At 49.5% G+C, this 236,894-nt stretch overlaps 3 protein-coding genes across 10 annotated transcripts in view; 2 read left to right on the forward strand and 1 right to left on the reverse strand.

Annotated features, from left to right (window-relative positions):
- rnf169 (ring finger protein 169) overlaps positions 1–45,967 on the forward strand; it is a 54,583-nt gene extending 8,616 nt beyond the window's left edge. Inside the window, exons 2-6 of one of the 2 annotated variants that reach the window (XM_038818025.1) lie at positions 2,153–2,229; positions 20,237–20,410; positions 26,349–26,467; positions 27,046–27,145; positions 44,860–45,967. In XM_038818025.1, the coding sequence (XP_038673953.1) occupies positions 2,153–2,229; positions 20,237–20,410; positions 26,349–26,467; positions 27,046–27,145; positions 44,860–45,864 (1,475 nt within the window). In that variant the 3' untranslated portion in view covers positions 45,865–45,967. The remainder of the gene's footprint in view (positions 1–2,152; positions 2,230–20,236; positions 20,411–26,348; positions 26,468–27,045; positions 27,146–44,859) is intronic. The other variant, XM_038818026.1, reaches the window with a different exon arrangement.
- A 14,044-nt stretch (positions 45,968–60,011) lies between these two features.
- On the reverse strand, positions 60,012–186,703 carry xrra1 (X-ray radiation resistance associated 1). Of its 6 annotated transcripts, XM_038817793.1 has the most exons (19): positions 186,481–186,543; positions 166,315–166,443; positions 165,212–165,304; positions 158,453–158,622; positions 148,709–148,780; positions 144,397–144,469; positions 134,895–134,992; positions 131,876–132,021; positions 131,611–131,715; positions 127,359–127,726; positions 125,381–125,445; positions 105,188–105,313; positions 97,773–97,860; positions 82,966–83,084; positions 78,169–78,435; positions 74,142–74,295; positions 70,658–70,773; positions 65,635–65,740; positions 60,012–60,385 (listed from the first exon to the last, which is right to left on the reverse strand). In XM_038817793.1, the coding sequence occupies exons 3-19, from the start codon at positions 165,300–165,302 to the stop codon at positions 60,183–60,185; spliced, it is 2,367 nt and encodes a 788-aa protein (XP_038673721.1). In that variant the 5' UTR covers positions 165,303–165,304; positions 166,315–166,443; positions 186,481–186,543; the 3' UTR covers positions 60,012–60,182. The 6 variants fall into 6 exon arrangements, with proteins under 6 accessions (XP_038673721.1, XP_038673724.1, XP_038673720.1 ...); XM_038817796.1 differs by lacking the exon at positions 166,315–166,443 and having other exon boundaries at positions 186,481–186,703; XM_038817792.1 differs by lacking the exons at positions 166,315–166,443; positions 186,481–186,543 and adding an exon at positions 185,936–186,224.
- Positions 186,323–200,254, forward strand: spcs2 (signal peptidase complex subunit 2). 2 transcript variants are annotated; one of them, XM_038817801.1, is made up of 5 exons: positions 186,323–186,451; positions 192,779–192,862; positions 194,991–195,151; positions 196,721–196,855; positions 197,980–200,254. In XM_038817801.1, the coding sequence occupies exons 1-5, from the start codon at positions 186,413–186,415 to the stop codon at positions 198,164–198,166; spliced, it is 606 nt and encodes a 201-aa protein (XP_038673729.1). In that variant the 5' UTR covers positions 186,323–186,412; the 3' UTR covers positions 198,167–200,254. The 2 variants fall into 2 exon arrangements, with proteins under 2 accessions (XP_038673729.1, XP_038673727.1); XM_038817799.1 differs by lacking the exon at positions 186,323–186,451 and adding an exon at positions 191,358–191,411 and having other exon boundaries at positions 197,980–198,215.
- Positions 200,255–236,894: the final 36,640 nt, after the last annotated feature.

The following is a 236,894-nucleotide window of genomic DNA, read 5'->3' on the forward strand; positions in this document are numbered from 1 at the left end:
AAGGGGCACCCCTGCCTCGTCTCCTGGGACAGCCGAAAGTCCGCCGACCTCCTCCCATTCGTCACCACGCTTGCCACCGGAGCACTATACAACAGCCTCACCCACCGAATGAATCCCTCACCAAACCCAAACCTCCTCGATACCTCCCACAGGTAGCTCCACTCCACCCTGTCAAAAGCTTTCTCCGCATCCATCGATGCTGCTATTTCCGCCTCCCCATCCACTGCCGACATCATTATAACATTAAGACGACGCCGCACATTGACATTCAGCTGCCTCCCCTTCACAAAACCTGTTTGGTCCTCATGAATAACCAGCGGGACCACATCCTCCACCCTCCTGGCCAGTATCTTGGCCAGCAGCTTTGCGTCTACATTGAGGAGCGAAATCGGCCTGTAAGACCCACACTGGAGGGGGTCCTTATTCCGCTTCAAGATCAGAGAAATTAGTACTCTGGACATCGTCGGGGGCAAGGCCCCCCCCTCCCTTGCCTCATTCAGGGTCCTCACTAACAACGGGCCCAGCAAGTCTGAGAACTTCTTGTAAAATTCCACCGGGAACCGGTCAGGCCCCGGTGCCTTCCCTGACTGCATACTCCCCAACGCCTCGATCAGCTCCTCCAACTCAATTGGGGCCCCCAGACCCTCCACCCGCTCCTCCTCCACTCTTGGGAACTCCAGCTTATCCAAAAAGTGGTCCATCCCACCCTCCTCCCCAGGGGGCACCGACCGGTACAGCTCCTCATAAAAGGACCTGAACACTCCATTGATGCCCCTTGCACTCCGCACCAGATTCCCTCCTACATCTCTAACTCCCCCTATCTCCCTCGCCACCTCCCGCTTCCGGAGCTGGTGGGCCAGCATCCGACTTGCCTTCTCCCTGTACTCATATACCGCCCCCTGCGCCCCCCTCCACTGCGCCTCCGCCTTCCGGGTGGTCAATATATCAAACTCCGCTTGGAGACTACGACGCTTCCCCAGAAGCCCCTCTTCCGGGACATCCGCATACCTCCTGTCCACCCTTACCATTTCTTCCACCAACCTCTCCCTCTCAACTTTCTCCCCCCTCTCCCTGTGCGCCTTAATATATATCAGCTCCCCTCTAACCACTGCCTTCAACGCCTCCCAGACCACCCCCACTTGCACCTCCCCATTGTCATTAGCTTCAAAATATCCCTCTACGGACCCGCCCACATACTTCCTCCTCCGACAGAAGCCCCATATCTAACCTCCACAGCGGGCGTTGATCCTTCCCCTCCCCCAGCTCCAGGTCCACCGAATGCGGAGCGTGGTCTGATATGGCTATCGCTGAGTACTCCGTCCCTACCACTCTCGGGATTAGCGCCCTGCTGAGGACAAAAAAGTCGATCCGGGAATAGGCCTTGTGATTACATTGTTTTCTGAGGGCGGCGCAGTGGTTAGCACTGCTGCCTCATGGCGCTGAGGACCCGGGTTTGATCCCGGCCCCGAGTCACTGTCCGTGTGGAGTTTGCACATTCTCCCCGTGTTGCGTGGGTCTCACCCCCACAACCCAAAGATGTGCAGGGTAGGTGGATTGGCCACGCTCAATTGACCCTTCATTGGAAAAAAAAACAATTGGGTACTTGTGAAAATAATTTTTTGTTTTAAAAATCATTACACTGTTGTAGATGCCTCCCTATTGCCACATACCCGGGAGTGACTCTTTGATCTGTGCACTCAGTGAGCACAGAGATTGTTTCTTCTTGGAGAGTGTCCATAACCTGCTGTGAAAGGCAGTCTTGGGTTTACGTAGAAACTTATCTGTATTCAGAATGATGAGAGATTTTGGCAGGGAAGATGGGGAGTAACAGCGTTCCCACTGACAGGAGAGTTGGTAACCAGAGCGTAAAGATAACTGGTGATAAGATGTGAAAGCAGCTTCAGTGATGACTTTTAAAAGGGAATTGGATAAATTCTTGAATAGGGCAGTGGGACAAAAGCAACAGAGTGGGATTAATTACCTCGCTCGGATAGAGTCAGCACAGTGGGTTGAATGGCCTTCCACTGTGCTGTGTGATTTTGTCGTTATTGTGCTTAAATGGGGAAAGGGTAATGGCCACTTCAGGTGCCTCGTAAGAAGGGAGTTGGGTTTGTCCTGAGTTGAGTTTTGCCTTTGTGTTTTGTGATTGCAGAGCCTGTGTTCCGTGCTCCCCTGGTGCTGAGTAAAGCAGGCGATGTCCGGGAGGGGTTTGAGACCCAACTCCGACAGGTACTGTCCTCTGTCACTTCAATAATTCCAGTCAACATTTCAGAATGAGGAGGAGTACGGGCGGGGAATGGGGCAGGGGTTGGTGAGGTGGAGAAGGCCTTTCACACTGGACCTTGAATAATTTGCACTTTTGCCATTTATCACTGATGTTTTCTGGATTCATTCAGGTTTGTGCTGATAAATAGCAAGTAACGTTCATGTCACGAGGCAGTGACCAGCTCCATGCGACACAGTGATGGCCTTTTCTGTCATAAGATGATAGTTTGTGCCCTGGTGGTCAAGCATCACATGATGTTGCTCAGGAGCCACACTCTGGCAGGGCAGTCTCTGCCATGTTTACTACGGTGGAAGAAAGTGGGCTGAGTAGGAGCACGATTCGCGAGCCTCTGTTTTTTCTGGTCCTTCTTCTCGGCCAGTTGGGCTTTTCATTTTTGCTGCCCTCTTCAAATTCTGACCCTTCAGCCGCCTGAGGCCACAGCCTTCAGCAACCGTCTTCACTTTAACATTCAGTGACGTTGCTATCAACATCCTGGGAGTTACCATTGACCAGAACCCCCCCCCCCCCCCCCCACCCCAATGTGGCATTACTATCAACATCCTGGGAGTTACCATTGACCAGAACCCCCCCCCCCCCTCCCCCACCCCAATGTGGCATTACTATCAACATCCTGGGAGTTACCATTGACCAGAACCCCCCCTCCCCCACCCCAATGTGGCATTACTATCAACATCCTGGGAGTTACCATTGACCAGAACCCCGCCCCAATGTGGCATTACTATCAACATCCTGGGAGTTACCATTGACCAGAACCCCGCCCCAATGTGGCATTACTATCAACATCCTGGGAGTTACCATTGACCAGAACCCCGCCCCAATGTGGCATTACTATCAACATCCTGGGAGTTACCATTGACCAGAACCCCGCCCCAATGTGGCATTACTATCAACATCCTGGGAGTTACCATTGACCAGAACCCCACCCCAATGTGGCATTACTATCAACATCCTGAGAGTTGCCATTAACCAGAACCCCCGCCCCCCGCCCCAATGTGGCATTACTATCAACATCCTGGGAGTTACCATTGACCAGAACCCCGCCCCAATGTGGCATTACTATCAACATCCTGGGAGTTACCATTGACCAGAACCCCCCCCCCGAATGTGGCATTACTATCAACATTCTGGGAGTTACCATTAACCAGAACCCCCCCCCCCCCCCCCCCCCCCCGCCCCAATGTGGCATTACTATCAACATCCTGAGAGTTACCATTGACCAGAACCCCCCCCCCCCCCCCCCCCCGCCCCAATGTGGCATTACTATCAACACCAGGGAGTTACCATTAACCAGAACCCCTCCCCCACCCCAATGTGGCATTACTATCAACATCCTGGGAGTTACCATTAACCAGAACCCCTCCCCTCCCCTCCCCCCCCCCGCCCCAATGTGGCATTACTATCAACATCCTGGGAGTTACCATTGACCAGAAACCCCCCGCCCCAATGTGGCATTACTATCAACATCCTGAGAGTTACCATTGACCAGAACCCCCGCCCCAATGTGGCATTACTATCAACATCCTGGGAGTTGCCATTAACCAGAACCCCCGCCCCCCCCGCCCCAATGTGGCATTACTATCAACATCCTGGGAGTTACCATTGACCAGAACCCCGCCCCCCCCCCCCCCTCCCCTCCCCTCCCCTATCCCGCCCCAATGTGGCATTACTATCAACATCCTGGGAGTTACCATTGACCAGAAACCCCCCCCCCCCCCCCCCCCCCCTCCCCTCCCCTCCCCTATCCCGCCCCAATGTGGCATTACTATCAACATCCTGGGAGTTACCATTGACCAGAACCCCGCCCCAATGTGGCATTACTATCAACATCCTGGGAGTTACCATTGACCAGAACCCCGCCCCAATGTGGCATTACTATCAACATCCTGGGAGTTACCATTGACCAGAACCCCGCCCCAATGTGGCATTACTATCAACATCCTGAGAGTTACCATTAACCAGAACCCCCGCCCCCCGCCCCAATGTGGCATTACTATCAACATCCTGGGAGTTACCATTGACCAGAACCCCGCCCCAATGTGGCATTACTATCAACATCCTGGGAGTTACCATTGACCAGAACCCCCCCCCCGAATGTGGCATTACTATCAACATTCTGGGAGTTACCATTAACCAGAACCCCCCCCCCCCCCCCCCCCGCCCCAATGTGGCATTACTATCAACATCCTGAGAGTTACCATTGACCAGAACCCCTCCCCCCCCCCCCCCCCCCGCCCCAATGTGGCATTACTATCAACACCAGGGAGTTACCATTAACCAGAACCCCTCCCCCACCCCAATGTGGCATTACTATCAACATCCTGGGAGTTACCATTAACCAGAACCCCTCCCCTCCCCTCCCCTCCCCCGCCCCAATGTGGCATTACTATCAACATCCTGGGAGTTACCATTGACCAGAAACCCCCCGCCCCAATGTGGCATTACTATCAACATCCTGGGAGTTACCATTGACCAGAAACCCCCCGCCCCAATGTGGCATTACTATCAACATCCTGGGAGTTACCATTAACCAGAACCCCCGCCCCCCCGCCCCAATGTGGCATTACTATCAACATCCTGGGAGTTACCATTGACCAGAACCCCGCCCCCCCCCCCTCCCCTCCCCTCCCCTATCCCGCCCCAATGTGGCATTACTATCAACATCCTGGGAGTTACCATTGACCAGAACCCCCCCCCCCCCCCCCCCCTCCCCTCCCCTCCCCTATCCCGCCCCAATGTGGCATTACTATCAACATCCTGGGAGTTACCATTGACCAGAACCCCGCCCCAATGTGGCATTACTATCAACATCCTGGGAGTTGCATATATCGCCGTTCCTTCCCTGTCGCTGGGTCAAAATCCTGGAACTCCCTAACAGCATGGTGGTTCTCCCTGCACCACAGGGACTGCAGTGGTTCAAGCAAGCATCTCACCATCTTCTCAAAGTCAGCTGGGGATGAGCATCCTATGAACTAATATATTTTTAAAACATTCTCCCCTTACCAAATTGCCATTTCTTCCCGTGTGACCCAGGATAAGCTGTTGGGTGAGGAACATTATAGTCGAGTCCAGTTTGCATGCACTCTGCCTGACTCTTCACTCGTGAGAATGACTGATATGGGTTCCTTAATAAACCTGTTGCTGCCCAACTAAATAGGCTAATATCGAAGAATAAGTAATCGAATCACTAGTCAGATTCAAAAAATGCTAACAGAATGAAGGCCCTTGATGGAGCTGGAATACAAGGAGGAGAATGTATTGATCTATTGTATAAAGCATCAAGAGTGACTTCACTTGTGCTCATCCTCAGGAAGGATATAGTGTATTGATGCAGCACAGGCTCACCAGGCCTTTTGAGGGCTAAAATACGAGGTCAGCTTGCATAAACTCTGCTTGTATATCCTCAAGTTCGGGAGGTTGAGTGGTGATCGAGTTGAGGTGTTTAAGATGATTAAAAAACAAAGAAAAGTACAGCACAGGAACAGGCCCTTCGTCCCTCCAAGCTTGCGCCGACCATGCTGCCTGTCTAAACTAAAATCTTCTACACTTCCGGGGTCCGTATCCCTCTGTTCCCATCCGATTCATGTATTTGTCAAGGTGCCCGTTAAACGTCACTATCGTCGACTTCCGGTGTGCATCATGAAGTGAGTGAGCACACAGAGGCAGCTCCTGCCTAAGGTTGCAGAAAAGAGCTCTTTTTTGGCAGCACGGGTTGGAATTTCGATGAAAAGGTGTGGGTGAATGTTCAAGGAGTATTTTCCCCCAGGAATAGGATGTTTCTTGGTTATCAGACCCTCAGAAACAGTGCAAGATTTGTCTGAACAGCAACAAACAAAAGCCTCTGCAAGCATGCTAGCGGGGGAAGGGCCAGCTTATAGGTCTCAAGCTGACCTGAGGGCCTTTATGAAAGCTGAATTCTAGCAGCAGAGGGAAGAACTGTGAAAAGATCTCACCAAGGCCATTGAAGAAGCGGAGACGGACTTCCGGTAGCGGTGATGCGGAGCTAAGCCGCACGTTCAGTGGCTCCCACTATTTTCGGACTTTGGGGCTCTTTTAAGGGCTCGTAGTGGTGCTGTTTGGAATTTTCCCCGTGTGGGAACACTCCTTCTCAGATTCTCCACCGGTGGATGGCCTGGACTAGGAGTGGAGTGGTCAGAAAACCGGCTTTGCAGTTGCGGCTAAGCCGCACCGCAGCTCCCGCTACTTAAGGACTTTTGGGCCGATTTGAGGGCCCCAAACGGCGCTGTCGCAACGAATCCCGGTGGGGGAAGGTATCTAGAGGAGCATTCCCCATAATTTATGGTGCTCACCCGGAGTGGGGCAAAGGAAAAGGCTGCAGCAGCTCCCCAAGAAAAGCGGGGGAAGAAGGACAAAATGGCGGCCGGCGGAACACCCGAGGACTGGTGGAAGTGGGCGCAGGAGCAGCAAGCTGCTCTTCTGCGCTGTTTTGCGGAGCTGAAGGCTGAGTTGCTGGACTCACTGAATGCGACTACCAACAAGCTGCTTGGAGCTCAGGTGGCCCAGGAGGTGTCTATCCGGGAGTTGCAGCAGCAGGCCGCTGAGAGGGAGGAGGAGGCCGTGGTCCTCGTGGGGAAAGTGGAGTTGCACGAGGCACTTCACAAAAAGTGGCAAGACCGCTTGGAGGAGCTGGACGTTCGCACGAGGCGAAAGAATTTGAGGATCCTGGGCCTGGCGGAGGGGCTGGAGGGGTCGGATCTCCTGTGGTACGTGACCACGATGTTGAGCTCGTTGATGGGAGCGGGGTCCTTCCATTTGCCCCTGGAGCTTGAGGGAGCTCACAGAGTGCTGGCCAGGAGGCCTAAGGCAAATGAACCCCCGCGGGCGGTGCTGGTGCGGTTCCATCGATTTAGTGACCGGGAGTGTGTGCTGCGCTGGGCCAAGAAAGAGAGGAGCAGCAAGTGGGAGAATTCGGTAGTACGAATCTACCAGGACTGGAGTGCGGAGGTGGCAAAGCAGAGGGCCGGGTTCAACCGGACGAAGGCGGTGCTGCATGCCAAGCAGGTCAGATTTGGAATGCTGCAGCCTGCGCGTCTGTGGGTGACATATAAGGACCGGCACCACTACTTCGAGTCCCCGGAGGAGGCGTGGGCCTTTGTACAGGCGGAGAAACTGGACTCGAACTAGGATCTGGAGACACACTATGGCCGTTGCTGTTTTCGCTGTTGCTGTTCTTCAATTTTGATACGTGTTTTTTTTATGCTGCTTTTCTTTTTGCTCTGTTTCCGGGTGGGTTTGTCTGTTGGGTGTGGGGTATGTGGGGAACGTTGGGGGTATGTGCTTTATATGTTCTCTTCTGTACGGGGCCGGGGGTTGGGGTGAAACTGGATTTTGAGGAGCTGCGTCGGAAGGGTGAGGTGTGGCAGTGTGAAAGCGCGGGCTTTCCTCTGGTTGTCTGCGCTGCGGGGCAGGGGGGGCGGAGCTGGAGGTGGGGGCGTGGCCTCTACTGGTTTTCTTTCCCGCGCTGAAGCGGTGCCAAGGAGGTGTGGCAAGAGGGGGATGACCCCATGCCGGGAGGAGATGGGTTTTGGCAGGAGCTGCCGGGCCAGCAGAAGTCAGCTGACTCACGGAAGTACCATGGAGGGTGCGTCGCGGCTAGGTGGGGTCCTAGCCTGGGGGGGTGGGGGGGGATACCGGGTTGATGCTGGAATGGCCAGGAAGGAGCTGGCGTGGGCCGGGGGGGTAGAGGAGAGGCGTTATCGCCATGGGGAACGGGTCAGGCGGGGCGAGCCTGCCTGGGGCGAGCAGTCGATAAGCTATGGCTAGCCGGCGGGGGAGAGGGGCAGGTTGCTTTCTGATTCGGCTGATTACCTGGAACGTGAATGAAAAAATGAGTGGGCTGAATGGGCCGGTTAAGAGAACCAGGGTATTTTCTCATCTGAAGGGGCTGAAGGCGGACGTGGCTATGCTCCAGGAGACCCACTTGAAGGTGGCGGACCAGGTTCGTCTGAGGAAGGGGTGGGTGGGGCAGGTTTTTCACTCAGGATTGGACGCGAAGAACCGGGGGGTGGCGATCCTGGTGGGGAAGAGGGTGGCGTTCGAGGCGGCTGAGGTGGTGTCGGACAAGGAGGGCAGCTATATTATGGTGAAGGGTAGGCTGCAGGGAGAGAAGGTGGTGCTGGTTAATGTATATGCCCCGAATTGGGATGATGCCGGCTTCATGAGGCGCTTGTTGGGCCGCATTCCGGACCTGGAGGCAGGGGGCCTGATCATGGGGGGAGACTTTAACACAGTGCTGGATCCCCCACTGGACCGGTCCAGTTCAAGGACGGGTAGGAGACTGGCGGCGGCCAGAGTGCTGAGGGGGTTTATGGACCAGATGGGAGGGGTGGATCCCTGGAGGTTTGGGAGGCCGAGAGCGCGGGAGTATTCCTTTTTCTCCCATGTCCATAGGGTCTATTCCCGAATAGATTTTTTCATCCTGAGCAGGGGATTGATCCCGAAGGTGCAGGATGCAGAGTATTCGGCCATAGCGATCTCAGACCATGCTCCGCACTGGGTTGATCTGGAGATGGGGGAGGCGCGGGACCAGCGCCCGCTCTGGCGCCTGGATGTGGGGCTGCTGGCTGATGAGGAGGTGTGTAGGAGGGTCCGGGGAAGTATTGAGGGGTATCTTGATACCAATGATACGGGGGAGGTCCGGATGGGGATGGTCTGGGAGGCTCTGAAAGCAGTGATCCGGGGGGGAGCTGATCTCCATCCGGGCCCATAGGGAAAGGAGGGAGAGGGAGAGACTGGTGGGGGAGCTCCTGGATGTGGACAGGAGATATGCGGAGGCACCGGAGGAGGGGTTGCTGGGGGAACGGCGCAGTTTGCAGGCCAAATTTGACTTGTTGACCACCAGAAAGGCGGAGACACAGTGGAGGAGGTCGCAGGGCACGGTATATGAGTATGGGGAGAAGGCGAGCAGGATGTTGGCACATCAGCTCCGCAGGCGAGATGCGGCTAGGGAAATTGGTGGAGTGACGGATAGGGGTGGGAATGTAGTGCAGAAGGGGACAGAAGTAAATGGGGTCTTTAGGGACTTCTACGAGGAACTGTACCGGTCAGAACCTCCGATGGGGAGAGGGGGGATGGAGAGCTTCATGAACAGGCTACGGTTCCCAAGGGTTCAAGAGGAGCTGGTAGAGGGGCTGGGGGCGCCGATAGAGTTGGAGGAGCTAGTCAGGGGGATCGGGCAAATGCAGTCAGGTAAGGCGCCGGGGCCGGACGGGTTCCTGGTGGAATTTTATAAAAAGTATGCGGATCTGGTGGGCCCCATGTTGGTGCGAGCTTTCAATGAGGCATGGGAGGGGGGGGCTTTGCCCCCGACGATGTCGCGGGCACTGATCTCTCTGATCCTAAAGCGGGATAAGGACCCCTTGCAGTGTGCATCATACAGGCCTATCTCGCTCCTCAATGTTGACGCTAAGTTGCTGGCGAAGATCCTGGCCACCAGGATAGAGGACTGTGTGCCAGGGGTGATACACGAGGATCAGACAGGATTTGTCAAGGGACGGCAGCTCAACACGAATGTGCGGAGACTGCTAAATGTTATTATGATGCCGGCAGTGGAGGGGGAGGCGGAGATAGTGGTGGCGCTGGATGCGGAGAAAGCGTTTGATAGAGTTGAGTGGGGGTACCTGTGGGAGGTGCTGGAGCGGTTCGGATTCGGGGAGGGATTCATCAAATGGGTGAGGCTGCTCTACGTGGCTCCAATGGCGAGTGTAGTTACAAATGGAAGGAGATCGGAGTACTTTAGGCTCTACCGTGGGACCAGGCAGGGGTGCCCCCTTGCTCTTTGCACTGGCGATTGAACCTTTGGCTATGGCGTTGAGGGAGTCAGGGAGATGGAGGGGTCTGGTGCGGGGTGGGGAGGAACATCGTGTATCGCTGTATGCGGACGACCTGCTGTTGTATGTGGCGGATCCAGAAGGGGGAATGCCGGGGGTGATGGAGCTGTTAGCGGAATTTGGGGGCTTCTCGGGCTATAAGTTAAATTTAGGCAAGAGTGAGGTATTTGTAGTACACCCGGGAGATCAGGAGGAGGGAATTGGGAGACTCCCATTTAAGAGGGCAGTGAAGAGTTTCAGATACCTGGGGGTGCAGGTGGCCAGGAGTTGGGGGACTGTCCATAAGCTTAATTTTACCAGGCTGGTGGAGCAGATGGAGGAGGAATTTAAACGGTGGGACATGGTGCCGCTATCGTTGGCGGGTAGAGTGCAGTCCGTCAAAATGACGGTTCTCCCGAGGTTCTTGTTCCTTTTTCAGTGTTTGCCCATCTTTATCCCTAGGGCCTTTTTTAGAAGGGTTACGAGCAGCATCATGAGCTTTGTTTGGGCGCATGGGACCCCGAGGGTGAAGAGGGTCTTCTTGGAGCGGGGTAGAGATGGGGGGGGGGGCTGGCGTTACCCAATCTCTCGGGATATTATTGGGCGGCCAATGTGTCGATAGTGCGCAAGTGGGTAATGGAGGGGGAGGGGGCAGCATGGAAACGGATGGAGAGGGCGTCCTGTGGAGATACAAGCCTGGGGGCCCTGGTAACGGCGCCGTGGCCGCTCCCTCCTACGAGGTATACCACGAGTCCGGTGGTGGCGGCTACCCTCAAGATTTGGGGGCAGTGGAGGCGACATAGGGGAGAAGTGGGGGGCTCGATGGAGGCTCCGTTGAGGGGGAACCATAGGTTCGTCCCCGGGAACATTGATGGGGGATTTCAGGGTTGGTACAGAGCGGGCATCAGACAGCTGAGGGACCTGTTTATTGATGGGAGGTTTGCGAGCCTGGGGGAGTTGGAGGAGAAATTTGGGCTCCCCCCGGGGAACATGTTCAGGTATCTGCAGGTAAAGGCATTTGCTAGGCGGCAGGTGGAGGGATTCCCTTCGCTTCCCGCGAGGGGGGTGAGCGACAGGGTGCTTTCGGGGGTCTGGGTCGGAGAGGGGAAGATATCTGATATCTACAAGGTTATGCAGGAGGCGGAGGAGGCGTCAGTAGAGGAGCTGAAAGCTAAGTGGGAGGGGGAACTGGGGGAACAGATCGAAGACGGGACATGGGCTGATGCCCTGGAGAGGGTTAATTCTTCCTCCTCGTGTGCGCGGCTTAGCCTCATCCAATTCAAGGTGCTGCACCGGGCCCACATGACTGGGATGAGGATGAGTAGGTTCTTTGGGGGTGAAGACAGGTGTGTCAGGTGCTCGGGGAGTCCAGCGAACCATGCCCATATGTTCTGGGCATGCCCGGCGTTGGAGGAGTTCTGGAAGGGGGTGGCGAGGACAGTGTCGAGGGTGGTGGGATCCAGGGTCAAGCCAGGATGGGGACTCGCGGTTTTTGGGGTTGGGGTGGAGCCGGGAGTGCAGGAGGCGAAAGAGGCCGGTGTGCTGGCTTTTGCGTCCCTAGTAGCCCGGCAAAGGATCTTGCTACAATGGAAGGATGCGAGGCCCCCAAGCGTGGAGACCTGGATCAATGACATGGCGGGTTTCATTAAGCTAGAGAAGGTCAAATTCGCCCTGAGAGGGTCGGTACAAGGGTTCTTTAGGCGGTGGCAACCTTTCCTCGACTTTCTGGCTCAACGATAGGGTACGGGGACAGCAGCAGCAGCAACCCGGGGGGAGAGGGAGAGGGAAAGGGGGAGGGAAAAGGTGGGAAAACGATGACTATGTTTGTTTATTTAATTTAAGTTTATTTTGAAGTTCTTTTGTTGTTTATGGGGGGTGGGGGATGGGATACATGCGTCGATACGGTCTGGGGTGGTACGGTTATTATGGGTTATTTTGTTGCATTTCATTGTTTGTCATTAGGTTTTATATTTTCTGTAAAAAATTCCAATAAAAATTATATTTTAAAAAAAACGTCACTATCGTCCCGGCTTCCACCACCACCTCCGGACCAAGGATTTGGTTGGGGTGAGGGGGAGGGGATGTCCAGAACCGGGGGAACCTTAAAATTCTAGCTGGACCATTCAGGATAGATGTCAGAAAGCACTTCCTTACACAGAGGGGTGGGTATCTGAAACTTTTTCCCCCCTAAACATTGTTGAGGGTGGAAGTTCTATTGGAAATTTGCTGTGTGAGATTGCTAGATGTTTTGGATATGATTACTGTGGGATGTCAAGCTACAGGTAAATGGTGTTGAATTACAGGTGAGTGTGATCTAATGAGCTGTTGGAGCAGGCTGGAGGGGTTGAATGGCCTCCCAATGGCACAGATATGGAAGCTTCGAGAACCATGCTGTCTTTATCAACTGTCCCGAGACAACGGCTGGGTTTTTGACTGGCAGGAGAGTCCAGCTCTTATCTTATGGAAACAAGTCTGTGCATGTTCTTGACGGCCTTGGACAGAGACCGGAACTGGCTAGCTGCATAGGGAGGAGAGGTGGGAAGGGAGCCAGCAACTGGCTTCAATTCAGAACAAAGCCAGACGTCTGCACAACAGAACTTAAACATTTCAAACCTTCCATTCTGCTTGTTATGTCAAAGAGCTGGATCTTCGCCATTGCCTTGTATATGAGTTTGGACCGCTCCTTGCTGTGTTGTGCTTAACACACAAACCGCCCCCCACCTCAAATTTGTATAGTTTCTGCGTTTTGTCAAGTTCAAACTCAGGGACTGATCACTTTTAAAATTCATTTATGGGATGTGGGCATTGCTGGGTAGACCAGCATTTATTGCCCATCCCTAATTGCCCTTGAGAAGGTGGTGGTGAGCTCCCTTCTTGAACCGCTGCAGTCCATGAGGTGTAGATACACCCACAGTGCTGTTAGGGAGGGAGTTCCAGGATTTTGACCCAGTGACAGTGAAGGAACAGCCGATATATTTCCAAGTAGGATGGTCAGTGACTTGGAGAGGAACCTCCCAGGTGATGATGTTCCCATGTGTCTGCTGCCCTTGTCCTTCCTGATGGGAGTTGTGGGTTTAGAAGATGCTGTCTAAGGCAGTGTGTTTCCAAAGTGGGTGTCGCGAACCCCGGGATGATGTCAAATGGGTCGCCAAAAGGTCTCCAAAAGTTATTCCCAAGGATCGCCTGGCCTTTTCCCCAGCTTTGACAAAGAGTCATCGGACTCGAAACGTTAGCTCTTTTCTCTCCCTACAGATGCTGCCAGACCTGCTGAAATTTTCCAGCATTTTCCCTTTTTTCCCATTTTCCCCCTGGGGGAACTCTGGCTACAGTACAGTGTGTGGCCACGAGGCTGATGTAGAGGCCGGTGCCATGGACTTTCTGCCTCCCTGGGTCACTTATAGTCACCGCCTCCAACACAGCCTCTCCCGTTCCTGCAGCAACTGAGCAACCAGGTTAGTCAGCACCTGCTCCTACAACCGAAGAGTTTAAAAGAGAAAAATCAATTATCTTTCAATTTATTTCCTGCAGATACTCCTTCTGCACAGAGTTAGTTACCAGTAGTGTTTCGCGATCTTTCTTTTCCAGGCCTGCATCTCCCACCCAAAACCAAGTGACTGCCGACTGGAATATGTTTCCACAAGTATCCTAGTCAGTAACTCCTAGCCGGAGTACTCCCTTATACAGTAAGAAGTCTTACAACACCAGGTTAAAGTCCAACAGGTTTGTTTCAAGCACGAGCTTTCGGAGCACTGCTCCTTCCTCAGGTTCCAGAAACAATGTTTCTGAAACATACCTCTTCATTCACCTGAGGAAGGAGCTGTGCTCCGAAAGCTCGTGTTTGAAACAACCTGTTGGACTTTAACCTGGTGTTGTAAGACTTCTTACTGTGCTCACCCCAGTCCAACCACGCCGGCATCTCTACATCATGGCTACCATCCCTTATACAGGACCTAGCTCCAGCAGATAATTCCTGTGTATCTCCCCACCTTTCAATTGGTCCATTGTCACAAAGCTGATTCATGTTTGCCCCATTCTGAACTCGGCTCGGGGATGACGGGTGTGGGTTTGGGAACTCCATCCATCCCAGTCAGGGGGAAAATGCATCTGTTTAATTACAGCTCATAGGAAGCACAGAGTCATTGATCACACAAAGAGACCGAATCTCAGGGTTAATGTTCTGAATTGGATGCATGTTTAATGTCTGCCATTGTTACCATTGTCAATTAATCTAGAATTTTGTTTGCCATTAACATCAGTGTTGGTTCAATTTCTGTGACAGTTAATCTTGTTGATGTCTGTTGAGATTCTGTTACTCTTAACCTTGTCAATCAGATCTATGTTTAAAGTTGCGCTGTGTGTGCAGATGTATATTTAAAATGGGGAGCCATTCTCCACTCACTTTCTGAATTCAGTCACTCTCTCAGTGAGACTGACTTTGCGATCAATGATGAGTCTCCTTCCTTCCCCATCAGCCCAAAATCCAGGCTTGTTTCCAAGAATTTCCTCATTCCCCTTTCAAACAGTGCCGGAGTCTGCGATCAAACATCTCGCACACTGAACTCTACAGAGACTTTTTATTACAAGTTAATCATATCTCCAAATAACAACAAAAAATAGCAAATATATTTTCATTTGCCAACAATTAACGTGATGTTTTAAAAAGTAACTGCAGAGAATCTATTGTGAACTTAGCGTGGGTCGCAAGAGGTGGCCATTTTGAAAAAAATGGGTCCCCGGACAAAATGTTTCCAAAATACTGGTCTAAGGTGCCTTGGTGCGTTCCTGCAGTGCATCTTATAGATGGTACACACTGTTGCCACAGTTCGTAGGTGGTGGAGGGAATGAATGTTTGTGGATGGGGTGCCAATCAAGCGGGGCTGCTTTGTCCTGGATGGTGTTAAGCTTCTTGAATATTGTCAGAGCTTCACTCATCCAGGCAAGTGGAGAGTATTCCATCGCACTCCTGACTTGTGCCTTGTAGATAGTGGACAGGCTTTGGGGAGTCAGGAGGTGAGTAACTCACTCCAGGATTCCAATAATCTGACCTGCCATTGTACCACAATATTTATATGATTGGTCCAGTTCAGTTTCTGGTCAATGGTAACCCTCTGGGTGTTGATTGTGGGGGATTCAGCAATGGTGATGCCATTGAATGTCAAGGGGCAGTGGTTAAATTCTCTCTTCTTGGAGATGGTCATTGCCTGGCACTCATGTGGCACAAATGTAACTTGCCACTTGTCAGTCTAAGCCTGGATATTGTCCAGGTCTTGCTGCATTTGGACATCAAAATGGTGCTGAACATTGTGTAACCATCAACGGACATTCCTACTTCTGACCTCATGGAGGGAAGGTCATTGATGAAGCTGCTGAACATGGTTGGGGTTGGGCCTAGGACACTACCCTGAGGAACTCCTGCAGTGATGTCCTGGAGCTGAGATGATTGACCTCCAACCACCACAACCATCTTCCTTTGTGCCGTGAATGACTCCAACCAGCGGAGAGATTTCCCCCTGATTCCCATTGACTCCAGTTTAGCTAGGGATCCTTGATGCCATATCCATTCTAATGCTGCTCTAATGTCAAGGGCAGTCACTCTCATCTCACCTCTTGTGCTCAGCTCTTTTGACCATGTCCGAACCAAGACTGTATTGAGGTCAGGAGTTCAGTAATTCTGGCTTAACTCAAACTCTGTGCTTGTGAGCATGTTATTGCTAACCAAGTGCTGCTCGATAGCACAATTTATTATGTTATTTCTGATCGAGAGTATGCTGATGCGGTGGTAAATGTCCGGTTTGGCTTTGTCCTGCTTTTTGTATACGGGAAATACTTGGGCAGTTTTCCATATTGCTGGGTAGATGTTGTGGTTGTACTTGAACAGCTTGGTTAGGAACACGGCGGGTTCCGGAGCGCATGTCTTCAGTACGACATCCAGAATATTGTCAGGACCCATATAGGGTTAGGGTTTCAGCCTTTTCTTGATTTCATGTGGATTGAATCAAATTGGCTGAAGACTGACATCTGCGATGCTGGGGACCTCGGGAGGAGGCTGAGATGGATCATCCACTCGGCACGAAGGTTCGGGAGAAAGAGCAGGACGGTGGAGGTGAAGAATGTCAGATCAGCCATGATCCTACTGAATGATCGAGCAGGCTTGAGGGGCCGAATGACCTGTTCCTATTTCTCATGGCCTTCTGGCAGGAGATTGTTGCAAATGCCTTATCCTTTGTACTGATGTGCTGTAGTGGAGACTGAGCCACTCGGTGATGGATATTGAAGTCCTCCATGTGAGTACATTCTGTGCCCTTGCCACCCTCAGTGCTTCCTCCAAGTGGGCATTCAGCATGAAGGAAGGCAGGGCAGAATGTGGTATTCAGCAGGCGGTTTCCTTGCCCATGTTTGATCTGATGCCATAAGACTTTGTGGTGCCTGGAGGTAAAGTTAAGGACTCCCAGGGCAGGACCTCTAGTGGCGATACGTAGCTGGAGGTCGCACGTTGGGTGGCTCCTACTAGAGCATGCGGCCCGCCAAAGGTCTTTATGCGGCCCACCAAGATCAAGTCATTAAAAAAAAAAAAATTTTTAATTTTTATTTTAAGTTTAATGGGGGGGGGGCTGTTGGGTTACTGGTATAGAGTGGGTACGTTGACTTGAGTAGGGTGATCATTGCTCGGCACAACATGTGTTTCATGTGAAGTTTCTACTTTAAAATATTAATTAATAAAAATTAATTGCTTTTTTTCTTTAAAAACCTTTTATTTTGGCTATTTTAAATATTAATTATTTTACTTAATATACTATGCGGCCCTTTAAAATTGTGAATTTCTGAATGTGGCCCTTGCACGGAAAAGTTTGCCCACCCCTGTGCTAGAGCTTCTAGTTTTTGGCCTTTAGACCCAGTTTTCTGGGGTCAATTTCGGATGATTTTTTTTTTTAATAAACATTTTATTGAGGTATTTTTGGTTTTACAACAACAACAAAATAACCAATGTACATGAATTTATAAACATAGTGCAAAAGCCGTCTTTCTCCTTTACAGGTCCCATCTTTATTATCCCCCTCCTCTAAGCTAACCCCCTCCCCCCCCCCCCCCCCCCCCCCCCGCTGATGATTAATTTTCCGCAAAGAGGTTGACGAATAGCTGCCCCCTCCGGGCGAACCCTAACAGTGACCCTCTCAGGGCGAACTTGATTTTCTCCAACCAGAGAAAGCTAGCCATGTCCGATAGCCAGGTCTCTGACTTCGGGGGCTTTGAATCCCTCCAAGCTAATAGTATCTGTCTCCGGGCTACCAGGGAAGCGAAGGCCAGAACGTCTGCCTCTTTCTCCTCCTGGATTCCCGGGTCTTCCGACACTCCGAAAATCCCTCCCTCTGGACTCGGTGCCACCCTTGTTTTCAACATCATGGACATGATGTCCGCAAACCCCTGCCAAAATCCCCACAGCTTTGGACATGTCCAGAACATGTGGACATGGTTCGCTGGTCCTCTCGCACACCTTGCACACCTATCTTCTACACCAAAGAACCTGCTCATCCAGGCCACTGTCATGTGAGCCCGGTGAACAACCTTAAATTGTATCAGGCTGAGCCTGGCACACGTTGTGGACGCGTTGACTCAACTCAGCGCGTCCGCTCAGAGACTATCCTCTTATCTCTCCACCCAACTCCTTTTCCCACTTGCGCTTCAGCTCCTCGCTCTGCGTCTCCTCTGATCCCATGAGTTCCCTGTAGATGTCGGAGACCTTCCCTTCTCCCACCCACCCGCTGAAGACTACCCTGTCCTGTATCCCCCTTGGTGGTAGGAGTGGGAAGGTTGAAACCTGCCTACATAGGAAGTCCCACACCTGCTGGTAACTAAACTCATTTCCCCTCATCAATCTAAATTTCTCCTCCAGCACCCTTAGGCTCGGAAAGCTCCCCTCTATAAACATATCCAACCATCCTCTCAATCCCGGCTCTCTAGCTTAGTCTGGCATTGTCTCTTGGCATCCCTGATGGCTTTGCAACGGTTGTATCTCGATTTCCTGTACAGGTCACGGTCGCTTGTCTCAGGCCTGGCCTTGAGTAGGAAGTCAATCTCCAGATTAAACCATGGTTTCCGATGAACTCAAATGCATTCTATGCTTGGTGCGAGCAGGAAACCATCAAACTATTGTCAACTGCCCCAGTAGCCCCGGACCACCCATATCTATCGTCATGGCTTCCGAAGTCAGATCGGCCTTCTTGAAAGTGAACCCTCGGAAAGCAATGGGTCCCGACGGAGTCCCTAGTCGTGCGTTCAGAGCCTGTGCGGGCCAGCTGGGGGGAGGGGTTTGTGGACATCTTCAACCTCTCCTGTACCAGTGCCTAAGAAGAACTAGGCAGCGCGCCTCAATGACTACCGTCCGGTGGCCTTGACATCGATCATTATGAAGTGTTTCGAGAGGTTGGTCATGGGACACATCAACCCCATACTCCCAGAACGCCTTGATCCACAGCAGACACCATCTCCCTGGCGTCTCGGCAACAAGGGCGGCACGGTAGCACAGTTGTTATCATTGTTGCATCACAGCGCCAGGGACCTGGGTTCGATTCCAGCCTCAGGTGACTGTCTGTGCAGAGTCTGCACATTCTCCCCGTGTGTGCGTGGGTTTCCTCCGGGTGCTCCGGTTTCCTCCCACAGTCCAAAGATGTGCAGGTTAAGTGGATTTGCAGTGCTAAATTGCCCTTAGTGTCCAAAAAGGTTTGGTGGGGTTACGGTGATAGGGTGGAGGTGTGAGCTTAAGTAGGGTGCTCTTTCCAAGGGCCGGTGCAGACTCAGTGGGCCGAATGGCCTCCTCCTGCATTGTAAATTGTATGACTCCTATGTCAACTCCTATTTATTGACTACAGCTCCGCCTTCAACATCATAATCCCAGCCAAGCTCATATCAAACTCCAAATCTGGGACTTGGCTCCTCACTCTGCAAGTGGATCCTCGACTTCCTGACCCATAGACCACAATCAGTAAGGATAAACAACAACACCTCCTCCACGATAGTCCTCAATACCGGGGCCCCGCAAGGCTGTTACATAGCCCCCTACTATACTCCCTATACACACACGACTGTGTGGCAAAATTTGGTTCCAACTCCATCTCCAAGTTTGCTGATGACACATCCATAGTGAGTCAGATCTCGAACAATGATGAGTCAGAGTACTGGAGGAAGATAGAGAACCTAGTCGAGGAACGACAGCAATCTCTTCCTCAATATCAGCGAAACTAAAGAGCTGGTCATTGGCTTCAGGAAGCAAAGTATCATACACACCCCTGTCAGCATCAACGGGGCCACGGTGGAGATGATTGACAGCTTCAAATTCCTAGATGTAAACATCACCAACAATCTGTCCTGGTCCACCCACGTTGACTCCACGACATACAGCCTTGCGGGGCCCCGGTATTGAGGGGGTGTTGTTTATCCCATTTGGGTCACTGTCTGTGCAGAGTCTGCATGTTCTCCCTGTGTCTGCGTGGGTTTCCTCCGGGTGCTCCGGTTTCCTCCCACAAGTTTCAGTCCCACAACTAATCTTACCTCAACTGCACAACCACAGAGCTTCCTCAAAAGTTCCCTGGCGGGCCAGGCCCAAGTTGGTTCCTATAGATTAACGGCATTGTGAAACCGAGCAAAGCAGAATGAAAGGCCACACATTAAACAAATTACCCACACATTCCAAAAACAATTCAAGGGTACATTGCTCACAATCCTCCAAGGCCTCTGCGCAACTCCAATTGTAATCGCTTCATTCCTGACTCAATCGGCCCATCACTGGCGTCCGTGCAATCAGCTGCCTGAGCCCGAAGCTCTGGAATTCACTCCCGAAACTACCTGTTTTGATTAAGGTTTTGGTCACTGGCCTGAATATCTCCTTAGCTGACTCATTGCCAGGTGATCGCCCTCCTGGGAACCACTCTGGGATGTTATAGTTGCTGTTGAAATTACAAATTCTTCATGTTGAAGCAGTTTTGTTCGTAGTAGCGGTGTGTATTGTCCCTAATGCTCACCGCCTAATTGCAACCCCCCCCCCTCCGCCCCACCCCCCAGCCAAGCTCCTCTGACGGAGGGGTTGAGCAGAAATGGTGACACAGATTCTAATCCTTTCTGCTTGCAGCACGAGGTGGAGAAGGAAAGCTTGAAGGAAGATGATGAAACGGTCACGGCGGAAATAATTCAGATTATTCTGGCCGAAGGGGAGAAAGAGAAGCAGCAAATGGACAAAAGGAAAGCCGGTTTAGAGCAGGTGAACAGGGATGAAGAGCTGGCGAGAAAACGCAGCCATGAATATGTCAGTTCGTAGATTCACTTTTTTATGTTTCTCTCGCTCTCTTTTTGTCTGTCTCTCGTTCGCTCACTTGTTCCCGCCTTCCCTCCCTCCTTCCCTCCCTCCTTCCGCCCCATTGCGCCCGCTCCCTCCTTCCACCCCGTCGCACACACTCCCTCCTTCAGCCCCGTCGCACACACTCCCTCCTTCCGCCCCATCGCGTCCGCTCCCTCCTTCCACCCCGTCGCACACACTCCCTCCTTCCGCCCCGTCACGCCCGCTCCCTCCTTCCACCCTGTCACACACACTCCCTCCTTCCGCCCCGTCGCACACACTCCCTCCTTCCGCCCCGTCGCGCCCGCTCCCTCCTTCCACCCTGTCGCACACACTCCCTCCTTCCGCCCCGTCGCACACACTCCTTCCCGCCTTCCGCCCCGTCGCACACACTCCCTCCTTCCGCCCCGTCGCACACACTCCCTCCTTCCACCCTGTCGCACACACTCCCTCCTTCCACCCTGTCGCACACACTCCTTCCCTCCGCCCCGTCGCACACACTCCCTCCTTCTACCCCGTCGCACACACTCCCTCCTTCCACCCCATCGCACACACTCCCTCCTTCCACCCCGTCGCACACACTCCCTCCTTCCACCCCGTCACACACACTCCCTCCTTCCACCCCGTCGCGCACACTCCCTCCTTCCGCCCCGTCGCACACACTCCCTCCTTCCGCCCCGTCGCACACGCTCCCTCCTTCCGCCCCGTCGCACACACTCCCTCCTTCCGCCCCATCGCGCCCGCTCCCTCCTTCCGCCCCGTCGCACACACTCCCTCCTTCCGCCCCGTCGCACACGCTCCCTCCTTCCGCCCCGTCGCACACGCTCCCTCCTTCCGCCCCGTCGCACACGCTCCCTCCTTCCGCCCCGTCGCACACACTCCCTCCTTCCGCCCTGTCGCACACACTCCCTCCTTCCGCCCCGTCGCACACACTCCCTCCTTCCGCCCCGTCGCACACACTCCCTCCTTCCGCCCCGTCGCACACACTCCCTCCTTCCGCCCCGTCGCACACACTCCCTCCTTCCGCCCCGTCGCACACACTCCCTCCTTCCACCCCGTCGCACACACTCCTTCCCTCCTTCCGCCCTGTCGCACACACTCCCTCCTTCCACCCCGTCGCACACGCTCCCTCCTTCCGCCCCGTCGCACACACTCCCTCCTTCCTCCCCGTCGCACACAGTCCCTCCTTCCTCCCCGTCGCACACACTCCTTCCCTCCTTCCGCCCCGTCGCACACACTCCCTCCTTCCGCCCCGTCGCACACACTCCCTCCTTCCGCCCCGTCGCACACACTCCCTCCTTCCGCCCCGTCGCACACGCTCCCTCCTTCCACCCCGCCGCACACACTCCCTCCTTCCGCCCCATCGCACACACTCCCTCCTTCCACCCCATCGCACACACTCCTTCCCTCCTTCTGCCCCGTCGCACACACTCCCTCCTTCCGCCCCGTCGCACACACTCCCCCCTTCCGCCCCGTCGCACACACTCCCTCCTTCCGCCCCGTCGCACACACTCCCTCCTTCCGCCCCGTCGCACACACTCCCTCCTTCCGCCCCGTCGCACACACTCCCTCCTTCCGCCCCGTCGCACACACTCCCTCCTTCCGCCCCGTCGCACACACTCCCTCCTTCCGCCCAGTCGCACACACTCCTTCCCTCCTTCCGCCCCGTCGCACACACGCCCTCCTTCCGCCCCGTCGCACACACTCCCTCCTTCCACCCCGTCGCACACACTCCCTCCTTCCGCCCCGTCGCGCCCGCTCCCTCCTTCCGCCCCGTCGCGCCCGCTCCCTCCTTCCGCCCCGTCGCACACACTCCTTCCCTCCTTCCGCCTCGTTGCACACACTCCCTCCTTCCTCCCCGTCGCACACACTCCTTCCCTCCTTCCTCCCCGTCGCACACACTCCCTCCTTCCGCCCCGTCGCACACACTCCCTCCTTCCACCCCGTCGCACACACTCCCTCCTTCCTCCCCGTCGCACACACTCCTTCCCTCCTTCCACCCCGTCGCACACACTCCTTCCCTCCTTCTGCCCCGTCGCACACACTCCCTCCTTCCACCCCGTCGCACACACTCCTTCCCTCCTTCTGCCCCGTCGCACACACTCCCTCCTTCCTCCCCGTCGCACACACTCCTTCCCTCCTTCCTCCCCGTCGCACACACTCCCTCCTTCCGCCCCGTCGCACACACTCCCTCCTTCCACCCCGTCGCACACACTCCCTCCTTCCTCCCCGTCGCACACACTCCTTCCCTCCTTCCACCCCGTCGCACACACTCCTTCCCTCCTTCTGCCCCGTCGCACACACTCCCTCCTTCCACCCCGTCGCACACACTCCTTCCCTCCTTCTGCCCCGTCGCACACACTCCCTCCTTCCACCCCGCCGCACACACTCCCTCCTTCCACCCCGTCGCACACACTCCTTCCCTCCTTCCGCCCCGTCGCACACACTCCCTCCTTCTACCCCGTCGCACACACTCCCTCCTTCTACCCCGTTGCACACACTCCCTCCTTCTACCCCGTCGCACACACTCCCTCCTTCCGCCCCGTCGCACACACTCCCTCCTTCCGCCCCGTCGCACACACTCCCTCCTTCCGCCCCGTCGCACACACTCCCTCCTTCCGCCCCGTCGCACACACTCCCTCCTTCCGCCCCGTCGCACACACTCCCTCCTTCCTCCCCGTCGCACACACTCCCTCCTTCCTCCCCGTCGCACACACTCCCTCCTTCCGCCCCGTCGCACACACTCCCTCCTTCCACCCCGTCGCACACACTCCCTCCTTCTACCCCGTCGCACACACTCCCTCCTTCCACCCCGTCGCACACACTCCCTCCTTCCACCCCGTCGCACACACTCCCTCCTTCTACCCCATCGCACACACTCCCTCCTTCCTCCCCGTCGCACACACTCCCTCCTTCCGCCCCGTCGTACACACTCCCTCCTTCCTCCCCGTCGCACACACTCCTTCCCTCCTTCCGCCCTGTCGCACACACTCCTTCCCTCCTTCTGCCCCGTCGCACACACTCCCTCCTTCCGCCCCATCGCACACACTCTCCTTCCGCCCCGTCGCACACACTCCCTCCTTCCACCCCGTCGCACACACCCCTGCCCTCCTTCCACCCCGTCGCACACACTCCCTCCTTCCACCCTGTCGCACACACTCCCTCCTTCCACCCTGTCGCACACACTCCCTCCTTCCACCCTGTCATGCCCACTCCCTCCTTCCCTCCTCCCTCTTTCGCTCGCTCCCTCCGCCCTCTTTCGTTTGTTCCCTCCGCCCTCTTTCGCTCGCTCCCTCCGCCCTCTTTCGCTCGCTCCCTCCGCCCTCTTTCGCTCGCTCCCACCGCCCTCTTTCGCTCGCTCCCTCTGCCCTCTTTCGCTCGCTCCCTCCGCCCTCTTTCGCTCGCTCCCTCCGCCCTCTTTCGCTCGCTCCCTCCGCCCTCTTTCGCTCGCTCCCTCCGCCCTCTCGCTCGCTCCCTCCGCCCTCTCGCTCGCTCCCTCCGCCCTCTTTCGCTCGCTCCCTCCGCCCTCTTTCGCTCGCTCCCTCCGCCCTCTTTCGCTCGCTCCCTCCGCCCTTTTTCGCTCGCTCCCTCCGCCCCCTTTCGCTCGCTACCTCCTCCCTCCCTTCCCTTTCGCTCCCTCCCTCTACCCCCTTTCGTTTGCTCTTCACCTCTGCTTTAAGGGGATGTAGGCTCTGTTTTCATTATTAGCGACTCAAATGGCAGGTGTACATGTGCAGCACTACATAACACTAATTTCTACTGGTGCAGGGAGACGGACCGACGGTTCTGATTCTTTTATACCGTGTAGTTACTTAAATAATAATATGGCTTATTCTACAACCAGAACCTTACACTGAGGGAGTCCCTGTGGAGTCCACTGTTTTTCTTATTAACAGAGATGGGAGTTATTGCTGCGGAGGTTTGTTGTCCAAGCCTGGTTTACTCTGACAGCTGTTGATGTCTCTGAGCAGAACTAATTTCCACCCGATGCCTTCCACAGTCAAATAGCTGACCAACTCTCAATATTTGGGCTGGTGTCTGATTCTTAGAGGCCAGTAAGCGTTGATGGGATTACTGCACAAACCTCTGACAGTGCAGCACTCCCTCAGTACTGACCCTCTGACAGTGCAGCACTCCCTCAGTACTGACCCTCTGACAGTGCAGCACTCCCTCAGTACTGACCCTCTGACAGTGCAGCACTCCCTCAGTACTGACCCTCTGGCAGTGCAGCGCTCCCTCAGTACTGACCCTCTGACAGTGCAGCACTCCCTCAGTACTGACCCTCTGACAGTGCAGCACTCCCTCAGTACTGACCCTCTGACAGTGCAGCACTCCCTCAGTACTGACCCTCTGACAGTGTGGCACTCCCTCAGTACTCAACCTCTGACAGTGCAGCACTCCCTCAGTACTGACCCTCTGACAGTGTTGCACTCCCTCAGTACTGATCCTCTGACAGTGCAGCGCTCCCTCAGTACTGACCCTCTGACAGTGCAGCACTCCTTCCGTACTGACCTTCTGACAGTGCAGCACTCCCTCAGTACTGACCTTCTGACAGTGCAGCACTCCCTCAGTACTGACCCTCTGACAGTGCAGCACTCCCTCAGCACTGACCCTCTGACAGTGCGGCACTCCCTCAGTACTGACCCTCTGACAGTGCGGCACTCCCTCATTACTGACCCTCTGACAGTGCAGCACTCCCTCAGTACTGACCCTCTGACAGTGCAGCACTCCCTCAGTACTGACCCTCTGACAGTGCGGCACTCCCTCAGTACTGACCCTCTGGCAGTGCAGCACTCCCTCAGTACTGACTCTCTGACAGTGCAGCACTCCCTCAGTACTGACCCTCTGACAGTGCAGCTCTCCCTCAGTACTGACCCTCTGACAGTGCGGCACTCCCTCAGTACTGACCCTCTGACAGTGCGGCACTCCCTCAGTACTGATCCTCTGACAGTGCAGCTCTCCCTCAGTACTGACCCTCTGACAGTGCGGCACTCCCTCAGTACTGACCCTCTGACAGTGCGGCACTCCCTCAGTACTGATCCTCTGGCAGTGCAGTACTCCCTCAGTACTGACCCTCTGACAGTGCAGCTCTCCCTCAGTACTGACCCTCTGACAGTGCGGCACTTCCTCAGTAGTGACCCTCTGACAGTGCAGCACTCCCTCAGTACTGACCCTCTGACAATGCGGCGCTCCCTCAGTACTGACCCTCTGACAGTGCGGCATTCCCTCAGTACTGACCCTCTGACGGTGCGGCACTCCCTCAGTACTGACCCTCTGACAGTGCAGCACTCCCTCAGTACTGACTCTCTGACAGTGCAACACTCCCTCAGTACTGACCCTCTGACAGTGCAGCATTCCCTCAGTACTGACCCTCTGACAGTGCAGCACTCCCTCAGTAATACTGACCCTCTGACAGTGCAGCACTCCCTCAGTACTGACCCTCTGACAGTGCAGCACTCCCTCAGTACTGACCCTCTGACAGTGCGGCACTCCCTCAGTAATACTGACCCTCTGACAGTGCGGCACTCCCTCAGTACTGCACTTGGAGTTTCAGCCTGGATTTTTGCTGGAGTTTGTATAATATAAGTTCCGTACCCACTGAGCCAACTTACAAATGAGATCATTTTCCGGTGTATATGTTACCTTGGAGTTATCAGGTATTTGAAAATCGCTTATTGTCACGAGTAGGCTTCAATGAAGTTACTGTGAAAAGCCCGTAGTCGCCACATTCGTCTGTTCGGGGAGGCTGGTACGGGAATTGAACCGTGCTGCTGGCCTGCCTTGGTCTGCTTTAAAAGTCACCGATTTAGCCCAGTGAGCTAAACCAGCCCCTGTATTTTGATGGGGAAGTCTCACCATTTGTTCATTGAGATATGTCATGAAATATTTACGTTTTTTTTCCCCACAGGTGACTGATAACATGTCTGATTCCGAGAATGAGGAGCCAGTAAAACGAGTGGCTACCCGGCAGTGGGGATCAGGAGGCAAAAACAAGCTGCATACCAACTCTTCTGGTCGATTCACAAGGTAACCCGAGTCCTGGCCTCTCGGTGTAGCGTGCAGCTTTAATGACGGAGCAGTCCGTCAACAGAAACTCTGCTGGCTGTCCCCTAACCCACCCCAAATCCTCTTCATCCTTTGCCTCTTGTGCTGGCTAAGCTGTAGTGGCCCTGGGTCCAGCAACACCACCATTTTTCAATTCTCATCTTTGTGTTCAAGCCCACACCCCATGGCCTCCTTCGCCTTCCCTATTTCTGTAAAATCCTCGAGCCCTACAACCCTTCGAGATCGCTGCAGTCTTCCAGGTGAGGCTTCCTCGGGATTCTTCACAACTGGCAACTGTCTCTTCAGCCATCTGGGCTTCAAGCTCTTAAATTCACTCCCTAAACCTCTCCATACCTCTTTCCCTCCTCCTTTAGTAAAACCTACCTATTTGAGCAAGGTCACCTGTCCCTAATATTTCCTCTTGTGCATTAGTGTCAAATTCTGCTGATAATGACTCCGTGGGACATTTTGGTACGTTCAAGGCCCTGTACATGCAGGTTGTTGCTGGGGTGCGCCGCGGCTGAAGCTGCCTTTCCCTCACTCTTGGCTCCTTCTTGCAGTATGCGGAATGCCAACGTGGAGGAGAATCGAAGTTTGAGCACACCAATGGAAAATAACCAGAGCCGAAGACCGACACCTCGCAGCGACAGCAGGACCAAGGTAACCATGATTCCAGCAGGGCTCCACAGACAGCATTGCTGTGGTGAGCTGCCAAACAACACAGTCCCTTTGCTGCACCGTTTTACGTGGCGACGTAACTGACAATTATTTGGAAATATGGGTGATGCAGTTCCTGGTGGGCACGAGAGCATTTCATTGTCTCAAAAGAACAATGCAGCACAGGAACAGGCCCTTCGGCCCTCCAAGCCTGTACCGTTCATGATACCAACCTTTGCAAAAACCCTCAGCACTTCCTTGTGCCGTATCCCGCTATACCCATCCTATCCATGTGTTTGTCAAGGTGCCTTTTGAACGCCGTTAATGTATCTGCTCCACAACCTCCCCTAGCAGCGCGTTCCAGGCACTCGCCACCCTCTGCGTAAAAAGCCTGCCTCACACATCTCCTCTAAACTTTGCCCCACGAACCTTAAACCTATGCCCCCTGGTGACTGACCCCTCCACCTGAGAAAAAGTGTATGCCCATCCACTCTATCCATGCCCCTCATAATCTTGTAGACCTCTAGCAGGTCACTCCTCAACCTCCGTCTTTCTAATGAAAACAGTCTTGTTTATCTAATTTTATTTATTTTTCCAGGGGATGTGGGAGTCCCTGGCTGGGCCACCATTTATTTCCATCCCGAATTGCCCTTGCCTCACTAATTTGATTTTTTGAGGAGATGACATAAATGATTGAGGGAAGGGCTGAGGATGGTGTTTACGTGGACTTTAGTAAAGCATTTTATACGGTCTCTCATGGCAGGCTGGTGCAAAAGGTTAGATCACATGGGGTCGGGGTGAACTGGCTGGATGGATCCAGAATTGGGTTGGCCATAGAAGACAGAGGGTAGCAGTGGAAGGGTGTTTTTCCGAATGGAGGTCTGTAACTAGTTCCGCAGGGATCAGTACTGGGACCTCTGCTCTTTGTAATATATGTAAATGACTTGGAAGAAAACGTAGCTGGTCTGATTAGCAAGTTTTCAGATGATGCTAAGATTGCAGGAGTTCCGGATAGTGAAGATTGTCAGAGAATACAGCAGGATATAGAGAGGCTGCAAGATTGGGCACAGAAATAGCAGGTGGAATTTAATCCAGACAAATGTGAGGTGATGCATTTTGGTAAATCCAATTCAAGTGGGAGCTATGAAATAAATGGCATCAAGAACATAGAGACACAGACATCTGGGCGTGCAGGTCCACAAATCCTTAAAAGTGGCAGCACAGGTAGAAATGGTGGTAAAGACAGCATATAATCATAGAATTTACAGTGCAGAAGGAGGCCATTTGGCCCAATGAGTCTGCACCGGCCCTTGAAAAGAGCTCCCCATTTAAGCCCCCACTTCCAACCTATCCCCCGTAACCGTACCTAACCTTTTTGGACACTAAGGACAATTTATCATGGCCAATCCACTAACCTGCACATCTTTGGACTGTGGGAGGAAACTGGAGCACCGGAGGAAACCCACGCAGACACGGGGAGAACGTGCAGACTCCACACAGATAGTGACCCAAGCCGGGAATTGAACCTGGGATCTGGAACCGAGAAATAACAATGCTAACCACTGTGCTACCCATATGGCATGCTTGCCTTCATAGGACGGGGTATCGAGTATAAAATTCAAATTATGTTACAGTTATATAGAACGTTGGTTAGGCCACATTTGGAATACTGTGTCCAATTCTGGTCACCGCACTACCAGAAGGATGGGCCGAGTTCCCACCTGTTTTTGCCGGGTCTCGCCGGCGTAAATCAAGGTAGATCCCTACCGGCGGGACCCAGCTCCGTGGTCGGCCTCCGGGGTCCTTTTGGGGGGGGGTCAGGCCCCGGGGGCTGCCCCCACGGAGGCCTGGCCTGCGGTCAGGGCCCACCAATCCGCTGGCGGGCCTGTGCCGTGGGGACACTCTATTCCTACACGTCGGCCGTGTAAGCCTACGCGATGGCCAGCGCTAAGGTGAGCCCCCCTGCGCATGCGTGGGGATGGCGTCAGCTGACGCTCCCGTCGGACGCGCGCCGGCTGGCAGAGTCCCTTCGGCCCCGGCTGGCGCAGCGCCAAAGGCCGTCCACGCATGCCGGCGGGGCACAAACCACTCCAGCGCCGTCCTAGCCCCTGAAGGTGCGGAGGATTCCGCACCTTTGGGGCGGCTCAACGCCGGAGTGGTTCCCGCCACTCCACTGCGCTGTTTCTGCCCGCTCCGCCCAAGGTTCTTAAGGAGAATTCATATATTAGATGCTGAGAGGATGTTTCCCCATACACCTCATATCATCGCAGCTTCCTTATTTAGATTCATGACCCTGGTCTCCGAATCAGCTACCTCACTCTCCATCTTGATGAAGAATTCTATCATACTATGGTCACTCATCCCCAAGGATCTCACTCTCCATCTTGATGAAGAATTCTATCATACTATGGTCACTCATCCCCAAGGATCCTCGCACAACTGGATTACCAATGATTACTCTGTTTCCATGACACAGTACCCAGTCTAGGATGGCTGTTCTATGGTTGGTTCCTCAATGTATTGGTCCAGAAAACCATCCCGTATACCCTCCAGGAATTCCTCCTCTGATATTGTTACTAATTTGATTTGTCCAATCTATATGAAGAAGATTAAAATCACCCATAATTACGGATGTTCCTTTATCGCTTGCATCTCTATTTGATGCCACTTAATGCCATTCATAATGTCGGTCCTGTTATCTTATCTAGCAGTGATTCTACAGAACTGCTGGCGACTTAGCCAGAAGGATGATTTATTAATGTGCCCGTGATTAAGTAACGATCCGAATCTTATACAGACTAGGTTATTACACAATTACTTTAGAAATACCCTTGTGTGCGACGGTCCTTGTGTATGCCTTACAACCGTCTGCTGGCAGCCGGATGTCACAGGACACATCTCCTACGCCACCTGCTGGTGGGAGGTCACACTGCTGAGAATGTGTAATATTATCCGTCATCTCCATGCACCTCCCTGAAGGTGCCAAGGTGTCGCCAACTTCATTTAATTAAGGAGCTCCATCCATTGCCCTGTCGGTGGGAGGGCCGGGGCTGCGTTGGTGACTCTGCTCGATCTGCCTTGTTCTGCTCTGCCACGCTCCTCACTCTGCGTCGTTGCTCACTCTGCCTCGCTGCTCGTTCTGCCGCCCTCCTCGTGTCTCCTCGCTCTGCCTCGCTCCTCGTGTCTCCTCGCTCTGCCTCGCTCCTCGTGTCTCCTCGCTCTGCCTCGCTCCTCGTTCTGCCTCCTCGTGTCTGTGGTCTTGACCTTCCTCTCTGGTTCTTTTCGGCCCCTTTGCTGGTTTGAGGGCATTTCTTTGGATGTTCTATGTTTCAGGGTGTGGGGGGGGATTCTCATTAACGACCGATTTTCGGGTCAAAATGTTGGAGTCTCTCGGGGGAGAGCCACATTTTGTGCGATTGCTCAGCACATTCTCACCACGGGAAGTCCTCATCCCTTTTACCCATGTCATTGGTAACAATGTGTACCACGACCTCTGGCTGTTCTCTCTCGAGAATGCCCTGTAACTGCCCTGAGACATCATTCACCCGGGCACCAGGGAGGCAGTAGACCATGCTGGAGCCTCATTTACAGCCACAGAAACACACATCTATTCTCTCAGCCTGCGCCGCTCCAGACCCTTTGTCTAAACCTGTCCCCTATTTTCCAAGGTTTACTTCCTTCTGTTCCCCGCCCGTTCATATATCTGTCTAGACGCATCTTAAATGATGCTATCGTGCCCGCCTCTACCACCTCCGCTGGCAAAGCGTTCCAGGCACCCACCACCCTCTGCGTAAAAAACTTTCCACGCACATCTCCCTTAAACTTTCCCCCTTTCACCTTGAAATCGTGACCCCTTGTAACTGACACCCCCACTCTTGGAAAAAGCTTGTTGCTATCCACCCTGTCCATACCTCTCATAATTTTGTAGACCTCAATCAGGTCCCCCCTCAACCTCTGTCTTTCCAATGAAAACAATCCTAATCTACTCAACCTTTCTTCATAGCTAGCACCCTCCATACCAGGCAACATCCTGGTGAACCTCCTCTGCACCCTCTCTAAAGCATCCACATCCTTCTGGTAATGTGGCGACCGGAACTGAACGCAGTATTCCAAATGTGGCCTAACCAAAATCCTATACAACTGTAACATGACCTGCCGACTCTTGTACTCAATACCCCATCTGATGAAGGCAAGCATGCTGTATGCCTTCTTGACCACCCTATCAACCTGTGTTGCCACCTTCAGGGTACAATGGACCTGAACTCCCAGATCTCTCTGTACATCAATTTTCCCCAGGACTCTTCCATTGACCATATAGTCCGCTCTTGAATTAGATCTTCCAAAATGCATCACCTCGCATTTGCCTGGATTGAACTCCATCTGCCATTTCTCCGCCCAACTCTCCAATCTATCTATATTTTGCTGCATTCTCTGACAGTCCTCCTCGCTATCTGCTACTTCACCAATCTTAGTATCATCTGAAAACTTGCTAATCAGACCACCTATACCTTCGTCCAGATCATTTATGTATATCACAAACAACAGTGGTCCAAGCACGGATCCCTGTGGAACACCACTAGTCACCCTTCTGCATTTTGAGAGAGTTCCACCACTACTCTCTGTCTCCTGTTGCCCAGCCAGTTCTTTATCCATCTAGCTAGTACACCCTGTACCCCATACAACTTCACTTTTTCCATCAACCTGCCGTGGGAAACTTTATCAAACGCCTTACTGAAGTCCATGTATATAACATCTACAGCCCTTCCCTCATCAATTAACTTTGCCACTTCCTCAAACAATTCTATTAGGTTTGTAAGACATGACCTTCCCTGCACAAAACCATGCTGCCTATCACTGATAAGTCTATTTTCTTCCAAATGTGAATAGATCCTATCCCTCAGTATCTTCTCCAACAGTTTGCCTACCACTGACGTCAAGCTCACGGGTCTATAATTCCCTGGATTATCCCGGCTACCCTTCTTAAACTAAGGGACAACATTAACAATTCTCCAGTCCTCCGGGACCTCACCCGTGCTCAAAGATGCTGCAAAGATATCTGTTAAGGCCCCAGCTATTTCGACCCTCGCTTCCCGCAGTAACCTGGGATGGATCCCATTCGGTCCTAGGAACTTGTCCACCTTAATGCCTTTTAGAATACCCAAAACTTCCCCCTTCCTTATGCCGACTTGATCTAGAGTATTTAAACATCCATCCCTAGCCTCAACATCTGTCATGTCCCTCTCCTTGGTGAATATCGATGCAAAGTACTCATTAAGAATCTCAGCCATTTCCTCTGACTCCACGCATAAATTCCCTCTTTTGTCTTTAAGTGGGCCAATCCTTTCTCTAGTTACCCTCTTGCTCCTTATGTACGTATAAAAGACTTTGTGATTTTCCTTAACCCTGTTCGCCAAAGATATTTCATGACCCCTTTTAACCCTCTTTATTGCGCTTTTGAGATTTGTCCTACTTTCCCGATATTTCTCCAAAGCTTCATCAGTTTTGAGTCGCCTTGATCTTATGTATGCTTCCTTTTTCATTTTAGCTAGTCTCACAATTCCACCCGTCATCCATGGTTCCCTAATCTTGCCATTTCTAGCCCTCATTTTCACAGGAACATGTCTGTCCTGCACTCTAATCAACCTTTCCTTAAAAGACTCCCACATTTCAAATGTGGATTTACCCTTAAACAGCTGCCCCCAGTCCACATTCCCTAGCTCCTGCCGAATTTTGTTATACTCTGCCTTTCCCCAATTTAGCACTCTTCCTTTCGGACCCCTCTTGTCCTTGTCCATGAGTATTCTAAAACTTACGGAATTGTGATCGCTATTCCCAATGTAATCACCGACTGAAACTTCAACCACCTGGCCGGGATCATTCCCCAATACCAGGTCCAGTATGGCCCCTTCCCGAGTTGGACTATTTACATACTGCTCTAAAAAACTCCCCTGGATGCTCCTTACAAACTCTGCTCCATCTACGCCTCCAACACTACACGAATCCCATTCAATGTTGGGGAAGTTAAAATCTCCCATCACAACCACCCTATTGCTCCTACATTTTTCTATAATCTGTCTGCATATTCGTACCTCTACTTCATGCTCGCTTTTGGGAGGCCTGTAGTAAAGTCCCAACAATGTTACTGCACCCTTCTTATTTCTTAGCTCTACCCACATTGCCTCAGTGCTCGAATCCTCCATAGTGCCCTCCTTAATCACAGCTGTGATATCTCTGACTAGTAATGCAACTCCTCCACCCCTTCTACCTCCCTCTCTATCCCTCCTGAAGCATCTATACCCTGGGATATTCAGTTGCCAGTCCTGCCCTTCCCTCACCCAAGACTCACTAATACCAACAACATCATATTCTCAGTTACTCATCCAAGCCCTAAATTCATCTGCCTTACCTGCTACACTTCTCACATTAAAACGAATGCACTCAGACCACCTGTCCCTTTGCGATCATCATCTCTTCCCTTTCTACTCTTCCCCTTAGTCACATTGAGTTTATTATCTAGTACCTTACTGGCTTTAGTTGCTGCCTCTTTACTGACCTCAAACTTCCTAATCTGGTTCCCATCCCCCTGCCACATTAGTTTAAAACCTCCCCAACAGTGTTAGCAAAAGCACCCCCTAGGACATTGGTTCCAGTCCTGCCCAGGTGTAGACCATCCGGTTTGTAATGGTCCCACCACCTCCAGAACCGGTTCCAATGTCCCAAAAATCTGAACCCCCTCTCTCCTGCACCATCTCTCAAGCTACGTATTCATTCTGACTATTCTTGAATTTCTACTCTGACTGTTTTGTGGCACTGGTAGCAATCCTGAGATTACTACCTTTGAAGTCCTACTTTTTAACTTATCTCCTAACTCCCTAAATTTTGATTGTAGGACCTCATCCTGTTTTTTACCTATATCGTGGTGCCTATATGCACCACGACAACTGGCTGTTCGCCCTCCCCCTTCAGTATGTCGTGCAGCCGATCTGAGACATCCATAACCTGTGCACCCGGGAGGCAATATATCATTCAGGAGTCTCATTTTCGACCACAGAAACGCCTGTCTACACCCCTTACGATTCAATCCCCTATGATTATAGCCCTGCCAGTCTTTTTCCCACCCTTCTGTGCAGCAGAGCCAGCCACGGTGCCATGTGCCTGGCTACTACCGCCTTCCCCTGGTGAGTCATCTCCCCCAACAGTATCCAAAACGGTATACCTGTTTTGGAGGGAGATGACCGCAGGGGACACCTACACTGCCTTCCTGCTCTTTCTCTGCTTTTTGGTCACCCATTCCCTGTCTCCTTCACCATTCCTAATCTGCGTTGTGACCAACTCACTGAACGTGCTATCCACGGCCTCCTCAGCATCGCGGATGCTCCAAAGTGAGTCCATTCGCAGCTCCAGAGCCGTCATGTGATCTAACAGGAGCTGCAGCTGGACACACTTCCCGCACATGAAGGAGTCAGGGGCATCGGCCGCGTCCCTGAACTCCCACAGTATATTCCAGTGTCCCAGCTGCCTCTTCTGGGCTTCCATGAGCTGCAGTTGGAGGCACTTCCTGCACATATGCTGGCCCTGGACACTGGAAATGTGCCCAGCTTCCCACATAGAGCAGGAGGAGCAAACTTTGAGCTCTCCTGCTATGGCGTACTCCCGACGATTAAACCTTTAAAGGACTCTTAAAATCAATTAATATCAAATACTTTAGGGCTTTCCTTCCCTTGACCTTGTTAGCACAGAATTTAGCCCGTACAAACTATAAACCACAAAATAAAGACTTTAAATACTCATCATTTGTACTCATCCAATCAGAAGCCTCCACTTGCCCCACGTCACTTTTTCTTATAAATTTAGAGTACCCATTATTATTTTTCCAATTAAGGGGCAATTTAGTGTGGCCAATTCACCTACACTTTGCACATCTTTTTTGGGTTGTGGGGATGAAACCCACGCGGACACGGGGAGAATGTGCAACTCCACATGGAGTCACTTTTGAATCCTGACATCACCTCTGGAGGTCCACCTCTGGATTGAGTGAAGTTGTGCTCGGCTGTTACTTTAAAACTTTTCCCACTGCTCTGTCCAGCTGCTCTTCACCCGATTTGTTATCTCTCTGACCTTTGCTCTGTGCTGAATTCCTAAAGACCTCTCCCCTGTAGCCCCTCCTGCTGCAGCAGGACAAGACCATTCCTGAGCATTTAAAGCAAAGGAGAAAAAGCAGAAAGCACCACTTCCCCCTCTGCATGAATCCCCAGCGTGTTCTAAATTCCCCATACCTACACTCACTCAGGCTGTGTATCTGGGAGGATGTGAACGCATAGTTGGGAGCACTTCCTGCTCATGTGGTAATCGAGGATGTCAGTACAGTGCGTGACTTCCCACATATAGCAGGCCACATCTCAGCTGACCTTACCTGTTATGTTTTAAACCTTAACATACTTTGTCTTACTTGCTAACTTTTCTAATTACTTAATCTTAAAAGATACTCCTCTCACCAATAGAAGTCAGAGAGTGGTGGTGGATGGCAAATATTCAGCCTGGAGCCCAGTTATCAGTGCTGGGTCCTCTGCTGTTTGTGATTTTCATTAACGACTTGGATGAGGGAGTTGAAGGGTGGGTCAGTAACTTTGCAGATGGTACGTAGATTGGTGGAGTTGTGGATAGTGAGGAGGGCTGTTGTCGGCTGCAAAGAGACATAGATAGGATGCAGAGCTGGGCTGAGAAGTGTCAGATGGAGTTTAACCTTGAAAAGTGTGAGGTTGTCCATTTTGGAAGGACAAATATGAATGCGGAAGGGTTCTTGGCAATGTGGAAGAGCAGAGAGATCTTGGGGTCTATGTTCATAGATCTTTGAAAGTTGCCACTCAAGTGGATAGAGCTGTGAAGAAGGCCTATGGTGTGCTAGCGTTCATTAGCAGAGGGATTGAATTTAAGAGCCGTGAGGTGATGATGCAGCTATCCAAAACCTTGGTCAGGCCACATTTGGAGTACTGTGTGCAGTTCTGGTCGCCTCATTTTAGGAAGGATGTGGAAGGAAGCTTTGGAAAAGGTGCAACGGAGATTTACCAGGATGTTGCCTGGAATGGAGAGTAGGTCTTACGAGGAAAGGTTGAGGGTGCTAGGCCTTTTCTCATTAGAACGGAGAAGGATGAGGGGCGACTTGATAGAGGTTTATAAGATGATCAGGGGAATAGTTGGAGTAGACAGTCAGAGACTTTTTCCCTGAGTGGAACAAACCATTACAAGGGGACATAATTTAAGGTGAATGGTGGAAGATATAGAGGGGATGTTAGAGGTAGGTTCTTTACCCAGAGAGTAGTGGGGGCATGGAATGCACTGCCTGTGGAAGTAGTTGAGTCGGAAACATTAGGGACCTTCAAGCGGCTATTGGATAGGCACATGGATTACGGTAGATAATGGAATGTAGATTAATTTGTTCTTAAGGACAGCACGGTAGCATTGTGGATAGCACAGTTGCTTCACAGCTCCAGGGTCCCAGGTTCGATTCCGGCTTGGGTCACTATCTGTGCGGAGTCTGCACATCCTCCCCGTATGTGCGTGGGTTTCCTCCGGGTGCTCTGGTTTCCTCCCATAGTCCAAAGATGTGCAGGTTAGGTGGATTGGCCATGATAAATTGCCCTTAGTGTCCAAAATTGCCCTTAGTGTTGGGTGGGGTTACTGGGTTATGGGGATAGGGTGGAGGTGTGGACCTTGGGTAGGGTGCTCTTTCCAAGAGCCGGTGTAGACTCGATGGGCCGAATGGCCTCCTGCACTGTAAATTCTGTGATAATCTATGATTAATCTAGGATAAAGGTCCGGCACAACATCGTGGACCAAAGGGCCTGTTCTGTGCTGTATTTTTTATGTTCTATGTTATCTTAACTTGGTCTGCTTGTCTAATACTACTTTGGCCCAATTATCCTTGCATTAATTACTTTAACTATTTATCACTTTGCATTATTATACTGGCTCTAACTTTTACTTATCCCTGGTGCTTCTCAGTTAATTTCTTCAACTAGAGGGCAGCACGGTGGCGCAAGTGGTTAGCACAGTTGCCTCGTGGCGCCGAGGTCCCAGGTTCAATCCCGGCTCTGGGTCACTACCCGTATGGAATTTGCACATCCTCCCCGTGTTTGTATGGGTTTTGCCCCCACAGCCCAAAAAGAGGTGCCGTGTAGGTGGACTGGCCAGGGTAATTTGCCCCTTAATTGAGAAAAATTAATTGGATACTCGAAATTTATTTTTAAAAGATTCAGCCTTTGGTCTTGTCTGTGTGGAGTCTGCACGTTCTGCCCGTGTCTGCGTGGGTTTCCTGCGGGTGATCCGGTTTCCTCCCGCAGTCCAAAGATGTGCAGGTTAGGTCAATTGGCCAAGACAATTGCTCCATAGTGTCCAGTGATACGTTGCCTGCTAGGGTTACGGGGATAGGGTGGGGGTGTTAGCCTAGGTTGGGTCATCTTTCAGAGGGTCAGTGTAGACTCGATGGGCCGAGTGGTCACCTTCTGCACTGTGAGAATTCTATGGTTCTTTGCCCTGCAGGACACCTGTTCCCAGACTGCTTCACTGTGACACTGTGAGGACACCGTTCCCAGACTGCATCACTGTGACACTGTGAGGACACCGTTCCCAGACTGCGTCACTGTGACACTGTGAGGACACCGTTCCCAGACTGCGTCACTGTGACGCTGACTGCGAGGACACCGTTCCCAGACTGCTTCACTGTGATGCTGACTGCAGGACACCATTCCCAGACTGCTTCACTGTGACACTGTGAGGATACCATTCCCAGACTGCTTCACTGTGACGCTGCGAGGACACAGTTCCCAGACTGCTTCACTGTGACGCTGCGAGGACACAGTTCCCAGACTGCTTCACTGTGACGCTGACTGTGAGGACACTGTTCCCAGACTGCTTCACTGTGACGCTGACTGCAGGACACCATTCCCAGACTGCTTCACTGTGACGCTGACTGCGAGAACACCGTTCCCAGACTGCTTCACTGTGATGCTGACTGCGAGGACACTGTTCCCAGACTGCTTCACTGTGACGCTAACTGCAGGACACCATTCCCAGACTGCTTCACGACGCTGACTGTGAGGACACTGTTCCCAGACTGCTTCACTGTGACGCTGACTGCAGGACACCATTCCCAGACTGCTTCACTGTGACGCTGACTGCGAGGACACCGTTCCCAGACTGCTTCACTGTGACGCTGACTGCGAGGACATTTTCCCAGACTGCTTCACTGTGACGCTGACTGTGACGATACCATTCCCAGACTGCTTCACTGTGACGCTGACTGCGAGGACACTGTTCCCAGACTGCTTCACTGTGACGCTGACTGCAGGACACCATTCCCAGACTGCTTCACTGTGACGCTGACTGCGAGAACACCGTTCCCAGACTGCTTCACTGTGATGCTGACTGCGAGGACACTGTTCCCAGACTGCTTCACTGTGACGCTAACTGCAGGACACCATTCCCAGACTGCTTCACGACGCTGACTGTGAGGACACTGTTCCCAGACTGCTTCACTGTGACGCTGACTGCAGGACACCATTCCCAGACTGCTTCACTGTGACGCTGACTGCGAGGACACCGTTCCCAGACTGCTTCACTGTGACGCTGACTGCGAGGACATTTTCCCAGACTGCTTCACTGTGACGCTGACTGTGACGATACCATTCCCAGACTGCTTCACTGTGACGCTGACTGCGAGGACACTGTTCCCAGACTGCTTCACTGTGACGCTGACTGCAGGACACCATTCCCAGACTGCTTCACTGTGACGCTGACTGCGAGGACACTGTTCCCAGACTGCTTCACTGTGACGCTGACTGCGAGGACACTGTTCCCAGGCTGCTTCACTGTGACGCTTACTGCGAAGACACCGCTCCCAGACTGCTACACTCTGACGCTGACTGCGAAGACACCGCTCCCAGACTGCTTCGCTGTGACGCTGACTGCGAGGACACCGTTCCCAGACTGCTTCGCTGTGACGCTGACTGTGAGGACACCGTTCCCAGGCTGCTTCGCTGTGACGCTGACTGCGAGGACACTGTTCCCAGACTGCTTCACTGTGATGCTGTGAGGACACCATTCCCAGACTGCTTCACTGTGACTCTGATTGCGAGGACACCGTTCCCAGACTGCTTCACTGTGATACTGACTGCGAGGACACCGTTCCCAGACTGCTTCACTGTGACGCTGACTGTGAGGACACCGTTCCCAGACTACTTCACTGTGACGCTGACTGCGAGGACACCGTCCCCAGACTACTTCACTGTGACGCTTACTGCGAGGACACCGTTCCCAGACTGCTTCACTGTGACGCTGACTGCAGGACAATGTTCCCAGACTGCTTCACTGTGATGCTGACTGTGAGGACACTATTCCCAGACTGCTTCACTGTGACGCTGACTGCGAAGACACCGTTCCCAGGCTGCTTCACTGTGGCACTGACTGCAGGACACCTTCCTAAACTGCTTCACCATGACACTGACTGCAGGACACCTTCCTAAACTGCTTCACTGTGACGCTGACTGCGAGGACACTGTTCCCAGGCTGCTTCACTGTGACACTGACTGCAGGACACCGTTCCCAGACTGCTTCACTGTGACGCTGACTGCGAGGACACCGTCCCCAGACTGCTTCACTGTGACGCTGACTGTGAGGACACTGTTCCCAGACTGCTTCACTGTGACACTGACTGCGAGGCCACCGTTCCCAGACTGCTTCACTGTGACACTGACTGCAGGACACCGTTCCCAGACTGCTTCATTGCGCCGCTGAGTGCGAGGAAACCGTTCCCAGACTGCTTCACTGTGACGCTGACTGTGAGGACACTGTTCCCAGACTGCTTCACAGTGACGCTGACTGCGAGGACACCGTTCCCAGGCTGCTTCACTGTGACACTGACTGCAGGACACCGTTCCCAGACTGCTTCATTGCGCCGCTGAGTGCAGGACACCGTTCCCAGACTGCTTCACTGTGACGCTGACTGCGAGGACACTGTTCCCAGGCTGCTTCACTGTGACACTGTGAGGACACCGTTCCCAGACTGCTTCACAGTGACGCTGACTGCGAGGACACCGTTCCCAGGCTGCTTCACTGTGACACTGACTGCAGGACACCGTTCCCAGACTGCTTCATTGCGCCGCTGACTGTGAGGACACTGTTCCCAGACTGCTTCACTGTGACACTGACTGCGAGGCCACCGTTCCCAGACTGCTTCACTGTGACGCTTACTGCGAGGGCACCGTTCCCAGACTACTTCACTGTGACGCTGACTGCGAGGACACCATTCCCAGGCTGCTTCACTGTGACGCTGACTGCAGGACACCATTCCCAGACTGCTTCACTGTGACACTGACTGCGAAGACACCGTTCCCAGACTGCTTCACTGTGACGCTGACTGCAGGACACTGTTCCCAGACTGCTTCACTGTGACACTGACTGCGAGGGCACCGTTCCCAGACTGCTTCACTGTGACGCTTACTGCGAGGGCACCGTTCCCAGACTACTTCACTGTGACGCTGACTGCGAGGACACCATTCCCAGGCTGCTTCACTGTGACGCTGACTGCAGGACACCATTCCCAGGCTGCTTCACTGTGACACTGACTGCGAAGACACCGTTCCCAGACTGCTTCACTGTGACGCTGACTGCAAGGACACTGTTCCCAGGCTGCTTCACTGTGACACTGACTGCAGGACACCGTTCCCAGACTGCTTCACTGTGACGCTGACTGCAGGACACCGTTCCCGGACTGCTTCACTGTGACGCTGACTGCAGGGCACCGTTCCCAGACTGCTTCACTGTGACGCTGACTGCGAGGACACCGTTCCCAGACTACTTCACTGCGCCGCTGAGTGCGAGGAAACCGTTCCCAGACTGCTTCACTGTGACGCTGACTGTGAGGACACTGTTCCCAGACTGCTTCACTGTGACACTGACTGCGAGGGCACCGTTCCCAGACTGCTTCACTGTGACGCTTACTGCGAGGGCACCGTTCCCAGACTACTTCACTGTGACGCTGACTGTGAGGACACCGTTCCCAGACTGCTTCACTGTGACGCTTACTGCGAGGGCACCGTTCCCAGACTACTTCACTGTGACGCTGACTGTGAGGACACCGTTCCCAGACTGCTACACTCTGACGCTGACTGCGAAGACACCGCTCCCAGACTGCTTCGCTGTGACACTGACTGCGAGGACACCGTTCCCAGACTGCTTCGCTGTGACGCTGACTGTGAGGACACCGTTCCCAGGCTGCTTCGCTGTGACGCTGACTGCGAGGACACCGTTCCCAGACTGCTTCACTGTGATACTGACTGCGAGGACACCGTTCCCAGACTACTTCACTGTGACGCTGACTGCGAGGACACCGTCCCCAGACTACTTCACTGTGACGCTTACTGCGAGGACACCGTTCCCAGACTGCTTCACTGTGACGCTGACTGCAGGACACTGTTCCCAGACTGCTTCACTGTGATGCTGACTGTGAGGACACTATTCCCAGACTGCTTCACTGTGACGCTGACTGCGAAGACACCGTTCCCAGGCTGCTTCACTGTGGCACTGACTGCAGGACACCGTTCCCGGACTGCTTCACCATGACACTGACTGCAGGACACCTTCCTAAACTGCTTCACTGTGACGCTGACTGCGAGGACACTGTTCCCAGGCTGCTTCACTGTGACACTGACTGCAGGACACCGTTCCCAGACTGCTTCATTGCGCCGCTGAGTGCGAGGAAACCGTTCCCAGACTGCTTCACTGTGACGCTGACTGTGAGGACACTGTTCCCAGACTGCTTCACTGTGACACTGACTGCGAGGCCACCGTTCCCAGACTGCTTCACTGTGACACTGACTGCAGGACACCGTTCCCAGACTGCTTCATTGCGCCGCTGAGTGCAGGACACCGTTCCCAGACTGCTTCACTGTGACGCTGACTGCGAGGACACTGTTCCCAGGCTGCTTCACTGTGACACTGTGAGGACACCGTTCCCAGACTGCTTCACAGTGACGCTGACTGCGAGGACACCGTTCCCAGGCTGCTTCACTGTGACACTGACTGCAGGACACCGTTCCCAGACTGCTTCATTGCGCCGCTGACTGTGAGGACACTGTTCCCAGACTGCTTCACTGTGACACTGACTGCGAGGCCACCGTTCCCAGACTGCTTCACTGTGACGCTTACTGCGAGGGCACCGTTCCCAGACTACTTCACTGTGACGCTGACTGCGAGGACACCATTCCCAGGCTGCTTCACTGTGACGCTGACTGCAGGACACCATTCCCAGACTGCTTCACTGTGACACTGACTGCGAAGACACCGTTCCCAGACTGCTTCACTGTGACGCTGACTGCAGGACACTGTTCCCAGACTGCTTCACTGTGACACTGACTGCGAGGGCACCGTTCCCAGACTGCTTCACTGTGACGCTTACTGCGAGGGCACCGTTCCCAGACTACTTCACTGTGACGCTGACTGCGAGGACACCATTCCCAGGCTGCTTCACTGTGACGCTGACTGCAGGACACCATTCCCAGGCTGCTTCACTGTGACACTGACTGCGAAGACACCGTTCCCAGACTGCTTCACTGTGACGCTGACTGCAAGGACACTGTTCCCAGGCTGCTTCACTGTGACACTGACTGCAGGACACCGTTCCCAGACTGTTTCACTGTGACGCTGACTGCAGGACACCGTTCCCGGACTGCTTCACTGTGACGCTGACTGCAGGGCACCGTTCCCAGACTGCTTCACTGTGACACTGACTGCGAGGACACCGTTCCCAGACTGCTTCACTGCGCCGCTGAGTGCGAGGAAACCGTTCCCAGACTGCTTCACTGTGACGCTGACTGTGAGGACACTGTTCCCAGACTGCTTCACTGTGACACTGACTGCGAGGGCACCGTTCCCAGACTGCTTCACTGTGACGCTTACTGCGAGGGCACCGTTCCCAGACTACTTCACTGTGACGCTGACTGCGAGGGCACCGTTCCCAGCTGCTTCACTGTGACGCTGACTGCGAGGACACCATTCCCAGGCTACTTCACTGTGACGCTGACTGCAGGACACCATTCCCAGACTGCTTCACTGTGACACTGACTGCGAGGACACCACTCCCAGACCGCTTCACTGTGACACTGACTGCGAGGACACCACACCCAGACCGCTTCACTGTGACACTGACTGCGAAGACACCGTTCCCAGACTGCTTCACTGCGCCGCTGAGTGCGAGGAAACCGTTCCCAGACTGCTTCACTGTGACACTGACTGCGAGGGCACCGTTCCCAGACTACTTCACTGTGACGCTGACTGCGAGGACACCATTCCCAGGCTACTTCACTGTGACGCTGACTGCAGGACACCATTCCCAGACTGCTTCACTGTGACACTGACTGCGAAGACACCGTTCCCAGACTGCTTCACTGTGACGCTGACTGCAAGGACACTGTTCCCAGGCTGCTTCACTGTGACACTGACTGCAGGACACCGTTCCCAGACTGCTTCACTGTGACGCTGACTGCAGGACACCGTTCCCGGACTGCTTCACTGTGACGCTGACTGCAGGGCACCGTTCCCAGACTGCTTCACTGTGACGCTGACTGCGAGGAAACCGTTCCCAGACTGCTTCACTGTGAGGCTGACTGTGAGTACACCATTCCCAGACTGCTTCACTGTGACACTGACTGCGAGGGCACCGTTCCCAGACTGCTTCACTGTGACGCTTACTGCGAGGGCACCGTTCCCAGACTACTTCACTGTGACGCTGACTGCGAGGACACCATTCCCAGGCTGCTTCACTGTGACGCTGACTGCAGGATACCATTCCCAGGCAGCTTCACTGTGACTCTGACTGCGAAGACACCATTCCCAGACTGCTTCACTGTGACGCTGATTGCGAGGACACTGTTCCCAGATTGCTTCACTGTGACACTGACTGCAGGACACCGTTCCCAGACTGCGTCACTGTGACGCTGACTGCAGGACACCATTCCCAGGCTGCTTCACTGTGACACTGACTGCAGGACACCATTCCCAGGCTGCTTCACTGTGACTCTGACTGCGAAGACACCATTCCCAGACTGCTTCACTGTGACGCTGATTGCGAGGACACTGTTCCCAGATTGCTTCACTGTGACACTGACTGCAGGACACCGTTCCCAGACTGCGTCACTGTGACGCTGACTGCAGGACACCATTCCCAGGCTGCTTCACTGTGACACTGACTGCAGGACACCGTTCCCAGACTGCGTCACTGTGACGCTGACTGCAGGACACCATTCCCAGGCTGCTTCACTGTGACGCTGACTGTGAGGAAACCGTTCCCAGACTGCTTCACTGCGACGCTGAGTGCGAGGACACTGTTCCCAAATGTCCTGGTACCATGTGGTGCACTCCACCCCAATGCCAATATTATGGCAGCTTTTACAGAGTATTTATTGCACAGGCCGGTCAGCTCATTGGGTCTCTGCTAGTATTTATGCTCCACACACCAGTCTTCCCACTCCACTTCATCTTATCCTTGTGCAGATCCTTTTGCTGTATTTGTTCACATTGCTTCCTCCTCTAAACCAATATGATTCTCATCAGTTGCTTCATCTGACGGTGAGTTTCACAATGTGCCGGGTCAGTTACCCGCTGTGTTCTGTACGATGGTTTTATCTGTGACTGTTCCTCTCCAGTCTTTCTTTTGTTTTCAGACAACTTTAGTTTCCGCCAATTCACTGGGCTCCAACAACGTAATCCACATCCTGGCTTCCTCCGAAAACAGTCGTTCCAACTCTGCTCCCAACCTGAGCTCAGAGAAGCGTGCCTCGAGCGACCCAGCAATATCGGGCCCCTGCAAGAGGGAGCGGTCTGCCAGCCCTGATAGCAACGACAGCATCTCCGGGGAGTTCAACCACTTCAAGCCCATCATCTGCTCACCGTGCACCCCTCCCAAGAAACTGCCCGACGGGAGGCTGATGAGACCCAAGATTGTCAAGTCCACGCCCCGGAACCTGGGCTGTGGCTTCCACAAGCCGATAACCATCACCTCTTACGACCTGAACCCCAGTCTGCTGGAGAAGTGGGGACAGATCCTGCAGGACCGGAATGAGGCCACCATGGCTTCCAAAAGCACCTTGACCTTGGAGACGGAGGGGAGCGAAGCTACTTCAGGCAGGCTGGAGACGGATACCGAGGTCACTCGGATGGAGTTGGCTCCAGCCCCCAGTTCCCCTCCGGGTTCCCATCGGTCCATGGACTACTTGGAATCTGGTGAGCTTCCAGATTCCAGCCTGGAGGGTAACAATGTGGAATCGAGCCTGTCCTGGCACGAGGTTGCAGAGCAGGGGAAAGCGTCCCACTACGATTCCAGTGACTCGTTTTCCACCCACATTGGGTCAAAGCAAAGCAAAGTACTCGTCAGCAGCGAGAGTGGGTCGTACGATTCGCCCTCCCAGATACAGCAAGGCAAAAAGAGACAGCACAAGACCAAGCACACAGCAGCGTCCAAAATCAAACGGGCAAAATGGAACCCAGTAGAGAACACCAGCACCACCGCACAGATATCTGTCACTAACACGCAGCAAGAAGATGATGACCGGAAGGTGGCGGTCAAGCTCCAGCGACGGTTCGACTTGGAGCGGACCGCGGTTAACCGACAGAAGGGCAGCCAAGATGCATATTCGCTGCGGACAAAAAACAACTTCAGAGCAAAGTAGCCGGACTGGGATGGTTCATCCCCTCTCTGCTCTGCTTGTCCGGGACTCTTTGCCTCCTGCTCCCACTCCATTCAGGAATAATACAATCCTTCACTTTATGCTGTGTTTTTTGGTCTTGATCGTCTGTTGCTGCGGAATTACTAACTGCAATTTCAGCACCCAATTTTCTCCTCCTCCTCCTCCTCCTCCTCCTCCTCCCTCAGCCCCAGAGCAATTTAATCGATGGATCAGCCAAGGTGATGGGTTTCCAACTCCAATGGAACCCTATTGCCCCATTTAATCTCACAGATGCAGACACAATGGAGCATGACCCACCCAGGCCAAGATGTCACTGCAGTCCCAATCCTGGGGGCAGTACTGGGGTTGTGTTGGAGTAAGATTGTTCCGGGGGTGGGGGGGGGGGGGGGGGACAGATATCTGTCCCAAATAACCAAGTCATGTCTATAGTTCTTGTTTAAAATGGGATTAATTCCCTGGGGTTGGAAGAGAAGGGTTTACTTTTCTAACCCCCTCCTCTCCTGCTTTCCATGTCGCTCACTAATCCTGTTCCCTTCTGGTGTTAGGAGGAGTGTATTAATGCTGTCAGCACAGTCTCCTGACTGAAACACTGCATCGGAGCTGGTCTGGGCGTCAGCACCAGGCCACAGTCCGCCTGCCACCCACCCATTGAGTTGCCGCTGGTATCAGTCTTGTATTCCAGGTGCCCCCCCGGCGTCTGTTTTCTCCTACTTTGATTGGAGCTCACAAACAGAAATTGACCAGCAGGAAATGGTCAGCAGGTCCATAAAGTCCTGCCCCTCCGCAACAATATCTGATGGCCAGAGGGACATGATGAAATATTCCCCCCCCTCCCCATTGCTGTTTCCCAGCCTAATAATAATAATCGCTTATTGTCACGAGTAGGCTTCAATTAAGTTACTGTGGAAAAGCCCCTAGTCCCCACATTCCGCCGCCTGTTTGGGGAGGCCGGTACTGGAATTGAACCCGCGCTACTGGTCTTGTTCTGCATTACAAGCCAGCTATTTAGCCCACTGTGCTAAACCAGCCTGAGAGGGAGTCACTGGGGACGATGGTGAAAATCAAGCCAGAGGCCATCATTTCCCAAACTCTTTTATAAAGAGACCTGAAAATCCCACCTGTTACTGATGATTGAATGTTTTCCTGCCTTTGTCACCTCCTATCGAATAGGAGACTGTTCCCCACCGTACCCACCACTCGATACGTCTGCGTCCCTTTACACATGTTCCAAGAACTCTCCCGCGAGTGGGTGCATCTGCCCGATATAAAATTCCGACACTCCCAATATTATTTGCTCTGTCAAAGGTGGGTGAGGCTGTAACAGAGCCACTACAGCCACGGGAGTAACTAATGGTAAACTGCAAACACTTATTTGACACACACAATCCTAGGACAGCAACTCGCCAGTCGGGCAGCCAGAACTCCCATTAAACCTTTTAGCTCCACTGAAGGTTGTTAAATCACTATTTCGAGCAAAGAGTTTATTTTCTTAACATTGTTTAAAATTTTGTACTTTTCAGAAATTCCTCTGAACCTTCAGGGTAAACGTGGCTTAGCCCAGTTCACCTTACCTATGCCAATTAATACCCATTCCACCTAACCTGTGCCAATTAATACCCAGTCCACCTTACCTGTGCCAATTAATACCCATTCCACCTTACCTGTGCCAATTAATACCCAGGCCACCTTACCTATGCCAATTGATACCCATTCCACCTAACCTGTGCCAATTAATACCCAGTCCACCTTACCTGTGCCAATTAATACCCATTCCACCTTACCTGTGCTATTTAATACCCATTCCACCTTCCCTGTTTGTATTTAATACCCAGTTCACCTTCCCTGTACGATTTAATACTGCAGTGTAATCAGCCATGCTTCTAGAAAGTCACCAGTATTCTTCTGAATATTTTTTAAACATTGTGCCTCTGTCAAAGCTGCAGATAAAGTAACCTGGAAACGTGTTGACCTGTCGGCACTGATTGAACACTGTAATTTCAGGACACATTGATGTTGAGCTCGACTTTCTCCGATTCTCCTAACTCTTGGGCCAATACGTAAACTAGTTGTTGTCTCCCATCCTCTCCAATTCATGCTGCCTTTGTAAAAAAGGAGGGGAGTCAAAATGGACTTCAAGCAGATTCCATTTGGGGGGGGGGGGGGGGGGTTGTTGATGGCCTTTTTCTCCATTACCCCATTCCTTGGAGAGAGGGAGGTCCTTGCTCTCTCTGCTAGATGGAGATGTGGTGCACAGAGAATTGCAGCATCCGCAGCCCTCCTCCTGTCTTTTCCCATTGTACCCCAGCATCGCCCACCTCCTCGCTGTTCCTGCGCAACTATCCCCGCCTTCCAATGCTGAATATGGGTGTGTCCTGGAGTGAGAAATAAGTGAGGAACAGCTTGAGAATCTGTGACCATTCAGAAGATCAATTCTTGCCATTCTTCGACCCGGCTGCTAATGCAGTGACACCCGAGACACTTGAGATGAATGAAAGGGTGCTGAGTTCCTTGTGCACACACCTTGTCACACTTGCACCTGTCTTCCAGGGAGAAATAGGTGAGCTTGGAGCGCAGGTTATCAAAGAAGGGAGGGGATGAAGGATAGAACGTGCAGGGAACCAGGTGGCAGAGTACAGCTAAGAAACAGACCACCTTGTGCCACAGGTTCATGCCAGCCTTCAGGCCCCACTAAAGCCTTCCTTCCCTGCCTGCCTGTTTGATGTGCTATGTTCATATCCAGTGTTTGTTGTCCTGTGACAATTCATCATTTAAATTCTTGTCGATTTGAGTTACTTCCTGTATTGGCTCCCAAACTGGATTGGGAAATTAAAACAAGGGCTAACTATTTTTGTAATGAGGTGGAAAATATGAAGGCGTTTTGTGTATGAAAACAATATTGGACTGCTGAAACAAGTGGACATTTTGTTAATATACTTTATACAAAACCCAGTAAAGCACTTGGGCTCCTCCTAATCCATTTAAATCCTTTTCGATGAGAAATATTTGCCAAAGAGATATAAAAAAAATTTGAAGAAGAGTTTGCAGAAGAATAATTTTCAGGATGCAGTTACATAAACGGCGTTTGCACAGAGCGGAATGTCACCCCGAGACTTAACAGGTTAGTGTCAAAAGGAGCTTAGCTGAGGGATGTGTGTGCGCGAGCGTGTGTGTGTGCACAAGCGTGTGTGTGTGTGCGAGCGTGTGTGTGTGTGTGTGCGAGCGTGTGTGTGTGTGTGTGTGTGCGAGCGTGTGTGTGTGTGCGAGCGTGTGTGTGTGTGCGAGCGTGTGTGTGTGTGCGAGCGTGTGTGTGTGTGCGAGCGTGTGTGGTGTGTGCGAGCGTGTGTGTGTGTGTGCGAGCGTGTGTGTGTGTGTGCGAGTGTGTGTGCGAGTGTGTGTGCGCGCGAGCGTGTGTGCGCGAGCGTGTGTGTGCGCGAGCGTGTGTGTGTGCACGAGCGTGTGTGTGCGCGAGCGTGTGTGTGTGTGTGTGCGAGCGTATGTGTGTGCGCCAGAGTGCGAGCTTGGGTGTATGCGCGCGCGCTTGGGTGTGTGCGCGAGCTTGGGTGTGTGTGCGCGAGGTTGGGTGTGTGCGCGAGCTTGGGTGTGTGTGCGCGAGGTTGGGTGTGTGTGCGAGCTTGGGTGTGTGTGTGCGAGCTTGGGTGTGTGTGTGCGAGCTTGGGTGTGTGTGTGCGAGCTTGGGTGTGTGTGTGCGAGCTTGGGTGTGTGTGTGCGAGCTTGGGTGTGTGTGTGCGAGCTTGGGTGTGTGTGTGTGCGAGCTTGGGTGTGTGTGTGTGCGAGCTTGGGTGTGTGTGTGCGAGCTTGGGTGTGTGTGTGCGAGCTTGGGTGTGTGTGCGAGCTTGGGTGTGTGCGAGCTTGGGTGTGTGCGAGCTTGGGTGCGTGTGCGAGCTTGGGTGTGCGCGACCTTGGGTGCGTGTGTGCCCGAGCTTGGGTGCGTGTGTGCGCGAGCTTGGGTGTGTGTGCGCGAGCTTGGGTGCGTGTGCGAGCTTGGGTGTGTGTGCACGAGCTTGGGTGTGTGTGCGCGAGCTTGGGTGCGTGTGCGCGAGCTTGGGTGCGTGTGTGTGCGCCAGAGTGCGAGCTTGGGTGTGTGTGTGTGAGCTTGGGTGTGTGTGTGCACGAGCTTGGGTGTGTGTGTGCACGAGCTTGGGTGTGTGTGTGCGAGCTTGGGTGTGTGTGTGTGAGCTTGGGTGTGTGTGTGCACGAGCTTGGGTGTGTGCACGAGCTTGGGTGTGCGTGTGCACGAGCTTGGGTGTGCGTGTGCACGAGCTTGGGTGTGCGTGTGTGCGAGCTTGGATGTGTGTGTGTGTGTGCGAGCTTGGATGTGTGTGTGCGAGCTTGGGTGTGTGTGCGAGCTTGGGTGTGTGTGCGAGCTTGGGTGTGTGTGTGTGCGAGCTTGGGTGTGTGTGTGTGCGAGCTTGGGTGTGTGTGTGTGCGAGCTTGGGTGTGTGCGCGAGCTTGGGTGTGTGAGCTTGGGTGTGAGAGCTTGGGTGTGTGCGCGAGCGTGTGTTAGTGAATATAAAGTAAAGACTCCAGTCTATCTCGTTTGCTTTTTCTGGTGTTTGTCTCCATTGTTCTGTGGCAATAAAAAGTGAAACTTCCATTATCTTCGCCCTCACCTCCCCAGATATCTCAAACTTGAGGGTTGATAGATCCCTGGGGATTGTTGTTACCTTTGCGATGAAACACATCAACAAACGGTTATGATAAGAGTTGTGAAAAGGTCCTGTGTCCTCGCAGATGATTGGAGTGGGGTAATGGAGGTTCCATTGCAATTGAATTTTTTTGTACTGCATAAAATTAATTAATTAATATGCTTTAGTGTATATAAACAATTGTAAATCTAGATTTTGGAGAAGGCTGGACTGAGGGGAGAATCACCCCAGGAATCCCAGCCCCAGTGTGTTTCTGGGCGAGGAGGCACTGATAGAGTTACAGTGCTTGTTTTTAATCTGTTTTATTTTAACACCCGTGGCAATCCAAATGGATAATTTCTGCTATTAAAGTACTGAGGATAGGAATATCTAGGTTAAGATCGGTCTGGGATTCCAGTTTAGAAATGGCAAAATGGAGAACAATAAAAAAGAAACGATGCCTGTCTGCTAGGCGCAGTAGGTAGTACGCTAGGCTCAGAGGCTATGGGGTCAGGTCCCACTAACATTAAGGCTGACACACCCAGTTTAGTTTTCTGGGGAGTGCTGGTGTTATACTCTTGAAAGTTGATGAAGGAAGAAACCAGAACTTTATTCACAGATCGAAACATTACATGTATGTATCTCCCAACTCTGTTCATGCCTTGATAGTAAGAGTCTCTTCATACACACGTGATGATCCACTCAATGTTGTCCACCTATGTGTACTTCAACTGATGCAGTTAACAGGAGGTGCCATCTTTCACATGAGCATTAAATCTGTTTCTTGTTTTCCATGTTTGAATTGGAGCAGGGAATTGTAGACAGAGCACCAGAACCGCCCCCCGCCCCCCCCCCCCCCCCCCCCCCCCCCCCCCCCGCCAAAACCAGCACCAATATGCAGATTAAGCTGTCACTCATCGCTCTGTCTCTGGTGAAATTTGCAGTGTATCTCCGGAACTCGGCAATTTTAGCTTGGAAATTTTTTTATTGATGAACCCGAGGAGCCGATGGCAATGCTGGAGGCTGCCGGACAACTTGTGTAAATATGTACAATACTTTTGTGAAGCATAAATCGGATTCTTTACAATTAGGTAGTACTCTTATGAAAACTCTGACCCAATTCTGATCATTCAGTCCCGGTCTGAAGATTTATAAGATGCTCAGCGATAATGCTCGGCCGGAGTGTTCATTGTCACTTTTTTATTTCATTTGTTCTTGGGATGTGAGCATTCTGCCTGGACAGAGAGTCCGGTATCAAAGTGTGCTGATGGTACCAAGGTGGTGGGCAGGGCACAGAGAGGCTGCTGAGAGATATGGACAGGTTAACTGAGTGGTCAACAAGGTGGCAGATGGAGTATAACATGGGGAACTATGAAGTTATTCACTTTAATCGTAAGAATAAAAGTATTTTTTTTAGAAGAGGAGCTTGTGTTTATGTTCAGAGACTTGTGTGCTTGTACGAGAAATACAGAAAGCATGGAGGGACAACAAACAATTTGGAGGCAAATGGCATCCCGGCCTTTGCTGGAAGGGGATTGGACAACATTAATAAATAGATCTTGCTCCAGTTATACAGGATTTTAGTGAAGCCACTTCTGGAATACTGGGTGCAGTTTTGATCCTCAAATCTGAGAAGTTATTTTGTTGTATTGGAGGCGGGAAAGGTTGGTCCCTGGGATGGAGGGGGCATTGTCCTGTGATGAGAGGCTGAGTAAATGGGCAGCACGGTAGCATGGTGGTTAGCATAAATGCTTCACAGTTCCAGGGTCCCAGGTTCGATTCCCGGCTGGGTCACTGTCTGTGCGGAGTCTGCACGTCCTCCCCGTGTGTGCGTGGGTTTCCTCCGGGTGCTCCGGTTTCCTCCCACAGTCCAAAGATGTGCGGGTTAGGTGGATTGGCCATGCTAAATTGCCCGTAGTGTACTAAAAAGTAAGGTTAAGGGGGGTGTTGTTGGGTTACGGGTATAGGGTGGATACGTGGGTTTGAGTAGGGTGATCATTGCTCGGCGCAACATCGAGGGCCGAAGGGCCTGTTCTGTGCTGTACTGTTCTATGTTCTAAATGCGGTTTGTGTTAAGAGCCAAGAACAAAGAAAATTACAACACAGGAACAGGCCCTTCGGCCCTCCCAGCCTCTGCCGATCCAGATCCTTTATCTAAACCTGTTGCCTATTTTCCAAGGACCTACTTCCCTCTGTTCCCCGCCCGTTCATATATCTGTCTAGATGCATCTTAAATTATGCTATCGTGCCCGCCTCTACCACCTCCACTGGCAAAGCATTCCCGGCACCCACCACCCTCTGCATAAAAAACTTTCCACGCACATCTCCCTTAAACTTTCTCCCTCACCTTGAAATCGTGACCCCTTGTAATTGACACCCCCACTCTTGGAAAAAGCTTGTTGCTATCCAACCTGTCCATACCTCTCATAATTTTGTAGACCTCAATCAGGTCCCCCCTCAACCTCCGTCTTTCCAACGAATCTACTCAACCTTTCTTCATAGCTAGCACCTTCCATGCCAGGCAACATCCTGGTGAACCTCCTCTGCACCCTCTCTAAAGCATCCACATCCTTCTGGTAATGTGGCGACCAGAACTGCACGCAGTATTCCAAATGTTGCCTAACCAAAATCCTATACAACTGTAACATGACCTGCTGACTGACCTTGTGCTCAATATCCCGTCCAATGAAGGCAAGCATGTTGTCTGCCTTCTTGACCACTCTATCGACCTGCGTTGCCACCTTCAGGGTACAATGGACCTGAACTCCCAGATCTCTCTGTACATCAATTTTCCCCAGGACTCTTCCATTGACCGTATAGTATGCTCTTGAATTAGATCTTCCAAAATGCATCACCTCGCATTTGCCTGGATTGAACTCCATCTGCCATTTCTCTGCCCAACTCTCCAATCTATCTATATTTTGCTGTATTCTCTGACAGTCCTCCTCGCTATCTGCAACTCCACCAATCTTAGTATCATCTGCAAACTTGCTAATCAGACCACCTATACCTTCATCCAGGTCATTTATGTAGATCACAAACAACAGTGGTCCGAGCACGGATGCCTGTGGAACACCACTAGTCACCTTTCTCCATTTTGAGGCACTCCCTTCCACCACTACTCTCTGTCTCCTGTTGCCCAGACAGTACACCCTGGATTTAAAAGAATGAGGTGATTAAATTGAAACCTAGAAAGTTTTGAAGGGGTTTGATCGGGGAAGTTGAGAGATTGTTTCCGCTGGATGGCAATCTGAAACACAAGGGCACAGTCTCGGGATAAAGTTGTGAATCTTTGGAATTTTATACCCCAGAGGTGAGGAAGCTCCATCGTTGAATATATTTAAGGCTGGGACAGACAGATTTTTGGGTCTCGGAGAATTAAGGGATGGGGGAGTGGGCAGGGAAATGGAGTTGAAGCCCAAGATCGCCCATGATCGTATTGAAAGGCAAAGTGGGCTTGAAGGACTTACCCCTATTTCTTATATTACCATTCTTCATTGCCATTGAGCAAATGGTGAGTTTCCTACAACTGAATGTCTTGCTGGGCCGTTTCCGAGGGCAGTCAGACACAATAATGTGAGTCAGGAGTCATGTGTAGGGTTAAGAACCCAGCTGATGTTAAATGCCTGGCTATTTCAAATTCCAGAAGAGAAATCCAGAATGCTGGTTATTTACTGTAATTTTGTGATTTACTGTATCGTAAATCATAGAATCTCCACAATGCGAAAGGAGACCGTTTGGCCCATCAAGATTGCATCCACCCTCTGAAAGATTACTCTACCTAGGCCCCTGGCCTATCCCCATAACATCACCTAACCTTTTGGACACTTAAGGGACAATTTAGCATGGCCAAAATACCTAACTGCACAAGTTTGAACCGTGGAAGGAAACCAGAGCACCGGGAGGAAAACCACGCAAACACGGGGCAAATGTGCATACACCACAGTGACAGTCACCCACGGTCGGAATTAAAACCAGGTCCCTGCCGCTGTGAGGCATCAGTACCACCTTTTGGTACGATGTGAGAAACGATGTGAAGACCAGTGACGAATGTTCCAGTCTTGTAATAATTCTAAACAAAAGTAGATGTTTATTAAGCAGTGCAAAAAAACACAGGAAAGGCAATTAAAGACATATACTTAATTGCCTTACTGGTTATACACTCCCTTTAAATTGATGCAGTTCTAAATCACTGTATTTTCATAACCTCAGCTAACCCCCCCCCCCCCCCCCCAACAACATCTCATAGGTTTCAAAACAATAAGCAAAATTAATTTTATTTCTGATTTATTCATTTAAATTCTACCGACTGCAGTTATAGCCTCTGGAGCATTAGTGCATGCCTCTGTGTTGCTATTCCAGTAACATTACCATTATGCTACTGTACCTTTTAAAGATAATTATATCCTGCAGGGAGAACGGGCTGGTTCAAATCATGTTCTTCTCTTTGACATTTCCTCCTTGGACGGTGGCTCCTATCCTAGGCACTAGCCAGGTTCTCATAAAAGCAAAAGCAGACGTAGATTTATAGAACACCTTTCACAACCGAGGGATTTCCCAAAGTTCTATACAGCCAATGAAGTACTTTTGAATCGTTAAAAATTTTAAACTGTTGGAGTAAGATTGACAACTAATTTAAGCATAATAAAGTCCTAAAAACAGCAAAATCTGTATTGGTGATATCGGTTGAAGCATAAATATTGGGCCAGGACACCAGCGATAGTAGCATGGGATATTTTACATCCGCCTTAGAGAGGGGCAGACAGAACTGTGATTTAATGTTTCATCCGAAAAATAGCATCTCCAACAATACAGCAGACCCTCAATACTTCACTTAATATGCCAGCCTGGATTATGGATTTGAGCCTCTGACATGAGGTGTGAGTACTGACCTGGTGAGGAAGCTATTAAATTCTCCCATTTCCCTCGACAGCCCCCACTCCAGGAGCATGGAGGGATATCTCAAATGTAGCTTGTCTTTGTATTGGATATAATTGCATTCGTTCAGAAAAGGTCACCAGCCTGATGGGTGGGGAACAGAGGGAAGTAGATCCTTGGAAAATAGGCAACAGGTTTAGATAAAGGATCTGGAACGGCGCAGGCCGGGAGGGCCGAAGGGCCTGTTCCTGTGCTGTAATTTTCTTTGTTCTTTGGATGAAGGGGTTGGCTTGTGAGGCAAGATTGGGGCTGTATCCATTGGACTTTAGAAGAATGAGGTGATCTTATTGAAACAGCTTAGATCCTGACGGGACTGATTGGGTGGACACGGAGAGGATGTTTCCTCTAATAGGAGAAACTAGAACTAGTACAATATCTAAAAATATTTTTATTGAAAATTTTCATTCAGAACCAACACATCAAGCAGCCCAGAAAACGAATATTGCACAGTACAGTATCGCAAAAAAAATATTTGATCATAAATTCCACCTAAAAGACAATAACCGACCCCAATAGTAATTCACCCACCCACCCTGTATTAACCCCCCCCCCACCCTGTATTAACGGCTGATGGTGACTAGTTCTTTAAAGTAGGAAATGATTGGCTGCCACCTCGGGTACAATCCCTCCACTGTTCCCCTAAAGGTGTACTTGATCTTTTCCAGATATAAAAATTCCATGAGGTCACCCAACTACATCAAGGTACTGGGTGGAATGGAGGATCTCCATCCCAGCGGAACACGCCACCCGGCTATCAATGAGGCAACAGCAAGAACATCCACCTGCCGCTCCAGTGAGCCCGCACCCTGGAAATGGCCACTAATGGACAAGGCTCCAGATCCATATTGAGAATCGCTGACGTGGTGCTAAAGGAGACCCAAAAGCTCACCATTCCTGGGCACGGCCAAAGCATATGGGTGTGGTTAGCAGGCCCATGAGAGCACCACTCACACCTGCCCTCCATTCCCGTGAAGCACCCGTTTGTCCTAGCCTTAGGTGAACCCTATGTACCACCTTGAGTTGAATCAGCTGAACACGCAGGAGTTTACCCTATGAAGGGCCTCACACCACATGTCCTCATCCGAAATAGGTCCCAGCTCCCCCTTCCATTTCACTCTCTTCTGGTCCAGCGAGACATGATATCCCCGTAAATATTTGAAATGCTCCCCACCCCCAAGACGCTGCCAGCGACCGGATTCTCACCAGCAGGGAGGGCTGTGGCGCTAAGGAGAATGTAGGAGAAGCCTTCGGGACACAATCGCGTAACTGGGAGTAGTGGAACAAGTGGGCTCCTGTAAGTTGAAATTTCACCGAAAACTCCTCCAAACTGGCAAACCATCACTTCTTAAACAAATCCCCAAAATACTCGAGACCCTTTCCTTCCCAAGACTTAAAACATTAGATGCAGACCTGACAGAAAAAACGGTTACTGCAGATGGGGGCCAACAATGACATGTGCTTAGCTTGAAATGCTGCCAAGACTGCTTCCACGGGGCAGCACAGTGGGGCAGTGGTTAGCACTGCTGCCTCACGCCACTGAGGACCCAGGTTTAATCCCGGCCCCAGGTCACTGTGTGGAGTTTGCACATTCTCCCCGTATCTGCATGAATTTTTAAAAAGAAACAAATTGAAACCTTGGGAGAATGTGCATCATAACAGTCTGGATTCTGCCTGCCAACGACAGCGGAGGGTTTCCCACTTCTGTAAATTGAACATCTCTCTACTCCTCAGACTTGTATAGTTTAACCTATGAAGCATAGGCCACTCAGATACCTAGATACCAGAAACTACCTCTGACGAGGCGAAAAGACAATACCCCCCCCTCCCCCCGATTGGCTCCCCTCCCTGGGGGTTCACTGGAAAACATTCACTCTCCAGGTTCAAATTATACCCCGAAAAGGAGCCAATGCTCCTCACTAGCTTCATTATCTTGGCCATAGGGGAGACTGGATCCATGACGGACTAGAGCAGGTCATCAGTAGAGACATCCTATTCTCCCCCACCATCCACAATCGCCTTATCCCCTCCATTCACCCGGAGACTATGGTGCTATGGCCAAAGGTACTATCGCTGGTGCAAACAGGAGCGGTGACAAAGGACCCTCCTGCCTCACACCCCTATTCAATAGGAAATACCCTGAACGTTAGTGCCCTAGGTGCTCTATACAACAGCCAAACCCATGAAATAAACTTCTGCCAAATCCAAATCTCCCAACCACCTCAAATAGGTTCTCCCGCTCCACCCTGTTGAACGCTTCCGCAGATATATGGGCTGGTTTAGCACAGGGCTAAAGAGCTGGCTTTTAAAGCAGACCAAGGCAGGCCAGCAGCGCAGTTCAATTCCCGTACCGGCCTCCCCGAACAGGTGCCGGAATGTGGCGACTAGGGGCTTTTCACAGTAACTTCATTCGAAGCCTACTTGTGACAATAAGCGATTTCCATTTCATTTTTCATTCAATTTAACAACGCCAAACCACCTACCCTGCACAATTTTGGGTTGTGGGGGTGAAACTCACGCAAATACAGGGAGAATGGGCAAACTTCACACAGACAGTGACCCGGGGCCGGGATCGAACCTGGGACCTCAGCACCATGAGGCAGCTGCTAACCACTGCGCCACCGCGCTGCCCCGCACAGCGTATATAAGCCGACAATTGCTGCCCTTAACAAAGCCTGTCTGATCCTCTACAATTAGTTCTGGGAAACGGGCTTCCAATCGCAGCACGTTGGCCAGTATCTTGGTGTTCACGTTGAAAAGAAAGATGGGGTATATGATCCACATTTTGTGGGGTCCTTATCCGAAGTGACAGGTGAGCCCTGTCCAGCTCCGGAGGAGATGCGAGACCGCCTTCGCCCACCATCTTCCTAAATATCTGCAATTGATATTCTGTAGGATTCGGGCCCTCCACCCCTTCCGGCAACCCCAAGACTGAGGTTCTGCCTCGTTGACCAATTTTCTAGGCCATCGACATTAGCCTTCAATCTCTTCTTCTCATTGGCCGCCACCGCCATTTCGGCTCCCAGTGATGCAAGCTGCTTGCCGTGCCTCGTCAATGCCTTCTCCACACCCTCTAACGCGTTCAGATGCTTCTTTACTGCCTCCGGTCTGATCAAGTTTCACCCGGAAGGAGCCCAGCACCCCCTCAATCAATTTTCGTAGACTCCGATATCAACTTCCGTTGCTTGTCAAAGTATTTGTTAAACTCGGAGAGCATGTCCGTAAAAAAACAAAAAAAAAATGACCTGTGGGGTTTTGCTTCCTTTTCTTTTTGGTATGTTCGGTATGGGAACCCTGTATTACTGATACAGAATTTCTTTCTGCAAAAATCTCCCAAAAAATTGGATGAAAAGGCCAAAAAAAACACATGGACCCTGACCCCCACTCTCCTCCCCCCCCCCCCCCCCCCCCCCCCCCACATCGCCATTGGAAATTTTTTTTTTTTAATAAACAATTTTATTGAGGTAGTTTTTGGCTTTATAAACAGTTACAGACATCATCAGAAAGGAAGCAAAAAGGGCAAAAATGTGCAAACATCCACGTACTTTCAATACTTCCACCGTAACATATTGCACAAGCCCGCTCCCCTCCCACCGGTACTACTCCATTGGAAATTTTATACAACATCAGCAAAGAATATAATCCGACAAAACTTGACAGCCAATTGGAGACGTGAGGACAGGTGACTAAAAGTTTTGTCAGAGATGGTGTTAAGGATTATCTTAAAGGAAGGCAGCGCGGTGGCACAGTGGTTAGCACTGCTGCCTCACGTCACCGAGGTCCCAGGTTCGATCCCAGCTCTGGGTCACTGTCCGTGTGGAGTTTGCACATTCTCGCCGTGTTTGCGTGAGTCTCACCCCCACAACCCAAAGATGTGCAGGATAGTTGGGTTGGCCACTCTAAATTGCCCCTTAATTGGAAAAAAATGAATTGGGTACTCGAAATTTATTTTTTAAAAAGGATTATCTTATAGGAGGAGAGAGAGGCAAAGACGTTAAAACCTCAGCTTGGAGCCCAGGCAGCTGAATTCTCGAGCACAAATGGTGGAGCAAAGTAAATCAGAGATGCACAAGGGGCCAAAATTTGAGGAAGGTGGAGTGTTCGGAAGGTCGGAAGTGTTTACAAAGACAGGTTCGTGAAGGATTGGGCCCTGTTCCTCTCTGTGTTGCCTTTGAAGTACTTGTTTCCCGGTGATCTGATTTCTTCTGAACACAATGGTGTCGGTATAACTTGTGGGAAATTAAATTTATTTGAGCGTCCCAGGAAACTGCCTTTTTAATCATTAATTGTGCACGCTGGTGACATGAAACTGTTTCCTAATTTAATCGAATGATTGCAAAAAAGGCAATTCCCATCCCCAAAACAATGAAGAGCTCAGAAATAGGAGCACGGTTCGAGTGTCATTTATTCCAGTTTTATAACTTAATTTGACCATCGCCTACCCGCTTGTGACAGGTGCTAATCCTCTGCGATTGCCCTGTAGTGTCCAGGAATTATGGATTAATTTCTTTGCACACTGCAGCAAGAAACACTTGAGACAAATAATACTGGCATTCAAAATAATTGTACTTTTTATTTCATTTTCTTTATAACAAAATAAAAAGTGTAAAAATGTTATTTTGATGGGGGAGGAACTGCTCTTTGGCTAAGCCGAGCGATGGGAGATGGAGGGTGAGTGAGTAACTCTTCAGGAATCTGCCTGACCAGAGTTGCCAACCGTTACCCCTGGCTCTTATCTGGTTTATCAGCCAGATTCTCAGAGTTAATCTCGCTGGCGGGCTCCTCGCAGGTTTCTTGCAGCTTTCTAAAGTTAACAGTCAGCCGCTCGCGAGCCTCCTGGTATTTCAGCTGCAGGTCCTTCAGTAATTGCACAGCTTCCTCGTAATCCTTCTTGCTGATGCCCTTGCCCCGCAAAACGTGAGCTGCGTGGAATGAGAAAAGTGAAGATTCCGCAGTCAGTAACAGCAGAGTTCACCGTCAACAGTGTTATTTTTCAGATTATTGGGTCCAGGTGAGGGCACCAATATTAGGAAGGATGTCAAGGTTTTAGAGACGGTGCAGAGGAGATTTACAGCAATGATCCCAGGGATGAGGGACTTCAGTGATCTGGCGAGACTGGAATAGGTGGGCCTGTTCTCCTTGGGACAGAGGGGGTTAAGGGGAGATTTTGTGGAGATGTTCAAAACCATGAGGGGTTTTAATAACGCAAGTACAAATCTTAGGAGAACAAAACTTGAACTTTGCAAAAAAGAGATGAGTTACAGAAACTTTTTGAAACTAATTATTATAATTATAAGACAATAATAACACTCCAAAAAACTAAATAATCAAGGGACAAAAGGGGGTTCAGAAATAAATACAATCATGATCATTAGAGAAAAAGTACTGGGAAACTAATGGGGCTGCAGGCCAATAAATCCACTGGACCTGATGGGTTGCATTCCAGGACATTAAAGGAAATAGCTACAGAGATCATGGATGAACTGGTAGTAATCTTCCAATAATCCTTAAATTCTGGAAAAGTCCCAGAGGATTGGAAAACTGCCAAAGTAAGCTCTTATTCAAAAAGGGTGGGAGACAGAAACAAGTAACTATAGGCCAGTTAACTTAACATCTCTCATTGAGAAAATGTTAAGAGTCCGTTACAATAATTTAATAATCTTTATTGTCACAAGTAGGCTTACACTAACACTGCAATGAAGTTACTGTTTGGATACACAGAGGGAGAATTCAGAATGTCCAATTCACCTAACAGCATATCTTTCGGGACTTCTGGGAGGAAACCGGAGCACCCGGAGGAACCCCAGGCAGACCTGGGGAGAACGTGTAGACTCCGCACAGTCAGTGACCCAAGCCTAGGACCCTGGAGCTGTGAAGCAACAGTGGTAACCCCTTTGCTACCTTGTGTAATAGCAGAGCCTTTAAAAATACATAATATAATCAAACTGAGTCGGCATTGGCTTCATGAAGGGGAAATCATGTCTGATTTATTAGAATTCTTCAAGGTGATAATGAGCAGGAACGATAAAGAAGAACCAGTAGATGTAATATACTTGGATTTCCAAAGAGTGTTTGATAAGGTACCGCACAAAAGGCTACATAATAAGGTATAAGCCTCCGGTGTACGTTAGCATGGGTAGAGGCTTGGCTATCTAATAGAAGACAGTTGGGATAAAAGGGGCATTTTCAGGGTGGCAACCTGTAACTATTGGAGTGCCACAGGGATCAGTGTTGGGGCCACAATATATACAATATGTATTAATGATTTGGATGAGGGAAATAAATGTACTATTACAAAATGTGCAGATGTCACAAAAATAGGTGGGAAGGCAAGTGGTAAGGGTGACACAGAGTCTACACAGGGATATAGACAGGTGAGGGTGACACAAAGTCTACACAGGGATATGGACAGGTGAGGGTGACACAGAGTCTACACAGGGATATAGACAGGTGAGGGTGACACAAAGTCTACACAGGGATATGGACAGGTGAGGGTGACACAGAGTCTACACAGGGATATGGACAGGTGAGGGTGACACAGAGTCTACACAGGGATATGGACAGGTGAAGGTGACACAGAGTCTACACAGGGATATAGACAGGTGAGGGTGACACAGAGTCTACACAGGGATATAGACAGGTGAGGGTGACAGAGTCTACACAGGGATATAGACAGGTGAGGGTGACACAGTCTACACAGTGATATAGACAGGTGAGGGTGACACAGAGTCTACACAGTGATATAGACAGGTGAGTGGGCAAAAACTTGGCAGATGGAATATAATGTAGGGAAATGTGAAGTTGTGCCCTTTGGTAGGAAGAATAAAGGAGCTGAATATTATTTAAATGGATACAGGCTGCAGAAAGCTGCAGCACAGAGGGGTTTGGGGTCCTCGTGTATAAATCACACAAAGCTAGCCCGCAGGTTCAGTAGGAAGGCAAATTGAATGTTGGCCTTTATTTCAAAGAGAATGGAGTTTGAAAGTAAGTAAGTCTTGCTGAAACTATACACGGCACTAGACCACAGGAATATTGTGAACAGTTTTGATCCCTTACAGAGTCAGAGTTTTACAGCAAAAAAGAGGGACTTTGGCCCATTGTGTTTGTGCCGGCCATCAAATACTGATCTGTTCTAATCTCATTAGCAGTGGGTCCATAACTACAGCATTTCAAACGCTCATCTGTTTCTTAAATGCTGTGAGGGTTCCCACCTCCACCACCCTTTCAGGCTGAGTTCCAGATTCCCACCACCCTCTGGATGAAAAGGTTTTTCATCACATCCCCTCTAATTCTCCTGCCCTTTACCTTAAATCTATACCCCCTGGTTATTGACCCCTCCTCAGGGAGCATAGATTTAAGTTAAGGGGCAGGAGAAAACGTTCCCCCTGTTGATCCTAACTGTGACCCTCGGAATTTTGTGCACTTCAATCAGGTGCCTTCTCTATACTGGGGAAAGATATACTGGCATTGGAGGCAGTCCAGAGAAGGTTCACCAGGTTGATCCGGGTACGGAGGGATTTTCTGATGAGGAGAGGTTGAGTAGGTTGGACCTGTGCTCATTGCAGTTTAGAAGAATGAGACGTGACCTTATTGAAACAAGTAGTATTCACAGGGGGCTTGACAGGGTAGCTGCTATGGGATTGTTTCCTCATGTGGAGAGTCTAGAACCAGACAACACAATCTCAGAGTGAGGGGTCTCCCATTTCAGACAGAGATGAGGAGGAATTTCTTCTCTCAGAGGGGAATGAATCTGTGGAACTCTTTACCGCAGAGGCTGGGGAGTTAAGTATGTTCAAGGCTGAGAGAGACATATTTTTAATCAGTGAGGGAACTGCGGGGATAAGGTGGGAAAGTGAAGTTGAGGATTACATCCGATCAGCCATGATCGCATTAAAGGGCAGCACGGTAGCACAAGTGGCTATCACTGTGGCTTCACAGCGCCAGGGTCCCAGGTTCGATTCCCCGCTGGGTCACTGTCTGCACGTTCTCCCCGTGTCTGCGTGAGTTTCCTCCGGGTGCTCCGGTTTCCTCCCACAGTCCAAAGACGTGCAGGTTAGGTGGATTGGCTATGAGAAATTGCCCTTAGTGACCAAAAAAAGGTTTGGAGGTGTTATTGGGTTACGGGGATAGGGTGGAAGTGAGGGCTTAAGTGGGTCGGTGCAGACTCGATGGGCCGAATGGTCTCCTTCTGCACTGTATGTTCTATGGGTTGAATGGCTGACTTCTGCTCCCACGTCCTATGGTCTAATATTTATGGCCCCTTGTTCAGCTCTCCCCACAAGTAGAAACATCTTTTTCACCCCCTACTCTGTGTAAAATGTAATGGTCTTTATCAGGTCACCTCACAGCTTTTCCTCTTCAGAAAGAAAGTGCCCCAGCCAAGGTAGTTGGTTGACACCGAGCAGAGATCAATTGTACTTCCTGTTGCCCGACCCATCACCCATCCTTCACATGTGGTAAGACCACATCTGGAACACTGGGCACAGTTTTGGTCTCCACATTGTGGAAATGTCTTGGAGTCGGGACAGCGAAGGTTCACGAGGTTGGTCCCTGGGGTGAGGGGGGTGTCCAATGATGAGAGGCTGAGTAAATGGGGTTTAGATTCTCTGGAGTTTAGAAGAATGATGATGATCTGATTGGAACATTCCGGATTCTGAGGGGGTTTGACGGGGGGGGGGGGGGGGGGGGGGAGGTGGAGAGATTGTTCCTGCTGGTCGGGGAATCTAAAACACGGGGTCACAGTCTCGGGATTGGGGGCCGATCATTTAGGACCGAGATGGGGAGACATTTCCTCACTCCGAGGGTTGTGAATCTTTGGAATTCTCGACCTGGAGCATTGTGGGTCCATCGTTGAATATATTTCAGGCTGGGGCAGACAGTTAGGGGGCTGGATTCTCCAATTCTGGGAATATGTCCCCACGCCAGTGTGAGAACGGAAAACTGGTGTCAAGCAGCCACCGATTCCCTGTGTTGCTGGGGGCTAGCAGGATGGCAGCGTAGAGCACCTGGCTCTCGCTGCTGATACGCCCCGGAGAATTGCTGTGTCCGTTGCTGCAGATGCGCACGGCGGCGGCCTGCAGTGGCCGAGCCGGGCTTTATGGCGAAGGCTGCTCGCAGACCCGGCCTGCGAAATAGTCCCGTCTCCCCCCCACCTTGGCCGGCTCACGCGCCCGGACTGCCCCACCACAGTGCCCCCGCTCCAAATAATGTTCCCCCCCCCCCCCCCCCCCCCCCCCCCCCCCCGCCTGTGGCGCTGCTGGACTGAGTCCCCAACCGCTAGGCCGAGTTCCCGACGGATGAGAGCACACGTGTCCCGCGCCGTCAGGAACTCGGCCGGTCGGGGGCGGAGCATCGGGAGGAGGGGGGAGGGGGTTGGGCCTCAGGCTAGGTGGCACAGCATACTCGGAGAGTACGTTACTTTGGAGGGGGTGGAGAATCGGGAAAGCTGCGCCACCTCAGATTTTGTCGGGAATTTGGATTTTCCGGCCATTCGCCGAAAGCGATTTTGGCGTCGGCGACTGGAGAATCCAGTCCAGGGTCTATCAGGGAATTAAGGGAATTGGCATCGGCGACTGGAGAATCCAGTCAGGGTCTATCAGGGAATTAAGGGAATTGGCATCGGCGACTGGAAAATCCAGTCCAGGGTCTATCAGGGAATTAAGGGAATTGGCATCGGCGACTGGAGAATCCAGTCCAGGGTCTATCAGGGAATTAAGGGAATTGAGGAGTGGACAGGAGCATGGAGATGAAACCCAAGATCAGCTACGATCATATTGAATGGAGTGACAGGCTCGAGGGATTGTATGGCCTATCCATGTTTCTCGTGTTCTCCTCTATAGTGGGCGGGAAATGGGGTAATTAATTGGGGGAAATGGCCCAGGAACATTTGATTGCACAATTGCTTGTCTTGAGGTGCAGCTCAGCACTGATTGGCCATTAGGGCTGTTTTAGGAAGTGTTGGTTGGTGGATGATGGTAATAGAAAGTCCACAAGGCCAATCTCAAGCGTGAAGATAACCAAATGATGGTGGAAGTCGAGGAAAATTTGGGAAACTTCAGCCTTGAGAGGCTGTAAAGATGGGGATGGATTATACCCAAAATGGAAATGTCCATCACACTGCTGACTTGTGCCTTGTAGGTGGGTGGATTGAAATTGAATGCTGATCAAATACCTAATGGAATAATGATCTTGGCTCTCTGCTCCCTCATATTCTTCAGAATGGCTTCCATTTGATCAGCTTTGCTTTTGTGAGACGTGAATTCTGCCACTGACCGAAGCTGTACAAGAGAAAACTGGATGAGAATATTGCACAAATAAGCACAGAATTATCTTTCCCTCATATACACTTCCTTTTGACCCTCAGTAAGATTGGGATCCAAATGTGGGAACTCTCTGATCTATATCACAAACTGACCAACTGGGTGAGTTAAAGCGGAACTTGGGATTCACACTCCGATACCTTACTGAGGGAGTGCTGCCTGCTCAGACAAATGTCTGGCTGCTCTGATAAATGGGAAAGAATTCCAGAGCCCAGTTCAACAAAAGCAGATATGGCTGTGCTCGTGGCCTGGCTGATATTCTTCTCCCAATATTACCAAGAAACAATACAAGTTAATTGGCCATTCAGATAAGTTATATAACAGGATCTTGCTGTGTGAACAATGGCTGCTACTCTCATCTACACAGCAATGAGCACACTGCACTATCTGCACCTCAATCATAAGGTTGATGGTTCAAGTCCCGCCCCAAACTCTGAGTCCCATAATCTAGGCTGCCACTCCAGTGTAATACCGAGGGAGTACTGCACTGCCACTCCAGTGTAATACCGAGGGAGTACTGCAGTGTCACTCCAGTGTAATACCGAGGGAGTACTGCACTGTCACTCCAGTGTAATACCGAGGGAGTACTGCACAGTCACTCCAGTGTAATACCGAGGGAGTACTGCACTGTCACTCCAGTGTAATACCGAGGGAGTACTGCACTGCCACTCCAGTATAATACCGAGGGAGTACTCCACTGCCACTCCAGTGTAATACCGAGGGAGTACTGCACTGTCACTCCAGTGTAATACCGAGGGAGTACTGCACTGTCACTCCAGTGTAATACCGAGGGAGTGCTGCACTGCCACTCCAGTGTAATACCGAGGGAGTACTGCACTGCCACTCCAGTGTAATACCGAGGGAGTACTGCAGTGTCACTCCAGTGTAATACCGAGGGAGTACTGCACTGCCACTCCAGTGTAATACCGAGGGAGTACTGCACTGTCACTCCAGTGTAATACCGAGGGAGTACTGCACTGTCACTCCAGTGTAATACCGAGGGAGTACTGCAGTGTCACTCCAGTGCAATACCGAGGGAGTACTGCACTGCCACTCCAGTGTAATACCGAGGGAGTACTGCACTGTCACTCCAGTGTAATACCGAGGGAGTACTGCACTGCCACTCCAGTGTAATACCGAGGGAGTACTGCAGTGTCACTCCAGTGTAATACCGAGGGAGTACTGCACTGTCACTCCAGTGTAATACCGAGGGAGTACTGCAGTGTCACTCCAGTGCAATACCGAGGGAGTACTGCACTGCCACTCCAGTGTAATACCGAGGGAGTACTGCACTGTCACATAGTGTAATACCGAGGGAGTACTGCACTGTCACTCCAGTGTAATACCGAGGGAGCACTGCACTGTCACTCCAGTGTAATACCGAGGGAGCACTGCACTGTCACTCCAGTGTAATACTGAGGGAGTACTGCACTGCCACTCCAGTGTAATACCGAGGGAGTACTGCAGTGTCACTCCAGTGTAATACCGAGGGAGTACTGCACTGTCACTCCAGTGTAATACCGAGGGAGTACTGCACTGTCACTCCAGTGTAATACCGAGGGAGTACTGCACTGTCACATAGTGTAATACCAAGGGAGTGCTGCACTGTCACTCCAGTGCAATACCGAGGGAGTACTGCACTGCCACTCCAGTGTAATACCGAGGGAGTACTGCACTGTCACATAGTGTAATACCGAGGGAGTACTGCACTGTCACTCCAGTGTAATACCGAGGGAGCACTGCACTGTCACTCCAGTGTAATACCGAGGGAGCACTGCACTGTCACTCCAGTGTAATACCGAGGGAGCACTGCACTGTCACTCCAGTGTAATACCGAGGGAGTACTGCACTATCACTCCAGTGTAATACCGAGGGAGTACTGCACTCCCACTCCAGTGTAATACCGAGGGAGTACTGCACTGTCACTCCAGTGTAATACCGAGGGAGTACTGCACTGTCACATAGTGTAATACCGAGGGAGTACTGCACTGTCACTCCAGTGTAATACCGAGGGAGCACTGCACTCCCACTCCAGTGTAATACCGAGGGAGTACTGCACTGTCACTCCAGTGTAATACCGAGGGAGCACTGCACTCCCACTCCAGTGTAATACCGAGGGAGCACTGCACTGTCACTCCAGTGTAATACCGAGGGAGTACTGCACTATCACTCCAGTGTAATACCGAGGGAGTACTGCACTCCCACTCCAGTGTAATACCGAGGGAGTACTGCACTGTCACTCCAGTGTAATACCGAGGGAGTACTGCACTGTCACATAGTGTAATACCGAGGGAGTACTGCACTGTCACTCCAGTGTAATACCGAGGGAGCACTGCACTCCCACTCCAGTGTAATACCGAGGGAGTACTGCAGTGTCACTCCAGTGTAATACCGAGGGAGCACTGCACTCCCACTCCAGTGTAATACCGAGGGAGTACTGCACTGTCACTCCAGTGTAATACCGAGGGAGTACTGCACTGTCACTCCAGTGTAATACCGAGGGAGTACTGCACAGTCACTCCAGTGTAATACCGAGGGAGTACTGCACTGCCACTCCAGTGTAATACCGAGGGAGTACTGCACTGTCACTCCAGTGTAATACCGAGGGAGTACTGCACTGTCACTCCAGTGTAATACCGAGGGAGTACTGCACTGTCACTCCAGTGTAATACCGAGGGAGCACTGCACTCCCACTCCAGTGTAATACCGAGGGAGTACTGCACTGTCACTCCAGTGTAATACCGAGGGAGCACTGCACTGTCACTCCAGTGTAATACCGAGGGAGTACTGCACTGCCACTCCAGTGTAATACCGAGGGAGTACTGCACTGTCACTCCAGTGTAATACCGAGGGAGTACTGCACAGTCACTCCAGTGTAATACCGAGGGAGTACTGCACTGCCACTCCAGTGTAATACCGAGGGAGTACTGCACTGTCACTCCAGTGTAATACCGAGGGAGTACTGCACTGCCACTCCAGTGTAATACCGAGGGAGTACTGCACTGTCACTCCAGTGTAATACCGAGGGAGTACTGCACTGCCACTCCACTGTAATACCGAGGGAGTACTGCACTGTCACTCCAGTGTAATACCGAGGGAGTACTGCACTGTCACTCCAGTGTAATACCGAGGGAGTACTGCACTGTCACTCCAGTGTAATACCGAGGGAGTACTGCACTGCCACTCCAGTGTAATACCGAGGGAGCACTGCACTGCCACTCCAGTGTAATACCGAGGGAGTACTGCACTGCCACTCCAGTGTAATACCGAGGGAGTACTGCACTCCCACTCCAGTGTAATACCGAGGGAGTACTGCACTCCCACTCCAGTGTAATACCGAGGGAGCACTGCACTGTCACTCCAGTGTAATACCGAGGGAGCACTGCACTGTCACTCCAGTGTAATACCGAGGGAGTACTGCAGTGTCACTCCAGTGTAATACCGAGGGAGTACTGCAGTGTCACTCCAGTGTAATACCGAGGGAGTACTGCACTGCCACTCCAGTGTAATACCGAGGGAGTACTGCACTGCCACTCCAGTGTAATACCGAGGGAGTACTGCAGTGTCACTCCAGTGTAATACCGAGGGAGTACTGCACTGCCACTCCAGTGTAATACCGAGGGAGTACTGCACTCCCACTCCAGTGTAATACCGAGGGAGTACTGCACTCCCACTCCAGTGTAATACCGAGGGAGTACTGCACTGCCACTCCAGTGTAATACCGAGGGAGTACTGCACTGTCACTCCAGTGTATACTGAGGAGTACTGCACTGTCACTCCAGTGTAAGACTGAGGGAGTACTGCACTGTCACTCCAGTGTATACTGAGGAGTACTGCACTATCACTCCAGTGTAATACCGAGGGAGTACTGCATTGCCACTCCAGTGTAATACCGAGGGAGTACTGCACTGCCACCCCAGTGTATACTGAGGAGTACTGCACTGCCACTCCAGTGTAATACAGAGGGAGTACTGCACTGTCACTCCAGTGTAATACAGAGGGAGTACTGCACTCCCACTCCAGTGTAATACCGAGGGAGTACTGCACTGTCACTCCAGTGTAATACCGAGGGAGTACTGCACTGCCACTCCAGTGTAATACCGAGGGAGTACTGCACTATCACTCCAGTGTAATACCGAGGGAGTACTGCACTGCCACTCCAGTGTAATACCGAGGGAGTACTGCACTGCCACTCCAGTGTAATACCGAGGGAGTACTGCACTGTCACTCCAGTGTATACTGAGGAGTACTGCACTGTCACTCCAGTGTAATACCGAGGGAGTACTGCACTGCCACTCCAGTGTAATACCGAGGGAGTACTGCACTGCCACTCCAGTGTATACTGAGGAGTACTGCACTGTCACTCCAGTGTAATACCGAGGGAGTACTGCACTGCCACTCCAGTGTAATACCGAGGGAGTACTGCACTGTCACTCCAGTGTATACTGAGGAGCACTGCACTGTCAAAAGTGCCGTTCTTTGAATGAGATGTTGAACTAAGGTCCCATCGTTTCTCTCAGGTGGATGTTCGAAGATCCCATGGCACTCTTCAAAGACCAGCTGGGGAGTTCTCCCGGTGTCCCGGGACTAATTTGTACCCTTCAACCAACATCACATAAAACAGATGATTGTGCCATTTTCTCATTGCTGTTTATGGGATCTTACTATGCAATGATTGGTTGCCATGTTTCTTACATTACATCAATTGGCTACAATTCAGGAGTCGCTTCATTGGCTGGCGAGTGTTTTGGGATGACCCGAGGCGTGAAAGGCGCTACAGAAATGGAGTCTTTATTTCAAAAGATAATTTATTGGCTATTAAACACTTTAGAATATGATGAGTGATGTGATAAGATGGTACCAGAGAAAGGATACCTTCCTTTCCTTGGAAACGTAGGGTTTCTGCTCAAGGTTGATTCTAGCAAAGGGATCTGGGTACAGCTGTAGTTTCCGAAGCGAACGTTCCAACTGTTGGACATTCTGCTGAATTCCTGGAGGGGAAAAGACCAAACAAAAAGCAGAAGGTTCTGAGTGACTGAAACGTGCAGATTGGTGACCGTTGCAGATACTAAAGACATTAAATACAGGCGAGCTGTACAAGCTCACTTGGTTAAAGCTGTTCTGAACAGTCCCACTGCCCCCAATCCCCACCCTCCCCATCACAACATCTATTTGTTTAAATCATTCCAGGGTTTATGTCCAGGAGTTTATCCCATGAGGGATAATGTTTTGAGTTGGCCAATGGTTACAGTTTGGTTTGATTAAGAAAATAAGAACGAAAGAAACAAGAACCAGAGCAGGTGGTCCAGGCTCTGGAACCTTCTCTGCAATTCAATAAGCAGCACGGTAGCACAGTGGTTAGCACGGTAGCATGGTGGTTAGCATAAATGCTTCACAGCTCCAGGGTCCCAGGTTCGATTCCCGGCTGGGTCACTGTCTGTGTGGAGTCTGCACATCCTCCCCGTGTGTGCGTGGGTTTCCTCCGGGTGCTCCGGTTTCCTCCCACAGTCCAAAGATGTGCGGGTTAGGTGGATTGGCCACGATATCGCCCTTAGTGTCCAGGAAGGTTGGGTGGGGTTGCTAGGTTGCGGAGGTGGGGTGCTCTTTCCAGGGGCTGGTGGAGACTCAATGGGCCAAATGGCCTCCTTCTGCACTATAAATTCTATAAAACCCTTGATTCAAGTGTCAGTCAAGAACCCGTCTGACTCAGCCTTGATTTTAATCAATAACCCAGCCTCCATATTTAGAAATTTTATTTAGAAATTTAGAACAGTACAGCACAGAACAGGCCCTTCGGCCCTCGATGTTGTGCCGAGCAATGATCACCCTACTCAAACTCACTTATCCACCCTATACCCGTAACCCAACAACTCCCCCTTAACCTTACTTTTTAGGACACTACGGGCAATTTAGCATGGCCAATCCACCTAACCCGCACATCTTTGGACTGTGGGAGGAAACCGGAGCACCCGGAGGAAACCCACGCACACACGGGGAGGACGTGCAGACTCCGCACAGACAGTGACCCAGCCGGGAACCGAACCTGGGACCCTGGAGCTGTGAAGCATTGATGCTAACCACTATGCTACCGTGCTGCCCCATCTCACTGGGCAAGAGAATTCCAAATGTGGACAACCCTCTAAGGGAATTTCTCCTTATCTCCATCTAAAAGGAGAGACCCCTGATTTTGAAAATTTCCCGCAGTACTCGATGCCCCCACAAGAGAGCCTCCTTCCAGCATCTACCCTCAGACTGAGATGGAGAACACAACAGTGTGCAAGTGTTTTGGGATTATTGAGTGCTTCTCAGTGGGACAGCTTCCCCAGTGATTTGTGTGTGTACACCCTCAGCTATCTCTGTTCCTACATCCTTTACTTTTTAAAAATGGCACCATTTTATATTGCCTCATAATTTTTCGTTCCAAAATGTAACTCTTCACATTTACCCATGAACATTATTACTTTGGGATATAATAAGAACCAAAGCTGAAAGTTAATGTGGGTTGCATGAATTCATAACAGATCTTAGAAAAACTGACACTGCTGAAAGGATGTTCAGAGTAATGAGTGAAATGAAATGAAAATCGCTTATTGTCACGAGTAGGCTTCAATGAAGTTACTGTGAAAAGCCCCTAGTCGCCACATTCCGGCGCCTGTTCGGGGTGGCTGGTACGGGACGGCGTTAGGGGAGGTAAAGTGTCAGAAATTTAGACGGAGTTGATTGCCTGGGAGGGAGCCCCGATCAGTGGGAGGAAGAGTTGAGGAGGGAGGTGGAGGCTGGGCTTTGGGAGGAGGCCCCGATCAGTGGGAGGAAGAGTTGGGGAGGGAGGTGGAGGCTGGGCTGTGGGAGGGAGCCCCGATCAGTGGGAGGAAGAGTTGAGGAGGGAGGTGGAGGCTGGGCTGGGGGAGGAGGCCCCGATCAGTGGGAGGAAGAGTTGGGGAGGGAGGTGGAGGCTGGGCTGTGGGAGGAGGCCCTGAGGAGGGTGAATGCATCCTCGTTGTGTGCTAGGTTTAGCCTTATTCAGTTTAAGGTGGTTCACAGGGCGCATGCGACTGTGGCCAGGATAAGGTCTTTTGAAGGGATGGAGGATAGGTGTGTGCGGTGCGCGGGAGGACCCGCAAATCGTGTCCACAGATTTTGGGTGCTTCCGAAGCTTGGGGGGTTCTGGCAGGGGTTTGCCGATGTCATGTCGGTGGTTCTGAGGGTGAAGGTGGTACCGAGTCCAGAAGTGGCGATCTTTAGAGTGTCAGATGACCTGGGAGGCCAGAGGGCGAGAGTGGCTGATGTCCCGGAGATGGATCTTATTAGAATGGAGGGACTCGGGACCAGGGGGTGTGGGTGAGCGACCTGGCAAAGTTCCTCAGACTGGAGAAGATGAAGTTCACCTTGAGCGGGTCTGTGGAGGGGTTTGCCCGGAGATGGCGGCCGTTCATCGACTTCTTCAAAAATAGTTAAGATCTCAGCAGTGGGGGGGGGGGGGGGGGGGGGGAATAAAATGGGCAGGTAGGAGAGTTGGGGTGTGGGGGGGAGGGATGTTAGGTATTTAGTTGATTTGGTTATTTGCAGCTCTGTTGGCTTGTTTTGTTTTGTGATTGTATTTGATGTGTAAATATATAAATGCCTCAATAAAATATTTTTCAAAAATCAAATAATGAGTGTGGGACATTTGGGGAATTCAGTCAACCAGATCCTTGACTGGGTGAAGCCACAAGTCTTAGAGGGGATAGGTTTGATGGACTGAGTGGCCTTTCTATTTTGTCTGTTTTGGTTCTACAGGATTTGGGGCATGATGGACAGAGGGGGTGGCTGGAGCAATATGGGTTTGGTAAATAGCGGTACCAGTGATCAGTGATGTCCAGGGATGCCACGTCTGGTGGGAATTATTCCTGGAGGTTACAGCCTCTCAACGTCAATACTCCGCCATACTCCGATAACAGTTAGAAGTCTTACAACACCAGGTTAAAGTCCAACCAGGTTAAAGTTCCGAAAGCTCGTGTTTGAAACAAACCTGTTGGACATTAACCTGGTGTTGTAAGACTTCTTACTCCGCCCACCCCACTCCAACGCCGGCATCTCCACATCAAACTCTGATAAAGCAGCCTTTTCCCCTTTCCTCCAACAGTTCTACAGCAAATACAGTGAAAAGTATTTTTTTAATGATCCAGTGTTCTTTTCTAAAACATTCTCTCATTGCAGTATCTTGGAGATTAATCCTCAAATTCGAGTTGGCAGCCCGAGCAGATATTCATAATATAAAACCAGTTGTTTACGGTACAAATAACTGGCGCTCTGTGAGAAGATTGGGCTGTATGTAAGGGGATGGGGAGTGGGTCTCGCAGTTGGGAACAGCATCTCTTACCAATTGGTTCCACAAAGTCAGGGTCAGTCTTTGCATCCAGAAGTTCCTCATAGCCTCTATATTTCTCAGGAAAATTTGTTGTTACCACGGATGGATCTATCTGCCTTTCCTTCAGGCTTTCCACATCTTCTCCATTTAGTGTTACATCATCAACCTTTGGTAAAAAATTGGGAGCAATGTATATTAGAATATACAAGACGATACACCATCACACTCTGTAAATTCACCGCTGCGTAGGGCCCCATTCCCCCAGTCTACCCCTGTAGCGTGAAAGTGTATTTCCTTCAGGGGCCGAAGCAGTTTCTTTTGGAAACCATTGTCTTTATTCCCACCAACGTCATGCAACAACCTCCAGCTCATTACCACTCACTGTATAAAAAGGTTTCCCCCAAAGTCCCCCTGTGCCTCCAAAATCTTAAATCTGCGTCCCCCGGGGGTGGCACGGTGGTGCAGTGGTTAGCACTGCTGCCTCATGGCGCCGATCCCAGCCCCGGGTCACTGTCCATGTGGAGTTTGCACATTCTCCCCGTGTCTGCGTGGGTCTCACCCCCATAACCCAAAGATGTGCAGGGTAGGTGGATTGGCAGCGCTAAATTGCCTCTTAATTGGGGGGGGGGGGAATCTGTGTCTTCCTGAGTCCTTATACCAACAAGTTTTCTTTGTCTACATTATCAAAATTTTCCTTAATCTTTGATGAGACCATCAATTCACGCGACACGTGGTTAGAAGTGAACAGTGGTTTTAATCGCCTTACAACAGAGCCTGCCTGTGACACGATGAACTCTAGATGAACTGCAGGCAGGCTCTCAGCATCAACCTTTATACTTCCGGTTAGGGGGGAGGAGCCGTGGGTGGAGCCAAGGGTGGAGCCCAGTACAAACTCCCATACACTCCCAGTGCATCTCCCCCTAGTGGCAGAGCAGCGCAACTGCTCATGTGCCGAGCTTACAGAGACATAGTAATACAGTGTGAATTATGCTACTGTGATTCACCACAATCTTGTATATTTCTGTTTGTGGGAGCTTGCTGTGCATAAATTGCTCCAGTTCCCAATGTTACAACACTGACTACAAAAGGGGGCGTGTGTGGCGCTTTGGGACGTACTCAGCTTGTGAAAGGTGTTGCATCAATGGGAGAAATAAGCAAAATACTGCGGATGATGGATTCTGAAACCAGAACAGAGGAAGCTGGAAAAAACTCAGCGGGTCTGGCAGCATCTCTCAGGAGAGACACAGAGTTAACGTTGTGAGTCACAGACCCTTCAACTGAACTGAATGGAGGGGCATTGTGAGAGCAAAAGATACTGCAAAAGGCAGAAGCTACTTTAAGAACACACAACAGATGGCCTGGTGTGAGTGGGGGGGGAGGGGGGCGGGGGGGGGGGGGGGGAGTGAGAGGGGCAGGGGGTGTGAGACGGAGAGGAGGTGTGAGAAGGGGAGGCGGTGAGATGGGGGAGGGGGTGCGAGGGGAAGGGGTGTGAGAGGGGGAGGATGTGAGGAGGTATGAGAGGGGAAGGGGGTGTGAGAGGGGGAGGAGGTGTGAGAGGGGGAGGAGGTATGTGACGGGGAGGGGGTGTGAAGGGGAGGGAGTGTGAGAGGGGGAGGGGGTGTGAGAGGGGGAGGATGTGAGGAGGTATGAGAGGGGGAGGGGGTGTGAGAGGGGGAGGGGGTGTGAGAGGAGGACGGGGTGTGAGGGGGAGGAGGTATGGGAGGGGGAGGGGGTGTGAGAGAGGGAGGATGTGAGGAGGTATGAGAGGGGGAGGGGGTGTGAGAGGGGGAGGGGGTGTGAGAGGGGGAGGGGGTATGAGAGGGGGAGGGGGTGTGAGAGGGGGAGGGGGTGTGAGAGGGGGAGGGGGCGTGAGAGGGGGACGGGGTGTGAGAGGGGGACGGGGTGTGAGAGGGGGATGGGGTATGAGAGGGGGAGGGGTGTGAGAGGGGGAGGGAGAGGGGGAGGGGGTATGAGAGGGGGAGGGGGTGTGAGAGGGGGAGGTGGTGTGAGAGGGGGAGGGGGTGTGAGAGGGGAGGGGGGTGTGAGAGGGGGAGGGGGTGTGAGAGGGGGAGGATGTGAGGAGGTATGAGAGGGGGAGGGGTGTGAGGGGGGAGGGGGTATGAGAGGGGGTGTGTGAGAGGGGGAGGGGGTGTTAGAGGGGGAGGGGGTGTGAGGGGGAGGGTGTGTGAGAGGGGGAGGGGGTGTGAGAGGGGGAGGGGGTGTGAGTGGGGGAGGGGGTGTGAGAGGGGGGGGTGTGAGAGGGGGAGGGGGTGTGAGAGGTGGAGTGGGTGTGAGAGGTGGAGGGGGTGTGAGAGGGGGAGGATGTGAGGAGGTATGAGAGGGGGAGGGGGAGTGAGAGGGGGAGGATGTGAGGAGGTATGAGAGGGGGAGGGGGTGTGAGAGGGGGAGGGAGTGTGAGAGGGGGAGGGGGTGTGAGAGGGGGAGGGGGTGTGAGAGGGGGAGGGGGTGTGAGAGGGGGAGGGAGTGTGAGTGGGGGAGGGGTGTGAGTGGGGGAGGGGGTGTGAGAGGGGGAGGGGGTGTGAGAGGGGGAGGGGGTGTGAGAGGGGGAGGGGGTGTGAGAGGGGGAGGGGGTGTGAGAGGGGGAGGGAGTGTGAGTGGGGGAGGGGTGTGAGTGGGGGAGGGGGTGTGAGAGGGGGAGGGGGTGTGAGAGGGGGAGGGGGTGTGAGAGGGGGAGGGGGTGTGAGAGGGGGAGGGGGTGTGAGAGGGGGAGGATGTGAGGAGGTATGAGAGGGGGAGGAGGTATGAGAGGGGGAGGAGGTATGAGAGGGGGAGGGGTGTGAGGGGGGAGGGGGTATGAGAGGGGGAGGGGGTGTGAGAGGGGGAGGGGGTGTGAGAGGGGGAGGGGGTGTGAGAGGGGGAGGGGGTGTGAGAGGGGGAGGGGGTGTGAGAGGTGGAGGGGGTGTGAGAGGGGGAGGATGTGAGGAGGTATGAGAGGGGGAGGGGGTGTGAGAGGGGGAGGATGTGAGGAGGTATGAGAGGGGGAGGGGGTGTGAGAGGGGGAGGGAGTGTGGGAGGGGGTGTGAGAGGGGGAGGGGGTGTGAGAGGGGGAGGGGTGTGGGAGGGGGAGGGGGTGTGAGAGGGGGAGGAGGTATGAGAGGGGGAGGAGGTATGAGAGGGGGAGGGGGAAGGATGTGAGGAGGTATGAGAGGGGGAGGAGGTGTGAGAGGGGGAGGAGTTATGAGAGGGGGAGGAGTTATTAGAGGGGGAGGGGTTGTGAGAGGGGGAGGAGGTATGAGAGGGGGAGGATGTGAGGAGGTATGAGAGGGGAAGGGGGTGTGAGAGGGGGAGGAGGTGTGAGAGTGGGAGGAGGTATGAGAGGGGGAGGGGAGGATGTGAGGAGGTATGAGAGGGGGAGGGGATGTGAGAGGGGGAGGGGATGTGAGAGGGGGAGGAGGTATGAGAGGGGGAGGGGGTGTGAGAGTGGGAGGAGGTATGAGAGGGGGAGGGGAGGATGTGAGGAGGTATGAGAGTTGGAGGGGGTGTCTTGCTTGAGACAATACATGTCTGGTTTATTGAAACAAAAGGGAGGGTTTAGGATGGAGGAGAAAAGTCAAAATCTAATGTTGCTGAACTCAGCATTAAGTCTGGAGGGTTGCAATGTGCCTAATCAGAAGCTGAGGTGCTGCTCCTCCAGTTTGTGTTGGGCTTCACTGGAGCCTTACAGCAGGTCAAGGACGGACATGTGGGCAGGGGAGCAAGGTGCTGAATTAAAATGGTGACGGCAGGAAGGTTGGATCATGCTTCTGAACCTCAGCAAAGATGTCGCCCAGTCTGTGTTTAGTCTCCTCCAGGGAGAGCAGACCACACTGGGAGCAGTGAATACAATGAACCAAATTGAAGGATGTGCAAGTGAAACACTGGTTAACCTGAAAGATGCTGGCAGACCTGCTGGCTTTCCAGTGTCCGCTGTTCTTGTATAAACAGGAACCTTTCCCACATTCCTGAATCCACTGTGCCATTAGTTCCACCTTTTGACAGAAAGCTGTCTATTAATCTCTGTAACTTTCACGGGACTGACCTGAGTTATGAAGAATCCCTCTGTTCCCTTTTCTTTATCTAGTGTTTGGGATTTCCCTTCAAAGGAGCGATCTTGCAGTTTGCAGGGTATTTGAAAATGTGATGTTGATGACATTAGTTCTGTGCAGATATCAAATGAAGTTGGAGTTTCGAGCTCTGGGTCCTCATCCTGCATCCTGCCTTCTTCAACCTGGTCCATCCCCAGGAGCTGCTCAGCAGTTTCCAACATCGGGACATATTTCGGGATCTTTGGAATGTGACTGTCGACCTGGAATAACAAGCAGGAAATGTGAATCTTATTACTGGAAAAATATCGAGGCGGCAGGAAGTGAGGAATCCTGAAAATGCAAAGCTCCTGACCCTCGCACTCCTGACCCTCACACTACTGACCTTTGCACTTCTGACCATCGCACTCCTGACCTTGGCACTCCTGATCTTGGCACTACTGACCCTCGCACTCCTGACCCTCGCACTCCTGACCCTCGCACTACTGACCTTTGCACTCCTGACCCTCGCACACCTGACCTTTGCACTCCTGATCTTGGCACTACTGACCCTCACACTACTGACCCTCACATTCCTGACCCTCGCACTCCTGACCCTCGCACTACTGACCCTCGCACTACTGACCCTCGCACTCCTGACCCTCGCACTCCTGACCCTCGCACTCCTGACCCTCACACTACTGACCTTTGCACTCCTGACCCTCGCACTCCTGACCTTTGCACTCCTGATCTTGGCACTAATGAAAATGAAAATCGCTTATTGTCACGAGTCGGCTTCAATGAAGTTACTGTGAAAAGCCCCTAGTCGCCACATTCCGGCGCCTGTCCGGGGAGGCTGGTACGGGAATCGAACCGTGCTGCTGGCCTGCTTGGTCTGCTTTATAAGCCAGCGATTTAGCCTTGTGAGCTAAACCAGCCCCTACTGACCCTCACACTACTGACCCTCACATTCTTGACCTTCGCACTCCTGACCTTTGCACTCCTGATCTTGGCACTACTGACCCTCGCACTCCTGACCCTCGCACTCCTGACCCTCGCACTCCTGACCCTCACACTACTGACTTTCACACCACTGACCCTCACACCACTGACCCTCACACCACTGACCCTCGCACTCCTGACCCTCACACGACTGATCGTTGCATTCCTGACCCTTGCACTCCTGACCCTTGCACTCCTGACCCTCACACTCCTGACCTTTGCACTTCTGACCCTCGCACTCCTGACCTTTGCACTCCTGATCTTGGCACTACTGACCCTCGCACTCCTGACCCTCGCACTCCTGACCCTCGCACTACTGACCTTTGCACTCCTGACCCTCGCACTCCTGACCTTTGCACTCCTGATCTTGGCACTACTGACCCTCACACTACTGACCCTCACATTCCTGACCCTCGCACTCCTGACCTTTGCACTCCTGATCTTGGCACTACTGACCCTCGCACTCCTGACCCTCGCACTCCTGACCCTCGCACTCCTGACTCTCGCACTCCTGACCCTCACACTCCTGACCCTCACACTACTGACCTTTGCACTCCTGACCCTCGCACTCCTGACCTTTGCACTCCTGATCTTGGCACTAATGAAAATGAAAATCGCTTATTGTCACGAGTAGGCTTCAATGAAGTTACTGTGAAAAGCCCCTAGTCGCCACATTCCGGCGCCTGTCCGGGGAGGCTGGTAAGGGAATCGAACCGTGCTGCTGGCCTGCTTGGTCTGCTTTATAAGCCAGCGATTTAGCCTTGTGAGCTAAACCAGCCCCTACTGACCCTCACACTACTGACCCTCACATTCTTGACCCTCGCACTCCTGACCTTTGCACTCCTGATCTTGGCACTACTGACCCTCGCACTCCTGACCCTCGCACTCCTGACCCTCACACTACTGACTTTCACACCACTGACCCTCACACCACTGACCCTCACACCACTGACCCTCGCACTCCTGACCCTCACACGACTGATCGTTGCATTCCTGACCCTCGCACTCCTGACCCTTGCACTCCTGACCCTCACACTCCTGACCCTCACACTCCTGACCCTCGCACTCCTGACCCTCGCACTCCTGACCCTCGCACTCCTGACCCTCGCACTCCTGACCCTCGCACTCCTGACCCTCGCACTCCTGCCCCTCGCACTGCTGACCCTCGCACTCCTGACCCTCGCACTCCTGACCCTCGCACTCCTGACCCTCGCACTCCTGACCCTCGCACTCCTGCCCCTCGCACTGCTGACCCTCACTCTCCTGACCTTCGTGCTCCTGACCCTTGCACCCCTGACCCTCGCACTCCTGACCCTCGCACTCCTGCCCCTCGCAATCCTCACCCTCGCACTCCTGACCCTCGCACTCCTGACCCTCGCACTCCTGACCCTCGCACTCCTGACCCTCGCACTCCTGCCCCTCGCACTGCTGACCCTCACTCTCCTGACCTTCGTGCTCCTGACCCTTGCACCCCTGACCCTCGCACTCCTGACACTCACACTCCTGCCCCTCGCAATCCTCACCCTCGCACTCCTGACCCTCGCACTCCTGACCCTCGCACTCCTGCCCCTCGCACTCCTGACCCTCGCACTCCTGACCCTCGCGCTCCTGACCCTCGCGCTCCTGACCCTCGCGCTCCTGACCCTCGCAATCCTGCCCCTCGCACTCCTGACCCTCGCAATCCTCACCCTCGCACTCCTGACCCTCGCACTCCTGACCCTCGCACTCCTGACCCTCGCACTCCTGACCCTCGCACTCCTGACCCTCGCGCTCCTGACCCTCGCGCTCCTGACCCTCGCAATCCTGACCCTCGCACTCCTACTCCTCGTACTCCTGCCCCTCGCAATCCTGACCCTCGCAATCCTGACCCTCGCACTCCTGACCCTCGCACTCCTGACCCTCGCACTCCTGACCTTTGCGCTCCTGACCCTCGAACACCTGCCCCTCGCAATCCTGACCCTCGCACTCCTACTCCTCGTACTCCTGCCCCTCGCAATCCTGCCCCTCAAACTCCTGACCCTCGCACTCCTGACCCTCGCACTCCTGACCTTCGCACTCCTGACCTTCGCACTCCTGCAGCAAGAAGCCAGGAGCCAGGTTGTTGGTTTATAATTTACAATTTTTTTTAAAATTGAGCATTCCATGGATTCCAAAGCCCAACATGCTGATTAAAAGTCCTGAAATTCCAAGTCATGGAAAATGAACTGTGAAATATTTAATCACCTTAAAACAGTGATTCCAGCAATGAGTAAGCGAGAGAGATGGCAAAAATAAAAATAGAAAACTGTACCCTCCTCAGCTTTCAGAAACCAGAGACCAGAAACCATGTGTGATCAAACCATCATCTCCTGGTGCACAGAGACTTGGGGGGAGGCGAGGAGAATGTTTTTTGTTGTGATCTGAACACGCTGCAGATTCAACAGTAATTTTCAAAATGAAATTGGATAAATACCTCTGTTGGCAGGGGAATGGGGCAATGTGGGAATGGGATGGCTCCAGCAAAAGAGCTAGCATAGGTACAATGGGCTGAATGCCCACCTTCCTTATGACTCTAGGCAGAATTCCTGTCTTCTTTTACTGGCGACCCTTGAGTAACTTACACACAGGCAATTCAAGAAGCCCCCATTTAACCTAGAGTGAGAATCGGATGAAGTTCACTGTTAAATCTCTTCCCTCAGCAGTGGGAGGCCTGGTCACCAGTACGCAGGACACTGATATCGAGGCAGCAGGATGGGGTCAACTCGGAACCGGGATCCCACCTGCACAGCTTAAAATCACAGCTGTTCTAAATACTCAAGGGGGCATTCTGCACACTTCAGGGGAGCACACCTACTGCCTACTCCAAGGAACTGGTTAAAATTCACCACAGCGGGGCTGGGAGGTGGGCGGGAAAGACACCAGCCAGATTTGATCTACCTGTCCACCTATTCTTTGCCAGGCAGCTGGGGTTAGAGCCAGTCACAGTGAGAGTGGACAGTATATTTTACCTATCTCTAATCTCCTCCAGCTTTCCCTCAATGTCTCTGCTTTGCTCCAGTACTGGCCTCCTGTACATCACTAATCCCTCATTGCTCCACCATTATCAGCCGTCCATTCTGCCACCTGTGCCCCAAGCTCTTGAATTCCTTCCCTAACCCTCTCCGCCTCTCTTACCTTTTCAGATGTTCCTTAAATCTACAATTTGGCCAAGATCACCTGCCCTGATTCTCTTTATGAGGCTGGGCGTGATATTGTGTTTGTTAATTGTGGTGGTATGAATGGGAGCACTGCCATTGGTGCAGAGAACTGGTTTCCCATTGGCTTTAGCTGGTCATGTGCCTCTCGGCCGATGGGCTGAGACTAGTCATGTGACTGCTCACCAATTGGTCGAGGGGCAAGTAGACCCCGCCTCTGAGGCGGGGTATAAGTACCCAGAGTTCCCGGCGGTCGGCCTTTCTCTGTAGTCGACCACTGGGCTAACATCGAGCTTATTAAAGCCTAAGTTTGGACCTTCATCGTGTCTCGCGTCCAATTGATGGTACATCATTAATGTTCCAGCAAATTGCCTTGGGAAGTTTTACAACAGTAAAGGAAACTATGCAAATGCGATTGCTGTTTACAAAAATCTTTCTTGACATCTGCACTAAACTTGCCCAAATAACTCTGATCTTGTCTTCTTGCTCTACATAGTTTTTTTCGGTTCACTTTTTCTATCCCATTACAAATCTTTTAAACCTCTGAAATGTCTCAGATTCGGCAGTGTGTCCAGGGGTAGAGTGGAGCTGGGGTTTCCTGGAGAACACGTTACTGATGGCTGGCGTATCTATATTTACCTTGCGTTTTTGATTGAAGATTCTGATGACTGGTGGTTTCTGAGGATAGCCAGGCTTCTTTCTGATCACCTCGATACCGAGTCTGTCCTCGAACATGGAGAGCACCAGCAGTTGCTTCGCTGTGAGGCAAACCCAAAGGTTTCAGGGTAAGAATGGTCATTACACACAGATTCTGCAAAGCCATGTCACCCAGAGGCATGAATCCACCCTCTGATAATCACAGCAAACATCCCTTGGTTCAGACACAACACTAGATAGTGTCATTGCCCTCAGCCCTGCCCCCTCTGTCCATGGAAAAGACCAGGGTCAGATCGTCTACTGAATCCACAGAATCCCTAAAAGGAGGCCATTCAGCCCATCAAGTCTGCACTGACCTCCCCGAAACAGCACTCTTAACTAGGCCTAATCCCCAGTCTATCCCCGTAACTCCACACATTGGTCATGGCCAATCCACCTAACCTGCACATCTCTGGAACCGGAGCACCCGGAGGAAACCCACGCAGACACAGGGAGGATGTGCAGACTCCTCCCAGACAGTCACCCAAGGCTGGAATTGAACCCAAGTCCACAGCGCTGTGAGGCAGCAGTGCTAACTGCAGGCTGCTCGTGCACAGGGTGTGAATCCCAATTTGACTATTTCATTGTGGGACATCACAGCCGAGGCGCTACCTCTGCTTAGATGATACCCAATTACGAGCACTTTTTGCACCAGGAATCTGAGCTGATTTCTCTCCTTCCCCATCTATCTCTGTCTTAAAGACACTCAGTGATTTGGCCTCCACAGCCTTCTGCGGCAAAGAGTTCCACAGATTCACCACCCTCTGACTGAAGAAACTCCTCCTCATCTCTGTTTTAAAGGATTGTCCTTCAGTCTGAGATGGTGCCCTCTGGTTCTAGTTTGTCTGACTAGTGAAAATAGCCTCTCCGTGTCCACTCTATACTGGCCTCACAGTGCCCTGTAAGTTTCAATAAGACTCCACCCTCATCCTTCTAAACACCAACGAGTACAGGCCCAGAGTCCCCAACCACTCTTCATACGACAAACATGGTAGCACAGTGGTTAGCACTGTTGCTTCACAGCGCCAGGGACCCGGGTTTGATTCCCGGCTTGGGTCACTGTCTGTTTTGGAGTCCGCACGTTCTCCCTATGTCTGCGCGTGTTTCCTCCGGGTGCTCCGGTTTCCTCCCACAAGTTCGGTTCCCGGCTGGGTCACTGTCTGTGTGGAGTCTGCACATCCTCCCCGTGTGTGCGTGGGTTTCCTCCGGGTGCTCCGGTTTCCTCCCACAGTCCAAAGATGTGCGGGTTAGGTGGATTGGCCATGCTAAATTGCCCATAGTGTCCTAAAAAGTAAGGTTAAGGGGTGGGGGGTTGTTAGGTTACAGGTATAGGGTGGATACGTGGGTTTGAGTAGGGTGATCATGGCCCGGCACAACATCGAGGGCCGAAGGGCCTGTTCTGTGCTGTACTGTTCTATGATTCTATGTTCTAAGTCCCGAAAGACGTGCTCGTTAGGTGAATTGGACATTCTGAATTCTCCCTCCGTGTACTCAAACAGGCGCCGGAATGTGGCGACTAGGGGATTTTCACAGTAACTTCATTGCAGTGTTAATGTAAGCCTACTTGTGACACACATAAAGATTATTATTATTAAGCTCTTCATTTCAGGAATTATTCTTGTGAACATCCTGAGGCACACCACTAATCACTAATCCTGAAAAATACCCCTTTATAATAATAATTTTTATTAGTGTCACAAGTTTCTCCAGAACCCTCTCCTTAGTGATAGCCACTACACTCACCTCTGCCCTCTGATTCTCCTGAAGTCTGGTGTATTCCACCGTGAAAACTGATGCAAAGTAACTATTCAGTTCCTGTGCCATTTCTTTGTTTCCTATTGTTACTTCTCCAGCCACATTTTCCAGTGGTCCAATGTCTATTTTTGCCTCTCTCTTACCTTTTATATATTGAAAAAACTCTTCCTATCTTCTTTTATATTATTAGCTAGCTTACACTCATATTTCACCTTCTCCCCCCTTATTGCTTTTTTTGGTTGTCCTCTGCTCACTTTTAACGGCTTCCCAATTCTCTGGCTTCCCACTAATCCTCGCCACTTTGTATGCTTTTTCTTTAGCTTTTATGATGTCATTGACTTCCCTCATCAGCCATGGATGCCTTGTCCTCCCCTTTTTCTGTTGTGCCTCCCAACTAACGCCCAAAAACTCCTGCCATTGCTGTTCCACTGTCTTCCCTGCTAGGCTCCTTTTCCAATCAACTGTGGCCTGCTCCTCCCTCATGTCTTTGTAGTTACCATTATTTAATTGTAATACCGTTACATCTGATTGCAGCTTCTCCCTCACAAATGGCAGGGTAAATTCTATCATATTGTGGTCACTGCTCCCTAAGGGTTCCTTCACCTGAAGTATTCTCCTGCTCACAGCCCACAATACACACCTCCGGAGGAACAGAAGAACATAGGAAATAGAAACAACGCCTTGAGCAGCTCCGACATTCAACACGATCATGGCTCATCCTCAATTTCATCTCCACTTTCCTGCTGTTCCCTTTATCCTGATTTCCCTCGGCCAAATATCTGTCTCTACCAGCCTTGAATACAGTCATTGATGGAGCATTCACAACTCTCCACGCTAGAGAATTCCAAAGATTCACAGACAAACTTTTCCTCGTCTCAGTTTGAAATAATTGTCTCCTCATCTTGAGATTGCGCCCCTGTTTTTTAGATGCCCCAGACGAGGCAGGATGGGGGGTGGGGGGAACGGTGGGGGGGAAGGACAACCTCATAGTATCTTCCCAGTCAAGTTCTTTCATAATCTATTGTATGTTTCAATGAGACCACCTCTCATTCTTCGGAACTCCGGAGAATCTAAATGCCATTTACTCAGCCTCTCACCCCAGAAACTGATGTAATGAACCTTTCAAAGAGTCACCTCAAATGCAGGCATATCTGTTCTTAAATATGGAGACTAAAACTGCACAGTATTCAAGGTTGGGTCTCACCAAAGATCTGGGAAATTGGAGCAAGCCTTCCCTATTCCTGTACTCTAATCCTCCTGCAATAAAGGAAGTCTGTCCTGTGCTATGAAACACTAATTCTGTAACAGAGGGCAAACCAACACTTTATTATCTTATAAAACTTTGCTGTACAGAAACCCCCCAGCTTCCTTTGGCCATTCTTTGTGTTCTACCTTCACTCTCCACCCTTTTCCCAGCCAATGTTCCAGATGTTTGTCAGTTGAGGGTTTACAGCCTCTGTCCTCACCCAGCACCGAGTAGCGTGTGAGGGTCTGTGTCCCTTCAGTGTTCTCATTCTCGATAAAGAAGTGGGAGGTTTAGAAACTGCCAACCCCATATTTCGTGGCAAAGGCTGACGAGGCAACATTTAAAGCAAAAAAGGAACTCATTTTTCCAGCTACTTTCACAACCTCGGTGGTACAGGCAATCACTTCTTGAATTTACACACAGCAAGATTCACAAGCAGCAATGAGATAAATGGCCAGGCAGTCTCGTTCTGAACATGAACATAGAACAGGTAAGCACAGAAGAGGCCCTTCGGCCCTCGATGTTGTGCCGAGCTTTGTCTGAAACCAAGATCAAGCTATCCCACTCCCTGTCATTCTGGAGTGCTCCATGTGCCTATCCAATAACCGCTTGAAAGTTCCTCAAGTCTCCGACTCCACTATCACAGCAGGCAGTCCATTCCACACCCTAACCACTCTCTGAGAAAATAATCTACCTCGGACATCCCTCCAATATCTCCCACCCTGAATCTTATAGTTATGCCCCCTTATAACAGCTTCATCCACCCGAGGAAATAGTCTCTGAACGTCCACTCTATTTATCCCCCTCATTATCTAATAAACCTCTATTAAGTCGCCTCTCATCCTCCTCCTCTCCAAAGAGAAAAGCCCTCGCTCCCTCAACCTTTCCTTATAAGACCTATCCTGCAAACCAGGCAGCATGCTAGTAAATCTCCTTTGCACCCTTTCCAATGCTTCCACATCATTCCTATGAAATGAAATGAAAATCGCTTATTGTCACGAGTAGGCTTCAAATGAAGTTACTGTGAAAAGCCCCTAGTCGCCACATCCGGCGCCTGTTCGGGGAGGGGAATCGAACCGTGCTGCTGGCCTGCTTCGTCTGCTTTTAAAGCCAGCAATTTAGCCCTGTGCTAAACAGCCCCTATAATGAGGTGACCAGAACTGCACACAATACTCCAAATGTGGTCTCACCAGGGTCATGTCTAGTTGCAGCATAACCCCACGGCTCTTAAACTCAAGCCCCCTGTTAATAAACGCTAATACACTATAGGCCTTCTTCACGGCTCTATCCACTTTGTGTGGCAACCTCAGAGATCTGTGGACATGAAACCCAAGATCTCTCTGTTCCTCCACATTCCTCAGAACCCTGCCGTTGACCCTGTAATCCGCATTCAAATGCTTCCTCGCGGGTACATGACATTCGAGAAGAAGAGGAAGCTGGGTAAAAGTGGAGGGGCACCACTGTTAATCAAGGATGACATTTGTGCAATAGTTAGAGATGACCTTGGTTCAGGAAATCAAGATGTAGTATCAGTTTGGCTGGAGATGCAGAATACTAGGGGAAAGAAGTCACCAATGGATGTGGTCTACAGACCTCCTTACAGTAACTGCAATGTTTGTTCTCGTGCGCACATGTGCATCCTCAGCCTGCTGCACTGTTCCAGTGAAGCCCAGCACAAGCTGGAGGAACAGCACCTCATCTTCCCATTAGACACGTTACAGGCCTCAGGACTCGCCACTGAGTTCAACAACTTAACACCCATCTTAACCCCTTTTTAATATCCCACACATTGCTGTCTCAATGCCAAAACGCTCCTCCTCCTCATCCCCCACAACCGAGTCGTCTATCCCTTGTTCTTACCTTTTCTACACTTTGTTGTAATCTCTTCCAGCTACAGTCGAGTATTTTAAAAAAATATATTTTTCTTCAAGGCTTTTACATATATTCACAAAAAATATCAGAAGACCAAAACATTGGGCAGCACGGTGGGGCAGTGGTTAGCACTGCTGCCTCACGGCGCTGAGGTCCCAGGTTCGATCCCGGCCCCGGGTTACTGTCCGTGTGGAGTTTGCACATTCTCCCCGTGTTTGCGTGGGTTTCACCCCCACAACCCAAAGATGTGCAGGGCAGGTGGATTGGCCACACTAAATTAGGGGCTGGTTTAGCACAGGGCTAAATCGCTGGCTTTTAAAGCAGGCCAGCAACATGGTTCAATTCCCGTACCAGCCTCCCCGAACAGGTGCCGGAATGTGGTAACTAGGGGCTTTTCAAGGTAACTTCATTGAAGCCTACTCGTGACAATAAGCGTTTTTCATTTTCATTTTCAAATGCCCCTTAATTGGAAAAAAAAAGACATGGAATTGAGTAATGTGACAAGATTAATTAATAACCTCAGAGTAAAGGAACCCTCAGGTAGCTGTAACCACCACATGGTTGAATTTTACATCCAGTTTGAAAGAGAAAAGTGAGGTCTAAGACTAGTATTTTAAACTTTAAAAATGCGGTCACTTGAGACAATAAAGCAGGTAGTCAAATGTGTTGTTTCAAAGAAGGAACTTCTTTATATAAATAAATAACAACGGTTGACAATAACAGTAACTCAGCAGATCAGTAGTAACAGTAATAACTATGAAAACAGGAGCTCTAGTAAAACAGATCTTGGTTACAGGTCACCTCTTGCAGACTGAAAAGCCCACCTAAACTCCACACATGCTCAGAACCCTCAACAGTTTTCAGTAAAGCAATTACGTAGGAGACGTGGAGGCATGACGGCACAGTGGTTAGCACTGCTGCCTCACACCGCCAGGTTCAATTACAGGTGACTGTCTATGTGGAGTTTGGACTTTCTCCCTGTGTCTGCGTAGATTTTCTCTGGGAACACCGGTTTCCTCCCAGTCCAACGATGTGCAGATTAGGTGGATTGGCCATGCTAAAATGTCCCTGGTGTCCCAAAATCTGCAGGTTAGGTGAGGTGCAGGGGTAGGATGGGAGCCTGGTTAGGGTGATTTTTCAGAGGGTTGTGTGTAATCGATGGGCTGATTGGCCTCCTTCTGCTCTGTACAGATTCTATGATTCTATGAATGTATTATAAGAACACTCTGTACTCAAAATGTCACCTGTAACAAAGGGCAATTATACGGACGGGAAAGATGGGCTAGTGAAGTGAACTGGGACACAAGGCTAGGGGGTAGACCCGTGCAAATTTGAAAAACCATTTTAAACATTATATTTAGCATTTTACATTTATAGTGGAAATCTAGTGCTAGGAAGCATATAGTTAGCAACTTATTTTAATTTAATAAGTATTTATTTTTAAATAAATGTATTAATTAGTTCTAGAAATGGCAGTTAGAAGGATAAAATGTTTCACTTGTGAGATGTGGGACATCCGCGAAGCTTCCAGCATTCCAGCCAACTACATCTGCAGAAAGTGCACCAAATGCAGCTCCTCACAGACCAAATGGATCGGTTGGAGCAGCAGTTGGATGCACTTAGGAACACGCAGGTGGTGGAAAGTGCCATAGACAGGAGTTTTAGAGATGTGGTCACACCCAAGGTGCAGGAGGATAGATGGGTGACTGCTAGAAGGGCAGGCAGTCAGTGCAGGAATACCCCGTGGCTGACCCTCTCTAACAAGTATACCCTTTTGGATTCTGTTGGGGGATATGGAAAACAGCAGCAGCCAGAGCAGTGGCACCACGGCTGGCTCTGTTGTTAAGCAGGGAGGGACAAAGCGCAGAAGAGCAATAGTTATAGGGGGCTGTGTAGTCAGGGGCACAGATAAACACTTCTGTGGATGTGAAAGAGACTCCAGGATGGTATGTTGCCTCCCTGGTGCCAGGGTCCAGGATGTCTCTGAATGGGCAACGGCACTCTGAAGGGGTAGCGTGCACAACCAGAGATCATGGTACACATGGTAACGACATAAGAAGGAAGAATAATGAGGTCTTAGAGCAGGAGTTCAGGGAGTTATGCCACCAGTGGTGACTACCACACTAATTGTAACAGTATTCATGAGGAACTGAAGAATCTAGATTGGGGGCGGATGTTTGAGGGTAAATCAGTTGATAGGAATTCAGGACCGGCATGTACCTATGAGGAAGAAGGATAAGTATGACAAGTTTCCGGCAGCATGGTGCCCAGTGGTTAGCACTGCTGCCTCACGGCGCCGAGGTCCCATGTTCGATCCCGGCTCTGGGTCACTGTCCGTGCGGAGTTTGCACATTCTCCCCGTGTTTGTGTGGGTTTCACCCCCACATCCCAAAGATGTGGAGGTAGGTGGATTGGCCACGCTAAATTGCCCCTTAATTTGAAAAAATTAGTTGGGTATTGGAAAAAATGAATTGGGTACTCTAAATTTAATTTTTAAAAAGTATGGCAGGTTTCGGGAAACTTGGATAGCGAGGGACATTGTGGGCCTTGTCCAAAAGAAAAAGGAGGTATTTGTAAGGGCTAGAAGGCTGGGAACAAAGTTCATGAGGAATATAAGGAAAATAGGAAGGGACTTAAGCAAAGAGTCAGGAGGGCTAAAGGGGTTATGAAAAATAATTGGCAAATAGGATTAAGGAAAATTCCAGGGCTTTTTACAAGTAAATAAAAAGCAAGAAGGTAGCCAGAGAAAGTGTTGGTCCACTCAACGACAGAGGAGGGAATCTACGTGTGGAATCAGAGGAAATGGGCGAGGTACTAAATGAAGACTTTGCATCAGTATTCACCAAAGAAAAGGACATGGTGAATGATGAGTCTGGGGAAGGATGTGTAGATAGTCTGGGTCACATTGAGATCAAAAAGGTGTTGTTGGGTGTCTTAAAAACATTAAGGTAAATAAGTCCCCAGGGTCTAATGGGATCTACCCCAGAATACTGAGGGAGGCAAGGGAGGAAATTGTTGGGGACTTAACAGAAAATCGGGCTCTTCTGCCCACCCAGTGGTCAACAGAGCAGCTAGTGGAGTTTCTGAATGCTAAGTTCAGCCAGCAGAGGTCATGGAACACCTGGCCAAAGTGGTGCAGTAGAGATGGAGAGAGTGGACCAGAGTCTGGAGTCCCAGGGCCGGGCGATCCAGAAAGTGGAGGAGGCGGTGGGGGAACCTCATTGGTGGCCGAGGTGAACCACTCCAGAAGGCAAAATTTGATGATTGTAGGGATGCATCAAAGGTGCAGAGGCCGGCACGAAGTGGCCAAAATGCTGGAGCAGTTAAATCTTTTTTGTAACTCTTTTTATTAATGTCACAAGTAGGCTTACATTAACACTATAATGAAGTTACAGTGAAAATCCCCTAACGCCACACTCCAGCACCTGTTCAGGTACACAGAGGGAGAATTCAGAATGTCCAATTCACCTAACAAGCACGTCATTCGGGCCTTGTGGGAGGAAACCGGAGCACCCGGAAGAAACCCCCAACATTGTGACTGCCCCCTTCTTATTCCTGAACTCTACCCATATAGCCTCACTGCCCTCTGAGGTGTCCTCCCGTAGTACAGCTGTGACATTCAAGTAGGGTGCTCGTTCCAAGGGCTGGTGCAGACTCGATGGGCTGAATGGCCTCCTTCTGCACTGTAAATTATATGATTCTATATGTTATGATTCTATTCCCTCTCACTCTTCTAAACTCCAATGAATATAATCCTAACCAACTTCGCCTCTCCTCATATCACAGTCCCGCCATCCCAGGAATCAGCCTGGTAAACCTTTGGATCATTGTCAAAGCTTTGTCAAAATATACTCACTCCGGAATAAAGCAGGTTAACCCAAAGGAGGGAGTGCAACAAAAGTTTACCATACTGATTCCTGGTATGTTTGGATTGACATTGAGTTGGAGATTGAATCGGTTAGGATTGTATTCGCTGGAGTTCAGAAGAATGAGGGGGGATCACATAGAAACCTATAAAATTCTAACAGGACTGGACAAGGTAGATGCAGGAAGCATGTTCCCGATGGTGGGGGAGTCCAGAACCAGGGGTCAATGTAATATACTCACTAATAAATCCAATAGAGAATTCAGAATGAGAATTCTCATGTAGAAACTAGTTGTGTGGTTAACAGTACTGTGAGAATGTGGACCTACAGGGAGCAGTTGAGGTAGAGGAGAGATGTATTCACTGGGAATCTGGATTACCAAATGAAGACGAAAGGAAAGATATGGTGATAGGCTGAGACAAAGAGGAGTGGGAGGATGCACGTATGGAGAATAAACATCCAGCATGGATCTGAATAGAGAAGCACATGGAATGTAATGGCAAGTGATAAATTGGATTCAAAATTGGCTCAGAGGTAGGAAGCAACGGGTAATGGCTAATGGGTGATTTTGTGACTGGAAGACTATATCCAGTGGGGCTCCACAAGGCGCAGTACCAGTTAGATAGATAGAGAAATACAGCACAGAACAGGCCCTTCGGCCCACGATGTTGTGCCGAACTTTTGTCCTAGGTTAATCATAGAATTTTGGACACTAAGGGCAATTTATCATGGCCAATCCACCCAATCTGCACATCTTTGGACTGTGGGAGGACACCGGAGTACCCAGAGGAAACCCACGCACACGGGGAGGATGTGCAGACTCCACACAGACAGTGACCCAAGTCGAAATCGAACCTGGGACCCTGGAGCTGTGAAGCAATTGAGCTATCCACAATGCTACCATGCTGCCCTTAAGAAGAAATTAATCTACACTCCATTTTTCTATCCTAATCCATGTACCTATCCAATAGCCGCTTGAAGGTCCCTAACATTTCCGACTCAACTACTACCACAGGCAGTGCATTCCATGCCCCCACTACTCTCTGGGTAAAGAACCTACCTCTGACATCCCCCCTATATCTTCCACCATTCACCTTAAATTTATGTCCCCTTGTAATGGTTTGTTCCACCCGGGGAAAAAGTCTCTGACTGTCTACTCTATCTATTCCCCTAATCATCTTATAAAAGTTCTCTTGCTTTTTATGGTGTGTATATCAATTACTTAGATTCAAATCTAAGTACAAGGGTAAGTGATGTCTCGGATCGTGTTTTCCGGGTCCTTAAGGGGGAGGGGGAGCAGCCCCAAGTCGTAGTCCACATTGGCACTAACGACATAGGTAGGAAAGGGGACAAGGATGTCAGGCAGGCCTTTAGGGAGCTAGGATGGAAGCTCAGAGCGAGAACAAACAGAGTTGTTATCTCTGGGTTGTTGCCCGTGCCACGTGATAGTGGGATGAGGAATAGGGAGAGAGAGCAACTAAACACGTGGCTACAGGGATGGTGCAGGCGGGAGGGATTCAGATTTCTGGATAACTGGGGCTCTTTCTGGGGAAGGTGGGACCTCTATAGACAGGATGGTCTACATCTGAACCTGAGGGGCACCAATATCCTGGGGGGGAGATTTGTTAGTGCTCTTTGGGGGGGTTTAAACTAATTCAGCAGGGGCATGGGAACCTGGATTGTAGTTTTGGGGTACGGGAGATTGAGAGTATAGAGGTCAGGAGCACAGATTTGACTTCGCAGGAGGGTGCCAGTGTTCAGGTAGGTGGTTTGAAGTGTGTCTACTTCAATGCCAGGAGTATACAAAATAAGGTAGGGGAACTGGCAGCATGGGTTGGTACCTGGGACTTCGACGTTGTGGCCATTTCAGAGACATGGATAGAGCAGGGACAGGAATGGTTGTTGCAGGTTCCGGGGTTTAGGTGTTTTAGTAAGCTCAGAGAAGGGGGCAAAAGAGGGGGAGGTGTGGCGCTGCTAGTCAAGGACAGTATTACGGTGGCGGAAAGGATGCTAGATGGGGACTCTTCTTCTGAGGTAGTATGGGCTGAGGTTAGAAACAGGAAAGGAGAGGTCACCCTGTTGGGAGTTTTCTATAGGCCACCTCATAGTTCTAGGGATGTAGAGGAAAGGATGGCGAAGATGATTCTGGAAAAGAGCGAAAGTAACAGGGTAGTTGTTATGGGAGACTTTAACTTTCCAAATATTGACTGGAAAAGATATAGTTCGAGTACATTAGATGGGTCGTTCTTTGTACAATGTGTGCAGGAGGGTTTCCTGACACAATATGTTGACAGGCCAACAAGAGGCGAGGCCACATTGGATTTGGTTTTGGGTAATGAACCAGGCCAGGTGTTAGATCTGGAGGTAGGTGAGCACTTTGGAAACAGTGACCACAATTCGGTGACCTTTACGTTAGTGATGGAAAGGGATAAGTATACCCCGCAGGGCAAGAGTTATAGCTGGGGGAAGGGCAATTATGATGCCATTAGACATGACTTAGTATGTGTTGGATGGAGAAGTAGGCTGCAAGGGTTGGGCACACTGGATATGTGGAGCTTGTTCAAGGAACAGCTATTGCATGTTCTTGATAAGTACGTACCAGTCAGGCAGGGAGGAAGGGGTCGAGCGAGGGAACCGTGGTTTACCAAAGAAGTGGAATCTCTTGTTAAGAGGAAGAAGGAGGCCTATGTGAAGATGAGGCATGAAGTTTCAGTTGGGGCACTTGATAGTTACAAGGAAGCGAGGAAGGATCTAAAGAGAGAGCTGAGACGAGCAAGGAGGGGACATGAGAAGTCTTTGGCAGGTAGGATCAAGGAAAACCCAAAAGCTTTCTATAGGTATGTCAGGAATAAAAGAATGACTAGGGTAAGAGTAGGGCCAGTCAAGGACAGTGGTGGGAAGTTGTGTGTGGAGGCTGAGGAGATAAGCGAGATACTAAATGAATACTTTTCGTCAGTATTCACTCAAGAAAAAGATAATATTGTGGAGGAGAATGCTGAGACCCAGGCTATTAGAATAGATGGCATTGAGGTGCGTAGGGAAGAAGTGTTGGCAATTCTGGACAAGGTGAAAATAGATAAGTCCCCGGGGCCTGATGGGATTTATCCTAGAATTCTCTGGGAAGCCAGGGAAGAGATTGCTGAGCCTTTGGCTTTGATTTTTAGGTCATCATTGGCTACAGGAATAGTGCCAGAGGACTGGAGGATAGCAAACGTGGTCCCTTTGTTCAAGAAGGGGAGTAGAGATAACCCCGGTAACTATAGGCCGGTGAGCCTAACGTCTGTGGTGGGTAAGGTCTTGGAGAGGATTATAAAAGATACGATTTATAATCATCTAGATAGGAATAATATGATTAGGGATAGTCAGCATGGTTTTGTGAAGGGTAGGTCATGCCTCACAAACCTTATCGAGTTCTTTGAGAAGGTGACTGAACAGGTAGACGAGGGTAGAGCAGTTGATGTGGTGTATATGGATTTCAGTAAAGCGTTTGATAAGGTTCCCCACGTTCGGCTATTGCAGAAAATACGGAGGCTGGGGATTGAGGGTGATTTAGAGATGTGGATCAGAAATTGGCTAGTTGAAAGAAGACAGAGAGTGGTAGTTGATGGGAAATGTTCAGAATGGAGTTCAGTTACGAGTGGCGTACCACAAGGATCTGTTCTGGGGCGGAAGGATGTTGCAGGTTACAGAGGGACATAGATAAGCTGCAGACCTGGGCTGAGAGGTGGCAAATGGAGTTTAATGTGGAGAAGTGTGAGGTGATTCACTTTGGAAAGAATAACAGGAATGCGGAATATTTGGCTAATGGTAAAATTCTTGGTAGTGTGGATGAGCAGAGGGATCTCGGTGTCCATGTACATAGATCCCTGAAAGTTGCCACCCAGGTTGATAGGGTTGTGAAGAAGGCCTATGGTGTGTTGGCCTTTATTGGTAGAGGGATTGAGTTCCGGAGCCATGAGGTCATGTTGCAGTTGTACAAAACTCTAGTACGGCCACATTTGGAGTATTGTGTACAGTTCTGGTCGCCTCATTATATGAAGGACGTGGAAGCTTTGGAACGGGTGCAGAGGAGATTTACCAGGATGTTGCCTGGTATGGAGGGAAAATCTTATGAGGAAAGGCTGATGGACTTGAGGTTGTTTTCGTTAGAGAGAAGAAGGTTAAGAGGTGACTTAATAGAGGCATACAAAATGATCAGAGGGTTAGATAGGGTGGACAGCGAGAGCCTTCTCCCGCGGATGGAGGTGGCTAGCACGAGGGGACATAGCCTTAAATTGAGGGGTAATAGATATAAGACAGAGGTCAGAGGTGGGTTTTTTACGCAAAGAGTGGTGAGGGCCGTGGAATGCCCTACCTGCAACAGTAGTGAACTCGCCAACATTGAGGGCATTTAAAAATTTATTGGATAAGCATATGGATGATAAGGGCATAGTGTAGGTTAGATGGCCTTTAGCTTTTTTTCCATGTCGGTGCAACATCGAGGGCCGAAGGGCCTGTACTGCGCTGTATCGTTCTATGTTCTATGTTCTAAATACTGTTGGCATTACTTAGAAATTTGCCATTGATTTGAAAATTAGTTGTGTGGTTGATAGTGATGTAATTTCCATGAAACAGTTACAGAGTTTTTACAGCACAGAAAGAGGCCCTTCGGCCCATAATGTCTGGGCTTACCATCAAGCACCAAGCTATTCTAATCCCATTTTGCAGCATTTGGTCCGTGGCCTTGTACATTATGGCATTTCAAGCGCTCATCTAAATTCTTCTGGAATGTTGTGACGCTTCCGCCTCTACGACCCTTTCAGGCAGTGAGTTCCCGAGTCCCACCACCCTCTGAGTGAAAAGGTTTGCCCTCACATCCCCCAAAACCTCGTGCCCCTTACAGTAAATCTACGCTCCCTGGTTATTGACCCCTCCATAAAGGGGAAACATTTATTCCTATCCACCTTATCTATGCCTCTCATAATAATATACATTTCTTTAAAAAATATATATTTTATTGAGGTATTTGACAATTTTAATAAATAGAACATAGACAATGGCATCAAGATGGTAAAATAAACATTTCCCCCCATCTCAATCTTCACACACCTCAACCATACAACAACAATCCCCCCCCCCTCCCCCCTCCCCCCTTGGAATACTGCCCCCCTTGGAATACCGCATCTGCTGACATTTTAATTTTCCCCGAGAAAGTCGACGAACGGCTGCCACCTCCGGGTGAACCCTAACATTGACCCTCTTAAGGTGAACTTGATCTTCTCGAGGCTGAGAAACCCAGCCATGCCACTAACCCAGGTCTCTACACTCGGGGGCTTCGAGTCCCTCCACATTAACAAGATCCGTCTCCGGGCTACCAGGGAGGCAAAGGCCAAGACGTCGGCCTCTTTCGCCCCCTGGACTCCTGCATCTTCCGACACTCCAAAGATCGCTACCTCCGGACTCGGCACCACCTGTGTTTTTAGTGCCGGGGACATTGCCTTAGCGAAACCCTGCCAAAACCCGCTAAGCTTCGGGCATGCCCAAAACATGTGGACATGATTTGCTGGGCTTCCTGTGCACTTCGCACACCTGTCCTCTACCCCGAAGAACTTACTCATCCCAGCCACTGTCATGTATGCCCGGTGGGCTACCTTAAATTGTATCAGGCTAAGCCTGGCGCACGATGAGGAGGTATTAACCCTGCTTTGGGCATCCGCCCATAGACCCACCTCTATCTCTCCTCCTAGCTCGTCCTCCCACTTGCCCTTAAGCTCCTCCACCGGAGTTTCCTCCGCCTCCGAAAGCTCCTAGTAAATAAATAACATACATTTCAACGAGGTCCCCCCTCAGCCTTCTCTGCTCCAAGGAAAACAACCCCAGCCTATCCAGTCTCTCTCGACAGTTGATTATATCGATTTTCCATAGACAGTAGGGTAAGGATTGAAATTTCATGTCATGGTACTTGCTGTGCAACTGTGTGGAGATCCCATTAATACAAGAGGCTAAATAGTTTCAGCGTCAAGATTCAGTACCAGGGCACAAGAGAGGATTTTTGTAGATGGTCAATTTGATGAGTGCTGGAAAGAGACAAACAGCTAACAGTTCCTCGTCATCCGATATCTGCAACAGAAAATACATCAGCAAAGGAAGAGATCATCTGTAAAAAGTGCTCTTTTATTCCTCCTTCTAATTGAATCTGCTGGTTCTGACCCAGTGATTTCTAAGACTTAGCTTCAGATATTCATGTTGGATGATCATGACGAAAATTCCCTGATTCTGGAGTTGATGAGATTTCCATCTAGTCTTCCCCATCCTGCGACTGTGAGATATCATCATCTCAACTGAGCAGCTCTCTTCCTGCCTCAGGTTAGGAACAGAATGGGGTAGGGCAACTAAACTTGCATCTCAGAATGATACTGCATGTTTGAGTGCTGCTAGGGTCACTCAGCTCCAGAGGTGAGGTGAGAGTCACTGTCCTTGACATCAAGGCAGTATTTGACCGAGTATGGCATCAGGGAACCCTAGCTAAACTAGAGTCAATGGGACTCAGGGGGAAAGACATCTGTTGGCTAGTCATATCTATCACAAAGGAAGATGGTTGTGGTGGGTGGAGGTCAATCATCTCAGCTCTAGGACATCACTGCAGGGGTTCCTCAGGAGAGTGTCCGAGGCCGAACCATCTTCAGCTGCTTCATCAATGACCTCCCTTTCATCATAAGGTCAGAAGTGGAGGTGAGTCCACAAAAGATCAGCCATGATCTCATTGAATGCTGGAACAGCCTCGAGGGGCCAGATGGCCTACTCCTGCTCCTAGTTCTTGTGTTCTAAATGCAGATGTTTGCTGATATTTTAAAAATAAATTTAGAGTGCCCAATTATTTTTTTTCCTAATTAAGGGGCAATTTAGCGTGGCCAATCCGCCTACCCTGCACATCTTTGGGTTGTGGGGGTAAGACCCATGCAGATACGGGGCGAATGTGCAAACTCCACACGGACAGTGACCCAGGACCGGGATCGAACCCAGTTCCTCAGCACCGTAGGCAGCAGTGCTAACCGTTGCGCCACCATGCTGCTGGATGTTCACTGATGACTACATCAGTGTACTCCCTCCCCCCTCCCCCAATAGCAGCAGAGAGATGGAGGAACAGATTGGACGGCAGATCTCGGAAAAGTGCAGAAGTAACAGAGTTGTTATCATGGGTGACTTCAACTTCCCTTATATTGACTGGAACCTCCTTACTGCAAATGGTTTGGATGGAGCAGATTCTGTCAAGTGTGTACAGGAAGGATTCCTGACTCAATATGTAGATAGGCCGACTGGGGGGAGGCCATATTGGACTTGGTGCTAGGCAACAAACCAGGCCAGGTGTCAGATGTCTCGGTGGGAGAGCATTTTGGTGACCGTGACCACAACTCCTTGACCTTTACCATAGTCATGGAGAGGGATGGGAACAGACAGTATGGGAAGGTATTTAATTGGGGGAGGGGAAATTATACTGCTATTAGACAGGAGATGAGGAGCATAAAGTGGGAACAATTATTCTTGGGGAAATGCACAACAGTAATGTGGGGGTTGTTTAAGGAGCACTTGCTGCAAGTGCTGGATAGGTTTGTCCCACTGAGACAAGGAAGGAATGGTAAGGTGAAGGAGCCTTGTATGACAAGAGAAGTGGAGCTTCTAGTCAAGAGGAAGAAGGAAGCTTACGTAAGGTTGAGGAAGCAAGGATCTGACTCGGCTCTAGAGGGTTACAAGGTAGCTAGGAAGGAACTCCAAAATGGACTAAGAAGAGCTAGAAGGGGGCATGAAAAAGTCCTGGCGGGAAGGATTAGGGAAAACCCCAAGGCGTTCTACACTTATGTGAGAAATAAGAGGATGATCAGAGTGAGAGTAGGGCCAATCAGGGATAGTAGCGGGAACTTGTGCCTAGCGTCTGAGGAGATGGGGGAGGCCCCAAACGAATATATTGCTTCAGTATTCACTAGCGAGAGGGACCTTGTTGCTCATGAGAACAGTGTGAACCAGGTTAATAGACCCAAACAGGTTGATATTAAGAAGGAGGATGTGCTGGAAATTTTGAAAAGCATCAGCGTAGATAAGTCCCCTGGGCCTGAAGGGTTATACCCAAGGTTACTGTGGGAAGCGAGGGAGAAGATTGCTGCGCCGTTGTCGGATTGGAGGGAGGCAAATGTTGTTCCCCTGTTCAAGAAAGGGAATAGGGAAATCCCTGGGAATTGCAGACCCATCAGTCTTACGTCTGTGGTGAGCAAAATATTGGAACGGATTCTGAGAGATAGGATTTATGATCATTTAGAAAAACATAGTTTGATTAAAGGTAGTCAGCATGGCTTTGTGAGAGGCAGGTCATGCCTCACAAGCCTCATTGAATTCTTTGAGGATGTGACGAGACACACAGATGAAGGTCGGGCAGTGGATGTGGTGTATATGGATTTCAGTCAGGCATTTGATAGGTTCCCCATGGTAGGCTCATTCAGAAAGTTAGGGGGCATGGGATACAGGGAAATTTAGCTGTCTGGATACAGAATTGGCTGGCCGAAAGAAGACAGCGAGTGGTAGTGGATGGAAAGTATACCGCCTGGAGGTCGGTGACCAGTGGTGTCCCGCAAGGATCTGTTCTAGGACCTCTGCTCTTTGTGGTTTTTATAAATGACTTGGATGAGGAAGGGGAAGGGTGGGTTAGTACGTTTGCCGATGTCACGAAGGTTGGTGGAATTGTAGATAGTGTTGAGGGTTGTTGCAGGTTACAACAGGCCATTGACAGGGTGCAGAGCTGGGCTGAGAAGTGGCAGATGGAGTTCAATCTTGATAAATGTGAAGCGATTCATTTTGGAAGGTCAAATTTGAATTCTGAATACAGGGTTAAAGGCAGGATTCTCGGAAGTGTGGAGGAACAGAGGGATCTTGGGGTCCACGTACCTAGATCCCTCAGAGTTGCCACCGAGGTTGATAGGGTTGTTAAGAATGCGTATGGTGTGTTGGCTTTCATTAACAGGGGGATTGAGTTGAAGAGCTGTGAGGTTTTGCTGCAGCTTTATAAAACCCTGGTTAGACCACACTTGAAATATTGGGCGGGATTCTCCCAACGGGCGGCTAAGTGACCGTTTTACTCTGGCGTCGGCACCCGTTCTGGGACCCCATTCTGTGGCCCACAAGGGGCTAGGACGGCGCTGGAGCAGCCTTGAGCTGCCGGTCCTGGCCTGAACTCGGCGCTGCGGAGTACGCGCATGCGCAGTTGAGTCGGCGGCAACTAGCGCATGTGCAGTGACCTTCTTCCCCGCGGCGCCCCAGGCGCCAAATGGCACAGGGCTACAGGACCCAACACGGAGGAAAGGAGGCCGGGGGGGGGGGGGGGGGGGGGGGGCAGAGAGGCAGGCCTGCTGATCGGTGGGCCCCGATCGCAGGCCAGGCCACTATGGAGGCCCCTTCTGGGATCGGAACCCCCCCCCCAGAGGTCGGACCCCCTCCCCCCACCTCCCCAGGCCCTTCAACGCCGAGGTCATGCCGGCTCAGAGAATATTAGAACGGCGCCAGCGGGACTCGGCTTTTTGTTGACGGCCGCTCGGCCCATCCGGCCCAGAGAATTGGTGCCCTGGCCCGTGCCGGAGAGTCAGCGCATGCCCAACCGGCGCCTCGCAGACCACGCCGGCGCCAATGGAATTGCGTCCCGGCGTTGGGGCGGCGTGTCGCAATTCGCGCAGCGTGGTGCCGATTCTCCGACCCGGCGGGGGGTCAGAGAATTCCGCCCATTGTATCCAGTTCTGGTCGCCTCATTACAGGAAGCTTATAGGTGCTTTGACAAAGAGTCATCGGACTCGAAACATTAGCTCTTTTCTCTCCCTACAGATGCTGCCAGATCTGCTGAGATTTTCCAGCATTTTCTCTTTTTTTCATTATAGGAAGGATGTACATGCTTTGGAGAGGGTACAGAGGAGATTTACCAGGATGCTGCCTGGACTGGAGGGCATGTCTTATGAAGAAAGGTTGAGGGAGCGAGGGCTTTTCTCACTGGAGCGAAGAAGGCGGAGAGGTGACTTGATAGAGGTGTACAAGGTGATGACAGGCATGGATAGAGTTGATAGACAGAGACTTTTCCCCAGGGCGGAAATGGCTGTCACGAGGGGACATAATGTTAAGGTGATTGGAGGAAGGTATAGGGGAGATGTCAGAGGTAGGTTCTTTACACAGAGAGTGGTGGGTGTGTGGAATGCACTGCCAGCAGAGGTGGTGGAGTCAGAGTCATTAGGGACATTAAGCGACTCTTGGACAGGCACATGGACAGCAGTAAATTGAAGGGGTGTAGGTTAGGCTGATATTAGATTAGGATAAATGGTCGGCACACAACATCATGGGCCGAAGGGCCTGTACTGTGCTGCACTGTTCTATGTTCTCTGTTCTAATGTTTATCACCATTCGGAATTCCTCAGATAATAAAGCAGTCCATGTCCAAATGCATCAAGACCTGGACAATATCCAGCCTTGGGCTGACAAGTGGCAAGTTACATTCACGCCACACACAAGTGCCAGGCAATGACCACCTCCAGCAAGAGAGAATCTAACCATCACCCTTGACATTCAATGGCATTACTATCACTGAATCCCCACTATCAACATCCTGGGGTTACCATTGATCCGAAACTGAACTGCACTAGCCATATAAGCACAGTGGGTAGCACTGGTGCTTCACAGCTCCAGGGTTCCAGGTTCAATTCCCGGCTTGGGTCACTGTCTGTGTGGAGTCTGCACGTTCTCCCCGTGTCTGCGTGGGTTTCCTCCGGGTGCTCCGGTTTCCTCCCACAAGTCCTGAAAGACGTGCTGTTAGGTAATTTGGACATTCTGAATTCTCCCTCTGTGTACCCGAACAGGAGCCGGAATGTGGCGACTAGGGGCTTTTCACAGTAACTTCATTGCAGTGTTAATGTAAGCTGTCGTGGAAATTACATTAAAGACAAATTCTTCGAGCTTTGATTCAGAAAATTTATTTGACATAGATATTTGCGGAGAGGGTCGCAAATGACCTAATGTCCTTTAGCCCCCCCCCAAAACATACAATTATATATTTCCTCAGATCAGGATCACCACAACTACCTCTATGTCCACCACTGCCTGATTACGATGGCAAAAAGGCAAGGCTTTATATCTTAATATATGAAGCATTCGGAATAAGGTAGATGAACTGACTGCAAAGCGAGGTCAGTGGATATGATCTCACAGCAATTATGGAAACATGGTGACAAGGAGATCAAAACAATAAAAAATAAATAATTTGAAAAAACAAGGATATCAAAACTGGGAACTCAATATTCAGGGATATTTGACCTTTTGGAAGGAAAGGGGGGAAGGAAAAGGTGGTGGGGTAGCACAGTTAATAAGAGATGAAATGCGAACCATACCCACATGTTCTGGGCGTGTCCGGCATTGGAGGGGTTCTGGAAGGGGGTGGCGGGGACCCTGTCCAAGGTGATCGGCTCCAGGGTGGAACCGGGCTGGGAGCTCGTGATCTTTGGGGTAGCATCAGAGCCGGGATTGCAGGAGGCGAGAGAGGCCGGCATTCTGGCCTTTGCATCTCTAGTAGCCCGGCGTAGGATTCTTTTACAGTGGAGGGATGCGAGGCCCCCCGAGCCCGGAGACCTGGATCAGTGACATGCCCGGGATCATCAGGTTGGAGAAGGTCAAGTTTGCCCTGAGGGGGTCGGTACAAGGGTTCTTCCGGCGGTGGCAGCCCTTTCTCGATTTTATGGCGGAGGGTTAGAGGGTGGTCAATCTCAGCAGCAACCCGGGGGGGGGGGGGGGGGGGGGGGGGGGGGGGAGGAGGAGGGGGGGGGGTAAGGGGGAGGGGGTTAGGGATCCATTAAGGGGGTTTGTTTTTGCGACTGTTTGTCTGCTACTTTCTTGTTTTTTTGTATTGTTATTAATTTATTGCTTTGTATTGGGGGGGGCGGGGTGTTCTTTCTGTTTATTTTTATACTCTGTTTATTTTATTGTTGGGAGAAAATTTGTAGTTGAAAAATTTGAATAAAAATTATTTAAACAAAATAAGAGATGAAATGAAGACAGTTATGAGGCACGATCTAGACTTGAATGATGCATTTGGGTGGAGGTAAAATTGGTAGGAGTAGTGTTTCAGCCCCCAAACAGTAGCCACACTATTAAAGGGAATAAATCAACAAATAATAGGAACATGCAGAAATAAAAAAGCAATAATTATGGGTAATTTTAATATTTGTGTTATAATAATCTTTATTGTCACAAGTAGGCTTACATTAACACTGCAATGAAGTTACTGTGAAAAGTCCCGAGTCGCCACATTCCGGCGCCTGTTCGGGTACACAGAGGGAGAGTTCAGAATGTCCAATTCACCCAACATCACGTCTTTCAGGACTTGTAGAAGGAAACCGGAGCACCCGGAGTAAACCCACACAGACTCCCACCCGGAGAACGCGCAGACTCCGCACAGACAGTGACCCAAGTCGGGAATCGAACCTGGGACCCTGGAGCTGTGAAGCAACAGTGCTATCCACTGTGCTACCGTTAAGTTGGATAGGGTAGACATGACAACAAATTCATAGAGTGCATTAGGGATAGTTTCCTAGAGCAATATGTCATGGAGCCAACCAGGGAAGAGGCTATCTTGGAACTGGTAATGGGTAGTGAGGCAGGTTTAATAAACGACCTCAGAGGAAAAGATTCCCTAGCAAGTAGTGATCATAACTTTTTTTAAATAAATTTAGAGTGCCCAATTATTTTTTTCCAATTAAGGGGAAGTGGTAAATGTGTTGTATTTGGACTTGGAGAAGGCGTTCAACAAGGTACTTCACAAAAGGTTAAGACAAAAAATAAGAGCCCATGGTGCTGGAGGTAGTATGTTGGCAAGGATAGAGAATTGGCTAATGGGCAGGAAACAGCGAGTCGGGATAGGTAGTTCTTTTTCTGGTTGGTGACCTGTAACTAGTGGGGTCCCTCAACGATCAGTGTTGGGAGTGTAACTGTTTACAATATATGTGAATGACTTGGAGGAAGGAAGCAAATATACTGTAGCCAAATTTGCACACAGCACAAAAATAGGTGGAAAGACAAGTTGTGAGATATTGATAGGTTAAGTAAGTTGGCAAATGGAGTCTATTGTCAGACAAAGTGAAGTTGTTCATTTTGGAGGGGAGAACAAAAGAACAGTATTATTTAAACGGAGAAAAGCTGAACACAAAGAGACTTTGGCGGCGGCGGCGGGGGGGGGGGGGGGGGGGGGGGCTCCGGTACCGTGCAGCAGCACTACAACCCCTGCCCATCACCGTTTGGTCTGGAACAACCTGCCCGAGGCAAAATCGTGGATCTGACTGTAATCCTCACCATTCCACAGGTGTGCAATTTGGTAAGTGGGGGAAAGCAGGAGGATGAATCGGGGTGAGAAGGTGGTTGAAGTGGAATCAGTTACCTGATTTTTTGCGAGGCTGAGGTGTCTCAGCTCTGAGAATGGAGGCAGAAACTCATTCTTCTGTTTCAGAAAACACATTGGTTTCACTTTGGGAGGCTCCAGCAAATCTTCCAAAGTTATTCCTCCCTGAAACAGAGGAACGGTCAAGTTAAGCATAATTTTTCAATTTAGTTGGAACATTTCCTGACAAATCAGCATTACACTACATGAACCATTCCTAGTTGAACTCAATTCCGCCTTCCTAATGGGAGCTCGAAAAGGATCAGGGCTGCAACCAGATTGTCAAACCTGTTCTCCATGGTCAGAGCTGGGATGATCAGGTTAATAAAATAATGAAAAATAACCCCTTATACATATAAATATAGATACCTATATTCACATACCAACGACTCCTTCATGAATTTGTAAACCTTCCATCTTCACTGTTTACATAATCTTATTTTTGTTTTCCAATGCCTCCATGGCCTGGCCCCTCCCTATCACTGTATTCGCTTCCAGTTCTACAACCCTCCGTGATCTCTGTGCTCCTCCAATACAGTATCCCTGGTTTTCATCACTGCACCATTGGCATTCCCTCTGGCATTCCCTTCCCCCTTAAGGCATTCCTTAAAATGAAGCACTTTGAGGACAGCAAGGTGGCGCAGTGGTTAGCACTGCTGCCTCACGGCGCGGAGGTCCCAGGTTCAATCCCGGCTCGAGGTCACTGTCCGTGTGGAGTCTGCACATTATACATAGACCATACAGTGCAGAAGGAGGCCATTCAGCCCATCAAGTCTGCACCGACCCACTTAAGCCCTCACCTCCACCCTATCCCAGTAACCCTTCCTGACCTTTTTTGGTCACTAAGGGCAATTTATCATGGCCAATCCACCTAACCTGCACACCTGGACTGTGGGAGGAAACCGGAGCACCCGGAGGAAACCCACGCAGACACGGGGAGAACATGCAGACTCCGCACAGACAGTGACCCAGTGGGGAATCGAACCTGGGACCCTGGCGCTATGAAGCCACAGTGCTATCCACTGTGCTACCGTGCCGCCCAAACACTACTCCAAATGCTGCTCTCCCCGTGTTTGTGTGGGTTTCGCCCCCACAACCCAAAGATTTGCAGGGTAGGTGGATTGGCCATGCTAAATTGCCCTTAATTGGAACAAATGGGTACTCTAATTTTTTTTTTAAATGTAGCACTTTGAACTAGCCTTTCATCTACCAGTATACAGATCTCATATGTTCCACTGTCAAATTTTATTTGATAAAACGATCTGTGAGGCGCTCTGGGTCATTTTGAAGGCACTATTTAAATGCAAGTTTTGTAGTAGTATATAGTCAGACAGCATTTATGATGCAGAAAAACAATCCAAGACACTTCAGAGTGTTATCATCCCAGTTGGCGTTACTACTGATGGGAAAGCTCCCAGAATGGAACCCTAGTCAAAAAATCATAGCATAGTTCGCACATTTGCGGTTCACGCATTTGCGGACCCTGAGGATGACCTAGAGGAGGGCGCAGAAGGATGGGTGAGTAAATTTGCAGACGACACTAAAGTCGGTGGAGTTGTAGACAGTGCAGAAGGATGTTGCAGGTTACAGAGGGACATAGATAAGCTGCAGAGCTGGGCTGAGAGGTGGCAAATGGAGTTTAATGTAGAGAAGTGTGAGGTGATTCACTTTGGAAAGAATAACAGGAATGCGGAATATTTGGCTAATGGTAAAATTCTTGGTAGTGTGGATGAGCAGAGGGATCTCGGTGTCCATGTACATAGATCCCTGAAAGTTGCCACCCAGGTTGATAGGGTTGTGAAGAAGGTCTATGGTGTGTTGGCCTTTATTGGTAGAGGGATTGAGTTCCGGAGCCATGAGGTCATGTTGCAGTTGTACAAAACTCTAGTACGGCCGTATTTGGAGTATTGCGTACAGTTCTGGTCGCCTCATTATAGGAAGGACGTGGAAGCTTTGGAACGGGTGCAGAGGAGATTTACCAGGATGTTGCCTGGTATGGAGGGAAGATCTTATGAGGAAAGGCTGATGGATTTGAGGTTGTTTTCGTTAGAGAGAAGAAGGTTAAGAGGTGACTTAATAGAGGCATACAAAATGATCAGAGGATTAGATAGGGTGGACAGTGAGAGCCTTCTCCCGCGGATGGAGGTGGCTAGCATGAGGGGACATAGCCTTAAATTGAGGGGTAATAGATATAGGACAGAGGTCAGAGGTGGGTTTTTTACGCAAAGAGTGGTGAGGCCGTGGTATGCCCTACCTGTAACAGTAGTGCACTCGCCAACATTGAGGGCATTTAAAAATTTATTAGATAAGCATATGGATGATAAGGGCATAGTGTAGGTTAGATGGCCTTTAGATTTTTTCCATGTCGGTGCAACATCGAGGGCCGAAGGGCCTGTACTGCGCTGTATCGTTCTATGTTCTATGAGGGCGGACGTAATTATGTTGCAGGAGACACATCTGAAAGTGTCTGACCAGACCAGGCTAAGGAAGGGCTGGATTAGCCAGGTCTTCCACTCGGACTTGGACTCGAAGTCCAGGGAGGTGGCAATCATGATCAACAAGCGGGTGCAATTTGAGGCGGAGGGCATAGCCGCAGACAGGGGGGGCAGATACCTGATGGTACGGGGCAGACTGGAGGGGAGAAGAGTGGTGCTGGTGAATATATATGCCCCGAACTGGGACGACGTGGACTTTATTAAAAGAGTGCTGAGGAAGATCCCGGACCTGGACTCTCGTAGGCTAATAATGGGGGGGGGACTTTAACATGTTGGTAAAATTGTTGGTAAAATTCTAGACTCGATCGTTAAGGATGAGATTTCTAAACTCTTGGAAGAGCAGGGTCGGATTAGAACAAGTCAACATGGATTTAGTAAGGGGAGGTCATGCCTGACGAAACTGTTAGAATTCTTTGAGGAGGTGACAAGTAGGTTAGACCAGGGAAACCCAGTGGATGTGGTCTATCTGGATTTCCAAAAGGCCTTTGATAAGGTGCCACACAGGAGGCTGCTGAGTAAGGTGAGGGCCCATGGTGTTCGAGGTGAGCTACTGGCATGGGTTGAGGATTGGCTGTCTGACAGAAGGCAGAGAGTTGGGATAAAAGGTTCTTTTTCGGAATGGCAGCCGGTGACCAGCGGTGTCCCACAGGGTTCAGTGTTGGGGCCGCAGCTGTTCACCATATATATTAATGATCTGGATGAAAGGACTGGGGGCATTCTAGCGAAGTTTGCCGATGATACAAAGTTAGGTGGTCAGGCAGGTAGTGCTGAGGAAGTGGGGAGGCTGCAGAAGGATCTAGACAGTTTGGGAGAGTGGTGCAGGAAATGGCTGATGCAATTCAACGTGAGAAAATGTGAGGTCTTGCACTTTGGAAAAAAGAATCCAAGCATAGACTACTTTCTAAACGGTGAGAAAATTCATAATGCCAAAGTACAAAGGGATCTGGGAGTGCTAGTCGAGGATTCCCTAAAGGTAAACATGCAGGTTGAATCTGTGATTAAGAAAGCGAATGCAATGTTGTCATTTATCTCAAGAGGGTTGGAATATAAAAGCAGCGATGTGCTACTGAGCCTTTATAAGGCTCTGGTTAGGCCCCATTTGGAGTACTGTGTCCAGTTTTGGGCCCCACATCTCAGGAAGGACATACTGGCACTGGAGCGTGTCCAGCGGAGATTCACACGGATGATCCCTGGAATAGCGGGTCTAACATATGATGAACTGCTGAGGATCCTGGGATTGTATTCATTGGAGTTTAGAAGGTTAAGGGGAGATCTAATAGAAACTTACAAGATAATACATGGCTTAGAAAGGGTGGACGCAAAGAAACTGTTTCCGTTAGGCGAGGAGACGAGGACCCGTGGGCACAGCCTTAGAATTAGAGGGGGTAAATTCAGAACAGAAATGCGGAGACATTTCTTCAGCCAGAGAGTGGTGGGCCTGTGGAATTCATTGCCGCGGAGTGCAGTGGAGGCCGGGACGCTAAATGGCTTCAAGGCAGAGATAGATAAATTCTTGATGTCGCGAGGAATTAAGGGCTACGGGGAGAATGCTGGTAGGTGGAATTGAAATGCCCATCAGCCATGATTGAATGGCGGAGTGGACTCGATGGGCCGAATGGCCTTACTTCCACTCCTATGTCTTATGGTCTTATGGTCTTATGGTCCTTGACCCGGCTTTGGATCAGTCGTGTCCCAGAACAGGTAGACGCCCAGCAATGGCAAGGGAGCTGAAAGGGCTTATGGAGCAAATGGGGGCAGTGGACCCCTGGAGAGCCAGACAGCCGACGGGAAGGGGCTACTCGTTTTACTCGCACGTCCATAAAGTATATTCTAGGATAGACTTCTTTGTCCTAAGCAGGGACTGTATAGGGGAGGTAAAGAACACGGAATATTCAGCAATCACTATCTCGGACCATGCCCCGCACTGGGTAGACCTGCAGGTCGGAGGGGCGAATCACCAATGCCCACAATGGAGGCTAGACGTGGGACTGTTGTCGGAGGAGGGGATCTGTGAGAGGCTTCGGAGGTGTATCCAAAACTACTTAGAACATAGAACATAGAACAGTACAGCACAGAACAGGCCCTTCGGCCCTCAATGTTGTGCCGAGCCATGATCACCCTACTCAAACCCACGTATCCACCCTATACCCGTAACCCAACAACCCCCCCCCCCTTAACCTTACTTTAATTAGGACACTACGGGCAATTTAGCGTGGCCAATCCACCTAACCCGCACATCTTTGGACTGTGGGAGGAAACCGGAGCACCCGGAGGAAACCCACGCACACAGGGGGAGGATGTGCAGACTCCACACAGACAGTGACCCGGCCGGGAATCGAACCTGGGACCCTGGAGCTGTGAAGCATTTATGCTAACCACCATGCTACCCTGCTGCCCCTTGCAGTCACTTGCAGGTCACTTGCACTTGCAGGTGAATGATACGGGGGAGGTCTCAGCGGCGACCCTGTGGGAGGCGCTAAAGGCAGTAGTGCGGGGAGAGTTGATCTCAATAGGGGCCCACAGGGCCAAGGCGGACTGGGCAGAGATGGACAGATTGGTTAGGGAAATGTGTCGGATAGACGAGGAACACGCGGAGTCCCCGGGGGAGGATTTACTCAGGGAGAGGCAGAGACTACAGGCGGAACTGGGGGCGCTATCCACAAGTAGGGCTGTGGAACAGCTTAGGAAGGCGAGGGGTGTGGTGTACGAGCATGGGGAAAAGGCTAGCAGATTGTTAGCGCAGCAACTCAGGAAGAGGGAGGCGGCCAGGGAAATAAGTAGAGTGATGGATGGGGAGGGGTGCAGAGTGGAGGACCCGGCAGGATTGAATAAGGTATTCCGGGACTTCTATCGCAAGCTGTACACTTCGGAGCCTCCGGAAGAACCGGAGGAGATGAAAAGGTTTCTGGACGGGTTAACCTTCCCAACAGTAGGTGGGGGGCGAGTGGATGAGCTGGGGGCATCGATTAGAGTGGAGGAGGTATTGGGGGGCGTAAAGGCCATGCAGTCGGGGAAAGCCCTGGGGCCGGATGGATACCCAGTAGAGTTTTATAAGAAGTTCTCTGAGTTAGTGGGTCCGGTCTTGGCGAGGGTTTTTAGTGAGGCAAGGGACAGAGGGACCCTGCCGCCGACGATGTCGCAAGCCACCATATCACTGATATTGAAGTGGGGTAAGGACCCAGAAGCGTGCGGGTCATACAGGCTAATCTCCCTGATCAATGTAGATGCCAAGCTCCTGGCAAAGGTACTGGCGATTAGAATTGAGGACTGCGTACCGGAGGTGATTGGGGATGACCAAACTGGGTTCGTGAAGGGCAGGCAGCTGTCGGCCAACTTGAGAAGATTACTCAATGTGATAATGATGCCCCCGATGGGCAAGGAGGTGGAGGTAGTGGTGACGATGGATGCCGAGAAGGCCTTCGACCGGGTGGAGTGGGGCTATCTATGGGAGGTGCTCGGAAGGTTTGGGTTCGGGAGGGACTGGTGAATTGGATCAAGCTATTATATCAGGCCCCAAAGGCCAGCGTCAGGACAAACAGAGAAGTGTCAGAGTATTTTAGACTATACCGTGGGACCAGACAGGGCTGTCCACACTCCCTGCTGCTGTTTGCGCTGGCCATAGAGCCGCTGGCGATTGCGCTGAGAGCCGCAAAGGGATGGAAGGGGATGGTTAGATGTAGCCACCGAAGTTGGCCATTCCCTCAATACAAAATGGAGGAACACAAAGCTTGCAGGTTAAAATGGACAATGTTTGCAGCACAAGCAGGCTGCACCAAGCCAATGTGTATTCTGTCTGCTAAGAGAGCAGACAGCACCGAAACGAACATTCCGCATACTAATGAGGCAATCTCTGGGATAGTTAACATTGCAATGGAACGATCCCTGGGACAATGGACACAAATAGAGAAGTGATTGCAACAGTGTATGGGAAACCAGACACCCCGGCACCAGCAGGATTCGAAAACAAAGTACCTGAAGGCCCGTCCAATAGCCGAGAGACAGCCTCAGTATTGGGGGGATTCAAACAAATCGATTGGGAAGAGACCCAATCGATTCCCAGCAGGTGAAGGGGCCACCCAAAAGGGGGCGAAGCCTAGGACCTATAAAAGACAGGTCCCAAACTTAGTTCGTTCTTCTTAACCAGCCCTCCTCTCTGGACCAGCATCTCGACCAGCTTTTGCCAAAGAAGATATTGACCGAGAGGGAGGAGAGGTTTGGGACAGCAGCCGCCAGCAAGTAAGTGTCTCACAACGATCGCTACCAGAGATAGACACTCCTGACCCCTTTTTAAACCCGTACCAACCTGAAGTCTGCAGACCAGAGCAGAGCAAGAGGCCTTGTCCCCTGATCCGGCAGTTCCCTTTGAGATAAGTATTGGTTTATTTAGCGGTAGGAATAGTTTAATCCTCTTAGCGTGTGCATGAGTATTATAATTGTATTATAATAAACTCAGTTGTTTGAACTTACTAATTGGTGTATGGTTTTATTGCTTTGAACTTGACCTTGAATCTTGTGGCGGTATCTTAACGATACCTGACGACTCCAGAGCTAAGTAACGAAACAGAGCCAAATCGAGTGTTAAGCACACTCACCCAGAACGTGCAACATAGGGGCGGGGTGGAACACAGGGTCTCTCTTTATGCGGACGACCTGCTCCTGTACGTGTCGGACCCATTGGCCGGGATGGGAAGTATACTGGAAACATTGAGGAAGTTCGGCCAGTTCTCAGGGTATAAATTAAATATGGCCAAGAGTGAAATGTTTGTGGTACAGGCAATGGGCCACGAGAACAGATTGAGAGGGCTACCATTTAGGCTGGTTGAGGAAAGTTTTCGGTACATGGGGATCCAAGTGGCGCGAGACTGGGGCTGGCTGCACAAGTTAAATTTGGCCAGGATGGTGGAACAAATGAAGGGGGAGTTTCGGAGATGGGACGCACTCCCGCTGTCGCTGGCAGGGAGGGTGCAGACTGTAAAGATGACAATCCTCCCTAGATTGCTGTTCATTTTTTAGTGCCTCCCGATCTTTATCCCACAGTCCTTCTTCAAAAGGGTTAACAGGATGATCATGAGCTTTGTCTGGGCGGGAAAATCCCTGCGGGTGAAGAAGGCGATGTTGGAGAGGAACCGCAGCGAGGGAGGGCTGGCTTTGCCGAGTCTGATTAACTACTACTGGGCGGCTAATATCGCTATGATAAGGAAGTGGATGGTGGGTATGGGGTCTATCTGGGAGCGGGTGGAGGCGGCTTCGTGCAGGGGCTCCAGCTTGGCAGCCCTGGTCACGGCTCCTCTACCGCTGCCGCCGGCCAAGTACACCACCAGCCCGGTAGTGGTGGTGACCCTGCGGATATGGGGCCAGTGGAGGAGGCATGTAGGGGAGGTGGGGGCGTCTGTCTGGGCGCCAATCTGCGACAACCATCGGTTTGCCCCCGGGGGTATGGGTGGGGGGTTTCGAGCATGGCGGCGGGCGGGGGTGGGGAGGGTGGGCGATATGTTCCTGGAAGGGACCTTTGCGAGTTTGAGGAGCTTGGAGGAGAAATTTGGTCTGGTAAGGGGAAACGATTTCAGGTACCTACAGTTGCGGGACTTTGTCCGTAGACAGGTCCCATCTTTCCCACGCCTCCCGCCAATGGGGATCCAAGACAGTATAGTCTCTAGGGGGGGAAGGAGAGGAGGGTAGAGTCTCTGATATTTATAAGGTGCTCATGAAGGGGGAAGGGTCCCAGACGGAGAAACTAAGACTCAAATGGGAGGAGGAGCTAGGCGGGGAAATGGAGGACGGGCTGTGGGCAGAGGCCCTGAGTAGGGTAAATTCGACCGCGACATGTGCCAGGCTCGGGCTGATTCAATTTAAGGTCGTTCACATGACGGTGGCCCGGATGAGCAAATTCTTTGGGGTAGAGGACAAATGCGCTAGGTGCGCAGGAGGACCAGCGAACCACGCACACATGTTTTGGACATGCCCGATGCTTAGGGGGTACTGGGAGGGATTTGCAGGGATCATGTCCCGGGTACTATGGGTCCGGCGGTGGCAACTTTTGGGGTTTCGGAAGACCCGGAAGTCCAAGGTGAGAAAGAGGCCGATGTTTTGGCCTTTGCTTCCCTGATAGCCTGGCGACGAATATTATTGGCATGGAGGGACTCAAAGCCCCCGAAGACTGAGTTGTGGCTTTCGGACATGTCGAGTTTTCTGGGGATGGAAAAAATTAAGTTCGCCTTGAGGGGATCTGTACAGGGGTTCGCCCGAAGGTGGCAACCATTCATCGACTTCTTTGCGGGAGAGTGAGCGTCAGTGGGGGGGGGGGGGTTAGAGTAGAGTAGAGTAGGAGGGAAAATATGGCAGGTAGTACCGGTGGGAGAGGAGCGGGCCTGTGCAGTATGTTATGATTGAAGTATTGAATGTACGTGGATGTTTGCACATTTTTGCCTTTTTGCTTTCTTTTTGTTGATGTCTGTAATTGTTTACAATGCCGAAAAATACCTCAATAAAATTGTTTGTTAAAAAAAAAATCGTAGCATTTTACTTTCAAGAAAATGTGGACAGAGTCACGGAAATGTAAATTTTTTTTAACAAGAAAAAATACATTTATTAAACATGAAAAGTTTGATGATACAACATTCCTTTACTCCCCTCTTAGCTTCACATATGTATGCAGTTTTCAAAAATAATACCCCACTCTGAAACCAAATGGCCGGCGGGGTGACTGGAAGACTTTAAGAATATCGTGTTCTAAGTATTAGGCAATTCAAGGGTTAAAAGCCTGGGGTTAGAGCGTGTTTGACTGCAGTGGTCATGTTTTAAAAGATAATCCTGTTTTGCAGGGCCTGAGATTTTATAGCAGTCAGAAGGTGAAATTGACAAAATAATGGGCGGCAGGGTGACACCGTGGTTAGCATTGTTGCCTCACAGCTCCAGGGACCCGGGTTCAATTCCGGCCTTGGATCACTGTCTATGTGGAGTCTGCACTTTTTCCCCGTGTCTCCGTAGGTTTCCTCCAGGTGCTCCGGTTTTCCTCCCACAGTCCAAAGATGTGCAGGTTAGGTGGGTTGGCCATGATAAATTGCCCCTTAGTGTCCAAAAGGCTAGGTGGGGTTACTGGATTACAGGGATAGGGTTGTGGTGTGGGCCTAGTCGGGTGCTCTTCCTAAGGGCCAGTGCAGACTTGATGAGCTGAATGGCCTCCTTTTGCACTGTAAATTCTATGATTCTAAGAATGTGTTTTTCAGTCTAGGCTAATGGACTGTGGTTTGTCTGGGAAGGTCCCTGGGGAGTTAAAGTGCTTTGCAGCAGGGCAGCATGGTGGCTCAGTGGGTTAGCCCTGCAGCCTCACGGCGCTGAGGTCCCAGGTTCGATCCCGGCTCTGGGTCACTGTCCGTGTGGAGTTTGCACATTCTCCCCGTGTTTGTGTGGGTTTCGCCCCCACAACCCAAAGATGTGCAGGCTAGGTGGATTGGCCAAGCTAAATTGCCCCTTAATTGGAAAAAATGAATTGGGTACTCTAAATTTATAAAAAAAAAAGAAAAAAAAAAAAAAAAAGTGCTTTGCAGCATGCAGAGATTATTTGTTTTTTAACTTGGGAGATGAGGTCAATGCTGGGTGCAGCCAAGGCAACGAGGCAGTAAGTTTGGAGAAGCTTTGAGACAGAGAGGAGTTGAATTCTGAGCTGCCTGACCCGGAGTTCACAATTCTTTCCCAGTAAGATTGTTTAAAAAGAGTAATAATATTTTAAAGCAGGTAGTCTTGTCTTAAGACAAGGAAGAGGCTGAAACAACCCAGTTGAAGCAGCTATTTGAAGTCATTCAGCCAGAATATGCAGGGGTTCCAAATCTATTCTGCAAAGCCCTGTTCACCTTTAAGCTGAATCTATTTTCCTTGTTGTTTAATGGGAAATTATATAGTTGTGTTAAAGAATAATGTAAGCTGTTCTTTTCGGGTTTGAAGTTAAAAAGTTTAATACTGTATCCATAGTAAAGTTTTGTTTTCGAATACCCAAACCCTGGCCGGGATTCTCCGAGGCGTCCGTGCCGAAATCGCCCTCGGCACGGGGACGAGAATGGGGTCTCAGACCCGCGGCGCCAGGACACGATTCTCCTCGAGACACGGGAGGAAACGCGCCGCCAGCCGTCCGTGCGTGATCAATGCCGGTCGGGGGCCGTTGAAAGAAGCCCCCACGATTTTCCGCGATCGACCGGCCGAGTTCTGCCGGCGTGGTTCCAACCTGGTTCCACCCAGCAGGACCTCGGAATCGCGGCCACGCTGGCCGTCCTGGTGGGGGGGTGAGGGGAGGATCAGACTCCGGGGGGGGGGGGGCTCGCGACAGACAGGCCCGTGATCGGGGTGCTACCGATTGGCGGGCACGCGCGATCCAGGGAGGGCCTATCTTCGTACGCGCTGGCCGTATGTGCGGCTCCACCATGTTGTGCGGGGGCCGTCCAAAAACAACCGCACGCGCGCATACACGGACCCGCGGCTGGAAGTGCAGGACCCCGTATCGGCAGCAGGAGCTGCGTGGGGCACGCCGGGGCCCTGTTATCCCTCTTAAAACTGGAGAATCACTCCAGACGTTTTGAAAAAAGTCCGGTCTGATTCGCGCCCGGTTTCTGGCGGGCGTGGGGTACATAGCCCCATTTTTGGGAGAATCCCGGTCCCTATTTTTTCATGCAATCACTCCTGGAACAAATTATTCTTTCTGCACAGTCTTAAAATAAACTAAAATATTGGGGTTTCGGTCCAGTATACTGGTTATTGTTGGGATCTGGTCTGGGATCCCAATACCAATGCCACTCAACTGATCTTCCGTGGATTTCTCTCACAATACCCCAAGATGGTTGTCACATGAGGGTTTCCAAACTCCACTCCCAAAAAGATATACTTTAAAATTTTCTTTCAAACAATGCTTTCCATCAGCTGTTTGCATTTTTTTTAATCCACTCACGTTTTCCAACTAGATAGTCAATCAAATCTTCCACTCCAGTTTTTAACAAGGAATCCAGCACCAGGTTTTCCGCCTCTCCTTTCAGGTTTCCTTTGTCTTAACTGCTTTTAGACAAACACAGATACTTTAGCCAGGATTCGCCGTCCCTGCTGTTAAGATCGGGCGGAATTCTCCGTCTGGCCAGCCCCGATTCCTGGTGCCCCCCCCCCCTCCCCCCGTCGGCAGCGGGATTCCCTGTTCCGCAGCTGGCCAATGGGGTTTCCCATTTGTTTGTTTGTTCCTTTCTTTATTGTCACGTGTACCGAGGTACAGTGAAAAGTATTTTCCTGCGAGCAGCTCAGACAGATCATATAATAATAATAATCTTTAGTACATGAAAAGAAAAGAAAAAGAAAATACATAATAGGGCAGCACAAGGTACACAATGTACGTCGGCATTGAGTGAAGCACACAGGAGTGTAGTATTAAACAGGTGAGTCCATAAGAGGGTCGCTTAGGAGTCTGGAAGAAGCTGTTTTTGAATCTGTTCGTGCGTGTTCTCAGACTTTTGTATCTCCTGCCCGATGGAAGAAGTTGGAAGAGTGAGTAAGCCGGGTGGGAGGGGCTTTGATTATGCTGCCCGCTTTCCCCCGGCAGCGGGAGGTGTAGATGGAGTCAATGGATGGGAGGCGGGTTTGTGTGATGGACTGGGCTGTGTTCACGACTCTCTGAAGTTTCTTGCAGTTCCTGGGCCGAGCAGTTGCCATACCAGGCTGTGATGCAGCCCGATTGGATGCTTTCTATGGTGCATCTGTAAAAGTTGGTAAGAGTCAGTGCGGACATGCCGAATTTCCTTATTTCCTGAGGACGTATCGGCGCTGTTCTGCTTTCTTGGTGGTAGTGTTGACGTGGCCACCCCACGCCATCGGGAAGCCCACGGGCGTGAGTGCACTGCTGGCAAAGCGGAGGAATCCCACAGCTTGAATCCAGATCGGGCGGAAATCCTGCGCCAGCCCAAAAATGGGATTGGCACCAGGTGGCAGACCCGTGCTCAGTCTCCGCTCCGCTACAACCGGCCATAACGAGATTCCCGCCCCGTGGCAAGGGAACATAAAGACAGCTCCTAGTATTAATTTGAATGAGATTTAGGGCTGGAGCCCGAATCTCCAACATCCCTCCACCCTACCTGTTATGCTCCAACACACACAGCGGGAATTCCACTGGGTGTGCTTTGGTGCAAGTATTGCCAATGGGGCGTCATGGTGGTTAGGCCATTGCTCATATGTCCCTCTTCCACGTCCAGGCTGCAGAGGGAGGGTCCCCAAAGGGTCCTGGGGATTGGGTGGGCTTGCGCTGTGGGTAAGGGGTTGACCCCGGGACCCTCCCCCTGGACGGGGGTCCTGTCTCTGGACTGCCCTTTCCAGCCCTAAGCAACCTGAAGGTCACTCTTGGCATGTTGATCTCAGGCAGCCCCCTGTTCAAACTCAATATCCTGGTCTGACCTGTTTAAACATTGAGGTGGCCGTATCACTCTGAACTGCTCTGCCTGGCAGCTCCAGAGCACATAGGGCAGTTCATTGAAGATTTAAGCCATGAGCACTTTCCCTTTCCTCACACCTGCTCCCTCAGCCCATTGCTTTTGAAACTGAAGTTCAGAGCCTTCCTAGAAAGCCCACAACACTTGAAAAGCCATGTAATCCACTGAGATCATTTGTCTGCTAGCCACTTCAACAGTGCTAAGTGAAAGCACTTATCTGCTTTGAACTGGCCGGAAGCTGTCAATCATAACAAGAATGTTTATTAAAATCGCGGTTAGGATCAATGGAGGGTACTTCAGATACATTCAAGCATGAAAGGAAATATAAATAAACAAACCTCCTAGCATCTGTGTTTAAACCATTAAGGGGTCAATCAAAGACAAGTAAAGGTACTGCACTGTGAAATTGAATGAAAGCGTAGCACTGCAAAGTATCGCAGGGGATTTCATAGTTTTTCACCCTATCCAGTGCAATCACATCCTTCCTATTGTGTGGCGACCAGAACTGCACACAGTACTCTAGCTGTGGCCCAACAAGCATTTTATACAGCTCTATCATAACTTCCTTGCTCCTATGTTCTTTTCTTTTTAATTTAGAGTACCCAATTCATTTTTCCAATTAAGGACAAATTTAGCATGGCCATTCCACCTACCCTGCACATCTTTGGGTTGTGGGTGCAAAACCCACACAGACACGGGGAGAATGTGCAAACTCCACACGGACAGTGACCCAGAGCTGGGATCGAACCTGGACCTCGGTGCTGTGAGGCAGCAGTGCTAACCACTGTGCCACCGTGCAGCCCCCTGCTCCTCTATTGTATGCCTCAGCTAATAAAGGCAAGTATCCCATATGCCTTTGTAACCACCTTACAGAGTTATAGAGCACTGAAAGAGGCCCTTCAGACCATCATATCTGCGTTTACCATCAAGCACCTATCTATCCTAATCCCATTTTCCAGAACGTGGTCCATAGCCTTGTATGTCATGTGTTCATCTTTTTTTTAATAAATATATTATTCAAATTTTCAACGATTTTCAACAAAACACTCCAAACAGAAAAAGTAATAAAGCACAAAACAAGCAAAAATTATACATGGGATTTCCAACAAAATACAATGGCCCCCATTTAACAAATAAACACGCCAGTAAGGAAAACGCCCCACTCTAACCTAAACAGAAAAGAAAAACCAACCCCCCCCCCCCCCCCCCCCCCCCCCGGGTTGCTGCTGCTGTTGACCTCCACCGAACGTTCCGCGAGAAAGTCTAGGAACGGTTGCCACCGCCCGGAGAGCCCCTGCACAGACCCTCGCAAGGCAAACTTTATCCTTTCCAGCTTGATGAACCCTGCCATATCGTTAATCCAAGCTTCCACGCTTGGGGCCTTCACATCCTTCCACGTTAGTAGGATCCTCCGCTGGGCTACCAGGGACGCAAAGGCCAGAACACCGGCCTCTTTCGGCTCCTGCACTCCCGGCTCGTCCGATACCCCGAATAATGCTATCCCCCAGCTCGCGCCATGTGTTCATCTAAATACTTCCTAAATGTTGTGAAGGTTCCCGTCTCTACCACCCTTTCAGGTAGGATTCCCACCTCCCTCTGGGTGAAAAAGGTTTCCTCGTGTCCCCTCTAAACCTCCTGCTCCATAACTTAAATCTTAATTTCCTGCCTTGCTGTCTTCAGGAATCTATGGATATGCACCCCAAGGTCCCTCTGATCCTCTGTACTTCCTGGCATTCAACTGTTCATTGTGTATACCCCCACCATATTAGTCCTCCCAAAATGCATCACCTCATATTTCTCTGGAATAAATTCCATTTGCCACTGTTCTGCCCATCTGACCAGCCCATCTATATTGCTCTCTCAGGCTTTCCTCTTCGCTATTTACCACACAACCAATTTGTGTGCCCCTTCTGGTCATTAGAATTTGTTGTAATATCACAGCCAAAGATTATGATCCTAGACCAGACCCCACCAGAGGCGAGGATACTGGAATGAAACCCCAATATTTTATTTTAATTTTGTAAGATGGTGAGGAAAGGGTACCTCACTTCAGGAGAGATTACACGAAGAAATAGGGATGTGATATTATAAAACAAACTTTATTACTACTACAGTATTAAAATATCTTTAACATTCGCACCCAAAAATAGCTTACAATACCTCTTAAACAATGCTAATCAATTGTGACACAATAATCCCGAACTGCTATCTTTACTTCCATTCAAACAACAAAACTATCTCAGATCTCAATCCACTTTTAAACACAGTTAGCACTCTGGAACACTTTTTTAAAAATAAATTTAGAGTATCCAATTCATTTTTTCCAATGAAGGTTCAATTTAGCGTGGCCAATCCACTCATCCTGCACATCTTTTGGGTTGTGGGAGCGAAACCCACGCAAACACGGGCAGAATGTGCAAACTCCACACAGACAGTAACCCAGAGCCGGGATCAAACCTGGGGCCTCAGTGCCGTTGGCAGCAGGGCTAACCCACTGTGCCAGCGTGCTGCCCAACACTCCGGAATATTTTCTGTACAGAGATGTCTTTTGAGACTCATTGAAAAGATAGAGCTGAACCATTTCAGAATAATGCAGAATCTCTGGTTGTATTTCTTCAGAAACGTCTCAGCTCATCTTCCAGCCACAAACTACAACTGAAACTCGGCACCTGAATGCAATAACCCCTGGCTCCTCCCACTAACTATTCACTGAACTGAACAAAATGTCACTAATTAACTACTCCGCAGGGAACCGTCTTAATATAAACAAAATCCATTCGCCCAAACATTTACGATGCTTTAATTGCACCTCTGGCTCTCAAAAGCCCGATCTGTCTTGAAAACCAGGATTTTTTAAAACTCTACTGCAGCAGTCATACATACACAAACCCAGGCTTTTAACCCTTACTACTTACTACTGCAGCAGTCATACATACACAAACCCAGGCTTTTAACCCTTACTGCACCAAATGCATTTAATACAATACATCTGAAGTTCCTACATTCGCCACACAAGTCCCAATGACATTCATACACTCGGTCATCTGTTGACACGGCCTTCCAATCGACGTTTTCAGGACATTTGAGCTGGGATGGGGGGGAAAAGGATCCTCCCCCCTCCTCATCAACTCCCCTCCTCAGAAAAGCAAAAGAGGAATACGCTGAGGACAAACTGCAAGCAACATGGGAACATAGGAGCAGGAGTAGGCCAATAAGCCCCTCGAGCCTAGTTCGTCATGCAACTGGGTCATGGTTAATCAATTACAAAGAACAAAGAAAAGTACAGCACAGGAACAGGCCCTTCGGCCCTCCAAGCCCATGCCGACCATGCTGCCTGACTACACTACAATCTTCTACACTTCCTGAGTCCGTATCACTCTATTCCCATCCTATTCATGTATTTGTCAAGATGCCCCTTAAATATCACTATCGTCCCTGCTTCCACCACCTCCTCCGGCAGCGAGTTCCAGGCACCCACTACCCTCTGTAAAAAACTTGCCTCGTACATCTACTCTAACCTTGCCCCTTGCACCTTAAACCTATGCCCCCTAGTAATTGACTCCTCTACCCTGGGGAAAAGCCTCTGACTATCCACTCTGTCTATGCCCCTCATAATTCTGTAGACCCCTATCAGGTCGCCCCTCAACCTCCGTCATTCCAGTGAGAACAAACCGAGTTTATTCAACCTCTCCTCATAGCTAATGCCCTCCTTACCAGGCAACATCCTGGTAAATCTCTTCTGTACCCTCTCTAAAGCCTCCACATCCTTCTGGTAGTGTGGCGACCAGAATTGAACACTATACTCCAAGTGTGGTCTAACAAAGGTTCTATACAGCTGCAACATGACTTGCCAATTCTATTACTCAATGCCCCGGCCAATGAAGGTAAGCATGCCGTATGCCTTCTTGACTATCTTCTCTACCTGTGTTCCCCTTTCAGTGACCTGTGGACCTGTACACCTAGATCTCTCTGACTTTCAATACTCTTGAGAGTTCTACCATTCACTGTATATTCCCGACCTGCAATAGACCTTCCAAAATGCATTACCTCACATTTGTCCGGATTAAACTCCATCTGCCATCTCTCCGCCCAAGTCTCCAAACGATCTAAATCCTGCTGTATCCTCTGACAGTCCTCATCGCTATCCGCAATTCCACCAACCTTTATGTCATCTGCAAACTTACTAATCAGACCAGTTACATTTTCCTCCAAATCATTTATATATACTACGAACAGCAAAGGTCCCAGCACTGATCCCTGCGGAACACAACTAGTCACAGCCCTCCAATTAGAAAAGCACCCTTCCATTGCTACTCTCTGCCTTCTATGACCTAGCCAGTTCTGTATCCATCTTGCCAGCTCACCCCTGATACCGTGTGACTTCACCTTTTGTACCAGTCTACCATGAGGGACCTTGCCAAAGGCCTTACTGAAGTCCATATAGACAACATCCACTGCCCTACCTGCATCAATCATCTTTGTGACCTCTTCGAAAAACTCTATCAAGTTAGTGAGACACGACCTCCCCTTCACAAAACCATGCTGCCTCTCACTAATACGTCCATTTGCTTCCAAATGGGAGTAGATCCTGTCTCGAAGAATTCTCTCCAGTAATTTCCCTACCCTTCTTAAACAAAGGAACAATATTGGCTATTCTCCAGTCCTCCGGGACATCACCTGACGACAGTGAGGATCCAAAGATTTCTGTCAAGGCCTCAGCAATTTCCTCTCTTGCTTCCTTCAGTATTCTGGGGTAGATCCCATCAGGCCCTGGGGACTTATCTACCTTAATATTTTTCATGACGCCCAACACCTCGTCTTTTTGGATCTCAATGTGACCCAGGCTCTACACACCCTTCTCCAGACTCAACATCCACAAATTCCTTCTCTTTGGTGAATACTGATGCAAAGTATTCATTTAGTACCTCGCCCATTTCCTCTGGCTCCACACATAGATTCCCTCCCCTGTCCTTCAGTGGGCCAACCCTTTCCCTGGCTACCCTCTTGCTTTTTATGTACGTGTAAAAAGCCTTGGGATTTTCCTTAACACTATTTGCCAATGACTTTTCGTGACTCCTTTTAGCCCTCCTGACTCCTTGCTTAAGTTCCTTCCTACTTTCCTTAGATTCCACATAAACTTTGTCTGTTCCCAGTCTTCTGGCCCTGACAAGTGCCTCCTTTTTCTTTTTGACGAGGCCTACAATATCTCTCGTTATTTAGCGTTTTTATCCTTCTTCTTCACAGGAAAATGCCGGTCCTGAATTCCTTTCAACTGACATTTGAAAGCTTCCCACATGTCAGATGTTGATTTACCCTCAAATATCCTCCCCCAATCTCCAATTCAGTTCCTGCCTAATATTGTTATAATTAGCCTTCCCCCAATTTAGCACATTCACCCTAGGACCACTCTTATCCTTGTCCACCAGCACTTTAAAACTTACTGAAATTGTGGTCACTGTTCCCGGAATGCTCTCCTACTGAAACTTCTATCACCTGGCCGGGCTCATTCCCCAATACCAGGTCCAGTACAACCCCTTCCCTAGTTGGATGTTTACATGTTGTTTCAAGAAGCCCTCCTAGATGCTCCTTACAAACTCTGCCCCGTCCAAGCCCCTAGCACTAAGTGAGTCCCAGTCAATATTGGGGAAGTTGAAGTCTCCCATCACAACAACCCTATTGCTTTTACTCCTTTCCAAAATTTGTCTACCTATCTGCTCCTCTATCTCTCGATGGCTGTTGGGTGGCCTGTAGTAAACCCCCAACATTGTGACTGCACCCTTTTTATTCCTGATCTCTACCCATATACCCTCGCTGCCCTCTGAGGTGTCCTCCCGCAGTACAACTGTGATATTCTCCCGAACCAATAGCGCAACTCCTCCACCCCTTTTACATCCCCCTCTATCCCGCCTGAAACATCTAAATCCTGGAACGTTTAGCTGCCAATTCTGTCCTTCCCTCAACCAGGTCTCTGTAATGGCAACAACATCATAGTTCCAAGTACTAATCCAAGCTCTAAATTCATCTGCCTTACCCATAATACTTCTTGCATTAAAACATATGCACTTCAGGCCACCAGACCCGCTGTGTTCAGCAACATCTCCCTGTCTGCTCTGCCTCAGAGCCATACTGGCCCTATTCCCTCGATGCCATCTTCCTGCGCTATCCCCATATCACTTGAGGTCTATCGAATACTGTCTTGAACATGCTCAACTATTGAGCTTCCACAGCCCTTGGAAATAGAGTGTTCCAAAGATTAACAATCCTCTGAGTGAAGAAATTCCTTGCCATCTTGGACCTAAATGGCCCACTCCCTATTTTGAGACCAGGACCCCTGGTTCTAGATTCCCCAAACAAGGGAAACATCTTTTCTGCGTCTACCCTGTGCAGCTCCCACAGTATTTTGTGAGTTTCTATGAGATTGCCTCTCATTCTTTTAAATTTGAGACAGGACAGGCCCAGTCTCCTCAATCTCCCCTCATGAACAATGCCACCATCCCTGGAATTAGTCTGCTGAATGTCCACATCACCCACTTTATGGCAAATATAAGCTTCCTGAGGTAAGGAGACAAAAACAGTGCACGATACTCCAAGTCAAGTCTCCATAAGACCGTAAGACATAGGAGCAGAATTACGCATTAGGCCCATTGAGTCTGCCCCGCCATACAATCATGGCTGATATGTTTCTCATCCCCATTCTCCAACCTTCTCCCCATGACCCCTGATTCCCTTATTGATCAAGAGCCTATCTATCTCTGTCTTAAAGACACTCAGTGAATTGGCCTCTACAGCCTTCTGCGGCAAAGGGTTCCACAGATTCACCACCCTCTGGCTGAAGAAATTCATCCTCATCTCTGTTTTAAACATAGAAACATAGAAAATAGTTGCAGGATCAGGCCATTCAGCCCTTCCAGCCTGTACCACCATTCAATATGATCATGGCTGATTGAAGAAAGACATCTTTATTCCTGTATTCAAATCCTCCTTGCGATAAAGGACAATAAAGTACAATTTTCTCTTTTATCTTTGAAGTGAAACAAAAGAGGCGCAGATAACATGAAGGTGACAACAGACAATGCCATTTTCTTTCAAAAGATTATAATATTAGGCAATTCTGCAAGATGTGGTTCCTGAGAAGGAGCTCTGGAAATTGCAGTCTGAAAATTCCCCTGTGAGCACTGGTTCTTCAATAGAGATGACACGTTATGAATCCACCACAAGTCATATGGACACAGTATTACATACCCTACCTCTATACCGGGGACCACAGGGAAAGCGGTCAGACTTGGCGCTGAGCTCAGCGCAGAGTAGACACCTAATGGAAATGAAGAGAACAGAAATTAGCTTTTCAATGCACAGTTATACAACAACCATTAAAAATAGGAAAGATAAACTCACGGTTCACCTCAGGACATACAAAAGCACTATAGGGTGCCCTCTGACAGTGCAGCACTTCCTCTACTGACCCTCTGACAGTGCAGTACTCCCTCTACTGACCCTCTGACAGTGCAACACTCCCTCAGTACTGACCCTCTGACAGTGCAGTACTCCCTCTACTGACCCTCTGACAGTGCAACACTCCCTCAGTACTGACCCTCTGACAGTGCAGCACTCCCTCTACTGACCCTCTGACAGTGCAGCACTCCCTCAGTACTGACCCTCTGACAGTGCAGCACTCCCTCTACTGACCCTCTGACAGTTCAACACTTCCTCAGTACTGACCCTCTGACAGTGCAGCACTCCCTCTACTGACCCTCTGACAGTGCAGCACTCCCTCAGTACTGACCCTCTGACAGTGCAGCACTCCCTCAGTACTGACCCTCTGACCGTGCAGCACTCCCTTAGTACTGATCCTCTGACAGTGCAGCGCTCCCTCAGTACTGACCCTCTGACAGTGCAGCACTCCCTCAGTACTGACCCTCTGATCGTGCAGCACTCCCTTAGTACTGATCCTCTGACAGTGCAGCACTCCCTCAGTACTGACCCTCTGACAGTGCAGCACTCTCTCAGTACTGACCCTCTGACAGTGCAGCACTCCCTCAGTACTGACCCTCTGACAGTGTGGCACTCCCTCACTACTGACCCTCTGACAGTGCAGCACTCCCTCAGTACTGACCCTCTGACAGTGCAGCACTCTCTCAGTACTGACCCTCTGACAGTGCAGCACTCCCTCAGTACTGACCCTCTGACAGTGTGACTCCCTCAGTACTGACCCTCTGACAGTGCAGCACTCCCTCAGTACTGACCCTGTAATAGTGCAGCACTCCCTCAGTACTGACCCTCTGACAGTGCAGCACTCCCTCAGTACTGACCTTCTGACAATGCAGCTCTCCCTCAACACTGACCTTCTGACAGTGCAGCACTCCCTCAGTACTGACCCTCTGACAGTGCAGCACTCCCTCAGTACTGACCCTCTGACAGTGCAGCATTCCCTCAGTACTGACCCTGTAATAGTGCAGCACTCCCACAGTACTGACCCTCTGACAGTGCAGCACTCCCTCAGTACTGACCCTCTGACAGTGTGACTCCCTCAGTACTGACCCTCTGACAGTGCAGCACTCCCTCAGTACTGACCCTCTGACAGTGCAGCATTCCCTCAGTACTGACCCTGTAATAGTGCAGCACTCCCTCAGTACTGACCCTCTGACAGTGCAGCATTCCCTCAGTACTGACCCTGTAATAGTGCGGCACTCCCTCAGTACTGACCCTCTGACAGTGCGGCACTCCCTCAGTACTGACCCTCTGACAGTGCAGCACTCCCTCAGTACTGACCCTCTGACAGTGCAGCACTCCCTCAGTACTGACCCTCTGACAGTGCAGCACTCACTCAGTACTGACCCTCTGACAGTGCAGCACTCCCTCAGTACTGACCCTATGACATGAGCCTTCTCACCACAGACCTAATCTGGACGAAGGCGGGTCGGTAGTATGGTCTCATCCACCACCCTCCCATCTGGTTAATAATACCCCCACCACCATGCCCTCCGTGGGGGGGTTTTGGCCCGATGTGCTGGATAACAGAGTAACAGTGGAATTAAGCATTCCCATGTTAACCCTTTAGGTACTACACACCCATTCTACAGATTGTGGGCCAGGCTAGGTGGATCTGCCTCCACAGTTGAATAGCACACTAACAGTCCCTCTTTTCCAGGCTCACTCTGCCACCTGAAGTCAGCCATCATGAATATAAAGAAGGGAATAGTGAACAAATAGTAAAAATAAAACCACCTTCCGTTAGCTCTTCCTCCTCATCTTCCTCTTCAGTCTCGGTCTCCGTGTCCTCAGTCTCCTCCGCCTGCTGACCCTCCATCTCCTCTATCTTGTCTTCCATCTTCTCCTCTATCTGCTCTTCTACTTTCTCCTCCATTTTCTCCTTCTCCTCATCAGTTAGTTCCCTTAATATTCCGTTGACATTGATATCAGAGTGAAATGTTTCTATTATCTCTCCTTTTGCACATTCAATGGGCTGTTTCAGTTGTCTGATGATCGGTTGGCTCCGCTGATAATACTCAGGCTTCTTCAACATAGAGGACTCCATCTGCTGCAGGTAGGGGATGCCGGTGAAGCTATTTTGGTCGAGATTTAAGTACTTTAACCTATTTACAATGAAACAGAAAGCACTGGTGAGGTATGTTATTCCAGGTGAATTAGAGGGTGAGGTTGGGGAGGGGCAGATGTGGATTCTGTTGAGAAGGCAACGGTAAGGATCCAGGTCGATCCCAGCCAGAGAAGGGAAGGCAAATCAATGATTGGATGCTGCAAAAATAAGTGATGTCTTTTGTTTATAAATGTTTTTTATTGGGTTTTTGAACAAAGTATATTTGCCGTTATGTACACAGGGTATGATATATATACAGAAGAGAAGGGCACACACACAAATCACAAAGGGAAAGAAAAAAATACATAAATAAAATATAAGTGATGTTAATCTGTTTTTTTAGGCAAAACAACTAGAAAGGAGTGCTGCAATGCTTTAAAACCAGGAGTGGCACAGGATCTTTAATCTGGCAATTGGGGCATCAGCTGAAATAAAGGACATTCAACAATGCAGCACTCTCTCAATACTGCTGTGGACATTCAGCCTGGGGTTATGAGGAGGAATGCCCTCCCCCCAAGTCATACACACACACACAGACACACAGACACACAGAAGATTTGGTGACACGCGGGTGTGGAGAAACTGGCGAGAGCCAAAAAGTCGGAGACCCACCAGCGTCAAATGATGTTGCAATTCTCCCGCTGGCAGGTTGGTATTCTCGCTGGCAGGTGGTGTGAATGCCATTTGCATTCACTCACATTTCGCATTAAAACAGCTGCCAGTCGGAATCCCATTCGGACTTTCAGATCTTGCATCCCGCCAGCAGGGTATCAAATTGCCAATGAGTGGCCTGCACAAGGCAGTCCTCAGTTGGCCAGAGACTTTGAGTGAATGCAGCAAAGCATTCCTGCCTTAGTACTGCGCTGCCCCTGATGCCGGGGCAGACTGGTTCCTGCCCTCCATCTCCATGCTAAGCTGGTCTTCATGGACAGCACTGTGTTGCTGGACCGATGAACCTGCCTGTGTTACTGCCTCGGTTCAGTACTGTGCCTGGACTTGGGAAGTACAGGGGCCTGCTTCCCCCCTAATGCCACACATCAGTACAGATCTGGACAGTACTGTACTGTGGGACTCATGGTGACAAAGGTCTGACGTTCGACCAAGCGGGTGGAGAGAATCTGGGAGGGATCTCTTCATTCTGGTCAGTGGAGCAGCCCACCACCACACACACACACTTAGGGTGGAATCTTCCCATTTTTCAGCAGACTAGCGCAGGGAGCAGTAATGGAAGTCGCTGGCCTGTATTGTTCGGCTGATGGTAACTGAGGCAGGGTGGGCGTTGATTGAGCCCACCCCACCAGCAACTTCACTTCTAAATGATTCAGGCGGCCATTTAAAAAAAAATTAAAAATAGAAATATTGGGCGGAATTTTCCGTTACAGCGGCTAAGAGCTGGCAACAACGGAGAATCCGAGAGAGAGGATCACGATGGAAAAATCAGCGCAAGCCCCTTACCGGTTCCGGTATCGGTGAGGGACTACCACCGGCGCCGCATGAACCACCGGGGATTGCTAACGGTCGGAGAATCACCGGATCCTGGGTTGCACATGCGCAGGGCTGACAGCGTGCACCATTCGCGCCGGAAACATGGCGCCGGCCGTGCACGCACACTAACCAGCCCACCCCGACCCCACAGCCCACCCCCTGTCCAGCCCCCACCACTCCCCCCAGCCCTAGCAGAAGCTGCCCGGCCAGCGGCACAGATCCAGGACATATGTGGCGGCGCTGTACACTGTCCGCAGCCGGCATACCGGGTTCCCGATTGCTGGGACCACACAGTAGCATAGTGGTTAGCACTGTTGCTTTACAGCTTCAGGGACCCGGGTTCGATTCCTGGCTTGGGTCACTGTCTGTGCGGAGTCTGCACATTCTCCCCGTGTCTGCGTGGGTTTCCTCCGGGTGCTCCGGTTTCCTCCCACTGTCCAAAATGTGCAGGTTAGGTGGATTGGTCAGGAGTATTATGAGGTAGGTACATGTGAATTAAAGGGCAAACTGTGATCGAACCCACTGCACTGTACAATAAATAGCCAACTCACCCAGACGTCAGTGAATACTGTGAGTTAACCACACTCATTTATACTCTGGCTCCTTTATAAGGTGCTCCCAGCTTTTCACTTTCAAAGATCAAGCTTCTGAATTCCTTCAATGCCACTCAAACTTGGGCAGGTTCAAGGATTGCAAATTTCCTGACACTCTGTTCCCCTGGATTGCCACTCAGTTGTATCAAAGCCATTACAAATCTTACAAAAAGGAATCAAACCTGGACAGATCACCTGGCATTGGCTGAGGCACTGCCAGGGTGAACAGCGCTCACCTGAACTCTCCGAGGGGAAGGATGTAGATTCCAATGCCTTGGATGCTGCGAGAAACTCATGTTAGAGTGAGACTTGCTGGATAGCTTCGATATGCAGATTTGTCAAAAAGTGATCCCGCCCACAATGGGCAGGATTCACATTGCAACGCCTCGTGAAATCGCATTAGATGTCGTGAGGCGTTGCAAGCTGGGTAGATCCCGGGAGTGGGGTCTCCCGGCTTCTATTGGCCACGTTGTGCGCGGCACGTTGCTTTTCGGGCGCAGTGTGGCCTTTCGAATGTGCCCTAGACTTCGGATCAGCGACTGGTTCAACATTCAAGCACATGCTTGAATAGACAATTGCAACCTGCTCTGAGTCTCCTGTGATTAGCTGGTAAGACATTAGTGATAACAGTGCCAAACTCTCAGGGGTCTGATCAAGGATCCTGAGACTTTTCTATTCACATCTTTCACTTTCTCTAGTACACTTTCTCTCTTTTTTTCTTATTTCCCCCATGGCAGCCATTCTTATGGAACATGTTTCTTGATTTTCTTTGAAGCGATTTGAAGCTGGTTTAGCACACTGGGCTAAATCACTGGCTTGAAAGCAGACCAAGGGAGGCCAGCAGCACGGTTCATTTCCTGTACCAGCCTCCCCGAACAGGCACCGGAATGTGGCGACTAGGGGCTTTTCACAGTAACTTCATTGAAGCGTACTCGTGACAATAAGCGATTTTCATTTCATTTCATTTATGGATTCTGGTAAGGGGAATGAGGTATGTGATGTAATGATGTGAATCAGAATGGGAGCTAGCTTAAATTCTGGCAAACTTCAGATATTTAAAGGAACATTGGTTCAATTTATGTGATTTTAAAGTGGTCTTAATTGGCTTCTGGGAGGGATGGTTATCTTTGAGTCATAGCGTTTTACAGCACAGAAAGAGGCCCTTTGGGCGCATTGTGTCTGTGTCAGCCATCAAGCACCTACTACTCTAATCTAATGGTTTCTATCCTTGTATGATATGACATTTCAAGTGCTGATTTAAATGCTTCTTAAACATTGTGAGGGTTCCCACCTCCACCACTCTTTCAGGCAGTGAGTTCCAGATTCCTACCTACTCTGGGTGAAAAGGTGTTTCCTTAAATCCCTTCTATATCTGCTGCCCCTGACCTTTAATCTATGTCCTCTGGTTACTGACCCCTCTATTAAGGGGAAAAGGTCCTTCCTACCCACCCTATCTATGACCCTCATAATTTTATACACCTCGATCAAGTCCCCTCTCAACATTCTGTGCTCCAAGGAAAACAATCCTAGACTAACCAGCCTCTCGTCTCACCCCAGATTTAATCAGAGGGGCAGAATATTCTCCATATAACCTCCCACCCAATCACACAAACCCCCATCTCCAAATCTGCCTCTGTGGTGGTAGGGGAGGGGCATTAGACAGTCCCTCGAAAACCAAAAAGCTACTCTCTGGTGTGGCATTGGTCAATTGTCCACGGTGCGAGTAACATCTGCCCCCCTCCCATACTCCATCACCAAGGGACTCATGGAAGCATGTCACTGCCAACAGTCAATGCAACATTACCTCTGAAGATTGGCTAGGCTTGAAAACACACAGGGGTCAGATAATTTGTTATCGTCCAGCATCAGAACTTCAAGTGCAGTAAACCTTGGCAAGGGGTCTTCGAACCTATGCACACATACAGTCATAAGAAATTGTCAGTGAACTGTGCATATATCAGACCATGTTAGTAAGCTTCACTGTTTCTCCTTATTTACTCTTCCAAAACCTTTCATAATCTGAACTCCTCCATTAGTTCCCCCCTCTTAACCTTTCCCTGGAAACCTACCAATCCAAGGGATCATAGGGTATCGTCAGATCCGGAGGAAGTGAGTCCAGATCATTGCCGGTGAGATGGAGGATTTTGAGTTGAGGAAGAAGTCCGAGTGTCAGAATATCGTTGCTAGATAGTTTGTTGTAGGATAGATTCAGCACCTGAAACATGTCAGCACAAGTTTTAAAGTTATCAAACAAGCCAGAGCAAATGGACAATCAGCAGATTGTTACAATTGTGACATTGATAGGATTGTGTTTTTGGGCTCTGTCCTGAACACGCATTGTGCCTGTTTCAGCTGGACAAAGTAAGTGATTGCCATTCGCTGGTTCATTCCTCAGGGCAATGTCTTGACCAATCATAGTCAAGCTGCCTGGTTGAAATTTTCAAACAATGGCTTGTGTTATGATCCCAGTCGGTGTTATAACTGGACAGGGATATCCCAGAATGGAACCCTGCCTCTGAAGACCATAACTGTGACTTTTCTTTTGTACTGTGGAGGAACAGAGTCACAAGACCGCTAATTACTTTTAAAAACAAGAAAACATTTATTAAACATGAAAAGTTGGATTACAATACAATACTCCTTTACTTCCCCCCCCCCCCCCCCCCCCCACTTATCTTAACCAATACACACAGATTTTAAGATTAACATGAATTACAAAGTACATCTTAAGCTAAAATGGTCTCATTAATACAAAGTCCCTTTAAACACACAGATTGGCTGTGGTCAAAGACACACACTCCACTCTGAACCCAAGTTAGTGTTTGTGGATGTCTCCTCAGAATCTCCTTCAGATGATTGTGACATGAGAGTTTCCAAATTCCACTCCTAAAAACACACTTTCAAATTTTCTCTCACAATAGTGCTTTCCATTAGTGCTTTGCCTTCTGAAATCCAGTTAAGTTTTCCAAATGACTTTTTTAAACAAAGCTTCCACTCCACTTTTAACAGTGAAACCTGTCCAGGATTTACATCACCCCTTTTGGGATTTCTTTGTCTTGGCCGCTGTACAAACTGTTTATAATTGCTCTAACTCTCCATTCCCAGACTCTAAAATGGGATTCTCCACCCCCTTCAAATCGGCGTCATCATGATGTGCCCTGTGCACAGTCGCAATCTGTTTACTGCAATTGTTTATTCTTCCTTGAATTCTTCTGAACAATATTTTAGTCTCTGTTCTTTTAACTTCAGTCGTCTTCAGACATTCTTTCTGTCCCAATTCCCTGATTATCTGTTCAGTAATTGTTCTTTAGGAAGCTTGCCTCTTTGCAACTCCCATTCTGTCCAGTCTTTCTTTTGGAAGAGATGAGAGATGTTCACTCCCGGTGTCCTGTCTTCAACATCAATATATCCGGCTAAAACTAAAACATAAGGGTCGGGACTCTCCGTTCCTGTGGCTAAGTGCCGGCTCGAATGTAGAATCCGCAGGAGATTCACGTCAAATAAATCGGCGCGAACCCCTAACCGATTCCGGTACCAGTGAGCAGTTAGCACCGGTGCCGCATGAAACATCCCCCGAATCGCGTCGAGAGCTGCTGGAGAATGGGCGGCTCCTGGGCCGCGCATGCACACACCGTACAACATCCCGCCGGCCTTCCGCGGACCCAACCCGCCATCCGCGATCCCACAGCCCATCCCCTGGCGACCCCCTTTCCACCCCTCAGCCCTCGAAGAAGCCCCCCCAGCCAGCGGCCTGGATCCTGGCCGAGTATGGAGGCGCTGGACACAGTCTGCAGCCACCATGCCGGGTTCACGATTTGTGTGACCACACGTGTCCCGTGCCTTCGGGAACCCGGCACATCAGGGGCAGAGCATCACGGGTGGGCTGTTCGATGAGACACCGCAGGAATCGGGGCAGCATGGTAGCACGTGGATAGCACTGTGGCTTCACAGCGCCAGGGTCTCCACTGGGTCACTGTCTGTGCGGAATCTGCACGTTCTCCCCGTGTGTGCGTGGGTTTCCTCCGGGTGCTCCGGTTTCCTCCTACAGTCCAAAGATGTGCAGGTTAGGTGGATTGGCCATGATAAAATTGCCCTTAGTGACCAAAAAGGTTAGGAGGGGTTATTGGGTTACGGGGATAGGGTGGAAATGAGGGCTTAAGTGGGTTGGTGCAAACTCAATGGGCCAATTGGCCTCATTCTGCACTGTATGTTCTATGTTCAGTGGCATTGCAGCAGGGCGCATCATTATGATGCCGGTTTGGAGGGGGTGGAGAATCACAAACCGGTGTCAAACCAGTACGAGCCCCGATTCCGGCGGTGGAATCGATTCTCCACCCGATCACTGATTACGATTTCAGCGTCGGGCAACTGAGAACCCCGGCTTTTCTACCCTTAAAATTACATTCAGTTGCAAAGCAATGGCTGCTACTTTTATTTACTCTTCACACCGTAGCCCTCTCTTAAGCACAATAGAAACACAGTTGGAACTTAACCAACTCCCAGAAACATAAACACATCAATTGTACCCAGCATAAATTGTACCCTTCCAGGCACAGGAACATTAAATTAAACACACTTAAAACTATCCTTTATTTCTAATGTTTACCATTACATTATAATTCCCTAAAACTACCTTTGTTTTCCTAACACCTGGCAGTTAACTGTCACTCGCCATTAACTGGTGCATTATCCATGGCAATGCGTTCACCAATCAGAGTCCACTTGCCAACCAATCAGCACCCTCTTCTCATACAGTATAAAGTTGTTCTTTCCCCTGACATTGATATACTAATTATTTACTTGAGGAAAATCTTCACAAAATGTCTTTTTTCAGCAACACTCAAATGCCTATCGACTCTTTAACTGTAGGCTCGGTCACTGGGTCACTGTCCGTGTGGAGTTTGCACATTCTCCCCGTGTCTGCGTGGGTTTCGCCCCCACAACCCAAAAATGTGCAGAGTAGGTGGATTGGCCACGCTAAATTGCCCCTTAATTAGAAAAAATAATTGGCTAATCTAAATTTATAAAAAAAAAACTGTAGGCTCGGTCATGAGTTTACCTGGGACCAATCTAAATTGAATGACTTACCTCCAAGTAGGGGAAATTATATGGGTCCAGCTGCAGCTTCTCCAGCTCATTCAGGCTAAGATCAAGTTCGCGGATAGCTGGAAACCATCTAAATGGTTCTGAGAGCAACACAGAAGAAAGTGATGTAACACGTGTAGTTTACATAAGGATTTTGTATCATCCTGTACACTGGGCAAACCAAACTTGCAGTAATAGTGTGGAGGACAAGTTCAAGAAATGCATGCACGCCTGCCAATTTACTTCTCTAAGACAAAATTAACAGGCACTTGGGCAAGTGTGGATTAATTTAGGAAAGCCAGCATTGATTTGTTGCAAGAAATTTGTGTTGAAGCGCCGTGATGGAGTATTGCTGAAAAAAGAGGCCTTCTGTCAAAGTTTTTCATCTTGTACTTATCAGGACAGATGCACGAATATTAAATTTCAAAGGGAAGATGTATAGATGTGTAGATGAGAGCAACACAGTTGATGGGCATCAAAAAGGCTTTTGACAACGTTCCACATCAGAGACTGGTCAAGATGTTAAAAGCCCATGGGATCCAGGGCAACTTGGCAAATTGGATCCAAAACTGGCTTTGTGGCAGGAGGCAGAGGTAATGGTTGAAGTTTGTTTTTGTGACTGGAAGCCTGTGTCAAGTGCTGTACGTAGGAATTGGTGCTGGTTCTCTTGCTGTTTGTAGTGTACATCAATGATCTGGACGTGAGGGGCAGCATGGGGGCGCAATGGTTACCACTGCTGCCTCACGGCGCTGAGGACCCGGGTTCAATCCCAGCTCTGGGAGTCACTGTCCGTGTGGATTTTGCACATTCTCCTCGGATTCCCGTGGGTTTCGCCCCCACAACCCAAAGATGTGCAGGGTAGGTGGACTGGCCACACTAAATTTCCCCTTAATTGGAAAAAATAAATTGGGTACTCTAAATTTATAAAAAAGAACCAATCCAATGATTTGGACATGAATGTAGGAGGTGTGATCAATGAATATGCAGATCACACTAAAATTGGTAAAAAGCGAGGAGAAAAGCCTTAGATTACAGGACAATATAAATGGACTTGTCAGATAGGCAGAATAGTGGTGAATGAAACTTAACCCCTGGAACTTCGGGTCTCAGGGTATGTGCTGTGCGGACACGTGAAAGGGGACTCTCCTCCTGGAAACTTGAAATCCGGCACTTTTAGCTCAAAAATAGATGGCTAAACCCGGGGGTGGGGGTGAACGTATCCTTCTCCAACCACCATAACGAACAGGACATGGCACACAACAATTGGGGGCGGGTGGGGGGGCAGAGAAAGGGGGCGAAGGCACGCGGAGAGAACGTGAGGGACAAGGGACAAAACCACAGGGGACTGGCCCGAGGGCAAGGTGAAACCCAACCAAACTGTAAATAGACAGCTGCGAATACTTGCTCTGACCATATTGGGGACTGCAACATATTTATGCCAGCCAAAGGGGTGAGGGGGGGGTTCACGGCCACTACAGGAGAGAAGACACTTGCCTCTAAATATATATGTTGGTTTCTGTTTCTGTTTTTATTTTCCTTTCTGGTTTTGTAATGTGTAACTTATGAATTGTTGAATATAAGATATGAAATTCCAATAAAAACATTTAAGAAAAATGTTTACTCTGAAAAGTGTGAGGTGATGCATTTTAGGAGGACTGGCAAGGCAAATGAATGACAGGATGTTGGGAAATACAGAGGACCAGAGGTGTTAGACGTTTGGCTGCTGTTGGATAAAGAGTCAACGGTTCTGCTCCTTTTCACAAACACCTTTATTTCACTTTAACAGACTCTATCATCATATCACCTGACACAAAGGCCACCTGAAGCCCCTTTACGTATCAGTATCAATTATTGGATACTTAGCATAAATGAGACACGTAATTGGAATATCTCTTAACCCATTACCTAAGTCTCCCCTTCCTTGGAGAAAAAGTAATTAGGTGAAAACAAAATTACAAGAAACTCAAAAACACACACCCAATTTCCCCCCTTCTTTTTTTTTATTTTTTGGAACAAAAAAAGTCACAGAAACAGGCGCCCTTAATTAACAATATCCAAAAGTTTCTGTGAGCTAGCCCCTCTTTTTGTGAAACATTCTGACAATTGATAGCTACTGTTGACCCATTTAACCTTTGCTATTTCCCCTCTGTCCAACATCTGCTTCAAACTTGCGATGTCTATCCTTAACCTTTTTTCATTGACACTTTTTGTAGAGTGCACATTTTCCCACAGGATTTATTGTCAATGTGACAGTCAATAGGTATATTACTGAAATCCCCTGATCCCAAAATTTCTGTCAATATCTGAGATATATAAAAGACCATATCCACCGTCTCTACAAGGCTTAACGTCTCAGCAGCCAAAGTGCTTTTGATCACTCTCCTTATTTTCTTTGTTTCCCACACAAGAGGGCAACATTTACCATTGTTCCCCAAAAGGAAAATTATAAAACCTCCTGCGCTTGAAACCCCATCACATAAATTTGCATAGGACGCATCACTATAAACTATGAGTTTCAAGTACCTAAGGTCACCTAAAACTGGGAACCTCAAATCACATTCCTGCATTTTTAGCTTGACCAACGCTTTATTTGCTCTTATTATGTCTTCCACTTTGGGATCATTCATTTTTGTACTCAACTCTAAGGCATCAAAACTCCGGTCTAGTCTGTCTACCTAACGAATTCAGTTGCCCAATTAAACATCGCAGTTGCTCTTTTTCCATCTTTGAAACCATTGCGTCTTTTTGTGAAACCCGGCCACGACTAATTGCTATTGGGCTGCTGCTTTCCAAATAAGATTGCTGACGTAAAGTTGCCCCTAACTTAGTCTGTCCGATTTCCAGTCCAATATATTTAAATGCACCAGAAGCCTGACTTCCAATCCTGAATTCTTTCCTCAAACAAGAGAGTACAATAGCTTCGAAATCACTAGCCCCACCCCACAAAAAATCATCGACATGCATCATAAAGATGCCAGAAAGATTTCCCTTATGGTGCCAGTAAAACATTGCAGGATCTGCTTTCAACTGGCAACAGCCTAATTTTAACAAAACTAACCTTACCGAAAAATACCAGACTCTAGAAGCATCATTTAATCCATATACACATTTGTTCAACTTCCAGAGTACCCCTTCTGTGTTAGCTGCCTCTTTAGGAGGACGGAGAAAAGTGTCTCTCTGGAGCTGATGCCCCTGCAAAAAGGCAGCTTTTATATCTATAGATTTGCATTCCCATGCCTTTGTGGCTAATAGAGCCAAGAAGGTCTTTAAAATAACCTTTCCTGCCGAACCTACCCTTAAATCCTTATAGTAATGGTGTGTGTGAAAGAAACCCCATAATTGATACTTTGCCTTATAAGTTCCATCCGGAAGAACCTTTTCCGTGCACACTCATCAATGGGATACAGCTCTTTGTCCCCTATCCGGTACTTCTGTGTATACCCCAAATACCCCAAGTATGCAGTTCGTGCTGTTTGGCATCGTTGATAACTTTTTCATTTAATTTATTGGAAGCCACCAAAATCTCACTTGCATGTGGGCTTCTACTCCTATTAGTATTCGTAGTGTTACTCATGTTCCGAGACCTTGATAAACGATGTCCCCTCTCCTGCCTGGTATATTGTTCTGTACTGCTTTTCTTTATCTTTCCCTTCTGCTGTGGGATGTCTTTTCAATAGTTCTCGACCTTTTCCTGCTGACCTGTTCACTATCCGATGTACTATCTGAACTGGCACTGCATTTCTGTGCCCTCCATTTTTGAACTTCGTGTTCCCAATCCATTGTCTGTACTCCCTCTCCTGAATGCTGTACATTCAACCAATATTTATACTTTCCAGTGGCCTTCCCTGCTCTACTAATAACAGTTGACTAGACCTTCCATTGACTAGACACTTCAGGCAAGTATGTCACTTTTTGTACCAACTTTTGGCAGTTGTCCTTTCGGAAAAATGGCCTGTTCCTCTACAGAAACCCTATCTATATCAGTTAACTGGTCCTCATAGTTCTGTAACACGTGTGTACCAGATGACCCTGGTTCCTCGTCATGTCTGTCTGCTCTGTCTAAATTTGAAAATTTGTAATCTGTACCCATTATCCTTGATGAATGTACCCTAACAGTTTCATTGCCATGTTGCAAAATAATTGTTTTGCCATCTATGCCTATGATCTTCCCTGGGCCTTTCCATTCATTAAAATTGTCTCTCTTATAGTATACTATGTCTCCTTGCTGAAAAACGGTATTTGATGGCCGTACAATATGTCTTAAAGCTCTGCGAATTCTTTCAGAGACTTCTGCTTCCAAAGAAGCTTTTCTACTGCTATATAATGCATTTAAATGCTCAGCAAAGGCAGAGCTAATTGTAGTCTCTTCCCAAGCTGGAGGCTGGTCATCCAAAATGGATGGACTTTTAGGATTTCTACCAAACACTAATTGATAGCGACTATAGCCCCCAACCATCTGCAATGAATTATTTGCATGTAACGCCCATGCTAAAGCTGAATTTAGCTTGCAGTTTGGTCTATCTGCCAAAATTTTCCAGAGCATGTAATCTATTATCGCATGGTTTCTTTCACACACACCATTACTAAATGGGCTTTCCGCAGCCGCATTCATAACTGTATATTATGAATTGGATATTCACGTTTTCACATATATCCTTAAACTCATCACTAGCAAATTCTTCTCCATTGGCATAAGGAATTTTGCTGGTGGGCCCATTCCTGTCCCTATCCATTTTTCCTCGATTTGATCCAGAATTACTCTCTTTTCTTTACTTCCTACAATCGTTGATTGACTAAATCTGGTTGTTAAATCTACAAAATGCAAAATAAATATATTATTGGCTTTATCCCAGATCTCAAGGTCCATGGCCACAATGTCATTAAAATCCCTGGCCAAAGGTAGGGTTACTATCGGTCGTGCTGGTGTCCTTCTGTACTTCCTACAAACCTCACAGCGATCATTAACCTGTTCTATCAGTTTAGTATAGTCTTCATCCCTTACCCCTGCATCGTTTAATACATTTTTCAGCCTCCGAGGAGATGGATGTGCAAATTGCCCATGCAGTTTTAATACAACAAGCTTTTAATCAGCTAAAGTCCCATTTTCAACTGCCATGAACACATCCTTAACAACTGTACTTGAAATATTATTTGTCAGTAATGGAATACAATAGTGTCCCGACTGTGTAAATTGTAAGTCCACCGTCTTTCCAAAAACCGTTGCCTTATCCTGTTCCATATCCAGTTTCATGTGTGCTTTCTTCATCGACGGTCTGCTCAGAAGCAAACATCCGTGATACAACATCCGTGCTAATGAAATGATTCACTCCGGCAATATTGCAAGGGATCACCGCTCTTTTCAGCGACTTCAAAGTATTATCATCCACAAATCTGAAGCTTGTGGAGCTTTCAAATTCCTTAACCTTGTTACGATTTTCAGCATTCAAGGAGTCCAGGTAACATTTTAACCAGTCAATTCCACACACAGCAGATGTGCAGCCACCGTCCAATGCAGCACAATTGAAGGATTCTGCAACCAACACCCTCATAACCAGCGTAAAACTGCTTGTTAATAGGACAATGCCATCTTTCTGGTCACTATCTTTTTCCTCTTCTGACTCTCTCATGTCATGTGTCACTTCAAACACTCTATTATAATGTGTTGGACAGCTGAAAGCATAGTGGTATTGAGAGTCACATCGAAAACATTGATTTATCATATCCCGGGCATTTCTGGGGTTGATGGCTGGTGCAGACATGATGGGCTGAAGGGTCTTTTTTGTGTGCTGTAAAACTCTGTGACTCCAATTTAATTAAATGCAGGGTGTGTCTTCCGCAAGAAAAAGGAATATGTCCAGACACTGGGTGCTGATCTTCCTAGTGATGCTCCCCGAGCTGCCGCTTTCTCCCAGGCGGCACTGGCTGCCCTGTGGCTGACCCTCTGAGACCCTCAGGGGAACAAGACATCCTGTCTGGTCTCTACTGTGTCCAACAATCTGGCCAGGTTGGTATCCCCAAATCGTGGGGCTGGTCTCCTCAATGGCACGGCTGTGAGCTGTGTGGGGTTGGCTGTGCAGCAGCAGTTTAAGTGCTGCTCCCCCTTGTTAGCAAGGGGCTGACGAGCATGGTCCTGGTGAATCAGCCGGCTGGACCGTCATTTGCAGAGTGAAAGTCCAATCAACATTTTATAGCGGTGACAGCCTGGCCGGTCCCAGTGTCTGGAAGCTCGCAGGAATTCCCGCTCACTACCACACTTAGAAACCTTTTGGTTAAATCGTGCCCTGTACCTCTTTTGAATTAAACCAAAACATGGGGGAAATAGTTCCTTGGTCCATTCTCCATGGCAATGCCTTGATCAAACACAGCTGACTTGCCAACCAATCAGCACCATTTTCTTATGCAGCATAAGATAATAAACAACAAATTAATGGGATTTTTTCATAATAGAGTTGATGAAGGTAATGGGGTTGATGTGGTGTACATGGACTTCCCAAAAGCTTTGGCAAAGTGCTACACAAGAAGCCTGCCACCCAAGTTGAAGCCAATGATATAACGCCAGTAGCAGCATGGATACAAAGTTGACTGAGTGACTGGGGCAGTTGATGTGAATGGTTGGTTTTGGACTGGAGGACGGAATACAGTTGAGATTCTCAGGGTTGGTACTAGGACCACTGCTGATCTTGATATGTGCTGGGAACAATTTCAAAATTTGAATAAATCAAGGTTCACCTTACCGCTCGGCTTCCTGGGTCTTAATGATGGTACACACTGCTGCTCCTGTGTGTCAGTGGTGAATATTTAAGGTGGTGGATGGATGCCAATGAAGTGGGCTACTATAACTTGGATGGTGTTGAGCTTCTTGAGTGTTATTGGAGCTGCGCCCATCCAGGCAAGTGGAGAGTATTCCATCGCACTCCTGATTTGTGCCTTGCGGATGGTGGACAGGCTTTGGGTGGTCAGGAGGTGAGTTACTCACCGCAGGATTCCCAGGCCTCTGACCTGCTCTTGTAGCCATAGTATTAATGTGACTGGTTCATTCAAGTTTATGGTCAACGGTAATGGAAGAGGATTCAGCAGTGGTAACTTCGTTGAACCTTAAGCGGAAATTATTAGATTTTCTCTTGTTGAAGATAGTCATTGCCTGGCATTTGGCAAGTTTATTTTAAATTTGTCAACACAAACCTGGCCGTTGCGTGATATAACATTGGAGTTCTCGATTAATCATTGCAGGATTGATATGCAGCTGTGGATTGAGAGGGAGCAGGGCATCATTAGTTTGGGATTACTTCAGGAGGGATTTAAAAATTTGAATAAATCAACGTTCACCTTACCACTCGGCTTCCTGGGTCTTAATGATGGTACATCTATCAATCCCCTCATCATCAGGTTGGACTTGCTTCAACTCTTCTCCGTCCCCACCCCTCCAAACACATCACCCTTTGGCATTTTCACTGTGAAAACTGTGGGGTTATGCTACAACTATACATGACCCTGGTGAGACCACATTTGGAGTATTGTGTGCAGTTCTGGTCACCTCACTATAGGAAGGATGTGGAAGCATTGGAAAGGGTGCAAAGGAGATTTACCAGGATGCTGCCTGGTTTGCAGGATAGGTCTTATGAGGAAATGTTGAGGGAGCTAGGGCTTTTCTCTCTGGAGCGGAGGTGGATGAGAGGCGACTTAATAGAGGTTTATAAGATGATGAGGGGGATAGATAGAGTGGACGTTCAGAGACTATTTCCTCGGGTGGATGTAGCTGTTATAAGTGGGCATAACTATAAGATTCAGGGTGGGAGATATAGGAGGGATGTCCAAGGTAGGTTCTTTACTCAGAGAGTGGTTAGGGTGTGGAATGGACTGCCTGCTGTGATCGTGGAGTCGGACACTTCAGCAACTTTCAAGCGGTTATTGGATAGGCACATGGAGCACACCAGAATGATAGGGAGTGGGATAGCTTGATCTTGGTTTCGGACAATGCTCGGCACAACATCGAGGGCCGAAGGGCCTGTTCTGTTCTATGTTCTATAAACCTGAATGTTGTCATTGTGGATTTTGTTTTATTCATTGAATGTGGGTGTCGCTGGCTGAGCCAGCATTTATTGCCCATTACTAATTGAGTGAACCGTGGGTATTGAAGAGTCAACCACATTACTGTAGGTCTGGAGTCACATGTAGGCCAGACCGGGTAAGGATGGCAGATTTCCTTCCCTAAAGGACATTCATCAACCAGATGAATTGTAACAACAATCGACAATGGTTTCCTGGTCATCATTAGACTTTTTAAAATACATTTACAGTACCCAATTCTTTTGTTTCCAATTAAGGGGCAATTTAGCGTGGCAAATCCACCTACGCTATACATCTTGTGTTTGTGGGGGTGAGACCCACGCAGACACTGGGGGAATGTGCAAACTCTACACAGACAGTGATCTGGGGCCGGGATTGAACCCGGGTCTTTGGCGCCGTGAGGCAACAGTGCTGACCACTGCCCCACCGTGCTGCCCGTCATTAGACTTTTAATTCCAAATATTTGTTGAATTTAAATTTCTCGATCTGCCAGGTCCCTGTGCTTCTGGATTACTAGTGCAGTTACAATACCATTACACCACTGCCTCCCCTGTCAGTAGCAGGACATCGCTGCCAGTACCATTCTTAACCAAGCAACTGGGGTGAGGATGAGAATGTCCCTAAGTAATTAGCTTTCAGTCTGATTTTCTCTCACCCCTATAGGGAATTTCCAGGTCTCTTGGCTGCATCTGGTGTTGTCATTAGAATGTTGCTATGTCTTAGGAGAACATGTATCACAGAGAATTGTTTTTAATTGTGCGGTGCCGTTGCTGGCTAGGCCAGCATTTGTTGCCCATCCCTAATTGCCCTCAAACTGAGTGGCTTGCTTGGTGTGAGTCTGAAGTCACAAGTAGGCCAGACCGGGTAGGAACGTCAGATTTCCTTCCCTGAAGGACATTAGAGAACCAGATGGGGTTTCAGACATTCAGTAATAGTTTCTTGGTCATCATTAGACTTTTAATTCCAGATTTGTTTTTTATTAAATTCAAATTTCGCCATCTGCCATGGTGGGATTCAAATCCAAAAGCATTAGTCTGGGTCTCTGCATAACTAGTCCAGTGACAATACTGCTACGCCTCCGCCTCACTTTACAAAGAATGTACAGCACAGAAACTGGCCATTCAGCCCACCCGTTGCGTGCTCCACACAAACCTCCTCCCACGCTACATCATCTCATCTAGCTCATGTTCGTATCTAGCTTCTCCTGCATCAGTGCTATTCCCAGCCACGTTTCAGCCCCAGTGGCCACTCTCACTCGGGTGCTGGCTGGCTGTTACCCTGTGGACAGCATCATTGCCATGTTGGATTCTGTTCTTACGAGCACGCACACTTTGCAACAGGAAACACTGAAAACAGGAGCCTGGACTCTTACTGGTTTCCCCCTCTCCTTCCCAGGAGATGAGGTGACATATATTTCCTTAAATTAACCGATTCTTACCAAGAGATAAATGGTTTTCTGCCGCATTTACATAAACCACAGAATTAAACAACTTAAAATCTTCTTCTTTGACCTGGAAAAAAAAATAGACAAAAACAAATGTGGATTTATTATAAGTTTTAATTCAAGTAGTTTCCACTTATAAGAGACGTTTATTGTACATTATGGTTCTGCTTGTTTTCTTACTGAGAATAGTGCAAGACATTAATGATTGGGTGGCATGGTGAGAAAGCTATAAACACTAAGCAGTTACAGAGGTCAGCACCTCTCACCCTGTCTGTGACAACTGTATGTGAGCAGAGGGACTCACAGCAGTAAGCTGTGTACTGCTGAGGTAGCATTGCACACAGCTGTGCTGCCTTTTGGATGTCAAACTATGGCTCCTTATAAGATGGACGTCCCTCGGCAGTATTTTGAAGGAGATGAGGGAAGTTCTGTACAATATTTATTCCTCAACCGACATCAACTAAAAACAGATTATCTGTGTTGAATCACATAAAGCCAGCAGAAGTTGATGTAATTACATGCATTTGCGGAAGTCTGCTCCACCCTTTTGCAAGCAAGTGGGGAAGTTAATCCCTTCCACTGATGATTTGATCTTTGCCATTTAAAGATTTGGCTTTATCTCATTTGCTATCTTCCAAGACAAAATGCTCAAAGAGGGCATATGGAAGCAAACACTAAAAACATCAGAGCTGAACCGTGAACTTTGCTTTTCTCCGCACAGATGCCACGTTTGCTGAGTGTTTCCAGTATTTTCTGTTTTCTTTATTTCAGATTTCCCGCATTTGCAATATTTTTCTCTTCGATTTTAATATTTCTGTATCTTTCGCGATACTATTTGAGGGATGCCGGCACGGTGGCGTAGTGGTTAGCACTGCTGCCTCATGGCGCTGAAGACCCGGGTTCAATCCCAGCCCCGGGTCACTGTCCGTGTGGAGTTTGCACAGTCTCCCCGTGGGTCTCACTCCCACAACCCAAAGATGTGCCGGGTAGGTGGATTGGTCACGCTAAATTGCCCCTTTCAGTAGCCAAAATGAATTGGGTACAATAAATTTTTTTTTTAAATTACTTGAGGGATAACTATTGTCCAGGATACCAAGGAAGAACTCCCCTGATTTTCTTCAAAATAATGCCATGGAAACTGTTACATCTACCCTGAGAGCGAGGCAGCCTTGGTTTCATGTCGCATCCAACCAATGGCACCTCTAACAATGTAGCATTCTCTTAGGGGCTGGTTTAGCTCACTGGGCTAAATCACTGGCTTTTAAAGCAGACCAAGGCAGGCCAGCAGCACGGTTCAATTCCTGTACCAGCCTCCCCGGACAGGTGCCGGAATGTGGCGACTAGGGGCTTTTCACAGTAACTTCATTGAAGCCTACTCGTGACAATAAGCGATTTTCATTTCATTTTCATTTCATTAATACTGCACTGAAGCGTCAGCCTGGATTATTGCTGTCAAGTCTCTGGAAAGGCACTTGAACTCAGAGGTGTCAGAGCTGAGATCTCAGGCTGGATTTTATGGGGGCCGTAATCGCTGCCACCCTGGTAAACGTTGGGGCAAGGGAGCCAGCCCACAATCCATATGGCTGCTCTTTAACAGTTTTGTTTTATTCATTCATGGGATGTGGGCGTTGCTGGCTGGGGCAGCATTTATTGCTCAGCTCTAATTACCCTTCAACTGAGTGGCTCGCTTGGCCATTTAAGAGGGTATTTAAAAGTCAACCACATTGCTGTCGGCCAGGTCAGGTAAGGACGGCAGATTTTCTTCCCTAAAGGACATTAGTAAACCGGATGAGTTTTTAACAACAATTGTCAATGGTTTCATGGTCATTATTAGACTTTTAATTGAATTCAAATTTCACCATCTGCTGTAATTCCCCGTTTTCTCTCTCTCTCCTTTTTAAAAAAGTGGTGTTATCCTCCAATCCATTGGAACTCTTCCAGAGTCTGTAGAATGCTGGAAAATGATCACCAATGAAATGAAAATCGCTTATTGTCACGAGTAGGCGTCAATGAAGTTACTGTGAAAAGCCCCTAGTCGCCACATTCCGGTGCCTGTTCGGGGAGGCTGGTATGGGAATCGAACCGTGCTGCTGGCCTGCTTGGTCTGCTTTAAAAGCCAGCGATTTAGCCGAGTGAGCTAGCGTCCACTATTTCTATGGCCACTTCCTTAACTATTCCAAGGTTAATGCACACATCTCTAATTTCCTGTTTGATGCCATCCCCAACCTCACAACTACTGTTTGGTGGTCTGTACACAACTCCCACAAACGTTTTTTGCCCATTGGCGTTCCGCAGCTCCACCCAAACAGATTCCACATCATCCAGGCTAATGTCCTTCCTTACTATTGCATTAATCTCCTCTTTAATCAGTAACAATACTCCACCTCCATTTCCTTTCCTTCTATCTTTCCTGAATATTGAACATCCCATCCTTGGTCACACTAGAGTGAGTTGTCCGTCATCCCAATCTGAGACTGTACCCTCGGGTTCTACTTTCTCCCACGAGTGGAAACATCTTCTCAACATCCAGTCTATCTGATGTGCCGTCAATTAACACAAGACGAGTAGTGAACAAAACTGTGGCTTTAATAAGCTAAACAGAAAGCCTCCTGCCCCCTGATCCCGAACTGGGGCAGGGCCGGAGGTCAGCCACCTTTATACTGAGCCCGAGGGGAGGAGCCACAGGCAGAGCCATCAGGCAGTGGTTTACCACAATACATGTAGCACAGTAACAATTTACCACAATACATATAATACACTAACAGTGGTTTACCACATTATCTAGCCTCTCAGTATTCTGTAAGGTTCAATAAGATCCTCCCCTCACATCTCCAAACTCCATCGCGTACAGACCCAGGGGATCCTCATATGACAAGCACTTAAATCCGGGCATCATTCTTGTGAGCTGGATTTAGGGCAACACGGTAGCACAGTGGTTAGCACTGTTGCTTCACAGCTCCAGGGTCCCAGGTTTGATTCCCGGCTTGGGTCACTGTCTGTGCGGGGTCTGCACGTTCTCCCCGTGTCTGCGTGGGTTTCCTCCGGGTGCTCCGGTTTCCTCCCACAGTCCAAAGATGTGCAGGTTCGGTGGATTGGCCATGCTAAATTGCCCTTAGTGTCCAAAAAAAAGGTTAGCGAAGGTTACTGGCTTACGGGGACAGGATGGAGGTGTCGGCTCTAGTAGGGTGCTCTTTCCAAGAGCTGGTGCAGACTCCATGGGCCAAATGGCCTTCTTCACTGTAGAAACAAGTGCTGGATACGGGGCCAGAGAAACAAGGTGCAGGATTCTCTGATCCCGCTTGCCGGAGCGATTTACGATGGCGTCATCTGGCCCCTAGGATCGGCGATCCTGCATCGCACAGGGCCTAACTCGGCACTGGAGAGCCTCACGCTGCACAGTGACCGCGAGTCTGCACACACGGATGCCACGGCCGGCGCAAGTTCACGCATGCATGAATGCCGAGGTCCCGCCGGGTCGGACCACATGAGAAAGTGGAATGAGCACCCTACTTAAGCCCACACCTCCACCCTAACCCCGTAACCCAGTAAACCCAACTCATCTTTTTTAAAATAAATTTAGAGTACCCAATTCGTTTTTCCCAATTAAGGGGCAATTTAGCGTGTTCAATCCACCTACATCGCATATCTTTGGGTTGTGGGAGTGAAACCCATGCAAACACAGGGAGAATGTGCAAACTGCACTAGGGGATTACATAAACAGGGATTGTATTCCCTGGAATTTAAAATATCAGGAGGTGTTTGTTCGACTTTTCCAAGATAGTAAGGGGAACTGTTAGGGCAGATAGAGAGAAGTGGTTGGGGGATCTAGGATAAGGGGTCATAGCCTAAAAATTAGAATCAAACCTCCTAACAGTAATGTTAAGACATTTAGCAGAAGTTTAGAACTTTCTTCCCCGAATGACAATGGTGCTGGGTCATTTGTGAATTTTAAATCCAAGGTTGATAGATCTCTGTTACCCAGAGGTACTAAAGGACAATGGGCTAAAGGCGAGTTAATTGAGTTAGATCACATTTCAACCTGAAATATATTTTTACATTTCACACTGTAATATATATGATACCATATTATTGTAAGCGCAGTTGCGTTGCCCAACCACTAGGAATGTGGCGACTAGGGGCTTTCCACAGTAACTTCATTGCTATGTTAATCTAAGCCTACTTGTGACAGTAATGAAGATTATTATTATTAACAGGTTCAAGGGGTTAAATGGCCGCCTCCTAATCCTCTGTTCTGATTATCTTACTCTCTTCACACAAGCACAAGTGAGGTTAAAGGCATACATACGGAACAGAGGCCCTGGTCACTGATATTCACAGCACACAGATCAGAATACCTATCCACAAAATGCAGGTACATCTGTAAAAAAACAACAGAGAAGGTCAGAGAAAACAGGTTCCACAGCTGAGAGCCTGGTCATTGTTTGATGATCAATTGGTCTGCTGAGGCTTTTTCAAGCATTCTTATTCATGCTCAAGACAATTACCCATGGCAAGATCGTGCATCCCATCAATCAAAATTTATAAACCTAGGCATGAGGTGAATAGTTAACACCCTGTGAGATCGACAATGTTCCTGGTTTTCAAATCATACACTGGAAAAAGATACAGGAAACCACCTGTATTTTCCTGGTCTTTATTTATTTATCTTTTATAAATTTATAGTACCCAATTCATTTTTATCAATTAAGGGGCAATTTAGCGTGGCCAATCCACCTACCCTGCACATCTTTGGGTTGTGGGGGTGAAACCCACGCAAACATGGGGAGAATGTGCAAACTCCACACGGACAATAACCCAGAGCCGAGATCGAACCTGGGACCTCAGCGCCATGAGGCCACAGTGCTAACCCACTGCGCCACCATGCTGCCCCCATTTTTTCCCAATTAAGGGGCAATTTAGCATGCCCAACCCACCTAGCCTGCACATCTTTGGGTTGTGGGGACGAAACCCACGCAAACATGGGGAGAATGTGCAAACTCCACACGAACAATGACCCAGAGCCGGGATCGAACCTGGGACCTCAGCGCCATGAGGCCACAGTGCTAACCCACTGCGCCACCATGCTGCCCCCATTTTTTCCCAATTAAGGGGCAATTTAGCATGCCCAACCCACCTAGCCTGCACATCTTTGGGTTGTGGGGACGAAACCCACGCAAACATGGGGAGAATGTGCAAACTCCACAGGGACAATGACCCAGAGCCGAGATCGAACCTGTGACCTCAGCGCAGTGAGTCAGCAATACTAACCACTACGCCACGGTGCTGCCCCTCTTTCCTGGTCTTTATGAAGTGAGCATGCAGCATAATTTTTCTTTACATTTATTAAAATCTTTGGGCGCGATTTAATGGCCACGTTGACCTTAAGCTAGAGCGTGACGAGGCCATTAGATCACGGGAGAGGCCGAAAACGAAAACCACGCCTGCTTGCGATCTAACCGGCCTGTTCTCCTTGGCGAAATCAGGGTCCTGCCATGGCATGGAGAGAAACCAATAATCACCACTTAAGGCCAATGTCCATACATTAACGGGACCAACTCCCTGATCTAACGGCCTCCCCAGCAAGTGACCAAGCGGACATCGATAAGTACACCTTTTTAAAAATGTGAAGCTTGGCGGAATGGCTGCTGAGGGGATGCGAGGAGGTGAGTAGCCAACCTCGCACCCGGGCAATGATCCCGGCGCTACTGGGGTTGCTGCCCCAGTGCTGTAGGGGGGTTGAGTGAGCCCCCGGTGGTGGGGGGTGTCCGGTGCCGGGGGTGTGCCCATACATATTTTGTGTGTGGGGGGGTTGGAAGTTGGGTGTCAGTGCCCGTGGGCCACCATGCCACCATCTGGATCATGCGTTCCCGTTCCAGGGGACAGAGGTTCGATTCTGCGGTCCATGTGCAGGGCCCTACCCCACACCCTGAGGATGCAGCCTCCCATCAGGCCAGGGAGGGACCCAGAAGGGGAGGCCCACGGTGGCCCAAGGTGTTGCTGGTCTTTCGAACAAATGGCAGACAGCGTGTGCCGTAGGAGGCTCCGCCTCAACAAGGGTTGGCACCACGTGGAGGAGGAGGGTACCCACCCCCAGTGACCGACAAGGTCACCGCAGCCCTGAACCTTTACGCCTCAGGATCGTTCCAGGGCTCGAGCGGGAGTTTGTGCAGCATCTCACAAACTACAGCCCACATGTGCATCTGTGAGGTCACAGATGCCCTGTTTCCCCGGGCAGCAAACTATAAAAGCTTTGAAGTGTGATGCACTATCAATTACACAAAGATGAGAGTTGGATGTAATCGAGGCTTTATTACACTAAGATGTGTGGCCTCCTACAGCAGCTGGCAAAGTGGCTGCTGTACTGGGAGCCAGCAGGCAGGGAACTATCCCCGTACCTGTAGTACAGGGCCTTACCACAAAACACCTACACCGACATCCTCTATATACAATATATACATCAGTGGTGACTACCACATTCACCCCCTGTTAAGATCAAGTCCGGCGGGGATGATGGAGAACTAAATACAGGTAGACTTTTCAAAGTACAGAGAGCAAAAAAAGTTGAGTCCAGCGGGATGGAGGGGAAAATTATGTACAGAAGGATGGTGTTTTAAAAGTCCAGGTCATGTTACAGATTCAGTCGGTCCGGAACCTTGATCTGCTGTCGGGACCGCCGCAGTGCTGCCGGTGATTCCGGTGTCGGTTCGGTGTTCGGGAGCGTGCCAAAATCCTCTTCAGCCCCAGGTGTGGGCAAGGGGAGGACGGATTGTGCCAGAGTGGGGTCTGCGGTGGGGTGCGCCGGGGAAGGGGAGGGTGGCACCGGGTTGGAGGAGTGGGGGGTGTGTGGGGAACCAGCTGGCGCCAGGTCCCCGAGGGAGACAGTATCTTGGCGGTCGTCGGGGTACACTACGTAGGCATATTGTGGGTTGGCATGAAGTAGCTGTACCCTCTCAACCAATGGGTCCGCCTTGTGGAGTCGTATGTGTTTAGGGAGGAGTACAGGTCCTGGAGCTGCGAGCCAAGTTGGAAGCGACACCCCGGAGGTGGACTTCCTAGGGAAGGCAAAGAGACGTTCATGGGGTGTTTCATTAGTCGCGGTGCAGAGGAGCGACCGAATGGAGTGCAGGGCGTCGGGAAGGACCTCCTGTCAGCGGGAGGCCGGGAGATTTCTGGACTGTAGGGCCAGCTGGACGGCCCTCCAGACCATCCCATTCTTCCTCTCTACCTGCCCGTTCCCCCGGGGTTGTAGCTGGTCGGCCTGCTCGAGGCAATGCCCCTGTTGAGCAGGAACTGACGCAGCTCATCGCTCATGAATGAGGATCCCCTGTCACTGTGGACGTAGGCAGGGAAGCCGAACAGAGCGAAGATGGTGTTGAGGGCTTTGATGACTGTGGCAGACGTCATGTTGGGGCATGGAATGGTGAAGGGGAATCTGGAATATTCATCGACCAAACTGAGGAAGTAAGTGTTACGGTCGATGGAGGTGAGGGGCCCTCTGAAGTCCATGCTGAGGCGTTCAAAGGGGCGGGAGGCCTTCGCCAGGCGCGGACGGTCTGTCCGCTAGAAGTGCGGTTTGCACTCCACGCAGACCTGGCAGTCTCTGGTGATAGCCCTGACTTCCTCGATGGAGTAAGGCAGATTGCGAGCCTTGATGAAATGGTAAAAACGTGTGACCCTCGGGTGACAGAAGTTGTCGTGCAGAGTCCGGAGTCGGTCCACGTATGCGCTGGCACATGTACCTCGGGATAGGGCATCAGGGGGCTCATTGAGCTTACCGGGGCGATACTAAATCTCGTAGTTGTAGATGGAGAGCTCGATCCTCCACCTCAAGATTTTATCGTTTTTGATCTTGCCCCGCTGTGTGTTGTTGAACATGAAGGTTACCGACCGTTGGTCAGTGAGGAGACTGAATCTACTGCCGGCCAGGTAATGCCTCCAATGCCGCACAGCTTCAACGATGGCTTGGGCCTCTTTTTCAATGGAGGAATGCCGAATTTTGGAAGCGTGTAGGGTTTGTGAGAAAAATGGCACGGGCCTGCCTGTCTGGATCAGGGTGGCGGCTAGAGCGACGTCTGATGCGTCGCTCTTGACCTGAAATGGTAACGTCTCGTCGACTGCGTGCATTGCGGCCTTGGCGATGTCAGCCTTAATATGGTTGAAGGCCTGGTGAGCCTTGGCCGTCATGGGATACAGAGTGGATAGAATGAATGGACGGGCCTTGTCCGCATAGTTTGGGACCCACTGGGCGTAATAAGAGAAGAACCCCAGGCATCGTTTGAGGGCCTTGGGGCAGTGGGGAATGGGAAGCTCCATGAGGGGGCGCATGCGGTCGGGATTGGGCCCCAGAACTCCGTTCTGGGTCACATAGCCGAGGATGGCTAAGCTGTTTGTGTTGAACACGCACTTCTTGTTATACGTGAGATTGAGGAGAGTGGCGGTGGAGAAATTTGACAAGGTTGGCGTCATGGTCCTGCTGATCGTGGCCGCAGGTGGTGACATTGTTCAGGTATGGGAAGGTGGCCCGCAGTCCGTACCGGTCAACCATTCGGTCCATTTCCCGTTGGAAAATCGAGACCCCGTTGGTGACACCAAAGGGAACCCTGAGAAAGTGGTCATGGCGGCCATCTGCTTCGAAGGCAATGTATGGGCGGTCCGATTTACGAATGGGGAGCTGCTGGCAGATTTCAGGTCCACAGTTGAGAAGACCCAGTACTGTGCAATCTGATTGACCATATCAGATATGTGTGGGAGGGGGTATGCGTCGAGCTGCGTGTACCGATTGATGGTCTGACTGCAGTCAACCACCATTCTGTGTTTCTCCCCAGTTTTCACCACCAGCACTTGGGCTTTCCAGGGGCTGTTGCTGCTCCTCGATGATGCCTTCCCGAAGCAGTCGCTGGACTTCGGACCTGATGAAGGTCTTGTCCTGGGCGCTGTACCGTCTTCTCCTGGTGGCGACGGGTTTGCAATCCAGAGTTAAGTTTGCAAATAGGGAAGGTGGGTCGACCTTTAGGGTCACGAGGCCGCACACAGTAAGGGGTGGTAGGGGCCCGCCGAATTTCAGTGTTAGGCTCTGGAGGTTGCACTGGAAGTCCAGGCCAAGTAGCTGGGCAGCGCAGAGGTTGGGGAGGATTTAAAGGCGGAAGCCGCTGAACTCCATGCCCTGGACCATGAGAGTGGCTATGCAGCACCCCCGGATCGCCACGGAGTGGGACCCGGAGGCCAGGGAGATTCTCTGGTTGGCGGGGTGTACCGCGAGGGAGCAGCGCCTTACCGTATCGGGATGAAGCTCCCGGTACTCCCGGATTCAAGCAGACAGGAGATCTCGTGCCCATCAATTTTCACGTTGGTGGAAGCAGTTGACAGGTTGTGTTGGCGAGACTGCTCACCACCCACCAGGTACGCGGCACATACTCGTGCGACTCGACCAATGTAGTCTACCTCATACACTGCAGGAAAGGATGTCCCGAAGCGTGGTACATTGGCGAGACCATGCAGACACTGCGACAACGAATGAACGGGAATCGTGCGACAATCAACAGGCAGGAATGTTCCCTTCCAGTCGGGGAACACTTCAGCAGTCAAGGGCATTCAGCCTCTGATCTCCGGGTAAGCGTTCTCCAAGGCAGCCTTCAGGACACGCGACAACGCACAAAGCAAAAAAACGCATGAGTGCGGCCTCAACCGGGATCTTGGATTCATGTCGCATTACATCCACTCCCCACCATCTGACCTGGACTTGCAAAATTCCACCAACTGTCCTGGCTTGAGACAATTCATACCTCTTTAACCTGTGATTATCCCTCTCTCTGGATCTGTAATGATTTGATTACCTGCAAATTCTCGCATTCCAAGCATTGTCCGGCATCGCTGACTTTGTCTATATAAATGTTTCTGGATCATACCTCTCCAGTCACCTGAAGAAGGAGCTGCGCTCCGAAAGCTCGTGTTTGAAACAAACCTGTTGGACTTTAACCTGGTGTTGTAAGACTTCTTACTGTGCTATCTAAGACTTCTTACTGTGCTATCTAAATTGCGGCACAGGCATGGGGTTGGCTGGGGTGGTCGCTGGTGAGGTCCACGATGGGGCGGCCGTCTGCAGAGTCCACGATGCACATGTGGGGTGGGCCGCGCGACTGGGGGCGTAGGCCTGGATGCTGCGTGAAGCGACCGTAAGCGAGAGCACTAGCTTTTTAGTCTCCGCGAGGTGGAGCGTGGCCCCTTCTAAGAGGCGCTGTCGGATGTAATCGGACCCTATCCCTGTGACAAAAACGTCTCTCATGAGCAAGTTCGAGTGTTCCGTGGCCGTAACGGCTTGACAGTCACAGTCTCTAACTAGGGGAATCAGGGCACGCCAGAAATCTTCCACTGACTCACCAGGAAGTTGACGACTTCCAGGATCTGTGTAACATCACTCCAGGGTGATGGGACTGTTTCGGCCCTGTCAGCGAGTCACTGTCGAAGATAAAGGGGGGGTTGATGATGATAACCTGCTGAGCTGAGTGCTGGTGCTCCTAAATCTGAACCATAGTCTGACTCCTGCCTGTCCGCAGTGATCCTCAACCTGATTAGCCTTCTGTGCTCTATCACTGCGCCGAGGTGTGTCCCCAGGATGCACATCAGAGATGGAGGCACCCTGCTCACCACCGCGTCCCGTGGCTGTCGATCCCCTTGGCAGGTGTCCTGTGGGGGCCCTGGGCCTGGAGGCCCAGCCCACCTGCCGGTTACACACGCCCCACCGTGCCACCCTGTTCCGGGTGCTGACTCCCAGATGCGCCATCGTCAAGGGGATGGAACTCCAGGGAGCTGGTGGCCGCCATCGCCACTCCGTAGCGTGGCTCTGAGCTAACACCCACCATCCCCTCCTCCCGGACAGTGCCCCTAGGGCCCTGGGGTTCACATCAGGATGGAGGGGCAGCTGGATCGAGCCCGGCTGCCCCTCTGTCATCTGGCTCTGCCAGCCCTGGCGCCTTCCCAATGTCTGCAGCATTGTGTCGATGTCTTTTGCGATACTCCTGTGACTGGGACATGCTATGGAGCACCCCAGAAATGCCCACCTGAGATTGAGACATGCTCCACAGTGCCGCATCAGAGTTATGTGGGACATGTTCTCCAGTGACTGGGACATGCACTCAGCCATGGCCATCATCGATTGAGCCACCGACTGGACACCGCCACTCATGCTGCCAACGTCATGCACCAGGCTCTCCACTGCAGTCGCCACCCTAGCAGCATTGGCCTCTGTGCCATGCGTTGATGGCACTATCTCCTGTGCCTGTAGCTTCTGGGACTCCTCCAATTGGCTATGGACCTGCTGGAGTGTCGCCGACATCCACCTCTGAATATCACGGGCACACCCTAGCGTCTGCATCAGCTCCGGGTAAACCTTGTCCAGAGACTCAGCATCTGGCTGGGTCCTGGGATTCGGCTGCTATCTCACCTGGGCGAGGCGTGTGGTGTGTGTCGCCCATCCAGGTATGTGTCTCTGTGCTGGTGGAGGGTGGGGAAAACAGGTGTGCTGGGAAAACAGCAGTCTCCTCGGAGCTCCCCTCCTAGGTGTTCTCATGAATGGAGGGGGGCACCCCAGATAGGCCGACACCATTGGATGAGGATCCTGCGAGAGAATGGATATATGATCAGTGGGAGGGCTGGGTCATTCTGCATGGCATTAACAACTCATGTGTGACAGGTCATCTGGATGGGGGCTGGTGGAACCTCTGCTCTGCGCCATACGCCAACCTCTATGTCGATGACAAATCTGTCCTCGGCCACGCCCCGTGACTTCCAGGGCCATTCCATAGAGGGGGTGAGGACCGTCTAGACCCCTTCCTGTTTGTTGTGTGTCAACTTTTCCTGCGGAGACACACAGAGGGGACATTGTGAGCTGCACGTTTCGTTCATCGCTGGGGTGGGGAGGGAGATGGTGAGTATGGGGGGGGGAGGGAGTATGGGGATTAAGGGGAGTATGGGAGATGGGGAGTAGGGGAGGAATGGGGGTGAATGGGGAAAGGAAGTGGGGGGGGGGAAGAGGAGTTTGGGAGGGATGGGGAGAATGGGGGGGAAGGGGAGTTTGGGTGCGTGGGGAGTTTGAGGGTCGGGGGGCTAGCATGAGCAGCACTGCTGGACATAGATAGATAGATAGATAGATAGATAGATAGATAGATAGATAGATAGATAGATAGATAGATAGATAGAACAGTACAGCACAGAACAGGCCCTTCGGCCCTCGATGTTGTGCCGAGCAATGATCACCCTACTCAAACCCACGTATCCACCCTATACACGTAACCCAACAACCCCCCCCCCCTTAACCTTACTTTTTAGGACACTACGGGCAATTTAGCATGGCCAATCCACCTAACCCGCACATCTTTGGACTGTGGGAGGAAACCGGAGCACCCGGAGGAAACCCACGCACACACGGGGAGGACGTGCAGACTCTGCACAGACAGTGACCCAGCCGGGAATCGAACCTGGGACCCTGGAGCTGTGAAGCATTTATGCTAACCACCATGCTACCGTGCTGCCCCACATGGGTGGCCGGGGCACAGAACAGTGCTGGGTGGGGCACCAGGTGCATTCTTTGGGGGGGGTGGGGTTGCGCCAGGGGCCCGTGTGGCCCGGTGGAGGTCATTGATCTTCTTACAGCACTGGGTGCCGATTCTTCTGGTGACGCTCCCCGAGCTGACAATCGCTGCCACTTCCTCCCTGCCACTGGCTGCCCTGTGGCAGACCCTCCGAGCCCCTCGGGGGAACAGGGCATTCCGTCTGGTCTCGACCACGTCCAACAATCTGGCCAGGTCGGCATCCACGAATCGTGGGGCTGTTCTCCTCAGTGGCACGGCTGCGAGCTGTGTTGGGTTGGCTGTGCAGGAGCGATTTAAGTGCTGCTCCCCCTTGTTAGCGGTGAGCTTGTGAGCGCAGTCCCGGACAATCAGCTGGCGGGACAGTCATTTGTGGCATGAAGCCCGTGAGGCCTCGTTAAGTGGACCAATTAACATTTGATACCGGTGTCGGCCTCGCCAGCCGAGCGTGGGGAAGCTCACGGCAGTTCTTGCTCGCTACCACACGAAGAAACCTTCCCATGAAATTGCGCCCCCCATCTGTTATTTACATCTGCACTTCCAAACTCCCAATTGTCTACTGCTTTCCATTTCATTTGGACTAAGACTTTTATAGCTGTCAGTCTGCAAGATCACTCCTTCACCTCCACATCTCCTGCCTTTGTCACTCGTCAAACCCTTAACTCTCTTCCATCCTAGTCATTGCCTCTTGTACAGCCTGCAGGTAGGAAATGGTAGGAAACTGAAAATAGGGATAATAGGTACTACTACAATTTGTAGGATGTGATCAATGTTCCCTCTAGGATTTGCAGCCACGTGGCAATTGTCCCATCAAACACTCGCACGACAGCACGGTAGCATTGTGGATAGCACAATCGCTTCACAGCTCCAGGGTCCCAGGTTCGATTCCGGCTTGGGCCACTGTCTGTGCGGAGTCTGCACATCCTCCCTGTGTGTGCGTGGGTTTCCTCCGGGTGCTCCGAGTCCAAAGATGTGCAGGTTAGGTGGATTGGCCATGATAAATTGCTCTTAGTGTCAAAAATTGCCCTTAGTGTTGGGTGGGGTTTCTGGGTTATGGGGATAGGGTGGAGTTGTTGACCTTTCCAAGAGCCGGTGCACTCGATGGGCTGAATGGCCTCCTTCTACACTGTAAATTCTATCTATCTATGAACGGCACAGCACGGTGTTTGATACAGAGTAAAGCTCCCTCTACACTGTCCCCATCAAACACTCCCAGGACAGGTACAGCACGGGGTTAGATACAGAGTAAAGCTCCCTCGACACTCTCCCCCATCAAACACTCCCAGGACACGTACAGCACGGGGTTAGATTTAGAGTAAAGCTCCCTCTGTTGCACTGTTCAGGCAACGAATAGAAGGAGCATGGGGGCAATGTGCTTGCTGTTGCAAGGTCTTGTGTTGAAACAGCCAGGAATATGTCTGCCAATTTATCTGCCTTGGAGGAGCCCAATAGCTAATGATACTCACCAAGAAATTTGCATCCAGCACTGTTTCCTTTGTGGGTTTAGGAGGCCTGTCAGCTGGTTTTTCCACTGGGGCTAACTTTGGAAAAGGGCTTTGAACAGGCTTTGGGCCAATTACAACTTGGAAAACCTTATCCTTGGTGCCTTTCTCAGCCTTCACCCAGTGCCCAGCACCTGAAACAAACAACACGAAAAATAAATAAAGACTGTGTAATGTGACATTGATATTACCGGCCAGTAGGGGGACCCTTTTCAGAAAAGTTATTTGTGCGTGGGATGTTGAGGTGATCGCTGAACTAGACCAGCATTTATTGTCTATCCCTAGTTGCCCTTCAGAAAGTGGTGGTGAGCTGCCTTCTTGAACTTGTTGTAGGTACACCTGTTAGGGATATATTTCCAAGTTAAGAAGGTGTATGACTTGCAGAGAAACTTGCAGGATGGTGTTCCCATGTATCTGGGACATGAGAAGTCTTTGGCAGGTAGGATCAAGGAAAACCCAAAAGCTTTCTATAGGTATGTCAGGAATAAAAGAATGACTAGGGTAAGAGTAGGGCCAGTCAAGGACAGTGGTGGGAAGTTGTGTGTGGAGGCTGAGGAGATAAGCGAGATACTAAATGAATACTTTTCATCAGTATTCACTCAGGAAAAAGATAATGTTGTGGAGGAGAATGCTGAGACCCAGGCTACTAGAATAGATGGCATTGAGGTGCGTAGGGAAGAAGTGTTGGCAATTCTGGACAAGGTGAAAATAGATAAGTCCCCGGGGCCTGATGGGATTTATCCTAGGATTCTCTGGGAAGCCAGGGAAGAGATTGCTGAGCCTTTGGCTTTGATTTTTATGTCATCATTGGCTCCAGGAATAGTGCCAGAGGACTGGAGGGTAGCAAATGTGGTCCCTTTGTTCAAGAAAGGGAGTAGAGATAACCCCGGTAACTATAGGCCGGTGAGCCTCACATCTGTTGTGGGTAAAGTCTTGGAGAGGATTATCAGAGATACGATTTATAATCATCTAGATAGGAATAATATGATTAGGGATAGTCAGCATGGTTTTGTGAAGGGTAGGTCATGCCTCACAAACCTTATCGAGTTCTTTGAGAAGGTGACTGAACAGGTAGACGAGGGTAGAGCAGTTGATGTGGTGTATATGGATTTCAGTAAAAAGAAGTCGGCTATTGCAGAAAATACGGAGGCTGGGGATTGAGGGTGATTTAGAGATGTGGATCAGAAATTGGCTAGTTGAAAGAAGACAGAGGGTGGTGGTTGATGGCAAATGTTCAGAATGGAGTTCAGTTACGAGTGGCGTACCACAAGGATCTGTTCTGGGGCCATTGCTGTTTGTCATTTTCATAAATGACCTAGAGGAGGGCGCAGAAGGTTGGGTGAGTAAATTTGCAGACGACACTAAAGTCGGTGGAAGGATGTTGCAGGTTACAGAGAGGACATAGATAAGCTGCAGAGCTGGGCTGAGAGGTGGCAAATGGAGTTCAATGTAGAGAAGTGTGAGGTGATTCACTTTGGAAAGAAAAACAGGAATGCGGAATATTTGGCTAATGGTAAAATTCTTGGCAGTGTGGATGAGCAGAGGGATCTCGGTGTCCATGTACATAGATCCCTGAAAGTTGCCACCCAGGTTGATAGGGTTGTGAAGAAGGCCTATGGTGTGTTGGCCTTTATTGGTAGAGGGATTGAGTTCCGGAGCCATGAGGTCATGTTGCAGCTGTACAAAACTCTGGTACGGCCGCATTTGGAGTATTGCGTACAGTTCTGGTCGCCTCATTATAGGAAGGACGTGGAAGCTTTGGAACGGGGGCAGAGGAGATTTACCAGGATGTTGCCTGGTATGGAGGGAAAATCTTATGAGGAAAGGCTGATGGACTTGAGGTTGTTTTCGTTAGAGAGAAGAAGGTTAAGAGGTGACTTAATAGAGGCATACAAAATGATCAGAGGGTTAGATAGGGTGGACAGTGAGAGCCTTCTCCCGCGGATGGAGGTGGCTAGCACGAGGGGACATAGCCTTAAATTGAGGGGTAATAGATTTAGGACAGGCGTCAGAGGTAGGTTTTTTACACAGAGTGGTGAGGCCGTGGAATGCCCTACCTGCAACAGTAGTGAACTCGCCAACATTGAGGGCATTTAAAAGTTTATTGGATAAGCATATGGATGATAATGGCATAGTGTAGGTTAGATGGCCTTTAGTTTTTGACTTCCCATGTCGGTGCAACATCGTGGGCCGAAGGGCCTGTACTGCGCTGTATCGTTCTATGTTCTATGTTCTATCTGTTGCCCTTGACATTTTAGTGATAGAGGTTCCAGATTTGGAAGGTGCTGTTCATGGAGCCTTGGTGAGTTGCTGCAGTGTACCATGTAGATGGTATACACAGCTGCCACTGTGCATTGGTGGTGGAGAGAGTAAGGGCAGAATCTTATCAGAATTTGGCAAAGTGTGAGGCTCACTCAGGGAATTCTCCAATTCCACAAACCAATTTGCTCACGGGATCTTGTGCCTCTCTGACAAAACAAACTGAGTGGACATGGTTTACATTGTCACTCTGGCAGGAGGGGGTCTTATAGACCCCTACATTCATCATCAGCACCGCCCCCCCCCATTCACTCTCTGCTCTCCTCTCCACCACCCACCACAGTGCCATGGGTCTCCCACTAGGGTCTGCCCCAGTATTGCCACATGGCACAGGATTAGCAGTGCCAGGTTGTCAGTGCCAACCTGTACCAGGGAGCAGTGCCCGCTATTCCCCTCTACTGTCCCCCCACCCCTCTCCAGGAGTACTTATCTCTGAGGGATCCCCTCGACTGCCTCATGTCTGGACTGACTTGTGTAAACCTCGCCAACGTGACCTTATGTCAGAGAGGTATGATTATTTAGTGAGGGGGGATAATTTGACGGTGGAAGGGTACTAATATTAAATAGTATTGAAATTTAATTAAATGATGTTCACATTCTTTGTAGGCATGAATCTCGTGACATTGTCAGTAAGGAGCGGAGAAAATGGGGAATCGTAGTCTCTCTGGCAAGAATCGCGTTTCCCGATTCTCGCGGGATTTTCCGCCTTCACCACCAATCCTGCGAACGGCGAGTTCAAGAATCTGCTTTACATGTTGAACATGGTCAATAGGGTGCCAATCAAGTGGCTGCTTTGTCCTGATGGTGATGAGCTTCTTGAGTGTTGTTGGAGCTGTACTCGTTCAGGCAAGTGGAGAGTATTCCATCATATTCCTGACTTGTGCCTAGTAGATGGTGTACAGTCTTTGAGGAGTCAGGAGGTGAGTTACTCACTGCAGAATTCCCAGCCTCTTGTAGCCACAGTATTTATATGGCTAGTGCAGTTCAATTTCTGACCAATGGTAAACCCCAGGATGTTGGTAGTGGGAAATTACTGTTACACTGACATTCAATTTAAGATTACTAGACAGGCTCGTAATATAGTTCACTTACAAAAAGAACAAAGAAAAGTACAGCACAGGTACAGTCGCTTCGGCCCTCTAAGCCTGTGCAGATCATGATGCCCTAAGTTAAAAAAAACTTTCTGCCCTTACTCTATTTCCTCCCTATTCATGGACCCATCCAGCTGACTCTTTTTTTTAAAAATAATTTTTATTGAAAAATTTTGAATTTATACAACAACAAAGAACCATAATAAAATACCAAAAATAACAATAATATTAGCAATCATAAACATTCGCCCCACCTCCATGAACAACACAGCATATTAATAACAACGTAAATTAACACAATATTAAGTTACAAAATAGATTCTACAATAAGGAACCCCCCCCTCCCCGGGTTGCTGCTGCTATTGACCAAGATACCTATCTTTGAGCCAGGAAGTCCAGGAAGTGCCATCGTTTATAGAACCCTTGTATTGATCCTCTCAGGGCAAATTTGACCCTTTCCAATTTTATAAATCCCGCCATGTCACTGATCCAGGTCTCCATACTTGGGGACCTCGCATCCTTCCACTGCAGCAAGTTCCTTCGTCGGGCTACTAGGGACGCAAAGGCCAGGACACCGGCCTCTTTCGCCTCCTGCACTCCCGGCTCTACCGCAACTCCAAAAATCGCAAGTCCCCACCCTGGTTTGACCCTGGATCCAACCACCCTCGACACCGTCCCTGCCACCCCCTTCCAGAATTCTTCCAGTGCTGGGCATGCCCAGAACATATGGGCGTGGTTCGCTGGACTCCCCGAACATCTGGCGCACCTGTCCTCACCCCCAAAGAACCTACTCATCCTAGTCCCGGACATGTGGGCCCGGTGCAGCACCTTAAATTGGATGAGACTAAGCCTCGCACATGAGGAGGAAGAGTTGACTCTCTCCAAGGCATCCGCCCAAGTCCCGTCCTCTATCTGCTCCCCGAGTTCCTCCTCCCATTTAGCCTTCAGCTCCTCCACTGACGACTCCTCCACCTCCTGCATTACCGTATAAATGTCAGACACCTTCCCCTCTCTGACCCACACCCCCGAAAGCACTCTGTCCATCGTCCCCCGCGAGGGCAGCAAAGGGAATCCCTCTACCTGTCGCCTAGCAAACGCCTTTACCTGCAAGTATCTGAACATGTTCCCTTGGGGAAGCCCAAATTTATCTTCCAGTTCCCCCAGGCCCGCAAACCTCCCGCCAATAAACAGGTCCCTCAATTTACTGATGCCCACCCTTTGCCACCCCCTAAATCCCCCATCCCTGTTCCCTGGGATGAACCGATGATTGCCACCCAATGGAGCCTCCATCGAGCCCCCTGTTTCCCCCCATGCCGTCTCCACTGTCCCCAGATTCCAGATGACTCTTAAATGTTGCTAATGTCCCTGCTTCCACCACATCCTCTGGCAGCGCACTCCAGCACCCACCACTTTCTGCGTGATAAGCTTACCCTGCACATCTCCCTTAAACTTTCCCCCTCTCACCTTGAACCTGTGGCCCCTTGTAATCGACATTTCCACCCTTTGGAAAAAGCCTCTGACTATCCGACCTGTCTGCCTCTCAGAATTTTGTAGGCCTGTGTCAGGTCTCCTCTCAGCCTCCGTCTTCCCAATGAAAACATTCCTAGTTTATTCAACCTCTCCTCATAGCCAACACCCTCGAAACCAGTGAACCTTCTTTGCACTCTCTCCAAAGCGTCCATATCCTTCTGATAATGTGGTGACCAGAACTGCACACAATACTCCAAATGCAGTCTAACCAAGGTTTTATACAGCTGCAACATGAATTCTCAACTCCTGTACTCAATGCCCTGGCTGATGAAGGTAAGCATGCCATTTGCCTTCTTAATCACCGTGGCCAGATGTACTGCCACCTTTAGGGAACTGTGGCCCTGAACGGCCAAATCTCTCCGTATGTTAATGTTCCTAAGGGTTCTGCCATTTACAGTATAATTCATACCAAGATTTGATCCTCCAAAATGCATCACCTCGCATTTGTCCGTATTAAACTCCATCTGCCATTTCTGTGCCCAAGTCGCCAATCTATCTATATCCTGTTGTATCCTCTGACAATCCTCGGCACTATCATCAGCTCTGCCAATCTTCGTGTCATCCGCAAACTTACTAATCAGACCACCCACATTTTCTTCCAGATCATTTATATATACTACAAACAACTATTACATGTGCTAGAAGCTACATATATTGACACTCAGGGCTCTGTTCTTTGCAGACAGAAGGAGCATGTTCACACATTGCACCTTTTTCAACTAAACAAAAGCTTGGGAGACAGCCATTCCCTGGTTCATTCCCCTTGGCAATACCTTGACTGGTCAGAGTTGACATGTCTGGTTTGAATTTAAACAAAAGCTTGGCAGTTAACTGTTCCCTGGTCAACTCATCATGACAATGCCTCCACCAATCAAAGTCCATTGGCCAACCAATCAGCACTCTCTACTTATGCAATATAAATTGTTGTCCCCTTTACAATTATTATTCTTGCGAATCTGTCCTGATGACACTTGTCTCTTTTTTCAGCAATAGTCAAGTTCTCTATTAAATAAAGAACTAGAGTATAAAAGCAAGGAAGTTATGTTAAATGCTTATCAATCACTCTGAGGCTTCAGCTGGAGAATTGTGTCCAATTCTAGATGTCACACTTTAGGAAGAATGTCAAGGACTTGGATTGACTGCAGAGAAGATTTAACAGAATGGTCCCAAGGATGACAGACTTCTGTTATGTGGAGACTGGAGAAATATGGAATGGTTTCCATAGAGCAGAGTGGCTTAGGGGGAGATTTAGTAGAGCGATTGAAAATCTGAAGTGTTTTGACAAAGCAAATAAAGATAAACTTTTTCCACTGGCAGAAGGGTCAATAACTAGAAGACACAGTTTAAGTTAATCGGCAAAAGAATCAGAGAGGGAGATGAGCTGTTGTTCTGACCTGAAAGGTAACTGGATAAATACTTGAAAAGGAAAAATTTGAAGTACAATGGGGAATGGGACGAATTGGATAGCTCTTTCAAATACCTTCACACCCATATTGGGCCAAATGGTCTCCTTCTCTACAGTAAGATTCAACTAAAAGCATTGTATAAATTCAATTTGCTATTGTAGTTTATTATTATTATCAGGTTAGATTCTTAAGTAGGGTTCTGGTTCATATAGTGGGAGGTCGGGGATAGGTGGCAGAGTGTGCGCCAGCACTATGGGCAGAACTAAAATACCAGGGAAACACTTGCAAATGTTACAATGCCCTGGATGGATTTTGTAAATCACTCTTTCCTGGGTTCACCGTGATTAATATATCAGCCGCGAAAAGGAAATGCTTACTTTGATATCCGCCCTTGAAAATCTTCCTGATTGGAAAGCAGTCTATCGTGGCACTCTCGCCATCATCTAGTTTATATTGATTTTGCAACATTGCTGAAAAACACAAGTAAATTAAAAGAGCATCAGATGTCTAAAAACATGTAGCTGGTGTTCACTGGACCCGTACTGTAGTGTTCCAGTGTGAAGTATGTGACCAGGGGTTTATAAAATATATCTTTATTGTTCCCAATTTTCTACCATCACCTGAAAACAATAATTCCTACTGGGCTATGGGAATCATGGATGTGGTCACTGTCCATGTTTGCACATTCCCCCCTTGTTTGCGTGGGTTTCACCTTAATTGGAAAAAAATGAATTGGATATTCTATATTTTAAAAAAACAACTAATACAGGGGTGGGCAAACTTTTCCGTGCAAGGGCCACATTCAGAAATTCACAATTCACAAAGGGCCGCATAGTATATTAAGTAAAATAATTACTTCACCCGGTTATGATTCTGGGCGCCTCATATAGAACATAGAACAGTACAGCACAGAACAGGCCCTTCGGCCCTCGACGTTGTGCCGAGCAATGATCACCCTACTCAAGTCAACGTATCCACCCTATACCAGTAAGTAACCCAACAGCCCCCCCCCCCATTAACCTTAAAAAAAATTTAAAAAAAAAAAAAAAAAAAAATTTTTTTTAAAAAAATTTTTTTTTTTTTTTTAATGACTTGGTGGGCTGCAGAAATACCTTTGGCGGGCCGCATGCGGCCCGCGGGCCGTAGTTTGCCCACCCCTGAACTAATATTTCTGTGACTCTCTGGATTACTTACCATTTCTTGAAAAACAGTGTTAGGATCCCGGATCGTAGCCTAACTATTTGCAATTTGTAAAACTGTGAGGGAATGTAACTGCACCACAGGACTGCTAACACTGACCAACAAGTATCTTTTATGTTAAAACACATTAACAGCAGAGAAATAGCTTTACAGTTAACAGTTACAACAGCTGTTAACTTTAACCTACTTCCTAAACCTGCTTCTGGGTATTCCAATTAAGCAAACCAAAATAGTTCAAATAATGCTCATGAATAAAGCTAATAACCAGGTTTCTACTTGCTTTTCTCTGTGCAGAATCTTTGGACAGCGAACCTTTCAAGACCAAAACTGACACACCTCTGTTCAGATTAAAATCCGAGGGAGAACTATTTTTTCAGACAGACCTGGCTCCTTCCCTTAAGAAGATCGTCTGTAACCAAAGAATAAGGTATTCATTCTCCTGTCTCCTCCCACAAGATGTCCCATGACCTGTTTAGCTAGGACCAAACATAATACCCCCTCATAAATTATCGACACCGCAGGTGTGCTTTAAACGTAAATAATATTCCATTAGCGGAACACTTCACTTGCAAAATCAATTATGACCTCACTTTTATGAGATTTAGCAGACATACGGTCTGTAGGCATCTTAACGCAGGTTTTAAGAACATTACTGCAAGAAAAAGACAATTTCTTGCATTCATCACATCATAGATGTCTATTTCATTGTGGCATGGTGTTGAAATTATGACCGATTCATTGATTAATGGTAAATTAAGGACATATTACAGCTAAATTAGTACTTAATTCAAACCCCAGAGGTTAGGAGGGCATTTACAATTTCACAGCTCCTGCCCACAAGAAACCTTGCAGGTGGACAGTTGATGTTGAGGATCTCTGCTGGGTTTTTTGAGCAAGAGGCACTGACTATTGTTATGGGCCAGGGTTTAGAGAACCCCAAAGTGTATTATGGAGTTCACCTGACCCACAACTTTTAATAGATTGTGTATGGAGAGCACACGGCCCACACTACAGGCATGGTACAGCAGAAATGGAAATGTATTTTTTAAAGCAAAACAATGTTTATTCTATGAACTCAAGTTAACCTTTTTAAAACATACAGTGAACATCTTCGCAACCATTAATTCAAATACAACCCCCAAAGAATACAACATTAAGTAATCCTTAAGCTGTCCTTTTAACATCCATAAGACTTAAAAAAGAACTTTTAACAGAAGCACATCAGGTTAAAGTCACTACTGAGAGCTGTTATTAGTTTTAAACCACCAAAGGATCGATTTACAGTTTTTAGCTTACAGAGAGAAAGATTAATACCCCTTCTGACTGCAGCAATCCAGCTCTGAAAACAAACTAAAACACACCCTGTAGCAAACACCCTAAGACAAAAGTAAAAAGCTGACAGACAGCCCAGCTCCACCCACACTCTGACATCACTGATAAACACCCAATTCTTAAAGGTACATTTCTTAAACACCCATTTCTTAAAGGTACTCTCACATGACACCTCCCCCCAAGAAAAAAAAACCCATCAACTTCAAGATGTTCATTTTTCACCTTTTCACTATCCTTTCAGAAATGCACACAGTAAATATACATTTTCGTTTCAAAAAAACACACGCAAACAGGTATAATAATATAGTCTTTTTTGTTGTGCTTCTTCCTCAAACTGGAATCCTTCTCAATTGACATCCCTTAGAACAAGAAGGTTTTTGCACGATCCATCCATTTCTCTACATCTCGGCATTTCTCTTTAAAGTCAGATACTTTAGTTCAATCTAATCACAGACTCCCTTGTAATTCTCCAAAACATGATCATTGGTAATCGTAGCTTTCAGGCAGTCAAATGCCCATTGAAAGTCCGCTGCCCACTGAAATTTTTTACGCTTCTTCAGCAAGTCCATCAGTGGAGCAATCACGCTACAAAACCTTTTCACAAATGTTCGATTAAATCCACTCATGTCAAGAAATCGCATTATTCCCTTCGATGCAAGGGTATCGGAAACTCCTCAAGGAAAGTGACTTGGGCTTTTCCAAATTCACTTTTGGCGAGGTTTATCACCAACCCCGCCTCCTGAAGTCGATCGAATAACTCCATCAGTTGTTTTAAATGCTCTTTCCATGTATGGCTGAAAATACCAGATCGTCGATGTATACCGCACAATTGGGTAATCCTGAAACGACTGTCAGTTAACCGTTGAAATGTTGCTGGGGCATTTTCATGCCAAATGGCATAACTTTGAATTTGTATATACCATCTGGAGTCACAAAAGCTGAAATCTCCTTCGCCCTTTCGGATAAAGGTATCTGCCAGTAACCTTTAAGTAAATCCAGTTTGGAAATAAAAGCTGATTGTCCCACTTTCTCAATGCAATCCTCCAAACGTGGGATAGGATAAGAGTCCGTTCTTGTAACTGCATTAACTTTTCTATAGTCCACACACAACCAATTCCTTTATCCCAATCCTCTGGATAATCTTGACAATAAGCCCTCAATATTGTCTTTAATGTCTGATGCCACCTTTCTAACGCTCCCTGCAATTCTGGATAGTACACAGTTGATTTAAATTGTTTTATTCCAAAGCTATCTATAACTTCTTTGAACAACCTTGAGGTAAAATTTGAACCTTGATCGGATTGTATTTCTGTGGGTAGTCCATATCGAGTAAAGAATTTAAGTAACTCCTCCATAATCTTTTTAGCTGTAATATTACGTATAACCAAGTAGACACATCCATTATAGTCAAAAGATATTGGGCGTGATTCTCCGCACCCGGGAGAAATCGTGAGGCTGGCGTCAAAAACGGGCGGGTTTGACGCCAGCCTCCGCCCCCCCGACCGGGAACCGATTCTGGTCCCCGGTCGGGGCTAGCATCCCGCGGCCGTGAACTCCGGCATCGCGGGCTTAACGAATTTCGTTAAGCCCGCTAGCCAGAGTTTGCGACGGCTGATGCGTCACATGACGTCAGCCGCGCATGCGCGGATTGGACGACTCCAACCCGCGTATGACGTCATCACGCATTTGCGTGAAAACCCGCGCATGCGCGGGCCGGTATGCCCCTCAGCCGCCCCGCGAATGGATACAGCGGGGCGGCGGAATGATAAAGAGTGCGCGGGGTAAGTACCCGCTGCCCGCGATCGGTGGGCACCGATCGCGGGCCCATGGCACCCTTGGCACGGCCGTGGTACTGCCGTGCCAATCGGTGCCATGGTTCACCAGATCGGGACTTTACGGCCGTTTTTACGAACGGTCAGACCAGGTGTGTTTGACGTTCATAAAAATGGTCGTAAAGGCCTTGGAATTCGGCCCATCGGCCAGCTGGGAATCGCTGCTCGCCGTAAAAAAACGGTGGGCAGCGATTTGTGTCGGGAGGCGGGCGTGGGGGGGGGGAGAATAGCGGGAGGGCGTCAGACCAGCGTGGCCGTAAAAATTTACGACGCCCGCTATTCTCCGCACCGTCGTGAGTGCGGAGAATTTCGCCCATTGATTCCCACTTTAGTTTTAGGAAGCAGTCCTACGCAATCAATTAGGACCCTTGTAAAAGGTTCCTCAAATGCTGGAATGGGTATTAACGGCGCTGGTATTATCACTGCTTGAGGTTTCCTTATCACTTGACATGTGTGACATGATTCACAAAATTTGACTACATTTTTATGTAGTCCAGACCAATAAAAATGTTTCTGGATTTTAGCTTGAATTTTCCTTATTCCCAAATTACCTCCCACTGGTACCTTATTTGCAACTCGCAATACCTCCTTTCTATACCCTACCATCAATACTACTTGATGAACTTCTGCCCACTTTTCATCCGCCTGCATATGTAAAGGTCTCCATTTTCTCATCAAGACATCACTTTTACGGTAATAACACTCTGGTATACACTCAGATTCCTCTTCCGTATATGCTTTTTGATACATCCGTTTTATTTCTACATCTTTCTGTTGTAACTCCGCCAATTTTCCTGAACTAAAAATGTCCGCCTCATCCTCCACCTGTTCTTTTTCTTTTTCAACCATCTGATCAAAAATCGTTTCTGATAATTGCACTTCAACGTCATCTTCATTCTTTGATTTATCCTCTTGCCTTAACCTGTGACCTTGCGACCTTGTTACTACACAATCCGGAATAATTCCAGGATATTCGCACTTCAACACTTCAGTTGTCTGATTTTCCACTGGCTTATCAACCACAGTAGGCATCACTTCCACCTGCGATTCAGCTATATCATGTAGCCACCTGGGGTGGCCACGTCCCGATTCCAAAATGGACACTCGCAAGGAGTGCAGGGAAAAACGGACAACACTAGAGAAACAAGCAGGTGCAAGGTTTCCTGTGTATTAAGATTTGCAGAACCCAGACAGAACTGAAACCAATAGCCATTAGCATATTAATGAGCTATCTCCAGGGACAAAAAGAAACATTGAAACAATTGAGACCAGGACAGACTCCCCGGCGCCAGTGGGAGCTAAAACAAAGGCAGGCCAACGGCCACATAGGGCCCGCCCAACGATCAGGGAACAACTCCGGTATTGGAGAAAATCAATACGAACGATTGAGACATGGTCTAATTAATTGGGACCAAGTCCGGGGTCCGCCCAGTAGGGCACGAAACCCCTGGGGACTATAAGATAGCGTCCCCACGTTCAGATCGCTCTCTTGGAAGATCGCTTCACCTTCACCTTAGCTTTTGGCTCTCAGCGACAAGAGGCCGCCAAGCACCAACCAAGTAAGTCTCAGGTCAACGCACACTACGAGATAGACACTCCTAGCTACTATCCTATCCCAGTTCAAAGCTCGCAGTATCAGAACTGGACAACGGCCATTGTTCCTCTGACTGAGTGGGCCACTCGAAGCTAAGTATAGGCTTTAGTAGTAGTTGTAGTTTAGCGAATAGAGTTTATGCATGAGTAATAATTGACTGTGTAAATAAATGTGTATTGATTTCAAACTTACTAACTGGTGTATCGAGTCATTGATCAGTACTTGGCTTTGAACCCTGTGGTGGTATCACAAAGATACCTGGCGACTCTTGAGCAAAGGTAATTAAAACAGAGCAAATTAAGGGAAAGCATAACGAGCAACAATCATTACCCAAGATAAACTGTATTCCTGGACAAGATAGTTTCTCTATTACTCCTACTACCACTTCACCACTCTTCACTGGACTTTCCAACCTTACCTTATATAATGGAACACTACTCCTCTCACCCTGAATTCCACATATTACCACCTTTTCTGGCAACATTCTTCCCAAACTACATAACTCCTCATCTCATCAAAGATTGACTAGCTCGCATAACTCTTAAAATTGTGACTTCTTTACCTGCTCCTCCTGATACACATGAGTAAACTTTACCCACACAAGTAAATTCTTTAAAGAGATCTGGCACCTTCTTATCAATCACCTCTTGATCAGGCTGTACAATCTTTTGCACCTCCTTCACTTCACTTGGGCTTTCCTTTACCACTTTAACAAACCCCACTGTCTTATCCTGTTTTACCGCATCAACCTTCCCAGTGCTTTTCTTCAACCAACAACACTGTGACTTTACATGGCCTAGTTTATTACTCTGAAATCATTTGAAACTTTTCATTTCTTTTCCACCATCCTGGATTTCTTTTTTAGTCTGAGGGACACTCTCCTTATTATCTCCCATCAGATCACCTTTACCTTTACCACTTGAGTATTTCTCATGTCCCCAGTTTCTATCCCTCACAGGCTGAAACTAATGTCGGAAACCAAACTTTGATTTCTGAACTAATTCATAATCATCTGCCATTTCTGCTGCTAATCTCGCAGTTTTAAGCCTCTGCTCTTCCACATGAGTTCTCACTACATCAGGAATTGCATTTTTAAACTCCTCCAAAAGTATAATTTCTCTGAGAGCTTCATACGTTTGGTCTATTTTCAAAGCCCTTATCCACCTATCAAAATTACTCTGTTTGAGCCTTTCAAACTCCATGTATGTTTGGCCAAATTATTTCCTTAAATTTCTAAACCTTTGTCTGTAGTCTTCAGGCACCAGTTCATATGCACCGAATATGGATTTTTTCACCTCCTCATACATCCCAGATACCTCCTCCAGTAGTGATGCAAACACTTCACTAGCCTTACCTATCAGCTTTGTTTGAATCAGTAATACCCACATGTCCTGTGGCCATTTCATTTGTTTTTTGTTTTTTTTAAATAATTTTTATTGAGAAATTTTGATTTTATACAACAATAACGCACCTTAGTAAAATACCGAAAATAACAATAATATTAACAATCATATACATTCGCCCCATCCCCATGAACAACCCAGCATTTTAACAACAACGCAAATTAACACACTATAAAGTTACAGAATAAACACTACAATAATGCACCCCCCCCCCCCCCCCACCCCCCCCCGGGTTGCTGCTGCTATTGACCCAGTTACCTATCTCTGAGCCAGGAAGTCCAGAAAAGGCTGCCATCGTTTATAGAACCCTTGTATTGATCCTCTCAGGGCAAATTTGACCTTTTCCAATTTTATAAATCCCGCCATGTCACTAATCCAGGTCTCCACGCTTGGGGGCCTTGCATCCTTCCATTGTAACAGAATCCTTCGACGGGCTACTAGGGACGCAAAGGCCAGGACACCGGCCTCTTTCGCCTCCTGCACTCCCGGCTCCACCCCAACCCCAAAAATCGCGAGTCCCCACCCTGGTTTGACCCTGGATCCAACCACCCTCGACACCGTCCCCCGCCACACCCTTCCAGAATTCTTCCAGTGCTGGGCATGCCCAGAACATATGGGCGTGGTTCGCAGGACTCCCCGAACATCTGGTGCACCTGTCCTCACCCCCGAAGAACCTACTCATCCTAGTCCCGGACATATGGGCCCGGTGCAGCACCTTAAATTGGATGAGACTAAGCCTCGCACATGAGGAGGAGGAGTTGACTCTCTCCAAGGCCTCCGCCCAAGTCCCATCCTCTATCTGCTCCCCGAGTTCCTCCTCCGATTTAGCCTTCAGCTCCTCCACTGACGACTCCTCCACCTCCTGCATTACCTTATAGAAGTCAGACACCTTCCCCTCTCCTACCCACACCCCCGAAAGCACTCTGTCCATCGTCCCCTGCGAGGGCAGCAAAGGGAATCCCTCTACCTGTCGCCTAGCAAACGCCTTTACCTGCAGGTATCTGAACATGTTCCCCTGGGGAAGGCCAAATTTATCTTCCAGTTCCCCCAGGCCCGCAAACCTCCCGCCAATAAACAGGTCCCTCAATTTGCTGATGCCCGCCCTTTGCCATCCCCTGAATCCCCCATCCGTGTTCCCCAGGATGAACCGATGGTTGCCACCCAGTGGAGCCTCCATCGAGCCCCCTGTTTCCCCCCGATGCCGTCTCCACTGTCCCCAGATTCTTAGGGTCGCCGCCACCACCGGGCTCGTGGTAACCCTCTTGGGGGAGAGCGGCAACGGTGCCGTTACCATGGCACCCAGGCTTGTACCTCTACATGACGCCATCCCCATTCTTTTCCACGCCGCCCCTCCCCCCTCCATCACCCATTTACGCACCATTGACACATTGGCTGCCCAATAGTACCCCAGAAGGTTGGGCAGCGCCAGCCCGCCTCTATCCCTTCCTCGCTCCAGGAATACCCTCCTCACTCTCGGAGTCCCATGTGCCCACACAAAGCTCAGAATACTGCCGGTCACTCTCCTAAAGAAGGCCCTGGGGATAAATATGGGCAGGCACTGAAAAAGGAACAAGAACCTCGGAAGCACTGTCATTTTGACGGACTGCACCCTCCCCGCCAACGACAATGGCAGCATGTCCCACCTCCTGAACTCCTCCTCCATCTGATCTACCAGTCTGGTAAAGTTATGCTTGTGGAGAGTCCCCCAGTCCCTGGCCACTTGCACCCCCAGGTACCTAAAGCTCTCCCCTGCCCGCCTAAGCGGGAGCCTACCAATTCCTTCCTCCTGGTCTCCAGGGTGCACCACAAACACCTCGCTCTTGCCTAAGTTTAATTTATAACCTGAGAAGGTCCCAAACTCGGCTAGTAACTCCATCACTCCCGGCATCCCTCCCACCGGGTCCGCCACATACAGTAACAGGTCGTCGGCATACAACGACACCCTATGTTCCTCTCCACCTCGCACCAAGCCTCTCCACCTCTCTGAATCTCTCAATGCCATTGCCAGCGGCTCGATTGCCAGTGCAAACAACAAGGGGGACAAGGGGCAACCCTGCCTGGTCCCTCGGTAAAGCCGGAAGTACTCCGACCTCCTCCTATTCGTGGCCACGCACGCCATCGGGGCCTCATATAGCAGCCTTACCCATCTAATGAACCCTTCACCAAATCCAAACCTCCCCAACACCTCCCATAGGTACCCCCACTCCACTCTATCGAAGGCCTTCTCCGCATCCAGCGCCACCACTATCTCTGCCTCCCCCTCAATCGCCGGCATCATAATGACATTCAGCAATCTCCGCACATTCGTGTTCAGCTGCCTTCCCTTCACAAAACCTGTCTGGTCCTCATGCACAACCCCTGGCACACAGTCCTCTATCCTGGTGGCCAGGATTTTTGCCAGCACCTTAGCATCCACGTTGAGGAGAGATATGGGCCTGTATGAACCACACTGCTGGGGGTCCTTGTCCTTCTTTAAAATTAACGAGATCAGCGCCCGTGACATCATCGGGGGCAAAGTCCCCCCTTCCCATACTTCGTTGAGTGTCCGCACCAGCAAGGGGCCCACTAGGTCCACGAACTTTTTATAAAATTCCACCGGGAACCCATCCGGCCCCGGTGCCTTCCCTGACTGCATCTGCCCGATCCCCTTAACTAGCTCCTCCAGCTCAATCGGCGCACCCAGCCCCTCCACCTTCTCCTCCTGCACCTTCGGGAAAGAAAGCCTGTCAAGGAACCTCTCCATTCCCCTCCTCTCCCCCGTTGGCTCCGACTGGTACAGTTCCCCGTAAAAGTCCTTGAAGACCTCATTCACCTCTACCCCCTTCCGCACCACATTCCCACTCTTGTCTCTCACTCCAGCAATCTCCTTAGCCGCATCCCGCTTACGGAGCTGATGAGCCAGCATCCTACTCGCCTTTTCACCATGTTCGTACACTGCCCCTTGTGCCTTCCTCCACTGTGCCTCAGCCTTTCTAGTGGTCAGCAAATCAAATTTAGCCTGCAGGCTGCGCCTCTCCCCCAACAGTCCCTCCTCTGGTGCCTCTGCATACCTCCTGTCCACCTCCAGCATCTTTCCCACCAGTCTATCCCTGTCACTCCTCTCGCTCCTCTCCCTGTGTGCCCGGATGGATATCAGCTCCCCACGAATTACTGCCTTCAGGGCTTCCCAGACCATCCCCACCTGAACCTCCCCCGTATCATTCACCTCAAGGTACCCCTCAATACTTGCCCGGACCCTCCTACACACCTCCTCCTCCGCCAACAACCCCACATCCAACCGCCACAATGGACGTTGGTCTCGCACCTCCCCCATCTCCAACTCTATCCAATGCGGAGCGTGGTCGGAGATTGCAATGGCCGAATACTCGGCCTCCTCCACTCTCGGAATCAGTCCCCTACTCACCACGAAGAAATCTATCCGAGAGTAGACCCTATGTACGTGGGAGAAGAAAGAGTACTCACGTGCCCTCGGCCTCACAAACCTCCATGGATCCACTCCACCCATCTGATCCATAAACCCTCTCAGTACCTTGGCCGCCGCCGGCCTCCTACCCGTCCTAGAGCTGGACCGATCCAGTGAAGGATCCAACACCGTATTAAAGTCCCCCCCTATGATCAGACCTCCCGCCTCCAGATCCGGGATCCGTCCCAACATACGCCTCATAAAGCCCGCATCGTCCCAATTTGGGGCATACACACTAGCCAGTACCACCTTCTCTCCTTGTAGCCTGCCCCTAACCATCACATACCTACCCCCCTTATCCGCCACCACCTCCGATGCCTCAAACAACACATTTTTCCCCACCAGAATCGCCACTCCCCGGTTCCTCACATCCAACCCCGAGTGGAAAACCTGCCCCACCCATCCCTTCCTCAGGCGTACCTGGTCCGCCACCCTCAGGTGGGTCTCCTGAAGCATTGCCACATCCGCCTTTAGCCCCTTCAGGTGAGCCAGTACCCTTGACCGCTTCACCGGCCCATTCAACCCTCTCACATTCCAGGTGACCAATCGGATCAGAGGGCGTCCCGCCCCCCCTCCCCCGTCGGCTAGCCATAGCCCGTCGACTGCCCGCCCCAGGCCAGCGTCCCCTGCTCGACCCCGTCCCCATAGCGACAACCCCTCACCTCTGTCCCCCCAGCCCCCACCAGCTCCTTCTTGACCCTACCAGCAGCAACCTGTTATTCCCCTTTCCCCCCCCCTCCCTTCCCCCCCAGGCTAGGAACCCTCCCAGCCGCGAACCGTCCTCCATTGTACTTCCGTGGGTCAGCTAACTTCTGCTGACCCCGGAAACTCCCGCCAATAGCCCGACCCCTCCCGAAGTGGGATCATCCCCCAATCTATCCCTCCTCCTGGCACCGCTCCAGCGCGGGGAAGAACCAGTTAAGGCCCCACCTCCCCCGTCACCATCTCCGCCCCCCCCAGCCCCGCAGCGCGGGAAACCAGAGGAAAGCCCGCGCTTTCGCCCTGCCCCACCACACCCTTCTGACGCAGCTCCCAAATATCAGCCCCCCTCCATACCCCCACTCCGACATAGAATACAACATACCCCCCCGACCCTCCCCGCAAGATACACAGCCCAAACAATGCCCCAAGCACAAAAACAAAAACATAGCAGAACAACCCCCCCCGTAAATAACTATATCAAAATTGCAAAAGTACTAAAACAAGAAGAAAAAAACAGAAGAAAAAGAGAACACAGCAACAGCCGAATCCAGCACTAATATCTTACAGCCGACCTCGCAACCCCCAACCCCTAGTTCAAGTCCAGTTTCTCCGTCCGCACGAAGGCCCACGCCTCCTCAGGGGAATCGAAATAATGGTCCCGGTCCGAATAAGTTACCCACAGGCGCGCGGGCGGCAACATTCCGAACTTTATCTTTTTTCTATAAAGCACCTCTTTCGTCCGATTAAATCCGGACCGCCGCTTAGCCACCTCCGCACTCCAGTACTGGTAGATCCGCACTACCCCATTCTCCCAATTGCTGCTCTTCACCTTCTTGGCCCAGCGTAGTACGCAGTCCCGATCACTGAACCGGTGGAACCTCACCAGCACCGCACGCGGGGGTTCATTCTCCTTAGGCCTCCTGGCCAGTACTCTGTGTGCTCCCTCCAGCTCCAGGGGCAGATGGAGAGACCCGGCCCCCACTAGCGAACCCAGCATTACAGCCACATAGGCTGTCAGGTCCGATCCCTCCAGCCCCTCCGCAAGGCCAAAGATCCGCAGGTTTTTCCACCTCATGCGGTGATCCAGCTCCTCGAAGCGTTCCTGCCACTTCTTGTGGAGTGCTTCGTGCCCCTCCACCTTACTCACGAGGACCACGGCCTCCTCCTCTCGTTCAATGGCCTGCGTCTGCAACTTCTTGATGGCAGCACCCTGGGTGGACTGAATCTCTGACAGCCTTCTGTTTGTTTCCTGCAGAGAGCTCAGTACTTCATCCTTGAATTCTTTAAAGCAGCGCAGGAGATCAGTTTGTTGTTTCTGGGCCCAGAGTCTCCAATCCCCTGGAGCTTTGTCGGTGGCCATCTTGAATCCCTTCCCCCGTTTTTTCTGAGGAGCTGCTGCTGTTTTTTCCACCTTTCCACTCCGAGTTCGAGTCATGGACTGCAGGGAAAGTCGTTCAGCACACCTTCCCCCACCGGGAGACGTCGAAAAATTTCCGTTTTGGGCTCTCAAAAGAGCCGAAAAATCTCTTTAAAACGGGAGCTCCCACATGTGTGGCTTATTGCTGCATAACTGCCACCGGAAGTCCCATTTCATTTGTTTAGCTACCTTCTCAAATGAAATGAAAAAGGCTTCAACCTCCTTCATGTCAAACCTTGGCAATGCTTGGACATATTTAAATAGGTTCCCACCAAGCCTTCAACTTTGACGCTCTTTCTCACTATCCTCATCACTATCATCCAACTGTACGTTTCCCTTTACGCCTACCAATTTTAACTGTCATGTTTCATGGCCATTTTCTGAAGTTCAAACTCTCTCTCTTTATCTTTTTCCCTGATCTGTAGCTTCCTTTCTCTTTCTTTTTGTTCTGCTAGGGCTATTCTTTCTTTTCTCCTTTCTTCTCTCTCCTTTTCTTTTTCCCCTCTCTCTTTCTGCTCTTTCTCTTTCTTTTTCCTCTCTTTCGTATTCAAGCTGCTTTAATTCTTTCTCATGTTCCATTTGTTTAATTTGTAACTGAATTTTTGCCATTTCCAATGAGTCAAACTGTATCTCAGGCAACGTTAAATGCTTAGCCACCGCCATAATTACCTCATCTTTTCACATTTTGTCAGGTAATGCGAACTGCAATGTTTTTGCCAAATCTAACAGTCTGCTTTTAGTCTCTGTCCATAAGGTACTGCGTATGACCATCTCCACCCCCAAAAACTTCTGAGCCTCTGAAAGAGCCATTGTCCACAACAGACTCCCTACTTAAACTAGAATACCACACCTGAAAAGCAACCACAATATACTCACCCCTCACTGTCTTTAAGTTCACTAAGCCAATCCAATAGATAGACTTTTATCCCCCTCGAGCCCCCAATTTGTTATGGGCCAGGGTTTAGAGAACCCCAAAGTCCATCATGGAGGTCACCTGACACACAGCTTTTAATGATTGTGGTATGGGGAGCACACGGCCCACTCTACAGGTGTGGTACAGCATAAATGGAAAAGTATTTTTTAAAGCAAAACAATGTTTTTTCTATGAACTCAAGTTAACCTTTTTAAAACATAGTGAACGTCTTAGCAACTATTAATTCAAATACAACCCCCAAAGAATACAACACTAAGTAATCCTTAAGCTGTCCTTTTAACATCCATAAGACTTAAAAAATAACTTTTAACACATCATGCTAAAGTCACTACTGAGAGCAGTTATTAGTTTTAAATCGCCAAACGATCAATTTACAGTTTTTAGATTACAGAGAGAGAGACTCTAATACATCTTCTGGTTGTGACTGCAGCTATCCAGCTCTGAAAACAAAACTAAAACATACCCTGCAGCAAACAGTCTAAAACGAAAGTAAAAAGCTGACAGACAGCCCAGCTCCACCCACACTCTGACATCATTGATAAACACCCTTTTTTAAAAAAATAATTTTTATTGAGATTTTCAAAAAAATATCAAAAACAGAAAATAACAACAAGAAAACAGTATTAACAAAAAAAAGAGAAAAAACACAATGACCCCCAAAACTAAACCTCCCCCCCCCCCCCCCCCCCAGCAACTACAAAAAGATGAAATAGGTAAGCACCCGGCATATTCAATAAACCCATGTACACGTTTCACCCCTCCCCCGAAATCAACCCCCCCCCCCCCTCCCCTCCCCCAAAACCCCTGTACTGATCCCCTCAGGGCAAATTTCACCCTCTCCAATTTGATGAACCCCGCCATATCATTGATCCAGGCCTCCACGCTTGGGGGCCTCGCATCCTTCCATTGAAGCAAAATCCTCCGCCGGGCTACTAGGGATGCAAAAGCCAGAACACCGGCCTCTTTCGCCTCCTGCACTCCTGGCTCCACTGCAACCCCAAAAATTGCGAGTCCCCAGCCTTGCTTGACCCTGGATCCTACCACCCTCGACATCGTCCTTGCTACCCCCTTCCAAAATTCCCCCAGCACTGGGCATGCCCAGAACATATGGGCATGGTTTGCTGGGCTCCCCAAACACCTAGCACACCTGTCTTCGCCCCCGAAAAACCTACTCATCCTCGTCCCGGTCATGTGTGCCCTTTGTCGCACTTTAAACTGTATGAGGCTAAGCCTCACACAGGAAGAGGAGGAATTTAAACACCCATTTCTTAAAGGTCCATTTCTTAAACACCCATTTCTTAAAGGCACTCTCACATGACACTATTAACTACAAAAGCAGGCGATCCCAAGTGGAAGTTCACTTGCTAGATTCACAAATGAGTATTACGTACTCGGAATGTTGCTGCATGTGTAAAAGCTGTTCCACTTTGGAGGACAGGAAGAGAAAACAAGGAAAATATAAAATACCTATCACAGAATGTTTACAACACAGGAAACAATTAGACTTGCTGAGTCTGTGCTGAAGGAGCAATTCACCTCCTGCCACTCCCCAGCTTTCTCCCACAGCCCTTCACAGTTTTCCTCATCAGATAATAATCCAAATCTCCCTTGAATGCCTGAATGATCCTGCCTCCACCACACTCTCATACAGCATTCCAGATCCAAAGCATTCACGGTGTAAAGGTTTTTGCTCCTGTCTACACTGCTTCTTTTGCCATGAACTTTAAATCCGTGTTCTCTTGTTCTCGATTCCTCCACCAATGGGAACAGTGTCTCCCTATCTATTCTGTCCAGACCCCTCATGATTTTGAACATCTCTAATAAATCTCCTCTCAGCCTTCATGGTAGCACAGTGGTTAACACTGTTGCTTCACAGCGCCAGGGACCCGGGTTCAATTCTCGGTTTGGATCACTGCCTGTGCGGAGTCTGCACGTTCTCCCTATGTCTGCGTGGGTTTCCTCCGGGTGCTCCGGTTTCCTCCCACAAGTCCTGAAAGACGTGCTTGTTAGGTGAATTGGACATTCTGAAATCTCCCTCCATGTACACGAACAGATGGTGTTGTGGCGATGAGGATTTTCACAGTAATTTCATTGAAGCTGTGATGTAACAGTACTACCCACTGTGCTTCTGTGTCTGGACTCCACCCCCATCGGGAATATTCTTTCTGAATCTATCCTGTCTAATCCTGTTATAATCCTAACTGATTTAGTCTCTCCTCATATGACAGTCCTACCATCCCAGCAATCAGCCTGGTAAACCGCTGCACTCCCTCCATGGCAAGATTGCCTCTCTGCAATCTTTCTATCAAAGTGAATCACTTCACACTTCCCTGCATTAAACTTGTCACTTGTCTGCCTATTCCACCAGCCGGTCTGTACCCTTTCACAGTTCTGTACTAACCGCCTCACAGTTCACAACTGCTTCCAAGTTTTGCATCATCTGTAAATTTCGGAATTTTGTCCTCCACACATAGGTCTAGGTCATTAATATAGTTGCCACATTCCGGCGCCTGTTCGGGTACACCGAGGGAGTATTTTGAATGTCTAATTCACCTAACAAGCACGTCTTTAGGTATTTGTGGGAGGAAACCGGAGCACCCGGAGGAAACCCGCGCAGACATGGGGAAAACGTGCAGACTCCCTCTGACGTGTCCCAAGCCGGGAATCGAACCTGGATCCCTGGTGCTATAAAGCAACAGTGCTAACCACAGTGCTACCGTGCCGCCCTAAGTGCAGATGCTATATCCAATACCTTGTTCTTTTCATCCTTAAACCCTTCCAGTTTGAAAAGGCGAGAAAGAAATCAACCAAATTAACCTAATTAAAAATATAACCACCATGTGGTAGCCTTTACACCTGCCCTGTCACAGCATGTTATTGTGACGCCTGTGTTACTGAGATATATCGGCCCAGCTTACTCAGGTCACTTGAAGCATCATGATATTTTTTTGCTTGAGAAACATAGTTGTTCAATTTCAAAAGTACAAGAATAGAGCTCTAGGGAGAGTGAGATTCCCTCAAGACTCCACTTCCATGTCTGCCTCTTGGACTCCTCTTGCCTCAATCCCATGTCAAATTCAGCAGAGAAGCAGTAAAAGAAGATGAAGTATCAAAGGATCAAGAAGCCCAGCCATCAGTTCAAGACCGAATGGGCAATCAAATATCAGTTTATTCAGGCTGTTCCAGAGTGTAGCCAGGACTTTTACTGCAAGGTGTGTGAAGCCTACCTGAGCTGCGCCAGGCATGGGGAGAAAGATGTCACAAGGCACTTGTGCACCCAGAATCACTGCAAAAGAGCTGAGAAACTGAATCCAGTGTATAGGAAGAAGGATCCCATTCAACTGCTGTTCTCTCAACTGTGCGGGAAAACAAATCTGCTTCTCAAAAAGGTAATGTGCATTTATTCAAAGCAGAGCAAGAGGTTCTCGAGGTAATCTCCCCTCTTGCTCATCCAAAATGGATTTACAGATCCTTTCATCATCTGAAACAACTGTCATTACATAGCCATACTATGGGGAGGTTTCTTGCTGCATGTTAAATGGCTGCTGCATTTGTCTTCACAATAACAACAAATGTATTTCAGATCAGTTCATCGTATGTGACGTGTATTGACATGTTGTGGAGAAATGTGATCATATTTTGAAGAACTTTTACCATCATATCTACCCTGAATAATCTTCACAACCTTGCTATTTCAAGAATCCTCATCACATCATCTTCTACTATCCATTGAAATTTGTACATCTATAATTCATAGAATCATAGAATTTACAGTGCAGAAGGAGGCCATTCAGCCCATCGAGTCTGCACCGGCCCTTACTAAGAGCACCCTACCGAAGCCCACGTATCTCCCCAAGCCCTGTAACTCTGTAACCCCCGCTTAACATGTTTTGGACACTAAGGGCAATTTAGCATGACCAATCCACCTAACCTGCACATCTTTGGACTGTGGGAGGAAACCTGAGTACCCGGAGGAAACCCACGCAGACACGGGGAGAACGTGCAGATTCCGCACAGACAGTGACCCAGCCAGGAATCGAACCTGGGACCCTGGAGCTATGAAGCAAACCACTATGTTACCGTGCTGCCCAATTAAGCCAATCCAAATTCCACATTTCCCACCTTGTGATTAGAAAATTGAAAAACAACACAATCACTCCTGGTCAGAATGATGATCTTTAGCCTGAGATACACTGTATCATATGCTTGTGATACTTAAATTATCACACACTGAAATTTTGCTAAACATTTAAGTGATCAAAAAATCCTCTTCATACATTGCTTCTCCTTCCTTTCTCTCCCTCTCCTTTCAAATCTCTCCTTTCCTCTATTCACACCCTCACCTTCTCAACCCTCCTGTCTCCTATCTAACATTTTGCATGATCTCTCACACTCTGTAATCTCCATCTCTACCCTATTTTTCCTTCTCCATTGTGTCTTCATTTCTCCTTCTATTCTGAGATGAACTTCTGACCAGAAATATTCTCGGCCTTACCCTATCTAACCAATCCTGCCATGACTCAGAGTCAAATTCTGTTTGATGACTCTGCTGTGAAATGCCTTTAGATTTTTTTACTGTGTTAAAGATGCTAGATCAATGCAACATGCTATTGTTCTAGCCCATCTTAGAACATAGAACATAGAACAGTACAGCACAGAACAGGCCCTTCGGCCCTCGATGTTGTGCCGAGCAATGATCACCCTACTTAAACCCACGTAACCCGTATACCCGTAACCCAACAATCCCCCCATTAACCTTACACTACAGGCAATTTAGCATGGCCAATCCACCTAACTCGCACATCTTTGGACTGTGGGAGGAAACCGGAGCACCCGGAGGAAACTCACGCACACACAGGGAGGACGTGCAGACTCCACACAGACAGTGACCCAGCCGGGAATCGAACCTGGGACCCTGGAGCTGTGAAGCATTGATGCTAACCACCATGATACCATGAGGCCCCATTAAACAATCTTCATTGTTTAATGTCACTAAATTACTTTTTCTCACATTTAATTCTCTTGTTGTCACAGTTGGATTGTTGCCTGCTAGAGGATTTGAACATATAATCTAGGGTGACTCCCAGTATAGTACTGTGGGAGCTGCTACATGTCAGAGGTGACCAATCTTTTAGTTGAGAACATCCTGGGCCTCCAATCTTCCTCACCCACCCAACATTAGCAGTAACAAACACGTTAACTGGTCATGCACCCCATAATTGTGTGGGATTAAGCTGTGCACAAATGTGTGCCATCATGATACCTGGGAACCCCACACCACCTGAAGGTTCCTCTCCAAGTCTCTCACCACCCTGACTTGGAAATACATCGCCTTTCCTTCGCTGTCGCTGGGACAAAATCCTGGCACTCCCGCCCTAACAGCACAGTGGGTGTACCTACACCTCAAGGACTGCAGCGGTTCATAAAGGCAGCTCACCACCACCTTCTGAAGGGTAACTAGGGGTGGGCATTAAATGCTTGCCTAACCGGTGATGCCCACAACCCGTAAATTAATTTTTAAAAATCAGTTCCTGCAATTACAACAGTGCTTCAACTTCCAAAGAATGTAAAGATCTTTGGATTGGTTTCTGAGGGACCAAAGAATCGGAGAATTACCTGTCTTTTATGCAATTTATGAGCCCTATTTCTACATGAATAGTTTGATTGTGTAAACATGGAGAAACTGTTTCTAGTGGTAGAATGGTCAGTCACCAGAGGAAACAGATTTGAGGTAACTGACAAATCAGAGAATCTCTACAATGCAGAGGGAGGCCATTCAGCCCATCGAGTCTGCACCAACCCTCTGAAAAAGCACCCTACCTAGGCCCACTCTATCCCCGTAACCTGCACATCTTTAGACTCTAAGGGGCAATTTAGCATGGCCAATCAACCTAACCTGCACCTCTTTGGACTGTGAGAGGAAACTGGAGCACCCGGAGGAAACCCACACAGACATTAGGGGGAACATGCAAACTCTACACAGTCACCCAAGGTCAGAATTGAACCTGGGTCCCTTGCACTATGAGGCAGCGGTACTGACCACTGTGCCACCCCCCCCCCCCCCAATGGGCTGCCCCCCAGGGGAGGTGAAGAGGGGGTTTTCTTTGTGCAGAAAGCTCACAGTGCATGGTGGTGAAACAGGCACAGGATGCTGAGTGGCCTCCCACTGTGCTGCTTCATTATAAGATTCTCTAGACATAAACAATTCTCCTCACCCCAGGTACACACAGGATTCTACTAGCCCAGCCCTATACTCTTCCTTATCTCTCAAAGGATTGTTGGTCATTGGAATTCTCTTCCCCAGAAAGCTGGAGGCTGTGGGTCATTGAATATAATCATGCCAGTTTTAGACACATTTTTCATTGACCAGGGAGTTAAGGGTTATGGGGACAGACAGGAAAGTGGAGTTAAGGCCACAATCAGATAAACAATAATCTTCTTGAACGGTGGAGTAAACTCAAGGGACCAAATGGCCTCCTCCTGCTCCTATTTCATACGATCTTATAAAAGTGCAGTTGTAAGGGAATTGGCAGAGAGCTTCTTCCAGGGGCAAAAATAAACTTGATATCGTGCCTTCAATTTAATGAAACCTCCCAAGGAGATTGAAGGCACTAACAGTCATGTGCATCAAAGGCTATTAAGTGGTACTCAGCAACCATGGTCTATTCAAATGGCAAAGCAGGCTGGAGCAGTTCAATGGCCTGGGCTATCTGTCTTTTCCCTGCAAACTGAGGAAAGCCAATGACACAGAAAGCTGCGAAAACCTTGCCCATTGATTGCGTGGCAGAGTGGATGTGGGACTCATCTTCCGATTAAGCCTTCTGGACTCAACTTTGAGCACAACACCTTTAGACTGTGAGCTTTCCTCTCCATCTTGACCTCTTTATATTGGTTTTCTTGGCTTGCTCCCCCAGCTTATCCTCGTAACACTGATCACAGCCAATCCACCGAACAGGCACATCTTTGGACTGTGGGAGGAAACCGGAGCACCCGGAGGAAACCCACGCAAACATGGGGAGAACGTGTAGATTCCGCACAGACAGTGACCCAAGCCGGGAATCGAACCCAGGACCCTGGAGCTGTGAAGCCACAGTGCTAACCACTGTGCTACCTGTTTCTCCATCCCCACACAGCAGCACCTTGCTGGGCCTCACAGCCCCAATCCTCCTCCCCAAGTTAGGCCCAGCCAGCCAGACACACCTGTCCCTCCCCCACCCCCTTTACCTGTTGTGACTGACAGGATCTCTATCACAGTCCAGCCCTGCTGTTGTTTCCACCAGGGCCGATTGACTCCTCTCGCTTTAGGAATGGATAGAATGGTAAGTTTTTAATGCCATTCCTTCCTGGCTAGATGTCTGCCAGTAGCTATGGCAACCGCGACGCCAGGCCGCCTTCCCCCGCCCCCTCAGGACGCAGGACTACAACCCCCGCCATGCTCGGCGCGCTGCCCCGGCCGCGCGGCACGGCGTGGAAACGCGCAAAGGCCGCCGGGATCTGTAGTCACCCGGCCCTCCAAAGGGTTTTGTCCAGACCCAGTGGCAAACCGCCGGTGGGCTGCGCACTCCACGCCCCCTCCCGTTGTGCGTTGTTCCGCACTCCACGCCCCCTCCCTGTGACGTCAAACGGGCAGCGCGGCCGGTGATTGGCTGGCCCATGTGAACGCGCGGCGCGCTCTCGAGCCCGGCGGCCGGAGGAGACAAGATGGCGGCGAAGAACGACAAGAACGGTTTTCTGTCCAAAGTGAGTCGAGTCGGCGCGTCTCTCTTTACCTCAGCCTATTGACGACGGTTTTTAAAATTTAATTCTTTTCTTGTGAGGAGCCCTGTGGTAAAAGTCGAGTTGGCGCCGGCCGGCCGGCGGGGGAAGCCTGTGCTTTTCCGGCCTGATGGTGACTGTGGAGCCTCAGCAACCGCCCTGGCTTCCTCTCCCCGACCTTTCAGTGCTCCACTAGGCGGGCAACGTCACACGGTGGTTCCCCCTCTGGTCCGGCGTTGGGAGGCTGGCGCTTTTCCAGGCAGGTTATTGCCGACGTGTCTTTCGCCTCCTGTCAGTGACGCAACTTGACTGGAAGCAATGAATGATTACAGCACAACTCGATTACAGCACAGAAGGAGACCAGTCGGCCCATCTTGTCCGTGCTGGCCCGCTGCAAAGGCAACTGGCCTAGTCCAGGGTCCCAGGTTCGATTCCCTGCTTGGGTCACTGTCTGTGCGGAGTCTGCACGTTCTCCCCGTGTCTGCGTGGGTTTCCTCCGGGTGCTCCAGTTTCCTCCCACAGTCCAATTATGTGCAGGTTAGGTGGATTGGTCATGCTAAATAGCCCTTTGTGTCCAAAAGGTTAAGTGGGGATACTGGGTTACGGTGATAGGGGCTGTGGGCTTGAATATGACTGGTGCAGACTCGATGGGCTGAATGGCCTCCTTTTGCGCTGTAAATTCTATGAAAACCGTGCAAAAGAAGGCCATTTGGCACCCACTCCCCAGAACCCCACCTAACCTGTATATCTTTGGACTGGGAGAAAACTGGAGAACCCAGAGGAAACCCACACAAGCACTGGGGAATGTGCAAACTCCACACAGTCACCCAAAACTGGAATTATAATAATCTTTATTGTCACAAGTAGGCTTACATTAACACTGCAATTAAGTTATTGTGAAAAGCCCCTAGTCACCACATTCCAGCGCCTGTTTGGGTACACAGAGGGAGAATTCAGAATGTCCAAATTACCTAACAGCACTTCTTTGGGACTTGGTAGGAAATCCATACAGACGCGGAGAGAACGTTCAGACTCCGCAGAGACAGTGACCCAAGCTGGGAATTTTATCTGGGACCCTGGAGCTGTGAAGCAACAGTGCTATCCACTGCTACCGTGCTGCCCAATCCCAATGGTTAGTGAGGTGATGCAGCAGTGCTAACCATTGTGCCATCCAGATCATAAAGACTTGCTGCATAAAAGATTTTCCTTGGGTAGATGTTTCATCACTTGCCATTCACCATATATTGATGTCCTCGACTTAGTTTCTATTCTGTTTGCGGTCCTCATGATTTTGAACATCTCTATCAAATCTCCTCTTAACCTTCTCAGAGCAATCTTGGCGTCTCCAAATTATCTGCGTATCTCGAGTTCTTCAACGCTAGAACCATTCTCATTCATCTTTTCTGCAACTTCTCTAAAACCCAAAATGTGTCCAGATACACTTCACTGGGAGTCACACCAGTGCTTGATAAAGGTTTTATAAGTGTCAAATATAAACGAGCATCTTTGGACTGTTGGGGGGAAACTCGCGCAGATGTGCAAATGTTAGTCACCCAAGATGATAATCAAACCCGGGTCCCTGGCAATGGGGCAGCAGTGCTAACCGCTGCCACCATGACACTCTATGGTCCAAATGGGGCCAAACAATTGCAGACCTCTCATTGGGAGCACTGTAGGGCTCGATTGGAAGAGCTGCAAACGTGGGAGAGACAACCTGAGAAGAGCTGCTCCAGTTACACATTCTGTCTGCAATGCTGGCTCCTCTAGCTCCCCCAATCGCAGGTTTCCTCCCTCCTGCTCTTGTTCCTGTTGATAACCGATGATCTAATATAAAAGAAGAGAATTGGAATTTTAGCTTTGCCAATGGCAGATCTGGACGAGAGAGGGTGGCCAAGATGGTGACGAATCCAGTACGGATAAAGCTGCTCCAGCCATGTCTGAGAGTATTACTAATTACTGAAGGGTTTGTTGAAGTAGATTTTGTGGCAACATTTGAATGTGGGAGAAAGGTAGCAAGGATAGGAACTTTTACAAAGCTAGCTTTCCAGTGTCTCAATGGGACCACTGAAGTTGTTGCACCTGGAAATGACAAAGATGTAGAAGTAAATTTCAGCTTAGGTTGGGGCAAAGTAAGGACAGAGTTTGGGAAAGCTTATTGACAGCCACGCTATTTCAGTGAGGGTTTATACTCTTGTCACAAAGTAAGTGTGTATTTAACTGGTCACACCACCTGGTTCTATATGATATGAATGGCATTACCTGTTTGGACTTTGCTGCCTCCTGTTGTTCTCCCTGGTGAAACTTATTTAAAAATAACCAGCTTAAAGCCTGTATTTCTTGGCCAAGAACATTTAAAATATGACTGCAAAGCTTTCAATTTGGATACAATAAGGACTGATCTCGCCACATCAGCTCTTGTTTAGACTTCTGAAACCGTGCACAAAGTCTTAGAGGCCCTGCTGGTTCCAGTATTTCTTTATATATTTGCATAATCGAGGTTTTTTAAAGAAAGCTGGCAATTTGGTCAGATGACCCATCGTTTGTAAAAGCATTGTTCATTGAAAGGCAAGCTTTTTATTGTTGAACCTACTCCTGGCTGGTCTCCTGTGCTCTAGCCTCCGTAAAAGTCGAAGTCACCCAAACTACTTCTGCCTTAATTTGTACCAAGTTCCATTCACCTGTCCACCCCCTGTGCTTGCTGCCTTCCACTGGCTCCAGTCAAGTAGCATTTCAGCTTTAAAATTTACATTTTTATTTTCGAATCCCTCAATCACATTGTCCATCCCTTTGTGTAACCTCTTCCAACCGTTCAAGGTCTGTGTTCCTCTAATTCTGACATCTGGACTATCACCAGTTTTAATCACCCCACAGTTGGTAGCTGTGTCTTCAGTTGCCTACACCTTAAGCTCTAAGGGGCAGCACGGTAGCATGGTGGTTAGCATAAATGCTTCACAGCTCCAGGGTCCCAGGTTCGGTTCCCGGCTGGGTCACTGTCTGTGTGGAGTCTGCACATCCTCCCCGTGTGTGCGTGGGTTTCCTCCGGGTGCTCCGGTTTCCTCCCACAGTCCAAAGATATGCGGGTTAGGTGGATTGGCCATGCTAAATTGCCCATAGTGTCCTAAAAAGTAAGGTTAAGGTGGGGGGTTGTTGGGTTACGGGTATAGGGTGGATACGTGGGTTTGAGTAGGGTGATCATTGCTCGGCACAACATCGAGGGCCGAAGGGCCTGTTCTGTGCTGTACTGTTCTATGTTCCATGTTCTAAGCTCTGGCCGTTCCCTCCCTACACTTATCTCCATCTCTTGACTCTAAGACACTCCTTGGAACTAATCCTTTTGACCAAGATTTTAATCATCTGCCTAAATATCTCCTGTAGATTGGTGGCATGTTTTGTTTATAATGTTCTTGTGAAGCACCTCAGGACGTTTTATATATCAGACCATCTGACCATTTTCTGAATCATTCACCTGTCATCTCTTTTCAGATGCTGACAAAACTTGTCTTTCGATTGTGATTTTTAACAGCCTTAATGCAGAGGTGTAAACTTGAGCCACTAATTCTATCTGCTTATTACTGATAGTGTTTAGTCTGCCATGCTCCCATTATCAGTCATATTCAGAATTTTGCTTTTACACATATTTGACCATATTATGAACAAATAAAATACACACTGCACAAGATCACAGTCCACAGTTTGTATAATTTTGCCACCCCCGCGACGAACAATTCCTCGAACAACCCCCGCTGCATCTCAAAGCCCTCCGCTGACACCCTCAATTCAAATTTAATCTTCTCCGACCGGAGAAAGTCATGCAAATTCTCCAGCCAAGCCGTCACCTCCGCCGGCGTATCTGACCTCCAATTTAACAGGATCCTTCAGGCAATTAGAGAGGTGAAGGCCACAGCATCGGCTCCTTTACCCTCCAGAACATTGGCACTTCTGATGCCCCAAAAATCTCCCCCATTGGATCTGGCTTGACCTCCACCCCCACTATCTTGGGTAACGTCCCAACCACCACATCCCAGTATCTCTCCAACTTCTCGCAACCCCAGAACATATGCACGTGATTCGTCGGCTGCCGCCTACACTTCTCGCACCCATCGGCCATCCCCTGGAAGTACCCCATCATCATCGCCCGCGTCATGTGCACCCTATGCACCACCTTGAACTGAATCAAGCTCATCCTTGTGCAGGAGGAGGTTGAGTTTACCCTCCACGTCGCCTCGCACCACAGTCCCCAACCTCATCAACTCCTCCCATTTGTTCTTGATCCTCTCCACTTGCACCCTACCTGTTCCCGATGTATATTGTTAATAGCTGGGGCCAAGCACTGATGATCCCTCCAGGACCATCAGTAGTCACCGCCTGCCACTTTGAAAAAGATTCATTTTCTACTTGTTTCCTATCAGCTCAACCAATTAATGATAGAGGATATTTGTGGAGCCTTTAATTGTCCACCACCATTCATGACTGGATGTGGAAGGACTGCAGAGCTTAGGTTTGATCCTATGGTTGTGGGATTGCTTGGCTCTATCTATCAAATGTTGCTTCCGATGTTTAGTATGCAAGTATTCCTGTGTTGAAGTGTTACCAGGTTTGACACCTCATTTTGGATATGTCCTGGCATGCCCTCCTGCACTCTTCATTGAACCAGGGTTGATCCGCTGGCTTGGTGGTAATATTAGGGTGGGAGGATATGCTGGGCCATGAGAATTACAGATTATGATTGAGTACAATTCTGCTGATGCATATAGCCCATAGTGCCTCATGGTTGCCCAGTCTTGAATTGATAGATCTGTTTGAAATCTATCCCATTTAGCATGGTAGTGCCACACAACATGATGGAGGGTATATGTGAAGACGGAACTTTGTCTCCACAAGAACTGTGCGATGGTCATTCTTACTAATGCTATCATGGACCGATGCATCTGTGACAGGTAGATTGGTGAGCACAAAGTCAAGTATGTTTTCCCTCTTGGTTCCCTCACTGCCTGTTGAAGACCAAGTATAGCAGCCATGTTCTTTAGGAATTGTCTGTAGTTGTGCTGGCAAACCACTTGTGTCCCCCACCCAGAGTACATTCTGTGCCACTTTCAGTGCTTCCTCCAAGTGGTGTTTAATGTTTACTGATTCATCAGCTGATATTGGGTAGTACGTAGTAATCAACGGGGGATTTCCTTGCTCATGTTATCCTAATGTTATGAGACTTCGTGGAGTCCAAAGTTATTGAGGACTCCCAGAACAAAGCCCTCCTGACTGTATGCCTGGTTGTCTGTACTGCTGGTGGGACCGGGCATAACCAGTGATGGTGGTGTCATGTGCATTGTAAGGTGATGGTTATGTGAGCATGACTATATCAGGCTGTTGCTTGACTTGTCTATAAAAAGGTGTTCTCAATATTGGCAAAAAATTCCCTATGTGTTAGTAAGAAGGACTTTGTAGGGTCAACCGACCTGGGTGTTGTCGTTTCTAGTGCTTGCATATGTCCAGTTTCATTCTTCTAAACTTCATAAAAGTTTGATACAACTGAGTGACTAGGCCCTTTCAGGGCATTTAGGAGTCAACCACATTGCTGTGAGTCTGGAGTCACATATAGGCCAGAGGTAAGAATGGCAGATTCCGTTCCCTAAAGGGCAAAAGTGAGTTTCTTCGTGGTCACCATTAGACTAGCTTTTAATCCCATATATATTGATTGAATTACAATTTCACCTGCTGCTGTGGTGGGGTTTGAATGTGTCCCTGGATAGTTAGCCTGAGCCTCTGGATTGCTAGTCCAGTGACATTACCACTATGCCACCGCCTCCCCACCATGGTAAACTAAACAACCTCAAATAGAGAAGTTTTAAGGATTGTCTTAAAAGTCGGAATATGAGGTTGAGAGGGATTAGAGAGGGAAATTTTAGAGTTTGGGGCCAATGCAGCTGATGGCAGAGTTGGGTATGTGACCGAGAAATTTGTCTTCCTCTCCTTAAAAGAGAGGGTTTAAAGGAGATTGGATAGAGGTGTTCAAAAAACAAAGAATTTGAAATGGTAAAAAAAAGCAATATCTATTCCCACTTGACTTAGTAACTAGAGGGATGGACACTTTAAGATAATTGGAACAAAAGGGAGTAAAGAGGATTTTTGTTTATGTGGAGTGCAGATATGCAATTCCATCAGAACAGTGGGGCAAGACTGAATGTTTAATTTTTAGAAGGTACGCGTCAGTGAGAAGGATGAGGATGGGTAGCTTTAGATGGATGGGACTAAATGGATAGCTTTTTTAACAGCCTGCACTGTGATGGACTGAATGGTTTTCTACATTTTTCCTAGTGGAAGATTGATGACAAGCCAGTGAAGATTGACAAGTGGGATGGTGCAGCTGTGAAAAACGCCTTGGACGATGCCGCCAAAAAGGTAAGAGAATGACCGTGTGCCTTCCTTGATAGTTGTCTACAACTGGTCCCCATGTGACAGCCTTCTAATCAGTACAGGCTGGTTTTAAACATGTAAGACGTCCTGTTTTTATGACTTGCTGTTTTTATTTGGTATCAATGCTTACTCCAGCTATTTATATAGTATATGCCATTTGTGTACATTAGCACAACTCATTAAACTTTCTCTCCAGTTCCTGTGCATGCACACAAGCAAACTGCTCGATAGGCCGAGAGAATTTTGATGGGGTTTCCCTGACAGCCACTTAAATATCTTTCTGATGGAAGGTCATTGACATGAAACTTAATTCTATTTCTCTCTGCAGATGCTGCCAGACCTGCTGAAAGCTTTCCCAACGTTTTCTGTTATTTATTTCTCTTGATGTCTTTGTTTGCTTATTTATTGTTATGATCCCAGTTGGTGTTATAACTGGACGGGAAGTACCCTGGCTCAAAAGACTTTTACTATTTCTTCCAGAATATGTGGAGCACAGAGTCACAGGACCACTAATTGCTTTTTTCCTGTTGTGAAAAGTATTTATTAAACATGAAAAGTTTGATTAACATAAACATAGAACATACTCCTCTCCCCCCCCCCCCGCCGCCAGCTTAATAATTACGCACAGATTTTAAAAAAAATACATTTAGAGCACCCAATTCATTTTTTCCAATTAAGGGGCAATTTAGCGTGTTCAATCCACCTACCTCGCACATCTTTGGGCTGTGGGGGCGAAACCCACACAAACACGGGGAGAATGTGCAAGCTCCACACGGACAGTGACCCAGAGCCGGGATCGAACCTGGGTCACTGTCACCTCAGTGCTGTGAGACTGCAGTGCTACCACTGCGCCACCGTGCTGCCCCCTATTACGCACAGATTTTAAGATTAACCTGAATTACAAAGTACATCTTGAGCTACAATGATCCCAGCAACACAGTCCCCTTTTAAGCACACAGATTGACTGTAGTCAGATACACACTCTGCTCTGAAGCTAAGATAGCCCTTGAATTTCTCCTCCGTAAACCCTCAGATGATGATCACATGAGAGTTTCCAAACTCCACCCCTAAAAACACTTTAAATATCCCCTCAATAATAATGCTTTCCCTTAGCTGTTTGCATTCTAAATCCAGACAAGGTTTTCCAAATGACATTTTTAAACAACACTTCCACTCCACTTTTAACAGCAAATCCAGTCAGGATTTTACACTGACCCCTTTTAGGTTTCCTTTGCCTTGACTGTTTTTACACAAACCACCACTGATTCCCACTCGCTTCACATTCCTTCCACAGGCTCTCAAACCTGACAATTACTTCAGATATCATTCTGGCATCTCGGCCTCCTACTCAACTCTCTGTGTGTCTTTAGTTAACAGTGCTCTTCTACTACCTTAAACCTTGGACTTGGATAAATTCTCTTCTTTCTTTAACTAGCTGCTCAACAGATCTCTGCCATTGTTTTCTTAATAATTACTCCATGGTATGGCTTTTCTTCTAACAAAGCTGAGAGATGTTTCCTCTCTAGCCTTATAAACCAACTGCTTCTAGCAGAGCTGTGAGAGCTGCTTTCTCTCGCTACCTATCTTCAACTGCAATCAAATGAGCTAACTTAAACTTTTAAGCTTCTCTGTACCATCCAAGGCCTCGGTTGCTAAACAACACCTACATGAAAATGAAATGAAAATCGCTTATTGTCACGAGTAGGCTTCAAATGAAGTTACTGTGAAAAGCCCCTAGTCGCCACATTCCGGCGCCTGTTCGGGGAGGCTGTTACGGGAATCGAGCCGTGCTGCTGGCCTGCTTGGTCTGCTTTCAAAGCCAGCGATTTAGCTGTGTGCTAAACAGCTCATGCTTATGCCTTTTATTTATTCTTCACACTGTAACCCTTTCTAAGCACAGTAAAAACACATTTGGAACTGAACCAACCTCCACACATACAAACACCTTTGTCCAGCACGAATTGAATAGGTTTTTACCCATCCAGACACAGAAACATTAAGTTAATCACACTTAAAACTATATATTATTTCTAATGTTTACCCATCTAATTCCCTTAAAACTTTCCCTACATTATGTATCATCTTTGCTCTGTTTATTTTTCCTTCTCACTAGGTTCTTTTGGAGAAGTACGGGTACGAGGAGAATTACGGACTGATTGATGGACGGCTCCTCATTTGCACAATCTCTTGTGTCTTCGCAATAGTTGCTCTTATCTGGGACTACATGCATCCCTTTCCGGAGTCGAAGAGTGTACTTGCAGGCTGTGTCCTTTCATATCCTTTTATATAGAAGTAATCTGTTGCCTCATTTGAGGCAGTGTGTCATTAAACTGCAAAGCCCATCTCCCCGTTAGGGTAAATGTTAAATATCCCACAGCTACTGTGAAGAATTTAAATACAGAGAAGTGTGAGATGAGACATTTTGGTGGAGGGGAGGCAGAGAGACCATATAGGTCAATGGCTCAGTTTTAAAGAGCGTGCAGGGACAGAGGGGTTTCATATTGAGAGTAGTTAGCAAAGCACATGGGATCTTGGGCTTCATAAATAGAGATGAAATTATTACCTCGGCAATAACATGGAATGTAAAACTGTTCTTGCATCTCAAACACTTAGCCGGAGGCAACTGTGGGGAGCATCCCAAAACTGCACCTGTCTGATATCCAATGTAAGTATTCGGGTGCAGCAACTTATGACATCTGACCTGACCCCATCAATGTCAGGATTCAAGGGAGATCACCTAATAATTTTGTGGGCGGGCGTAATGAGGGGTTGGCACTTGGGTTCCAGGCCTTCCGATTCTTCCTCAGCTTGCTAGCCTACCGTTGTTTTGTAATTGACAAGAAAACCTGTAATCCTGTCCATGGTTGGTCCATCTTTCAATGGGTGGAGGTATAGCCTATCCCCATCCTTTTGCTTTAATTATAGAGTCTTGTTGGCATCCTTCCATCCGCTAGAGAAGATGGAAACGGGGGAGGCAGTGGTGTAGTGGTATTGTCACTCGACTATAATCCAGAGACTCGGACTCGTGCTCTGGGGACCTGGGGTCGAAACCCACCAAGGCAGATGGTGGAATTTGAAATCGATAAAAAAACTATCTGGAATTAAAAGTCTAATGATGATCATGAAAACATTGTCGATTGTCGTTAAAAACCCATATGGTTCACTAATGTCCTTTTAGGGAAGAAAATCAGTCGCCCTGACCTGGTCTGGCCTACATGTGACTCCAGATCCACAGCAATGTGGTTGACTCTTAAATGCCGTCCGGGATGGGCAATAAATGCTGGCCCGGCCAGCGATGCCCACATCCCATGAATGAATTTTTTAAAAAGCGCAGCAAACAAGCCATTAGATGGGGGTGGGTTTCTTCATCAGCACCTTTGCTGGTGACTGTGAATGCCAATCCTTGAGAGGCAGGTTCTGATTTGATTTGATTTATTATTGTCACGTGTATTAGTATACAGTGAAAAGTATTGTTTCTTGCATGCTGTACAAATAATGCATACCGTACATAGGGAAGGAAAGAGGGACTGCAGAATATAATGTTTCAGTTATAGCAAGGTGCAGAGAAAAGATCAACTTAATACGAGGTAGGTCCACTGAGATAGGCATTGGTTGCCAATCAGTCACGCTCATAATGTGGCTTGTTTACACTTGCTAGAAGTGATATCCATACACGGGAACTCCTCTGCACACAAAAGGAGTAAGTTCAAACCTTGAGCCTTTTTTGAATTTGAGACCCTAGTTTATGAATGAAAATTTGGAACAAAAGCATTTCCTCATTGCACAATTTCTTAGTGGGGCAGATGCATATGTCTACTGTGGTTTTCTTTAACATATCTGCACCTATTTTGTTATGATGGGGATTCTCACATTTTATACCTCTTACAAAGAGAGAAGCATATTTTTAATCGCTATACAGAAAGACCCAGCTGGATTGGATCCTGGTGACATTTGGCAACTTTCATCTTCTCTACGGAGGTAATGAAGTGATTTTGTTTATTTGTAATCTTGCAAAACCATATACTGTTTGATTAGTTCAAGCAGTAACTTTGGTTGAGAGCCACAACCCAAGCTGCCAGAGGTGGGTGGCATGGTAGCACAGTGGTTAGCATTGTGGCTTCACAGCGCCAGGGACCCAGGTTCGATTACCAGCTTGGGTCACTGTCTGTGTGGAGTCTGCACGTTCTCCACGTGTCTGCGTGGGTTTCCTCCGGGTGCTCCGGTTTCCTCCCACAGTCCAAACATGTGCGGGTTAGGTGGATTGGCCATGATAAATTGCCCTTGGTGTCGAACGGTGATTTGGGGTTACTGGGTACGGGGGCAGGATGGAGCTGTGGGCTTAAGTAGGGTGCATATATGCCTTTTTGCATTTCACTAAGCCATTGGACCCCCCCCCCCCCCCACCCCCCCCCCCCCCCTCCTCCCCACACACACACCATCAAAATTGAAAACTTTGCATTATTTGAACAAGGTTGGATGGGGTTGGCTTAATCTACCCTCCCCTCATATTTGCCCTAGTTCATTTCTGTGAGGGTGTGGGGCTTAATTAGGTAAGAATACATATGCGAAACGTTCATGTGGCTGGACTGGGTCGCCGTGATTGGTCCTCAGTCACTAACGTTTTGACTGGCAGCCATGGCTTGTTTGTGAAGAGTGATAAGCTCATTGTGCCTGGCCAACCACTGAAAGCTTGATCACCTTAGGGCAGAACAGTAGCACAGTTGTTTCACAACTCCAGGGTCCCAGGTTCTATTCCCGGCTTGGGTCACTGTCTGTGCGGAGTCTGCGCACACTCCCTGTGTCTGCATAGGTTTCCTCCGGGTGCTCAGGTTCCCACAGTCCAAAGATGTGCAGGTTAGGTGGATTGGTCATGATAAATTGCCCTTAGTGTCCAAAAAGGTTAGGTGGGGTTACAGGGAGAGGTTGGAGGTGTGGTCTTAAGTGGGGTGCTCTTTCCAAGGGCTGGTGCAGACTCGATGGGCCAAATGGCCTTCTTCTGCACTGTAAATTCTATGATCTACATGCTTCTGTCCCAGTATCCCTCACTGAAAGCTGTCTGGGGATGATTGAAATCACCGCTTGTCAATGATTTTGTGCTTCAGGTTTGATGACCAGTACACTTTGAAGATGTCTTTCATTGATGGACGAACCAACCAGGAGCGGGAGAGAGAGTTTACCAAATGCCTCGAGTATTTCTTCGATGAGTGCGGTATCCTGGTTATGGATCTGTTTGAGTCAGAAGTGTCCAAGCTCCACGATTCCTTGGGGAAGAAGAAAAAGATGAAATAAGAGTTTGTGTGTGCTTCTTTGAAACATTTATGTTGTACTGCTGGGATCATGCTTGCAAAGAAAAGGAAAAAAATACACTTTGATAATCTTGTTTTGATTGCATCCTCTTCAACACTGTTTTCCAAGGAGGCTGACTTGCATTTCCAAATTAATTCAAGAGCAGAAAGCTGCGTTTATATAGTGCTTTTAGCTTTGCAGAAGGACCAGATAGGACCCCAGGCTGTGAACAGTTTGGTTTAGCATCAGACTGTTTTTGCAGGGAGAATGCGGAGGCAGTGGCAACAGAGGTGTCCAGGACATTGATTTTGATCTTTCCGGTTTAGTCATACTCCTTGTACTGACCTGAATATTGAGCGAGCAGTCTAATAATTTTGAGAAGGTGGTTGGTGGTGAAGTAGAGTTTGGTGGAATCTGACATTTTTGGATTATATCAATGAGGGGCAGCATATAGATTGGGGGCTGGGAGGGGGGTAATGTGCCCCTGGGCAATACAGTTAGTCAATCACACTCTGTATGAAGAACAGTAAGAAGTCTTGCAACACCAGGTTGAAGTCCAACAGGTTTGTTTCGAATCACTAGCTTTCGGAGTACAGGATTCACCTGAGGAAGGAGCTGCACTCCGAAAGCTAGCGATTCAAAACAAACCTGTTGGACTTTAACTGGGTGTTGTAAGAATTCTTGCTGTGCCCACCCCAGCCCCATGCCAGCATCTCCACATCGTGGCTCTCCATGAAGAAATACAGGGCACCAACTGGGACACATGCAGCTTTTGCCTCATGCGTAAAGCTTTGCAAACAATTGCTTATTCTTTGTCTAATCCCATTATAGGGGTGGGTTGATAGTTGATATCAGACAGGGGAACTACACAAGGGGAGAAAGTTAAGCTGAACTTCTCTGATCGTTGCACAGCAGAGTGAATATTAGCTAGAGCTAGGATCAACCTCCTCCATGATATCCTGGTTGCAAGCTGAGAACGTCTACTTGTGTCCGGTACCATGAAATAGTCAACCCATTAGAGTTGTGCCCACCTTGAGTTGGGATAGTGGCAACTGATTTGAGGGATATCTTGCGCTCGGCTACCTGATGATTCTGAGAATCTGGGCCTTCTTTGTCAGGCTGGGGTGAATCTAGACTTATTTCCCAGATAAGGTGCGAGTCTCGCCACACTCTGGGCTGCATGGGCCCTGATTATAATGAGTTGGGGGGTGGTTTCCTGGGGGCAGATCTTTTGATTCAAACTGGCCCATACAGTTGGACTAAGTTGACAATCGGTGAGCTAGAGTGGGAGAAGCTTGCAGTGGCTTCACTGCTTCATTGACTCCTGAAATGTGTGCGTGTTAGGTGATGGTGAAATTGGGCTTCACTGCGTCAGAATCAAACACATTACCAACACAAATGATAGGTGAGAGATAAATATCAACCCTGGCAGAACTTCCTCTAGCTCTTCAAACTAATGCTCTTCTAATAGTGCCGTGGAATCTTTTATATCTACGTGAGGATACACACGATCTTGGTTTAATATCCTGCTTTCATCTCTTACTGAAGTTCCATCGGTTTACCCTGTCAGAACTTACACCAGTTCCCACATGAAGGTGATGCCTAGTCAAACTCCAGCCGCAGTAAATGTTTTCAAAAAGAAAATTGATGCCAAAAAAAGTAGCCTTCCGTCCACTCTACCAACTTGCATGCAAATCCTAAATCAGGCTTTTTGCAGCTTCCACTTCCTCCTTTAATCCATTCATTCTTGGGTTCCACCCAGCAAACCTCAGCCAAAGTGGAGATACCCACACACACACACAAGTGTCAGTCAAGTGAACTTGGAACAAGGCAGTGTGTGAGCAGGTGCTGCCTGCATGTTGGGGAAACACCAAGATACCTGTGAACTTGGAGCTGTGTCTGACCCCAGGCACGGATAATTAAAGTCCTTGGCACGTGCTGCAGTTGTGTGTGAAATCTCTTCAAAATGTGCATGTGCCTGTAATGGAGCAAAAGTAACTTGCCCTTCAATTGCTGAATCATATAAGTGAGAGTATTTGCAGAGAAGTTATGTCCCTTTCAAGTATTTGAATAAATGTGACACAAAATGTATATTGAGACAGCACCTTTCATGATATTGCGCCATCTCAGAGTGCCTTACAGCTAGTTAAGTATTTTTTTAAAGTGGTATCTTGCAGGGGGTAATCAATTTGAACAAAGCAAGATGTTAGAATCAGCAATGTGTTTCTGGACAGATATTGTATGACATTTGTAATGGGATAACTATTGGCTTAGCATCATGGCAAATTCCCCAACCCATGGGAAACATAGAAAGCTTTTGGCATGGAAAAAGGCCACTTGGCCCATCATGTCACCACCAGCCAAGGTACGAACCACCCTGCCTGATCCAACATTCCACCATTTGTCCTGTAGCCCTGCAGTTTACAGATCCATAAACCTTTCAGTTCCAGATTCCTACAACCCCCATCTCCCTCTAATCATAGAATCAACAGTGCAGAAGGAGGCCATTTGGCCCATCAAGTCTGCACTAGCTCTTGGAAAGAGCACCTTACTTAAGCCCATGCCTCCACTGTTTCCCTGTAACACCACCTAACTTAAGGGCAATTTAGCATGGCCAATCTACCTGACCTGCACATCTTTGGACTGGGAGAAAACCAGAGCACCCAGAGGAAACCCACGCAGAAACGGGGAGAATGTGCAGACACCGCACAGACAGTGACCCAAGCTGGGAATCGAACTTGGGAGTTGTGAAGCCACTGTGCTACCGTACTGCCCACCTTCTACCAATCACTTTAAATCTATGGCCCTTTTATATTCCTTTCTGGATGGTACATCTGAAGGCAGACAGGACCTCGGATGAATGATCCATCTGAAAGGCAGTAACCTTTACTGAGGTAGTGCCACACCTTAAAACTGAGCAAAGGTATAAGTCATGTGGTCAAGTCTGCGGAGTGAGGGTGGTGCAGTGGGTTAGCACTGTTGCCTCACGGCAGCAAGGTCCCAGGTTCGATCCTGGCTTTGGGTCACTGTCCGTGTGGAGTTTGCACATTTTCCCCGTGTTTGCGTGGGTTTCTCCCCCACAGCCCAAAGATGTGCAGGGTAGGTGGATTGGCCACGCTAAATTGCCCCTTAATTGGAAAAAAAGAAGTTGGGTATTCAAAATTTTTTTTTTCAAATCTCTGGAGAGGACCCCTCCCAACAATTGCTCTCCCCTCCCAACAACCAGGGGCTGGTTTAGCTCACTGAAAAATGAAATGAAAATCGCTTATTGTCACGAGTAGGCTTCAATGAAGTTACTGTGAAAAGCCCCTAGTCGCCACATTCCGGCGCCTGTCCGGGGAGGCTGGTACGGGACTGGGCTAAATCGCTGGCAGACCAAGCAGGCCAGCAGTACGGTTCGATTCCCGTACCAGCCTCCCCGGACAGGCGCCGGAATGTGGCGACTAGGGGATTTTCACAGTAACTTCATTGAAGCCTACTCGTGACAATAAGTGATTTTCATTTCATTTCATTTCTACGATTAAATTTTGATGAAACATTGCAAATGTTGGGGGAAGGAGTGTTCTCAGAATAAATGTAAAGTTTGAACTGAGGCTCTGCCCAAACTTACTATTAAATCAGAGTATATTTTCTGTTAAAGTTCAAATTTAAATTTACTGCTTGAAATGATCTGATCAGAAATTTAGTAATGTGCAGTGGCCGGTATCTTAATGTTGCTGAAAAGGAGGTATGTTATCAAAGCTTTTCATCTTGCAGTCGGCAGGGCTACTGTAAGAATGCCAAATTTCAACGGGTGTAATAATTTATATCATATAAGAAAAGGTTGGCAAATCAACCCTGGTTGAGACATTACAGAATTGCATCAAATGTTGGTTATGATGGGTTTTGCAAGCAGGGTCTGGTTGAGTAAGGTAAGTTAAAGTCACCAGAGTCCCAGATGGCCATAGGCTGCTTTCTCCTTTGTGGGGGAGAGCTGATTCCTGGTGAGTTAACCCGAGGATCACCACACCTCCAGTGAGGGGCAAGGTTGGGAAGAGGGGACCTTCTACCCAACTGAGTAAACTGCTGCCTTGCTCCACTCCCCCCCCCCCCCCCCCCCCCCCTCCAGCTGAGTACAGTCTATCGGTGACAGCTGAAAGGATGTGTTTGTTGTGCATTGGCAGTTGTCGGGATGTACCCCAGCCTGTGGACCAGCACTAAATTCATATACCACATTATCTGTGTGGGAGGCTGAATACCTTTTTGGTTTTATGGCAGCATCTTGTTAGTGGAAAATACCACTCGTGTTGCTTCTGCATAATAGCAGCATCAAACTGCTAGCTTCATCTATTGCTCAATTTTTAAAAAGACAATTTAGACTTTCAGAGTAACGAGGTAGACCGGACACATTTTAGTCTGAAAGTGATGGCCCTTCAAGGGTATGTACAATACACAGCGAACAATGGTCCAATCAGAGTATTTAATATCCTGCAGGACAGCTTTGATGTACCCTTTTTTGGCATAAAGCTGCATGGTGAGCAAATGGCAAAACGTAACAATGTCTAACATTAGATGTGATTTGACAGCACCTGCTGAACAATCCTGAATGTCCTGAGAATTACACTAACAACCAATTGAAGATTTATCATTTGGATTTACAATTTGGCTCACATGCTTGCATGCTGTCAGGAAAGAAACTTGTCCAGGCATTGTGTCTTTGTTGAATTAAACTAAAGCGTGGGGGACATTTGTTCCCTGGTGCATTCTCTCTGGCAAAGCCTTGATTGGTCAACTTGCTATCCTATCAGCATCCTTTATGCTGTGTAAATTGTTGGTCCTTTGAAACTTGGCATTCTTGTGTATGTCCTGTTGAGTGCTGGGCAAATTGCTTCAACGACTCGTCTTTAGTAATACTCAAGTTCAGTACTACTGTATTGTGACCATCTTAATGCTAAAGAACTTAAACACATTCTCAAAATTAAAAAGTGCAAAACACTTTTCGCCCTGACTTCCAAGAGCTTTATCCTGATGAACTAATCTAGCTTCAGCAGCTGCACTACACAAAGAGAGGAAACCAGCTCCCTGTGACCATACTGTAATTAAATTCCCACCATCAACAACGTTGGGGTCATCAACTGAATCAGACAAACCATGCAAATACCATTGCTCCTTCAGATCTGAGGCTGGATATTGGGGTGGCACAGTGGCTAGCACTACTGCTGCACAGCTCCAGGGACCCAGGTTCAATTCCATCGTTGGGTGACTGGAGTTTACACTTTCTCCCCATGTCTGTGGGTTTCCTCCAGGTGCATTAGTTTCCTCCCACGGTCCAAAGATGTGAAGGTTAGGTGGATTGGCCATGATAAAATTTCCCCTTGGTGTCCAAAACAGTAAGTGGGATTACGGGGATGGGGCAGGGCAGTGGGTATAGTAGGGGCGCTCTTTCGGAAGGTTGGTGCAGACTCGATCGGCCAACTTGTCTCCTGTACCATAGGGATTCTATTCTATCATTCTATGAATAAAGAAAACCCACAAAAAGTGGTGTGAACTTCACCGTGGAGGTCACATGCTGAGTGCAAATCACTCATTAACAATGCCTTGGGGAAGGTCTGAGATAAGAGCCAATCACTGTCCTTGCAGGGTGTCACCTGATACAGGTGAGGAAGTCACCAGGGATCTGGTTCAGGTTGTAAAAGCAGAAGCAGTTCAAGAAGGACTGCGGATGCAGTTGCTGCCTGGAATGGGAATGGCTTCTGGCTGATTTGGTAAGCTTAGTGTGCGGTGAGGTCTGGAATCTCACAACCCAATTTGGACTACTCTGAGGCTGGATATGGTGCAGGGAATGGCTCACCTGATGCTGCTACAAGACAGACACGACAGGTTATAAAATACCTTCCACTTGTCTGGATGTGTGCAGCTGCAACAATTCAAGATCCATGACACAGCAGTCTGCTCAGTAGCCAATGCATGACTTGCTGGAGTTTTTTGAGGAAGTGACAAAGATGATTGATTAGGGTAGGGTAGTGGAAGTTGTCTACATGGACTTCAGTAAGGCCTTTGACAAGGTCCCTCATGGCAGACTGGTACAGAAGGTGGAGTCACACGGGATCAGAAGTGAGCTGGCAAGATAGGTACAGAACTGGCTCGGTCATAGAAGACAGGGTAGCAGTGGAAGGGTGCTTTTCTGATTGGAGGGCTGTGACTCGTGGTATACCACAGGGATCAGTGCTGGGTTCTTTGCTGTTTGTAATATATAGAAATGATTTGGAGGAAAAAGTAATTAGTTTGATTAGTAAGTTTGTGGACGACACAAAGGTTGGTGGAATTGTGGATAGCAATGAGGACTGTCAGAGGATACAGATTGGTTGGAGATTTGGATGGAGAGATCGAAGCTGGAGTCTAATCCGGACAAATGTGAGGTACTGCATTTTGGATGGTCTAATACAGATGGGAAATATACTGTAAATGGCAGAACCTTAAGAGTATAGATAGGCAGAGGGATCTGGGTGTACAAGTCCACAGGTCACTGAAAGTGACAATGTTGGTTTAGAAAGTAAAGGCATACAGCATGCATGCCTTCATTGGCCGGGGAATTGAGTTTAAAAATTGGCGAGTCATGTTGCAGCTTTATAGAACCTTAGTTAGGCCGCATTTGGAATATAGTGTTCAATTCTGGTCACCACACTACCAGAAGGATATGGAAGCGTTGGAGAGCGTACAGAAAAGATTTACTAGGATGTTGCCTGGTGTGGAGGGCATTAGCTATGAGGAGTGGTTGGAGAAACTTTGATTGTTCTCACTGGAACGATGTAGGTTGATGGGTGACCTGATAGGAGTTTACAAGATTATGAGGGGCATGGACAGAGTGGATAGTCAGAAGATTTTTCCCACGGTGGAAGAGTCAATTACTAGGGGGCATAGGTTTAAGGTGCGAGAGGCAAGGTTTAAAGGAGATGTACGAGGCAAGTTTTTTACACAGTATAGTGGGAGCCTGGAACTCTCTGCCGGAGGAGGTGGTGGAAGCAGAGACGATAGTGACTTTTAAGGGGCATTTTGACAAATACATGAATGGGGGATATGGTCCCCGGAAGGGTTGGGGTTTTAGTTCTGACGGTGCAGGCTTGGAGGGCCGAAGGACCTGTTCCTTCCTGTGCCGTAATTTTTTTGTTCTTCCTTATTTGTCTGTTACAGTATGACTGCAATATGCACCATCTAAGAATACAATACCGGAACTCAATTAAATATTCTTCAGCTGCGTCTCTCAAAACACACTTGGAAGGGCAATGTTCCCCTCTATATCACATATCCCAATTCGGACATACTTTATTGATCCTTAACCAGAGCTGAGACAAAATCACAGAAGATGGTGTTGCAAAACATTGCAACTCTCTTTTATACAGCGTGTGAAGATTGCTGGATCATTTCAGAGGGACAATTAAGAATCAGCCATGTTCATGTACAATTGGAGCCCCAATAGGGGCAAACTTGATAAGGAAAGCAGGTTTCCTTCCCATAAGTATATCGATGAACCAGTGGATCTTTGTGACAATCACAGTCACTTTCGTACCAAATTTAAAAAAACTCAAATTAAGGTTTTCAAACTGCCATTCTGAGATTTGATCTTCCCTTCTAGTGATTAACTAGTCCTGAAAGGGCAACACGGTGGCACAGTGGCTAGCATTGCTGTCTCACGGCGCCGAGGTCCCAGGTGCGATCCCTGTTCTGGGTCACTGTCCGTGTGGAGTTTGCACATTCTCCCCGTGTTTGCGTGGGTTTCGCCCCCACAACCCAAAGATGTGGATTGGCCACGCTTAATTGCCCCTTATTTGGAAAAAAAAGAATTGGATACTCTAAATTTATTTTAAAAATCAACACTACATCCTTTGCAAGAGGGGAAACATTTTTTTTAAAATGGTTTTCAATTACTGATCCTGGCCTCCTGGCACTCACAAATGACAATGACTAGGTAGTGATCAGGAGTATGAACACTGATGGGTTTTACCCACTCACTATCGCAAAGTTTCTGAGGTCAATTGAAAAAACATTTGTAACGCCCATCTCATTGAGCGCAGACCAGGACTGATTTTCGTGGGCTTGAGTGGTTCAGCAGTTGCCAGACTGCCCCCCCCCCCCCCCGTATATCTGTTACATACACTGACCATAGAGATTAATTGATCCCATTCTGACCTCATCCATCCCTGATTTCCTTAGCCCCCCCAATATTTGCAATCATCTGAACCCTAAAACTGAAGCTCCCTCCCTAAATTCCTCTTCCTTTAAAACTTGCCTTAAAATCTACCTCTCACCAAAGGGTATTTTGATTTCAGAGTATGGTTATAATTTGAGAAAGTTGCAATTTGGGTGGGATTCTCCGTTGGCCAACGCCGGATTCGGGAAACACGATTGGGCAGAGACTTCGGCATTGTTGAAAATCGAGGTTGGCACCAGGCGCCAAATGGAATGCCGTGCTCCGGTGCCTCAGCAGTGGCATGAATGTGTTCAACGCCCCACGCATCCAAATTGTACAGTAAAAAGTGTTAGCATATCATTACTGGACCTGACCGGCATGTTCCAGGCCTTCCGCGATGCTCCGCTTCCACCAGGTGGAATTACTGACAGTGAGGTTCACTTGTGGTATTTCAAATCGAGACACAGGTGCCATAGCCGCTGAGGGTTTGGGAGGGGGTACAAACTGTCAAACATCGCTATACTGTGCCAGTTGTGCCGCAGGGAGCATGCGCACGCTGCTGACTGCCGACTGGGAACTTAGTGCCATGGGTCGTATGGGTGCCCCCCAGGCCACCCCGCAGGTATCCTCTGGCCCCAGCCGACCCAGCAGTGCAATGGGCACCAGCGCAACCAGTGCCATCATCTGGGATGGGGGTCAGCATACACTGGAACTGCGCGAGTTCTATGTGGTCCCAGTGCTAGCCCATTAATGCGATCTGAATCACTCCGGGACTGGTACCGCTTTCATCCAATCGAACGCTCGCGTTTCAGTGCCGGCGTCAGCACTTAAGTCTCTCACGGAGAATTTGCCCCCTTGTACTTGTGTCATACACCTTTAACATAAGAAAACATCTTACACAGGAGTGTTATTAATGGATTCTGAACCGCTAGGTGATTTAATATCAAAAAGCTTTGGTGGAAAATGTAAATTCTAAGGAGAATTTTAAAAGAAAATGGATTGGGGCAGCAATTCCAGGACGTAGAGTTCCAGACATGGTGGGCCAAAATATTTCAGGGAGAGAGAGGAGGTGGAGGAACCTGGGAATTACCCAAAGTAGTAGGAATAGAGCAGGTTACAGAGATGGAAATGAGGGATTTGATCACCAGAATGGGAACTTTGAAATCAATGTATTTACAGGCTGGGCATAGATAGGGAGTTTGTGGGACGTGCCACGGGTCAGGTAGATGGAAACTGAATACATTCATCGGAATATAGGAATTAGGAGCAGAAGTCAGCAATCCAGCCCCGCGAGCCTGCTCCTCCATTCAATCAGATCATGGCTGATCTCTTCCTGGGCTCAAATGCACCTTCCCACCTGATGCCCATATCCCTTTAACCCATCTTTTAATCACAAATATATCTATCTCTTTCTTGAGAACATTTAATGAATCAGATTCCACCGCATTATGGTGCAGCCCGTTCCACACATACACTACCCTCTATGAGAAGTAGTTCCTCCTCATCTCAGTTCTAAATCTACCCCCTCTCAACCTATATCTGTGACCTCTCATTCTAGATTGCCCCAAAAGGAGGAACATTTGGTCGATGTTTACTTTATCAATCCCTTTTAGTATTTTATATACATAGAGCATAGAACAGCACAGCACAGGCCCTTCAGCCCACGATGTTGTGCCGACCATTTATCCTAATCTAAGATCAACCTAACCTACACCCCTTCAATTTACTGCTGTCCATGTGCCTGTCCAAGAGTCGTTTAAATGTCCCTAATGACTCAGACTCCACCCCCTCTGCTGGCAGTGCATTCCACCCACCCACCACTCTCTGTGTAAAGAACCTACCTCTGACATCTCCCCTATACCTTCCGCCAATCACCGTAAAATTATGTCTCCTCATGTCAGTCATTTCCACCCTGGGGAAAAGTCTCTGGCTATCCACTCTATCCATGCCTCTCATCGCCTTGTACACCTCTATCAAGTCACCTCTCCGCCTTCTTCGCTCCCGTGAGAAAAGCCTCAACCTTTCTTCATAAGACATGCCCTCCAGATCCTGGTAAATCTCCTCTGTACTCTCTCCAGAGCATCCACATCCTTCCTATAATGAAACGAAAGAGAAAATGCTGGGAAATCTTAGCAGGTCTGGCAGCATCTGTAGGGAGAGAAAAGAGCGAACGTTTTGAGTCTGATTACTCTTTATCAAAGCACATTTAAGCTTCCGATGAAGCGACCAGAACTGGACACATTGGGCGGAATTCTCTGACCCCCCGCTGGGTCGGAGAATCGGAGCGGCGCCGGGCGAATTGCGCCACGCCGCACCGACGCCAGTGGGTATAGCCCTAGCTTCCTCAACCTTTCTTCATAAGACATGCCCTCCAGTCCAGGCAGCATCCTGGTAAATCTCCTCTGTACCCTCTCCAAAGCATCCACACCCTTCCTACAATAAGGCGACCAGAACTGGACACAATATTCGAAGTGCGGTCTAACTAGAGTTTTATAAAGCTGCACAAAACCTCAAATCCCCCTGTTAATAAAACCTAACACACCATACGCCTTCTTAACAACCCTATCAACCTGGGTGGCAACTTTGAGGGATCTATGTAGGTGAACCCCAAGATCCCTCTGTTCCTCCACACTTCCAAGAATCCTGCCTTTAACCCTGTATTCAGTATTCAAATTTGACCTTCCAAAATGAATTGCTTCATATTTATCAAGGTTGAACTCCATCTGCCACTTCTCAGCCCAGCTCTGCATCCTGTCAATGTCCTGTTGTAACCTGCAACAACCCTTAACACTATCTACAACTCCACCAACCTACGTGTCATTGGCAAACTTACTAACCCACCTTTCCACTTCCTAATCCAAGTCATTTATAAAAACCACAAAGAGCAGAGGTCCCAGAACAGATCCGTGCGGGACACCACTGGTCACCGACCTCCAGGCGGAATACTTTCCATCCACTACCACTCGCTGTCTTCTTTCGGCCAGCCAATTCTGTATCCAGACAGCCAAATTTCCCTGTATCCCATGCCCCCTAACTTTCTGAATGAGCCTACCATGGGGAACCTTATCAAATGCCTTACTGAAATCCATATACACCACATCCACTGCCCGACCTTCATCAATGTGTCTCGTCACATCCTCAAAGAATTCAATGAGGCTTGTGAGGCATGACCTGCCCCTCACAAAGCCATGCTGACTATCTTTAATCAAACAATGTTTTTCTAAATAATCACAAACCCTATCTCTCAGAATGATACCTCGATCAGATCCCCTCTCATCCTCATTGCACAAAATGTGACTATTTGGCTCATTGCGTCTGTGATGGCTGGAAAAGAGAACCCCAGCCTAACCCTACCTTCGAGCAATTCGTCCATAACCCTCTTGGTTACAGCTCCTCAACAAGAAACAGCAGAGGTGTGAATGAGCTGATGGAAGGTGAGACTGCCTGTTACCGCCTCTGTAACATTACCCAACTCCACCCCTCAGCTTACCAGTTGCTGAAACACTCACCTTGCCTTTGTTACTGATCTGACCAGTGCACTGCTGGCCAGCCTATCATACTATCATCCAGTTCTAGAATGGTATGATGCGCTAACAATTGCACACAGAATCACAAAACTGTACAAAAGAGGCTTTATTACCGTGAGATGTTATTCCCTCAAGTGGAGCTGTAAAATGGCAGCTCAGGAGACCTCATGGATATTTATACTGCTCCCTGTGGACGGAGCTAGCCGGCAGGGGCTTACCGATAAACCTGTAATAGCAGGCACTATTGTACATCCCTTAATAGAGGCACACACATATATATTCAGTGGTATTACCACATGGTAACAGCACAGAAAGCAGCTTTTCAGCCTGTTTGTGTTCGCCCACTGAATGTCCTTTACCCGTAGCCCAGTAACAATCGAATTCCCTTTTAACATCCTCAATGGAATCTGCCTCCACCACACTCTCAAACAGTGCAATCCAAACCCGAACCACTCACAGCATGAAAAGGCTTCTCCTCATGCCATCATTGCCCCTTTTACCAAGGGGCAGCAAGATGGTGCTTGTGGATAGCACTGCGGCCTCATGGCGAACCCAGGTTCGATCCCAGCTCTGGGTCACTGTCCATGTGGAGTTTGCACATTCTCCCTGTGTTTGCGTGTGTTTCGCCCCCACAACCCAAAGATGTGCAGAGTAGGTGGATAGGCCACGCTAAATTGCCCCTTAGTTGGAAAAAAAAAGTAAGTGGGTACTCTAAATTTAGTTTTAAAAAATATATATCTGTGCTCTCTGGTTCTTGGTTCTCCCCCCACTGGGACCAGTTTCCACCTATCTACTCTCCCCACCTTTTTCAAAACTCCTCCCAACCTTTTCCAGGAAGCACAGTCCCAGTTTCTCCAATCTATCCTCGCAACTGAACTCCCTCATCCCCAGAAATGTTTATTTTTAAAATAAATTGAGAAAACCCAATTACATTTTTTCCAATTAAGGGGCAATTTAGCGTGGCCAATCCACCTACCCTGCACATCTTTGGGTTGTGGGGGTGAGACCCACGCAGACACGGGGAGAATGTGCAAACTCCACATGGACAGTGACCCGGGGCCGGGATCGATCCCGGGTCCTCGGCGCCGTGAGGCAGCAGTGCTAACCAGGGCCGGCTCAAGGCACAGGTAACACGGGCAGTCGCCCGGGGTGCCATGTGCTAGGGGGCGCCAAAGACTCGGGTCCCGCGCATGCGCAGTTGGGCCGGTGCCAACCAGCGCATGCGCGGTGGCCGCCCTCCCCCAGGGCGCCCCCCCTCGGTCCGCCTCCCGCTCGGTCCGCTCCCCCGGTCCGCCCCCCGCTCGGTCCGCCCCCCCTCGGTCCATCCCCCGCTCGGTCTGCTCCCCCGCTCGGTCCGCCACCCCTCGGTCCGCTCCCCCGGTCCGCCCCCGCTCGGTCTGCTCCCCCGGTCCGCCCCCCGCTCGGTCCGCTCCCCCCTCGGGTCCCCACCCCGCCCCCCCAATTAAGGGGCAATTTAGCGTGGCCAATCCACCTACCTTGCACATCTTTAGGTTGTCGGGTGAAACCCACGCAAACACGGGGAGAATGTGCAAATTCCACACGGACAGTGACCCAGAGCCGGGATCGAACCTGGGACCTTGGTGCCGTGAGGCAGCAGTGCTAACCCACTGTGCCAACCCGCTGCCCTCAGCCCTCATTAACGTTGTTTACATATTGCACCATGTGAACACAGTGACATTAAATCCATATTTTGGGAAAAGTTTCATTCTTGTTATCCAGATGAACTGCAGGAGATCTTTTCCAATCTGTCGAACTATTACTCCTGCCTGGATGCGTGATATTATTCCCTAGTCGCCACATTCCGGCGCCTGTTCGGGTACACAGAGGGAGAATTCAGAATGTCCAATTCACCTAACAAGCACGTCTTTCGGGACTTGTGGGAGGAAACTGGAGCACCCGGAGGAAACCCACGCAGACACTGGGAGAACATGCAGACTCCGCACAGACAGTGACCCAAGCCGGGAATCTAACCCGGGACCCTGGCACTGTGAAGCAACAGTGCTAACAATCGTGCTACCTTGCTATTAGGTGTATTGGACATTCTGAATTCTCCCTCTGTGTACCCGAACAGGCGTCGGAAATGTGGCGACTAGGCCTTTTCACAGTAACTACATTGGCAGTGTTTTTTTTATAAACCCAGCAGCACGGTTCAATTCCCGTACCAGTCTCCCTGGACAGGCGCCGGAATGTGGCGACTAGGGGCTTTTCACAGTAACTTCATTGAAGCCGACTTGTGACAATAGACGATTTTCATTCTCATTTTTCATTTCATTTTCATTCAATTTCATTTTTCATTTTTTCCAATTATGGGGCAATTTAGCGTGGCCAATCCATCTACCCTGCACATCTTTTTGGGTTGTGGGGGTGAGACCCACGCAGACACGGGGAGAATGTGCAAACTGCACACTGATAGTGACCCAGGGCCGGGATCGAACCTGGGACCTGGGCGCCGTGAGGCAGCAGTGCTAACCCACTGCGCCACCCTGCTGCCCTTTTCAATGCAGTGTTAATGTAAACCTATTGTAAGATTATTATAGATGTGACTCTCTACCCTGTAACATTTGAAAGATAGAAAATTACAACAGACACAATCTCATCACAAATATTCTTTTATTCACAAAAGAAGACTGAGAGTCACAAAGCAAGTTTGGAAAACATATTGGTCGTCAGTGTAGCTTGGTTGCAAGTTGATTGGATATGATCTGACGAGGACTGATCCTCTGATGGAACCATCAATTCACTAGACACGTGCTTTAAGATATGAACAGTGGTTTTAATCTACTTACTACAGAGCCAGCCTGTTACCCGTTGAACTCTCGATGAACTGCAGGCTGGCTCTGGACAAGGGTATTTATACAGCAGTCCAGGGGGAGGAGTCATGGGCGGAGCCAAGGGTGGAGCCCTGTACAAACTCCTGAGCATTCCCAGAGCTACTCCCCCTAGTGGTCGGATAACGCTACTGCGCTTACAATGGTATTGGTAAATACAGTGTGAATTACTAAGTTACATTCACCACATCCTCCTTTATGGTTTTGCTCTGATGGCTGCTGCCAAGAAGGGTTTTTAACCTCATTTTATCCTTTAGCTGTATCGCAACTGTCCTCATGTTGAAACTTATACAGACACTTGATGGTTTCCGGGGTATGTGATCAGTGTTCCAGAACAAACAGAACTTTAGTTCTGCACGGTTGGTTTCCTCCATGGTCAGTTTTCCCAGCAGTTAACCATGGGATGTCTGGTCCACTCGACTTGTGTTACTTTCAGAGTTCAACTTCCTCACAGATGGTGGTGAGACCGTCTGAGGTACGAGTTGATGCGCTATCAATTGCACTTAAAGACTCGAATGGGTACAAGAGAGGCTTTATTACCGTGAGATGTTTATCCTCCGACTGCAGCTGGTAGAATGGCAGCTCAGGAGAACTCATACATATTTATACAGCTCCCTGTGGGCGGAGCTAGCCGGCAGGGGCTACCGACAAACCTGTAATACAGGTACTGCTGTACATCCCCTAATACAGGCACACACACAATTACACAGTGGTGGATCACCACATTCACCCCCTGTTAAAAATGAGTCCGGCGGGGGTGACGTGGAACTATATACAGAATCCGTGAATTATTTACAGAGGGGAGGGGGGAAAAAAGTAAGTATCCATCTTGCAACCCGGTGCCCATCAGATGTTAAGTCTGACCGGTGGTCTGACGGTTCGTTGAGAGCGACGCAGCAGTGGTGGCGACGTCTGTACAGACGGTGTCGACGGCATCGGTGCTGGTGGTGTTGGTGCTGGCCAGTGGCTGGATGACTCCGGGAGCGTGCCGAAATCTCCCATGTCCTCTAGTGTGGGCAGGGGAAAGAGGGATGGACCTGGTGGGGCTGATGCTGGGAGCGCCGGGGAGGGGAGGGTGGCGCGTGGGTGGGGAGGTGTGTGGGATTGGCACCTGAGGGAGCCAGGTCCCTGAGCGAGACCGTGTCCTGGTGGCCGTCGGGGAACTCCACGTAGGCATACTGGGGGTTTGCGTGGAGCAGGCGTACCCTGTCCACCAAAGGGTCCGCCTGTGGAGTCTGACATGCCTACGCAGTAGGACCGGCCCTGGAGCTGCGAGCCAAGTTGGGAGCGACACCCCGGATGTGGACTTCCTAGAGAAGGTAAAAACACGTTCATGGGGCGTGTTATTCATGGCAGTGCACAGTAGAGACCGGATGGAGTTGCCAGCGAGCGGCTGGGAGGTTTCTGGACCGTAGGGCCAGCTGGACGGCCCTCCAAACCGTCCCGTTCTCCCTCTCTACCTGCCCGTTTCCCCGGGGGTTGTAGCTGGTCGTCCTGCTGGAGGCGATACCCCTCCTGAGCAGGAACTGACGCAGCTCATCGCTCATGAATGAGGCTCCCCTGTCACTGTGGATGTAGTCGGGGAAACTGAACAGAGCGAATATGGAATCGAGGGCCTTGATGACGGTGGCAGACGTCATATCCGGGCATGGGATGGCGAAGGAGAACCTAGAGAATTCATCGACCACATTAAGGATATACGTGTTGCAGTCGGTGGAGGGGAGGGGCCCTTTGAAATCCACGCTGAGGTGTTCAAAGGGGCGGGACGCTTTCACCAGGCACGCGCGGTCTGGCCGGTAGAAGTGCGGCTTGCACTCCGTACAGACCTGGCAGTCTCTGGTGACTGCCGTACTTCCTCGACGGAGTAGGGCAGGTTGTGGTACAACCGAGTGAACCCCCGGATGGCAAAGGCTGTCGTGCAGGCACATAGCTGGTCCACTTGTGCGCTGGCACATGTACCTCGGGAGAGGGCGTCTGAGGGTTCGTTGAGCTTGCCGGGGCGATACAAGATCTCGTAGTTAAAGGTGGAGAGCTTGATTCTCCACCACAAGATTTTATCGTTTTTGATCTTGCCTCGCTGCGTGTTGTTAAACATGAAGGCTACCGACCGTTGTTCAGTGAGGAGAGTGAATCTCCTGCCGGCCAGGTAATGCCTCCAGTGCCGCACAGCTTCAACGATAGCCTGGGCCTCCTTTTCAACAGATGAATGTCGAATTTCGGAGGCATGGAGGGTGCGGGATAAGAATGCCACGGGTCTGCCTGCCTGGTTTAGAGTGGCGGCAAGGGCGACATCTGAAGCGTTGCTCTCTACTTGGAAGGACAGTGTCTCGTCTACTGCGTGCATCCCAGCCTTGGCTATGTCTGAGCGAATACGGGGCAAAGGCCTGTTGAGCCTCGGCCGTGAGGGGAAATTGAGTGGACTGGATCAGTGGGCAGACCTTGTCCGCATATTGTGGGACCCACTGGGCATAGTAAGAAAAGAACCCCAGGCAGCGTTTGAGGGCCTTGGGGCAGTGGGGAATTGGGAGCTCCATGAGGGGGCGCATGCGGTCGGGATCGGGACCCAGTAGTCCGTTTTGGACTACGTAGCTGAGGATGGCTAAGCGGTCTGTGCGGAACACGCACTTCTCCTCGTTATAAGTGAGGTTGAGGAGAGATGCGGTGTGGAGAAATTTGGCAAGGTTGGCATCATGGTCCTGCTGGTCATGGCCGCAGATGGTGACATTGTCTAAGTACGGAAACGTGGCCCGCAGTCCGTACCGGTCAACCATTCGGTCCATTTCTCTTTGAAATACCGAGACCCCGTTAGTGACGCCGAAGGGAACCCTAAGAAATTGATAGAGGCGACCGTCTGCCTCGAAGGCAGTGTAGGGACGGTCCGATTTACGGATGGGGAGCTGGTGGTAGACAGATTTAAGGTCAATCATTGAGAAGACCCGGTACTGTGCAATCTGATTGACCATATCAGATATGTGTGGGAGGGGGTACGCGTCGAGCTGCGTGTACCGATTGATGGTCTGGCTGTAGTCCACGACCATCCTGTGTTTCTCCCCGGTCTTAACCACTACCACTTGGGCTCTCCAAGGGCTGTTGCTGGCCTTGATGATGCCTTCCCGAAGCAGCCACTGGACTCGATCTTGTTGAAGGTCTTGTCCTGGGTGCTGTACCGTCTGCTCCTGGTGGCAACGGGCTTGCAATCTGCAGTCAGATTGGCAAAGAGGGAGGGAGGGTCAACCTTGAGGGTCGTGAGGCCGAAAACGGTGAGGGGGGGTAGGGGCCCGCCGAATTTGAGGGTGAGGCTCTGTAGGTTACATTGGAAATCCAGGCCCAGTAATAGTGTAGCACAGAGATTGGGGAGAACGTACAGGCGGAAACCGCTGAATTCAATGCCTTGTACGGTGAGGTTGACCAGACAGAAACCCGGGATCGGGACAGAGTGGGATCCGGAAGCCAGGGAGATCCGCTGGTTGGCGGGGTGGACCGCGAGGGAGAAGTGCCTTACAGTGTCTGGATAGATGAAGCTATTGGTGCTCCCGGAGTCTAGTAGGCAGTAGGTTGCGTGGCCGTTGATGAGCACCGTCGTCGAAGCAGTAGCCAGGTTGTGAGGACGAGACTGGTCGAGCGCCATGGAGGCAAGCAGCGGGCGGTCGTCCGAGGAGTCTGACGAGGAGCAGCAGCGACCCAGGTCCCGTGGTCCAGTCCCGAGGGGAGGACAAAATGGCGGCGTCCGAAGTACCTGTGGGGAGCAGATGGCGCCCATGCAGCGCACGTTGTGGGGGCGGTACAAGATGGCAGCGCCCACTGGACGGACGTGGACCTGGGGGGGGAAGATGGCGGCGCCCATGGTGCGCACATTGTGGGGGCGGCGCAAGATGGCGGTGCCCATGGGCCGCACGTGGACCTGGGGGGGGAAGATGGCGGCACCCACTGGTCGCACGTGGCCCTGGGAGCAGAGGACGGCGGCGCCCATTGCGCGATCGGCTGAGGGAAGGGAGCGAGATCGGGCGCGATATTGGCAACTGCGCGGGCCTGACACACCGCTGCAAAATGGCCTTTCTTGCCACAGGATTTACAGGTCGCGGCGCGGGCTGGGCAGCGCTGGTGGGGGTGCTTCTGTTGGCCGCAGAAGTAGCAGCAGGGACCCCCAGAGTGCGCGGTGTGGCGAGCAGCGCAGGCATATTGCGCGGAAGCGGCCCCAGTCGGGGGGGTCGGTTGCGGGGTCTACGAGGGGTAGGATAGGTGGGCCACGCCGCGAGCGGGGTAGGACTGTACATTACGCGAAGCGACCATCATGGAGAGCGCTAAAGTCTTTGTCGCCGTTAGGTCGAGCGTGGCCACTTCCAGCAGTCGTCACCGGATGGGGTCCGATGCAATCCCCGTCACAAATGCATCCGCATGAGGAGATTGGAATGTTCCGTGGCCGTGACGGCCTGACAGTCACAGTCCCGTACTAGAGGGATAAGGGCCTGCCAGAAGTCTTCAATCGACTCACCAGGTAGTTGTACGTGAGTGGCGAGTACATGCCTCGCAAACAGAGTCTTCGTCTTCTGGACGTAATTTTTTTTGAGAAGTTCCATGGCGTGTGCGTAATTTGGCGCGTCCTGTATCAGCGGGAACACGTTGGAGCTCAACCCTGAGTAGAGGAGTTGAATTTTCTGAGCTTCCGTCGGTGCGGGATCCGCTGAGGTGATGTAGGCCTTGACGCATGCCAGCCAGTGATTAAAGTCTTTTCTGGCGTTTGGCGATTGTGGATCCAGCTGCAAGCGATCTGGTTTTATTCTGATGTCCATGATGCGGAAAATCTCACAGTAATAAATTGATGCGCTATCAATTGCACTTAAAGACTCGAATGGGTACAAGAGAGGCTTTATTACCGTGAGATGTTTATCCTCTGACTGCAGCTGGTAGAATGGCAGCTCAGGAGAACTCATACATATTTATACAGCTCCCTGTGGGCGGAGCTAGCCGGCAGGGGCTACCGACAAACCTGTAATACAGGTACTGCTGTACATCCCCTAAAACAGGCACACACACAATTGCACAGTGGTGGATCACCACACGAGTATCTTAATAAGAAAACACAACTGGAGCAAAGGCAGTTTTTTTCTTGAAAGCCGCAACGCTTAACATGCTCCAAGAATTGTGAGCTCATTTCCGTTGTTATGACCCACCCCAGGTGAGGGTCCCCAAAGTTTTTGATCCAGGCGAGAGTTTGACATCATTTGGCTGGGATGCCCCCAAATTGTTACAATCCCGTGATGAGGAGGGATAAATTGGCTCCTTGTCTTCATTGACCCCTCTGGTGGCCACAACTAGTTAATTTAAAAAGGATCCCTTTTTGTGGATCCCTTATGTCCATAGTTATTGTGGTGAATGTAATATATATGATATGATCATTCACACTGTCTTTGTAAGCGTAGTAGCGTTATCCAACCACCAGGGGGAGTAGCTCTGGGAGTACTCAGGAACTTGTACAGGGCTCCGCCCACGACTCCTCCCCCTAGTGCTGCTGTATAAATACCCTTGTCCAGAGTCAGCCTGAGTTCACTAAGAGTTCATCAACGGGTAACAGGCTGGCTCTGAAGTAAGTCGATTAAAGCCTAGATTCATATCGGAAACACGTGTCTGGTGAATTGATGGTTCCATCAGTTAAGTTTTAAAAGCAGCCAATTTAACCTGGCGTTCTTGAGGTAAGTTCATTCAACTAATGGCAAGAAAATGGGGAAACACATGAGTATGACAGTGGCCATAGTCCCAGAGGACAAAAGGCTGAGAGAGAGAGAGCTGACAAGTTAACTTGAGGGTCACCACACCTCAGGCAGGAGGTGATATTGAGAAAGCGGAGCCATCATGAATAACCTCAGCCAGTGGGGGAATTGAACCCGCCCTGCTGGCCTTGCTCTGCATCACAAACCAGCCGTCCAGCCCACTGAGCTAAACCGACCCTCTTCCATGTATCGATTCATACAGATTAGAAAGGCGAATTTAACTCAAATTAAGTAAATATTATTTTTAAAAACTGTACCGAACAGTCCTTGACTGGTGAGGAGCGGATGTTTGAACGTTGCAGCCATTGCGATTCGAGATTTAAGTAGAGTTGTCTTCAATAGTCGAATAGTCGGTTTTGCGATTCTAGTGTTCTGTCGTTTGCCTGAATAATTTCTCAGTTCTCTTTTCTGCTGCGGTCCTTGCCGACTTGGCTGACTTCCACAGTCGGGGGATCGATATTCCGGATAGACCTGCAAAAATGCCTATTTGCAGGGGTGCTGCGGCTGTACTTGCTGTCTTCTACTTTGGTGTTAAACCTCCAGCACTTGTTCTCACAGAGCACACACTCCAATAGACAACTGGGGCCGACTTTCAACCCATTCTTTGTACATTCCAAGTGGGAAGGCGAATCCTCAAAAATCCAGCTGGACATTACACAGGGGGTCTCTTTTCGGGATGGCCATTATGCCCATTGTCTCCAAAGGAGATGGTAATTAGTTTCTGGATGTTTTTAGAAGTGCCTTGTTTGGTAACAGAATGGGGTTCCACTGTCTCGTAGAGAATCAGCCTGCAGCAACTCAGCCAGTGAGTTGACTTCACATCGTCAGGCTTATCCGTCTATTTAAAAGTATTCACAGGTCTTACTTATTCTCACACTGCGACCCCCCAACCCAAAGACCGCCCACCCCCAGTCCCTGCCAATCGCCATCAAGAGTCCTAGACGCCACGTTAGTTTAATTACGAAAGAGCATTTCTATAGGCTCTCTGGACATACAAAAGAGCCTCATTGACTGTTCTAACCCTCAAGTGGGTCACAGTTTCAGGATAATTAGATTGCAGTCTGCTGCCGCCGAGGGCTGGGGCATCACAGAACACCCTCCCCCAATCGCGGCAACCAGGAGTTTTGTTCCCGGGCAGCGAACACTGGCAGTAGGACACGGGAGTACAGACGGTCTAGAGAGGACCCTTTCCCCCATTATCCCGCCAGGTGCGACCACCACCCAAGGGTCCAGATCCACGACATGCACGATGAAGCGGAGGCCTATCGCAGCAGCATTGTGTATCTCCATCTCAGGTCACCCCCATCCACTTTTCATTATGAGTGATGGACATGAGGGTGACAGTATTAGTGGTCAGCCACTGGATCGTCAGCCGTATTCCTTCCGGCCTCCAGACGCTGGCCCTTTAGTACACCAACATGTGCCTCCCTATCTACTCTCAGTTTTTTCTGTTTTTAAATAAATTTAAAGTACCCAATTCATTTTTTTCCAATTAAGGGGCAATTTAGCCTGGCCAATCCACCTACCCTGCACATCTTTGCGTTGTGGGGTGAAACCCACGCAGACACGGGGAGAATGTGCAAACTCCACACGGACAGTGACCCAGAGCCGGGATTGAACCTGGGACCCACTGCGCCACCGTGCTGCCCGTTACCTACACTCATGATCCGCTGGCAATAGCAGGTACTGGGGGTGTACGGTTAACAGACAGCAAACCTCCCGTTAGTGGTTGGAAGTGGCAGCGGCCCGAGTCTACTGGACTGTGACTGGCTGCGCCAAGTTTGATTGGACTGGCAAAGAGTTTGCTGAATGCACCCGCATGGACCCCAGGGGGTCCTGGCCAGATTCCCCACCGTGTTCCAAGAAAGGTTAGGCACCATCAGAGGGGTGATGTCCCCACATCAGCGTTGACCCAAATGCTCAGCCAAGATATTTCCGTGCCCGGAAATGTACGTGTTACGTTCCAAAGTGGACGCAGAGCTAGACCGACTTGAAGGGTTAAAAATAATACGCCCTGTCCAGTTCTCTGACTGGGTGACACCAGTCTTGCCGGTGCTAAAACACGACGGCTCTGTCCACCTCTGCGGAGATTACAAAATGACGGTCAACTGCGTCTCCCACCTGGATCGCTACCCTGTCCCTCGCAGGGACGGCCTATACGCCAAGTTCAGTGGGGGCCTCACGGTTTCCAAATTGGATATGAGCCATGTGTACCTGCAGCTGCTTCCGGCCCCTGGCATCGAGGAAGATACCATCAATGCACACCACGGACTATACAGAAATACTCGGCTTCCCTTCGGAGTTTCCAGTGGGCAATGGAAAATATCCTGCACGGACCCCCCGAGAGTGGCGGTGTACCTCGTCAATATCCTGCACGGACCCCCCGAGAGTGGCGGTGTACCTCGTCAATATCCTGCACGGACCCCCCGAGAGAGGTGGTGTATCTCGACAATATCCGAATCACTGGATCATCGGACCAGGAGAATTTTTGAAAATTTGGCCGAGGTCCTCTGGTGTTTTCAGAAAGCAAGGGCCCGGCTACGCAGGGTTTTAATGCAACGGAGGTTACCTACCCAGGCCCCACGGGTTTCACCCCTTGGAGAGCATGGTGCAGGCCATTCGTTAGGCTCCAATGCTACCCGGACAGACCAAACTACCTTGTTTTGGGCCTAGTGAATTACTACGGATAATTTATTCCGAACCTTGTCACAATCTTGTCGCCCTCCCCCTCCTCTGTCTACTGAAAAAAGGTCAGCGTTGAGCGTGGTCCCAGGAAACAGCTTTCGTGATGGTGAAGCAACAACTGTCATCGTCCCGTCTAGTAACGCATATCGACCCAACCAAGCCGCTGCTGTTAAAGTGCGATGCTCCCCAACATGGTCGGGGCCTTCCTTGCCCCGTGCATATAGTATTGGTACCACCTACGACCAGCAGGTGGCATCAGACATCCATCACGTGACTGGAGATAGCCGCCAGTTGGTAGTAGGACGTACAGGAGGGTAGTCACACATTTAGTAGCTATTGTTTGTATAGTAATCTGTTAGTTTTCTTTCCACGTGTTTCTTAATAGATCATCTTTCTAGTTTAATAACTGAATGTTCTGTGTCTATCATTACAACGGTTATATCACAGGACACAACAAATGGCTGTTCTTATTTCCGAGTTCTCTTAGATAACCAATTATGGATATTTGCCAGTAGAGGGCAGTCATGCTACACAGAAATATATCTTGGATAGAAACCAAACAGGAGTCCCTCGGTGGGGCTGCTGCGGCCTTGCAACCCAATGAGAGCTCTGCCTTTCTCAGAGTTTGGTACTCCCCTTACCACCCCATTGGTGCTTGTCCCTTCAACGGAACAAGGGGTGGAATTCTCCGAACCCCCGCAGGGTCGGGGAATCGCCCAGGGCCAGCATAAATCCCGCCCCCGCCATGGCCGGAATTCTCCGCAACCTGGGAATCGGCAGGGGCGGGAATCGCGCCCCGCCGATCGGCAGGCCCCCCGCGGCGATTCTCCGGCCCGCCATGGGCCGAAGTCCCGCCGCTGTCAGGCCACTCCCGCCGACGTGGTTTAAACCACCTCTGTGCCGGCGGGATTGGCGGTGCGAGCGGGCCCCCGGGGTCCTGGGGGGGTGGGGGAGCGGGGCGATCGGACCCCGGGGGGTGCCCCCACGGTGGCCTGGCCCGCGATCAGGGCCCACAGATCGGCCGGCGGGCCTGTGCCGTGGGGGCACTCTTTTTCTTCCGCCTGCGCCACGGCCTCCACCATGGCTGAGGCGGAAGAGACCCCCTCCACTGTACATGCGCCGGTGGTGACGCCAGCGGCCACTGTCGCTCCGGCGTAAGCGCGGACTCATGCTAACCGGCGAAGGACTTTCGGCCAACCCCGAAGCCGGGTGGCGTGGTGCCAAAGGCCGTTGGCGGCAGTCGGCGGGGCGAGAGCCACTCCGGCGCGAGCCTAGCCCCTAAAGGTGCGGAGAATTCCGCACCTTTGGGGAGGCCCGACGCCGGAGTGGTTGGCGCCACTCCGCTACGCCGGGACCCCCCGCCCCGCCGGGTAGGGGAGAATTTCACCCAAGGTTTCAAATCCCAACACGGCAGCTGGTGGAATCAATAATAAATCAGTAATAATCTGGATTGAAAAGACGGACTCAGTAATGATGACCATTTCGATTGATTTGCAATCCTGACCTGGTCGAACCTACATATGACACCAGACCCACGATTATGTGCTTGGCTCTTTTTTTTAAAATTTAGTGTACCCAATTCATTTTTTCCAACTAAGGTGCAATTTAGTGTGGCCAATCCACCTATCCTGCACATCTTTGGGTTGTGGGGGCGAAACCCACGCAAACACGGGGAGAATGTGCAAACTCCACACGGACAGTGACCCAGAGCCGGGATCGAACCTGGGACCTTCGGCACCGTGAGGCAGCTGTGCTAACCACTAGGCCACCGTGCTGCCCTTTGTTGGGGGGGATTTCATAAGAATATGGGAATTGTTCTGTTTGTTCTGGAGGGGGAAGTGGTTTGTTAATGATGGCGGGATTTGAGCGTATTGGTGGGGTGTGTGGGCGGGGTGGGGAGGGCGGAGGGGGAGTATGGTCCTGAAGGGATGGGGTGGTTGTTGGTTTTGAGGGGCTGTTGAAGGAGGGGCTCACTTTAGTAGCAATGAGGAGAGGGGAGGCTAGCGAACGGGAGTGAATTGGGGGGAGAGACTGTGATTTGTTGGGCCTGTTGGCTGGGTTGCAATGGGCCTAGCTGGTTGTTCGTGTGGTGGAGGGATGGGGGGGATGTGGCGTCGGGCAGTCTGGTGGTCTGGGGTGGGGAGGGGGCAGTGCTAACAGTGTCCAGAGTTTTTTCTTTGTTACACCTTGGGGGTGGGGCTGGTGGCCATCTTAGGTGGGCCTGGGTGTGGTAGTGTCTATTCGCGTAGCGAGCATTGGTTGGACACTTACTTATCGATGTAGCTGTTGGCCAGGCCTCTCCTTCTCACGGTCAAGTTCTTAGAGAGCTGCTGCAAAGGTGTTCTGCTGGGAGGTGTTGCACGTTTTACTATGGGCGTAAAACGCGTTTATTGGAGTGTATTAACACGCCTCCGTGTTCGACGTGTGCTTAACACTGCTAGGCTCTGTTCTATGTAATTATTTAGCTCTGGAGTCGCCAGTTGCCGTATAGGCAACGTCACAAGTATTCCAAGGTCAAGTTCAAAGTAATAAAGACGATACACCGATTAGTAAAGTTCAAACGATCAATATTTATTATACAGTTATAATAAATACTCATGCACACACTAAGAGACTAAGCTATAACTAAACTTAAGCAAACAGAATACTTATCTAACAGGAACAGGCAAGGTCAGAGAACGAGGCCTTCGTCCTGGTTTTGTCTGCAGCCTTCAGCAAGCGTTCTGGTACTTGGGAGTCTAGTGGGCTTGGATCGCGTAGCGAGCGTTGAACTTACGGTTTCGGCGGCTGGTGCTCAACGGCTGGAGTCAGGATGCAAGATGTCAGTCAGAGCCGGAGCACGGGTTTAACAGACCGGGGCTCTGTGGGGGATTTGCTTTTATACCCCTCTCTCATGTCCTTGCCCCCTTCTAGGCGGGCTCTACCTTTCGGTACCGATTGGAACGTTTCCAAACGGCTACCTTCGAAATCCTCCAATGCGGGGCTTTCCTCGATGTTGGGGGCTGGTTTCGATATTTGTTACTCTGGTGCCATTCTGTCTACTCCACCAATTAACTGCTACATTGAGATGGAAATGTTGCCATTGTTTGTGTCTGGATCTGGGCTGCCTCATCAGGATGTTAAGCGTTTTGCCATTAACACCTTTGCTTGGTGATCTGCACCTGGCCAGAAACTGGTTTGCTGTTTGCAAAATGCTAATTAGTTGAGAGCAGGCTGTCTGTTCTTACTAAACAGGCTTTCCCTGCTGCCTTCCATTTTAGTTTGGCTCAGTGTCCATTTTGCGTGGCCAGCATGGCTACATTCCCTCCTTGTGATCCTCACAATCATACTATTGTGAAGGATCACCTATGTACTTTGCCTTCCTTGTGTTCTGACCTCTTGCCAGTTCCTGTTCTACTCTGTTCTAAACTATGGGAAGAAGAGAAAAAAAAATTTTAACTAACATTTCTACTTGGCCCTATGTCAAAGGGACATGCATTACTACAACTGGGAACCTCTACCTATCACTATTAACCTTAACCTTAACTTAAACATTTAATCACTCTAAGACCTTAACCATTCACACCACAACATCACACTTCCCAACTCGGCAGTCGAGTATGGAACAATATAATACATGGCTGAATTTTATTTACAGAGTGTTGTAATCAGTGAGGGGTTGAGGGGTTTGGTGGAATCCGAAGATGGGGGATTGCACTCTATAGATGGGTGAGGTGCTGGAACGAGAGGCTCTCCTCTTCCATTTCCTCAACCTGAGGGTCTGCACTAGGATGATGAGGATCGCGATCACCAACAGTGATTCGATTATGTAGGACATGGAGTACCACGTCATGAATTTAGTACACCAGGTCTGAACCTCGCTGATCAGAGCTGAGCACTGGGGGTTTGTTGTACTAACATTTACGGTGGGGGTTGTGGGGGAAACGTGTCTTGTTTCCACACATATACATATGACATTAAACAGTAATAAGTGGGCTTCCATCATCTTTTGTTGTTCTTCTTCTTTCTCTTCCTTCTTCCTCCGGTATTGACAATCCTGGCTTCGACCTCTGTCTCGTCCTTTGAAACCTTTGGGATCAAGCACAGTATCTGTCAATACACAGTTTAAGACCTTTACTTGTTAGTGCATCTGTCTTTCAAATCCCAATTGACCCTTTAAAATGACTGGCTAAGTCACACCCTGTGACTCCCCTCATTTTTTTTTCAAAAAGCGAATTTTAAAGACCAGCATACACCTAACAATCCTTCCTTCTGCGAGCCGTCTCGCAGGCTTTGCTGATTTACCATCCGAATGTTCCCGGATGTAAATAGCATGTGGGATGGTGGCCGAAGGGCTACCTAACGTAAAATGAAAACAAACTTGGAAACAAACATCCGAATGAGTTGCGTATGGGCTGCTACGGGTACGAGTTGGATGGAATCCCCGGGTAGGGCGTGCTGTGCCGTACCCGAGCTTGGCTGACCAAGGGTTGGTTCTCAGACAGGGCGGGTCCTCAGTGCCGTTTGTCCACTGCCTGAGTAACCTGGAAAGAAACGGGTACGAATGTGTTGACCATGACTTGCAGCCTCTATTTTGCCGAATAGAGGGGCACCTAAAAAAAAAACCAAGGGAGCCAAGATGCTCCAACTGAGGACATCACTGAAGTTCTCAGAGATATCTGCAGATAAACTATTTGGCGTGTGGCCTTACAACTTTGGAAAAGATCTCCAATCAAACCGAAGTTCTCAAAAGTTTCGGCAGACAAACTAACGTGTATGTGAGGTGGTCACAATCTTTTCAGCTGAAAAGAAGATGTCCATCCTCCAGCTGAACAATGTACAATCCTGAGACAAACAAACATGAAACGAAGACAAACATACGTGCAGGTTCCATCAGAAAGGACATCGTTTCCCTCAAACGATTCCTATCTTGCATCATCTGGACACCTCACTTTGATTCTGCCTCTGTGAACAGGGTCACAAAGGGGTTGCCGTGTCGGGAGTCAGACACCGTGTCGTCCTGCTCTCCCGGATCCCACACCCTTGTGTGGATCAGGCATGCTATTTTGGAATTGTGTGACCGGGGGTCACTCTCGTCATTGCGGACAAGTCTGTAGGAATTGTCCCTGTGCCATTGTGTAGTGTCGAGTGTGTTGTCGGGGTAGTCGGGGTCGGGTGGTGGTTCTGGATATTTGAGGTAAGTGACTTCCATGGGGTCACTGGAGTCGGGGTCGTAGCTGGTGCAGTGTGGGCTGTATGGCTGTGTGCTGTCGCTGTCTTCAGAGTCAGTGTCTGTCCTACTGTCTCTGCTGTGGCAGCTTGTGGGCGTGTCGGGGCGTGGTCTGTAGTGGTCTGTGGGCGGAGTCGTGGGCGAGTCCGTTGATGAACTGGTCTGTGAGGGGGATGGTGGAAAAGTGTCTCTGGTGGGCGGGGTGAAGTGTTCTGCTGCATCCAGCAGGACATGGTGAGCATGGTTGGCCTGTGTTCCATATGCCTTTAACTGGTTTATATGGAACCACGCGGTCTTCCCATTAGGATATTTGATCCTGTAAACGGAGGGGCTAATTTTGTCCGAAATTGAGTAGGGACCGGAATATTTTGGAGCCAAAAAACTGCTGGGGTTATAAACAGATAACATTACCTGTTGCCCAACCTGGAATTCTGTGGTGTGGACGGTCTTATTGAAACAGGCAGTCCGTTGCTGTCGGCGTTTCCCTAGCTGGACTGCGGCTGCGAGCTGTGCAGACCTCACAGTCTCAACTAGATCTTTAACTGCCTTTTCATGTGTGAGGGCCGTCACTTCGGGGCTTGTCATGTCCAGTCCTAAAAGGAATTCTGTACCTTTCATAGGGCGTCCGGTCATGAGTGTGTGTGGTGTGTATCCTGTCGATGTGGAGACAGTGTTCCGTATGAACATAAGTGCAAATGGGAGCACTGAATCCCATGTGGAATTGTTCTCTTGAACCATTTTCCTGAGGGTAGTTTTTAGGGTCCGATTCATGCGCTCCACAATCCCGCTGGACTGTGGATGATACGCAATGTGGAAGTTCTGTTTGATTCCGAATATTGTCAGGACGTTCCTCATGACCCGTCCTGTAAAGTGAGATCCCTGGTCCGAGTCGATACTTCGGGGTAAACCCCATCTCGTGAAGATGTGGTGGGTCAGGATCTTTGCAGCTGTCTTTGCTGTATTTGTTCGTGAGGGAAATGCCTCTACCCACTTGGTAAAGGTATCTATCACCACCAGAACGTATTTATAGCCATTCCGACAAGGGGGTAATGGACCTATAAAGTCGATCTGGAGGTTTGTCCAAGGGCCGTTAACTGGGCGAGTATGCCGAAGTTGTGCTTTCTTAGAATACCTCTCCGGGTTATTCTGAGCACAAATCAGGCAATTCTCTATGTAGTGCGTTACATCATTCCTGAGATTAGGCCACCAACAGAGTTGCCTGAGGTGCCTCGTTGTTGCATCAATTCCCTGATGCCCGTGTCCGTCATGGAACAAGGCAATCATCTGATTCCTGTCCTGCTTCGGGACCACATAAAGTTGGTCCTTAATGATCACACCCTCATGTGTGGTCAGTGCGTGTTTAAAGTGCTCGTAAGCAGGCACAAAGTTTCCCTTGAAAACCTCCCTGAGGTCTCCGTCCTGTTTCTGTGCTGCCACGAGATCTTTAATATCAGTCTGTGAGACTTGGACTGCGCTCACAGGGGTGCTAGCTGGTGCGCTAGCTGGGGGGGTCCATAAGTGTCCTCTCCTGGAACCTGCCTTAGCCAACGCGTCGGCTTTTACATTCCCAGGGGGTGATGACCTATGGTGGCTTCGAACTTTTATAATGCCGAAGGTCCTGTCCTTCGCTTTCTCTAGGATATGCTGGAGTAAGGGGGCTGATGGAAGGGGTTTTCCGTCTGCGGAGACAAAACCTCGTGTCCTCCACAGGGGCAGAAAATCTGTTAGGCTATTGCAGACATATAAGCTGTCTGAATATGTCTGCTGGGCTGGGGAAGGAATCGGGGTGGTCCACTATGTACGCTATGGCTGCTAGCTCTGCTGCCTGCGCGCCTAAGTGACCTGGTAACTTAAGAGCTATCTCTTCGAGAGCGCGCCCCTGCGCGTCCTCTACATAGATGCCGCATCCTGTGATACGCTCACCATTTAAAACTGTGGAGGAACCGTCTACATAAATCCTCAAGGGTCCACACGTGTCTGTGGGCTGGGGGCCTTGTTTCGGGTTCCCTATCTTCCTGGGGGGTGTTTTTGCTAAAAAGGGTCCTGTGTTATGCAGGGGAGCTACAATTTCACAGTCATGGGGCTGTCCGGGGTATTGGAGGTTGTCTGCTAAGTATGTGTGGGTGCGTGTCCATTTTACTGTAATGTCCCGTCCTTGTAAAAGTAGGGTCCACCTAGCTGCCCTAATCTGGCTAACTGAACCGTCCTTCAGTCGACCGTCTAGTAGTAGCTGTGTGGGTGTGTGTTCGGTTAGAATGGTGATGGGGTTTAGTCCGGTGATGTATGAGAAATACTGCACTGCCCAGAAGACAGCAAGGAGGTGCCTCTCACAGGCTGAAAATCCTTGTTCTACCGGGTCTAACAGTCGGGAGGCATAAGCCACTGGTCTTAGCTGCTCGTGCCGTTCCTGAAGCAACACGGCCGAGAGGGTCAGATCGGTGCTCGCTACCTCGATTGCGTACGGTGAAAGTTGGTCGGGGACTAGCAGCGCGGGTGCTGCACTAAGGGCTCGTTTTAACTCTTCCACAGCGCCTGTATGCTGCGGAAGCCATTCCCAGGGGGCTCCTTTCTTAAGGAGGTCTGAAAGTGGGGCGGCTTTTGTCGCGAATCCGTCGATGTGGTTCCGACAATAGCCAACCAGTCCTAAAAACGACCGGAGGGCTGATACATTTTGGGGAAGGGGCAATTTGACAATCGAATCTATTCTTTTGAATTCGATCTCGCGTTTGCCGTGCGTGATGACTGATCCCAAATACATCACTTTACTTTCCAATATTTGGGCCTTTTTCGGGTTAACTTTACAGCCAATTTCAGTTAAGAGTTCCAGGAGTTTGGCCAGAAGCGAAATGTGTTCTGCCTTTGTGTCTGTCTGCAGTAGTAGGTCGTCTACATACTGTACCAGACATTCGGGTCGGGAAAATTTTTCTAATCCACTTGCCAGCTGTCGGTGGAAAATGGAGGGTGAATTGTGGAATCCCTGTGGGAGGCATGTCCACGTGTACTGCTGTGTTTTAAAAGTGAATGCGAATTTGTATTGGCACGCTTTTGCCAATGGTATTGACCAGAATCCGTTACTGATGTCCAATACCGTGAAGTACTTGGCGTTGAGACCCTGCTTGAGCATGGTCTCGGGACTAGTAGCTACCGTTGGGGCTACTGCGGGGGTTACTTTATTGAGTTCCCGATAATCGATGGTCAGACGCCATGATCCATCGGGCTTCCTCACTGGCCAAATAGGGGCATTGTTGGTGGAGGCTACCGTTCTCAGTACACCTTGGTCCAACAAGCTGCCTATAACTTTTTCTATTTCCACCTCTGCTTCGAGGGGAAATCTATACTGCTTTTGCGGTCGGGGGTCCTGTCCGGTAACATGAACTTGTCCAGTCATTCTGCCACAGTCATGACGGTGACTTGCAAATGCTGTCCTGTGTTTGTTTAGTAGGGCCTTAATTTGTCTGTCGGTGTGGAGCGTAGTCAGGTCGAATGAGTACTCTCCCACTGCGCTAATCCGATTAGCGTAGTCTCCTACTGTGAGGGTGGCTGGGGCTCTGTCTGATCTAGCCATTCGCCAGACACACTGGTTCACTGGGTCGAACGACAAGCTATGAGCGTTCATAAAATCTATCCCCAGGATGTGTTCTGCTGTCCGGGGAAGATTTACTAAAACTACGGGGTGCCTTGTGCTAATGTTCCCTAGTTGGATCGCTACGGGTGCTGTGATATGTCCCTGCTGCGAGTGTCCGGTGAACCCGCTAAGTGTGATGGTGGAGGTGGTCGGCCACGTGTCTGCGTGTGCCGTGGTTGTGGAGTTAATGGTGGTGCGGGATCCTCCTGTGTCCCACAGTAACTCTATGGGCTTCCCTTTGACTTTTGCCGTGACTACGGGCCTCCCTGATGAGTCCCATAGTGTGTCACAGACCCAAGTGGGGGAGCCCGAACACCGTCAGTTCGTCGCGTCCACATTGGTGGGTCCTGACTGTACTGTTACATTGTGGATGGGTTTTGCTTTGTTGCGGTTCAGAGTGCCTGTCTGCTGGCCTCTCTGAGATCGCTGGGGTGCATTACACTCTTTTGCCCAATGCCCTAACTGTCCACAGTTATAGCATTCCTGTCCTTTCTGTTGAGGGCTGCTCTTGCCTTCATTTACCCATGCGGGCTTCTGGTGCTCTCTGACTGCTTGGATATCTGCAGCAGCCTGAGCCTCTTCTGGGGATCTAACTTTTCCTTTTGCCTGAAGCGATTGCTCCCAAGCGCGGGACAATCTTTTCAGGACCCATTTTTCGTTATGGGCCTCTTCTGAGGGGTCGTAACTATTGCAAGCGCTCTGTCCTGCTTCTGTTGCGTGTGAGATAATTGTGCGCGTCCACTTAGCCATGTTTTCGCGGGTTAAATGCGCTCTATCTAGCTGTCCGAAAACTGCGCTGAAATGAATCCACAGCCTTCCTGCGAATGCTGTGGGGTGTTCGGATCTCTTCTGCCTGCACTTATTCAATCCTTCTACGGGGTCACCTCTATTGTACCCGATGGCATCTAAAATGGCAGTGTGCATCTCCTCTAGGCTGCCTCCTGCCACGTTTTGTGGGTCGGGGAGGGCTGCCACTACACTCTGGTCTAAGCTCAGCACGGTGAGCTTAACCTGCTCTCTCTCATCCAGGCCGTACATGGTAGCCTGCTGTTTTACTTTAGCAAAGAACTGGTGGGGGTCTGCGGTGGGGAGGAACGGAGTGATCTTTTCACAAGCGTCCCTTAGCTGGGTTACTGTTAAAGGGGTGGTGTAAGTTATGTCTGGGGCGCCTTCTGATTCGGCTTTCCTCTGTGTGGTTACGGGATTCATGGGTGCGGTTATGGTCTGAGCTGTGGGGGGTTGGGGTGCCTGTCGTTTCTGCTGAGCTGCGGGCGCACATGTTCCCTGAACATAACGCTGCGCTGTCTCGCTTAATTCCTGCCAATCTGGGGCGTTTTCCCCATCTAACTGAGCTCCAAAGGTGCTTTGGAAGCCATTCTGCACCGAAAGCAGAGATTGCAATTCCGCAATCTGTTTCCTGCATTTCGCGTGGTCAACTGTGCTTTGTCTTTGTTCGGTCGTTGCAGCATGGAGTGCTCTCAAAGCTGCTTTGAGATCGGAACATTGCCTCTGCAATGCCTCCACCTGCTTTTCCGATTCCTGTCTTATCAGAACGGCACGTTGCACGTCCTGATAGGCTTTCTCATACTGGGTCTGGGAACTGCTCAGATGAGCTAGACAAGACTGGTGAGCCCTCTTGGCATCATCCACCTCTCTATCCTTCTCTGCCAACTTCCCTTTTAATTCCAGGTTTTCTTTCTCGATGTCCCTGACATCGACCTTACTCATTCGGTTCCTTTCCTCCAAATCTGTCCGGAGCGTCCTGATGACCTCCTCTGCGCCTCGCAACTGTGCCAAGCAGGACACAATCGCCATCGGCTTGCGTGCTTTACCTAAACTCTTTTTGTGTATTTGAGAGAGGTTCTCCCACCAAGTATGACCTATACTTCCGGGACCTGTCTCCTCATTTGCACAAAACTCTTTCCAAAGGGGCCATCCCTTTCCTTGTAAATATTTGCGGAGTTCCAGCTCCCACGTGGGACACTGGCCTACCCTGCTACTGCTGCTGGTCGCTGCGACCACAAACTTTGCTGGATCCATCAGACGTTCCATTGCCTGCATGGCCATTTCCTCTGACTCTCTTTTTATAATTTGGAACAGGGGGTTGCTGGGGTGGTGTTTCGAGAAAAGGGTACGGCTTACGCTATTTTCCGATCACAAAACTACCGAAAGTTTGTCGCAACAAAAAGCTTTCAGTTTTACCTTACAGCCCTGTTAGTACGCATGCACTAAAACACACTTCCGAATTTCGCTTATTATTTTGAACACCTTGAAAACTTGTGATCTCTTTCTTTCTCTGCAATTTGGAGTTCTAATTCAAATTTCAGGGTCCTGGACACTGTGGTGTTTCCACTTTCAACAGGGTCCCGGCGGATGTCGCCACTAAATGTTGCACGTTTTACTATGGGCGTAAAACGCGTTTATTGGAGTGTATTAACACGCCTCCGAGTTCGACGTGTGCTTAACACTGCTAGGCTCTGTTCTATGTAATTATTTAGCTCTGGAGTCGCCAGTTGCCGTATAGGCAACGTCACAAGTATTCCAAGGTCAAGTTCAAAGTAATAAAGACGATACACCGATTAGTAAAGTTCAAACGATCAATATTTATTATACAGTTATAATAAATACTCATGCACACACTAAGAGACTAAGCTATAACTAAACTTAAGCAAACAGAATACTTATCTAACAGGAACAGGCAAGGTCAGAGAACGAGGCCTTCGTCCTGGTTTTGTCTGCAGCCTTCAGCAAGCGTTCTGGTACTTGGGAGTCTAGTGGGCTTGGATCGCGTAGCGAGCGTTGAACTTACGGTTTCGGCGGCTGGTGCTCAACGGCTGGAGTCAGGATGCAAGATGTCAGTCAGAGCCGGAGCACGGGTTTAACAGACCGGGGCTCTGTGGGGGATTTGCTTTTATACCCCTCTCTCATGTCCTTGCCCCCTTCTAGGCGGGCTCTACCTTTCGGTACCGATTGGAACGTTTCCAAACGGCTACCTTCGAAATCCTCCAATGCGGGGCTTTCCTCGATGTTGGGGGCTGGTTTCGATATTTGTTACTCTGGTGCCATTCTGTCTACTCCACCAATTAACTGCTACATTGAGATGGAAATGTTGCCATTGTTTGTGTCTGGATCTGGGCTGCCTCATCAGGATGTTAAGCGTTTTGCCATTAACACCTTTGCTTGGAGATCTGCACCTGGCCAGAAACTGGTTTGCTGTTTGCAAAATGCTAATTAGTTGAGAGCAGGCTGTCTGTTCTTACTAAACAGGCTTTCCCTGCTGCCTTCCATTTTAGTTTGGCTCAGTGTCCATTTTGCGTGGCCAGCATGGCTACAGAGGGCCGGCTAAGAGAGTGAACTAAACTTGGGACCTGACTTTTATAGGTCCCAGGGGCTTCACGCCCTTTTGGGCGGACCCCGATCCTCCTGTCAATCGATTGGGTCTCATCCCGATCGATTGGTACGAATCCCCCAATATTGAGGCTGTCCCTCGATCGCTGGGCGGTTCTTCCTAACTGGTTTGTTTCCTTTTATTTCAGACCCCGTTGGCGCCGGGAAGTCTGACCTGCCGTAGAATGTCCCAATTGTAGCTAATTGTTGTATCCATTGTTCCCGGGGATCGCTTCATTAATATGCAAACTGCTGGTTTCGGTGCTGTCTGCTTTCTTTGCAGCCAGAATACACATGAACTTCTGCAAACTGCTTGTCTCTTTATAATTGTCCAGCTTTCCCTGTAACCTTTGTAAATCGCCATTTTGGGTCGGGAAGTGGCCAACTTCGGTGGCTACAGAACATCACGGTGTCGATGGCTGACTTGTGAGGGAGGGGCGTTGAGAGACCCCTGACAAGGTTGATCAGCTGGTATGTGCGTGGCTTGGGGGAGGGGCTGATGAAGAGGGCAAGGGTTTGCTCCCATTTGAAAGGTTTTGGGGCTGATGTGGTTTTCCTTTCGGGTGAGCAAGGTTTTTCACTCAAGGTTTGACAGCAGGACAAGGGGGGGGGGGCTATTTCCGTTAGCAAGAGGGCTCATTGACAGGCGGGGGTGGTGTTGGCAGATCAGGTGGTCCTCTTGTGATGGTTACGAGTAACTGGAGGGCAAGGCAGTAAACGTGTACGCCCCTAATTATGATCATGTTAAGTTCATGGATTGGCTGTTGGCTGCCATTCCGGAGTTGGATGAGCAGCAGCTGATTCTTGGGGGGCATTTTAACTGTGTTTTAGATCCAAAGTGTATCACTCCAGGCCAAGGTCGCTGTCTCTTTTTGGGGATGGCAAAGGTGTTGGCGGCATTCATGGAGGATACATGAGGGGTGACCTGTGGCGGTTTGTGAAGCGGGGGGGGGGGGGGGGGGGGGGGGGAGTGGCTCGGTAGCACCACTACTGACTGAGCTGGCCGAGTCCTAAAGGACATAGCTGCTAGGCTGGGTCAACTCTGCCATGGTGGGGGAACCAATAATAGGGAAAAACATACTTGTTCTCATCCTGACAACCTGCCTGCCGCAGATGCATCCGTCCTTGACAGTATCGACAGGAGTGACCACTTCAGGACGGCACGGTGGCGCAGTGGTTAGCACTGCTGCCTCATGGCGCCGAGGTCCCAGGTTCAATCCCGGCTCTGGGTCACTGTCTGTGTGGAGTTTGCACATTCTCCCCGTTTCTGCGTGGGTCTCACCTCCCACAACCCAAAGATTTGGGCAGCACGGTAGCATTGTGGATAGCACAATGGCTTCACAGCTCCAGGGTCCCAGGTTCGATTCCCGGCTTGGGTCACTGTCTGTGCGGAGTCTGCACATCCTCCCCGTGTGTGCGTGGGTTTCCTCCGGATGCTCCGGTTTCCTCCCACAGTCCAAAGATGGGCAGGTTAGGTGGATTGGCCATGATAAATTGCCCTTAGTGTCCAAAATTGCCCTTATTGTTGGGTGGGGTTACTGGGTTATTGGGATAGGGTGGAGGTGTTGACCTTGGGTAGGGTGCTCTTTCCAAGAGCTGGTGCAGACTCGATGGGCCGAATGGCCTCCTTCTGCACTGTAAATTCTATGATCTATGTGCAGGGTAGGTGGATTGGCCACGCTAAATTGTCCCTTAATTAGAAAAAAAAAGAATTGGGCACTTTAAATTTATTTTAAAAAAGGAGTGACCCCAGCAAAGTCCTCCTGGAGGTGAAGTCCTGTCTTCACATTGAGGATCCTCTCCATCGTGTTGTGTGGCACTACCACCGTGCTAAATGGTTCAATGAGGTTTGCAGGAGGGCAGACCTGGAGCAGTCCCAGCCATAGCTAAAAATAGCCCAGCACATCGATGCGAAAGACAAGGCTGAGGCATTCTAACAATAATAATAATAGTATTTATTAGTGTCACAGATCGGCTTACATTAACACTGCAATGAAGTTACTGTGAAAATCCCCAAGTCGCTACATTCCAGCACCTGTCCGGATCAACAGAGGGAGAATTCAAAATGTCAATTCAGCTAACAGCACATCTTTCAGAACTTGTGGGAGGAAACCTACGCACATCTTCAGCCAGAAGTGCCGAGTGGATGATCCATCTCGGTCTCCTCCGGAGGTCCCCAGCATCACAGATGTCAGTCTTCAGCCAATACGATTCACTCCACGTGATGTCAAGAAACGGCTGCAGACACTGGATACTGCAAAGGCTATGGGCCCCGACAATATTTCGACGACTGAGGAGTTGTGCTCCAGAACTTTTCGCACCCCTAGCCAAGCTGTTCCAGCTGTCCCTGTATCAATGGGAATCAGGGGGGAAACTCTCCGCTGGTTGGAGTCATTCCCGGCACAAAGGAAGATGGCTGTAGTCATTGGAGGGCAATCATCTCAGCTCCAGGACATCACCACAGGAGTTCCTCAGGGCAGTGTCCTCGACCCAACCATCTTCAGCTGCTTCATCAATGACCTCCCTTCAGAAGGGAGTCATCAGAAGGTCAGAAGTGGGGATGTTCGCAGATGACTGCACAATGTTCAGCACCATTTGCAAATTCAGAAATACCTGGACAATATCCAGGCTTGGGCTGACAAGTGGAAAGAAACATTTGTGCCAGACGAGTGCCAGGCAATAACCATCACCTACAAGAGAGGGTCTAACCATCGCCCCATGACATTCAATGGCATTACCATCACTGAATCCCCCATTATCAACACCCTGGGGATTACCATTGATCAGAAACTGAACTGGACCCAGCCATATACATACTGTGGCTACAAAGGTAGGTCAGAGATTGGGAATCCTGCAGCGAGTAACACACCTCTTGAATCCCCAAAGCCTGTCCACGATCTACAAGGCACAAGTCAGGAGTGTGATGGAATACTCTCCATTTGCCTGGATGAGTGCAGCTCCAACAACACTCAAGAAGCTCAACACCATCCAGGACAAAGCAGCCCAGTTGTTGAGGACCCCACCCACAACATTCTGTCAGATCCCAACAGTGGCTTAGATACTGGACCAGAACTACAATGCTTTTTGTATTTTTAAGATTGTGGAATGGCAGATTCGCTCCAGGAGTGGTTGCATGAGAAATAGGGCTTGGTTGTTTTTACAAATAAAAGTTTATTACAACAAAAGAAAAATAATATTTAAACATTTAAACTTCAAACCTAACAAGAACAGCTCACATGTATCTCTTAACCCTAATATACAATTTCCCATTAAACAGCTCAACTCCACATACACAGAAAGGCAAAATTATATTTCTATTATGGGACATATTCCGGCTGGTAGTAAGGCTCTTTCCACTCTCCCCAAAAGTCTGTCTCTGCGGTAGTCTTTTCATGGCCTCGCCTGATTGTTCTCCAAATTCCTCTGCTCCCCTGTTCAAACAGGATTCTTTCAGCTCTCTGAGCTAGGCCCAGCCCTTCAAAGTTTAAAAAATAAATAAATTTATAGTACACAA

This window comes from Scyliorhinus canicula, chromosome 14, assembly GCF_902713615.1.
Source record: "Scyliorhinus canicula chromosome 14, sScyCan1.1, whole genome shotgun sequence".
NCBI lineage: Eukaryota > Metazoa > Chordata > Chondrichthyes > Carcharhiniformes > Scyliorhinidae > Scyliorhinus > Scyliorhinus canicula.

Bases quoted from the DNA above. Each gene is read 5' to 3' on its own strand.
- spcs2 (XM_038817801.1), top strand. From the start codon at position 186,413: ATGGCGGCGAAGAACGACAAGAACGGTTTTCTGTCCAAA. The intron at 186,452-192,778 runs GTGAGTCGAGTC...CATTTTTCCTAG, and splicing joins AGAACGGTTTTCTGTCCAAA to TGGAAGATTGATGACAAGCC. The intron at 192,863-194,990 runs GTAAGAGAATGA...CCTTCTCACTAG, and splicing joins TGGACGATGCCGCCAAAAAG to GTTCTTTTGGAGAAGTACGG.
- xrra1 (XM_038817796.1), bottom strand. From the start codon at position 165,302: ATGTTGCAAAATCAATATAAACTAGATGATGGCGAGAGTGCCACGATA. The intron at 65,741-70,657 runs GTATCCTTTCTC...TCTCTTGTACAG, and splicing joins ACGTTTCCAAGGAAAGGAAG to CTTCGGTCAGTGGCAGAATT. The intron at 60,386-65,634 runs GTATTTGATCAG...CATTCCACGCAG, and splicing joins CAAGATCATTATTCCATTAG to CTCACGTTTTGCGGGGCAAG.